This window comes from Mya arenaria, chromosome 14 (assembly GCF_026914265.1).
Source record: "Mya arenaria isolate MELC-2E11 chromosome 14, ASM2691426v1".
NCBI classification, from domain to species: domain Eukaryota; kingdom Metazoa; phylum Mollusca; class Bivalvia; order Myida; family Myidae; genus Mya; species Mya arenaria.
This window is the reverse complement of record NC_069135.1, coordinates 35,210,257-35,479,464: the sequence shown is the minus strand read 5'-3', so window position 1 is coordinate 35,479,464 and position 269,208 is coordinate 35,210,257. Positions and strand designations below refer to the sequence as shown.

Here is a 269,208-nt window from a genome sequence, read left to right as displayed (position 1 = left end):
TGATGGCAATCTATGGACATACAATGGGACTCTACCTAATTCTCCATAAATAAAGTTGTTTTGCGTTGAAAGTTTAACGCCTAATAGTGTTTTTAAAAAATGGAGGTGGATTTTTTCAAGTCCATCTGCTTTCGAAAAACCTCATACTTCTGAACCATAATTAAGTATTGGAGTTATTAATTTATCGAATATTGATAAGACATGGCTTACTTTCAAATTTGTAAATGTTGATAAATATTTTTTAAGTTTAAATATGGCTTTGAGCGCTTGACCTCCAAGGGCTTCAAACGTTTTATTAAATGAGCCCCCAGTGGAAAAAGTTATTCCAAGGTATGTAAACTGATTTACTATTTCTATTTCTTTATTATCATAAAATAATTTTAAATTATTTCTTAATCTGCCCCCTTTCCGAAACACCATAATCTTTGTTTTTTCAATATTAACAACTAATTTCCATTTCTGACAATAATTTTGTAACATATTCAAGCCATTTTGTAGGTCTTCCTCTGAATTGGAAAATATAACGATTTCATCGGCATACAATAATAGCAGTAGTTTGAGTGTGTTAATATTAAGACCTTGGAACCCTTTTAGTAAGAATTCTTCTTCTAAGTCATTAATATACATAGAAAATATAAATAGAGACAAGCAGTCCGCCTGACGTGTCCCTATTGAACATTTAAATGTCTCACTTAGCTCATTTTGAAATTTTATGCTTGATTTTACATTGCAATATAACGACTGTATAGTATTCATCATGTTGCCACGTATGCCGTATTTAATTAGTTTGTAAAATATATTACCCCTAGAGTCCACATCCCTAAGACCAGAAGTAACCTGGTCACGTGCCTGCGTCATCTCCTTGTGCATTGTATCCACGTTGAGCTCCATTCGCACCATTTTCTCGAGCAGTTGCTCCACGAGAGAGAGCCACGACTGCGGCTCCATCGGAAGTGAGGCGGTCAGACAGACGCACACCAATACGAGGAATAAGTTTGTAAACTGGAAAAGCCATGTGTTCACTTGTAAAGATTCAGAGCTACTAGTACCAGCTTTTCTCAGCTTCTGTATCTGCGCAGATGGGCTGAGGCCCGATACTGCGCAAACTTGCAATACATGGCGATTCAATCTAAATTTGAAAAATGATGTACTCCACGTTTGTTTTCCAAAGACGAGTAAACAAAACAAAACACATTTATTATTTATATAATATTGAGTATATATACCTGTGCATGACTCATGTTTAGCATTATAGCTTCCATTATTGGGTATCTTCTTTATCGTTCTCTTAATGAAATATAAGAGCAATGCTCAATGAACTATGTTTTTATTTCCGACCAGTTAAGTCCAATCCTTTTTTGGACGTTATCATTTACTAAAGGTACATAAGAGTTATAGACATTCAGTGGGATACTTTGGGATTTGTGTGCAATACAATAACTGTTTAATTGACACTGCTAATGATGACGTTATCACCAACAAATGCCCTTAATGGTTAATAATGATTGATCAAGTTCCTGTAATTTTGCTTTTGATAATGACAGTTGTGTTAATTGTACACTCTATCTAATTGTACATTCCCTACGTCGGGGCCTCTTGTTCGAGTTTGCATGCTGATTTTGCCATGTTCGTTGAGTTGGAGGAAACTTTGCCAACAGAAGAAGCCAACTCTTTATTACGAATGAAACGAATTTAAATGGTTCTTGACGAATTTCAAATTGAATAATAAACTTGTTGGTGAGATAATCTGCTTTCCGTTTGGAATTCTAGATATTTTTGGATATCATTATAGCTTTGTCGGAATCGCCATGATTAAAAGCTATTCAACTATTTTTCTAAATCGGTTTGCAGCTGCCGTGAGCAGATAAAATGTTAATGATGCATGGAAGGCGACACATAAATGAGAATCTTAACAGTTCTGTTTTAAATTCAGTATGTTTTCTAAGAAATTCGTGAAATAAAACACGATATTACACATAAATTAACAAATACCATCTATATCTATGTATTTTTTTATATCATCTTTATTTTTTTTATTTCATTTTTATACCATACTTAATTCTTAGGCCTACACGAAACTATTTTACCTGTTCGAGTTGGAAAATGCAACTATAAAAAAAAACGTCTGAACGCTGTCACGCCCTTGCGAGAATGGGGCCCCTACCCGGTGGAACCCTAAAGATTACATATGTAGGGTTTCGTCGTGGACCCTTACTTAGAGATAAAAAAGCAACATCGGTATGCGACACTTCAGTAAATCCACCTTTCTGGTATGTTGAAGTATATAAGAAATATCTTATCATGATTTTTTTTTTAAATAAAAGCACTTATATGTACAAAAACGCGTTTTATATGTTCGTTCAAATCGATAGCGTTAGCACTTTGTTCAGGTCTCGCAAATGGCGCAGATTTTAAAACACAGAACGTACATTTAGTTAAAAAATTCCTTGTATCACTATTTAACATTAAGTAGTTGCGAGGCCTCATAAAGGACTTCATTGCAGCGCCTTATAACCAACATCGCGTACGACAACGGTGGTTAGTCTCCAAGCTCACAATGGAGTCGAACATCAGACCCGCTAGCAAGCGACAAAAATTGTGTTGACATAAATTCTTATTGAAAATTAATTGTTTTTACTATTATAAAGGTGAACGTAGGGTATTAGCTAATGTGTTACAGGGCGCTTTCACTGCTCTTTTTAGTAGCACCCCTACACAAACATGGAGGTGAGTGTATGCACCATTAAGCTGTTTTACAAATAAATGCTTTAATAGCTCAATACATCTGGCAGATAATTTAAGCACATTTCATACATTTTTGTATCAAATTTATATTTGTAAGTTAGTCGCAGCCCGATGCAATTTGCCCTTTTGACCCTCAGCACCCTGTTCCTTTTCTAAAGCGCCATGTCCATTTTAAAACCTGACTAAATCCCTCTTTTCGTAACATAAATCTGAAGTCTGCACAAAGTAGGTTAACGCGGAATAACCGTAAATACAATAGCGAATGGTAAAGACACGGTTCTGTTCTACGAAAACGTATTTATTTGGCTTAAACATATACAAATTTAAACACTTAAAAAGGTCAAAGGATTTAGCGTTCCAGACGGCAACGTATCTATGGAACTTCAACCGATCTCTTTTCTTTATCGGAGCTGCAACCTATCACTGTATTTTCGTTAATAATAAAATAAAATATTGCCTACCAGTCAGATTTTGTAAACATTGCAGAAGTGTTCTCAAAACGGTAAGCGTTTTAAGGCAATCATGGATATGCTAATAAACACAAGGTACGTGGGCATTTGGTAGGCTATGTTTAAAATTCAAGAAACTATATGTATAATAATGATTTTCTTCTCGAATCGAGCCCTTTGGCGACGCCATTTCGAACTGGAACCAACCATTTGGTCACGTGCTAAAAACAAATATAGTATTGATGTAACATAGTGTTTGGTAATCGATTATAACCATAAATTGTATTTCACAAAAGTTTGTTTCTTAATAAGTGGTGATTTGATTTTAACTTCATATATGTAATAGGCAAATTATTAAACAACATTTCTAACATTTCATGCATATATCTAATAAGTATTTTCAATTTACTAGGGAAATTATTATACACAGTTCTTAACATTGCATACATGTTCTTCATGCTATCGTCTTTAACAAAAGATCGGTTAAATATTGAGGCTGCTGACATTTCATTCAAACTATTGCAATACTTGAGGCTGCCAAACTAAAAGTTTCCGCTAGTGCCATACCCTAATGAAAATAGTGACTCAACCGAACTAGTTGTTTCCGCTAGTGCCATACTCGAATTTAAATAGTGACGTAATCAGACTTATTGTTTCCAGTAGTGCCATATTCGAATTAAAATAGTGACGGTACAAAACTAATAGTTTCCGCTAGTGCCATACTCGAATTAAAATAGTGACGCAATCAGACTAATTGTTTCCAGTAGTGCCATACTCGAATTAAAATAGTGACGTAATCAGACTTATTGTTTCCAGTAGTGCCATATTCGAATTAAAATAGTGACGGTACAAAACTAATAGTTTCCGCTAGTGCCATACTCGAATTAAAATAGTGGCGCAATCAGACTAATTGTTTCCAGTAGTGCCATTCTCGAATTAAAATAGTGACGGTACAAAACTAATAGTTTCCGCTAGTGCCATACTCGAATTATAATAGTGACGTAATCAGACTTATTGTTTCCAGTAGTGCCATACCCGAATTAAAATAGTGACGGTACAAAACTAATAGTTTCCGCTAGTGCCATACTCGAATTATAATAGTGACGTAATCAGACTTATTGTTTCCAGTAGTGCCATACTCGAATTAAAATAGTGACGCAATCAGACTAATTGTTTCCAGTAGTGCCATACTCGAATTTAAATAGTGACGTAATCAGACTTATTGTTTCCAGTAGTGCCATATTTGAATTAAAATAGTGACGGTACAAAACTAATAGTTTCCAGTAGTGCCATACTCGAATTAAAATAGTGACGTAATCAGACTTATTGTTTCCAGAAGTGCCATATTCGAGTTAAAATAGTGACGGTACAAAACTAATAGTTTCCAGTAGTGCCATACTCGAATTAAAATAGTGACGCAATTAGATTAATTGTTTCCAGTAGTGCCATACTCGAAATAAAATAGTGAGGCTGCCAAACTAATAGTTTCCGTTTTTGCCAACCAACCTTTAATGTATTTAATTTACGCACCGGATATATATGAGAAAATGGGTATACTTCACACATAATTCATTGTTTTCCTTACATTTTTATTCAGATTCTTTATTCGTATTGAATAGCATGACGACATAATACGCCTCGTACTGACAATACGTATGTGATATTATGAACTATTATGCATTTTTCACATATTAGCATAGCAATTTCAAATAATCCAGATGGATAATAAACCAATACTTTAAAAAGTGCTACTTTAATATGACGAGTTCTTCGTGGCACAAACACTTCAACCTTACATCTCTCCGTGTTCTTGACAAACGTGGATACTTTCAGAACGCAAATGCGTGGAAAACATGTACTCATAATTCCTTTACAATTAAACCTCCCTTCGTGAGTCATCGTCACCTGTTAACGGACAACCATTGAGCCTGTAGAGCAAGATCCCAGAGGTAGATCTTCTTTAATTGGAACCACCGTAGAACTGATCGTCAGTTGTTCCTGACCAACGCTCTCACAACCGTTTCCCATTTTTGCAGCAGGAGAATCATCGCGCTCGCCCTCTCGCACAGATAATCTTGAAAGGTATACGAGTACATCTGTCCCTGTATCATCATCATCATCATCATCATCATCATCATCATCATCATCATCATCATCTATGTGAAAAAAGACTCGCATCCGGATCCTCTGCAATACCACATGATGAGGCATACGGGCGAAAGACCGTTCAAGTGTCAACTATGTCATAGCAAATTAACAACTTCCCAGGTATTGAAAATTCAAAGGTACATATATGCTGGTGAAAACTTTACACCTGTGACATAATCAGGCTTTCTTCAGAAATTCATATGACGAAACAAACTGGTGAAAGTGCAAGCAATCCGAGAAACAATACGCCACATACCGGTATTTAAAGTGATCTCTGAATAACCGCATGCTAATTCTCACCTAGATGCCTTATGTATGTGCCTATGTTGCAACTGTGCTGCAGTGTTCCCCAGGAATCGGATGTAACACAACATATTAAGGACGCCCATCAAGATACAAACCCATATTAATTCACATACTGTACACGTTTAATATAATCTGTATTTGGTAATCCACACGATAACTCATACCGGTGAAAATCCATTTAAGTATTGTAATGTTGTGGGGCCGCCTTTAACGTTGCACACTCATTGAGAATTTATCGGAGAAGACACGGGGGTGAAAAGCCGTTCACATGTGATGATTGTCGATCGGCATACACAAAAACGTATTTTCTAAATAGACACAAAACGGAACACACAGACAACCTTCCCCAACAGTTTGTGTGAAATCTGCGAATTCCACAAAAGCAACCTTAGGTTACACATGATGCATGTTGCACCCAAGTATAGTGAATTCGAAGATTATTGAACATGATTCGATTCCAGCCTCTTTACGTTGTAAGAAAGTGAATTACCATGAGTGGTTAAGAATAATGGGGATAATTAAATACGGACTCCATAGAAAATATGCATATATGTCAGAAATTGTAAATGACATTGCCAAACCGGTAAACTACAACTGTTCAGTCAGTCTCGATATTTAAAAAAAATGAACTACCCGTCTTTAATGAGTTAAACCCTATAATGAAACTAAAGGAAAATAGTACTAGTACGTTACTTAAAATAAGTTTCTAGTACATTAAATATATATGAATACATTGAATACTTGTCCATCGACCAGTAACTGTACGGTCATTTTTGAAATATGTATAGTAGATTGATATCCATATATAATTCACTACTCGTTGTTCGTGACTTTCTTTGTTAATTTTCCTAATAAATCAGTAGTTTTATTTAGTAATTCAACATATGTTTGACGTTGTTGAGTATTGCCTATCGTTGTTTAACTACGGCTACGGTATCGTGTGTCAGTTTGTCATTGTTGATACACGATGAATAAGTTCGAGATTAAGTGCTTGAAATTAGAAACACAATCATGACATTTAGTTATGGAGCTGTATAAAATCCCCAATTGGTTGCATGCATTACAAATTACTAACAAGTATGACCTTGACATTTGAGCCAAGAGTAAATTAAAAGAAACGACTTTGTACATTTTTAAAAAAAAGAATTAAAGAGCACCATAACTCTGTGTAGTTTGCACTTACTCGTTTTAAAGCGTCGATTGTAAAGAGATTCTTTTTCGACGCCGATATTAACTTTGCGTTGTTGTAATATATCATGTGCTTTTGTTGTTCGTGTGTTAGAAATATTTTAACTGAATATGCACAGACCACTAACACGGTAAGTTGTGACCTCGGCCTTAGAACCGAGCACGAATGCTTTGTTCAACATATCTTGTAGTTGTGTTTTATAATTCTATGAAATCCGAATATAAACACATCTGTACAAACAGTGTTATAGCAAACACAAAATGATGCAAAGAAACTTTATTAGACTTCATTGACCAACAAAACTGCTATTTTTTTTTATTTATCTTCGAGACGAGAGCACGAAATCACATAATGACAATTATATGACCGACACATTAGTACGATAGCGCTCTATAGTTGTGTGTAACATTGTTACTAGAAATCATTATTTCAGTGCACATGATGCCTTTGGCCACAAATACTACACCACCACAAACACCATAGTCTCAATAATACCACGATTTTCTGGGCAAAACACTGACGAAAAAATAAAACAAAATCGTACATGTATTTCGTACCTTTATATTTTACATATGAAATAATCATGGTCATTTAACAATGTGCCAATATAAACAAACCTCACTTATACAATCACTTAACCATTTCTGAACAGTAGTTTTTTGCGTCATATGATTAAAACTTCATCAAAATCACTGTGAATACCAGGAATAGTCGGAATACTCTTAAGAAAAATTAACAAAAAACACTTACTAAAACATTTAAAGTAAAATGAATGAATAAACTAACTCCTTTTATGTATGATTGTACAAATGTGAAAGCTGACCAGCTTTTCCCTCTATCAATGAACATGTATGCTAGAACATGCACATGATTTTCTGTGTTCTCAATATATGACATGAAAATGGGAGATAACGTGTTCACAGTGTTGCTCTATATACATAATAATCTATTTTGTTTATCAAAAACATGGTAATATGTATTATAACATTTAATGAATATGTCATATAACTGACATGCCTCGCATTAAAGACCTAGACTTCTATCCAACTACTCATTTTGTAATCAAGAAGGTACCCCTAGCCATATAACTAATGACAATTGAAATTTCTACTACTTAAAAGGAAAAAGACAAATGAAAACCGATAGTCACCAATTATCTCTCAACAATGACTTCATTTATACATTTAGATGTCTAAGGCCGTATAAACTTATTAATTTACAAACTACAAAAAAAAAATCAAAAAAAATCCAAGATGCCAGTATTCGATCAAAAGCCATATCCAAATAATAAAAATATCACTGTCTTTTTTAGAATATTTCTCACACAAAGGACAGCTTAAGTAACATATATTTTTCAAGCATCTGAGGGCTGGGAGTTGAGCTTTATAATGGTCAATTAGACCATTATGTTGATACAGGAGACTCTTCTAAGTGTTTTATATGGGTTTACTGAGTATTTGTTCAAACTAAGATGTGTTAACTTTAAAATATGCATCACTTTAAATATGCATGTACATGTATGTACAGAAATCCCCTATATGCATGGGCAGTGTCATAGATTTGAAAAAACACACAACATATCTGTATTTATAAATGATTTTGGTCGAACTTTTTGAAATAACTCATAATTTATTTAAAGCATATGTGTCTCAACTTGACCGAAGTTTCACGTTGAAAAATAACAAAGTTATTAGAACAGTCCGGGAACTTTCCGAACATACCTCGTATTTATTCTATGGGTTGGGCTGGGTTGTATGTTAAATCGAACAGCCCTAAGAGACCCTGATTTAAAAGCATAAAATTACAAATACATGATTGCACATTCCATATTTACAGAGTACAGATTTCAATCGGAGGGAACATTATTTGCTTTAAATATATCATTTTGGTACTAGAATTTTACTAGTAATAGTAGTAGTGGTAAGTCTATTATTGCTTGCAACTTAACCGGATGGTTTATATAATCTCGACTTTATGTGCTGCTGGATGTTTCAAACCAACTGTGTTTATGAATACCTGAAAACTCTGAGAAGTTGTACAATTCACTCGTTATTCTGCAAATATTTATTAAAATTCCATACATAAACGAGCGAACATTGGCTTAATGTACAATTCGATATGTTTCTTGGTTTATTTAAACATGCATCCGTGGCCGTCTAGAATTCCCTTTTATTTGATCTTCTACGCTTATTTTAAAAAGTATGCCGCCGACACGTAACACAGTTGGTTGTCACTTTAACTTCCAGATCATAAAGATTCTATGCATTATATCGTTTTCATTACACGTAAATTTGATTAAGATGAATAAATACAAACTTTGAGTGTCTTTATTTAAGACAGTTATCAGAACACACACATGTTAACGATTTATAACACTTAGTCACTTGTAAATGTAAGTAGGTATGTTGTACCAAATGATCAGAGCCTTGCTACAACACTTCAACATATGACACTGCTCGTTTTTCTATATTAGATTCACCCTCCCTGCATGTAAAATCCTCGCTTCTCTACGGGTATCCATTCACCTTGTGGAGCAAGGCTCCAGAGAAGGAACTTCTACGATTGGAACCACTTAAGAACAGGTCGTCTGTACTTCCTGATCGACACTCTATCCACAGTCTCTCGTTCTGCAACAGAAGAACCACGGCGCTGGCCGTCTCGCACACGCTAGCTTGACCGTCATACGTGACTCACACCCTTTACAACAACGACGTCGTTCTCTTTCATGAAAGCGTAGTGCCAGCCTCTACCGGTATAAATACAGAAGTGTGCGGAGAAGAAGTAGACCCCAGAGACGGGCGCCGTGAAGATTCCTGCCCCACTGTCGTACGCCTCCCCGATATTGAATAGAGGATTGCTGAACACGAGAACCTGGCCCGTAGCCAGCGACTTGTCCACAATCGTGTGAGCATTGAACGCAACAACAGTGTCTGAAACAGAAATATAATGTTACTGTAAGATTGCTGTACTCGGGGACCTGGCTTTTAGCCAGTGCCTTGTGCTTTGAACGCGAAGATCTCTTATAGAAAATTAAATTTACATTTCAGGACTTTGTATTCGTACAGTTGTTCTGAAATTAAAATAATTTAAAACGAAATAAATTTAGTTTGGAAAAGTGAAATACCTGATTTGTTTATGTTGTCAGTAAAATACGTCTGCAGAGCCCCGACCGTCTGCTTCATAGCATCCATGTCACTTAGACCGGAAGTGACCTGGTTATGCGCTTGCTGCATCTCCTTGTGCATGGCCTCCACATTAAGCTCCATGCGCACCATTTTCTCGAGCAGTTGTTCCACTAGGGAGAGCCACGACTGCGGCTCCACCGGAAGTGAGGCCGCCAGCCAGACGCCCGCAAACACAAAGATCAGCTTTGCAAGTCTGTAAGCCATGTTTTCTCCTTTCAAGATACGGAGCGACTGCCGGTTACAAAGTTCCGAGTTCTCTTCCTGAGCACATAAACTGAGGCCCATACATAACAGGAAGTGCCGCATTTAAGAACTGAGTTGTACATGAGCTAAACATTTTAGCTCTTGAACAGGTCTTTTTCCAGCTTTAGACAAGTAAATGATAGTGTTACTGACATGATATGCGCAGAGACCATCGCTTTAATAAATTGTTCATTTAAGTTTGCTAAAAAAATATAAAAGCTTGATATTCAAAAACGACTAGATGCAGATATCTAAATTCAACATACCGGGCCTCTTCTCTTCGTGTGCGGGTATTTTGCTTATTTTGCCAGGAATCTTTGCACATTAATTTGCCAATCTAGCTAAGGTAAATATTTTGTTAAAGTGTTGATTCCAAAGGACGAAAACAGTTTGTGAAATTGTGCTCATCAATTTTATAACACAAGCTCATGTGTTTCCCACAACGTGCTTGGGTTAATTTCCCATCAAGAGTGAAGGAACTTTGTTTACAGTGTCACTGACAATAAAATACACTCAGAAAGTACAGCACGGTCAGCGTTTGATTTAACATTTATAAACAAAATGAACACAAACAAAGAAACGAAACATTGGAAACCGAATTATTTATTGCTATTTTGGCTATTGGGCTTTCAAAAATGAATGTCGTGCCAGCGACATTGGACATTGGACATACACAAGTGAAATTACAACAATAATAATAAACAAACTGCGGAAACTCTTGGTAGGTGGTATTTTAAGGGAAAAGGCAGACGTTCGTAGATAACCCACAAGCAGAAATCAATTTTCTGTTGATTTTTTTTTCAGATTCGGGGCTGGCGTTCCTAGTTAACCCACAAGCTATAATCAATCTGCTGTATTCTTAAGGTTTTACCAACAAGGGTTAATCAAAGCGCTGATAGCGCTGCATGAACAGGGTTTTATACGGGTTTTTTTCCATTATGATTTCACGATTATGTGTGTATTAATAAGGTGCTGATATGTGGCAGAGTGAATCTAAGAGTCCCCGTGTAAAACAACCTCATTGGCCGCCCCAGGTTTATTGAAGCATGATGGTAAATGAAAAAATAATATTTTAATGACAATAAAAATTATGTCGCTGTGTAAGAAGGCAAACAAGGATGGAGAATGTAACCAATCCAAGCAGAACTCCATCATATGGTGTTATATATATACTCATCAAACTTTACTCATTAGAAAGAGTTTGCACATATTTGTTATTCACAAAATAACTTCGAAAATACAACAGATTAAAGAGAAATAGTTTCTTAATTAAAATGATGAAAAATTAAATAATTTATTTCAAACAATTGTAGATGAAAAACCTAAAAAAGTTATTAAATCCTCGATATTTTCTCATATTTACACCAACCCAGCAAAAATAGAAATCGATTCATTTCAATAAAATTCCATTTTCAAAAATAAATGCACAAACATCCGTCTATACGTACACTATAAAAAGTGTAAATATATATATATAAAACAAAATTAGCATAAAATCTTTAATTTCAAAACGTCAGCGCTTTAGTACTTGCCTGTCATGCGTGCGTTTGTTATTCCCACGTGGGCTACCGCGTGATGTTTTTAGCAGGGAAACTGTGCGATCATTGAGATCAATGAAACAATTGTTGCTTTCTAGGTCATTCCAGGTTTTAAGATGAGAATACATTTGCAATTCCTAAACGAAGGTGGGTCTATATGTCCAAGTTACCATATGTAGCAGTTTGATAGTTCAAACAACAAACACAGTGTTCTTCAATATCTCTATATTCAACATTATCGAATGTAGATACAATATCGGAGCGTCCTGAAAATATAAATATAAACAATCATAAGATAATGAATAATAACATGTGTATAAGTTAACAACAACAACAACAACAACAACAACACAGTACATCATAAAACAAAACGTTGACATGGAACTTACTGATTTATGGAATCAAACACTCCTACTGCCTCGTACTCCCATGGTGACTTCTGTTATCCATGCATGTTATCATCTGTAACCAAACCCGCATATATTAGTATATGGAAAGAGGCTAAAAGAATATCACGGTACTGCCATTCTCGTTTTAAATACAAAATCTGCTGATGTCATGAAAATACATGACAAAACTAAATAAATGCAGCTGAATGAAATAATGATCATTCCAATCCATTGCTAACCTAAGACAAACACAAAAGACTACAAATGCAAATCAATACTAACCATCAGAACATCAGATTCCAAGTAAAACAATCAAGTTTTCTAAAACAAAGTAAAACAAACATCTCTGTTGACTTCAACTGTGCACGACAATCAATCAAGCTTGAGATTTCCCGCTTCTTCTTTACAAACGCAAGGGAGACAAATCTGATAAACTTACTGCATTATCTCATTACAGGATTATCTCTCTTCGACTGTAAATTCACTTGGCTTCATCATTGTGTCACGTGATTGAATGATGCGCTTTGAGTGGATAGTAATTCTTTGTTTACGTTTCAATGTTCATTCATTTTTTGGCACAGGGATACTACTTTAATGTAATCTTTATCTAAGTTCAACAGATTAAATGATTTAAATAGATATTGCGTATATTGCAAATATATCATTTTGGTACTAGAATTTTTTCATGATATGACAAAGTAATATTTTAAATTTAAGTACATGTGTATACTCTGTGATTGTTCAAAGCAGCAATGTCAATAATTACGAATGTCACAAGTTTTTCACGGCAACCTCAACAGGATACTTCACGAGTAGCGTGGAATATTCTACATTTTGTTTTTTCACATTTTCACAATAACTATATATCTCTTCAGAAAAATAAGTAATTCCTTGATTTAATTTATGGAGATATAGCTCAGAGAATTTTGGTTGTGGTGCCTCACGAAAGCATGATCACTATTTAAAATCAACAACAAGTAGTCATTGGCAAATCAGCAGACACACCCTCCTTGGGCTCTGCTTATTCTGGTCGTTTGTAAGTCGAATCTGGTCGGGGTTTCCACCTCCGTTTCCTGGGACAGTGCGTTCTTCGCAACGGTTTGGGAAGGCCTGTTCTACATTGATGGCTTCCTTAGCGTTAGTCTTGAAATAGGGAATGTCTCCCTTCGATTGGCACAATCCTTGGATCCTTGAAATAAATCAGATTGAAGAGTGAGCAATTTTCACTAACTGTTTGAAAGAGAAAATAAGACAACCACTTGCGGGGTTGGCATTAACAAATGGACAATATTGACTAAGTAGCAAGATAATAAAATGGAAAAATCCAGAAAAATGAAAAATCCAGAATGTCACTCAAAAGTTATCTGTTTTCTACCTACAGGCTACATGTGTATATTGTATTCTACTATAAGACAAAAAATATATAAAAGAAGTGAATCCATTTTTTTCTATTACTTGATTATTTTGTTCAATAAGTAATTCTGATAGTTCTGATCTCATCTATTGCTTATAATATGATACTAAATAGAATATCAAAAATACTGGACCATATATACAGCCCTGTTTTCCAAATCAGTCTTAGTCCAATTCATCTTTGTACACGTCACCACAAATCCTCTACTATTCCAATTCATCTTAGAACACATAACAACGACGCCTTTACTAGTCCAGTCCATCTTAATACAAATCACATAAACGCCTCTACTATTTTAGTTCATCTTAAAAAAAATATAACAACGCCACTACTGGTCCAGTTCATCTAAGTACGCATCACATCTCAGCATATATTATTCCAGTAACTCTTAGTACGCATCACATCTCCGCCTATATTATTCCAGTAACTCTTAGTACGCATCACATCTCCACCAAAATTATTCCAGTTAATCTTAGTACGCATCACACATCCACCAAAATAATTCCAGTTAATCTTAGTACGCATCTCACCCCCGCCTCCACTATTCCAGTTACGCTGAGTACGCATCACACCTCCGCCTCCACTATTCCAGTTACTCTTACTACGCATCATACCCCCGCCTCCACTATTCCAGTTACTCTTACTACGCATCACCCCCCCCCCGCCTCCACTATTCCAGTTACTCTTAGTACGCATCACATCTCCGCCTCCACTATTCCAGTTTCTCTCAGTAGGCATTACACCTCCGCCTCCACTATTCCAGTTCATCTTAGTAGTAAGTACGCATCACAACTCCGCCTCCACTATTCCAGATACTCTTAGTACGCATCACACCTCCGCCTCCACTATTCCAGTTACTGTAAGTACACATCACACCTCCGCCTACACTATCCCCGTTACTCTTAGTACACATCACACCTCCGCCTCCGCTATTCCAGTTACTCTTAGTACGCATCACACCTCCACCTCCACTTTTCCAGTTACTCTTAGTACGCATCACACCTCCGCCTCCACTATTCCAGTTACTCTTAGTACTCATCACACCTCCGCCTCTACTTTTCCAGTTACTCTTAGTACTCATCACATCACCGCCTTCACTATTTCAGTTACTCTTAGTACGCATCACACCTCCGCCTGCACTATTCCAGTTACTCTAAGTACGCATCGCATCTCCGCCGTTAATATATTCGAGTTCAACTTCAAACGCATCACAGCATCGCCTCTTCTAGTACGGTTCATCTTAGTACACATCACATCTCCGCCTATATTATTCCAGTAACTCTTAGTACGCATCACACATCCGCCTAAATTATTCCAGTTACTCTTAGTACGCATCACATCTCCGCCTCCACTATTCCAGTTACTCTTAGTACGCATCACACCTCCGCCTCCACTATTCCAGTTACTCTAAGTACGCATCACACCTCCGCCTCCACTATTCCAGTTCATCTTAGTAGTAAGTACGCATCACAACTCCGCCTCCACTATTCCAGTTACTCTGAGTACGCATCACACCCCAGCCTCGACTATTCCAGTTACTCTTAGTATGCATCACAACCCCGCCTCCACTATTCCAGTTACTCTTAGTACGCATCACACCTCCGCCTCAACTATTCCAGTTACTCTTAGTACTCATCGAAACTCCGCCTCCACTATTCCAGTTACTCTTAGTTCGCATCACTACTCCGCCTCCACTATTCCAGTTGCTCTTAGTAAGCATCACATCTCCGCCTCCACTTTTCAAGTTACTCTTAGTATGCATCACACTTCCGCCTCCACTATTCCAGTTACTCTGAGTACGCATCACACCCCCGCCTCCACTATTCCAGTTGCTCTTAGTACGCATCACAACCCCGCCTCCACTATTCCAGTTCATCTTAGTACGCATCAGACCTCCGCCTCAACTATTCCAGTTACTCTTAGTACTCATCGAAACCCCGCCTCCACTATTCCAGTTACTCTTAGTACGCATCACAACTCCGCCTCCACTATTCCAGTTACTCTTAGTACGCATCACATCTCCACCTCAACTTTTCAAGTTACTCTGAGTACGCATCACACCTCCACCTCCACTATTCAAGTTACTCTTAGTACGCATTACACCTCCACCTCCACTATTCCAGTTACTCTAAGTAAGCATCAAACCTACGCCTCAACTATTCCAGTTACTCTTAGTACGCATCACACCTCAGCCTCCACTATTCCAGTAACTCTTAGTACGCATCACACCTCCACCTCCACTATTTCAGTTACTCTGAGTACGCATCACACCTCCGCCTCCACTATTCCAGTTACTCTTCGTACACATCACAACTCAGCCTCCACTATTCCAGTTACTCTTAGTACGCATCACACCTCCGCCTCCACTATTCCAGTTACTCTTAGTACGCATCACACCTCCACCTCCACTATTCCAGTTACTCTTAGTACGCATCGCACCTCCGCCTCAACTATTTCAGTTACTCTAAGTACGCATCACACCTCCGCCTCTACTTTTCCAGTTACTCTTAGTACTCATCACATCACCACCTCCACTATTTCAGTTACTCTTAGTACGCATCACACCTCCGCCTCCACTATTCCAGTTACTCTTAGTACGCATCGCATCTCCGCCTCTTATATTCCAGTTCATCTTCGTACTCATCATATCTCCGCCGTTAATTTATTCCAGTTTATCTTCAAACGCATCACATCATCGCCTCTTCTAGTCCGGTTCATCTTAGTACACATCACACCTCCGCCTCTTCTAGTCCAGTTCATCTTAGTACGCTTCACACCTCCACCTCTACTAGTCCTGTTTATCTGACTACGCATCACACCTCCGTCTTTACTGATCTAGTTCATCTTAGTACGCATCACGCCACCGCCTCTACTAGTCTAGATCATCTAAGTCACATTACACATCCGCCACTTCTTGTCCAGTTTATCTTAGTTCGCATCACAGCATCGCCTCTACTAATCCAATTCATCATAGTACGCATCAGAGCAAATCTGTACTAATCCAGTTTATCTTAGTACACATCACAAAATCGCCCCTACTATTCCAATTCTTTTACGAACTCATCACAATAAAACCCGTTGTATCTTCGTGTTTACGTTTGTGGATAATTTTCAGTCGACGTACGGTGATTACCACTACCCTGTGTGGTCGGACGCGATCGGCTGGATCCTCGCCTGTCTCGACATTGTTCCCATCCTCATCACCACCGTCCTTAAGATCTGGTCTCACCATAATAGGTACATGTTCACAGGCTGCCAGTGACTCCGGTACAAACTTGGCAAAATGTAACATTTGATGATAATGTAATTTGAGATAGTTGTGGGTAATTTGCTTGATCGATCCGTGAACTAGATGATATGCGTGCGCTTGCTGTGTGTTCGAGTATGTGTGATTTAATGTATTCAATGAAAGGAATACAGCTTTCAATGTATTAATATAGTATGTATAACCTTGTAGGAGGGGGGACTCTAAAAAAACCTGTTCTGATTTCTTTCAAATTCCGTACACTTTTGTAGCTTTGCTCTTTATAAAATTTGAATTCACTATATATAAGCTTTGGTTGCATACCAATCAATCTTAATGTACAGTAGTAAGATATCCATGATAATTCGGTTTCTTTTGGAAGTATGAAGTTTTGGAGAAAGTATGACCCTTTAAATGGCCTGTGACAACTCAGATTTTTTGCGATTGTTACAACGACGTGCGACATCTGAGCATCAAATATTACCTTATAAAAACGTCGGATTCACATGATCCATTTGTTGTATTTGATATAAATATTTTTTAGAGCAACCATAAATAAACATGGTATTCATGGGTACAGCAATACAGTTTATACGGTTGCATCTTACAGTTTGTATTGGAGAATTTTGAATATTAACTTTATAGGCGATGTATCATTTTTAATTTCAAATATAATTACTATAGAAACTGATGAACGCGATTACGCCCTCACAGGAGTGGGGCCACTACCTGGTGAGACACCGACTGCTTATCGAGGAGAAAGGCTATGTGGAGGGATTCGTCGTGGACCCTTACTCCGAGAGAGACAAAAATATCGGCAACAAACGGCACTTCAGCAAATCCAACTTATCGGTAAGATTCTGGTATATTAGAATTGTACATGGCATCTATTGTTATGGATTAGTATTTAATTTAACATATAACTGAAAAACACTGACATTTTATTTGAGCATTCGTCGACAGGTAAAAATAATCGTTCATGCTTAACGTCTCTTTCGTCCTTTATACAATTCAGATCCCGTCAAATATATCGAAAGTTCCGAGCAAGGCGTCCAGCATGGTCTCCTTCCAGCGTTCCATGAACAGCGTCGCCTACAGCAACGGAGGCCTTTCTGTAGACTCAGTACCTTCCAGGCTCACATTGGAATCCAACGTGTGACAAATCAGGGTGACTGGCTAATGACAATCTGATAATGTTGTGCATGGTTACAACTTTGTGACATCTCAGTTAAACTATTTAAAGGGCTAGCTCAGCCTTAATAAGCTTCGAGAACACTGTGGCAACTACATGTAAAACTATTCTTTAACGCTAGCGTACAACATCTGACTAAGCTAGCTATCTCAGGATGATCATGTTCATTGTATTACATAACAAGCTAACGCCTGGTCCGGTATGGTCGAACGGAGCTTAGAATGTTATCATATTGGCACTCTCTGTAAATAAGTAATTTTTGCGGTTCGACACATACGCGCCTATTTTAATGATATACATGCATGTTCTTCAATATTTAGAAATGGATTAGAAATCTCAACATCTGTGTTCCAAACTTAGCTTCTTTACATATACATACTTCTACGATTGAGATATGTTCGCCGAGAGATCACATAAAGAGATGTTATTTTCAGAGATCACTAGTGATTTTAAGACCACAACAATTCAACTAGTCCATGTGGAGTTGAACATCATACTCGAAAGTACCAGATTTCAAAATCAGTCTCTGAAACATGCCTGGAATAATGTTTGATTTACAAAAAAAAACAATCATGTAAGATTATGTAATGTTTTGCGTATATAAACAGTCAAAAACACGCATAAAACACGGATATGAAGGGGAAAACTCATATAAACTCTGTGAAGTTTGGATTTGACCTCATTGGAACTACGTTTTTTCTTGCACCGAAATTGAGCAATGTTACTGTTCCCGTAATGTTTACAAGTGGTCAAATTAATCGACGTTAATTGGAACATGGCGTGAGAAACCTTACGTTATTTTATGTTACGTTTATCAAAGCAATGCGCGAACCAATATCTATAAAGAGCAGTAAAGTTAACAAAAATGCATTGAAAATAAAAGCAGTGAAAAAAAAGATATTTCATTTGCACTGTTCAACCCCTGATCCAATTAAAAATGCCAATAAGCGACACATATATCATCTTTGTTCATTTTTTAAACTGCCTGTTATTAACCAGATACCCGAAATGTTGCAAATAAATTATAAAGAAATAATGACGCCATGTTCTAAAGATAAATTCACATCAAGAGGTCATTTTTATCAACATGTTTGTGTGTTATATTCGTGCTGTGTTTCAAAACATTTCACAATACATTGACAAGAACGATGCACAATTAATCAAACGATTTTTATTAATAACTTAGCCTCCAAAAAGCAATTCATTAAGAGAGCTTTATAAAAACGACACCTCTGTTGCTGCTGTTGCTGCCGCCGCTCCACCACAATCATCCCAATTACCACCACCACCACCACCACCACCACCACCACTAACAACAACAACAACAACAACAACAACAACAACAACAACACCTCCAAAACCACCATCACCACTACTACTACTACTACTACTACTACTTAGTTCTTTATTTTGAGCTCCAGTAAGTCTATTACTACTTGCAACTTAACCGGATGGTTTATATGATCTGGACTGTTTGTTCTGCTTGATGTTTCAAACCAACTGTATATTGTATTAACACCGGTAAAGTCTGAGAAGTTGTGCAATTTACTCATATCGTAAATATTTATTAGAAATCCATACAAAAACGAGCGTACAATGGCTAAATGTGCAATTCGATATGTTTCGTTAGTGATTAGTTTTGTTTTATGTGATCTTTAGTGTTCGTTTTAAACAGAATGCCACCGACACATAAAGCATTACGTTGTCACTATAATTTTGAGATCATAAAGAAACTATGCATTATAATAGTTTACATTACACTTGAACGTGAACGTGATTAAAATAAATAAATACAAACTTTGAGTGTCGTTATTTAAGACAAGATATCAAAACACGCATATGTTAACTGTATATTTCACTTAGTTACTGGTAAACGTTAGTAGGTATGTAACCCTAAATGATCAGAGCCCTGCACCAACACTACAACATATGATACTGTTCGTTTTCCTATATGAGATTTACCCTCCCTGCATGTAAAATCCTCACTTCCCTCACTTCCCTATGGGTATCCATTCACCCTGTGGAGCAAGGCCCCAGAGAAGGAACTTCTACGATTAGAATTGCTGTAGAACAGATCGTCCGTACTTCCTGATTGACACTCTATCCACAGTCTCTCGTTCTGCAGTAGGAGAACCACGGCGCTCGCCGTCTCACAAACATGATCATTACCGTCATAATTGGAACCCTTTACAACAACGACGTCGTTCTCTTTCATGAAAGCGTAGCGCCAACTCCTACTGGCATAAAGACAGAAGTGTGCGGAGAAGAAGTAGACCCCGGAGACGGGCGCCGTGAAGATTCCTGCCCCACTGTCGTACGCCTCCCCGATGTTGAACAGAGGATTGCTGAACACGAGAACTTGGCCCGTAGCGAGTGACTTGTCCACAATCGTGTGAGCGTTGAACGCCACAACAGTGTCTGGAATAGGAACTATATTGTAAGATTTCTGTACGCGAGGATATAGGGCCACGATTACGTGCTGTCTGATTTCAGACACAGACGCAGAGAAGCATTTTAATTAAATTATAAAGACCCGTCTTTTTTCAATTCGATTTATATAACATAATTTGTTTAATTGTTCAATTTTTAATAATAGTTACATTTAGCAAATTTAATCAACAGTACTCTAAACTGAGACGACTTGCGACTGTTCGTAAGCATGGCCCATTCAGGGATTGACAATATTATTAAATCGATGACAATATCCCATTTCAGGGCTTTAAAAAAATGTTCTGAAAATGAAAAAAAAACATATTGCAAGAAAAATAGACTGAAGACATCAAACAGAACTGAAGTTTGTAATTAATACCTGATTTGTTCATGTTGTCAGTAAAGTACGTCTGCAGCGTTCCGACTGTCTGCTTCATAGCGCCCACGTCATTCAGACCGGAAGTAACCTGGTCACGTGCCTGCTGCATCTCCTTGTACATGGCCTCCACGTTGAGCTCCATTCGAACCATTTTCTCGAGTAGTTGCTCTACTAGGGAAAGCCACGACTGGGGCTCCACCGGAAGTGAGGCGGTCAGACAGACGCCCACTACTACGAGGAATAAGTTTGTAAACTGGAAAGCCATGTGTTCTCTTGTAAAGATTCAGAGCTACTAGTTCCAGCTTCTCTCAGTTTCTGTATCTGCGCAAATGGGCTGAGGCCCGTAATGATAAAATTTCACGGTAAAAAGTAAAGAAATTTAAAGTGCTGTCCAAATATTTGCAATACACGGTGAAATTTTAATTGAAATTTGAAAAATGATTCAATACAGGTTAGTTTGTAAACAAAACTACTTAATATTTTCAAAAAATATGGCGAATACATGGTGACTCAATGAACTATGCATTTACTTCCGGTCAGTTAAAGTCGAATCCTTTTGGGATTTCATGACACTGTTAATGATGGCGCTTTCTCCAACAGACACGCCCATTGTTTGATGATTGTAGATTAAGTTCCTCTATTTTGCTTTACATTATTACATCTGTTAAAATTGTTCACTCCATCGAAATTTACAGTCTCTACGTCGGGGCCTCTTGGCCGTAATTTTGCCTGCTGATTTTGCCGTGTTTGTTAAGTTGGAGGAATCTCTGACAGCTGAAAAAGCCAACTCTTTATTATGAATAAAAAATAGCCTGAAAGGTTCTTGATGAATTTTAAATTAAATAATAAGAATGTCGACGAAATTATCTGCTTACCGTGCGGGATTCCGGATATTTTGGAAAGTTTTATAGTTTTTTGTGCTTACCATAATTTAAGTGTATGCAACTAAATTAAAAACAGGTTTGGAGCTGTCGTTAGCAATCATCCATGGAAAAGGGTAATATATATTTATCTGTTCACAAATCATTTTTTATCACAAGTCAAATTAGACATAATAATGTCTTAAAATTAGAAAAAAATGTTTTTGTATCAACCTATCTTGCATGCCCATTTAAGTTTACAAATCAAAGTCCTTGCATCATTGTTTAACACTGATTGATGTATTTTTGCCAGAAAACATTGCAGATCTCCTCCAGAATATCGAAAGTACCGAGCAAGGCATCCAGCATAGTCTCCTTCCGGCGCTCAGTAAACCGCGTTGCCTACAGCTACAGTAGTTCCGTGGATCGAGTACGTACCATTTATGCTCACATTGGAATTGGATCTTGTTGACATTAATTTTAATTGTATAATGTTTTATAACGGCTAGCGTAGGCTTTAGTTTATGTGTTAAATGAGGATGCTATACCTTCTCTTTTTGATAACAACCCTCCAACCACATGGAGACCAGCACGTGCACTACTAGTGCGTTCTTTGACATGAATGCTTTAGAAAATCAGATATTTCCTTTGGTTTGATTAAAAGCTTACATATATGAGTATAAATATATACAAACTTTATTTATCGGGTAGTTTGAACTTAAACTTTACTTAATAACACATTTCTATCATTTGTGTTATCAAATTTATGTTTTGAGTTCTTCACAGCCCGATACAATGCGCCCTTTATACCATGTCCTTTTTCTGAAGCACTCTGCCTTTTTGAAAACGTGTCTTAAAAAAATACAAATGTAAATTAATCTGACGTTGGACCATGCAGGCAGACTCGGGACATCTGGAAAGCTTTCTTTAGAATATAGGTGAATACCATGCATATAATATTCTAAATGTTAACGAAAGTGTGCATCACCTAAATAAAACAGAACTCTCATCATTTAACGTTCATAACAATTGCACAATATTGATGGCATTTTGACAATGAATAAAACTGTTCATTAATGAAAACGGAAGCGTAACATTTCAGGATCATTTTAGCTAGTTCCGATCTAACCAAAACTTGTACAATTTTTAGCATTCGCTACAAACGTTTTGAAACGCAAGCAAATTCCAGGCGACAATATTCTGAATCGGAGAATTCATAGAAGACACGGGGATGAAAAGCCGTACACATGTGATGGTTGTCGATCCGCATACACACTAACGTATAATCTAAATGAATACAAAATAAAACACACTGGACACCTTCCAATTTGTGTGTGAAATCTGCGACGTCGCCTTTTCTTACAAAAGTAACCTGAGATTATATTTGCGTATTGCCATGAGTGGTTAAGAAATAAGAAATATTATGATAATTAAATACGTTTAATGATAACTGGCATTGACAAACCGGTTCACTACAACTGTTCAGTCAGTAGATGATTGACCCGTCTTTAATGGTTTAAACCATCCAATAAAACGAAAGGAAAATTAGCTTTTAGTACAATAAATTGATATAAATATGTTGAATTCTTGTCCATCGACCAATAACTGTACGGTCACTATTGATTACTATCCATACATAATTTACTACTCGTTGTTCGTGACTTTCTTTGTTTGTTTTCCTTATATTTCAGTACTTTTATTTAAAAATTCTGCATATGATTGACGTTGTCCATCATGATCAACCGTTGTTTTACTTCGGCTACGGTAAGTGTGAGTTTGACTTTGTTGATACACGATGGAATAAGTTCGAGATTAAGTGCTGGTAAGTTGTTTGAAACACAATTAGTAACACAATCATGACGTTGAGTTATGGAGAAATGTATAATATCCCCAATTGGTTGCATGTACTATACATTATTACCATGCATGACCTTGACATTTGAACCAAGTGTAAAGTTAAAAAAAATACTATTGTGCATTTTAAACTCAAAAGAAATGAAGCGCACCATTAATCTGTATGGTTTGCATCTATTCATTTTACAGCGTCGATTGCAAAGCAATCCTAATATACGTCTATATTAACTTTGTGTTGCCATAATAGGTTATGCTATGTATACTTGGTGCGTTAGAAACGCTTAAATTGAATATGGTCATGCCTTTTTTATTGAAAGTACCGTACTAGTAACAAGGATGAACTGCACCGACCACTAACACAACAAGTTGTGAACTCGGCCTTACGTGCTCAGAGCACAAATGCTGACAAACAAATAGTTTCCGCTTGTGCCATACTCGAATTATAATAGTGTCGCTACCTTAGTAATATTTTCCGCTATGTGCAGCTACACATATTTAGTCCGACCGTATACGTTTCCAGTATTGTCAAGCGCGGATGATCATATGTCAACAAGCCTAATGCTTGTGTTATGTATACACCGGAGATATCATATCTCCGGTTTGTACATAAAACAAGTATATATTTATCATATCATCATATTATGTGAGAACATGTGTATACTTAACACATTATTCATTGTTCTTTTCAAACTTTAATTCAGAAATCCAAACATTGTCATTATTACATACATTATCACTCTGTGGTATTGACAAGCTTGTGTACTTTCAGAAGGCTAGTGCGTGAAAAAGATGACATATAATTACTATAAAATTAATATTTCTTGCATGAGTCATCCTCACGTGTTAACGGGTACCCATTGAGCATGTAGAGCAAGAGCCCAGAGAAGGCTCTTCATCGATTGGAACCAATGTAGAAATATGATCGTCAGTGTCCTGATCAACGCTTTAACCAGTTTCCCATTTGCAGCAGAAACCGTCTTGCATACATAATCTTGACATCATCATCATCATCATCATCATCATCATCATCATCATCATCATCATCATCAAATCCCTGATATTGATCATTGTCTACAGGTTCAACTCTGTAAAAGCACACTCGGGCGTTAAAGGATTCATATGTGAATGAAATTTTCTTTGATCACGAGTGATTTTTTTGGTTTGAGCTTGAGCTCATGACGTTTGCAATAGAGCATAAAAAATTAATTGAGTCCATGTGGAGTTCAACATTATACTCGAAAGTACCAGATTTCAATAATTTAAAAATCAGTCTCTGAAATACACCTGGAACAATGTTTGATTTACAAAAATAAGTTCATGTTAGAGTATGTAATAACTTAAGAAGTTGTTTTTGCGCATGTTTGACTTCTTAAATACTAATTTTAGAAATTCGTAGAAAACAAAGAATCACGGGGCACACAGCGCTGCATCGTTCTACAATATTCTGTCAAGTTAAAATTCTGGCCAAGCATTGGAGCATTAATATAAAATCAAATATAAATATATCTCACACGTGTAGAAGCAGACAATAACATTTTCATATTTTTCATATCTTATTTCTCAAAAAAGTAATTTAGGAATTTACGTCACTTTCTTGCTTGTTTGTTTACATCGGTTTTGAACCGTGGTGACTCAGGTGAGAAGCCCGTTGAAGCCACATGAAAGACAGCTCATCACCAAAACTACCACTACAGCAACCACATCTACTACTACTACTACTACTACCACTACCACTACCACTACTACTACTACTACTACTACTACTACTACTACTACTACTACTACTACTACTTCCTTTATCCAGTGGTTTATTTTTTACGCTGGTAGTCGATTACTGCTTGCAACTTAACGGATGGTTCGAATTGCCTGGACTATTTGTTCTGCTTGATGTGTCAAACCAACTGTATTGTGTAAGAGCACCGGAGACTGAGAAATTGTACAATTCACTCATTATTTTCTATTTTTTTTTTATTAGAAATCCATACATAGCGCATATTAATAGATAAATGTGCAATTCGATATTTTTTCTGAGTTTATTAAAACATGCATCCGTGTCCATTCATGATTTTCTTTTATACATGACTGTTTTTATTTATGATATCTTAAACGATGATTTCAAATAGTATGCCGCCGACACATAACTTATTGGGAGGTCACTATACCTTTAAATTATAAAGATAATATGCATTATAACTTTTACATTACACGTGAATGTGATTAAGATGAATAAATACGAACTTTGAGTGTCGTTATTTAAGAAAGGTAACAACACACACACATGTTTACTGTACATTACACTAAGCCACTGGTAAACAAAATAAGGTAGGTACCAACAAATGATCAGAACTGTGCTACAATACTTCAACATATGATATTGTTCGTTTTCCTGTATGAGATTCACCCTCCCTGCATGTGCATTCAATATTCCCTACGGGTATCCATTCACCCTGTGGAGCAAGGCCCCAGAGAAGGAACTCCTATGATTAGCATCACTGTAGAACTGATCGTCCGTGCTTCCTGATCGACACTCTATCCACAGTCTCTCGTTCTGCAGGAGGAGAACCACGGCACTTGCCATCTCGCACACGTGTGTGCCAGATTCATACTTGTGACCCTTTACAACAACAACGTCGTTCTCTTTCATGAAAGCGTAGTACCAATGCTTAGCATTATGAAGACAGAAGTGTGCGGAGAAGATGTAAACCCCGGAGACGGGCGTCGTGAAGATTCCAGCCCCACTGTCGTACGCCTCCCCGATGTTGAACAGAGGATTGCTGAACACGAGAACCTGGCCCGTAGCAGGTGACTTGTCCACAATTGTGTGAGCGTTGAACGCCACAGCAGTGTCTGAAACAAAAATATAAGTAGGATTGCTGTACATGAGGACCTGGCCGTTAGCCAGAGACTGACATTGCTCTCAAATTTAATTACATTTAAAAACCTTAATCCTTAGTAGTTGCGATTCATGAAATGTTCGCTTAAACGAGAAATCGAATTAATAATTATTAGAAAAATGACAAAGCGTTCATGAATCATGAGTGACGTAAAAATGCAGTGAAGATTGCAATGACGCTAACAACATGTTGCATGTGTACATGTAAAGTGAATAGTTGTTAAATAAATGACAAATAATTTGTTATAATACTTAGTTTTTAAACAACATAATGATGTGAAACAACATGACAGCACATGCATGCATTCTTAAAATAGCCCAGTTTATATAAAACATGTTTAAATATCACTGGAAATACACTTAGTGCTATATTATCATCATAAGCTGATCGCAGTATGATTTGAATATTATAAAATGACCTAGTTCGGTTATTTTGGCCGACCAAAGTTATTTAATTTCGATTTCAAAAATAACTCTCAAGCGGAAGTTAATCAGTATAAATACCGTGGGGGTATATTTTAGTAGAACCGGTTTATTTGCTAGCTGCAAAAAAGCATTTAGCTTCTCATGCCACTCGAGATATGTGTAGTCTGACCCGAAATTGTAAAGGTCTATCACTACCAATTGATTTAAGCATAGAACTTTTTGAAAAAAAAAAACAGCAACAACAATACAACAATACAACCTATTTACTATGTGGTTCAGAAATCTGGGGTGTCTGATATATTTGAAAGGATTGAACTTACATATTTAAAATAACTGCTGAAATTTAAACGCTCGACGCGAAGCAGGAATAAACACTTATCGACTGATATAGAAGAAAAAAATATAATGTTTGAGGGGATATTTTATATATCTACCATGGCCGAGAGTGTAAAGTAGGTTCATCCCAACCTGAGCGTTTGGTGATTAGTGGAAACGACGTTTACCGACACTGCGCGAGTTTCCGCGGAACACCCTGTGCGAGGGTTGGGATAAACTGTTCTTACACGAGAGGGAAGATGCTTTTTCTCCCACCTCAGTTAAACAAAACAAAGTTAAAACGTTTTTTTTGTTTTTTTTCGCTGGAACTCTTTTGTGCGTAGTGAAAATAATTTGCGAATAGATATGTGATAATTCGTAGTTGTCATGGATATGTGCGTATTGATTCAGATTATGTAAATAGTCAAAACGTTCTTGACGTATTTCTCAGGCGAGTGCAGCATTATTTGTTAAATGCAGCATTTTTTTATTGTGCCATTTGAAACGAGAAATGATTAATTTGGATTTTAAATATTTCCACAAGACAAGGTAAAAAATCCATGATGCTATAGACGATGTCTTCAAGGGAGGTTAATGTGTGAAGACAATAAAAAGGAGTTCCATACGGGTACTTGTTTTATCTTTGCCCTTGGCCAAGCTAAGAATTTCTAGCGCGGCCAAAAAATTTAATATATTCATCTTCGGTGAGAGAATTCTTTTTCCAAACGATAAAATTCATAACAGTAATATATAACTATAATACATTAAATGATATCATTTTAAGAAAATAAAAATCTTGGATATACTTTTTTTAAATCGATCCTTATCAAATATGGTCTGAATAACTTCAGCCAAGAGGTGATAAATCCCGAGTGTTTAAAAACAATGTTAAGCAAAAGCTAAATGGTATATTTTTAAATAATTGGGTGTCGAATATAGAAAATGCAAGTAACAGTATTTTTCATTAAATATTTAAAGAATAATTTGGCCTTGAACAAAATCTCAGTAAAATGCCAAACAAAATAATCCTTATTTATTAGATTCAGAACAAGAAATCACATGATGCGTATTGGCGTAGAATAACACTAAATGAAAGAGTAGGTAATTGTTGCAATAATAAAGCAGGTGACAAATTTAACTTTTTCTTTAAAATTTACCTTTTAAATACCGAACGTAATCAGTTTCTCAAAACCTTATTCCTAAAGACACCCCAATAAATATATATAAGAAAGCAATATGATATTGTGACCAAAACATAAATTCGAGTTAGCGATTATATCGGATAAACGGCGTTCTGATTAACGGTGATTAAATGCTGTTTATAACAAAGAAATCTAATAAATTTTTAGTTTACAAACCGGAAATACCTGATTTGCTCGTGTTATCAGTAATATACGTCTGCATAGCGCCGACCGTCTGCTTCATAGCATCCAAGTCACTCAGACCGGAAGTGACCTGATCACGTGCCTGCTGCATCTCCTTGTGCATGGCCTCCACGTTGAGCTCCATGCGCACCATTTTCTCGAGCAGTTGCTCCACTAGGGAGAGCCATGACTGCGGCTCCACCGGAAGTGAGGCGGCTATCCAGACGCTGGCAATCACAAGGATCAGCTTAGCTAGTTTGTAAGCCATGTTTTCTCCAATCAGGATACAGAGCGACTGCCGGTTACAACGTCTCTACCTGCCGATCTCTACTTGAGCATATAAGCTGAGGCCCATACATATTAAAATTGACTGGAGTACATGAGCCAAACTTTTGTGATTCTGCTTTTGAATCTTTGGCCGAATTAACTGATAATGATACTAATGTGATCTGAAAAGAGACTATCACTTTAATGTCTTTAAAATGGCTCCGAAAATATATAATTTTTGATATTGAAAAACGACTTGATGCATGAATTCAAATTCAACGTACCTGGCCTCTGCTCTTCGTGTGCGGTTATTTTGCCAGGAATCATGGCATTTTACAGAAGCAACATAAGATAATTTATCTTAATTGTTGATTCCAAACGACGAAAAAAGTTAGTGAATTTTTGTAATCCATTCGAACACACATTATGGCTAAGATATATTCTGTTGTTTTTTTGTACAAGGCTGAAGTGGGTCTCGTGAATCACTATTATTTTGTCAGTCATCGCACATCACCAGAGAGCCACAAGAAACGTGTCTTCGATCAAATCTAACAAGCTCTGCCTCCCACTGGTTGCTTGGGTTTCATCACTGTTGTTATCAAAATAAAACAAGGATCTTTGTATTGCGTATATCTGATAGAGTGTCACAGATCGTGAAAAACAATTCAAAATTATAGTGTGAACAGACTCTGTATTAACATTTTTCAACAACATGAACACATAAAAAAGAGAAAGTTAACAGCAAACGAAACCCATTTGTTTAGATACAAATAAGTTGAGACCATTTTGTTAGGATACAGGTAATTTACTAACACCCGGCAAAATTGCTGAAAAACAGAAAACTTCAACAAATGCTTTAAAACGTGTCTTTACAGACACGAGAAGTGATTGAAGTACTCTAGCGAATATTTTGAGAAAATTTTACATGTGTATTGTCTCCAATATTACGACATTGATATTCTACAATTCTTTATATATTAAATTGCCCCGCTCACGTTTACGTTCGTTGCTATGGTGATTATAACTAGCGTCTTATTTTTAATTTTGTAATTTTGTTTCTGAAAATGAACAAAATGTATGCAAAGCTATGTATGTTTAAAGAATTGTGTACCAATATTAAAAATTGAGAATGTTATGTCACTTGTCCCGAAACTTTCCGAACACCTCACATATCGCATTGTTGTTTTCTATCATTGTTGGTATATGTTCGAAAAAAATAAATTCTCAAAGTATAGTTCTCATTATGTATTTAAGTATGTTAAAATAAAGTCCTTTTATGAACGAGCTCATGTTTTTCTAGAAACGCTCGCGAAACTTTGTATGTTTAGTTTTGGAAAAAAACAGTATAATTCAGTCAGAGTCGATCCTTTGGACCCTTTCTTGATACAACGCATGAACAAAATACATCTGGGTTTCATGTAATAATGTTCAGCTTTTACACAAATGTATCATACGTGGGGCTCTAACAACTGACAGCCGGTATACTAGCTAGACACGTTGCCAATTAATATATATTGTCGTGTGTTGTAAACTATACCTTCATTTTGAAACCAATGGGATCAAAAGAAGCATTTTTAACTGAGTTTTTTTGTGATTGTCACGACAAGCGATATCTGAGTAACGCCGGATGCACATGGTCCACCTGTAACATTTGATATATTTACTTCTTTTGAGCCAACATCAACAAACATGGTATTCAATGGTATAACAGAAGATATTCATACAATGGTATGTTTCATTTCGTATTGGTGATTTTTGTACATTAACAGTATATGAGATGTTTTATTTTTTAATTGCAAAACTAATTACTATAATAACTGACGAATCAATTACGCCCTCGCAGGAGTGGGCCCTCTACCTAGTAAAACACCGAGGACAAAGGCTACCTGGAGGGATTCGTCGTGGAACCTTACTCCGAGGGAGTAAAAATTATCAGGAAATAGCTGCACTTCAGCACATCCAAATTATCGGTTAGATATTGTACATTAAAACTATACAGGTTAGCACTTGTAATAAATTAGCATTTAATTAAACATATTACTGAAAAAAATACATTTATTTTATTTAAGCGTTTGTCGATAGGTAAAAGAATAGTTAATGTCGCTTACGATTGCTTTAGAAAATGTATTAAAAGAACGGGGTCACACTTTATCATCTCGAATGTTGCAAAATGCTCAGACTCCGAAATACATCAGTACATCAAATCTTCGAACTCATTTCAAATTATTTCTTTATGTCTTTTTTTTTTGTAAAATTAAGATCTCGTCGAATATATCGAAAGTTCCGAGCAAGGCGTCCAGTATGGTCTCCTTCCAGCGTTCCATGAACAGCGTCGCCTACAGCAACGGCGGTCTTTCCGTGGAATTCAACGTGTGACCAACCAGGGTGGCTGGCTAATGGCAATCTGATAATATTGTGCATGTTTAAAACTTGGTGACATAGGAGTTAAACTAGTTAAAGGCTATTACAGTCTACCTAAGTTTCGAGAATCTTACAATGTGACAACTTGATGAACAGTTCTTCTTAAAGCTAAAGCTCGCGTACAGCATCTGACTCAACTAGCTAACTCACATTCATTGTATTCTAAAACAAGTTAACGATTGACGGTACGGTCGAACGGAGCTTAAAATCCTATCATATTATCACTCTGTAAATAAATATGTTTTTGTGGTTCGAAACATGAGCTGCTATGATATACAAGCATGTTTTTTAATATTTAGGAATGGATTAGAAATCTCAACATCTGTGTTCCAAACATGGCTACTTTACGTATAGAGATATTTGTAAGATTGAGATATGTTTCACCGAGCGACCACAAGAAGAAATGTTGTTTGTTTGTGATTGAGAGTGATTATCTGTATCTTACACCGAATTGATTAAAAGAAAACTCCTTTTAACTCCGTGAAACTCGGTTTTGACCTCATTGGAACTACGTTTTTTCTTGCACCTAAATTGAGCAACGTTTCTGTTCCTGTTATGTTTTCAAGACGTCAATTCAATTGGTGTTTATTGGAACATTGCATGAGAAACCTTACGTCATGTCGTCATTTTACGTAACGTTTAGTTAAACAATGCGGGAGCCAATATATATAAAGAGCATTAAAAATAGCAGCAGTAAAAACAATATGATGTTTCATTTGTATTATTCAATCTCTTATCAAATTAAGAATGTTAATGCAAATAAGCGAGACACATAACGTATTCGTTCATTGTAAGAACTGAGGTCCCATAAACAAGAAAACCGAAGTGTTGTAAATACACTATAACAAACCAACAGTATTTTTTATGAACACCGGAAGACTCGGAGAAGTTGTACAATTCACTCATTATTCTGTAAATATTTTATTCGAAATCAGTACAAAAGCGAGCGTACAATGGCTAAATGTGCAATTCGATATATTTCTTAGTTATTTAAAGTTAAACATGTATCCGTTGCAAATTTATGATTTCTTTTATACTTTTTATATGAGCTGTTATAGTGTATGTTATCTTTAATGGTGATTTCAAACAGTAAACCGCCGACATGTAACACATTGGGTTATCACTTTATCTTTGAGATGGTAAATAAACTATGCATTATAGCTTTTTAACACGTGAATGTGATTAAGATTAATAAATACAAACTTTGAGTGTGTTCACTTAAGACAGATATCAAAACACCTATAAGTTAACTGTACATTACACTTGGGCACTTGTAAACGTAAGTAGGTAGGTACTACCAAATGATCAGAGCCTTACTACAACACTTCAACATATGATACTGTTCGTTATCCTTTATCATATTCACAATCTCTGTATGTGCAATCCCTACTCCCTACGGGTAATCATTCACCCTGTGGAGCAAGGCCCCAGAGAAGGAACTTTTACGATAAGAATTACTGAAGAACAGGTCGTCTGTACTTCCTGATCGACACTCTATCCACAGTCTCTCGTTCTGCAACAGAAGAACCACGGCGCTGGCCGTCTCGCACACGCTAGTTTGACCGTCATACGTGACACCCTTTACAACAACGACGTCGTTCTCTTTCAAGAAAGCGAAGTGCCAGCCTCTACCGCTATAAAGACAGAAGTGTGCGGAGAAGTAGACCCCGGAGACGGGCGCCGTGAAGATTCCTGCCCCACTGTCGTACGTTTCCCCGATATTGAATAGAGGATTGCTGAACACGAGAACCTGGCCCGTAGCCAGTGACTTGTCCACAATCGTGTGAGCATTGAACGCAACAACAGTGTCTTAAACAGAAATATAATGCAAGATTGCTACACTCGGGGACCTGGCTTTTAGCCAGTGCCTTGTGCTTTGAACGCAAGGATCTCTTATAGAAAAGTTAATTTACATTTCAGGACTTTGTATTCGTACAGTTGTTTTGAAATTAAAATAATTTAAAACGAAATAAATTTAGTTTGGAAACGTGAAATACCTGATTTGTTTATGTTGTCAGTAAAATACGTCTGCAGAGCCCCGACCGTCTGCTTCATAGCATCCATGTCACTTAGACCGAAAGTGACCTGGTTACGCGGCTGCTGCATCTCCTTGTGCATGGCCTCCACATTAAGCTCCATGCGCACCATTTTCTCGAGCAGTTGTTCCACTAGGGAGAGCCACGACTGCGGCTCCACCGGAAGTGAGGCGGCCAGCCAGACGCCCGCAAACACAAGGATCAGCTTTGCAAATCTGTAAGCCATGTTTTCTCCTTTCAAGATACAGAGCGACTGCCGGTTATAAAGTTCCGAGTTGTCTTCCTGAGCACATAAGCTGAGGCCCATACATAGCAGGAAGTGCCGCATTTAAGAACTGAGTTGTACATGAGCCAAACATTTTAGCTCTTGAACAGGTCTTTTTTCAGCTTTAGACAAGTAAATGATAGTGTTACTGACATGATATACGCAGAGACCATCACTTTAATAAATTGTTCATTTAAGTTTGCTCAAAAAATATAAAAGCTTGATATTCAAAAACGACTCGATGCAGATATCTAAATTCAACTTACCGGGCCTCTTCTCTTCGTGTGCGGGTATTTTGCTTATTTTGCCAGGAATCTTTGCACATTAATTTGCCAATCTAGCTAAGGTAAATATTTTGTTAAAGTGTTGATTCCAAAGGACGAAAACAGTTTGTGAAAGTGTGCTCATCAATTTTATAACACAAGCTCATGTGTTTATAACTAGATCTATCTCCTGGTTTTCTGAGTCTTAAAAAAAATCTCTCACATTTTGCCAGTCATCTCACATTATTAGCAAAAGAAACGTCTCATTCGATCAGACCTTAATGGCTCTGCATCCCACAACGTGCTTGGGTTAATTTCCCATCAAAATGAGTTAAGGAACTTTGTTTACAGTGTCACTGACAATAAAATACACTCAGAAAGTACAGCACGGTCAGCGTTTGATTTAACATTTATAAACAAAATGAACACAAACAAAGAAACTAAACATTGGAAACCGAATTATTCATTGCTATTTTGGCTATTGGTCTTTCAAAAATGAATGTCGTGCCAGCGACATTGGACATTGGACATACAAAAGTGAAATTACAACAATTATAATAAACAAACTGCGGAAACTCTTGGCAGGTGATATTTTAAGGGAAAAGGCAGATGTTCGTAGATAACCCACAAGCAGAAACCAATTTTCTGTTGATTTTTTTTCAGATTCGGGGCTTGCGTTCCTAGTTAACCCACAAACTATAATCAATCTGCTGTATTCTTAAGGTTTTACCAACAAGGGTTAAAAACCTACCTACTGTAGGTTCAGGCGAGGCTAGCGATCCAAGTTTCCCGCAAGCAGTAACCGATTTGCCATAATTTTAGTGCGGGGCTAGAAGTTTTAGTTTAACCACCACTGCGATTTTTTTCATTTAAATCCCTCCGATAGTTTTGATGATTTCGTGCTGACAAACTTTGAGGTGACAAAATCCAATATGGCCACCAATAAGACATTTTGAATGCAATCGGAAAACTTTTTATGCAGCATAAATTTACTCAATATGTTAAGTCACTGAGCCAATAAAGAAAAAATTCCATGCTATCATGTCTTTTACATTACTTGAAAACAAGAATCTCTACGTACACTTCATGTATAGATTTTAAGCACCGTAACGCTGTGAAGAATATCAGGTGCACATCATTCCGTTGTAAGTGCACAACATTGCTTGGTACATGTACTTAAAAACGAATGTCGTGCCAGACACGTTGGTCATTCAAAAATGAAAGTCGTGCGCTGGACAACAATTTATTCTCTGGGGTTTACTTCGACCTGTTCACAAAATGACCGACTCTTTTTTAATATCATGTCCAATGTCGTGCCAGCACGACTTTCACTTTTGAATGTCCAATGCCCCATGTCGTGCTGGCACGACATTCATTTTTGAAAGCCCAATGTCCAATGTCTTGCCCGGATGACATTCATTTTTGAATGTCCAGTGTCCAATGTCTTGCCAGCACAACTTTCATTTTTGAATGTCCATTGTCAAATGTCGTATGTTTAGCTAACTCCACACAGCTACATGCATATGTATAACAAACTTGAATTACGAGTGATACACCTTTTGCTACTTACTACATAATGCATTTATGGAAAATATTAATTACTGATAACAATATTGTAACCGTTGGAGGGATTGGTTTCGTAACGCCCATTGGAGGTATGTATTGGTGGTTAATTTTGAGATCTTTTTCAAAATGTTCACATAAAGTGTTCCTGATGTGTTTTCTAGCAGCAGTTGAAGTACTAAACTTCTTGTTGCACATCTTACAAATAAACACCTGCAAGAATGGCCGATGCATCCGGTTCCAGTGTTTCGTATATTGGGGTAGCGAAGGAAATTCTTTCTTCTCGCTACAGCCAGGAACTGGACACGCATAATTTCCGTTCGCCGGAAAAACCTGCCGCTTACCGCTCATCGCCATTTCTTACTGAAGTTATATATATTGACATATATAATAATAAAAATACACAAAATACACAAAAGTGGTATTATAATATGTTTAATAATATTTGTTTTAAACAAATTGTAACCATCACATATTTTAAAACAAAAAATTACATTAAACCAAAAATGCATATATATACTATTTAATGATGCATTTGTTTAAGTTTAATAGTGTACTATTATACATGCTTTACATGTTTTACACACAAACACATATATATGTATAAATATGTATGCAAAATATTCTTTTTATCCCATTATTTACACATAGAACACATCCTTTTTATTTTAACAGAACTTTCCTCTTTTTTTCCAGATTACAAGTCTATAACCTTCCGAGGAATCACAGTCCTCGCCCTTCTAGAACTGGGAACAATTGGAACTGCATACCCCTGGTCATGTGACATAGGATTCGAACCTGGGTTATCGCTATCATTCCATGATTCATGTGGCAAAGTATTCAAATCTGGGTTGTCATGATCATTTTGTGATTCATCAGACAACACATCCAGCCAACTAACTCTTGGTTTACCAATATACTGCTTCAAGTGATCAACATGGCAGACTTTAATGGCACCGTCCTGACTCAATTGAATTTTGTAAGTGAGATATGTCAACTTTTCTACTACCAAAAACGGTCCTGTCCAGCCCAATCCCAGTTTCTGATTTGCAATGGGAGGATACCATCTCCACACCCAATCACCTGTTTCAAATTCTCGAGGTTTTAAACCCCTATCATAGTATTTCTTCTGGCGCTTTGCCGAAATGCCTAGATTTTCATAAGCAATTTGATAACCGTTACCAATTGCCAATTTTACCCATTCCACATATTCAGATATACATTCTGTTTCAGGGGCACCAGGTGGCGGACCAACCATTACATCAATGGGCAGATCTATATCTCGGCCTAACATGACTTTGTTCGGAGTGCAACCAGTACTGCTATGCTGTGTAGCACGATAGGCAGCCATAACATAGGGAAGATGATCATCCCAGTCATCCTGATTTTCATTAACAAACATCTTCAACATTGAAATCACCGTACGGTTACACCGTTCAATCATGCCATCAGACTTCGGATTGTAAGCACACGTTCGAGTCTTTTCACTGCCCACGAGTTCACACAAGGAGGAAAATAGCCTAGATTCAAAGTTCCTGCCCTGATCAGTGTGTATCTGAGAAGGAAAACCAAATAACAAGAACACCTGAGTAACCAAGATGTCTGCTACTGTGAATGCAGTCTGATTTGGCATTGCAAAAGCCATTTTCCATTTACTAAAATAGTCTCCACAAACCAGAATATACTCGTTCCCATTTTTGCTTTGTTTTAAGGGACCTACTATGTCAAGTGCGAAAATCTGCATTACTCGAGTGGGTTTTATTTGTGAAAGTTCATGTTTCCCTAACCCTGGGCCAGGCTTGCCACGAGCACAGAAATCACATTGTTTAATCCACAGAGCAACATCATCATTCATTCCCGGCCAGAAAAAGCGGCGCTTAATGGCTTCAAGAGTTCTGTCCCTTCCTAAGTGCCCAGCATATCTTTGTGAATGTAATTCAGTGAAAATAATGTTTCTAATCTCCTGTGGAGCAACAAGAACAAGTACAGAATTCCCGGAAGATTCAACATGCCTGTAATACAACACAGAATTCTCGATAACCAACATCTCCCAGCAATGCCACAGCTTGACAACATTCGGCTCGGGAAAAGTCAACTCCGACCTTTCAGGTTTACCCTGATGAACAGATTTTAAATGCAAAATTTCGGAAATGACTTTGTCTGAACTTTGTAGCTTATGTATTTGATCAGTTGACCAATTTGTTATCCAGTTAGGCATGCATTTATCTGTTAAATCTACATTTACGTCTGTATCCCCTTTCCCCATATCTGATATTATATTTGTGAAATTCACCCCACTGTTTTCTAATCTATTCTTGTCAAATGTTTGGTTTCCTTTGCTACAATCGCTACACTTGCCAAATGTGCATGGCCTTTTTACTATCCTAGTTAGACTATCCGCATTTTGGTGTTTTGAACCTTCCCTGTATACGATTTCATATTCGTATGCCCCAAGAATATTGATCCATCTTGCTAGGAGACCTTCAGGTTCCTTAAAACTCCCCAAATATGACAAGCTCTTGTGATCTGTCCTAACAATGAACTTCCTTCCCAACAAACAGTGTTTATATATCTGCACAAAATGAATCACTGCTAATAACTCTCTTTTTGTGGTACAGTAATTTTGCTGGGCAGCATTTAGTGTTTTACTACCATAAGCCAAAACTCTCTCTTCCCCATTTTGCATTTGTGATAATACCCCAGAAATTGTATCTAAACTTGCATCTGTATCTAGTATAAAATCACCTCCTTTCTCATCAGGGTACCCAAGTATTGGTGCATTAATCAGACATTGCTTTAATTGCTCAAATGCCACTTGTTCAGCCTCACCCCATTTAAATTTGCAATTTTTCTTGGTTAACCTAGTCAATGGAAGAGAAATTTCCGAAAAATCAGGAATCATCTTCCGATAGTACCCGCAAATTCCTATAAATGACCTCACTTCCTGCTTATTTTGTGGACATGGCCAATCTTTAACAGCACTTATTTTCTGTGGATCACATGTAATTCCCTTTTTAGACACCAAATGGCCTAGAAAAACAAGCTCTGTTCTAAAAAGTTTACATTTACTAGGTTTTAATTTAAGATTTGCCATCTTAAATCTCTCCAAAACAAGTCTCAAATTCTCTAATGCCTCATCAAAAGTTTTCCCCAAAATACAAACATCATCCAAGTACACCAAACATTTTTCATAGTGCAATCCTGCTAAAATATGTTCAACCATTCTTTCAAAACTCGCAGGAGCATTTTTGAGGCCCATTGGACAAACTTTGAACATAAATTGCCCTCTTCCTGGAATTCTAAAGGCTGTTTTTGGAGCATCAAACTTGTTTAACTTTAATTGCCAGTATCCACTTGCTAGATCTAAGCTATGGTAATAGTAACTATTTGACAGCTGATCCAATGTCTGATCTATTCTCGGTAAGGGATATGCATCAAAAACAGTTACAGAGTTAAGACCTCTCAAATCTACACAAAATCTAATAGTGTTATCCTTTTTCTTGACTAGACATATACCCGAAGCCCATGGACTATGACAAGGCTCAATAACACCATTATCCAACATCTTGTCCAATTCTCTATCAACTGTATCTTGCAAATGTATAGGCACTCTTCTAGTTTTACATTGTACAGGCTTTGCATCCCCAGTGTTGATGAAATGTTCAACTATCTCAGTTTGACCTAATTTACCATCTGGACCTAAGAAAGCATCCTCATATTGTTTAAGTAAATGCTTAACTTTTCGTAATTGATCTGAGCTTAAATCTGGTGACATGCCCTCAAGAACTGGTTGCAAATGTTCTGGCAATGAAGTGTTTTCTAAATCATTGCAAGAATTATCAGACACAATTTCTCTCTGGACAGCCTCAACTGCACAAACTCTACCCAAAATAGTGTCACTCTTCAAACTAACTGCATTATCAGTCATGTTTATGACTGAAAGAATCACATGACTTTCTTCGTTTCTAATCAAAGACCTTGCAATGAACAAACCATCTTTAACATGACTATGTGTGGGTTCAAGTATGCCAACCTTTGCTTCACAGTTGCCATTAACATATGCAGGAATGTACATTTCTGATTTTGCAGGGATTTTAACTGATTCTGCAGCATGAATTCTTGCACAAATTGAAGATTGATCTTTATGCAACTTAACCTTGCCTAATTTGGTTTTAAGCATTTTCTTAGCAATCTTAACACTAGCATTCTGAGCCTCAAGAAAATCCATACCTAAAATCCCATATGATTCAGCCAAATTTGCTATTATAAACTCATGCTCAAAAGAAATATGCTCAATCTGAAATGTCATTCTACATTTTCCTATAAGTTCTATCTGATCCCCATTTGCTGCAACTAATGTCCTATCAGGAGGCTCTAATGGAGGTTTGTCTGTCAAAGCATCATATCTACATTTGTTCAAAAGGGAAACGTTACTTCCTGTATCAACTAGCACACTTCCTTTCACACAATGATCAAATGAAGCTCTCACATAGCAACATGACTTTACTGAATCCATTCCCAAGTGAACCTTTCTGTCCCCTTCCTTAACATGAATAGATTCCTCTATGACCTTGACCCCTTCCTTAACAGGATCCACTTCTTCCACTTGCTCCCTAGTAGTCTCCTCTATCCTGGAAATTTCAGAACCTCCCATATCACCCCCTTTACCACTAGGCACATAAGCAATATCAGGTTTTGATGCAACATAAGTTTTAGGTTCAGGTGTCATCAATGTTATGCTAGCTTTTGAAACAAATCTGTCTACCACTACCCCGATATTCTCTAATATCTCGTTTTCTGTTGGCCTTTTGTCAACAAGGACCATGTTTTCGGCCTCTAACTTGGTCCTTGTTAGTTTTCCTGATTATGTCTTGATTTGGGACATCTTGATTCGACATGAGAGTATTCCCCACAATTTGAGCAAATAATTTGTTTCTGATTCTTATAACTATCTTGTCTGTAACTGTTATAACCACGGCCTCGACCTCTTTGAATTTGTCCATCACCCCTATTCTGTTGCCTACCATCAAAATAATCTCCCCTATTCTGTTGCCTACTATCAAAATAATCACCCCTATTCTGTTGCCTACTATCAAAATAATCACCCCTATTCTGTTGCCTACCATCAAAATAATCACCCCTATTCTGCTGTCTACTATCAAAATAATCACTTCTCTTCTGTTGCCTACCATCAAAATAATCACCCCTATTTTGTTGCCTACTGTCTGCCAAAACTTTTAATTTCTCTTCCAACAATGGTCCTAACTTTTGATCTATAATATTGGTCATGGCCTCTTGCATATCTACTAGTGTACAGTATGGACCTAGAGATGAAGAACGAAGTGATGAAACTTGTTCTGACTGAACCTCAGTGGGTTTCCTTATTTTGTCCAGTGAACCACACAACGCACAATACTCAGTAGCTAAGCTTATTGCTTCATCTAAGGATTTTGGATGGCCAAATTGTACTTGTTTTTGTAATTCAAAATGTTCCAATCCATTAATGTATTGATCCACTAAACACGTTTCCAAAGATCTATGGTCCATGTAAGGAAAAGCCCTTTGCCCCAATCTTCTAACTTCGAACCCAAAATCTGAAACGGATTCATTCCTATTTCGTTTCCTATTCCTGAATTCACACCTATAGGCCAAACCTCTTTCATTAGGACAGAATCTTTGCTCCAGTCTAGCTTTGATATACTCATAATCATTTAATCTATCGTCTCTGATGGTACTTAAAAGTTTCTGGGCTTCCCCCCTCAAGTTTATGGCCAGCATGCAAGCTTTTTGATGAATTTCCCATTTATTCCACTTTGCAACCCTTTCAAAATGTACAATATAATCAGGCCATTCTGTACCCTTCCCATCAAATTTATCAGGCTCAATTTCTTTAGACGGTCTGCTAGTACCCATCATATTATGAGAAGGATAATAGATGTTCCTGTCAATTTGTCTAGTGTTATTCTCTAAAGTCCTTGGAGGCAACTCATACTGTTTCTCAAAATACCTATTAGGCAAATCTCTACCTGACAAACTATCATCATAACGTCGACCATTATCAAAAGAAACATTTTCGCTCTTGTTTGGCAAATTTAAAAAGTCTGTATCAAATCTCACCTCTTTCTTATTTGTACTGCCCACTTCAATACTATCCTCAAAGTTTTCAGCCCTATCAGGAGTATGATTTGATGCCATAATCACTCAACTAGATCACTATGCTTGATTGAATACCTGTACTAGTAAAACCAGTTACCATAAACAATGTGTACTATTTCTCAATATAATATATGTTGTGTAACAATACACCACCTTTCTTAATCCTCTCAATCAAATATCTGAAGCCTAGTGAACAATAATATTTTCAAGGCATAAGGTTCAAGTAAATAAGCATATTCGACAATTCCGAATATAATAATCCTCTAGAAATGATACTCGTATACTTTAAACAAGTAATAGCACTACTACATTAATTTTTAGTTAACATTTGTATCATTTTTTTTTTTAACTTGAACCTTTGAGTTAATTAATTTAATTATCCTTTTCCTAAGAGAATATATTTACCTCACACACACTTCCTTCCTCCTATGATCTGGTCCACGTCATGTACCTCGTCTTGTCACCCGACTGGTCACGGCACCAATGTAACCGGGCTCTTCGGGCTTGAGGTGTGGACGGAAGTGTGTTTGAATCTCTAGGAAAAGGAAAACTAGACTAGATAAAACTCTTTTAAAGTTTTTATTTTATTCGCTACAACCCCCCTTTAATATCAATTACAACCTGTAATAACTAAACCAATGCGAGATTTAAAACCTCTTTGGTCTTTTGGAGCGAGATGGTGATACAAGGATTCGGAACCCTTCACTAGCTCAACTCCCAGATTGCAATTTAATAGGGTATTAAGTATACATACAAATAAACATTGTCAAAACAATATAATTATAATGAATATAAAATGATTCATAAGTTTTAACAATAAATATATATTTTGTATGTAATATCTTATAATTTTATAAGAACATGAAAGGGACATAATAATATCATCGAACACGAAACTAATACTAAAGAACATGTAAAGCTACAGATATGTAAAGCTAGGAGCCACATGAAATGATGACAGAAATATGAAATGTAAGTTACTTTAATATATATTAAAAGCATGATTTAAGCGGACTATTACAGCACATTAATTTGCCAATCTAGCTAAGGTAAATATTTTGTTAAAGTGTTGATTCCAAAGGACGAAAACAGTTTGTGGAAGTGTGCTCATCAATTTTATAACACAAGCTCATGTGTTTATAACTAGATCTATCTCCTGGTTTTCTGAGTCTTAAAAAAAATCTCTCACATTTTGCCAGTCATCTCACATTATTAGCAAAAGAAACGTCTCATTCGATCAGACCTTAATGGCTCTGCATCCCACAACGTGCTTGGGTTAATTTCCCATCAAAATGAGTTAAGGAACTTTGTTTACAGTGTCACTGACAATAAAATACACTCAGAAAGTACAGCACGGTCAGCGTTTGATTTAACATTTATAAACAAAATGAACACAAACAAAGAAACTAAACATTGGAAACCGAATTATTCATTGCTATTTTGGCTATTGGTCTTTCAAAAATGAATGTCGTGCCAGCGACATTGGACATTGGACATACAAAAGTGAAATTACAACAATTATAATAAACAAACTGCGGAAACTCTTGGCAGGTGATATTTTAAGGGAAAAGGCAGATGTTCGTAGATAACCCACAAGCAGAAACCAATTTTCTGTTGATTTTTTTTCAGATTCGGGGCTGGCGTTCCTAGTTAACCCACAAACTATAATCAATCTGCTGTATTCTTAAGGTTTTACCAACAAGGGTTAAAAACCTACCTACTGTAGGTTCAGGCGAGGCTAGCGATCCAAGTTTCCCGCAAGCAGTAACCGATTTGCCATAATTTTAGTGCGGGGCTAGAAGTTTTAGTTTAACCACCACTGCGATTTTTTTCATTTAAATCCCTCCGATAGTTTTGATGATTTCGTGCTGACAAACTTTGAGGTGACAAAATCCAATATGGCCACCAATAAGACATTTTGAATGCAATCGGAAAACTTTTTATGCAGCATAAATTTACTCAATATGTTAAGTCACTGAGCCAATAAAGAAAAAATTCCATGCTATCATGTCTTTTACATTACTTGAAAACAAGAATCTCTACGTACACTTCATGTATAGATTTTAAGCACCGTAACGCTGTGAAGAATATCAGGTGCACATCATTCCGTTGTAAGTGCACAACATTGCTTGGTACATGTACTTAAAAACGAATGTCGTGCCAGACACGTTGGTCATTCAAAAATGAAAGTCGTGCGCTGGACAACAATTTATTCTCTGGGGTTTACTTCGACCTGTTCACAAAATGACCGACTCTTTTTTAATATCATGTCCAATGTCGTGCCAGCACGACTTTCACTTTTGAATGTCCAATGCCCCATGTCGTGCTGGCACGACATTCATTTTTGAAAGCCCAATGTCCAATGTCTTGCCCGCATGACATTCATTTTTGAATGTCCAGTGTCCAATGTCTTGCCAGCACAACTTTCATTTTTGAATGTCCATTGTCAAATGTCGTATGTTTAGCTAACTCCACACAGCTACATGCATATGTATAACAAACTTGAATTACGAGTGATACACCTTTTGCTACTTACTACATAATGCATTTATGGAAAATATTAATTACTGATAACAATATTGTAACCGTGTATTTACTAGCTGGAAAAGAAAAAAAAGCAATTGATTTGTGAGTGCTAAAACATTTACTGTGATTTACTATAGTCTCATAAGGTAGAAATACCATGGTTTCTGCACCTCTCTTTCAAATTAAACTCGTTATCCTTTATAAGAACCATTATTTACATCTTTTCATCCTTTTAATTTTAGAACAATTGTGTGTTTTTTTGGTTAATCTTATTTGGGAGTAAGAGTGCATCTCATTAAAATCATATCGTGACGTTTACTTCATTTCATTACGTAATGAAGCGTGTATTGAGGATCTGATTTTAATGAGATTGGGAGTAAGAGTGCATCTTAAATGGAATATGGTCATGTATTTTTTTATTGAAACTACAATCCTAGTTATAAAGTTGGACTGCACATATCAGTTACACAGTAAGTGGTGACATCGGCTTTGGAGCTCAGAGTACGAATGCTTTGCTCAACCTATCTTCCAGTGGTGTTTTATAATTCTATGAAATCCGAATGTAAACCCATCTGTAACAATAGCACACACACAATATTGCAAAGAAACTCGATTGGACTTCATTGACCAACAAAACTGCTATTTTTTTCCTTTATCTTTGAGACGAGAGTACGAAATCACATAATGACAATTATATGCCTGACACGTTGGTCCAATAGTGCTCTATAGTTATGTGTGTAACATTGTTACTAGTAATAATTATTTCAGTGCACATGATGCATACGGCCACAAATACTACGCCACCACAAACACCACAGCAGAGTTTCTGAGCAGTATACAGATAGAAAATTAAAACAAACACATTCATGTATATGTATTTCGTATCTTTATACTTTACATATGAAATAATCATGGTCATTTAACAATGTGCCAATATAAACAAACCTCACTTATACAATCACTCAACCATTTCTGAACAGTAGTTTTTTGCGTCATATGATTAAAACTTCATCAAAATCACTGTGAATACCAGGAATAGTCGGAATACTCTTAAGAAAAATTAACAAAAAACACTTACTAAAACATTTAAAGTAAAATGAATGAATAAACTAACTCCTTTTATGTATGATTGTACAAATGTGAAAGCTGACCAGCTTTTCCCACTATCAATGAACATGTATGCTAGAACATGCACATGATTTTCTGTGTTCTCAATATATGACATGAAAATGGGAGATAACGTGTTCACAGTGTTGCTCTATATACATAATAATCTATTTTGTTTATCAAAAACATGGTAATATGTATTATAACATTTAATGAATATGTCATATAACTGACAAGCCTGGCATTAAAGACCCAGACTTCTATCCAACTACTCATTTTGTAATCAGGAAGGTACCCCTAGCCATATAACTTATGACAATTTAAATTTCTACTACTTAAAAGGAAAAGGAGGAATGAAAACCGATAGTCACCAATTATCTCTCAACAATGACTTCATTTATACATTTAGATGTCTAAGGCCGTATAAACTTATTAATGTACAAACTACAAAAAAAAATCGAAAATAAATCCAAGATGCCAGTATTCGATCAAAAGCCATATCCAAATAATAAAAGTATCACTGTCTTTTTTAGAATATTTCTCACACAAAGGATAGCTTAAGTAACATATATTTATCAAGCATTTGAGGGCTGGGAGTTGAGCTGTATATAGTCAATTAGACCATTATGTTGATACAGGAGGCTCTTCTAAGTGTTTTATGGGTTTACTGAGTATTTGTTCAAACTAAGATGTGTTAACATTAAAATATGCATCACTTTAAATATGCATGTACATGTATGTACAGAAATCCCCTATATGCATGGGCAGTGTCATAGATTTGAAAAACACACACAACATATCTGTATTTATAAATGATTTTGGTCAAACTTTTTGAAATTACTCCTAAATTTATTTAAAGCAATAGAAATCGTACGAATAACTGAGGGCTATTCCATTTTAACATAAAACCAATCCCTGGAATTGGACTGTTGCATTTAGATTCTTTTTAAAATTGTTGTAGCATACCTCCCCTTTATATTTATTCTATGGGTTGGGCTGGGTTGTATGTTTAAATCGAATAGCCCTATGAGACCCTGATTTAAAAGCATAAAATTACAAATACATGATTGCACATTCCATATTTACAGAGTACAGATTTCAATCGGAGGGAACATTATTTGCTTCAATTATATCATTTTGGTACTAGAATTTTTTCATGATATGACAAAGTAATATTTCAATAATTTTAAATTTAAATACATGTGTATACTCTGTGAATGTTCAAAGCAGCAATGTCAATAATTATGAATGTCACAAGTTTTTCACGGCAACCTCAACAGAATACTTCACGAGTAGCGTGGATTATTCTACATTTCATTTTTTCACATTTTCACAATAACTCTATATCTCTTCAGAAAAATAAATAATTCCTTTATTAAATTTATGGACAGATATCGCTCACAGAATTTTGGTTGTGGTGCCTCACGAAAGCATGATCACTATTTAAAATCAACAACAACAACAAGTAGTCATTGGCAAATCAGCAGCCACACCCTCCTTGGCTCTGCTTATTCTGGTCGTTATTAAGTCGGATCTGGTCGGGGAACTCGTACTGTTTCACCTCCGTTTCCTGGGACAGTGCGTTCTTGGCAACGGTTTGGAAGGCCTGTTCTACATTAATGGCTTCCTTGGTAGTCGTCTCGAAATAGGGAATGTCTTCCTTCAAATGGCACAATCCGTGAGCACGCTTTGCAGATATCTGAAATAAATCAGGTTGTGGAGTGAACAATTTTAACTAACTGTCTGAATAAGAAAAGAATACAATGGTATCATTCATTATATATTTGAGATTTTGTATATTAAATGTTTATGATATGTTTCATTTCTTAATTGCAAAACCAATCACTATAGAAACTGTTTAATGCAATTACGTCCTCGCAGGAGTGGGGCCCCTACCTTGTAAAACACTGGCAGGTTATCGAGAAGAAAGGCTATTTGGAGGTTTTCGTCGTGGATCCTTACTTCACAAAAACATTTGCAACAAACGGCACTTCAGCAAATCCAACCTATCGGAAAGTTCTGTTATATTAGAATTATGTATGGCATCTCTTGTTATAAATAAGCCTGTAATGAAATATATTACTGAACAAAATTACACTGACATTTTATTTGAGCGTTCGTCAATAAGAAAAAGAATCATTTATGTCGCTGATTTTTGCGTTAGAAACTTTTTTCATAGAAAAGTGTCACCCTACATCTAGAATGTTGCAAAGTGCTCGGATTCCAAAATACATGAGTACACCAAACCATCGAACTCAATTCAAATTATTGCTTTACGTCTTTGTTGTCCTTTGTACAATTTAGATCTCGTCGAATATATCGAAAGTACCGAGCAAGGCGTACTGCATGGTATCCTTACAGCGTTCCACGACAGGCTGACAGCTGAGTAAAACTATTTAAAAGGCTAGCTCTGACAGCCTATCTTCGAGAATCTTACAATTTGGCCACTACATGTAAAACTATTCTTTAACGCTAGCGTATAACACCGGACGAAGCTAGCTATCTTAGGATGACCAGGTTCATTGTATTATGTAACACGCTAACACTTGATCCGGTATGGTCGAACGGGGCTTAGAATCTTGGTAAATAAATCTTGTTCTTTGAAACATAAGCTCATATTTCAATGATATACACGCATGTTCTTCGGCAGTTAGGAATGGATTATACATCTCAACATCGGTGTTCCAAACATGATTACTTTACATGCAGAGATATTTGTAAGAGTGAGATATGTTTCACCGAGTGATCACATAAAGCAATGTAATAATCTGTGATATCGAGTGATTATTTCATTATGCGCAGAAATAAAACACTGTTTTGTGCATGTAATATTGACAAGAAGTCAGTTTAATCGGCGTTAATTTGAACATTGCGTGAGAAACCTTACGTCTTATCGTCATTTTACGTTACATTTAGTAAAGCAATACCGGAACCAATATATATCAATATATATAAAGAGTAGTAAAAATAAAAACACTGCAGTGAAAAATAACAGTAGTATAAATAATATGATATTTCATTTGTGCTGTTCAACCTCTGATCAAATTAAGAATATTAATGCAAATGAGCGACACATATCTCGTCTTCGTTCATTGTAAATGATTGGCGTTTCTGCTATTATCCAGACACCCGAAGTGTTTTATGCTACGCTTGTCGAATTATAAATGAATAATGACGCCAAGCTGTTAAACATGTTGATCGACTTGTTTGGGTGTTGTCAAACTACAAGAAATAGTCAGTTTCTTTACAATTTCGTTTTAGGCGCCAATTATTTAGGTTTATATATTTAACATCATTTATCTTACCTTAAACTTAACTGTGTACAATGTATCACCGGATGAACACCGGAAAACTCTGAGTTTCACAATTCACACATTATTCTGTAAATATTTATTAGAAATCCATACACATTCGAGCGTACAATGGCAAAATGTGCAATTCGATATATTTCTTAGTTTATTTAAACATGCATCCGTGGCCAATCGTGACTTTCTTTTTATATGAGTTGTTTTATTTTATGTGATCTTTAATGTTGATTTCAATCAGTATGCCGCCGGCATTTAATGCATTGGGTTGTCACTATATATCTTTGAGATCATAAAGATACTATCCATGTTGACTTTTTACACTACACGTTAATGTAATTAAGATGATTAAGTACACACCAACTTTACGTGTCGTTATTTAAGACAGATATCAAAACATAGATATGTTAACGGTTTATAATACTTTGTCACTGTAAAAGGTAAGTCGGTAGGTATTACCAAATGACCAGAACCCTGCTTAAACACTTCAAAATGTGATACTGTTCGTTTTCCTTCACGACATTCACCCTAACTGTATGTGCAATCCAGACTTCCCTACGGGTAACCATTCACCCTATGGAGCAAGGCCCCAGAGAAGGAACTTCTATGATTAGCATTACTGTAGAACTGATCGTCCGTGTTTCCTGATCGACACTCTATCCACAGTCTTTCGTTCTGCAGAAGGAGAACAACGGCGCTCTCCGTCTCGCAAACGGGTGTTTCACCGACATTCTTGTGACCCTTTACAACAACAACGTCGTTCTCTTTCATGAAAGCGTAGTACCAGTGTCTAGTGTTATAAAGACAGAAATGTGCTGAGAAGAAGTAGATTCCGGAGACGGGTGCCGTGAAGATCCCTGCCCCACTGTCGTACGCCTCGCCGATGTTGAACAGCGGATTGCTGAACACGAGGACCTGGTCCGTAGCAAGTGACTTGTCCACAATCGTGTGAGCATTAAACGCCACAACAGTGTCTGGAATAGGAACTATAATGTAAGATTGCTGTTAATGAGGACCTGACCGTTAGCCAGTGTCTTGTGGTTTAAAAGCGACAACAGGATCTCAAATATGACATATAATTTACATTTCAGGTCTTTGTATTAACAAAGTTGTTCTGAAATTAAAATACAGTTAAAAACCGTTAATCCGTAGTCGTCGGGAGCCATATTAAAAGTTCGGTTAAACGATAAATCGGATTAACAATTATATGAAAATGTTAATGTTCGTAAATTATTGGTTGCGTAAAATAATTAGTCGTGAACACGCTTACATGTTGCATTTCGTTTTAGTGTTCGTTCAGAATACATGTAAAGTGAATAGTTGTTTAATAAATGACAATTTATTTGTTATTATACTTATTTTTAAACAACATTATGATGTAAAACAGATTGACGTGCATGCATTCTTAAAATATCCCGGTTTATATAAAACATGTTTAAATAGCACTGAAATTACACTTAGTGCTACATTATCTTCGCAAGCCGATCGCAGTATGATTTGAAAATTAGATGACCGAGTTCGTTTTTTTTGGCCAACCAAAGTTATTTAATTTCGATTTAAAAAATAACTCTCAAGTGGAAGAAAATCAACATAAATACCGTGTTTTTTTAGTAGAACCGGTTTATTTGCTAGCTGCAAAAAGCATTTAGCTTCTCATGCCACTTGAGCAATGTATAGTCTGATCCGAAATTGCAAACGTCTATCACTACCAATTACCTTCGCATATAACTTTTTGAGAAAAAAATCAAGAATAAAACATTTTTTACAATATGGTGCAAAAATATGGGGTATCCGATATATTGGAACGGGTTGAACTTACATATTTATAATAAATGCTCAAATTCAAACGCTCGGCGTTAAACTATATTATAATAAAATAAACACTTATCGGTTGATATAGAAGAAAAAAGTATAACTTTTTGGGAGATATTACAAGTATCTTCCATGACCGAGAGTGTAAAATAGGTTCATCCCAACCTGGGCGCTGGGTGTTTAGCGGAAACGAGGTTAACCAAGACTGCGCGAGTTTCCGCGAAACACCCTGCGCGAAGGTTGGGATAAAATTTTCTTACACGAGCGGCTGTGGTAGATGCTTTTTCTCCAACCTGAGTTAAACAAAATAAAGTTAAAACGAATTTTTTTGCTGGAACTCTTTTGTGCGTAGTGAAAATATTTTGCGTACAGATATAGATAGGTGATAATTCGTATTTTTCATGGATATGTGCGTAGTGATTCAGATTATATAAATAGTCAAATCGTTATTTACATAGTTCTGAGGCGAGTGCAGCTTTATTTCTTAAATGCAGCGTAAGAACTTTTGTTTGGTGCCATTTGAAACGAGAAATGATTAATTATGATTGTAAAGATTTCCACAAGACAGAGTTTCCATGATGCTATAGACGACGGTCATCAACAAGGGAGGTAATTGTGTGAAGACATTTAAAAGGAGTACCATACGGGTACAATATGAAATTGTGACCAAAACATAAATTTGATTTAGCGATGAATTCGGATAAACGGCGTTCTGATTAACGGTGATCAAATGCAGTTTATAACAAAGAAATCTAATTAATATTTAGTTTAGAAACGGGAAATACCTGATTTGCTCGTGTTATCAGTAATATAAGTCTGCATAGCGCCGACCGTCTGCTTCATAGCGTCCATGTCACCCAGACCAGTAGTGACATGATCACGTGCCTGCTGCATCTCCTTGTGCATGGCCTCCACATTGAGCTCCATGCGCACCATTTTCTCGAGCAGTTGCTCCACTAGGGAGAGCCACGACTGCGGCTCAACCGGAAGTGAGGCGGCTATCCAGACGCTGGCAATCACAAGGATCAGCTTTGCTAGTTTGTAAGCCATGTTTTCTCCATTCAGGATACAGAGCGACTGCCGGTTACAACGTCCCTACCTGCCGATCTCTACCTGAGCATATAAGCTGAGGCCCGTACATTTTAAAATATACAGGAAATGCCGCATGGTTGTACGGAGTAGAACATAAGCCAAACATTTGTGATTCTGCTATTGAATCTTTGGCCCAATGTGACTGATAATGATACTTATGTGATCTGAAAAGAGACTATCATTTGAATGTCTTAAAATGGCTCCGAAAATATATAATTTTTGATATTAAAAAACGACTTGATGCAGAAATTTAAATTCAACGTACCTGGCCTCTGCTCTTTGTGTGCGGTTATTTTGCTGATTTTGCCAGGAATCATGGCATTTAACAGAAGCAACCTTAGATAATTTATCTTTATTAATGATTCCAAACGACGAAAACAGTTTGTGCATTTTTGTAATCCATGTTATCACACATTATGCCTAGATATATTCTAGGTGTTTTGTACAAGGCTGAAATGGGTCTTGTGAATCTCTTCGCATATCACAATAGAACCACAAGAAACGCGTCTTCCATCAAATATAACAAGCTCTGCCTCCCACTGGTTGCTTGGGTTTCATCACTGTTATCATCAAAATAATTTAAGGATCTTTGTATTGCGTATATTTGATAGAGTGTCACAGACAGTGAAAAACAATTCAAAATTATACTGTGAGCAGAGTCTGTATTAACATTTATCAGCAAACGAAACCTATTTGTTTAGATACAAATATGTTGAGACCATTTTGTTAGGATACAGGTAATTTACTAACACCCGGCAAAATTGCGGGAAAACAGAAAAACTTCAACAACTGCCTTAAAACGTGCCTTCACAGACACGAGACGTGATTGAAGTACTCTTGGGAATATTTTGAGACAATTTTACATTGTATTGTGTTCAATATTACGACATAGATATTCTGCAATTATTTATGCATTAAATTGCCCCGCTCACGTTAACGTTCGTTGCTATGGTGATAATTACTAGCGTCTTATTTTTAATTTTGTTATGTTGTTTCTAAAAATGAACAAAATGTATGTAAAGCTATGTATGTTTAAAGAATTGTGTATCAATATTAAAAGTTGAGAATGTTATGTCACTGGTCCCAAAACTTTCGAACACCCCTCGTATCGCATTGTTGTTGTCATTTTATAATCGTTGGCATATGTTCGAAGAAAAAAATTCTCAAAGTATAGTTAAAATAACGTCCTTATGAAAACGAGCTCATGTTTTTCTAGAAACGCCCGCGAAACCTTCTTATTTATGTATAAATTTTGGAAAAGGCAGTATAATTCAGTCAGAGTCGATCCTTTGGACCCTTTCTTTATACAACGCATAAATAAAATACATCTGGGTTGCATATAATAATGTTTAGCTTTTACTAAACTGTATCATATGTGGGGCTCGAACAACTGACAGCCGGAATACTTGCTTGACACGTTTCCAATAGAGATATCTGTTCTTGTGTCCTAAGCTTTACCTTCCTTTTAAAACCAATGTGATCAAAAGAAGCATTATTTACTGAGATTTTTGTGATTGTTAGGACGAGCGATATCTGAGTATCGATCAAGGCGTCCAGTATGGTCTCCTTCCAGCGTCCCATGAACAGCGTCGCCTACAGCAACGGCGGCCTTTCCGTGGAATTCAACGTGTGACCAACCAGAGTGGCTGGCTAATGGCAATCTGATAATATTGTGCATGTTTAAAACATGGTGACATAGGAGTTAAACTAGTTAAAGGATATCACAGCCTACCTAAGTTTCGAGAATCTTACAATGTGACAACTAGATGAACAGTTCTTCTTAAAGCTAAAGCTCGCGTACAGCATCTGACTCAACTAGCTAACTCATATTCATTGTATTCTATAACAAGTTAACGCTTGACAGTACGGTCGAACGGAGCTTAGAATCCTATCATATTATCACTCTGTAAATAAATATGTTTTGTGGTTCGAAACATGAACTGCTATGATATACAAGCATGTTCTTCAATATTTAGGAATGGATTAGAAATCTCAACATCTGTGTTCCAAAAATGGATACTTTGCATATAGAGATACTTGTAAGATTGAGGTATGTTTCACCGAGCGACCACAAGAAGAAATGTTGTTTGTTTGTGATTGAGAGTGATTATCTGTATCTTACACCGAATTGCTCAAGAGAAAACTCCTTTTAACTCCGTGAAGTCTGTTTTGACCTCATTGGAACTACGTTTTTTTCTTGCACCTAAATTGAGCAATGTTTCTGTTCATGTTATGTTTTCAAGACGTCAATTCAATTGGTGTTTATTGGAACATTGCATGAGAAACCTTACGTCATGTCGTCATTTTACGTAACGTTTAGTTAAGCAATGCGGGAGCCAATATATATAAAGAGCAGTAAAAATAACAGCAGTAAAACAATATGATGTTTCATTTGTATTATTCAATCTCTTATCAAATCAAGAATGTTGATGCAAATAAGCGAGACACATAACGTATTCGTTCATTGTAAGAACTGAGGTCCCAGTAATAAACAAGAAAACCGAAGTGTTGTAAATACACTATAACAAACCAACAGTATTTTGTATGAACACCGAAAGACTCGGAGAAGTTGTACAATTCACTCATTATTCTGTAAATATTTTATTCGAAATCAGTACAAAAGCGAGCGTACAATGGCTAAATGTGCAATTCGATATATTTCTTAGTTATTTAAAGTTAAACATGTATCCGTTCCAATTCATGATTTCTTTTTATATGAGCTGTTGTAGTGTATGTTATCTTTAATGGTGATTTCAAACAGTATACCGCCGACATGTAACACATTGGGTTATCACTTTATCTTTGAGATGGTAAATAAACTATGCATTATAGCTTTTTAACACGTGAATGTGATTAAGATTAATAAATACAAACTTTGAGTGTCGTTATTTAAGACAGATATCAAAACACCTATAAGTTAACTGTACATTACACTTAGTCACTGGTAAACGTAAGTAGGTAGGTACTACCAAATGATCAGAGCCTTGCTACAACACTTCAACATACGATACTGTTCGTTTTCCTATATCATATTCACCATCTCTGCATGTGCAATCCCTACTCCCTACGGGTAATCATTCACCCTGTGGAGCAAGGCCCCAGAGAAGGAACTTTTACGATAAGAATTACTGAAGAACAGGTCGTCTGTACTTCCTGATCGACACTCTATCCACAGTCTCTCGTTTTGCAGCAGGAGAACAACGGCGCTCGCCGTTTCACACACGTACTCTTGGCCGTCATACTTGACACCCTTTACAACAACGACGTCGTTTTCTTTCATGAAAGCGTAGTACCAATGCCTAGCTAAATAAAGACAGAAGTGTGCGGAGAAAAAGTAGACCCCGGAGACGGGCGCCGTGAAGATTCCTGCCCCACTATCGTATGCCCGATGTTGAACAGAGGATTGCTGAACACGAGAACCTGACCCGTAGCAAGTGATTTGTCCACAATCGTGTGAGCGTTGAACGCCACAACATTGTCTGAAACAGAAATGTAATGCTAGATTGCTGTATGTGGACCTGGGTCAAAGATTACAGTCTCAAGTCTGATTTCAGACACAGACGCAGAGAAGCACTTTTATTTAATTACAAAGACTCATTTTTATTTCATTCGTTTGGTTCTGAAAGCATAATGGGAATAGTCGTACAATTTCAATAGTTATAATATTTAGCAAATTTTACCAACAATATTCAAATAAAAGGAAAGGAAAATAACAATGAAATGAAGATTTGCAGTTTTGTCATTTGATTTTGAACTGAGACTTGCCACTGTACATAGCCCCATTTCGGATAGGAAATATGATTCAATCGATGACAATTTCCCATATCAGGGAGTTTTATTGACAAAGATGTTCTGGAATAAAACAACAACATATCACCTGAAAATTTTAAACTTAACACAACAAAAATAGTTGAAGTTTGTAAGGGATACCTGATTTGTTGTCAGAAAAATACGTCTGCAGAGCCCCGACCGTCTGCTTCATAGCGTCTACGTCCTTAAGACCAGAAGTAACCTGGTCAAGCGCCTGTGTAATCTCCTTATGCATGGCCTCCACGTTGAGCTCCATTCGCACCATTTTTTCAAGCAGTTGCTCCACTAGGGACAGCCACGACTGCGGCTCAACCGGAAGTGTGGCGGTCAGACAGACGCCCACCAATACGAGGAATAAGTTTGTAAACTGGTAAGCCATGTGTTCTCTTGTAAAACTTTAGAGCTTCTATAACCAGCTTTTCTCAGATTCCGTATCTGCGCAAATGGACTGAGGCCCGTAATAATTCACGGTAAAGAAATTTAAAGTGCTGCACAAATATTTGCAATACGAGGTAAAAATTTTATTCAAATTTAAAAAAGATGATACATTCCAGATTTGTTTTCCGAAGACGGGTAAACAAAACTACTTAATAATTTCAAATAATATGGCGAATACATGGTGACTCAATGAACTATGCATTTACTTCCGGTCAGTTAAAGTCGAATCCTTTTGGGATTTCATGACACTGTTAATGATGACGCTATCTACAACAAAAACAACCATTGTTTCATGATTGTAGATTAAGTTCCTCTATTTTATGCTTTACATTATTACATCTGTTTAAATTGTTCACTCAGTCGAAATTTACAGTCTCTACGTCGGGGCCTCTTGTTCGATTTTGCTTGCTGGTTTTGCCGTGTTCGTTAAGTTGGAGGAATCTTTGCCAACTGAAGAAGGCAATTCTTTATTACGAATCAAAGGAATCTGAAAAGTTCTTGATGAATTTCAAATTGAATAACAAGCTTGTTGGTGAGATAAACTGCTTTCCATGTTGTATTCCGGATGTTTTTTTATAACACTATAGTTTTGTCGCAATTGCCATGACTAAAAAGTGATTCATCTTGATTGTAAATAGGTTTGCAGCTGCCGTGAGAAGGATAAATGCTAATTGTGCATGGAAGGCATAACATGAATCATAATCCTTACAGTACTGTTTTAAATCCATCATGTTTTCTATGAAACTCGTGAGAGAAAAAAAAACACAGAAATTAAGAATTATCCTCTATCTGTTTGTATTTTTTTTTATATTTTTATCATATATTTATAATTTATAAGCCCTGATGAGCTACAAGCGAAACCGGTCGGCGTATTACCGAAAAGAATACCAATGTGATGTTACTTTTTTATTATACATAATATATATATATTATTTTTTAACCATTAACTTCATTTTAGACCTACTATTTTAACACTTTTCTAACATGTTTTTTTTTATCAACTTGATAGATATATAAAAACCGTAAAAATGGTAGCGTTCTTTAAAAGTTAGTGAATACCGTGTAAATAGTATTCTTAACGCTAACGAGTGTTTACCTTACGCTTTTAAATTTACGTGCAGTACTTCGGTACATTGCACATTGATAGTAACAGTATGGCAATAAATAAAACTGTTCTTTTATGAAAACAGAAGCGTAACATTTCAGGACGATTTTAGCTCCCTTCGGTATAAGCATGTTGTTACCTAATGTTACAATTATTTCGCTAAAAACGTTTTGAAACGCTAGCAATATGCTCAGACGTCATGCGCGAGCTGTTGGATTGCCTATTTATGGACACTATCTTTAACCGTATACTGTCGACCTTCACTGACACGTTATATATTCAGTGTGTGTATACCACGTGCTAAATAACGTCATAAATGCTACGTCGGAAGGCAACATTTTGCTTAAAATATAGACTTAAATCAAAGATAACTTTTCGTCCTCTACAATATTTTAATTTAAACAAAGGGCAGTTTATGCCGCTTAAAGAGCCCCGCCTTCGTTTATTTAGCGAAGTTTGATAAGGTGATAATAAGGTCAAACACTTTGACAAACCTGTTTCCAAAATAATGTTTTGATTGTGCTCCGTCAGACGACCGTATTGTAAAATGGTTTGTCGAAGTGTTCTAAGAAACTAAACTCTCAATCAAAAATTATGGTAAAAGACCGAAGGCGAGGCTCCGTAAGCTGCGTAGACTGTGCTGTATTTCATTTCAAATGGTGAATAAATAGTGAAGTTACATTTGTTTAAAGTCTTTATCCGAAGCAAATATTTCATTCCGACGTAGCATTTATGACGCAATTGATCACGTGATATACACATACTGACATTGCTTCGTATATTAAATTTAGTTGTGCGCGTTTCAGCTACAGCCATGTATAAAAAGTATGCATTAAGCCTTCTATGTTTCCACTATTGACAAATCTAACTAGTTTAATATTAATCTTGATGTTCACATTTTATCTAGCCTTAAACGTTGTCACTATTTCAAACTTGAGTTCGTCTTTGACAAAGACCAACGGCACACTACAAAATATATGTACATCAAAGTACAGGTATAGCATTAATGTTGCGCAGTGTTTGGTTATCAATTACAACCATAAATTATATTTTACTGAATTTCATAAAGAGTTGTTTCTGAATAAGTGATAATTTAATCTACACTTCACAATTTTACTACTCCAAGCGGATATGGAGTTTGCACGCGTATAATCCAGTCAAGTTTTGCGGTGCATCTTGCTTTGAATTTAAAGGAATTATCTTCTTTATCTGTAAATGATATATGTCCTACTGGATGAATCGTTTATACTTCAAAACTATGTCCGGTCTTATAAAATGAAGGAGTTATTATTCGTTTTGATCTTATAAACATGTTCTCTTAATTAGGCTTTCAATGGCCTCCTTGTCTGTCCTACATACTTTATTTCAGAAGTATCCACAATTAAAGTTAGGACATATATAATATTAGATGATTTTCAAGAGACGTTTTCCTTGAGTAAACAATTAAACGTTTTATTGTTTATGGAAGCGGTAATATGTGGGCTATTTTGAAGCAAAGAACAGCAGACACATTTCCCAGAATTGCACGAAGGACTTTTAGTTAACAAGCCACGCCGTAACTTTCGCATTGTTGATAGTTGTATTGGAGAGACTACCACTCTTTAATTCTTTAATGAGAAAGGTTTATTATTTGAAACTGTATTAGAACTTACTCGACAAGTATTAGCTATAGATGCAAATTCAATCTACGAATTTTTACTATAGGTGTCCTTTTAAACAAATCAGAGAAATAATGTTGAACGTTAACGGAGCCTGCATACTAGGTATAGGTTTTTAGTTGCTATTCATTAATTTTGGTAAGAATAGCCACCTACTTTATAGAAACGTTGTAGAACATTGTTATAAAACTATGTTAAGGATCACCGATAATCGACGTAACTATACATGCATAGACACATTAGGGTAGGGTCCTGGAAAGATAAATGCAGTCTAAAAACTAATTAGTGATTACAAATACAGTCATATAAAGTGAATACATGAAATTAAAACTAAGTGACTAGAAAAATGTAATAAAACCTTAGTATATACAAGGTTTTCAAAAAACGACACGACTATTTAAACTTAAAGCTACCGTTTTCAGTCTCTGTAAAACTGGAAATTATGAGAACATTATGAAATAATGAGAAAGTGCGGGGCGACTTTTTACAGCTTCCAATGAAAACAGTGAGGCTGCCGATTATTTCATCAAAATTAATAGTTTATGATCAGATATATGTCCTGGTTATTTGAGTCTAACAAAATCCCTCTTATTTTGTCAGTCATCGTACATTGCCAGCAAAAGAGAAGTCTCATTCAATCAGGCCTTAACGGCTCTTCGTCCCACAACGTGCTGTGCTTTGTTTTGTCCACACCAAAATGAGTCAAGGATCTTGTTTATAGTGTTACAGACAAAATTTGTTAAAGATACATTCTAAAGTATAGCACGGAAAGAGTTTGTGTTAACATTTTTAAACAAAATGAACACAAAAAAGAAGTAAACATCATTGGAAACCGAATAATTCATGCCATTTTGGTAGGTACAGGTTATCTAACGAAACCCAGCAAAACTGCAGAAACTCTAAGCAGTTGTTTTTTTTTTCAGGGAAGGGGCTGATGTTTGTGGATTACCCACAAGCCGGTAACTTTCAATTCAACGTAAATTTACCCATAATAATGAGCCACTGTGCCAAAGAAGAAACAATCCCATGTGATCATGTCCTTTCGATTACACGAGGACAAAAATCACTACGTGCACTCTATGTATAATTTAAAGCACCGTCACGCTGTGAAGAATACCGTTGTTAGATAACAACATTGCTTGGTATGTATCGTTTCCGTCCGCTTTATCAAATCTATCAATTTATTATGAAAATTTCTTGAGGAAAAACTCATCCCTATGTGCATTACTTATAAACGATCAAATGGCAATAATTCTGTAAAAAAATATCCGATCGGATTATGACAATGTTAATGGGCAACTAGGCTTAGTACTTATCATTTCTTTACGTTTCATAAGATTCCTCCAGCAGTTTTGGAGATTTCGCGCGGACAAACTTATCTCTTCGTACGTAGGCAAAACTGCATAATGCCATAAACTGTTTCAAATATTACATAAGGGGAACGATATTAATACACAACTAGGGTTGGTTCTTATCGTTCATGTGAAGTTTCATCAACATCATTTCAGCAGTTTCAGTGAATTCGCGAAGATGAACTTTGAAACATCCAGTCAAACAGAGAGAGAGAGATATATGACCAGCACAACATCCAAGTGTCTCGTTCCTCTGTGGGGAACGATATTTTTAAGTTTGTACTAACTTATTAAGGTCGAATCCGTTCACTTCGTAGAAAGCAGTATTGCGTACTTGTGTCTATGTGCAGAGGCCAAGAAAAAAACGAAGGTGTGGCTCAAACAACTTCTTCAAGGAAAGGCATACTCACCTAGACTACTGGATCACTCTCACTCATTGTATTGTTTAAAAGAGAAAAACCTGATACTTTTCTTTCGATATGTATTAATAGGGAAACCTATTGCCAACAAACTGCTTAGATTCAAAACGAACAAAACCATACACGCTCTTCTTCTTGAATACAGTAAATCAGTATAATTCTGAAAACAGCTGTTAGCGTCCCCTGCCAATTTCGCTCTGGTGGTGACTGCGTTGACCAGATGTTTGGACCAGGGGCCAGTTTCTCTAAAAAGTAAGAACAAAAAGCTCAGTACTTATTTTACATTTATCTTGATTATCTTAAAAAAAGAGTTTTTAAGTCCTCAAACTATTCAAAATAAGAATAGAATACAAATTATACCAAAATTAATACTGTGAGCTTGGCTTGTTATTGTTATCGGGATCAAGATTGTTCGAAAAAGTAGGGCCTAGAGCCGTCCCTTCGCACCCTGAAGAAGCTCGTCTTCTTCATAATCTGCGCGCTCTTCTTCCTCTTGGGACTTCCTCTCACATCCTCTTGGACTTCTCACCCACAATAATGCGCGTTTAGGGATCCTTTTTTAACATTTGAATATTCATTTTGTTCCCTAAACGCCACAAGTCAACTGAGCAGTACCAATGTAAAATATATTCTTCAACTATTACTCCACAATACTTAACACTTCACTGTTTAATTAAAACACAAAAGTTACACTTTAATTATTTTAGTCAATACCTTTTATTTATTACACTTAAGTGTTTTATGAAACACAAATAATTAGTGTAATTTAGATCGACTTCTGTCAATAAAGCATCGCCATTTTGAAACCATCTAGCAGGTGCCCGTTATCTTTCCGCTCAATATACTAAGCGCTGGGATCTGTCAATCTTGGCTAGGAAAACAACAAGTGGGTTATGGACGCGTAGAGTCGCCAAATCAAAAATATATTTTTATATGGACTAATAATTGGCTAAGACATAGGTGAAAATATAACTATTGCGAAATGTTCAGACTCCGAAATATATCAAATTCACGAACTCGTTTTAATGAATTACTGTAAAACATCTAATAATGTATGTTCTCCTGTATAGAATTATATCGTCGAATTTATCGAAAATGCCATTTAAGGTGTCTAACATTCAAGTATTCAATGAATAGCGTACAGCAGCAATGGCCTTTCAGTGAAATCAGTAACGGTCAGGGATAGTGTTCATAAAGCCTCTAAATCATTTATTTACTTAAGTGAAAGTTTTATTAATACGGTCCCAGGCTAACAGTTTTATCAACCAGACAGGTTAGCAAGCGACAATCTGGTAGTGTTGTACATGTTTAAAACTTCATCAACATTGGCATGGTGCTGAGGTTTGTACGTAGGATAGTTAATTCGGGTGGTTCGTAGAATATTGACTTTATTTGATGCTCGATCACCAATAAAATGACATCATACATGTATATGGTTTCAAATCAATTTTATTTTATATGAATACCGAAAATCTCGGAGAAGTCGTACAATTTAATTCGTATTCAGTGCATTTTATTTAATGCATATACAAGCATGACTAAATTTTCAGTTCGATATATTCATTGCGTTGATTTAAACAATTGTGGTCATTCATGATTCTCCTTTTATATAACATTTGCTTTATATTATCTTAATTGTTCATTTTAAACATAATGACGAATTACACGACATTGTATTGAAACTGTGAGAGTATTACTTTTTACATGTTTATTTTGTACGTATACATCCTCGATCGATTCCATTATAATACTGTTTAGTTTAATACACTTTAAACATTCCCGTACCTTTTCACCCAGTAAAGGACTTCTACGATATGAATCACTTAAGAACAGGTCTGCCCTTTTTCCTGGTAGACAATACATCCACAGTTTCTCGTTCTGCAGCAAAAAAACCCACGGCGCAATCAGCCGCCATGCACACAGAGTATTGTCCGTCAAACAGAGAACACTTTTCCACAACGACGTCATCCACGATGCTGAACAAAGGATTGCTAAAATATAAGTTCGAGAGAGAGAGAGAGAGAGAGAGAGAGAGAGAGAGAGAGAGAGAGAGAGAGAGAGAGAGGGGGGGGGGAGAGAGAGAGAGAGAGTACTTTCCAGACTCTCACTTAAGACGAACATCTAAAATGATAGGGCATCAACATTCTGATGATGTTGTCATTGTCTTATTCTCATCTAAAAGCTTACTTTGCATTAGTCTGACATCTGTCCAGGCAAGCTCCGGGTAATCGGATAATGTTGCCATTGTATTAAACTCTTCTAAATGATAACGTAATAGTAGTTGTCATCTGTTCATGCAGACAGACGTCGGGCAATCGAATAGTGTTGGCATAATATTAAACTCTTCTTAAGATTATACTTGCGAACGTATTATACGTCTGAATTTGACCATGCAAGTTAACTTGAATTGTTAAATTGTTTACTTATTATGATTAGTTTTTTAACCAGATCCTGTAGACCTGTTCAACAAACGTTCGACCACTGCTATTTTTTGTGGACAACATAACAATCACATATTTCATATTTCATTGCAAGTGTTTACAAACTCAAATTAAAATAGGGCTGGTGTTCGCCTTGTTTTCCAACATTATACGTTGCCACGTTTGACAAACTCGAATAAAAGACGTGCCTGTCTTGTTTGTGTGCAATTTATATTTTTTTTTAAATGCTTACATACATCAATTATTCCAACTTCATGGTATTTTATACAAATATATTGAATTCAAGTGGAAGTGTTATCTTTTTATTGAGACAGGTTGGAAGTAAGAAGTTAAGTTATGAATAAGTAACTTATAATAGAATGTTCTGTTTGTAACTGTATAGTTTTAACGACATTAACGACTTTCCATTGTCCTTCCATCGGACCAAATATTCATACAACTCATTCGCATAGAAATATATTTGAGTTTTATATAATTGAATTTAACTTGTGCAAAACAATGTATCGGCTGTGGAGCTCGAACCACAAGGAGCCTTAATATTAGCTAGACAGGTTGCATACTGTCGGCTTGTAAACTTGATAATGTACACTCCTCAATAATGCAATGCCTTTTAAATCATCGGGATCAAAAGAAGCATTTTTAACTTTTCGATTGTTACAAAGGCAAGCAATGTCTAAGTATCAAGTCACCTTAAAACTATAATGTGATTAATTAGGTGATTTCATATTAGCCTAGTTATTTGTCCGAGGTTAGCTTCATTTGCCTGAGCCCGATATCACCTTATTAATAAGTATTATATTAATTAACTATTACCATTTTGGTTAAAAACAGTCTTATAACTTACCTTTAGTTCATATTGAAGCCGTATTTATCCCTTATTCATTCATGGTGTCTGCTTTTCTAGACTTGACTTTGCTAATTTTGACATGTATCCTTAAAGTGACATTGCACATATTTATGAATAAAGCACTGTACATTGTAAGGAAGCATGTCTTTTCGTCTTACTTTCGTAAATCGTTTGTTAAAACGTCAAACGTTTCACCTTCGTCGTCCATGTTGTTGGTGTATAAAATCATAATAGTAAAATCCACCAACGGGTTAAATACAACTGTAATATCAAACCGTACAAAGTGGTTCAATCATTCAATAGGTTCAAGTATTCCAAATAGAGTTATACGAAGCACAAAATTTTCATAACAGTCGGAAAACGGAAAACAAAATGGCTACCTTTAAAAAAATCCAGCATATTTCTCATATTAGGCGACTTTCGACAGCCAATGAAAATGGCTTATTTCTCAAATCCTATACTAGGCGAGTTTTGTAGCCAATCAAAACGGAGGAAACCCATATTAGGCGAGTTTTGTTGATATTGGCCGAGTTTGGTCGATATTGAGCGAGTTCTGGCATATATTGTCTTCAATTGTCTGGTATTGGTACAGCAATTGTCTCTGTATCACGTCAAATATGTAATAGTTGATTAATAACACGTCGTATACACATGGTCCACCTGTTATATTTAATATAATTACCGGTTTGGAGTCACCCTCCACAAACATGTTAGATATGGGTAATGCAGAACAGTTCATACACTTCTAGCTTACATTTGGTTTGGATATTTTTTTATTAACAGTATATGATATGTTTTATTTCTTAATTGCAAAACTAATCTCTATAGAAACTGACGAACGCGATTATAGGAGCCGGGCCTCTACTTGGTGAAACACCGACAGCTTATCGAGAAGAAAAGGCTACGTGGAGGGATTCGGCATGGACCCTTACTCCGAGAGTGACAAAAAACATAGGCATCAAACGGCACTACAGCAAATCCAGCCTTTCGATAAGACACTGGTATATTAAAATTTTACATAGCACCTCTTCTTATAAATACCTCAAATAAAACGTTTTACTGAAAAAATACATTGACATTTTATATTGGCATTCGTCGACAGGTAAAAAAATCGTTCATGCTGAAAGTCTTTTTCTTCCTTTATACAATTCAGACTTCGTCGAATATGTCGAAAGTTCCGGGCAAGGCGCCCAGCATGGTATCCTTTCAACGTTCCATGAACAGCGTCGCTTACAGCAACGGCGGTCTTTCCGTGGAATCCAACGTGTGCCCAACCAGTGCTAGTGGCGATCTGATATAAATATGGTGCATGATTACAACTAAGTGACATCTAGGTTAAACTATTTAAAAGGCTAGTTCAGCCTACCTTCGAGAAGCTAACGCTATCGTACAACATCTGACTAAGCGAGCTAACTCGGGATGATCATGTTCATGTATTATATCATTCGGAACTCCTCGGCCATTTTTTCAAAAACAACCTCGGATGTATGCCGGTACATCTGTTGAAGTAGTCCGTATTGTTTTGAATAAAGGCATTAATTAAATGTAGTGTTTAAGAGTTGTATTCATTGCCCTCAGTTTAAATTGATTGCCAGTGAAGTGTATTATTGCAAACATAATTACGATTCACAGAGTTAAGTCATCAAGTTTAACTACTAAATAAGATTACTACACGATCTATTTGCAGCGGACTTAAACGTACCACTTTTTAAGTATGTAAACCGTCCATATACATCCGAGGTTGTTTTTGAAAAAATGGCCGAGGAGCTCCGAATGGTATTATATAACATGCTAACGCTTTATCCGGTATGGTTAAACGGAGCTTAGAAATTAATCATATTGCCACTCTCTGTAAATAAGTAATTTCCTTTCGATTCGAAACATTTGCTCTGATTTCAATAATATATATATGGATGTTCTTCAATATTTAGGAATGGATTAGAAATCTCAACATCTGTGTTTCAAACATGGATACTATACATATAGAAATACCTGTACGATTGAGATATGTTTCACACAAGTAAATGTTGTTTTTGTTTTATTTTACACCGAAGTTGAGCAATGTTTCTGTTCCTGTAATGTTTACAAAAAGTCAATTCAATCGGCGTAAATTGGAACATTGCGTGAAAAACCATATGTCGTGTCATCAGTTTGGTGACGATATTTCAAAACAGTTCAACTCACCATACTTAACGCATCGTTATGTTTAGTAAAGCAATGCGGGAACCAATATCTATAAAAAGCAGTAAAGATAACAAAACAGCAGTGAAAATAATATGATACTTCATTTGCACAATTTAATTTCTTATTAAATCGAGATTGTTAATGCAAATGAGCGACACATATATCGTCTTATAATAAGAACTGACGTTCCTGTTATAAACGAGACACCCAAAAGGTTTCTGCTAGGCTTCTCATATTATAAATGAAGAATGACACCACGTTCTAAAGAAGAATTCACAACAAGGGGACAAGCTGTTAAACATTTTGATCGACTTGTTTGTGTGTTATCAAACTACCAATTACCAAATAAATTTCAATTTCTTTAAAATTTCGTTTTAGGCGCCAATGACTTCTTGATCAGGTTCACATATTTAACATTATTTTTCTTATCTTCAACTTCACTGTGTACAATACATCAACGGAGGAGCACCGGAACACTCAGAAAAGTTGTACAATTCACTCATTTTCTGTAAATATTTATTAGAAATCCACACATAAACGTGCGTACATTGGCTAAATATGCAACTCGATATTTTTCTTTAAGCATGCATCTGTGGTCATTATGATTCTCTTTTTGTTATAAGACTTGATTTTTGCTTTATTTGATTTTTTATTGTTGATAAACAGTATGCCACCGACACATAACACATTGGGTTTTCACTATATCTTTGATATCATAAAGATAATATGCATAATGACACTTTAACATAACACGTTAAAGCTGCACTCTCACAGATAAACCGTTTTGACAACTTTTGTATATGTTTTTGTCTTGGAATGAGCCTAATTTTGCGTAAATATCTGCAATCCAGTGATATAAGACTGCTGACAAAATATCAGATCGCAGACTTTCATATTTCTGTTCGAAAATTAATGTTTTATCGCTAAAAGCGTTACTAACGGTTTAAGAAAAACATCAATTTTTGAACTTCCCAAGATAAAAAATAGTTGTTAAAACAGTAAATCTGTGAGAGTGCCGCTTTGATGTTATTCAGATGAATAAATACAAACTTTGAGTGTGTTCACTTAAGACAAATATTAAAACACCTATAAGTTAACTGTACATTTCATTTGGGCACTTGTAAACGTAAGTAGGTAGGTACTACCAAATGATCAGAGCCTTGCTACAACACTTCAACATATGATACTGTTCGTTATCCTTTACGAAATTCACCCTCCCAGCATGTACAATACCCTACTTCCTATGGGTATCCATTCACTTTGTGGAGCAAGGCCCCAGAGAAGGAACTTCTACGATTGGAATCACTCAAGAACAGGTCGTCTGTACTTCCTGATCGACATTCTATCCACAGTCTTTCGCTCTGCAACAGAAGAACCACGGCGCTGGCCGTCTCGCACACGCCAGCTTGACCGTCATACGTGACACCCTTTACAACAACGACGTCGTTCTCTTTCATGAAAGCGAAGTGCCAGCCTCTACCGCTATAAAGACAGAAGTGTGCGGAGAAGAAGTAGACCCCAGAGACGGGCGCCGTGAAGATTCCTGCCCCACTGTCGTACGTTTCCCCGATATTGAATAGAGGATTGCTGAACACGAGAACCTGGCCCGTAGCCAGTGACTTGTCCACAATCGTGTGAGCATTGAACGCAACAACAGTGTCTGAAACAGAAATATAATGCAAGATTGCTACACTCGGGGACCTGGCTTTTACCCAGTGCCTTGTGCTTTGAACGCGAGGATCTCTTATAGAAAAGTTAATTTACATTTCAGGACTTTGTATTCGTACAGTTGTTTTGAAATTAAAATAATTTAAAACGAAATAAATTTAGTTTGGAAACGTGAAATACCTGATTTGTTTATGTTGTCAGTAAAATACGTCTGCAGAGCCCCGACCGTCTGCTTCATAGCATCCATGTCACTTAGACCGGAAGTGACCTGGTTACGCGCCTGCTGCATCTCCTTGTGCATTGCCTCCACATTAAGCTCCATGCGTACCATTTTCTCGAGCAGTTGCTCCACTAGGGAGAGCCACGACTGCGGTTCCACCGGAAGTGAGGCCGCCAGCCAGACGCCCGCAAACACAAGGATCAGCTTTGCAAATCTGTAAGCCATGTTTTCTCCTTTCAAGATACAGAGCGACTGCCGGTTATAAAGTTCCGAGTTCTCTTCCTGAGCACATAAGCTGAGGCCCATACATAGCAGGAAGTGCCGCATTTAAGAACTGAGTTGTACATGAGCCAAACATTTTAGCTCTTGAACAGATCTTTTTTTCAGCTTTAGACAAGTAAATGATAGCAGTACTGACATGATATACGCAGAGACCATCACTTTAATAAATTGTTCATTTAAGTTTGCTCAAAAAATATAAAAGCTTGATATTCAAAAACGACTCGATGCAGATATCTAAATTCAACGTACCGGGCCTCTTCTCTTCGTGTGCGGGTATTTTGCTTATTTTGCCAGGAATCTTTGCACATTAATTTGCCAATCTAGCTAAGGTAAATATTTTGTTAAAGTGTTGATTCCAAAGAACAAAAACAGTTTGTGAAATTGTGCTCATCAATTTTATAACACAAGCTCATGTGTTTATAACTAGATCTATCTCCTGGTTTTCTGAGTTTTAAAAAATCTCTCACATTTTGCCAGTCATCTCACATTAACAGCAAAAGAAACGTCTCATTCGATCAGACCTTAACGGCTCTGCATCCCACAACGTGCTTGGGTTAATGTCCCATCAAAATGAGTTAAGGAACTTTGTTTATAGTGTCACAGACAATAAAATACAATTCAAAAGTACAGCACGGTCAGCGTTTGTTTTTACATTTATAAACAAAATGAACACAAACAAAGAAACTAAACATTGGAAACCGAATTATTCATTGCTATTTTGGCTATTGGGCTTTCAAAAATGAATGTCGTGCCAGCGACATTGGACATACAAAAGTGAAATTACAACAATAATAATAAACAAACTGCGGAAACTCTTGGCAGGTGGTATTTTAAGGGAAAAGGCAAACGATCGTAGATAGCCCACAAGCAGAAACCAAATTTCTGTTGATTTTTTTTCAGATTCGGGGCTGGCGTTCCTAGTTTAACCCACAAGCTATATTCAATCTGCTGTATTCTTAAGGTTTTACCAACAAGGGTTAAAAACCTACCTACTGTAGGTTCAGGCGAGGCTAGCGATCCAAGTTTCCCGCAAGCAGTAACCGATTTGCCATAATTTTAGTGCGGGGCTAGAAGTTTTAGTTTAACCACCACTGCGATTTTTTTCATTTAAATCCCTCCGATAGTTTTGATGATTTCGTGCTGACAAACTTTGAGGTGACAAAATCCAATATGGCCACCAATAAGACATTTTGAATGCAATCGGAAAACTTTTTATGCAGCATAAATTTACTCAATATGTTAAGTCACTGAGCCAATAAAGAAAAAAGTCCATGCTATCATGTCTTTTACATTACTTGAAAACAAGAATCTCTACGTACACTTCATGTATAGATTTTAAGCACCGTAACGCTGTGAAGAATATCAGGTGCACATCATTCCGTTGTAAGTGCACAACATTGCTTGGTACATGTACTTAAAAACGAATGTCGTGCCAGACACGTTGGTCATTCAAAAATGAAAGTCGTGCGCTGGACAACAATTTATTCTCTGAGGTTTACTTCGACCTGTTCACAAAATGACCGACTCCTTTTTAATAGCATGTCCAATGTCGTGCCAGCACGACTTTCACTTTTGAATGTCCAATGCCCCATGTCGTGCTGGCACGACATTCATTTTTGAAAGCCCAATATCCAATGTCTTGCCCGCATGACATTCATTTTTGAATGTCCAGTGTCCAATGTCTTGCCAGCTTAACTTTCATTTTTGAATGTCCATTGTCAAATGTCGTATGTTTAGCTAACTCCACACAGCTACATACACATATATAACAAACTTAAATTTCGAGTGATACACCTTTTTCTACTTACTACATAATGCATTTATGGAAAATATTAATTACTGATAACAGTATTGTAACCGTGTATTTACTAGCTGGAAAAGAAAAAAAAAAGCAATTGATTTGTGAGTGCTAAAAGATTTACTGTGATTTACTATAGTCTCATAAAGTAGAAATACCATGGTTTCTGCACCGTTCTTTCAAATTAAACTCGTTATCCTTTATAAGAACCATTATTTACATCTTTTCATCCTTTTAATTTTAGAACAATTGTGTTTTTTTTGGTTAATCTTATTTGGGTGTAAGAGTGCATCTTAAATGGAATATGGTCATGTAATTTTTTATTGAAACTACAATCCTAGTTATAAAGTTGGACTGCACATATCAGTTACACAGTAAGTGGTAACCTCGGCTTTGGAGCTCAGAGTACGAATGCTTTGCTCAACATATCTTCCAGTGGTGTTTTATAATTCTATGAAATCCGAATATAAACCCATCTGTAACAATAGCACACACACAATATTGCAAAGAAACTCGATTGGACTTCATTGACCAACAAAACTGTTATTTCTTTCCATTATCTTTGAGACGAGAGTACGAAATCACATTATGACACTTATATGACTGACACATTAGTACATAGTGTTCTATAGTTCTGTGTGTAACATTGTGACTAGAAATCATAATTTCAGTGCACATGATGGCCACAAATTCTACGCCACCACAAACACCACAGCCACAATAATACCACGATTTTCTAGGCAATACACTGACGAAAAATTAAAACAAAATCGTGCCTGTATTTCGTACCTTTATATTTTACATATGAAATAATCATGGTCATTTAACAATGTGCCAATATAAACAAACCTCACTTATACAATCACTCAACCATTTCTGAACAGTAGTTTTTTTGCGTCATATGATTAAAACTTCATCAAAATCACTGTGAATACCAGGAATAGTCGGAATACTCTTAAGAAAAATTAACAAAAAACACTTACTAAAACATTTAAAGTAAAATGAATGAATAAACTAACTCCATTTATGTATGATTGTACAAATGTGAAAGCTGACCAGCTTTTCCCACTATCAATGAACATGTATGCTAGAACATGCACATGATTTTCTGTGTTCTCAATATATGACATGAAAATGGGAGATAACGGTGTTCACAGTGTTGCTCTATATACATAATAATCTATTTTGTTTATCAAAAACATGGTAATATGTATTATAACATTTAATGATTATGCCATATAACTGACAAGCCTCGCATTAAAGACCCAGACTTCTATCCAACTACTCATTTTGTAATCAAGAAGTGACCCCTAGCCATATAACTTATGACAATTTAAATTTCTACTACTTAAAAGGAAAAAGAGAAATGAAAACCGATAGTCACCAATTATCTCTCAACAATGACTTCATTTATACATTTAGATGTCGAAGGCCGTATAAAGTTATTAATTTACAAACTACAAAAAAAAATCGAAAATAAATCCAAGATGCCAGTATTCGATCAAAAGCCATATCCAAATAATAAAAATATCACTGTCTTTTTTAGAATATTTCTCACACAAAGGATAGCTTAAGTAACATATATTTTTCAAGCATTTGAGGGCTGGGAGTTGAGCTGTATAATGGTCAATTAGACCATTATGTTGATACAGGAGCCTCTTCTAAGTGTTTTATATGGGTTTACTGAGTATTTGTTCAAACTAAGATGTGTTAACATTAAAATATGCATCACTTTAAATATGCATGTACATGTATGTACAGAAATCCCCTATATGCATGGGCAGTGTCATAGATTTGAAAAACACACACAACATATCTGTATTTATAAATGATTTTGGTCAAACTTTTTGAAATTACGCCTAAATTTATTTAAAGCAATAGAAATCGTACGAATAACTGAGGGCTATTCCATTTTAACATAAAACCAATCCCTGGAATTGGACTGTTGCATTTAGATTCTTTTTAAAATTGTTGTAGCAAACCTCCCCTTTATATTTATTCTTTGGGATGGGCTGGGTTGTATGTTTACATCGAATAGCCCTAAGAGACCCTGATTTAAAAGCATAAAATTACAAATACATGATTGCACATTCCATATTTACAGACTACAGATTTCAATCGGAGCGAACATTATTTACTTTAAATATATCATTTTAGAACTAGAAATTTTTAATGATATGACAAAGTAATATTTTAATAAATTTAAATTGAAGTACATGTATATACTCTGTGAATGTTCAAAACAGCAATGTCAATAATTATGAATGTCACAAGTTTTTCACGGCAACCTCAACAGAATACTTCACGAGTAGCGTGGAATATTCTACATTTCATTTTTTCACATTTTCACAATAACTCTATATCTCTTCAGAAATATTATAAGTAATTCCTTTATTTAATTTATGGACAGATGTCGCTCACAGAACTTTGGTTGTGGTGCCTCACGAAAGCATGATCACTATTTAAAATCAACAACAACAACAAGTAGTCATTGGCAAATCAGCAGCCACACCCTCCTTGGCTCTGCTTATTCTGGTCGTTATTAAGTCGGATCTGGTCGGGGAATTCGTAGTGTTCCACCTCCGTTTCCTGGGACAGTGCATTCTTGGCAACGGTTTGGAAGGCCTGTTCTACATTGATGGCTTCCTTGGCACTCGTCTCGAAATAGGGAATGTCTCCCTTCGAATGGCACCATCCTTGAGCTCGCTTTGCAGATACCTTAAATAAATCAGATTGTAGAGTGAACAATTTTAACTTGAGCTCGCTTTGCAGATACCTTAAATAAATCAGATTGTAGAGTGAACAATTTTAACTAAGTGTTTAAATAAGAAAAGAATATATCACTTGCTTGAGCTGGCATTAGCATATATGGACAATATTGGTGCAGTAGCAAGATGGAGCTCCAGTTAAATAACCATTCCAGAAAGTCAGTTTTTTACCTGCAGTCTACATGCGTACAGTCAAACCTGGTTGAATGGTCACCTGTTTTGAATGGCCACCTGCCTTATCGAACAACTCCAAATACCCCCCAAAACATTTTTACTATATAAAGTATGTGCATTAAGCGTTCAAGTTGCCCCCTCCCCTGTCTTAAGCAGCCACTTTGACCTTTCCCAAAGGTGGCCACTTAATACAGGTTGGATTGTATATTGTTGTCTAAAATAAGACAATTATTTTATAACATAATAAAACACAGAGGAAATATCCATTTTTTGTCTATTACGTCTTGGTTATTTGTTCAATCAGTATAAAAATATTTTTGACAGTATTGATTTCATCTATTGCTCATAATATAATACTTAATAGGACATCAACAAACACTGGTTTATACATACAGCCCTGTTTTCCAAATCAATCTTGTTTCCAATGACAACAAAAGGGAAGTTTTCTGGGTCTCTCGGACTGGCCTGTATCAAGAACTCATCCCGCCAACTGTCAAGGGACTTGAATGTGTTGGGCATAGTGACGTCAAACACAAGTACACAGCAATCAGCCCCACGGTAGAATGCCACACCCAGACTCTGGAAACGTTCCTGACCCGCCGTGTCCCAGATCTGAAATATGGGAAAATGGAGAGCTTAAATACAGGTACATGTACTTGTTAATGTAGCTGAGGTGAAAATCTACAGATTAATTTCAATTATAGCTGTTGTGCTGGAAATCAGACAAAATGATACTTTTGACCTTTGGCGATTAAAAACTGATTGTAATACGAGGAGAATATTATTTTGCATGAAAAAATAAACAACATTTATATCAAAGAACGATTACTAATATCATTGCATATTTCACTAACATGGGTTTCAACACAAGAATAAGATTATGTTCCAATTATTTCAGCCTGCCCCTGAGAAGTTGGGTGCAGTAGTGTGGACTATGTCCGCAGTATCCTTGACATCTCCAACTTGGAGCTTGTGGGAGAGGCAGTAGTTTCAGGTGAGCCCTTCACTTCTTAAGGTGTATATGTGTGATTTGGCTGGAATCATGAAGCAAATAGCTGTTGTGATTTAATACTGTGTCTTCAGCTGTTACGCGTTTTATTGATGAGCTTGTTCCTTTCAAACTTTTGTTTAATTTAACCATAATGATAAGTAACTGTGACCAATCATATAAGAATGCTTCATTTTGATGTGAATGATCATCCATCATAATCATTTCCATATTTTTTTTCAGAAACTCAACCAAGAGCAGCAAGGTTGAACTTGTTGCCAAATTACGTCAGAGAGTGTACAGTATTACTTCAATGGAACAGAAGAAGGTTTTCTTCGATACAAACCAAGATCAAGTATGTCTACCATTGTGAATGCTATATGTGGCTTCTTATGTGATAGATTTCTCCATATAAGTGATGCTTGATGAATCCAATTTGAAATATTCATTGGTGAATCAGTGAGTAAAGTCAGTAAACATTACATGTATTGATGTAATGGCATTAATTTATAACAGAAATATTTATATTCATATTTAATGAAAGTATTAGATACTGTGATGTATTGATGTAATGGCATTAATTTATAACAGAAATATTTATATTCATATTTAATTGAAGTATTAGATACTGTGATGTATTGATGTAATGGCATAATTTATAACAGAAAGTTTATATTCATATTTAATTGAAGTATTAGATACTGTGATAAATTTGACGGGATATATTATTCTCTTTTTTACATGCACTTCATGTGAGATTAACTTTACTTTCTACAGTGCAAGGCAACTTTATGGGGCAGCCCTAATGATGGGAAAACCCAATGAGCTGGCAGGCTACAGTGTTCCATCCCCAGTGAATGGGCAGGAGTCTTAGAGCTAGCCCAGAGATGCAGCACCCACCTCAACAAAAGGTAATGGTTCATTGACTGTTAAATGACTACGTATTTGAGGAAGAATTCACTGTCCTGCATTTTCAGTTACATCTCAAATAATTGGATTTAGTTGTAGTTTGCGTTTTTTTATGCTTCCAGTGTTGTAATCATTAGAAAGACAACATTGATGGTATTTTATATGTGTATAATAATAATTTTTAAAAATACAGGAACTAGTTATTTTTTATAAAAATTTGGTCAGTTTTGTTGGACATTGATGAACATTTTTACCGTGGGTTCAGAAAACTGATATTGCCTCCTTTAGCACTTTGGACTTTTGGTCGCTTCAGACGATTTATTTTATAGAAAGGTATATTTCCCAACGTCCATTTGCCAAATAAGCATTTGAAAGAGTTGAAAACATATAAATCCGATTAATCTGAAGAAAACATGACGTAACATTTCGTGTCAAATATGTTATGTCTCGAATCGCTGGTTTTTGACACAACAACAGACATGTATAATTCACTTTAGTGACCTGTTTTAATTTTACCAGGTCAGGTGTTCATTTCATGAAAACAATAGTTCCCATAAATACGTACAAAACGTGTATGATCGACCGAAATATTTCCCTAAAGTCGTGTCTCAAATGTTACGTCACAAATTATTCAGATTTTGTTCATGTACACAGCCCTTTGTGTATTTCGACAAACTTTAACTGTGTGGCATATAGCTAATACCGTGACAGAAAAGTAGCACAATCGCGCGCATTGATACTATGTAGTATATCCAAGATGGCGGAACAAGCAAAGCATGGGTAAGTGTTGTCAAGGAAGTTACGTCCTAACAGATTCGAGGTGGGCTTATTTCATTCAGTTTCATGACATTAATTGATGCAGCTTGTATATTTCGCCTGTACGGGTGCACAAACTAATAATTTGTCTCAATTGTCTTGAGGTTTAAAACATTCAATTTCACGCGCGTTCAGTTCAAATTTGTTGTAAAGATCGATCCAAAGCTGGTATTTTGGTGTCTTATGTACGTCTACGGTGTCTTATGTTAGTCTACGAAGTCATTGTGTTTACATCGGTACACGCTGTATTTTAAGCAGTCATAATTCACAATTTTGCATATAAACTGAGAAAATTTTAACCAGATAATTGGGAATTCTTAAAAAATGCCTGTTGTCACACAGCTCTTATTACACGAATACGTAACGGCGACACCATTCATTACGATTTTGACATTTGGGTAAAAGAATCCCAAGTTACGTCCAAATAATTTTGAAAAGCATTTTAAGTCTCTAGTGCTAGTAAGAAAGAATGTATAAACATGTTATGTACCTTTGTTACGCAATAATCAAGAGACATATACGAGAAATAAGCCTCAAATAGCTCATAATACTGCCACAAAAGTATATAACTTCACTCTTTGATGTGCCCCTTTGTGTCCAGTTACATCCGGATGTAAAGTCCTAAAACCTTTTGTATGCTTCAAAACTCGGCATGGTTTGCTTGGTTTTTCTGCATAAAAAACAACTATTTATGTGACAAAGCATTACAAATTATAATAAAGCAAATGTTTACAACAAGAAAGGGTTCCATTTATAGTGGAATGTCATCGTTACATCACCAATTTTTTAAATAAATTGAAGGCTCATTACTTTTTTTGTGTGAAGTGCTTTATTTAAATCTTCTAAGGTATTTTAGAAGTGACAAAAACAAATGCAGTAGCATGTAAAAGAACTTACTAAACTATTGATAAAAAAAAAAAATATGTGGACACCAAGCAATTTGTGATGTAACAAAACAAGCTGGACAGTGAATTCTTTCTCATTTATGGATGACATTGGTGATTTGGAAAAAAATGAGTACTGATATGAAGCATACTAAGAATCACTGTATAAAAAGTTCCTTGTATGATAAAAGATCATTCGTATTTGGCTCAAAATCCTGAGCTATTTTTTCAGCTTATTTCACAGTCATTTATCCATTTTTCCCAACTTGAATGCAAAAAAGAAGATGAACGCTTAAAGGTGCTTTTTTTTTCTTCATGTAATGTCACTAAGAACCTTTACGCATACATTCCTCAAATGATGCTTAAAAACATGCTTAAATTATAAAGACTTATAGTACAACCCATATTCAGAAACTTGCTGCATCAATAATCATAGGAGTGATTCTACTGCTCTGCTGAAAATCATGGGATCACATCCTTGGTCTCCTGTTGTATATAAAATTATAACCCTATTACCTACCTTTTTCAGCACATCACTCGTGGTGTGGGTGGGAAGGAGGTGGAGCTGCCTCCAGTGTCCACGGACATCATGAGGATTGCCAGTGAGCGCCACCAGAAGGGCATGATGTCGCCCTGGGTCTACCAACTACTCACACAGGTAGGTGCCATGTTGGACTCATAATATTTATTAACCATTATGTTTAGGTGGTAACAAGAGTAGGGTTTTAGCCAGGGTTAAAAAAAAAAGGCAGTGTGCTAGAGTTAAGACCAGGGGTCTTAAGGTGAAATGAGCACATTGTTTTGGGCTGTGGAGAACTTGAATGCTATAAATTTGGCCAAAAACATCATTTGAAATTGTGTTTTAGTGAAGAAGGTTTGGCTTTCAAGTCGGCTGAAAATTTATATTATAATGCATAAGAAATCCTGGTGCATGCATGATTTATATATATGAAGCCATTAAGGGCTTGCTGATTACTTGTGTGTTAAATGAATGATCGATAAAGCGTTGTAAACAAAGTTAATGCAAATAGAGTTGTCCGTTAACAGTTGAAATGAAATCAAAATATGAACTCCCATATTTCACGGCCAAAAAAGCTTGTAATTTTGTTTTTGACCCATGTTTTACATATTCTTTCACTTAAAAAGACAAAAAAAATTACCATGGGACCATCAGGCATCCAAAGTTCACTTATTGTACATCAGATACGCTAATAAATAAATGCTTGTAATTTTTTAAGCAACAAGAGTGCCTTAGATTATGATGGTCAGTCAAAGTTGTGTTTAAGATATTAGATGATCTATTATTAAATGAAACGGATGATATGTTAATATTTACTAAACTGATGTTTGCTCCCCGCAGGCAGAGATCAAGATGGTGGTGAGTTTGGAAGATGAAGGAAACCGGGAACTGCCCACTAGCATGGACCTGTTCCGGCCCATCAGACAAACTGTGTACAGTGTCCTCCTTAACCTCAACAAACTCAAGATTATCCACGATAACCAACTCCAGGAGACAGGTAGGACCTCTTATGGTTTATTTCACTGCTATACATCTTAAGAGCATTAAGATGTCGTTTGACATAGCTTGTTTAACAGTGTTATTAATAAGAACTGGCTGCCAGCCAAAATAGACAGTTCAAATGCCAATTGAGCTGATTCTAATATTGAAAAATAAGTTAATTTTATGCTTGAAGCTTGTTGGCTTCTGTACTATTTGAGATGTACTGTTTTTCTATGATTAAGTAGACAATCCCTATATGCATTGAAACTTTCATTGAACAGTGGATGGAAGTGGAGCAGCTCCTAGCAGTCACCAACCTCAGGTGACCATGAAGAATTTTGAGGTCCCAGTCAAGGAGTGGGTGGTGCGACGTGTTGGCAGCCAGAAGCCCAGCTTCGACCTCGTAATGGCCCGCCCAGTAGATTGGAAGACCCCCAGTATTGAGAGAATGTGGCTGGGTCAGCAGCCGGATGATAAGACCAGAAGACTCCGGGCATTCCTCACATGCATGCACAGTGACACTCCGCTAATGCTTAACACAAACTACGTACCTCAACATCTCCTAGTCCTTTGTTGTGTGCTCAGGTAGGCATTAAACCTTTGTCGTGTGCTCAGGTAGGCATTAAACCTTTGTTGTGTGCTCAGGTAGGCTCACTCAGTGAAATGTATTGCCATCATACACTGACACTATCAGTTATCCTCTTTTTATTTCTAATACACCTCTTTTATTATTTACCCTCCTGTACATAGAAGGGGACATATTATAGCTTAGCTTTTTGGGGCAGTGTCCAATTAGTTGTTTGATCAATAATTGTGGAAACCTTTGTGTGATCATCACCATATTTAGTCAGAATGCGCATCTTGGGCAAGAATCCTTTGTCCAATCATCACCAAATTTGGTGAGAATGTGTATGGGCAGAATATCTCTGTAAGGTTTGATAACCAGCTATGTTGCCTTATTCACTCAAGAGTTATGATCCTGGCAAAAACTGTATTTACAGTGTCCTGCTCTAATATAGCTCGACATACAACCACTTTTCACCAAACTTACTTATATGTTATGACAGCGTTTGGATATCAGCAATTAATATTGTGAGTTGTGTCATTATCTCCTTCCATTGTATTTTGTAACACCACTTGTGGTGTTGCAAAATTATTACCTGCTGACAAGTAACATTGTCTACCTATTGTTTGCAGATACATGTTAGAGTATGGTCGTATCCTTCAGCGCCAGGAACTTGATGCCTTCCTAGCTATGAGTGTCTCTCCCCTCCTTGAGGATGTACAAACCATGCAGGACCTCAAGGTAAGGGAAAACATAGTTGACATTGTATGTAACACTAGACTAAGGATGCTCTGCAACTTCATACTTTGATGTTCCTGGTGTATAAATGCCATTTACAATAATGTTTAATAAACTGAAGAAATTTGTGGTAAAATGCTGTGTTGTAGTAGTATTTTTAACACTGCTGTGTTGCATGACTTTAAAAAAGTTGCTAACACCTGTGATTTAAGACACATTTGAATTTGACTTGAAGCCAATTGTTTAGGTTTTAGGTGTTTGTTTACCTTCAGGCTAGACCTTGTAGTACTTATAATAAGCACATCTTGTATACCATTTAGCTGCCGTCTGTAAACCCCCGAGGTGTAGCCCTTGCAGCCCTGTTCATGTCTGGGGTTGAGGTGGCCCAGTTTGCCAATGATGTGTGTGGAGCCCCCGTTCCCTGGAACATGATCTGTCCTTGGCAATTCTTCGACGGAAAACTCTTCCATTTCAAACTGCTCAAAGCCAAAAACAACACGCCCCTTGTGGACATGTGTGATGGACAGGTAATACATGAAAAATCGATATACTTATACCAATGAGAACTTAAATAAGTTTTGTTTTGATTTGTTTTGAAATTTATTTCATTACTTGGGAGACTGATCACAAATGTTTGGCACTTATTCTGCAGTTCTTTCATTTGAGTTTAGTGAGTCACAAATATCAATTATTGTAAAAATCATAAATATTTGTGGGACTTTAATTTTTGGGTTGGCTTATCCACGAATTCAAGATCCCAACAAAAATTTGAGCTTCAACCTGAAATCAAACTGTCAATGTATAAGGATGCACGCATATTAACATGAATATACATGGTGCCATATACAACTTGTAAGCATCTTATCATTGTTAATATCCAGGTGGAGCAGGTGTTGCGAGTGGAGCGTCTTCGCCAGGCGATTTTGGAGAACCTCAAGTTTGAGTTTGCTAAGCCGTTCCTTCCCGGTGGCGCGCTCTACGCAGGCTACCCCATGCCGTGTGGCCAGGCCCCGGGGGGACCCTTCCCTGGCTACAGGCCCGCAGGCATGAGGGGCATGCCCCCATCACAGGTAAGGGGAGTGAAGCACCCCAAGATGAAACAATATGCAGTCAATTTAGTCTTGGATGAACAAGCCTGTATTCATATACTTCTGCTTGGCATTAAATTTTTGAACAAGCCTTGCTGTATAAAAGTCTGAATTTGAGCAAGCCCCTAAAGCATTTTACCAGTGCAGGGCTTGGGGGCTTGTGCAAATTTTGACCACTGAATATGTATACTATTGCTGCTTTAATCACGCTTGTCTTTTTTTACAATACAATTTATTAAGAATTCAATTCCAATAAAATTTGGTTGGGTTGAGTGAAAGTTCAATAACTCTAGCTTAATGTTAATTTCTTCAGATGACAAGATAGTTTCTCTGTTTTCAGGGAGGCAGGGGAATGAACATGAACTACATGGGACCACCAGAGATGGGAGGACCCCCAAACCCCCAGGGAAGGGGTAGAGGTATCCTTGGTATGTATCAATAGTGAACTAACAAAAATGTAAGCTCCTTAATATTAGGGAGCTTAAATTAGATTGGTAAAAATCCTGAATATTGTAAAAAAAACAACAACAACACATTTTAGGATACTAAAGTGCTGCATATTTTTAAACACCTCTGTCTAAAAAACAGGTCTTTTTTCTATAAATAGCATACTTTCCTTCGAGTGTTTTCCTGAGCAATTTATCTATAAATAAGACTTCAATTGTATTGTTGTAACCATATGCTTTTGTATTTCATAAAATAATCATGAATTTATTGTCAGAAGTTGGAATGAGTTGTTTTTGTCGACATTTTATAGCAGGTTATGAGCACAGAAATCCAGGTATTTTAATAGTTATAAAGTAAGTTGTTAAGTTCTTGTTTAGAACAAGTTATCCCAGTTTACCCTATGTTGGCAATGTTTGAGTTTTGTATTTCACTTCCATTTTTCCATGCTGCTGTTTGTCATCCAGTAACTTCAGTTTGAACACACAGATGGGGCAAGTTATTGCTGTTAGTGGTTATGCAACATCAAGGGTTTTATTTGGGGTGATTCTGGATTATTAGTTTATAAATATACATAAATTACTGCTATAATCTGACCCAATATTAGAGTACACTCACAGAAGGGTTACAACTTAGCCTCTGCAGCCATGTTTCCAGGCCGGTCCCCTGTTGATGGGCGTGGTGGACAGCTAGAGATTGCTGGTGTGGTTGTTGGAAGCTGGGGACCAAACCTGTCTGGTTCTTCTCGGGGACGGGGCGGTAACGGCCCCCTCCAGCCCCGTGTGATGTCTGTGGGAGGAGGGCAACGGGGGTAAGCCCCAGATAACATGAATATAATGGTGGCACCAAGTTACAAGTATGCTTTTGGTTTAAGCTGTGTAGGTGAATTTGTTTAAAATCATTTAAATCCTTTTGGCTGAATTTTTTAAGTTTCCTAATTAATATGGAAATTGCTTGGCAGCCTGATTAAAGAAAAAGAAAAGAAAGGTAGATAATCGTCAATCATCTTGTGAAAACTTCAGAGTTGTCCATATGGAATTTTAATGAAATAAAGATCCACTGAATACTTATTCCATAATATTGAACAATAAATTTGTGTCATTTTACCATATACAATCAGTATCACATTTCATTCAACTAGATTCCAATTAGTGATAGCCTGTTGAACCTTTGTCTGCTTTTGATCTAATAAATCTCCATTTAAGAGCCTCTAGATGGAAAAGTTCCACTCAAATGTGGGAAAACATATATACTTAATTGGTCGAAAATGGAGCTGAAAAATTGGACTATAACCCAAAGTCAATAGAAAGACGGCCCTTTGTGAGGTGGAAAATGTGGCTGAAAAATGGGCTACAATCCAAAGTCAATAGAAAGACAGCCCTGTACGCACAAGTGTAATATTTAAAATGCAATATGTTATAAGAAATGGAAATGATACAATTTTGCCTTCTGTATGTAGGCGGAGTCGAGGCATGATGTTCCGTGGGGGAATGCCTCGGGGAGCAATGAGAGGAGGACGGGGAGGTATGCCCATGCCCATGTATGGTAGGATGCCTGTAAGTTCATATTTGTTACGATAAGTATATTTTGGTTATCTATAAGTTAACTTGGTAGATGTACTAGTAGCTTCTTTAAAATTAATGGCATTTTAATTGTTAAGTCAATTTATAAGGATAAAAATAAATTGTGGTGTATTGCTTTTAAGTTTGATCTTTGTCAAAAGCACAACTGTTATAAAAACTTGAAACAATTGATGGCATTAACTTGTGGTAACGGAACAATGTCATGCATTAGTGTCTTATCATCATTGGCTTCTACATTAACTTCAGGATAGGGCATATTTTGCCCGTATGGGTCGTGGTATGATGGGCCGAGGAGTGGTGAGGGGGATCCGGAGGCCCGCTGTCCGGGCAAGGCCCAAATTTGGGAGAATGAAGAGGCCTAATAGGGGGCGTGGCATGACCGTGGACACTGGGGATTCGTATGTACATTCATTTTCTTGATGGATTTGTTAAAGAAAGAACTTGTCTAAAGGCCTTGGCTACTTAAAATGGCTTATGTATGTTTTAGCTTCAAAGCAGAGATTTAGCTTAACTTAAAGATGAAGTACCTTTACTAAAAAGCGGTAAAACAAAATGTAATGTGTTTAACCTTAGGTTTACCTTGGTCTGTGAAATTATTCCTCTCCTCAAATGATGTGTAACCCTAAGAGGGGATTTCTTTATCACTAGTATCCATTGTTACTAGAGGCCTCTAATATTTACGAACTTCTTGGAAAGGTAGGTGTGGTCATAATGTAAATATGTTACATACTGAAAGGCATCTGTCCATACAGGCCCAAATACTTATAATGGCTGTCTTTGGGGGTGTTTTTTCATGAACCTTGACTGCTCTTTTTTGAAAGGACAGGTTTTGTGCAATATTGTTGTATATACTCAAGGGGTGACGGCCTGGACAAAGAAGATGATGGTTCGGATGAAGGTGAGGACGAGAACTTTGAGGATGCAGAGGACGAGACAGAAGATGACAATGGTGCAATAGGTAGATTACATGACAAAGTTTACACTTTTAGTTACTTATTTAAGCTATACTTTTGTGAAAGCTGGAATCCTATAGGTAAGGGAAGTCGGCAAGTCAGATCCGTAACTTCGGGAAAAGGATTGGCTCTAAGGGCCGGGCCGGTCGGGCTGGAGTAGGAAGCGGGACGGGCACGGGTTGGGCGAGGCCTCACGGTCGAGCCCGAACCGTCCGCCCAAGCCTTCCCGTGGACTGCCTCAGCTTGCGGGCGTCATCCTCGTGGCGGCGCTCCGCTTCGTCCAGTACTTAATGTGTCCATTTTGTGAGATAATGAGTGACTTGGGTGGCACTCAAACCTACAGTGTCCATGGTGGGAGGAAGACGCACTCAACTAGCAAACCAATTATGTCCTACTTGCAGTGTTTCATTGATTATATTTTATGACATATAAACATCTTTAAACAAATCAAACTACATGACATCAGGTAATATCACACAATAAATCCTACTTAAAACCAACTGTTTTTGCAGGTAAACAGTTGATGCAGAATGGCTTACAGAGCCCAGACAGTGGTATCCATGGAGACAAGTCGGGAGGGGAGCTAACCCTGAACGCCTAGAACAAGCATACTCAATATCACACCGGGCCCTTTTGGCCGTAGACCTTCAGGGAACAACTTGTGTCAACATCATGCTACATGTAGATTCTGACTGTGTACAGATTAGTTTATTTCTATTGTTGTAAGTTTTCAGTTTTAGTTAGTGGATAAGAACAATACAAAATATATGATTTATTCACACTTGTTCCTATTTGTACTTTTAATATATTGTTGGTTTATTAAAATGGATTAATTTAAGTAGTTAAGATATGTGGAAATTTAGATGTTAAGCATAGGATAACGAACTTGTTTCATTGAAATATTATTGAGGCATTAGGTTTTGTTGTTTGTTGACAGAGTTGTTCCCCCTACCATGTGTTCACAATGGGGGTGGCAAGCAGCTGTATGTGATGCCAGTATTGCCATGGAAACCCAATGGTCTCGCTTGAGCGACACTTGTTGGAAAGTTACATGTATGGTCAGTACATGCAAGCTGCTCGTTTAATTATTTGTACTGAAACGAGGTCTGTGAATTGGGACTAGAGACAAATGTCACTAAGGGCTACAATGGTGCGTAGTTAAGAGACTGTTCTGTTTCCATGGAAACATTTTCACAACCCTTTGCTATGGAGATGTTGGTAAGTGCTATGAATGTGTTCTTTTGTTTTACAACAAATGCTGGTCCTCATAGCAAAGGTTTGTCACAAATTGATTTTGGTGATATTTTATACAAATCTATTATTTTTATACATTGATATTTGTTCATTTTTCTATGGTATTGTTAAGAGAATTGTGACTTTACACACGTTAGATGTTTTAAGTTGGGAATGAGGTAGTGGGATGCTGTCCATGGGTTAAATAGTGAGCATTGCTGTTTGTGATACAACTTGTTTCATTTGTAAGTTTGGCCAATGCAGATGGTCGACTGTTAACATTTAACCTTTGGAGATTGAAAAGGGCTTGGGAAAGAAATGGAAGTTGTTAAGATGGAATATAATGAACTAGTTTTGTGGGTATTATTTTGAACAAATCTTGTTTGCCCACGGGCGGGCCAGAACATACAGCAGGCTTTGTTGACCTGTAAAAAATTATTGATCTATGTGTCACATGGATTCATTATCCATGTTAAATGATTTGGGTATAAAATGTGAAAAATTGAGAAGCTAGAAACCTGTGTTTGCTGCACAGTTGAATCGCTGTAAAACGGCAATGGTTGGCCTCAAGACATGCGATAGCCATGAAGTATGGCAGAATAATGTTTCTTCATTGCTTAGACATGTTTGTGCTAAGATATTGAGAAGTTACTACAGACAGTATAAATAGAGTGTTTTTAAAGCATTTTTTGCTTTATTTGCAAAGTAATGTTTTCATTTAGTTGGAGGAAGTTATCCTGCAAATATTTAAAATATAGTTCATTCTGACGTTCTTATACATATAGTTTGAAATGAGGGATTTCGATAAAATTTATCAGAACAGTTGTACGACTTTTCCGGTATACATGTATAATTATAATAACATGTACATCTGACACCAGTGTCAGTTGTATTCGGTAAACTGTTAATTCTTGGGAAATTTATGTGCAACCACACTTGTATTGTTCATGCAAGTTGACTAGACATTTACGATCTTATCATAATGACTGACATGTAAACAGTTAAATGTTTTCAATTAAAAGGTTGATCGCTTTCTTCGGTATCACCATGTCAAGAGAAATGTCAGTTAACTAAAGAACCATTGTTTGTAAAATATGTTATATTTTAAATAAAAATTGTACAAAAAGTTGTATCAGTTAAGTTAAAACATAGCATTGCTAGAAAAAATGAAGAAAAAGTAAATGGATTTTCTTGTAGAATAAAAAATGAATATATATATATATATAAATCTCTCTCAAGTTAAGATGAATTTTGGACGTTTGCAATGCTATGTTTGTCATTGTATTTCTTGTGTTATTTTATTTTACAAAAAAAAAAGATATAAAAAAATTCATAAAAAATTGCAGTTCTTTGAATATATTTTGTATATAACTTGAATTTAACTACTAGCACATACTTAAAATGTATTCTGAAAAGTGTGCTTTGAATTCATTTTTTACATTAATGGGAAAAATTATGAAAATAAATAAGTTGTTGGATTCAAACAAAAAAAAAACGTATCTTTTTCAAATATCACTGATAGCTTTGCTAAAAATAGTTGATTTTTTAAAGTGTGATTTTATATGAAATAATATATTTATATAGCAAAGCAAATAATGTAAAAAAGTAATTTAATTCACATTTATTATGTTCTCGCATGTTTTTTCCTTTAAGACTGGTTAATATTGTTTTATGGCGAGTTTGATTAACAAGGTTGTGACATGTCGTAGAAGTACAGCGAAATATTTAATGTACGTGTATTAAAACATGAATTATACACTGAAAATATTTGGCTCATCTTGGACAGCATTTAATGTTCAAAGTTGTTGATGAAACTAGCTGAAGTTGACGTTTTTAGAACTCCAGTTGCCAAGCAGTAACCAGTCTGTCATTTAGGTCATTTTCAAAAACAAATGTTATATTGTATAGTCTGGCTTTTAACAATGTTATATATATAAATATATATAAGGTAATCAAATAGTTTTGTTTTTTTATAACATTTTGTGTTAAACCTTTAAATATGAAGTATAAAAATGCAACAATTTAACGTTTGAAAATAAGCAAAATATAACTTAAATATTAAGATATTTCTTTCAAAACTATTTTTTTTTATTTTGATGTTATTATCGGTTAAAAACATTACGTTGCTCTATACCAGTTCCTGTTTCTTTGTATGCTAAGTTGCTTGTTAGTGGTATAGTTCTATTTGTGGTTGCACACTGTTTTGCTTCTTAGTATTTATATCAGACCTGTCATTATTTTACATTGTAATGGAGTGGTTTAATCATTATTATAATTAGGAGATTGTAACGGTCTGCTGCAGTAGATTTTTTCAGGTTTAAAAAGCAGGACTGCATGAAAATAATCCTTTAGGTAAATAAAAATGCAGGTAAAAAGGGGGGTTAAGTAAACATTGGTTCAAAAATACATTTATCTTTACGGCTTCCTACGTTGTTAGATGTTTATAAAAAGTTAAAAGCAAGATGGCCATGCTCACAAGTTCCGTACATGTTTTACTATGGTAAATAATTTCATGAAAACTGAAGCAAAATTATTTTAGAATTAAAAGTAAGAAATACAAAATGAATAACTGATATTGCCTGTTCAACTTGTTAATGTTACGACCATTCTCAGAGATGGAATGCAGATCGTTTAAAGACGCCAAAATTTGTTACGAAACACATGTAGCACTGTTGACAAAAGTGAACCAGATACTTATTATTATTGAAAAGCTAGTGAATAGAACATAGGACCGTGACTTTAAAATGGTTTCTCTCTTTTTTTCGATAACGCTGCAGCAGATTGACCTTGTATCAGAAGTAAATTATATATAAGTTTGTAATCTTCTCCTTTTTAACTTTCCCTTTGCTTTGTTTAGTTAGTAAATACAACAAAGTACTTTGTACTTCTTCAGCAGTTTCATACTGAGGAAGATAGCGGTATGACTAGGGTATAGAAAAACATGTTTGTAAACATTATCTATCACTTTTAAAATGTTGAAGCTATCATATTGTAATATGAAAATGATAAATGTCATTAGAACTGAGCTTTAATGTTAATTTAGGATAAAAAAAAAGCCTCTTTGACTTGTACTAGTTGTTAGGAATTAAAAATTATCAATGTGAAATTAAGAATTGAATGGATGGTAAGAACTGGAATGTCAAGCCCAGAAGAGATTGTTTTGTATGGAACAGCTGTTATTTTTGATTAAATGTTGTTTTTTTGTCACTTTGTGTTGTTCTTGATGAAATCGGATCCATATACATGCTGACAGGGAGTAATTGGTAAGCTTTCATTGTGGATGGCTTTTTCTTGAAAAATGCATTAAACTGCAAAATTAAATCCATTCACTTCAAACCTTGAAATTGGACAATAGGCAAGGCTATTGTGGCTTAAAGGGGCTAGACACCAGATAATACAATTGCAAGAAAAAAATAAAATTATGAAAAACTTTTGACATCGTGTACAACGCATTGAATCTTACTTAATGATGTATCACATTGCACAACACAAGCATTCTTTGCAGTTTTTGCACATTTTTCCAATTGAAATTTACTAGGGTTGTCGACCATGTAAACCCAAGTAAGTTTAAAAATAGCGTTTGTATATTTATCTGTACTCATCAACAGATATGACAAACTGTGAAACCTTTATGCACTATTTCAAATGGGGAAACACAGATGAGACAGCAATATGGTAGTTATTTAAATCATGTAAAGTGATGTATTATTGGCCTCCTACCAACTTGCATTGGGTTGTTTTGAAGAAATACTGTATTTGCTAACTTTTGGACCATCTGGTGTCTAGTCCCTTTATTATTCTTATTATTGACATTCACAGGTTGAGACAAGATCAAAGCTTGTTGTTGGGTATAATCGTTTTTCAGCTTACTTAAACACAAATTGTTTAGGTTGAGCTCTCAGGATAATCCTTGGATTAGCTTAAAAATAACATTCGCAAGTAAAGGTTACAAAGATCTCCACTTTGATCTACTGACTCCAAAGATTCTAGCAAAGCGGTACAGGCCAATCAAAAAGTAAGGTTTTGTCGTAGTCTTTGTTTTGTCAAGTTGTGGTTGTTGGCATATAAAGGAAACTAGTGTTGGATAATCAGACAAATTTCTAAATGGATAATTATGCCCCCCTTCGAAGAAAAGGGGTATATTGCTTTGCACAGGCATGTCGGTCGGTCCGTCGGTAGACCAAAGCATGTCCAAGTGATAACTCAACAATTCCTGGACGTATGGTCATCAAACATGACATGAAGGTTGGGCCTGATCAGTAGATGACCCCTATTTATTTAAGGGCTCACAGTGACCTTTAATGGTAAAATAAATTTTAAAGCACGTCCTAGTGATAACTCAACAATGCCTAGAGCTATGGTCATCAAACTTGATATGGAAGTTGGGCCTGACCAGTAGATGACCCCTATTGTTTTTGGGGGTCATTGGGCCAAAGGTCAAGGTCACAGTGACCTTGAATGTTAAAAGGTTGGCAGAGTGATAACTGGACAATGCCTGCACCCATGGCCCTCATACTTGACTTTCAGGTTGGGCCTGACCAGTAGATGACCCCTATTGTTTTGGGGGGTCATCGGGCCAAAGTTCAAGGTCACAGTGATCTTGAATGGTAAAAGGTTGTTCGTGTGATAACTCAACAATGCCTGCACCCATGGCCCTCAAACTTGACTTGGAAGTTGGGCCTGACAAGTAGATGACCCGTTTTGTTTTTGGGGGTCATTGGGCCAAAGGTCAAGGTCACAATGACCTTAAATGATAAAAGGTTGTCACATTGAGAACTGGACAATGCCTGCACCCATGTCCCTCAAACTTGACTTGGAGGTTGGGCCTGACAACTTGACAATGCCTGCACCCATGTCCCTCAAACTTAACTTGGAGGTTGGGCCTGACCAGTAGATGACCCCTATTGTTTTTGGGCGTCATTGGGCCAAAGGTCAAGGTCACAATGACCTTGAATGGTAAAAGGTTGTCCCAGTGATAACTCGACAATGCCTGCACCCATGGCCCTCAAACTTGACTTGGAGGTTGGGCCTGACCAGTAGATGGCCCCTATTGATTTTAGGGATCATTGGGCCAAAGATCAAGGTCACAGTGACCTTGAATGATAAAATGTCCGAGTGATAACTCAACAATGCCTGCACCCATGGCCCTCAAACTGTACTTGGAGATTGGGCCTGGCCAGTAGATGACCCCTATTGATTTAAGGGTCACAGTGACCTTGAAAGCAAACTCGACAATTCCTGGACCTATGGTCATCAAACTTTACATAAAGGTTGGGCCTGACCAGTAGATGACCTCTCTTGACTTTAGGGGTCATCGAGGCAAGGACAAGGTCACAGTAACCTTTACTGCAAAAAAGTTAAATCTTCTCCCAGTGATATCTCAAGAATGCCTGAACCTATGATCATCAAACTTGACACGGAAGTTTGGCCTGACCAGTAGATGACCCTTAATGATTTTAGGAGTCATCGGGTCAAAGGTCAAGGTCACAGTGACCTTGTACAAAAAAAACTATCCTCACACTTTGAATGGTCATAATCTTAAAACTACCTTAACGGCATCCAATGTCAGTGACAAATCAGCTGTCATTTCGGTCCATGCATACTTCATTCAATTGTGCAAATAATCCAGACAACATGGCGCTCGGGGGGGGGGGGGGGGGGGGGGGGGGGGGCATAATGTTTGACAAACATCTCTTGTTTAATCAAAGTTTGTACAAATATGGCACCAACTTTGATTATAAGATTTTATGCCTGGACCCATCCTGGTACTAAAAGTAATATTATACTCCTGTGTTCTATGTTATTTAAGGTAAAATAATGATCAATCATGAAAATTGATTATGGATGACCAAGGCGCCATCACTATTAGAAACTATCCAAGATATTCAGATGAAACTTGGCAAAAATACATTGTGCATGTGTAGCAAGTTCCATAACTGACCAAATTAGTTTTGAGCTATGCCTTTGGTCAGCTAAAGAAAAGGACGAGAGTTTGCATCTGCATTCAACAATTGATGTTTTAACATTGAGCTCATAATTTTGGCCCAATCTTAACAAAACTTGTATAAAATGTATTGTCTCGGACAATTCAACAACATAAAACGAACAAGCCTAGCAGCAAAATATACGATAGAACAGTGGTTGTGAATTGCTACTTGAATGTTAAGCTAGGTGACATGCAAAAAATTTCCATATAACTATGTAGATGTCTTTACTGTTCATCTAGCACGAGACTACTGGTATTTGTATGAGAATGATTACAAATTGTACATATGTTCCTGACTCGGCCATTTTGGACTGAAATTTAAAACTAGAACCCCGCGAGTCGGATGTGTCGCCTGACGAATTATTTACTGTCGACATTATAGCTGTTAGATTGGCATTTAATTCATTTATAGACAATGATGTTGCCATTTAACTTTCAAGTGTAGGTGGCATTTGAACCCTCAATCAGATATACCTATGGAATAAGTTTCAGGTTGAAACCTCCTATAGTTTACGAGATATGCCACGGACAAAACCTAAGCAAGAAAATTAACAAAGGGCAATAACTCTAAAAATATGGCAGCAAGAGTAACGGTTCTTGTGCACTGCACTTGCCCTCAATGAGATCTATCTAGCATTGAAGTTTCAAGTTGATACCTCTTATATTCTTCAAGATATGCCCCGGACAAAACTTTAAGCATGAAAATTAACAAAGGGCAATAACTTTAAAACTAAGAAACCAAGAGTTACTGTTATTGTACACTGCACTTGCCCTCAATGAGATCTATCTAGCTATGAAGTTTCAAGTTGATACCTCTTATATTCTTCAAGATATGCCCCGGACAAAACTTTAAGCATGAAAATTAACAAAGGGCAATAACTTTAAAACTAAGAAAGCAAGAGTTACTGTTATTGTGCCCTCAATGAGATCTATCTAGCTATGAAGTTTCAAGTTGATACCTCTTATATTCTTTAAGATATGCCCCGGACAAAACTTTAAGCATGAAAATTAACAAAGGGCAATAATTTTAAAACTAAGAAAGCAAGAGTTACTGTTATTGTGCACTGCACTTGCCCTCCATGAGATCTATCTACATATGAAGTTTCAAGTTGATAACTCTTATATTGTACATGATATGCCCCGGACAAAACTTTAAGCATGAAAAATAACAAAGGGCAATAACTCTAAAAAATATGGAAGCAAGAGCAACAGTTCTTGTGCACTGCACTAGCCCTCAATTAGATCTATGTACATATGAAGTTTCAACTTGATACCACTAATAGTTTAGGAGATATACCCCGGACAAGCGAAAATGGGACGCCGACGCTGCCACCGCCGCCGATGCTGCCGACAAAAGTAACCCCTATATGTCATCTTTTCAGGCGACATAAAAATGAGATATTTTATGCCATTTTCTGTTACCGAAATCGGTTCGGCAGTCACAACCATAAAGTCAAAATTAGTCCAGACTGGCAAATCATTGGTTTTAAGAAGCCATGGTTGTAATGATATAGCACTCCCTGAAGAAGTTCGAAAGTACATATACAAGAAGAGTTTTACCATTAAATACAATGATCAAAAGTCTATTAATAAGGTCGTTGTCAACATTCTTGGGAACACTATGTATGCAGACTAACTTGAGAATGGTTTGACCTAGAACCATGACACTTTAGTGGTTGGGTGCCCTTGACCAGTTCTTTTCTCCTTTTAATTAACAGTCTTAAGGAAACTTTGTTGCACAATAACATTAGAATGGTTTGATCTAAAACCATGAAACTTTAGTGGTTGGTTGCCCTTGACTAGTTGTTGTCCCCTATTGATTTTTAGTCAAATGTCATGGACAACAGTCTTATGAAAACTTTGTTGCACAATGACTACAATGGGTTAAACTAGGAACACATAACTGGAGTGGTAGATTGACCAGATGACCCTTACTGTTTCAAGGTCATAGGGACAAAATTGCATTTGGGGCATAATGCGTAACAAACGCCTTGTTTTCAAAAGAGGGGCATGAAAATAATAATTGATAGGTCTTTTCATACTTTTAAGTTGTCAAAAACGATGATGTAAAACATTTTTAAAAGTTAAATGTTTAGTGTTATTGCAGTAGGATTGAAACATGAGGAATATCAAATTGAACACAGTTTTAATGGATTCTATATATAGATCAGTTGTTAAAATACAGATTTTGTTCGAAGTACAGTCGGTGCAAATTTAGCATTGATTTTGCTGAATTATGACAACGGTAAAAAAATCAGATTCTAGAATGAGAAATCACAATTATTTGCTTCGACTGCCAGTTCATGAAGGTATTATCAAATCCATGCTAAGCACGATCATAGGTAGACTGTTGGACAAAACACACTGCCCTTCATCCCAAGATACATCTCAGGAGATATCAAGCTAATCCCAAAAAGCCTTTCTTTTAATTTAAGTCTGCTGTAAGACATATGTGTCACTGTAGGTTTGTTTAAGGATAAGACTTGTGTATGTACTCCCAGTGACCCCTCCAAACTGTATCGTCTTGAACTTGATCTCGTCATGTAGAGTAAAATCTGAAAATACGCAAACACAAGAACTATTAAAAGGCAATTTAATACCAGAAGCTTTGACGTTTGTTGTTTCTAAAATTTTAGAAAACATCTATGGGTAAAGCTAAGAAATGGCATCATTTTAATTAATAGAATGATAAAAAAAAAAAAGATACAAGAAAATAAAAAATATATTCCACCAGCAGTAGGATTCGTACCCGGGTACTTCATGTCAAGGATCCATATCACCACTTTTGACGTATAAAACTATCCTTGACATGGAGTACCCGGGTACGAATCCTAAAACCTTGGGTTTTAAGTAACATAGAAACAAAAATGGTGTCGTAACAAAAGTATTAGCAATTTAATGTTAATTGTTATTATTTCCATTTGTTCAAACAAACTTATGATAACTCATTGATTAGCTAAAAAAATAATTTAAACTTTCTTTTTTATAGACAGTACCTATCAGGTACTAATGTAATCATACATGCCATATTTCTGGAGACTTTTCCAGGGTATTTTCCAGGGTTTGTTCTGAATACTGGGGGATTTTTATATTTTTGTTTTGAATTTCAGGGGATTTTGAACAATTAACATACAACAATTAAAAAAAAAAAAATCCAGGGGATATTCGTCCCCAACTTGGAGACCGGAGTAAAGATAAAAATTCTGGGGGATATTTCCCTCGCACGGGTGATATGGAATGTATGGCTAATGAGAAGTTTTCAAGGTGCCGTATAAAACCAGCTATTTATATCTGTATTTGTACATAAACAATTAGTCTGGCCAGAACACAGAGTGCTGCTTTAATAACTGTTTTTAAAGGCCATACATGAATACAGTGAATATTCAAAAGTCACATTCACAATAATGATGTAAGCCTACATCGAGCACAGATGTCAGTCAGTAATAAGCATGAAAAATTTATGAAAGTGGTTGATTTTTTTCATATACAAGTTGTGGCTGTCATTATATAATGATACTATTGCATACATTGACATCATAAAATAATAATTTGTTAACTCTCACGCTCTTTGAAGAACTCCAGCAACTGATCCTTTGTCCAGTTACACGATGTTATGGAGAATATGCCATCACTGGTCATCAATTCTTTCACTGTAGCGAGGTAGTGCATGCGGGCTGAGACAGAGTCCCCGGGCATGAGGCTGATGGCGTCGTACGTGCCTTTATCTAGAACCACCTTGTATTTCCTTGTGAGACACGTGCAAGGGTTTGGTCGCTCTTCACTGATCAGGTCTCCTGTCTAGAGATGTAGTTCAATAGTTTTGAATGCCATCAAGGTGTTTGAGAAATACACTTACAAAATAAGTATCAGAAGGTGACATCGAATGATATGCATAGTTTGCTGATAATGCACCAAACAATTGTAACCACGCCCCCCCCCCCCAAGGTCTGGGGAATAGCCGGGACTTTGAATTATTTCAGTTCAGCCAACCCCGGGTAAATTCCCCGCCCTGCGGAGATGAACTGATCCCCGCCAAATGCCCCCGCACCCCAGGGACCCTAGGTAAGGCCCATTCCCGCTATATTTAGCGCAAATACAAAACCACCGCATTTACCCGGCACTGCAAAGGTAAAAACATGGCCCATTTCCCCAGCTATCCCCGGTATACCCCGTACCTGGGGGGGCCCTGGTTACAACTGACGGGTACATCTAAATAATTATGTGTGTGATCTTAAAACCATCAAAACAAAAGATATTTGTCATTATTCCACCATAAGTCCTACATTGTCATAGACAGTTGGAAGATTAAATAAAGGTGCATTAATTATTTATGGTTGCTCAAAGTTTTCAAAAAGCTGATCGCCCTACTGACAGACCTGTAACAGGTTTCATAGTACACATACTGTATTGTCACTTGAAACATGTGTACTAAGTTTATTTTGATATCTTAAATTGCTATTGAGTTTGGCAAAGTTTTTGCATGACATTTTTTTTAAATAATCAAAGGAGATAATCAACAGTCATTTGCGCAACAGTTAAGGTCAATGGTTTATACTGGTAAAGTTTTATGTGAAAATCTTGAACCTCTATTGAGTAAGGGCAATATTTCAGTTATTGCACAACTTTTTTTAATGCTCAAAGGGCATAACCCGACAGCTATCGCAGCAAAAGCTATGGGCAAAGGTACACAAACATACTGTTTCTCGTAAGGCCATACCAAGTTAGCGTCAAATTTCAATTTCAAGATCTATCTATACAGCAGGAAATAATAGTATGACATAAAATAAATCTTATTATTTAAGTATGCCATTGAAAGCAGATTTCATAAGTGATTAACATAATTAATGATTGAACATGTGAATGTGTTCAACTGTTATTTAGTTATCGTAATGTATAAAAAATTATTTAAAAATATAGATGATCAAATGTCATAACCCAATGAATATTATAGCCAGGGGTATGGACATTGCCTTACATGTATAGTTTTTTCACTTGTAACATGTGTACTAAGTAATAGTTAGATGACATAAAGTAATTCCTTAATGATTAAGAAAGGGCTGAGTGAGTGTAGCAGTCAATATTCTTTGAATATTCTTCTGTGCCCTTGACAAGTAGATGAGGTCTTTTATTTGTAAGGTCAGATAAGTCAAGGTCATGGCCACCAAATTTGAAATCCTGCAAAATTTTCAATTCAGAGTCAGCATGTTAAAGCTTCATCCGCAAAACAACGGATGTTTGACTCTTGGCCATGAAATTAGACCACAGTTGTTTTTAGGGTCAGAGGTCAAAGTCATGGAAAAACTTTATCCACTCAAGAATTTGAGAGTAATGGACACATACTGCTTAGTGTTTTACTTTGAAAAAGAATGACACAGGGGGCCTAATGTTTGTTCAAATATCTAGTATTTAACCAAAAGCAGATGAACTGAGCCCTCCTACCTCAAATTCAATATTGCCAAAGCCCTCCGAAGATGCAACTGACTTGGACAGCATGACTGCCAGCTCAGAATAATCTACCCCTGTCAACCTTGTGAAACCTCGCTTGCACTGAAATGCAAGCATAACATGTATGACTATAAGTAAATGTTATACCTTACATAAACATGTCCCTTCTTTGTGTATATAAAGTTAATCGGTCCGTATATCATTGTAATTCAATAAATGGTTGTCCATATCATATTTTTGGCCATTCTGGACCCCTCCAAAATATAATATGGACCACTGACATCATAAAACAGGTGAATGCTGCTTGCGATTTTCACAAAGGCGAAACATTTTTGCAAGGAAACATTTAAGATTTGTTCAATGAAACACATCAAAAGCACTTTGAAACTATTGAATGGTAATATAAAGTGTTTGGTATAATATAAGAAATATAACACAACATTTCGGGCCATATGGCATTATAAGGACCAGCCGGTCAGCCCCTGAATCCGCGGTCCATATGCACTCTTAGGGGACTGACTGGCCGGTCCTTATAGTGTCATTTGCTCCCCTGTGGTGAGTGATATTTCTTAACTATTACTGATACAGAAAGCATTACATTTCAAAACAACTCCTATTTATAATTCGTCAAAACACCTGATTAAATTGTAAATTCAGCCCTTCAGAGATTATGTTCAGATTAATATTTTATTAGATCCGCATATAATCAATGGCTCTAATGTTCACGCTTTACATATTGAACTAAAGAAATAATGGCACATTGATCAAAGTTGTTAAATCTAGCTACTCACAAGTGATGGTAACAAAAACAAGTTAGTCATCAAATCACAGACAAACTTTTCAATCATCTGGACTAACAGCTAACATAGCATTTAGAATGGGTCTGGGACAGTTATTATTATAATAGTATTATTATAATAATGCTATCAATACATGACTGTGTGTCAGTTAATAATGTTTTTTCCTCATCAAACTAAATATTAAAGTCTTATGCAATCCTGTAGTCTATATTTAATAAAAAAATCTGTATAAAAAAGATAACAAAAGACATGGTATACCAGTTCTATACACATCATGCCATTCCCAGACCCAAGGTCAATGATGGGGTCATCTGTGTGGACATCAGCACAGTTCTCTAGCCAATCAGCAACCTTCTCCATCGTTTCTTCACCAAACCTGCTCACGTACATGAACATATGCAAAGAGGTTATTTATTAGTGTTTTCTATAAATATTTACATGCTCCTAGTCCTTGATGTAGACGTTCATACAATATAACAAGAAAGGAATTATGACATCATTGTAAACTTCAATATTGCTCTCTGATTGGATTAGTGTGATATCATTTAACCAATGATATACAACGTTACAAAAATCAGCTTCTGTTATACAAAAATATGTTTTCGGTTCACTTCTTTAAGAAGAAATACTCAAATGCAGAAGATACTGCTTATTTATAATCTCAATGAATATTTTTTGTATACGTAAGTATAAGTATTGATCACATTTTTTCTTGCGTTTATGCTGTATGAACACAGTAGGGCAAGCGAGCAATTGACCTTAAAGTGCTAGCATGCTTCATGGAATATGCTCGCGTGCCGTACTGCATGTATAGCTGTATACTGTACTATTCATATTTTTAAACAGTCATAATCATTCTGGTGCTCAACAGAACTTTCTTAACAACCACTGACACCATATTGTGTCAAGGAATGTAACCAGGTATTTGAAATGTATATAGCAGCACTGTCTATCTATGGAGCTAGCTTTTATAACAACACAGTAGAGTGTCAGCATGCAGAGCGAGAGGTCATGGGTTCAAACCCCGACAGGTGCACATAGCAATATGTGCAGTCTGTTACATTTTGCGCCCAATGTGGGGTTACGTATACCTGGTTACAGAAAGTTTCTGTATTGCTAGAGACTCACATGTCTCTAAAAACAGAAACATACAACTCATTTGTGTCTATGATAGTACATGTAGTAATTCCAAATGTGATGTTCTCACCATATCTCACCCACATCTCCAATGTCATTGAAATTTTCCACTTCTTTTCCATATGTCGTATCCCAACTGAAATATATAACATGATTTAGTTAAAAAGCACAAAACATACAATGTAATAAAAACACTTTATGTACAAATGTATACCACCAGTACAATAAAGCTGTAGCAAGTTGACCATGAGATACATGTAAGTTTCATTCAAATTTAGTATGATGAAGATATAAACAGTACATCACTTTTGTATCAATGTAACTGCAAGCCATCATATGCCCCCCCATGTACATGGGGGGTGGTCTGTATATCCAAATGTATTGTCTTTCAATTTATTGCCAGTTAATGGACTTGTACATGTATCTATTAGTTCAACATATTTTCTTTAAAAATATTAGGGTGTGAGATATTATGGCCCTCCTAACACTGCCTTAAACCGCCAAATTGGATGCAAACATTGATCATTTCACATTACCACAGTGTACATGATAAAAGTCTTGGAGTGATTTCGCAGTTAGTCCGGCACTATTTAAATGCCTTCAAACTTACCTAACCTGAAACCCAACTATAGCTCGGCCTAAACCACAGTGGAAAGAAGGGGTCTGAAGCAAACTATTTTTATGTTTTCCTAGCCTATATGGAATATATACACTGTGTTTATAGTATGTTTTTCTATGCCTCAAGGGACAGAACTATTTTTCGTTTTGTTTCCCTTACCTATATATATAATATTTACAATGGATAGGCTAAGAAAACATAAAACTTTGCACCAGTCAATTGTAACCATGGCCCCCCAGGTCTGGAGAATAGCGGGGACTTTGACTTTTGTTCAAGACAGTCACAGGTAAAATCCTCGCCCTGCGGAAACAAACTGCTAGTAAAAACCCGGCATAATGCCCCCACAACCTGGGGACATCTTAGGTAAGGCCCATTCCAGCTATTTTTGCACAAAATCAAAACCACCCCATCCACTTGACACTGCCGGGCCACCTCGAAGGCAGAAACTCAGCCCATTTCCCACGCTATCCCCGGTATACCACCGGACCGGGGAAGGGGGGGGGCATGGTTACAATTGACTGGTGCAGTAGTTTGCTACTGTGCCCTGACCTAAATAATCATGTACATTTCCACCAAAAATGTTTAATTACAAAGGGTAAAATATCAGCTATGTACACATATAGGTTCGGATCAATCGTAAAGACTAGCCATAGTTAATATGAACCAATGTCCCTGAAACAGGACATTGGGTATAGTTCTAAGTGCGTGTATGTCATGAAGTACATCAACATGCATGGCAACTAAAATGACAGCATGTGTTGTTGTTTTAATGGTGTGGTCAAAATGATACCAACAATTCTTTTGTTCCCAGTTCCGAAGAATCGAAATCGGGCAGACTCTTGTCATCGGCTGCAGCCATAATTATCAGATAAGATGTTGATATTTACACGTGATTGTCAACAAACACATGTATGACAGGGAGGTAATTTTGACATATTGGTTTTCAGCTTCCCTCGATAGCGACACTGTGAAACGAGAACCATTCTCGATGACGTCACGATCACATGATTCTTCGCCATCTTATTTTTGGGGAGGACCAGAAAGTGAAAACTTTGATCTCAATTAATTATTTGTGAGTATACATACCATTTAAGGTTTGAAACCTTTTCATCAATGAAAACTTATATTTTACTATGTATACGGTTTGTTCAAAACGCTGAAATGAATGGTTGTCTGTGTTTTGTTATGTTTTGAAAGTGTTTTTGTCTGTTTTAAAAAACGTAGAAAATCAAGAAATGGTGACAAATCAGCTGATCTAATCATGACATGTTATTAGATCAAGTCAACTGTTTTTCTTCAAAAGGCATGTCTTGATTGGAAAAAAACAGGATGAAACAAACACTCTTCGTTAGTTTGACTTTGATCTGACATTTTTCTTCTGCCTTTTTTACCAATGTTGTTGTTTTTCTTTACGTTGTAATTTGGACTGTTTTTTAATTTATATTGTCAACATTTTGTGACAGTTACTTTTTCAGGTAATTCATGTCTTTCACTGATTCTGATTAAAATAATGACCTAACATCATTACAGACACATAAAAAAAATCATGGGCATAGGGCAAAATAGGTGTAACTCTTTATATTTTTATATTTTTATATTGAATTATGACCATTTTGTCACCCTTTTTTAATGTCCCATGTACACGTTTACAAAAATTTGTAAGTGTAGGAGCCTTACTTACAGTTTCTTAAATTAGAGTACTTTATCGTCAACGTTATTGTTTGTTTTTAAAATCAATGACAATATGAAGCTTGCGCCAAGGCGGTTATCAATAAGGCAAATCTACCATAAGTGAGAAGCAGTTCCGATTAATGTCTTTTTATCAATCGGAATTAACTACTATTCAGACTCTCATTCTCAGTAAAATGAGATATTTGTGGTATGTTTTGGTGAAAATTATACAGTTTGACAGCCAAGGATACTAGACCACACGAAGGCCATTTTTCTGCTGATTTCAATGCTGAAATCAGTTGTTGAAATTAGCACAAGCCCGAAAGCCCTGGGCTGGTAAAATGTCTTCCGGGCTTGCTAAATTCTGAATTTTATATAGCAGGGCTTGTTTAAAAATATGATTCCATGCAATAGTATAAAAATTCGGGCTTGTTCATCCAAAAGTCTAATTTCAATGACTGTGATATATAAATACTGCAAAAACGCTCGCAATAGGCATGTTTGTTTTTGTTGCCTCACACCATTAAAAATCAAGGTTAAAATTTATATATATTTAGAAACACAATCAGTCCAAGGCTGTCAACCTAGAATAAAAAATGTATATAAACAACTTCTCCTATAATTTACTGGAAGTAACAAACACAAAAAATTGTGAAAATGGAAAATATTGATCAAGGTTTCTCTATGATTAAGAAGATGCGCACAAATTGTTTAGTTGTTGAATGCAAATAAAGTTGTTCAGGTTTTTTTAACAAAGCAAGAATATTTGTGTTAAGCCATTTCAATATTGAATTGAAAGGCCGGGCCAGGAACCATACCCAAATATTTTGCATTGTAGATTTAGCCTTTAAAATCAACAATTGTCTTTGTGTTCTTCTTAAGTTAAGTTTGAAACCGTAACAACAGATCTATCTAGGCACGCAGCACAGTTTCATGTAATGATCAGCGAATTTTGATGTTTGTTATATGACAATTGTTTTGTAACGTCTCCTGTTATCTACCACATGTATGTATGAACTGCTAATTAGCAGGCAAGGCATAATAACCTCTAAGCACCAAAACTTATTTTGATTATGATAAATCATCGCGTAATATAATGCCTTAACAGTGGACATTTTTTCTTTGTTGTTTCATTGGATTAAAAACCTGTAGACTGATAGTGCAAATGAGCAGAAAAAAACAGGACTATCATTGATATCGCGCCTACTAGTTGCATCAACATTTTTCTAGTGAGTAGTCCAACAATGGTAGGTCAAGACATGAAAGCGTTAAGTAAATTGCAGTTCTTTTTATTAGCAATTTTAGGATTAGCCGGCTACTGAAAATTGAAAAAAATATGTTGTTGGTAGGTTTAGAAGATTATCATGCGAAAAATCTACTTGGAAAAATTCACCCCTTTATTGAAAAATTTATACTGCCTGTGCCTTGCAAATTGGGGAAAAAAGTGCATATTGGGAAAAATACAAAATCAGAACAAAATTTCAAATATAATGGCAAATATACATGTTTTCACCTTCTTAATATGCATACATTATGCTGTGACAGAGTTAGTCTTGTCTAGATATTGGTTATTTTTCAAGAAATTCATTGCTTTTTTATTCATGAACATAATCTGCACTTATCAAATTGGGAAAAAAATATAAATTTTTGAGAAAATGGACATTTTTTTTGCCTTTAGAAGTCAGTAAATTGCACCAAAAAAATCGCTACACCTTGTATAGTATACATATATTTCAGCAATGCAGGGGTAAAATCTCTCCACCAGGTTTGACAACCAACCGTTTTGACCCAGAACTAAATTATACTCAAATTTACATAATGTATTTACAGTGCCTGTTCTTTAATTTTAACATAATATGCACTATTTATCACCTAAACTTGTTGCCTTTAAAGTAGGGCAAGCATATTCTGCAACATTTGCTGCTCTAGTTCTACTTTCAAAAAAACTTGTCCCCTTGGATTCTTCTATTTATTATGAATTCAATTGACAGATAAGCTGAATGTAAATAACAACATTTGTGTTTGAAAATGTTTATATTTTTTTTTATAATAGAATAAAGCCTAAATAATAAATAGAAAATGTTTAACTCATAATCAACTGATTGATCAGCTTCATATGCAATGCATTTTACACTTAATGGTTCATAAGACTGTTTATGGTCACTTGATGTCTCTCAAAACAGTTTCATCACACTTGAAGCCTCGTAGAATACAACCTTACGGCTTGCATTAAATTCTACACTTTATTATAAAAAAATCCAAAGATCAAGGGTCTTTCAAGCTCCACCTTTCCACCATATGCGTTATGGTATTTAAAAATGTATTTTAGATGTCAATTATAGTTTCTGCCCTTTCAAAAGATACTTTTAATACTTATAGTATTGACAATAACTACAATTTGTACTGGTACATTCATTCATTCAGAAAATGTTAATTCAGAAAATGTTTATTTGTGTGTTCAATTAACCCCTTCAAATTAAGATAAAAAAGGATATTGTTTTGTTTAAATAATACTAATGTTTCATGATCAACGTTCGAAGGATTTTCTTTCTGCGTCAGTTTTAAGAATTTCTTACTGTGAAGTTTGGTACAGTTTACTACATAATGCAATTTGACATAATTAAACAGGGGCAAATATTCAACAATCACATGCTAGATGCATCGATGCAGCTTTGTCAAAGCCGTGAAGCACCCTTTCATTACTGTAGTTAAAAATCGTAGTTGTAATGTCACATGTTTTTATTATGAAATTGATGTAATGGAAGAACAGTTTCAATGTTATCATAAATAAAATGCTGAATTGACAAAACTGGCAGTTGAAATTTCTATCAAGAACTATGAAAATACATTTTAAAGGACAACCCATTAATGATTATTATCCCAAAATAATAGAAATTTAAAGAAGGTATCCCTAATATTGCCCCTTCTGTTCTGTATGGTAATATATTGGTTTATCGATAATACTGCACATCCATTGTTGGTAGTCGTGACTAATTGAATACAATTTCTACTAGCCTTAATTAGCGTTATTTCTCTTCCAGCAGCTGACAGTTAGAATCTGTTGACATAATCATGGCATCCAGGAAGAAGGTCTTGCTGAAGGTTATCATACTGGGAGACAGCGGGTATGTTGATGTTCTATATGCCTTATATCAGGTGTTCATGGTAGCGAAACAAAGCAGATGGTCGTCTTAATCCGATGGGTGTGATCGTGTCACTTTTATTGGGGTGTCATCAACAGACAATAAATTAGTCAGTTGAATACCTTATGTTGAATATTCCTAATTATGACTCTATTCTTTATGCAATTCTTATAGACTCGCCTATAAGACGGGCCCCCAACTTTAAGTTAAAAATCGGGACAAAATTTCCCTGTCTTATAGTCTGGAAAATACGGTATATGTAAGAAATGATGAATAAAATCTTTTCAAGTTGTCAGTGCATTTTGTAAACCTTGCAATCAGTTATAACAAGTTCATGGAAACATTAAATATTAAAAATGTTATGGCCCCCCCCCTGCTGCACCCCGTATATCTAATGGGCCACCTTTTAACCCAATAACATATTTAATATCATGTCAACAACTTGTTTACTTTGATCAATTTATGGGAAATGTTTCATTTATTCATCGGAATGAGAAAATAAAATAATTTCTGTGACCCAATATGTCAAAATATGAGGATCACCATGTGACCAGTCCTTGACCTATGGCATTCGGGCTTTCATATTGGTGGTGTGAAATATTAGTTTAATGTGTTATGGTAAAAGATGTTTGTATAACAAATCAAAAATGTATTACTATAATCCCTTCTATATTTAAGATATTATTTATTAAAAAATAACAGACATATTACATGGAGTCACGAATGAGTATATGTGTCAAATCCCAGCACCATGTATCCTGGTATACATAATGTAATAATGTTATGTAACGATTCATACAGGCACATGATCTTTGTATTTATAGAATTTTGGGATTTGATAGCTAACTTATAATGTTATAAATGTGATGTAGAAAGGTGCATGCTAAATACGCACATACCATTTACTAGAAGGTTTATTATGAAAATTAATTGTTGCAACAAGCTGCAAATTAATTATATACTAAGGTAAAATAGCAGTGGGGACCAATGGCTGACCGAGCATAGCAAAAATGAACTCCATATGTTTCTAGTTAATAAAGCATGAAATGATATACATTAAAAACAACATGTATAATACGTACCATGTGATGGTGATGTATTGTAGTTATGGTTAACTGGTCCTTTGAAAGTTTCAAAAATATATGTACATGTTATAAGTTATTAACATAATGAATTTATGAATGGATGTGATGTAAGAGTCATATGATTTTTTTATAACAAGTTGGATTTTGAAAACATACTTATCAAGTCATGAGAAAGACGACCAGTTGTCAGACACTATGCAAATTATGCATCAATTGTTTAACTTGTCTATGGTGTCTTTTAATATTGAAGCAGTTTTCAAATTTTCAAGCCCACTGCCAGTATGTAGGGTTTTAGCCAGGTAGGGTGCTGCAAAAAAGGGACCAAGTGCTAAGGGAGAAAAGGGCACAATGTGTCAGGCTATGAATATTTGGATATAATGAATTTGACAGTAAAAGTAGGGAATTATGTCTAATTGAAGTAAATATTAGGTTTCAACTGCCAAATGTGTCAAATTTATGAGTTTATAATTATATTCTATGTTTTAATCAAATAAAAGAAATATTTAAGCATTAAATTCTACTAAGGCAGGAGGGTGCACATACTGGTCTCCAGGAGGGCAGAAGAGTGCTACAAAAAAAGAACAGGGTGATGCACCCTCCCATAACCCTTTAGCTAAAACCCTACAGTATGTATTGTTTATCAGATTTACATGTACATTTCATTGTTATTGCAGTGTTGGGAAAACATCTCTAATGAACCAGTATGTGAACAAAAAGTTTAGTAACCAGTACAAAGCCACGATAGGAGCCGACTTCCTCACAAAAGAAGTGATGGTGGATGACAGATTAGTCACTATGCAGGTAATGACATGAACATTTAAAACACAGTTTATTGGAGGATACACGGCCCAATTATCGGATAAGGGGATTAAGGGGATAAGGGGATTCTGTATTATAAATGGCTAATTGCAATGCTTTGACTGCTATAACAGTGGCCAAATACTGATTGACAGATTTGAAATAATATTTATGCTAAAAATTGTTGGCGAACACAATGCCTCTTTGATGTTACAAATGGGCAGATTTTATGTGACCACTTCACCCAAGTCGCCCCCCTTGCAAGAGCCCTGAGTTATATGAGTAGTTGTAAGTCAAGTGGTAGAAACTTCAGTAGGCAGACTAATGTAAAGTGCTTACCAGACTAATTCAAAACAAGATAATTACACAGCTGAGTTTGGTTAATTTTTACTTAATACGCATTTTCTGTTATTTACCAAAATGTGAGTTATTTTCAAAGCCTAATCAATGTTGCGTTGACGTTCAAAAACTGTAACCTTGGCCATAACTCTGAGACTTTTTAATATATTCAGATGAAACCTATTACACACCTTGCCAGAGAAAATACACTTACACAACAAGGCCCATTACTCTGGCTTTAATAATGATTGAGTTCTGCCCCTTTTCAGGGATGTGATTTGTCCGCGGATTCACGGAATACCGCGGCTCTAATAGCCCCAGGGACCCCCCCCCCCCAAAAAAAAAAAATAAAAATATATATATATAAAAAAAATTTCAGCTCATTTAAAAAGTTACCAGAGTGCTTTTGGTTGTTAGAGTTGATATTCCAGTTAGCTTCAAATTTAAAGTCAGTTTTTCTTCTACGGCAGGTGGTTTTGATACCAAAAGTGCCCCCATGGCCGAAATGGTTTCAGCCCTTCGGTTGCCAGGTCAATCACATCCCTGCTTTTGACTCCTTCGCGCGTTGTGTAAAATAAAAATAAAAAACCTAATGGTACATCAGTTAAGGTTTCATATTATGATAATGAATGAGTAATGTCATGAAAAGGAAGTTAAATTGCACAATGTAAAAAAAAATAAAACAAGGCTTCATATTGATAAGATATTGATGAAATATTCATCAGCTGGTTTTGATATAATTATACTTGTGATTTAATTTGTGATAACAGATAATAGGATTTTTTTTTAAAGATCACAATCAATAATTTTCCTTATTATTTGCTTGATTTGCCCAAGAAATGTCAGTACAAATGTATTTACAACATTATCAAGTTCACGCATTCCCTTGGAAATTTGAGAGAAACATACATGTGAATAAATGCATTATATTTCTAATATTATATTATTATTCCAATGTTGGGAATCCATTTTTGTCTGGAAATGAACATGAATGGTTTAACAAAATGTGATCAATACCCCGAAGGTCAAGGTCACACCTAGAGGTTAATCATTATGGAATGCTGGATATATGCGCATACCCTGACAAAGGGTATTGGTGGTTGTGTCCAGGCTGTAGATTTGTCAGGCATGGGGCTTTTGAAATAAAGTGACCGAGATGTAAGGCACATCTAGGCAAGGTGTTGTGTGCACGACCCACCATCCTGGTCAAACTTAGGGGGTCACACTTAGGGGTCAATGAGTATGAAATTCTACATATATGCACATAGAGTATAGGTTGTTGCGTCTAGGCTGTAATTTGTTATGTAAATATGACTTTTCACATACAATGCTTTTATCCCTACCTTGAAGATCAAGGTCACCTTACTAAGAGGTTTTTCATGTCATGAGCATAAAATAATAAAAAAAAAAGAAAAAAAAAAGGTTTGTACATTTACATGCATGATAATATTCAGTTATTAATCAATTTTTTTATCAGTTTTCAATCGCCAAAGGTCGAAAGTATCATTTTGTCTGATTTCCAGCACAACAGCTATAATTGAAATTAATCTGTAGATTTTCACCTCAGCTACATTAACAAGTACATGTACCTGTATCTAAGCTCTCCATTTTCCCATATTTCAGATCTGGGACACGGCGGGTCAGGAACGTTTCCAGAGTCTGGGTGTGGCATTCTACCGTGGGGCTGATTGCTGTGTACTTGTGTTTGACGTCACTATGCCCAACACATTCAAGTCCCTTGACAGTTGGCGGGATGAGTTCTTGATACAGGCCAGTCCGAGAGACCCAGAAAACTTCCCTTTTGTTGTCATTGGAAACAAGATTGATTTGGAAAACAGGGCTGTATGTATAAACCAGTGTTTGTTGATGTCCTATTAAGTATTATATTATGAGCAATAGATGAAATCAATACTGTCAAAAATATTTTTATACTGATTGAACAAATAACCAAGACGTAATAGACAAAAAATTGGATATTTCCTCTGTATTTTATTATGTTATAAAATAATTGTCTTATTTTAGACAACAATATACAATCCAACCTGTATTAAGTGGCCACCTTTGGGAAAGGTCAAAGTGGCTGCTTAAGACAGGGGAGGGGGCAACTTGAACGCTTAATGCACATACTTTATATAGTAAAAATGTTTTGGGGGTATTTGGAGTTGTTCGATAAGGCAGGTGGCCATTTAAAACAGGTGACCATTCAACCAGGTTTGACTGTACGCATGTAGACTGTAGGTAAAAAACTGAGAACTTAAGAGTGACTTTCTGGAATGGTTATTTAACTGGAGCTCCATCTTGCTACTGCACCAATATTGTCCATATATGCTAATGCCAGCTCAAGCAAAATTCTTTTCTTATTTAAACACTTAGTTAAAATTGTTCACTCTACAATCTGATTTAAATAAGGTATCTGCAAAGCGAGCTCAAGTTAAAATTGTTCACTCTACAATCTGATTTATTTAAGGTATCTGCAAAGCGAGCTCAAGGATGGTGCCATTCGAAGGGAGACATTCCCTATTTCGAGACGAGTGCCAAGGAAGCCATCAATGTAGAACAGGCCTTCCAAACTGTTGCCAAGAATGCACTGTCCCAGGAAACGGAGGTGGAACACTACGAATTCCCCGACCAGATCCGACTTAATAACGACCAGAATAAGCAGAGCCAAGGAGGGTGTGGCTGCTGATTTGCCAATGACTACTTGTTGTTGTTGTTGATTTTAAATAGTGATCATGCTTTCGTGAGGCACCACAACCAAAGTTCTGTGAGCGACATCTGTCCATAAATTAAATAAAGGAATTACTTATAATATTTCTGAAGAGATATAGAGTTATTGTGAAAATGTGAAAAAATGAAATGTAGAATATTCCACGCTACTCGTGAAGTATTCTGTTGAGGTTGCCGTGAAAAACTTGTGACATTCATAATTATTGACATTGCTGCTTTGAACATTCACAGAGTATATACATGTATTTAAATTTAAAATTATTGAAATATTACTTTGTCATATCATGAAAAAATTCTAGTACCAAAATGATATAATTGAAGCAAATAATGTTCCCTCCGATTGAAATCTGTACTCTGTAAATATGGAATGTGCAATCATGTATTTGTAATTTTATGCTTTTAAATCAGGGTCTCTTAGGGCTATTCGATTTAAACATACAACCCAGCCCATCCCAAAGAATAAATATAAAGGGGAGGTTTGCTACAACAATTTTAAAAAGAATCTAAATGCAACAGTCCAATTCCAAGGATTGGTTTTATGTTAAAATGGAATAGCCCTCAGTTATTCGTACGATTTCTATTGCTTTAAATAAATTAAGGAGTAATTTCAAAAAGTTTGACCAAAATCATTTATAAATACAGATATGTTGTGTGTGTTTTTCAAATCTATGACACTGCCCATGCATATAGGGGATTTCTGTACATACATGTACATGCATATTTAAAGTGATGCATATTTTAATGTTAACACATCTTAGTTTGAACAAATACTCAGTAAACCCATAAAACACTTAGAAGAGCCTCCTGTATCAACATAATGGTCTAATTGACCATTATACAGCTCAACTCCCAGCCCTCAAATGCTTGAAAAATATATGTTACTTAAGCTATCCTTTGTGTGAGAAATATTCTAAAAAAGACAGTGATATTTTTTATTATTTGGATATGGCTTTTGATCGAATACTAGCATCTTGGATTTTTTTTCGATTTTTTTTTGTAGTTTGTAAATTAATAAGTTTATACGGCCTTAGACATCTAAATGTGTAAATGAAGTCATTGTTGAGAGATAATTGGTGACTATCGGTGTTCATTTCTCTTTTTCTTTTAAGTAGTAGAAATTTAAATTGTCATTAGTTATATGGCTAGGGGTCACTTCTTGATTACAAAATGAGTAGTTGGATAGAAGTCTAGGTCTTTAATGCGAGGCTTGTCAGTTATATGGCATAATCATTAAATGTTATAATACATATTACCATGTTTTTGATAAACAAAATAGATTATTATGTATATAGAGCAACACTGTGAACACGTTATCTCCCATTTTCATGTCATATATTGAGAACACAGAAAATCATGTGCATGTTCTAGCATACATGTTCATTGATAGTGGGAAAAGCTGGTCAGCTTTCACATTTGTACAATCATACATAAAAGGAGTTAGTTTATTCAATCATTTTACTTTAAATGTTTTAGTAAGTGTTTTTTGTTAATTTTTCTTAAGAGTATTCCGACTCTTCCTGGTGTTCACAGTGATTTTGATGAAGTTTTAATCATATGACGCAAAAAACTACCGTTCAGAAATGGTTGAGTGATTGTATAAATGAGGTTTGTTTATATTGGCACATTGTTAAATGACCATGATTATTTCATATGTAAAATATAAAGGTACGAAATACATGTACGATTTTGTTTTAATTTCTCGTCAGTGTTTTGCCCAGAAAATCGAGGTATTATTGAGACTGTGGTGTTTGTGGTGGCGTAGAATTTGTGGCCATCATGTGTACTGAAATAATGATTTATAGTCACAATGTTACACACAGAACTATAGTTCACTATTGGACCAACGTGTCAGGCATATAATTGTCATTATGTGATTTCGTACTCTCGTCTCAAAGATAAAGGAAAAAAAATAGCAGTTTTGTTGGTCAATGAAGTCCAATCGAGTTTCTTTGCAATATTGTGTGTGTGCTATTGTTACAGATGGGTTTATATTCGGATTTCATAGAATTATAAAACACCACTGGAAGATATGTTGAGCAAAGCATTCATACTCTGAGCTCCAAAGCCGAGGTCACCACTTACCGTGTAACTGATATGTGCAGTCCAAATTTATAACTAGGATTGTAGTTTCAATAAAAAATTACATGACCATATTCCATTTAAGATGCACTCTTACTCCCAATCTCATTAAAATCAGATCCTCAATACACGCTTCATTACGTAATGAAATGAAGTAAACGTCACGATATGATTTTAATGAGATGCACTCTTACTCCCAAATAAGATTAACCAAAAAAACACACAATTGTTCTAAAATTTAAAGGATGAAAAGATGTAAATAATGGTTCTTATAAAGGATAACGAGTTTAATTTGAAAGAGAGGTGCAGAAACCATGGTATTTCTACCTTATGAGACTATAGTATATCACAGTAAATGTTTTAGCACTCACAAATCAATTGCTTTTTTTTCTTTTCCAGCTAGTAAATACACGGTTACAATATTGTTATCAGTAATTAATATTTTCCATAAATGCATTATGTAGTAAGTAGCAAAAGGTGTATCGCTCGAATATTAAGTTTGTTATACATATGCATGTAGCTGTGTGGAGTTAGCTAAACATACGACATTTGACAATGGACATTCAAAAATGAAAGTTGTGCTGGCAAGACATTGGACACTGGACATTCAAAAATGAATGTCATCCGGGCAAGACATTGGACATTGGGCTTTCAAAAATGAATGTCATGCCAGCACGACATGGGGCATTGGACATTCAAAAGTGAAAGTCGTGCTGGCACAACATTGGACATGATATTAAAAAAGAGTCGGTCATTTTGTGAACAGGTCGAAGTAAACCTCAGAGAATAAATTGTTGTCCAGCGCACGACTTTCATTTTTGAATGACCAACGTGTCTTACACGACATTCGTTTTTAAGTACATGTACCAAGCAATGTTGTGCACTTACAACGGAATGATGTGCACCTGATATTCTTCACAGCGTTACGGTGCTTAAAATCTATACATAAAGTGTACGTAGAGATTCTTGTTTTCAAGTAATGTAAAAGACATGATAGCATGGACTTTTTTCTTTATTGGCTCAGTGACTTAACATATTGAGTAAATTTATGCTGCATAAAAAGTTTTCCGATTGCATTCAAAATATTGGTGGCCATATTGGATTTTGTCACCTCAAAGTTTGTCAGCACGAAATCATCAAAACTATCGGAGGGATTTAAATGAAAAAAATCGCAGTGGTGGTTAAACTAAAACTTCTAGCCCCGCACTAAAATTATGGCAAATCGGTTACTGCTTGCGGGAAACTTGGATCGCTAGCCTCGCCTGAACCTACAGTAGGTAGGTTTTTAACCCTTGTTGGTAAAACCTTAAGAATACAGCAGATTGATTATAGCTTGTGGGTTAACTAGGAACGCCAGCCCCGAATCCGAAAAAAAATCAACTGAAAATTGGTTTCTGCTTTTGGGTTATCTACGAACGTCTGCCTTTTCCCTTAAAATACCACATGCCAAGAGTTTCCGCAGTTTGTTTATTATAATTGTTGTAATTTCACTTTTGTATGTCCAATGTCCAATGTCGCTGGCACGACATTCATTTTTGAAAGCCCAATAGCCAAAATAGCAATGAATAATTCGGTTTCCAATGTTTAGTTTCTTTGTTTGTGTTCATTTTGTTTATAAATGTAAAAACAAACGCTGACCGTGCTGTACTTTTGAATTGTATTTTATTGTCTGTGACACTATAAACAAAGTTCCTTAACTCATTTTGATGGGACATTAACCCAAGCACGTTGTGGGATGCAGAGCCGTTAAGGTCTGATCGAATGAGACGTTTCTTTTGCTGTTAATGTGAGATGACTGGCAAAATGTGAGAGATTTTTTAAAACTCAGAAAACCAGGAGATAGATCTAGTCATAAACACATGAGCATGTGTTATAAAATTGATGAGCACAATTTCACATACTGTTTTTATCCTTTGGAATCAACACTTTAACAAAATATTTACCTTAGCTAGATTGGCAAATTAATGTGCAAAGATTCCTGGCAAAATAAGCAAAATACCCGCACACGAAGAGAAGAGGCCCGGTACGTTGCATTTTGATATCTGCATCGAGTCGTTTTTGAATATCAAGCTTTTATATTTTTGGAGCAAACTTAAATGAACAATTTATTAAAGTGATGGTCTCTGCGTATATCACGTCAGTATTGCTATCATTTACTTGTCTAAAGCTGAAAAAAGACCTGTTCAAGAGCTAAAATGTTTGGCTCATGTACAACTCAGTTCTTAAATGCGGCACTTCCTGCTATGTATGGGCCTCAGCTTATGTGCTCAGGAAGACAACTCGGAACTTTATAACCGGCAGTCGCTCTGTATCTTGAAAGGAGAAAACATGGCTTACAGACTTGCAAAGCTGATCGTTGTGTTTGCGGGCGTCTGGCTGGCGGCCTCACTTCCGGTGGAGCCGCAGTCGTGGCTCTCCCTAGTGGAGCAACTGCTCGAGAAAATGGTGCGCATGGAGCTTAATGTGGAGGCCATGCACAAGGAGATGCAGCAGGCGCGTAACCAGGTCACTTCCGGTCTAAGTGACATGAATGCTATGAAGCAGACGGTCGGGGCTCTGCAGACGTATTTTACTGAAAACATAAACAAATCAGGTATTTCACGTTTCCAAACTAAATTTATTTCGTTTTAAATTATTTTAATTTCAAAACAACTGTACGAATACAAAGTCCTGAAATGTAAATTAACTTTTCTATAAGAGATCCTCGCGTTCAAAGCACAAGGCACTGGCTAAAAGCCAGGTCCCCGAGTGCAGTAATCTTGCATTATATTTCTGTTTCAGACACTGTTGTTGCGTTCAATGCTCACACGATTGTGGACAAGTCACTGGCTACGGGCCAGGTTCTCGTGTTCAGCAATCCTCTATTCAATATCGGGGAGGCGTACGACAGTGGGGCAGGAATCTTCACGGCGCCCTTCTCTGGGGTCTACTTCTTCTCCGCACACTTCTGTCTTTATTTAGCTAGGCATTGGTACTACGCGTTCATGAAAGAGAACGACGTCGTTGTGGTAAAGGGTGTCAAGTATGAATCCCAAGAGTACGTGTGTGAGACGGTGAGCGCCGTTGTTCTCCTGCTGCAGAACGAGAGACTGTGGATAGAGTGTCGATCAGGAAGTACAGACGACCTGTTCTTCAGTAATTCTTATCGTAAAAGTTCCTTCTCTGGGGCCTTGCTCCACAAAGTGAATGGATACCCATAGGAAGTAGGGTATTGTACATGCTGGGAGGGTGGATTACGTAAAGGATAACGAACAGTATCATATGTTGAAGTGTTGTAGTAAGGCTCTGATCATCTGGTAGTACCTACCTACTTACGTTTACAAGTGCCCAAGTGTAATGTACAGTTAACTTATAGGTGTTTTGATATTTGTCTTAAGTGAACACATTCAAAGTTTGTATTTATTCATCTGAATAACATCAAAGCGGCACTCTCACAGATTTACTGTTTTAACAACTATTTTTTATCTTGGGACGCACCAGATTTTCATATTTAAGTTCAAAAATTGATGTTTTATGCATTTTTCTTAAACCGTTAGTAACGCTTTTAGCGATAAAACATTAATTTTCGAACAGAAATATGAAAGTCTGCGATCTGATTTTTTGTCAGCAGTCATATATCACTGGATTGCAGATATTTACGTAAAATTAGGCTCATTCCAAGACAAAAACATATACAAAAGTTGTCAAAACGGTTTATCTGTGATAGTGCAGCTTTAACGTGTAATGTTAAAATGTCATTATGCATATTATCTTTATGATATCAAAGATATAGTGAAAACCCAATGTGTTATGTGTCGGCGGCATACTGTTTTAAATCAACAATAAAGATCAAATAAAGCAAAAATCAAGTCATATAACAAAAAGAGAATCATCAATGACCACAGATGCATGCTTAAAGAAAAATGTCGAATTGCATATTTAGCCAATGCACGCACGTTTATGTGTGGATTTCTAATAAATATTTACAGAAAAATGAGTGAATTGTACAACTTTTCTGAGTGTTCCGGTGCTCCTCCGTTGATGTATTGTACACAGTGAAGTTGAAGATAAGAAAAATAATGTTAAATATGTGAACCTGATCAAGAAATCATTGGCGCCTAAAACGAAATTGAAATTTATTTGGTAGTTTGTAGTTTGATAACACACAAACAAGTCGATCAAAATGTTTAACAGCTTGTCCCCTTGTTGTGAATTCTTCTTTAGAACGTGGTGTCATTCTTCATTTATAATTTGAGAAGCCTAGCAGAAACCTTTTGGGTGTCTCGTTTATAACAGGAACGTTAGTTCTTATTATTCACGAAGACGATATATGTGTCGCTCATTTGCATTAACAATCTCAATTTAATAAGAAATTGAATTGTGCGAATGAAGTATCATATTATTTTCACTGCTGTTTTGTTATCTTTACTGCTTTTTAAGTTTTTATAGATATTGGTTCCCGTATTGCTTTACTAAACATAACGATGCGTTAAGTATGGTGGGTTGAACTGTTTTGAAATATCGTCACCAAAATGATGACACGACATATGGTTTTTCACGCAATGTTCCAATTTACGCCGATTGAATTGACTTTTTGTAAACATTACAGGAACAGAAACATTGTTCAACTTCGGTGTAAGATAAAACAAAAACAACATTTACTTGTGTGAAACATATCTCAATCGTACAGGTATTTTTATATGTATAGTATCCATGTTTGAAACACAGATGTTGAGATTTCTAATCCATTCCTAAATATTGAAGAACATCCATATATATTATTGAAATCAGGGCAAATGTTTCGAATCGAAAGAATTACAGAGAGTGCCAATATGGTAAATTTCTAAGCTCCGTTTAACCATACCGGATAAAGCGTTAGCATGTTATATAATACATGAACATGATCATCCCGAGTTAGCTCGCTTAGTCAGATGTTGTACGATAGCGTTAGCTTCTCGAAGGTAGGCTGAACTAGCCTTTTAAATAGTTTAACCTAGATGTCACTTAGTTGTAATCATGCACCACATTTATATCAGATCGCCACTAGCACTGGTTGGGCACACGTTGGATTCCACGGAAAGAACGACGTTGCTGTAAGCGACGCTGTTTATGGAACGTTGAAAGGATACCATGCTGGGCGCCTTGCCCGGAACTTTCGACATATTCGACGAAGTCTGAATTGTATAAAGGAAGAAAAATACTAGCATGAACGATTTTTTTTACCTGTCGACGAATGCCAATATAAAATGTTAATGTATTTTTTCAGTAAAACGTTTTATTTGAGCTATTTATAAGAAGAGGTGCTATGTAAAATTTTAATATACCAGTGTCTTATCGAAAGGCTGGATTTGCTGTAGTGCCGTTTGATGCCTATGTTTTTTGTCACTCTCGGAGTAAGGGTCCATGACGAATCCCTCCACGTAGCCTTTTCTTCTCGATAAGCTGTCGGTGTTTCACCAAGTAGGGGCCCGGCTCCTATAATCGCGTTCGTCAGTTTCTATAGAGATTAGTTTTGCAATTAAGAAATAAAACATATCATATACTGTTAATAATAAAATATCCAAACCAAATGTAAGCTAGAAGTGTATGAACTGTTCTGCATTACCCATATCTAACATGTTTGTGGAGGGTGACTCCAAACCGGTAATTATATCAAATATAACAGGTGGACCATGTCTATACGACGTGTTATTAATCAACTGTTACGTATTTGACGTGATACAGAGACAATTGCTGTACCAATACCAGACAATTGAAGACAATATATGCCAGAACTCGCTCAATATCGACCAAACTCGGCCAATATCAACAAAACTCGCCTAATATGGGTTTCCTCCGTTTTTATTGGCTACAAAACTCGCCTAATATAGGATTTGAGAAATAAGCCATTTTCATTGGCTGTCGAAAGTCGCCTAATATGAGAAATATGCTGGAAATATTTTGAAGGTAGCCATTTTGTTTTCCGTTTTCCGACTGTTATGAAAATTTTGTGCTTCGTATAACTCTATTTGGAATACTTGAACCTATTGAATGATTGAACCACTTTGTACGGTTTGATATTACAGTTGTATTTAACCCGTTGGTGGATTTTACTATTATGATTTTATACACCAACAACATGGACGACGAAGGTGAAACATTTGACGTTTTAACAAACGATTTACGAAAGTAAGACGAAAAGACATGCTTCCTTACAATGTACAGTGCTTTATTCATAAATATGTGCAATGTCACTTTAAGGATACATGCCAAAATTAGCAAAGTCAAGTCTAGAAAAGCAGACTGACACCATCAATGGAAAATGGATAATTACGGCTTCAATGTGAACTAAAGGTAAGTTATAAGAATGTTTTTAACCAAAATGGTAATAGTTAATTAATAAAATACTTATTAATTAGGTGATATCGGGCTCAGGCAAATGAAGCTAACCTCGGACAAATAACTAGGCTAATATGAAATCACATAATTAATAACATTATAGTTTTAAGGTGACCTGATACTTAGACATCGCTTGCCTTTGTAACAATCGAAAAGTTAAAAATGCTTCTTTTGATCCCGATGATTTTAAAGGCATTGCATTATTGAGGAGTGTACATTATCAAGTTTACAAGCCGACAGTATGCAACCTGTCTAGCTAATATTAAGCTCCTTGTGGTTCGAGCTCCACAGCCGATACATTGTTTTGCACAAGTTAAATTCAATTATATAAAACTCAAATATATTTTATGCGTATGAGTTGTATGAATATTTGGTCCGATGGAAGGACACTGGAAAGTCGTTAATGTCGTTAAAACTATACAGTTACAAACAGAACATTCTATTATAAGTTACTTATTCATAACTTAACTTCTTACTTCCAACATATCTCATTAAAAAGATAACACTTCCACTTGAATTCAATATATTTGTATAAAATACCATGAAGGTGGAATAATTGATGTATGTAAGCATTTTAAAAAATATAAATTGCACACAAACAAGACATGCACGTATTTTATTCGAGTTTGTCAAACGTGGCAACGTATAATGTTTGAAAACAATGCAAACACCAGCACTATTTTAATTTGAGTTTGTAAACACTTGCAATGAAATATGAAATATGTGATTGTTATGTTGTCCACAAAAAAATAGCAGTGGTCGAACGTTTGTTGAACAGGTCTACAGGATCTGGTTATAAAACTAATCATAATAAGTAAATAATTTAACAATTCAAGTTAACTTGCATGGTCAAATTCAGACGTATAATACGTTCGCAATATAATCTTAAGAAGAGTTTAATATTATGTTAACACTATTCGATTGCCCGACGTTTGTCTGCATGAACAGATGACAACTACTATAACGTTATCATTTAGAAGAGTTTAATACAATGGCAACATTATCCGATTAGCCGGAGCTTGCCTGGAACGATGTCAGACTAATGCAAAGTAAGCTTTTAGATGAGAATAAGACAATGACAACATCATCAGAATGTTGATGCCCTACCATTTTAGATGTTCGTCTTAAGTGAGAGTCTGGAAAGTACACACACTCTCTCTCTCTCTCTCTCTCTCTCTCTCTCTCTCTCTCTCTCTCTCTCTCTCTCTCTCTCTCTCTCTCTCTCTCTCTCTCTCTCGTCAGTGGTGCAGGACTCTTCACGGCGCCCGACTCCGGGGTCTAATTCTTTTCAACACACTTCTGCAATAATCAGTCTAAAGCCTGGCTCTATGCTTTTTTGAAAGAGGATGACGTCGTTGTGAAAAAGTGTTCTCTGTTTGACGGACAATACTCTGTGTGCATGGCGGCTGATTGTGCCGTGGTTTTTTTGCTGCAGAACGAGAAACTGTGGATATATTGTCTATCAGGAAACAGGACAGACCTGTTCTTAAGTGATTCTTATCGTAGAAAATAAATATGTAAAAAGTAATACTCTCACAGTTTCAATACAATGTCGTGTAATTCGTCATTATGTTTAAAATGAACAATTAAGATAATATAAAGCAAATGTTATATAAAAGGAGAATCATGAATGGCCACAATTGTTTAAATCAACGCAATGAATATATCGAACTGAAAATTTAGTCATGCTTGTATATGCATTAAATAAAATGCACTGAATACGAAGTAAATTGTACGACTTCTCCGAGATTTTCGGTATTCATATAAAATAAAATTGATTTGAAAACATATACATGTATGATGTCATTTTATTGGTGATCGAGCATCAAATAAAGTCATTATTCTACGAACCACCCGAATCAACTGTCCTACGTACAAACCTCAGCACCAAGCCAATTTTGATGAAGTTTTAAACATGTACAACACTACCAGATTGTCAACCTGTCTGGTTGATAATAGCCTGGGACCGTATTAATAAAACTTTCACTTAAGTAAATAAATGATTTAGAGGCTTTATGAACACTATCACTGAACGTTACTGATTCCACTGAAAGGCCATTGCTGTTGTACGCTATTCATCGAATACTTGAATGTTAGACATTAAATGGCATTTTCGATAAATTCGACGATACAAGTTGTATCTGAATTCTATACAGGAGAACATACATTATTGGACGTTTTACAGTAATTCATTAAAACGAGTTCGTGAATTTGATATATTTCGGAGTCTGAACATTTCGCAATAGTTATATTTTCACCTATGTCTTAGCCAGTTATTAGTCCATATAAAAATATATTTTTGATTTGGCGACTCTACGAGTCCATAACCCACTTGTTGTTTTCTTAGCCAAGATTGACAGATCCCAGCGCTAAGTATATTGAGCGAAAAGATAACGGGCACCTGCTAAATGGTTTCAAAATGGCAATGCTTTATTGACAGAAGTCGATCTAAATTACACTAATTATTTGTGTTTCATAAAACACTTAAGTGTAATAAATTAAAGGTATTGACTAAAATAATTAAAGTGTACTATTTGTGTTTTAATTTAACAGTGAAGTGTTAAGTATTGTGGAGTTATAGTTGAAGAATATATTTTACATTGGTACTGCTCAAGTGACTTGTGGCGTTTAGGGAACAAAATGAATATCCAAATGTTAAAAAAAGATCCCTAAACGCGCATTATTGTGGGTGAGAAGTCCAAGAGGATGTGAGACGAAGTCCCAAGAGGATAGAAGAGGGTGCAGATTATGAAGAAGACGAGCTTCTTCAGGGTGCGAAGGGACGGCTCTAGGTCCTACTTTTTCGAACAATCTTGATCCCGATAACAATAACAAGCTGAGCTCACAGTATTAATTTTGCTATAATTTGTATTCTATTCTTATTTTGAATAGTTTGAAGACTTATAAACTTTTTTTTTAAGATAATCAAGTTAAATGTAAAATAAGAGCTTTTTGTTCTTACTTTTTAGAGAAACTGGCCCCTGGTCCAAACATCAACATCGGCATTCTTCACAGCGTGACGGTGCTTTAAATTTATACATAGAGTGCACGTAGTGATTTTTGTCCTCGTGTAATCGAAAGGACATGATCACATGGGATTGTTTCTTCTTTGGCACAGTGGCTCATTATTATGGGTAAATTTACGTTGAATTGAAAGTTACCGGCTTGTGGGTAATCCACAAACATCAGCCCCTTCCCTGAAAAAAAAACAACTGCTTAGAGTTTCTGCAGTTTTGCTGGGTTTCGTTAGATAACCTGTACCTACCAAAATGGCATGAATAATTCGGTTTCCAATGATGTTTACTTCTTTTTTGTGTTCATTTTGTTTAAAAATGTTAACACAAACTCCTTCCGTGCTATACTTTAGAATGTATCTTTCACAAATTTTGTCTGTGACACTATAAACAAGTTCCTTGACTCATTTTGGTGTGGACAAAACAAAGCACAGCACGTTGTTGGACGAAGAGCCGTTAAGGCCTGATTGAATGAGACTTCTCTTTTGCTGGCAATGTACGATGACTGACAAAATAAGAGGGATTTTGTTAGACTCAAATAACCAGGACATATATCTGATCATAAACTATTAATTTTGATGAAATAATCGGCAGCCTCACTGTTTTCATTGGAAGCTGTAAAAAGTCGCCCCGCACTTTCTCATTATTTCATAATGTTCTCATAATTTCCAGTTTTACAGAGACTGAAAACGGTAGCTTTAAGTTTAAATAGTCGTATCCTTTTTGAATACCTTGTATATACTAAGGTTTTATTACATTTTTCTAGTCACTTAGTTTTAATTTCATGTATTCACTTTATATGACTGTATTTGTAATCACTAATTAGTTTTTAGACTGCATTTATCTTTCCATGACCCTACCCTAATGTGTCTATGCATGTATAGTTACGTCGATTATCGGTGATCCTTAACATAGTTTTTTAACAATGTTCTACAACGTTTCTATAAAGTAGGTGGCTATTCTTACCAAAATTAATGAATAGCAACTAAAAACCTATACCTAGTATGCAGGCTCCGTTAACGTTCAACATTATTTCTCTGATTTGTTTAAAAGGACATTTATAGTAAAAATTCGTAGATTGAATTTGCATCTATAGCTAATACTTGTCGAGTAAGTTCTAATACAGTTTCAAATAATAAACCTTTCTCATTAAAGAATTAAAGAGTGGTAGTCTCTCCAATACAACTATCAACAGTGCGAAAGTTACGGCGTGGCTTGTTACCTAAAAGTCCTTCGTGCAATTCTGGGAAATGTGTCTGCTGTTCTTTGCTTCAAAATAGCCCACATATTACCGCTTCCATAGACAATAAAACGTTTAATTGTTTACTCAAGGAAAAAGTCTCTTGAAAATCATCTAATATTATATATGTCCTAACTTTAATTGTGGATACTTCTGAAATAAAGTATGTAGGACAGACAAGGAGGCCATTGAAAGCCTAATTAAGAGAACATGTTTATAAGATCAAAACGAATAATAACTCCTTCATTTTTTAAGACCGGACATAGTTTTGAAGTATAAACGATTCATCCAGTAGGACATATATCATTTACAGATAAAGAAGATAATTCCTTTAAATTCAAAGCAAGATGCACCGCAAAACTTGACTGGATTAAACGCGTGCAAACTCCATATCCGCTTGGAGTAGTAAAATTGTGAAGTGTAGATTAAATCATCACTTATTCAGAAACAACTCTTTATGAAATTCAGTAAAATATAATTTATGGTTGTAATTGATAACTAAACACTGCGCAACATTAATGCTATACCTGTACTTTGATGTACATATATTTTGTAGTGTGCCGTTGGTCTTTGTCAAAGACGAACTCAAGTTTGAAATAGTGGCAACGTTTAAGGCTAGATAAAATGTGAACATCAAGATTAATATTAAACTAGTTAGATTTGTCAATAGTGGAAACATAGAAGGCTTAATGCATACTTTTTATACATGGCTGTAGCTGAAACGCGCACAACTAAATTTAATATACGAAGCAATGTCAGTATGTGTATATCACGTGATCAATTGCGTCATAAATGCTACGTCGGAATGAAATATTTGCTTCGGATAAAGACTTTAAACAAAGGTAACTTCACTATTTATTCACCATTTGAAATGAAATACAGCACAGTCTACGCAGCTTACGGAGCCCCGCCTTCGGTCTTTTACCAGAATTTTTGATTGAGAGTTTAGTTTCTTAGAACACTTCGACAAACCATTTTACAATACGGTCGTCTGACGGAGCACAATCAAAACATTATTTTGGAAACAGGTTTGTCAAAGTGTTTGACCTTATTATCACCTTATCAAACTTCGCTAAATAAACGAAGGCGGGGCTCTTTAAGCGGCATAGACTGCCCTTTGTTTAAATTAAAATATTGTAGTGGACGAAAAGTTATCTTTGATTTAAGTCTATATTTCAAGCAAAATGTTGCCTTCCGACGTAGCATTTATGACGTTATTTAGCACGTGGTATACACACACTGAATATATAACGTGTCAGTGAAGGTCGACAGTATACGGTTAAAGATAGTGTCCATAAATAGGCAACCCAACAGCTCGCGCATGACGTCTGAGCATATTGCTAGCGTTTCAAAACGTTTTTAGCGAAATAATTGTAACATTAGGTAACAACATGCTTATACCGAAGGGAGCTAAAATCGTCCTGAAATGTTACGCTTCTGTTTTCATAAAAGAACAGTTTTATTTATTGCCATACTGTTACTATCAATGTGCAATGTACCGAAGTACTGCACGTAAATTTAAAAGCGTAAGGTAAACACTCGTTAGCGTTAAGAATACTATTTACACGGTATTCACTAACTTTTAAAGAACGCTACCATTTTTACGGTTTTTATATATCTATCAAGTTGATAAAAAAAAAAAACATGTTAGAAAAGTGTTAAAATAGTAGGTCTAAAATGAAGTTAATGGTTAAAAAATAATATATATATATTATGTATAATAAAAAAGTAACATCACATTGGTATTCTTTTCGGTAATACGCCGACCGGTTTCGCTTGTAGCTCATCAGGGCTTATAAATTATAAATATATGATAAAAATATAAAAAAAAATACAAACAGATAGAGGATAATTCTTAATTTCTGTGTTTTTTTCTCTCTCACGAGTTTCATAGAAAACATGATGGATTTAAAACAGTACTGTAAGGATTATGATTCATGTTATGCCTTCCATGCACAATTAGCATTTATCCTTCTCACGGCAGCTGCAAACCTATTTACAATCAAGATGAATCACTTTTTAGTCATGGCAATTGCGACAAAACTATAGTGTTATAAAAAAAAACATCCGGAATACAACATGGAAAGCAGTTTATCTCACCAACAAGCTTGTTATTCAATTTGAAATTCATCAAGAACTTTTCAGATTCCTTTGATTCGTAATAAAGAATTGCCTTCTTCAGTTGGCAAAGATTCCTCCAACTTAACGAACACGGCAAAACCAGCAAGCAAAATCGAACAAGAGGCCCCGACGTAGAGACTGTAAATTTCGACTGAGTGAACAATTTAAACAGATGTAATAATGTAAAGCATAAAATAGAGGAACTTAATCTACAATCATGAAACAATGGTTGTTTTTGTTGTAGATAGCGTCATCATTAACAGTGTCATGAAATCCCAAAAGGATTCGACTTTAACTGACCGGAAGTAAATGCATAGTTCATTGAGTCACCATGTATTCGCCATATTATTTGAAATTATTAAGTAGTTTTGTTTACCCGTCTTCGGAAAACAAATCTGGAATGTATCATCTTTTTTAAATTTGAATAAAAATTTTACCTCGTATTGCAAATATTTGTGCAGCACTTTAAATTTCTTTACCGTGAATTATTACGGGCCTCAGTCCATTTGCGCAGATACGGAATCTGAGAAAAGCTGGTTATAGAAGCTCTAAAGTTTTACAAGAGAACACATGGCTTACCAGTTTACAAACTTATTCCCCGTATTGGTGGGCGTCTGTCTGACCGCCACACTTCCGGTTGAGCCGCAGTCGTGGCTGTCCCTAGTGGAGCAACTGCTTGAAAAAATGGTGCGAATGGAGCTCAACGTGGAGGCCATGCATAAGGAGATTACACAGGCGCTTGACCAGGTTACTTCTGGTCTTAAGGACGTAGACGCTATGAAGCAGACGGTCGGGGCTCTGCAGACGTATTTTTCTGACAACAAATCAGGTATCCCTTACAAACTTCAACTATTTTTGTTGTGTTAAGTTTAAAATTTTCAGTTGATATGTTGTTGTTTTATTCCAGAACATCTTTGTCAATAAAACTCCCTGATATGGGAAATTGTCATCGATTGAATCATATTTCCTATCCGAAATGGGGCTATGTACAGTGGCAAGTCTCAGTTCAAAATCAAATGACAAAACTGCAAATCTTCATTTCATTGTAATTTTCCTTTCCTTTTATTTGAATATTGTTGGTAAAATTTGCTAAATATTATAACTATTGAAATTGTACGACTATTCCCATTATGCTTTCAGAACCAAACGAATGAAATAAAAATGAGTCTTTGTAATTAAATAAAAGTGCTTCTCTGCGTCTGTGTCTGAAATCAGACTTGAGACTGTAATCTTTGACCCAGGTCCACATACAGCAATCTAGCATTACATTTCTGTTTCAGACAATGTTGTGGCGTTCAACGCTCACACGATTGTGGACAAATCACTTGCTACGGGTCAGGTTCTCGTGTTCAGCAATCCTCTGTTCAACATCGGGAAGGCATACGATAGTGGGGCAGGAATCTTCACGGCGCCCGTCTCCGGGGTCTACTTTTTCTCCGCACACTTCTGTCTTTATTTAGCTAGGCATTGGTACTACGCTTTCATGAAAGAAAACGACGTCGTTGTTGTAAAGGGTGTCAAGTATGACGGCCAAGAGTACGTGTGTGAAACGGCGAGCGCCGTTGTTCTCCTGCTGCAAAACGAGAGACTGTGGATAGAGTGTCGATCAGGAAGTACAGACGACCTGTTCTTCAGTAATTCTTATCGTAAAAGTTCCTTCTCTGGGGCCTTGCTCCACAGGGTGAATGATTACCCGTAGGGAGTAGGGATTGCACATGCAGAGATGGTGAATATGATATAGGAAAACGAACAGTATCGTATGTTGAAGTGTTGTAGCAAGGCTCTGATCATTTGGTAGTACCTACCTACTTACGTTTACCAGTGACTAAGTGTAATGTACAGTTAACTTATAGGTGTTTTGATATCTGTCTTAAATAACGACACTCAAAGTTTGTATTTATTAATCTTAATCACATTCACGTGTTAAAAGCTATAATGCATAGTTTATTTACCATCTCAAAGATAAAGTGATAACCCAATGTGTTACATGTCGGCGGTATACTGTTTGAAATCACCATTAAAGATAACATACACTACAACAGCTCATATAAAAAGAAATCATGAATTGGAACGGATACATGTTTAACTTTAAATAACTAAGAAATATATCGAATTGCACATTTAGCCATTGTACGCTCGCTTTTGTACTGATTTCGAATAAAATATTTACAGAATAATGAGTGAATTGTACAACTTCTCCGAGTCTTTCGGTGTTCATACAAAATACTGTTGGTTTGTTATAGTGTATTTACAACACTTCGGTTTTCTTGTTTATTACTGGGACCTCAGTTCTTACAATGAACGAATACGTTATGTGTCTCGCTTATTTGCATCAACATTCTTGATTTGATAAGAGATTGAATAATACAAATGAAACATCATATTGTTTTACTGCTGTTATTTTTACTGCTCTTTATATATATTGGCTCCCGCATTGCTTAACTAAACGTTACGTAAAATGACGACATGACGTAAGGTTTCTCATGCAATGTTCCAATAAACACCAATTGAATTGACGTCTTGAAAACATAACATAAACAGAAACATTGCTCAATTTAGGTGCAAGAAAAAAACGTAGTTCCAATGAGGTCAAAACAGACTTCACGGAGTTAAAAGGAGTTTTCTCTTGAGCAATTCGGTGTAAGATACAGATAATCACTCTCAATCACAAACAAACAACATTTCTTCTTGTGGTCGCTCGGTGAAACATACCTCAATCTTACAAGTATCTCTATATGCAAAGTATCCATTTTTGGAACACAGATGTTGAGATTTCTAATCCATTCCTAAATATTGAAGAACATGCTTGTATATCATAGCAGTTCATGTTTCGAACCACAAAACATATTTATTTACAGAGTGATAATATGATAGGATTCTAAGCTCCGTTCGACCGTACTGTCAAGCGTTAACTTGTTATAGAATACAATGAATATGAGTTAGCTAGTTGAGTCAGATGCTGTACGCGAGCTTTAGCTTTAAGAAGAACTGTTCATCTAGTTGTCACATTGTAAGATTCTCGAAACTTAGGTAGGCTGTGATATCCTTTAACTAGTTTAACTCCTATGTCACCATGTTTTAAACATGCACAATATTATCAGATTGCCATTAGCCAGCCACTCTGGTTGGTCACACGTTTAATTCCACGGAAAGGCCGCCGTTGCTGTAGGCGACGCTGTTCATGGGACGCTGGAAGGAGACCATACTGGACGCCTTGATCGATACTCAGATATCGCTCGTCCTAACAATCACAAAAATCTCAGTAAATAATGCTTCTTTTGATCACATTGGTTTTAAAAGGAAGGTAAAGCTTAGGACACAAGAACAGATATCTCTATTGGAAACGTGTCAAGCAAGTATTCCGGCTGTCAGTTGTTCGAGCCCCACATATGATACAGTTTAGTAAAAGCTAAACATTATTATATGCAACCCAGATGTATTTTATTTATGCGTTGTATAAAGAAAGGGTCCAAAGGATCGACTCTGACTGAATTATACTGCCTTTTCCAAAATTTATACATAAATAAGAAGGTTTCGCGGGCGTTTCTAGAAAAACATGAGCTCGTTTTCATAAGGACGTTATTTTAACTATACTTTGAGAATTTTTTTCTTCGAACATATGCCAACGATGATAAAATGACAACAACAATGCGATACGAGGGGTGTTCGAAAGTTTTGGGACCAGTGACATAACATTCTCAACTTTTAATATTGATACACAATTCTTTAAACATACATAGCTTTACATACATTTTGTTCATTTTTAGAAACAACATAACAAAATTAAAAATAAGACGCTAGTAATTATCACCATAGCAACGAACGTTAACGTGAGCGGGGCAATTTAATGCATAAATAATTGCAGAATATCTATGTCGTAATATTGAACACAATACAATGTAAAATTGTCTCAAAATATTCCCAAGAGTACTTCAATCACGTCTCGTGTCTGTGAAGACACGTTTTAAGGCAGTTGTTGAAGTTTTTCTGTTTTCCCGCAATTTTGCCGGGTGTTAGTAAATTACCTGTATCCTAACAAAATGGTATCAACATATTTGTATCTAAACAAATAGGTTTCGTTTGCTGATAAATGTTAATACAGACTCTGCTCACAGTATAATTTTGAATTGTTTTTCACTGTCTGTGACACTCTATCAAATATACGCAATACAAAGATCCTTAAATTATTTTGATGATAACAGTGATGAAACCCAAGCAACCAGTGGGAGGCAGAGCTTGTTATATTTGATGGAAGACGCGTTTCTTGTGGTTCTATTGTGATATGCGAAGAGATTCACAAGACCCATTTCAGCCTTGTACAAAACACCTAGAATATATCTAGGCATAATGTGTGATAACATGGATTACAAAAATGCACAAACTGTTTTCGTCGTTTGGAATCATTAATAAAGATAAATTATCTAAGGTTGCTTCTGTTAAATGCCATGATTCCTGGCAAAATCAGCAAAATAACCGCACACGAAGAGCAGAGGCCAGGTACGTTGAATTAAAATTTCTGCATCAAGCCGTTTTTGAATATCAAAAATTATATATTTTCGGAGCCATTTTAAGACATTAAAATGATAGTTTCTTTTCAGATCACATAAGTATCATTATCAGTCACATTGGGCCAAAGATTCAATAGCAGAATCACAAATGTTTGGCTTATGTACTACTCCGTACAACCATGCGGCATTTCCTGTATATGTTAATATGTACGGGCCTCAGCTTATATGCTCAGGTAGAGATCGGCAGGTAGAGACGTTGTAACCGGCAGTCGCTCTGTATCATAAATGGTGAAAACATGGCTTACAAACTAGCAAAGCCGATCCTTGTGTTCGCGTGCGTCTGGATAGCCGCCTCACTTCCGGTGGAGCCGCAGTCGTGGCTCTCCCTAGTGGAGCAACTGCTCGAAAAAAATGGTGCGAATGGAGCTCAATGTGGAGGCCATGCACAAGGAGATGCAGCAGGCACGTGACCAGGTCACTTCAGGTCTGAGTGACATGGACGCTAAGAAGCAGACGGTCGGCGCTATGCAGACGTATATTACTGACAACATTTCGTGTAAACTAAAAATTAATTAAATTTCTTTGTAATCAGCTGCATTTAAACACCGTTAATCAGAACGCCGTTTATCCGAATTTATCGCTAAATCGAATTTATGTTTCGGTCACAATTTCATATTGTTTTCAAACATATATTTATTGGGGTGTCTTTAAAGTAAGGTTTTGAGAAACTCTTTTTAGTCACCTGCTTTATTATTGCAATAATTACCTTCTCTTTCATTTAGTGTTATTCTACGCCAATACGCACCATGTGATTTCTTGTTCTGAATCTAATAAATAAGGATTATTTTGTTTGGCATTTTACTGAGATTTTGTTCAAGGCCAAATTATTCTTTTAATATTCAATGAAAAATACTGTTACTTGCATTTTCTATATTTGACACCCATTTAAAAATATACCATTTAGCTATTGCTTAACATTGTTTTTTAAACACTTGGGATGTATCACCTCTTGGCTGAAGTTATTAAGACCATATTTGATAAGGATCGATTTAAAAAAGTATATCAAAGAATATTGTTTCTTAAGATGATATCATCTAATTTATTATAGTTATATATTACTGCTATGAATTTTATTGTTTGGAAAAAGAATTCTTCCACCGTAGATAAATACATTCAAAAATTTGCCGTGCTGGAAATTCTTAGCTTGACCAAGGGCAAAGATAAAACAAGTACCAGTATGGAACTCCTTCTAAATTGTCTTCACACAATTACCTCCCTTGTTGAAGACCATCGTCTTTAAGTATAATAACAAATTATTTGTCATTTATTTAACAACTTTTCACTTTATATGTATACTGAACGAACACTTAAACAAAATACAACATGCTGTTAGCGTGTAGCCCAAATTTTAATTCGAATTATCGTTTAACCGAATATTTTTTAACTGATCCCGACTAAGGATTAACGGTTTTTAAATGTATTTTCATTTCAGAGCAGAAATCAGTCACTGGCTAACGGCCAAGTCTTCATGTTCAGCAATCTTACATAATATTTCTGTTTCAGACACTGTTGTGGCATTCAACGCTCACACGAGTGTGGACAAGTCACTGGCTATGGGCCAGGTTCTCGTGTTCTGCAATCCTCTATTCAATATCGGGGAGGAGTACGACAATGGGGCAGTAATCTTCACGGCGCCCATCTCCGGAGTCTACTTCTTCTCCGCACACTTCTGTCTATATAGCGGTAGAGGCTGGCACTACGCTTTCATGGAAGAGAACGACGTCGTTGTTGTAAAGGCTGTCATGTATTACGGTCAAGCTGGCGTGTGTTAGACGGCCAGCGCCGTAGTTCTTCTGTTGCAGAACGAGAGACTGTGGATAGAGTGTCGATCAGGAAGTACAGACGACCTGTTCTTCAGTGGTTCTGCTCGTAGAAGTTCCTTCTCTGGGGCCTTGCTCCACAGGGTAAATGGATACCCGTAGGGAGTAGGGATTGAACATGCAGGGAGGGTAAATTTCATAAAGGCAATCGAACAGTGTCATATTGTGAAGTGTTGTGGCAAGGCTCTGATCATTTGGTGTTACCTACTTACTAACGTTTACCAGTGACTTAGTGTAATATACAGTTAACATATGTGGGTTTTGATATCTGTCTTAAATAACGACACTCAAAATTGTATTTTTTCATCTTAATCACATTTTCCTGTAATGTCAAAAGTTATAATGCATAGTATATTTACGATCTCAAATATATAGTGATAACACAATGTTTTATGTGTCGGTGACATACTGTTTGAAATTAACACTCAAGATCACATAAAAACAAAACTAATCACATAACGAACGGGAATGAAAAATGGCCACGGGCCACCATGCATCTTTAATTTAAGAAATATATCGTATTGCACATTGAGCCATTGTACGCTCGTTTTCGTATGGATTTCAATTGATTGTGATTATTGTGGTGGCAGTGGCGGCAGCAACAGCAGCAGCAGAGTTGTCTTTTTATAAAACTCTCATCAGGAATTGACTTTTGGAGGCTGAGTTATTAATAAAACTCGTTTAATTAATTGGGCATCGTTCTTGTCAGTGCAATGATGAAATGTTTTGAAACACAGCACAGAACATAACACAAACAAGTTGGTAAAAATGGCCTTTTGTGGTGAATTCATCTTTAGAAGATGGCGTCATTATTTATTTATAATTAATGTACAATTAATTAATGTACAACATTTCGGGTGTCTGGTTAATAACACTAACGTCAGTTCATACAATGAACGAAGACAATATATATGTCGCGTATTTGCATTTTTAGTTTTATCAGAGGTTGAACACTACAAAAAAAGTACTGCTGTTATTTTCAATGCAGTTAAGTTAACTTCACTGCTCTTTATAGATATTGGTTCGCGCATTGCTTTGATAAAAGTTAACATAAAATGACGTTAGGTTTCTCACTACATGTTCCAATAAACGCCGATTAAATTAAAGTCTTGTAAACATTACACGAACAGAAACATTGCTCAATTTTGTTGCAAGAAATAACGTAGTACCAATGAGGTCAAAACCGAACTTCACGGAGTTTATATGAGTTTTGCCTTTCATATCCGTGTTTTATGCATGTTTTTAACTGTTGATATACGCAAAATATTACATAGTCTTACTTGTTATTATTTTTGGAAATCAAACATTATTCTAGGTATGTTTCAGAGACTCATCTTCATTGGAATATCGTACTTTCGAGTATGATGCTGAACTCCGCATGGACTCAGATGATATTTTGTGGTCTAAACATCACTCGTGATCTCAAAAAATTACATTTCTTTATGTGATCACTCGGTGAAACATATCTTAATCGTACAAGTATTTCTATATGTAAAGTAACCATGTTTGGAACATAGATGTTGCGATTTCTAATCCATTCCTAAATATTGAAGAACATGCATGTATATCATTAAAATATGCGCTTTTGAGTCGAACCTCAAAAATGACTTATTTACAGAGAGTGTCAATATGAAAACATTCTAAGCTCCGCTCGACCTTACCGGATCAAGCGTTAGCTTTTTATACAATTCAATGAACATGATTATCCTCAGATAGCTAGCTTAGGCAGATGTTGTACGCTAGAGTTAGCTTTAAGAATATTTGTACATGTAGTGGCCACATTGTAAGATTCTTGAAGGTAAGCTGAGCTAGCCTTTTAAAGTTTTATTCAAATGTCAGCATGTCGTAAACATGCACAGCATTATCAGATTGTCATAAGCAAGCCACCTTGGTTGATCACACGTTGGATTCCAATGTTAGCCTGAAAGGTACTGAGTCTACAGAAAGGCCAACGTTGCTGCAGGCGACGCTGTTCATGGAAAGCTGGAAGGTGACCATGCTGGATGCCTTGCTCGGAACTTTCGATATATTTGACGAGATCTGAGTTGTTTAAAGGACAAAACAAATGTAAAGTAATGATTTAAAATGAGTTTGTGGATTTGATGTATTTCGGAATGTAAACAGTATGCAACATTTTTAATGTAGAGTGACTCCGTTCTATGAAAAAGAGTTTCTAACGCAAAAGTCAGCGGCATTAATGATTACTTTACCTGTCGACGAAAGCTCAAATAAAATGTCAGTATATTTGTTTCGTAATATGTTTAATTAAAGGCTTATTCATAACTAGGGATGCCATGTAGAATTTTAAAATACCAGTAGCTTAACAATAAGTTTGTTGACGATGTGTTTGTCTCTCTCGGAGTAAGGGTCCACGACCAATCCCTCCACGTAGCCTTTCTCCTATATAAACTGACGGTGTTACGAGGTAGGGGCCCATTCTTGCGACGGTTTAATCGCGTCCTTCAGGTTCTATGCGGATTAGTTTTGAAATTAGTAAAATGAAACATCGCATATACATTTAATGTATACAAATTTCCCAAACACAAAATTTATGATACCATTGATTGTATAAATTTATTAAATTATATTGCTTTACCCATGAATACCATGTTTATTGATGGTTGCTCCCAAACAGTAACTTTATCAAATAAAACAGATCGATCATCCAATTGTTTAATCATAAGCTATTAGCAATTGTGACAATTTGGTTCAACCAGTATCTATTTCAGAGAGTAACATATAATTTATAAGGATTAGAACTGCTCATAAACAAAATTAAATGTACAGTGAATTCAAATTTAATAAAGAGCAATATTAACAAAGTATACATTTTACATATTGAGAAGAAGCCAGAACAATCGTATTGTCTGAGTGTATCTTCTGAAAATCAAAGGGCTAAACAAGGCACGCATTGGCGGGTCTGGCTGGTTTCCGAAAGGAACCTAGTTCTAGCGTTCTAAATATTGCCACAAGACAAGGTTTCCATGATGCACTACAGACGACAGTCTTCAACAAGGGAGGTAAGTACAATGAGTGACCACTAAAAGAAGTTCCATTCGGGCATTTTATCTTCGCCCGTGGGCAAGATAAGAATTTCTAGCATGGTTAATTTAATGGATCTACTTATCTGAGGTGGGAGAAAAACAGAACTAATGAGGACGTTTTAGTAATATGAACGAAATATAACATTTATTACAGCACTTTTGGCCCAATGTGTCAGTCATATACTTGTCAATTTGTGATTTCGTGCTCTTGTCGCTCTAGGTAAAACTTGTTGGTTTTTTTGTTAGTCAATGCAGTCCAATTGAGGTTGTTTGGCAACATTTTGTGTGTGTGTTTTTATATCGATCTCACAGATTGGTTTATATTCGGATTTCATAAAATTATAAAACTCCACCGTGTTCATTGGTGCTCTGAGCTCTAAGGCCGAGGTCAGAACTTACCGTGTTAGTGGTCTGTGCAGTCCAACTTTATTACTTTTGATGTACATTAAATGTAAAATGGCATGACCATATTCTATCAAAATATTTATAACACACAGATGACAAAGCACATGGCATATACATATAGGGAACACAAAGTTTATATAGAAGTCGAATTGTGAAGTCTTGCGAAAGACGCTGTAAAATGATTAAATGCAAACTACTCAGAGCTATGTAGTCATCTCTCAGGGTCATCACACAATAAGAGTAGATAAATCCATATTGCTCTTTATACAGATTATGACCCCTGATTGACTAAGGAACTCAGGTTGAACTTTTAGGGCAGGTTAAAGTTTTAGGACAAGTTGGGATTTTAATTGATAACTTCTATACCCTCATTCAATTCAGTTAAAACTTCACACAGTTGTTCAGGGCCATCGCACAAGGTTACATAACTGAATATTATCCTTAATACAAGTTAAGGCCCCTGATTGACGTAAGACTTAGGTTAAAGTATGAGGGCAGGTGAAAGTTAAAGGGCACGTTGGGATTTTAATTAAAACGTTTTTACCCTTCATTAAGTTGACATAATACTTAAAATTTGCAAAATTACTGACGACCATCTAACAATTAGGTTACATAACTCCATTTAACCCTAAATGCAATTTTATAATTGCCCTTGACTGATTGTTTTTAATGTTTCTTTTTTTCTTGTGATAGGCAAATTTTATTTTCTTGACCAGGTTTTCATCAAGGGAAAACAAGTTATTAGAATGACTTTCGTCATTGTTTGGACGGGCTGGTAGGTCGTCAACGTCAAAGTCACCGTAAGTATCAAATAATTTTAGCTTGGTGTGGCATATAGTGACCAAACTTGGTATATAGGAATACTTTATGGGATTGTGTTTGAGCCCCTTAGGAACAAGGTCAAGTACACTGTTGTTATTATATGAAAAATAGTTCGTATTGAATAACCTAAGTTAGGGTTCACATTGTGCGACCAGTTTATATGAAGAGTTTATGGAGACCGTTCATGAGATTGTGTTTTTAGGCCGAGAATTATGGTCAAGGTCAAAGTAACTGCTGCTAAAAAATGGTTAGTACTGAATAACTTAAGTCAGAATTTACATATTGTGACCAAACTTGGTATATAGGAAGAGTTTATGGGGACCTTTCTTTGGATAGCGTTTGAAGCCCCTATGGTCAATGTCATTGTTACTAAGAATCGATAACAGTGTGGTACTTAAACAGCTTTAGTTAGGGTTGACGTATTGTGACCAAACTTGACATGTAGGAAGAGTTTATGGAGGACTTCCATTTGGTTGTGTTTGGGGCCCCGAGGGTCAAGGTCACTGTTTGCGAAAATAGAAGAAATCAATTGAAAGTGAGTCTCACGACAAAGCCTGAAGTTCTAGAAATCATTGAAAACCTGATTGGTCACATCGTGGCATTTCTTGTCTACTTTTTAATTTGATCTTTTTATTGCTTTTAACAGGCCCGTATAATATTATTTCATTCATTTCTAAGACAAGCGGCGTAGTCAAGCGCTGTCCTCGAAACCACCGTATCGTCTATGAATTATCAATGAATGCGCCATGGGAAAGAGGGCTTTAAAACATTTTAAGCTTAAACGAAATTTTACCAGTTTGAGATCTCTTGTTGACTTCTTAATAATGTTTAAATTTAAACTCAGTATTGAAAATATAAATGATTTTTATCTTGATGGGCGCCCTTAATATACTTTCGTTGTGAACACTGCAGCTTCAGATGCCAAAGGCATACGTCATGTGGGTGTGAATAAGCATGTGGTTAATCAGAGATCACTTCAAATTGTGATGTATTGTTTCTCGCATTGCCTACCAATGTCACGGGTGTGAGTTTTTTACCAGTATGTGATTGCCGTGTGAATTTGCCTGCCTGGTAGTAAGTTTGCCATCATATACTTTACACTTTAACAGCCTTTCGCCCGTTTGTCTTCTCATGTAATATTGCAAAGAGGATCTGGATACGGGTCTTTTTCACAAAGACCAACACTTTATAAGTTTATAGGGTTTAGCGGAAAGTATTTAACTGGCTTTCGAGTATTGCAATAGTTTTGATGAAATATCAGCAGCCTCACTATTTTACCGGTCTTTTGTCAAACATAATAACATGTTTAACATGTATGCAATGTAAAATACTGGGTATAATAATTTCCCAAGTCGATTGAATATATGTCTGCAATGTTAGGAACGTTGTTTAGTAATTTGCCTGGTAAAGTTGTGAAATTTAAATCAAATTTTCACATGTTTTCCAATTTAAGAAACAAACCTAGTCAAATATAGTTTATAGTTATTATTTATAACCAAACACTATACTACATTAATGCTATATTTGTTTTTTTCCTATACATATATTTTGATACGAGTTGGTTGCCTTTGTCAAATCAACTTACGAATACTAATATATGGTAATAGTGGCAACCTTCAAAGTCAAATGAAATATGAATAAAATGACATTAATCTTAATTGATTTTCCAATAGCGAAAATGTAGGCGGCTTGTTGGAATAAGAGCATCAATACTTGTTTAACAATATAAACATGTAGTTGAATCGCACACGGATGAATTTAATAATTATTACTTTCCGCACTAAAATCAAGTAATAAGATAACATAAAGCAAGTGTGGTCCAACGTTTGAGTCAACAGAATACGGTTTAAGGTAGTGTCCATAAATAGACAATCCAACAGCACGCGCATGACGCCTGAGCATATTGTCGTCTGGAACTTGTTAGCGTTTCAAAACGTTTGTAGCGAACGTTAAGAATCGTTAAATAAATTGCTAACATGCTTATATTGGAGCTAGCTAAAACGAAACCTAAGGTTAAAAACTGTTAGCGTTTAGAATACTATTTACACGGTCTTCACTAACTTTTAAACAACGCAACCATTTTCATGGTTTTTATGCAAATCTAAATTTGTTATAAAAAAGTGTTAGAAAATGTTTAAATAGTAGATTCAAAAATGAAGCAAATAGTCAAAAAATAAAATATAAAAAATATATATAATACAAAATATATAAAATACATAGATGTATATGATATATGTTAATTTTTGCGTAAGATCTTAATTTATAAAAACATATTGAAATTAAAACAGTACAGTACGAATTCTAATTCATGTATTGCCGTCCATGCATAATTAACATTTTAACTGCGCAAGGCAGCTACAAACCGATTTACAATTTAGTTGAATAACTTTTTATTCATGGCAATTGAGATAAAACTATAATGTTATCCAAAAACAACCGGAATTCCACATCGTTACCAGATTATCTCACTAACAAGCTAATTATTTAATTTGAAATTCATCAAGAACCTTTCAGGTTCTTTTGTTTCGTAATAAAGAGTTGGCTTCTTCAGTTGGCAAAGTTTCCTCCAACTAAACAAACACGTCAAAATCAGCAGACAAAATTTTGAACAAGAGGCCCCGACGTAGAGACTGTAAATTTCGACGGAGTGGATATTTTTGAACAGATGTAAAGCAAAAATACAGAAACTTAAATAACAATTATCAATCAATGGGCAAAGTATTTTTGTTTACTTGCCTTCGGAAAACGAACCTGGATAGCATCAATTTGCAAATTTGAACCAAAATTTAAACGTGCATTGCAATTTTTTGTGCAGCACTTCAGATTTCTTTACTATTTTATCATCAAATTTAATCATAACGGGCCTCAGTTCATTTGCGCAGATACAGAAGCTGAGAAAAGCCGGTACTAGTAGCTCTGAATCTTTACAAGAGAACACATGGCTTACCAGCTTACAAACTTATTCCTCGTAGTGGTGGGCGTCTGCCTGACCGCCTCACTTCCGGTGGAGCCACAGTCGTGGCTCTCCCTCGTGGAGCAATTGCTCGAGAAAATGGTGCGAATGGAGCTTAACGTGGATACAATGCACAAGGAGATGACGCAGGCACGTGACCAGGTTACTTCTGGCCTGAGGGATGTGGACGCTATGAAGCAGACAGTCGGGGCTCTGCAGACGTATTTTACTGACAATATTAACAAATCAGGTATTATTTACACACTTCAGCACTTTTCGTTGTCTTAAGTTTTGTTCTTTCAGGCAATATTCTTTTTTAGAACATCTTTGTAAATGAAATGGGATAGAGTCATCGATTGAATTATATATTCTGATGTCACCGTGAACAGCAATCTTGCATTACATTTCTGTTCCAGACACTGTTGTGGCGTTCAACGCTCACACGATTGTGGACAAGTCACCGGCTACTGGCCAGGTTCTCGTGTTCAGCAATCCTCTGTTCAACATCGGGGAGGCGTACGACAGTGGGGCAGGAATCTTCACGGCACCCGTCTCCGGAGTCTACTTCTTCTCCGCTCACTTCTGTGTTTATGTATCTAGGCATTGGCACTACGCTTTCATGAAAGAGAATGACGTCGTTGTGGTAAAGGGTCACAAGTATGACGGTCACGCTAACGTGTGCGAGACGGCGAGCGCCGTGGTTCTCCTACTGCAGAACGAGAGACTGTGGATAGAGTGTCGATCAGGAAGTACGGAAGATCTATTCTACAGTGATTCTTATCGTAGAAGTTCCTTCTCTGGGACCTTGCTCCACGGGGTAAATGGATACCCGTAGGAAAGTGAGGATGGTACATGCATGGAAGGTTAAAAGTGTATTAAACCAATTAGTATCATAATGGGAACGAGATTGGGTCATGAAGGGATTGTGAATATTGTTTAGTAAAACGAACAGTATCGTTGTGTTTAAGTGTTTTTAAAGGCACTGGCCATTTGATAGAACCTTACGTTACAACGTAAACCACAGGTTAGATGTAATGTGCAGTTTACACTTTGTCATAAAGCCTGTTTAAAATAAACAAAACGCTTGTATTCATCTGATTAATAATGTAGTGTAATGTAAGCGGGTGAAGATATATACTCCAAAGTGTCAATAAAATATCGTGTAAGTCGTCATTATGTTTGAAAATAACAATAAATATCACATACTAGTATAGCATTTTATTATGAAAAAGAGAATCATCCGTGGAATCAAATGTTGAAATTAACACACAGACATATCGAATGGAGCATAAAGCCATTACATGTTCATATTGTACGCTCGTATATGCATGGATTTCTAAATAAAATTGCACCGAATATCGAAGTGAATGTACAACTTATCCGATAGTTTTGCTATTCATATAAAATACAGATGAATTGAAACCATTTACATGTATGATGTCCATGCATTGGTAATCAAGCATCTCCGACGTCAAAGCTTTCGCACAAAGTATATGTTGATACAGTTGTAAACATGCACACCATTATCAGATTGTCGATTGCAGCCTGTCTGGTTGGTCATACTGTAGGCCTGAGCCATTTCCTACCTAAGTTAAGTTCATTTCTTGTATTTATTATCTATAGTTAAGTATTTCACTGAAATACTTCATTTCATTGATATTATTCCAAATACATACAAAACACTTATACCTTTCTTTAAATTTGTAAACGAAATTGTAAGGAAAAAGACTAAAGTTAAAAAATAACTTCAAGGCCTTCCACAATATAATAGTCGTTTAATGGACCAAAACTTTAACTGTTTAAAATATATATATATATGTTTCACAATTCAAAATTCCGTTGCAGCATGTATAGCTGTAATAAGGAGATGAGCAAATTGTACGAAAGAAGATTTTATCAGATTTCCAAACAAAAAGCATTTATTCTTTTCCGGAAATTTTAAATGGATATAAAAGGAATATATTTATATGGCAAATTTGTCAGCACTACCATATCAAACAAAACTTGAGGTTGTGTGTTGATTGCAACTATTTAAGAAATATATTTGCATTTTTTAGCCAGGAAATGAATTTACCGATTATTTTCATTTGTTATCGAATATCTTTCTTATTTGAAAGATATCATTAAGAACCCCAAGGACATTGTTGATTAGGTAGTCTGGGACATTTAGATTCAAAAATATAGTTATAATGTGGACAAACTTCTCGAAAAAATGTGAATGAATTTTTTTTTCATCCAAAATCTGATAAAATCATCTTTTGTAAAATTTGATCAACTCCTTCCTACCCTAAAACATGTCACAAAGAATGTTTGATTTACTCCCGAAATATTTATTTTCCTCATATCTAAATAAAACATTGTATTTTTGCTGTTTTCTTTTTGTACGGCATTCACCAACTTTTAAAGTTCCACTCTCACAGATTAAACGTTTGACAACTTTTTTTTTGTCCTAGAACGAGCCAATTTTTTGCAAGAATCCATGGAAACCAGCTAAATAAGATTGCTGACAAAAATAGATCGCAGTCTTTTGTATTTTAGTTCAAAAATTGATGTTTTATGCATTTTTCTTAAACCGTTAGTAACGGTTTAGGCCATAAACATTAATTTTCGAACGGACATATGAAAATCTACAATCTGATTTTTGTCAGCAATCTTATATAATTGGTTTGCAGATATTTACGCAAAGAAATGCTCTTTCAAAGCCAAAAAATAAAAATAAAATTGTAAAAATGGTAAATCTGAGAGTGTGGAGCTTTAAAGAACGTTATCCGGTTGTCCCGATATGGTCAGACGTCAGGTAAAATTAACATTTGTAGGTTTTAGACAGGTTTTGAAAAGAAAAGAGTGCTTCAGATAAGGGCAGGGTGTTAAGGTTAACAGGGCACATTGAATTGGGCTGTAAAGAGCTTAAAGCATTTAAATTTGATAAAACAAATGTTAGAAATGTGTTTAAATGAAGTAAGTTAAAGTTCAAACTGCCCGGTATATAAAGTATGTATGTATTTATACTCATATATTTAAGCTTTGAAATAAACCAATGGAAATATCTGAGTATCTAAGGCATTCGAGTCTAAGAAGGCACAATTAGTGCATATACTGGTCTCCATGTGGTTGGAGGGGTGCTATCAAAAAGGGAAGGTATATATAGCACCCTCATATAATACATAAGCTAAAGCCTATGCTAGCCGTTATAAAACATATACAATTAAAACTAATTTCAACAATATTCAATTCGAATGTGAGCTTCGAGGGTACTCGATCAACGGAAATACTGCAGCTATAGGCAACGCAGTTTATTTAGCGCCGGAAGGAGACCATGTTGGACGCCTTGCTCGACACTTTCGATACAGTGGAGATGTGCAATGTTTACAAGCGAAAAAAAACAGTATTAAAAAGTGATGCAAGGATTTTGATTTTTAAACTGAAATGGGCACTATAGGTTGAGCCAAAATTTGTTTTTTCTGATATTAAAACATTATTATGTTTAAATTGACTTGTGATCAAAATAAAAAGCCCTATGATTTGTGAACAGCTAAAAATATACTACCGTTAAACATGGATAATTGCTAACGACAGCTCTAAACCTGTTTTAAATTTAGTTGCATACACTTCAATTATGGTAAGCACGAAAACACTATAAAACTTTCCAAAAATATCCGGAATCCCGAACGGAAAGCAGAATATCTCATCGACTCTCATATTATTTAATTAAGAATTCATCAGAAACCTTTTAAGCTCTTTTTATTTGTAATAAAGAGTTGGCTCCTTCAGCTGGCAGCGTTTTTTCCAACTGAACGAACACGACAAAATCAGCAGGCAAAATTTCGACCGAGAGGCCCCGACGTAGATACTTTAAATTTCGACGGAGTGAACATTTTAAACAGATGTCATAATGTAATGCGAAAGAACTTATTCTACATTCATCAACCAATGGGCGTCTTTGCTGGTGATTTCATCATCAAAATTGTCATGAAAACAGTAAGGATATCTTACCCGGATCCCAAAGTATTCCACTTAATGTTTATAACTCTTATGTATCTTCAGCAATTTACTATTTCCCCAAAAGGATTTAACTTTAACTGGCCGGAAATAAATGCATATTTCATGAACATTGCTCTTCTACTCCATGTAGAGAACGGAATCAGCAATGTGAAACAAGGGTCATGGACATGTAATCTCCATATTTTAAGTATTTAGTGAACTCGTCCTCGGAAAACGAACCTAGATTGCATCCTTTTTTTCTAATTTAAAATAAAACTTCACGGTGTTTTGCAAATATTTGTGCAGCACTTTATATTTGTTCAATTTTTATCGTCATGTTTAATGTTTAATCATTACGGGCCTCTTGTTCATTTGCACGGATACAGAAGCTGATAAAACCTTGTACTAGTAGCTCTGAATCTTTACAAATGAACACATGGCTTATCCGTTTACAAACTTATTCCTGGTATTGGTGGGCGTCTGCCTGACCGCCTCACTTCCGATGGAGCCACAGTCGTGGTTCTCCCTCGTGGAGCAACTGCTCGAGAAAATGGTGCGAATGGAGCTCAACGTGGAGGCCATGAACAAAGAGATGACACAGGCACGTGACCAGGTTATTGATGTGTGTTTTTTTTAAACATTTTTATAAAACTCATGGATTATTTAAGAATATCTTTGTTATTTTACTTCTTGTCTACTTTTCATTTGGCCAATAGATTGTATTTTCTATTTCTTTAGGATATCATGTTCTTATGTTTAGCAAAATTACATTGTGTCATATTCGGACCATACTGTGACATTTGATGCTCGTACGATAGTAGACATGTCATTTACTTTGTACTCGTGTTCAGTAATCGTACATTATAATTCCTACTCCAGACTCTGTTTTCGGGTTCAATGCTCACACGGCTGTGGACAAGTTAAAATATATGGGTCAGCTAGCATCTCGTGTTTAGCAAATTTAAATCATACTTCCATTCCAGATACTGCTGTGGCGTTCAATGCTCACACGATTGTGGACAAGTCACTTGCTACGGGCCAGGTTCTCGTGTTCAGCAATCCTCTGTTCAACATCGGGGAGGCGTACAACAGTGGGGCAGGAATCTTCACGGCGCCTGTCTCCGGAGTCTACTTCTTCTCCGCACACTTCTGTCTTTATAACAGTAGATATTGGTACTACGCATTCATGAAAGAGAACGACGTCGTTGTGGTAAAGGGTGTCAAGTATCATGCTGGTGCATACGTGTGCGAGACGGCGAGCGCCGTAGTTCTCCTGCTGCAGAACGAGAGACTATGGATAGAGTGTCGTGCAGGAGGCACGGACGACATGTTATACAGTGATTCTAATCAAAGAAGTTCCTTCTCTGGGGCCTTGCTTCACAGGGTGAATGGATACCCGTAGGGTAGTTAAGATTGCACATGCAGGAAGGGTGAATTTTATATTTAACTAAACAGTTTCATAATGGAAACGAGGATCTGACATGTAGGGAATGAGACTATTGTATAATGAAAAGAGCAGTATCATATACAAAGTATTGTGTTTCAACGTTGTTTAAAGGCACTGGCCATTTGGTAGTACATGTACTTACATCAACCAGTTGCTCCGTGTAATGTGAAGTTAACACCTGTGTAATGTAAGCATGTGAAAATGTATACTCTCACGGATAAAGTGTCAATACAATCTCGTGTTATTCATCATATTGTTTGAAATGAATAATAACACAAACAAAATTGTATATGAAAAAAGAATCATATATGGACACTTTTGTTGAAATCAAAGCAAACATTTATCTGATTGAACATTTGGCCATTGCATGTTTATATTCGTATATGCATGGATTTTTAAATAAAAATGCACCGAATGCAAAGTGAATTGTACACTTTCTCAGATAGTTTCGGTATTCATATAGCATGCAGTTGTTTGAAACCTTATGATGTCCATGCATTGGTGATCGAGTATCCCATTTAGTCAATACTCTTCGAATCATCCGATGTCCAAACCTCCGCAAATAGTAAATTTTGATCAAGTTGTAAACATATACAACACAAACAGATTGTCGCTTGCTAGCCTGTCTATTTGGTCATACTGTAGGCCGGGACCGATATTCATAAAATATCTTGTCATTTCCTATCTTAAATTAAGTATCTCACTTATCATATGATTTAATCGAAAGACGACTGAGATATTTGCAAAGCTTTTATTAGAACTGTGTATGAACATGTCTGTTTACCATAATTACCAGAACACCTTTTTGCAATGACATCCCAGGATAATTTAACTTATATGGCTTCCTCCATTGAAGAACATGAACTCAGCCTGCCTGGGGTTATTTCAATGACGCTGCTGCGGAGCACTTGCCTGTAAATGCCAGATCTCACACCGCGGAATATACATCATATTCAAATTATCAACCTTATACATAGCGTACAATTATTTCAATGAAACGCGACGCATAAGGAAGATCTAGAACTTTACCTTTGACTCGTATTGAGTGCGTAGTCCATGAGGATAGAGAGACAGCCCCAAGAGAAAGAAGAGGGCGCAGATTGTGAAGATGACGAGCGTCTTTCGGGTGCGAAGGAACGGCTCTAGGCCAAACCTTTCGAGCAATCTTAATCCCTGTGACAGGATTAAGCTAAGCTTGAAGTATTTGTTTTTGTATGATTTGTAAAATATTATCATTTTAAGTTATAAGGCGTGTAAACAAAATTAATTAAAAATCACGATACACCTTTTTACATCGGTAAAATATATGTAAAAGTATTTTTTGGCTAAACGAAATAACAGACTTAAGCTTGTTATTCTTAAACCTTTTCGGTGACTTTGCTCCTGGTCCTAGTAACTCAATACAGTCACCACCAGAGCGAACTGTGCATGAGACGTAAAGACCTGTTTTCAGAACTGTACAGATTTACCGTGCTTAGTTGAAGAGCATTAATGGTTGTTTTCGTATTTTCGTTTTGAACATTAAACATTTTGGTGGAAATAGGTTTCCCATTTGATACATTTCAGAAAAAAATGTATCGTGTTTTTCTCTTTTTAACAATACAACGAGTGAGAGTGATCTAGTGGTTTTGAAGGTGAGTATGCCTTTCACTGAAATATGGTTGGTTTGAGCCGCCACACCCTCGTTATATTTTCATGGCTTCTGCACATAGATACAACTGAGCATTACTGCGTTCTACTAAGTGTTCGAATTCGACCTAAATAAAATTAGTACAAACATTTATAAGTAGCGTACATAGGAATAAGTTTGTCTGCGTGAATTCTTCAAAATACACATTATGGATTTAATAAAACTTTAATTGATAAGTACCAAGCAAAATTGTGCACCAACATGGGCATGTTAGCAGCTTATATTCTGCTTGTGATATTCTTCTCAGCATTATGGCGTTTTAAATTTATTCATAAAGTGCACGTTGATATTTTTGTCTTCATGTAATCTAAAGGACATGATCGCATGGATTCGTTTCCTTGGCACAGTGGCTCAACAAAATGTTTTCAAATTGCATTCAAGATGTCTTATTAGCGGCCATATTTGATTGTGTCGCCTCAAAGTTTGTCTGCACGAAATCCCCAAAAACTACCTGAGGGATTTAGATAAAAAATCAGCCTTTGAGGATAAACTAAAAGTTCAAGCCCCGTCCTAAAATACGGCAAGTCGGTTACTCCTTGCGGGAAACTAGGATCGCTAGCCTCGGCCTGACCCTACAGTAGGTTGGTAACCGCTTGTTGGTTAATCAGGAACGCTTGCCCCATCATGAGAAAACAAAAGGTTAAATTAATTATCGCTTGTTGGTAAACTAGGAACGCCAGCCCCTTCCTGAACCTACAGTAGCTTTGTAACCGTTTGTTGGTAAACTAGAAACGATAGCCCCGCCCTGAACCTACAGTCGGTAGGTAACTGCTTGTTGGTAAACTAGGATCACAAGCCTCGCCCTGAACCTACAGTAGTTTGGTAACCGCTTTTTGGTAAACTAGACATGATAGCCCCGCCCTGAACCTACAGTAGGTTGGTAACTGCTTGTTAGTAAAATAGGAACGATAACTCCGTCCTAAACCTTCAGTAGGTTGGTAACCACTTGTTAGTAAAATAGGAACAAAAGCTCTGCCCTGAACCTACAGTCGGTTGGAAACCGCTTTTTAGTAAACTAGGAACGATAGCCCCGCCCTGAACCTTCAGTAGGTTGGTAACCGCTTGTTGGTAAACTTAGGGACGATATCCCCGCCATGTGAATACAACAGGTTAATTAACACTTGTTGGTAAACTAGGAACGATAGATCCGCCCTGAACCTACAGTAGGTTGGTAACCGCTTGTTGGTAAAGTTGGAATGATAGCTCCATTCTGAGCCTAATTTATGTTGGTAACCGCTTGTTGATAAACAAGGAACGATAACCCCGTCATGAACCTACAGTAGGTCGGTAACCGCTTATTGGAAAACTAAGAACGATATCCCAGCCATGAGAATACAGCAGGTTGGTAACCGCTTGTTGGTAAACAAGGAACGATAACCCCGTCATGAACCTACAGTAGGTCGGTAACCGCATGTTGGTAAACTAGAAACGATATCCCCGTCATGAACTTACAGTAGGTCGGTAACCGCTTATTGGAAAACTAAGAACGATATCCCAGCCATGAGAATACAGCAGGTTGGTAACCGCTTGTTGGTAAACAAGGAACGATAACCCCGTCATGAACCTACAGTAGGTCGGTAACCGCATGTTGGTAAACTAGAAACGATATCCCCGTCATGAACTTACAGTAGGTCGGTAACCGCTTATTGGAAAACTAAGAACGATATCCCAGCCATGAGAATACAGCAGGTTGGTAACCGCTTGTTGGTAAACAAGGAACGATAACCCCGTCATGAACCTACAGTAGGTCGGTAACCGCATGTTGGTAAACTAGAAACGATATCCCCGTCATGAACCTACAGTAGGTCGGTAACCGCATGTTGGTAAACTAGAAACGATATCCCCGTCATGAACTTACAGTAGGTCGGTAACCGCATGTTGGTAAAATAGAAACGATATCCCCGTCATGAACTTACAATAGGTCGGTAACCGCTTGTTGTTAAACTAGACACGATAACCCCGTCATAAGAATACAGCAGGTTGGTAACCTTATGTTGGTCAACTAAATACGATAGCCCCGCCATGAGAATACAGTAGGCTGGTAACCGCTTGTTGGTAAACAAGGAACGATACCCCCGTCATGAGAATACAACAGGTTGATTATACCTTGTTGGGGAACTAGGAACGTCAGCCCCGCCCTGAACCTACAGTAGGTCGGTAACCGCTTGTTGGTAAACTAGGTACGATATCCCCGTCATGAGAATACAGCAGGTTGGTAACCGCTTGTTGGTAAACTAGGTACGATAACCCCGTCATGAGAATACAGCAGGTTGGTAACCGCTTGTTGGTAAACTAGGTACGATAACCCTGTCATGAACCTACAGTAGGTCGGTAACCGCATGTTGGTGAACTAGGAACGCTAGCCCCGTCATGAGAATACAACAGTTTGATTATCGCTTTTTTGTTAACTAGGAACGCCGGCACCGCCATGAACCTACAATATATTGGTTACCACTTTTTGGTAAACTAGGAACGGTAGCCCCTCCCGGAACCTACAGTAAGTTTATTATCGCCTATTAGGTAACTAGGGTCGCCAGCCCCGCCCTGAACCTACTGTAGGTTGGTAAAGGCATGTTGTTATACTAGGAACGATAGCCTCGCTCTGAACCTAAAGTAGTATGGTAACCGCTGGTTGGTAAACTAGGAACGATAGCCGCGCCCTGAACCTACAGTAGATTGGTAACCGCTTGTTGGAAATCTAGGTTCGCCAGCCCCGCCCTGAACCTACAGTAGGTTGGTAAACGCTTGTTGGTAAACTAGAAACGATATCCCGCCCTGTACCTACAGAAGGTTGGTAACTACTTGTTAGTAAAATAGGATCGATAGCCCCGCCGAAACCTACAGTAGGTTGGTAACCGGCAGTCGCTCTGGATCCTGACAAGAGAAAACATGGCTTACAGACTTGCAAAGCTAATCCTTGTGTTTGCGGGCGTCTTGCTTACATCCTCACTTCCGGTGGAGCCGCAATCGTGCAGCAACTGCTCGAGAAAATGTTGTGAATGGAGCTCAACGTGTAAACTATGCACAAGGAGATTACTCAGGCACGTGACCAGGTTACTTCTGGTTTGAGGGATGTGGATGCTCTGCAGACGTATTTTACTGACAATATGAACAAATCAGGTATTTCTTTCAAACTTCAGCTTTTTTAATTTTTTCAGGCTGTATTTTTCGATTTATTTCGGAACTCCTTTGTAAGCCATGAAATGAGACATTGTTATCGATTACATTATATTTCCTATCCCAGAAGAAGCCATAAATACGAACAGTCGTAAGTCTCAGATCAGACTCATATGGCAACACTGCAAATCTTCATTTCATTGCTATTTCCCTTTTCTGAGAATTGTTAATGAAATTTGCTAAATATGATAACTGTTGTCCCATTCTGTTTTTGAAAAAAATATGAATCAAATAAAGGTGAGTATGTGTACTTAAGTAAAAGTGCTGCTCTGCGTCTATGTCTGAAATCAGACTTGAGACTGTCTGTAAACATTGTCCCAGGTCCTCATATACAGCAATCTTGCATTATATTTCGGTTCCAGAAACTGTTGTGGCGTTCAACGCTCGCACGATTGTGGACAAGTCACTTGCTACGGGCCAGGTCCTTGTGTTCAGCAATCCTCTGTTCAACATCGGCGTGCGTATGACAGTGGGGCAGGAATCTTCACGGCGCCCGTCTCCGGGGTTTACTTCTTTTCCGGGCACTTCTGTCTTTATGACAGTAGACCATGGTACTACGCCTTCATGAAAGAGAACGACATCGTTGGGTGTCACGTATGACGGTAAAGACGCTGTGTGCGAGACAGCGAGCGCCGTGGTTCTCCTATCACAGAACGAGAGACTGTGGATAGAGTGTCGATCAGGAAGTATGGACGATCAGTTCTACAGTGATTCTTATCGTAGAAGTTCCTTTTCTGGGACCTTGCTCCACGGGGTAAATGGATACCCGTAGGGATAGTGAGGATGGTACATGCATGGAAGGTTAAAAGTGTATTAAACCAATTAGTTTAGTAAAACAAACAGTATCGTTGTGTTTAAGTGTTTTTTAAAGGTACTGGCCATTTGATAGAACCTACGTTAACCACAGGCTCGATGTAATGTGCAGTTTACACGTGTTTGTCATAAAGCTTCCTTCTCTGGGGCCTTGCTCCACAGAGTCAATGGTTACCCTTAGGGAAGTGAGGATTGCACATGCAGGGAGGGTGAATTTCGTTAAAGAAATCGAACAGTATCGTATGTTGAAGTGATGTAGCACGGCTCCGATCATTTGGTAATACCTATACCAACTCACATTTACCAGTGACTAAGTTATACAGTTAATATACAGTTAATATGTGTGTGTTTTGATATCTGTCTTAAATAACGACACTCAAAGTTTGTATTTATCCATCTGAATAACAGTAACGTGTAATGTTAAAATCTCATCTTATCTTTATGATATCAAAGCTATAGTGACAACCCATTGTATTATTTTTCGAATGCAAACTGTTTGCAATCAACGTTATAGATTGCATTAAAATATAACAACTCGTGTAAAAGTAAAATCATGAATTGGCACAGATGCATGTTTAAATAAACTTAGAAATATATCGAATTGCACATTTAGCCAAAGTACGCTCGTTTCTGTATGGATTTCTAATATAGCCCAGATTATATAAACCATCCGGTAAAATTGCAAGCAGTAATAGACTTACTAGCGCTCGAAATAAAGAAAATTGTTTTGAAACATAGCACGAACATAACACACAAACAAGTTGATATAAATGACCCCTTGTTGTAAATTAATCTTTAGAACATGGCGTCATTTTTTATTTATAATTTATTTACAACGTTTCGGGCGTCTGGTTAATAACAGGAACGTCAGTTCTGTCGAAGATGATAGTTGTGTCGCTTATTTGCATTTTGGATTTTTGAAGTTGAACAGTACAAACGAGTTTTTCACTGCTGTTATTTGCAATGCAGTTTTGTTAATTTTACTGCTCTTTATAGATGTTGGTTAGTGTATTGCTTTAATAAACGTAACATAAAATGACGTAAGATTTCTCACGTCATGTTCCAATAAACGTCGATTAATTTGACGTCTTGTAAACATTACAGGAACAGAAACATTTCTCAATTTCGGCAGAAGAAAAATGAGGTCAAAACTGAACTTCACGTAGTTTATAGGAGTTTTCCCTTTCATATCCGTGTTTTGATTGTGTTTTTAACTGTTGATATACGCAAAATATTACATACTCTTACATGAAATTATTTTTGTATTTATCAAATGTATTCCAGGTACGTTTCAGAGACTGATTTTCATTGAAATCTGGTACATTCGAGTATGATGTTAAACTCCACATGGACTTAAATTTTGATGATCTACAAATCACTCGTGATCTCTGAAAACATATTTCTTTATGTGATCACTCGGTGAAACACATCTCAATGGTACAAATATTTTTTATGTGAAGTAACCATGTTTGGAACACAGATGTTGAGATTTCTTATCCATTTCCAAATATTGAAGAACATGCATGTATATCACAAAAATAGGCGCTTATGCGTCGAAATGCAAAAAAATGACTTATTTATAGAGTGTCAATATTAAAACAGTCTAAGCTCCGTACGACCATACCGGATCAAGCGATAGCTTTTTATATAATACAATAAACATGCTCATCCTGAGATAACTAGCTTAGTCAGATGCTGTACGATGGGGTTAAATAATATTTGTACATGTAGTGGCAACATTGTGAGATTCTTGAAGGTATGCTGAGCTTGCCTTTTTAATAGTTTTACTCAGATGTCAGCATGTCGTAAACATGCACATCATTATCAGCTTATCATAAGCAAGCCACCCTGGTTGGTCACACGTTGGATTCCAATGTTAGCCTGGAAGGTACTGAGTCTACAGAAAGGCCGCCGTTGCTGTAAGCGACGCTGTTCATGGAACGCTGGAAGGAGACCATGCTGGACGCCTTGCTCGGAACTTTCGATATATTTGACGAGATCTGAGTTGTATAAAGGACAAAACATACGTAAAGCAATACTTTGTAATAAGTTCGTGGATTTGCTTTATTTCGGAATCTGAACAGTTTGCCACATTCTATTGGATGTAGTGTGACCACATTTTATAAATATTTTTTCTAACGCAAAATTTAGTGACATTAACGATTCTTTTATCTATCGACGAACGCTCAAACAAAATGTCAGAGTATTTTTTAGTAATATATCTTATTAAAGGCTTATTTATAACAAGAGATTCAATATAAAATGTTAATATACTAGTATCTTACCGATAAGTTGGATTTGCTGAAGTGCCGTTTGTTGCCGATATTTTTGTCTCTCTCGGTGTAAGGGTCCACGACGAATCCCTCCACGTAGCCTTTCTCCTCGATGAGCAGTCGGTGTTTCACCAGGTAGGGGCCCCACTCCTCCGATGGCGTAATCGAATTCTTCAGTTTCTATAGTGATAGTTTTGCAATTAAGAAATTAATAATTTCATTAACAGTTTATAAACAAAAATGTCCAATACAAAATGTAAGATACCATGTTTATTAAAGGTCGCTCCAAAATAGTAATTATATGAAATTTAACAGGTGGATCATGTGTATCCATGTGTTAAATATAGCAACTTTGACAAGTTGGTTTAGCTGGTTTACGAAAGGAACCAAGTTCCTACAGATATCTAACAACTGTATTTTAAGATTGATTTAGGTACAACTGAAACGTGCGACGTCAAACAAGGCCAGCAGATCCCGTAAGACAAAAGCATGCTCGACCCAGAAGGGATCCGCTGGTCTTTATATACAGTAAATTCTCAATCCACACAGAGCCCGGGCTTGCTAATTTGAATATTACCAACCAAGTAAACAAAGGTTCTATGAGCGTACTTCCGTCTATAACGGAATGTTATACTATGAACATACATCCGCCGCCTATACAGCGGACGGTAACATTACCATGAACGCACATCCGCCGCCTACAGCGGACCATAACATTACTATGAACGTACATCCGCCGCCTACAGCTGACCGTTACATTACTATGAACGCACATCCGCCGCCTACAGCGGACCGTTACATTACTATGAACGCACATCCGCCGCCTACAGCGCACCGTTACACTACTATGAACGCACATTCGCCGCCTACAGCGCACCGTTACATTACTATGAACGCACATCCGCCGCCTATACATCGCCTACAGCGGACCGTTACATTACTATGAACGCACATCCGCCGCCTACAGCGGACCGTTAGATTACTATGAACGCACATCCGCCGCCTACAGCGGACCGTTACATTACTATGAACGCACATCCGCCGCCTATACAGCGGACTGTTACATTACTATGAACACACATCCGCCGCCTACAGCAGACCGCTACATTATTTTGAACACACATCCGCCGCCTACAGCAGACCGCTACATTATTTTGAACACACATCCGCCGCCTACAGCAGACCGCTACATTATTTTGAACACACATCCGCCGCCTACAGCAGACCGTTACATTACTATGAACGCACATCCGCTGCCTACAGCGGACCGTAACATTACCATGAACGCACATCCGCCGCCTACAGCGGACCGTTACATTACTATGAACGCACATCCGCTGCCTACAGCGGACCGTTACATGACTATGAACGCACATCCGCCGCCTATACAGCGGACCGTTACATTACTATGAACGCACATCCGCCGCCTACAGCGGACCGTTACATTACTATGAACGCACATCCGCCGCCTACAGCAGACCGTCACACAACCAAAACTGAAAACAACATGGACGCACGCACATTGTATTAAGTAACCTTTAACCAAAACATGCACTCAAAAAAGCTTTGCATAGTATATGAGAACAAAGAAAATGTAGTACTTTCATTTTATACATCAATTCACATATTTGAACAAAATGCGCACCGACGAATACACAGCAAGCGCATGCATAATTATCTATTTCACGGAGCGGCCATACATATAATCCGCAACTATCTTACATTCAATTGAACATTTTGCTTAGTTTGTAACAGAGTTACTGGCAGCCTGTAGACACGTACCTGTAGTGGTGAGACCGGATCATCGTCCTTGGACAACTTAAAGACGGCGGTGATAAGGATTGGGACAATGACGAGGCAGGCGAGGATCCAACCGAGCGCGTCCGACCACGCCGGGTAGTGGTAATCACCGTACGTCGACGGAGCGTAGTCCACAAACGTAAACACGAAGATAAACTGTAAAAGAACTTTTTATATAAACGAGTTTTAACAAGAATAAAATGGTTTGGTGGCGATGTGTACGGGGATAAACTGGAATAATACGCTGATGTCATATGTAAGAAATTGAACACTCAACCCCACGTTAAACTTAAATTGTTCGAGAATTTCTTGCATATGCATTTAGCTGAACTTGAATTATGCGGGCGTTTTTTGTAATATATGCAAATATATGCGAAATTATCTGAAATTTTACGGGCGTTCTTGTGATAGATGCGTAGCAGGACTGGAATTATACGGGCGGTCGTGTGAAAAGGTAAAGCTGAACTGGAATTATACGGGTGTTTTTGTCATAGATGCGTAGCAGGACTGGAATTTTACGGGCGTTCTTGTAATAGATGCTTAGCAGGACTGGAATTATAAGGGAGTTTTTGTAATAGATGCGTAGCAGGACTGGAATTATACGGGGGTTCTTGTAATAGATGCGTAGCAGGACTGGAATTATACGGAGGTTCTTGTAATAGATGCGTAGCAGGACTGGAATTATACGGGCGGTCGTGTGAAAAGGTAAAGCTGAACTGGAATTATACGGGTGTTCTTGTTATAAATGTGCGTAACTGAACTGGAATTATACAGGCGTTTTGTGATATAAGCGTTTAGCTGAACTGGAATTATACAGGCGTTTTGTGATATAAGCGTTTAGCTGAACTGGAATTATACAGGCGTTTTTGTAAGATATGAGGGACTGAACTGGAATTTTACGGCAGTTTTGTGATCTATGCGTTTAGTTGAACTTTAATTTTAGAGGCGTTTTGTGATATGTGCGGAATTTTACAAGAGTTTTGTGATATAAGCGTTTAGCTGAACTGGAATTACACAGGCGTTTTTTGTGATATGTGCGGGACTGAACTGGAATTTTACGGGAGTTTTGTGATAGATGCGTCTAGCTGAATTTTACGGGCATTCTTGTGATAAATGTGTAGCAGAACCGGAATTTTACGGGCGAGCGTGTGATATGGTGAAGCTTACCGGAACTAAACCGGCGTTTTGTGATGTATTCGAAGCTAGCTCGAATTACGTAGGCGTTCTTATGATATATTCGATGCTAAACCGGGATTGTACGATCATACTTGTGATCTATGCATATTTAAAATGGAAAAAACACGGGCGTCTTTGTGGTGCAAGCTATATGTCAAGCTGAACTCGACGTTCACGGGCATATTTAAATTTATGCAAAGCTTAGTTGAAATTACATCGGCGTTTTTGTGCTATGCTAACCATAAGAAATTATGGTATGGGTGTTCGTTTAGTATATGCGTAGCTGAGCTTGAATCATTCGGGCATTATCGTGATATGTATACGAAGATGAAGCAGAATAAAACGGGCGTTCTCTCCCAAAATATATCTACAACCAGGTGCTTATTCAAAAATAACGTTTGACATTACCCAATTCAATAAATGCTAGAAAACTTACAAGGACGGAAAGAGGACTGACAGCATACCAACATATCTTCCAGAACAACTTTTGCTCAAATCCTAACATTACTTCAAGATCTTTGCAAAATCGCGGCACGCCTGAAAATAAGTTCACATTGTAAGGATACAAAACACAAGCTTTAAATATATTTCAGCATACATAAATTCATAATCGGCACTCCAGCGTATCATAATCTATATGATACCCTGGGCAAATTGGCTAGGGAAACTTCGTAAACCTTGAATATTCATAAGCATATTTCGACCGTTGAAATAGCCGATAACAAAAAGGAAAGAATCTCCTTTGTGAAAAATTACCGGCATATTTAACAATATCTTGCCTAAAACGACTTTTAAGCCGTGATATCATCGGATTATTTCGGACCGAGATTACATCCGTAACTTCTCGGCCATTCCCGCACCGCATGGGGTGTTTCTCAAGCGACCAATCAAGCGGAAGCTGATTTTCCCAGGGTATCATATAGGTTATGATACGCTGGTGTGCCGAGGATGAAAGAACAGCATTTTCTCCCACCTCAGATAAGTAGATCCATTAATGTAACCAAGCTAGAAATTCTTATCTTGCCCACGGGCGAAGATAAAATGCCCGTATGGAACTTCTTTTAATGGTCACCACATTGAAATTACCTCCCTTGTTGAAGACTGTCGTCTGTAGCGCATCATGGAAACCTTGTCTGGTGGCAATATTTAGAACGCGAGTTAATTATGTCTCGCTTCAAATGTCACCAGAAAACAGTTTTCACGGACCTTTCAAGAAATAATGCTTCACTCTTCTTAGAACTATTTCAAGACCGATCAGACCATTTACATACTCTGAATCACTGCGCGAATATCCATGACAACCACGAATTATTGCATATCCGTACGCAATTATTTTCACTAAGCACAAAAGAGTTCCGGCAAAACTATACATTTTTACTTAATTTTGTTTAACTGAGGTAGGAGAAAAAGCACCTACCATAGCCGCTCGTGTAAGATAGGTTCATCCCGACACGAGCGCAGGATGTTTTGCGGAAATTCGGTTTCCGCAAAACACCCTACGCTCGGGTCGGAATGAACCTATCTTACACTCTCGGCCATGGAAGATACTTATAGTCTTGCTTCATAAATCCGTCAAATTCATATTGCAGAAAACGACGATCTGATGATATACGTAATGCTTACCGTAACAATACGCAATGGCTATATTTTCAGCGAAGCCAATAATGAGCAGTGTCCATCCACCAACGTAATTGTCCATAAGTTGCAAAAGATACATGCCTCCCTGAAAAACGTAAGTGTCCATAAGTTATAAAAGACACATTCCTCCCTTTAATATTATTTTTATATTCACCTACATGTGTAGGCCCGGAGCACCTGATGTGACGTAATAAACGCACTTAGTTTCGCTTGAAATACTTATTTTACATTCGTTATATCGAAATTTATTTCGAGATAACAGTAGCTTTTTTTAAATGACAATTTAATATAAACTGTAATAATGGAAAAATAATTTCGTTATCGGATAATTGGAAAATATTTTCGCATCCAACCGCAGTTTTATTATTTTTTTAATATAAGTGTGTTTTATGAAGAAGATCGTACACTTTAATAATAATTTGAGAGTACATGTACTCACGGAACACGTAAGGGGCAGTCCAAGAAGGAAAAAGAGGGCGCAGATGGTGAGGATGACGAGCGTCTTCCGGGGACGAAGGGACGGCACCTGGTCCATGCATCCGGTCAACACAGTTTCAACCATCGCGAACTGGGAATGTGACATAAATGGTTATATGTTTTCAGAATTGTAAAAATGCTGCCTTCAAGCAGTTTGTTTTTCATGTTTGTTTTCGTATTTTATTTTCTAGACGGTTGCATTATAAATACCCTTAAGATGTACAAGAAGTTATATTAATCTAGTATCTTAAGTGAGTGTACCGTTCATTAAAGGGGCCGTGAACTCGAACCCCACTTTGTGTAATTTTTTCATGGCCTGTAATATTTAGAACTTTAACAATACTTTACGGCGACGACATACAACTTACTTGGCTGTCCAAGCCCAGCGTTATTAACATGAAGAAAAACAATATGGACCAAAATGGCGGCGCTGGCAGGTTGGTTACCGCTTCCGGGTAAACTACGAACGCTAGCCCCGCCCCTGAAAATACCACAGAAGGGTGTATCATTTGATGGTTTGCAATTCGTACAAGAAGAAAACATTGTAAATCTTCTTTAAGTTCACGTAATAGTAAACACAATGACACAAAAGTCTTACCAGTTAGAACTCATGTATTGTCAGGAACACTATCCGTTTTAAATCTATAAAGATGCACTATTACTCCCAAATAAGATGGACCACAATTAATACAATTGGTTTCATTTACCGAAAAGGATATATGGATATCGAAAACAATGGTTCTTATGAAGGATTCCGAGTTGAATTTAAAAGGAATGTACAGAAAGCACGGTATTTCTACCTTATAAGACGATACGCAGTTGATCACCGTAAATATTTTAGCACTTACCAGTTATTTAATATTTGTGCGTTTACAGCTATTAAATACACGGTTACAGTTATCGGTGATTAATAATTTCCATAAATGCATTATTAAGTAGTTAATGTTTTATCATTCAAAATTATTGTTTGTTATGCATGTGTATGTATTGACTTTAAATACGAGCGTCACTTTAAACAAAGCACAATCATTACTTTCCAAACATTGTTGGCAATTATAAGAATGTGTATCCCAAAAGTTAAAAGGGAGTTCCCGTACCGTCCTGCGCCACCTTGTCCACTGTGGTGCCCTGTTGACCCGCCATGAATCCCAGGTAAGAGAAAATTACGAAGCCCGCGAATATGCACGTGAAAAAGTCACCAAGAACCACGATGATCGTATCTCTACAAAGTAAAATCAAAACACTGAAAGTGCTGATGGACGGTGACATTGTTCGGTCTGCTGCAAGTATAGAACTAAGTCCTTTCTCTTATAAACACAGAAAATCATCGGAACCTAATCTTGAATATAGAAGCATAATTTGAACACTCTTAGGTGAGGACAATTAGACAATGCTTCAAACCAAATATCTAAGCTTGATATTTATTTTCCAAACATAATTATTCATCTTAATGCTGTAGCTTTGAAAAGTTGATGAAAAGGTCACCTGGCAATATCATCGTCAATGTTTGTTTGCAGAACTACTTCATAGTCAAAATTTCATTCCAGTTGCATAACAAATACGCCAAAAGGACACAATCAAGATAACTGAAGCATAACATTAACAGATGTTTTTTAAAACAGTATACATGGTCCAAAGTTCAATGTTGTACTCAAAATTAAAAGCGTAGGCCTTAGCTGAAGCAACTGTGCATAAATTTGGTATTAATGTGTACAATGCATTGAATCTTACTAACTGAAGTACCACATAGTTTACAATTTATGTTAGCTAAGCAGTGATTTTGTATTTTTCCATTAAAAATATTACTGGGTATGTCTACGAAGGTATATAGCTTAAAAATACCACCCGTTTGGAGTAAGCCTTTGTAGCACAGCGGATACAACACTGGACTGCTATTTTTTTACATTTTGGTCCTTTCTCTATAATTATGATTCAAAGCTTAACACATTCTATTAAATAATTGTCCTGAGTTGCGTTACAGGAAAAAAAAAGTGGTGCCAATCTGGTGTACAGTCCCTTTAAAGTAACCCGAGAACAACAATGATGAATTGTTTTCCAAACATAGCAACATTTTATTGCAGAGGCCACAAAAATAAAAAAAGTAAGTGAAAATGTCACAATCATGGTTAGCCAAACACAACATTCATAATTATTCTTAAAGCAGTACATTTTATGAAAGAGGGTCAAAAGGTCACAGTAAAGAAGATCTGAGGACAACATTGATAATTGTTTTGCAAAACTTACTGAACTTTCGTTGCAGTACCTTAGAATAGAAAAGATGGTCAAACGGTAATTATCAAGGTTATCCAAGTACAAAATTGATATTTGTTTTAAAGGTTATACACATGGTCTAAAAAAATTGCTGTTGCTTCAAAAATAGAATGTATGTCAAAAATCATATTCTATGTCATCAAAGCACAACATTGCTTTTTGTTTTGAAAACTGTACTAAAAAACTTTCATTGAAGTAGCTTAAAAATAGGAAAGTATGTCGAAAGGACAACGTTATCAAAGCATAATTTTGATTTTTGAGTTCGAATCAATGGTCTTAATTTCATGGCTGAAGCTTCAAATTTTAATGTGTGTCAATCTAGGTCATCAAAAGACAACATTAAATATTGTTTTCAAAACTGTCTAAAATGCTATAGCTCTAAAAAATAATTAGGTCAAAAAAAGGTCCCAGTCAGGGTCATCCGAGAACGACATATATAAATATATGTTTGTTTTCAAAACAGTACTGATGTCAAGTTTTCATTGATGAAGCTTTAAAAAACATATTCAACAACTTCAGGAAATGTGTAAATAACTTGGCCTTTGTCGATCTTACTAACATATTTCCTTGACGAGTTGTATAATACAGTCTATTATATGATGACGAGTTTTAGTATCTTTTTATCAAAATATTCTTTAAGTAAAGACAACAAAAACAACTTACCTGTTTTACTTCTCTAGTAAACAAGAGCTGTCACAGAGACGGAAAAAAGGAGAGAAAAAATGTGTGATGGCTGTATTTAACTGGATATAAAGTATACAAGTAAATAAAAAACACGAAAAAAAAATAAAATCTTTATGAATAAACATTATTCAGAATGGGTGGAGTGATTGATGATAATGAGCCCTTCTTAATCATTAAGCTAGTTACTTTAGGTCATTTAATTGACTAAGAAAACAACCTCATTGTCTAATTATTGTCGACGTAAAATCTTATGCAGGGATTGTGCATCAGGTGAGTGACAGTAGGCTGAGGTAAAACCCAACTTGAAGAATGAAATTGTTAATGATTAAGGATAGCACTTCATTTATACCTATCTGAAATTTCATTTGCTTAATTGTAGGTTTGTTCTTTTTTTGTTGTTAAAGCTGCACTCACACAGATTGAAAGTATTGACAACTTCTTTATTTTTTGTTTCCGAACGAGCCATTTTTTTGCGAAAATCCATGGAAACCAGTAATATAAGACTGCTGACAAAAAATCAGATCATAGATTCTTATACTTAAGTTCAAAAATTGATGTTTTATGCATTTTTTCTTTAACCGTTAGTATCAGTTTAAGCCATTAAGCATCAATTTTTGAACATAAATATGAAAATCTAAGATCTGATATTTTATCAGATATCTTATTATTGGTTTGCACATATATATTTACGCAATAATTTGCTCTTTCCAAAACAAAAAATAAAAGAAGCTGTTAAAATAGTCAATCTGTGGGAGTGCAGCTTGAAGGGCTCATTATTTCTTAGTCTAAACAAGTTGATGTTCAAATTAAGAGTCTTCTTATCCCTAAACATCTATTAAAACAAGTTTTTAAAAAAGAGGGTGTTTTGAAAATATCAAAATTGAATTAAGGAAAAGAATTTCATATTTATCATGTTTGAACTGACATTTCCAAATGCTTTACCCTTTGGAACAAGCCATGTGGTAACTAAGAAATATGTCAAGTCCATGATATACGCATTAGCAAAAAATTAATCAAGCACAATTTTGATCACAATTCACACACTGTGCAAGCATGTCAAAACATGGCCATGTTAAAATTGCAAAATTTCCTTCTGATTGAAAAAAAATCACAGACTGTCAGACTAAATTACTGACACTCCTTTTCTATAAAAGTTCATGCTGTCTTCAGAAATAAATTGAAATAACAAATAAGGGTAATGTAACATTCTGCCAAAGGGGGAAGTGCATTCATAGTATGTGGATGTCCTGGGTTAAATATGCAAATTAACATACCAGGTCTCTGTTTGGAGGGAGAATATATGTAGATAAAAGGGTTATGCATGATTTTCTCTGAAGGGATCTGTTGGCCTTGAACATGTCAGTAATATGGCTTGTTTTTATTGATCATTTTTAGACATACATGTTTGATGCTTGATAGGCATACCAATGAGAATGATTTGCCCAAAATTGCAACAGAACAATTTCAGGGGCGTAGCCAGCGTTACACACTTACGCACATGCGTAACATCAATTTGAAAAATGAAAAAAAAATGGTCAAACATGGCATCAAAGTCGAGGGTTATGTTTTGACATCAGAATAAAACCTTAAAGGGTAGATCAGCTATAGAAAGCATTGTTTCTCTGTGCTAGATAGCTAACACAGCCTTAAAAATCACTTAAAAAAAATTCCGTGGGGAGCAGCCCCCCCCCCTCCTAACCTCCTACGGTTACAGGGATTCCCCATCCCATAGCCTCTCACATTTAGTACAGCCTGGCTACACCCTTGAATTTAATTAATTGCCAAAAAATGTCAAAATCCTGTCTACATTCTAGTATTCGGATTTTTTTTTCATTGTGTAAGACCCTTTTGAGCTATTTAAACACTGTAAATATCCGTAAGGCTATATGCATGTATACAATATCGATATCCCCAGCATGCACAATTAAGTTATGCATTATCTTTTACCATTGTTAATTTTAACATACAAGAAGATACTGTATTTTACACTTACCTAAAAATGTGTAGACAATGATAGAGAATAATAAGTGGCAGTTTTCAAATCAAGGCATTTAAGGCTCACCAGGGGCTTAGCACCATCCAGATAATACAGACAGGCTAGCTCCATGTCCTAATGCCAGGATCATTTATAGTAACTTTATCTTGTTGAAAAGTTTAATACTTGACTAGTCCAAATAAACAGCAACTTCAGAGTCTTTGACAAGTTTTGTTTTGGCGAGTCTTCATGTCCACATCCAACTTTTTCTCCTAGCTAAGAATGACATTTCAAGCACTAAGTTTATTTAGTTCAAATAATTGTACATTGAATGATTTTTTACCATTTTTGATATGGCACGTCACATAGTGAACACATCTATAATTTTCGACTTGATGTATATTGAGCTTCAAGATGACGCGCATCAGCTAGATAGGTCCAAAATGGTAATGCTATGTTGACAGAAGCTGATCGGAATTTAAGTGTTTAATGAAACACTTGTGTAATTTATACACACTTGTGTGATTAAACAATGATATTGGCTCAAGATAAATTATGTGAAACTTTCGTGTTCCTATTTTGCAATGCAATGTTTAATATTGAAGTGTGGTTACAGTTGAAGAAAATATTTTACTATGGTAGGAATCAGATCAACATGGCATAAAGGGAACAAAATTATGCACTGGTCAGTCAATTGTAACCACGCCCCCCACCCCCCACCCCCAGATCTTGGGAATAGCGGGGACTTGGACTTTCAGTGCAGCCAACACCGGCTAGATTCCATGCCATGCGGAGACGAACAGTTGGTAAAATCCCCACCAAAGTCCCTGCACCCCGGGGACTCTAGGCAAGGCCAATTACCCGCTGTATTTAAAACAGACAAAACCACCGCATTCACCCGGCAATGTGTAGTTGGACTAGGCAATGTGGGGCCACCTGACAAGCATAAACACGACCCATTTCACCCGCTATTCCCCGTATATCCCCGGACCTGGGTTGGCCGTGGTTACAATTGACTGGTGCATTAATATCACAATTTTAAATCTGAATCTGAAGTACCTACTGTACTGTAATGTATGTTTTATGCAGAAAGATGACAACTGTGACGCAGATGCAAGTTGTTTCGAGTTATTTCGAGTTATTTATATTATCATTATTTTTCACATCAATATTTGCAACAATTATTGGCACGAAGCAAAACGACGTCATTGTTTTTTTGGATTTTCACTAAGTTTGTATTTTCGTGTTTTACTGCAACTTACTTTTAGTCGTGGGTGACCTTTCACCAGATGTATATCAGTCATTAATTGTATTGCGTTAAATTCAGCCAATTTGACCACAAGGTGATGATGTTATTCAATTAATTATTTTTAATTCTCCTTTTTAGCACTAACAATCCATTGTAAAACTCGAGTGTGATGCCTTAAATCCGATTTAACATCGGAAATTCCACGGACATGTATTGATTCATCCGCCATCTTGGATAAACCGGGTCATTTTGGGTCATGCCATTAACACATCATATTTTGATGATTCTACTTAAAGAGTCTACAGTATGATATATATTTTAAAATATTTCGATAGTTCAAAGTATTGAATTAATTATGTTTAGCAACAATGTACTTCAGTATTCAGTTCGAAACATTTACGGATTTATTTTTATCGATACAGTAAAATGGCCGAGGAGTTCCGAATGCATTTTTGTAGTAATGTAGTGGAACTATTTCCATGTAGTAGTCAATATTGGCGAAATGATTTATCAATATAAAAATTTGATTTCAGTTCCAATTGTCAATAAATTATACATGACCCACTTCTCTCACTATTCGCCCAGACATTTTAGAAAAAACCCCACTATGTAACAGCCACTTTAAATCAGCTGTGTATTCAAAACAATGATGAGAATTATTTACTGAGCGCACTGGCGTTCTTTGGCTTGTAGTTTGCTCGGCTGATGTGCCTACTTAGGACGGGCCCTGAGGGGCACCGTCCAAAAAGAAGAATGAAATTGAAATATCAGTGCAATACTGTTCTCGACAAAGTAATGCACACGATTTGATATACTAGGAGCCATCACTGACTAGAGAAACACTAGCGAAACAGGCGACAAAAGCCACTACAAATATATTATGATATCAAAAACATTTTGGTTATTTACACCAGAAAGACGCTTTTAAATTGTTTGACTCAATTGTACAACCTATTTTGTGTTATTGTGCCGATATATGGGGATACGGTTATTCTGAATGTACGGAGAAAGTCCATATTGACTTCTGTAAACGGATTTGTGGTTTAAACCAGTCTGTTGCTAACTTTTTTGCATTAAGTGAGTGTGGAACAAACCCTATGTCCATACAATATTCAACACGTTGCATTAAGTACTGGTTAAAACTGATACACATGCCAGAAAACCGTTATCCACGACAGAGTTATCTTATGCTTAAATCACTGAATGAATCAGGTCGTACAACATGGGCAACAAGTGTGAAGAAATTATTATTTGAGAACGGCTTTGGTTATGCGTGGATTTCACAAGAGATTGGAAACCAAGAACATTTCTTAAGGCTATTTATTGAAAGACTTAAAGATTGTGCTGTGCAACAACTGTATTCATATATAGAGGCTTCACCTAAGGCAGCCCATTATAAACATTTCAAAACTGCTCTTGATCCTGAACGATATTGTTCATGTGATCTATCGTATATATTGAAAAGACACTTGTCCAACTTTAGGTGCTCAAGTCACCCGCTGATGATTGAAAAGGGTCGACACCTGAATATTGAGCGAGAATTTAGATTTTGCCCATATTGTTTGTCCAAACATATATATGTCATTGAAGACGAATTCCACATGTTCATGATTTGTCCGTTGTATGCAAATTTGCGAAATGAATATTTCAAACCTAACTGGATTTTGTATATTCCCACGAAAGCAGTTTTCTACAACATTATGTCAGAAGTGTCAATAAATAGTATTGTACTGATTTCAAAATATATTCACAACGCTTTTATAACAAGAGAAACATTTCTTAAACGTAATGATAACTCGTTATAGTGTTATGCACCTGTGGTTTATTATTATATATGCATCTTATTCTTATACCGGAAGCTTATGAATGCAATATTGATGTACAAGCATGTTGATTCTTTGCATTTTTAAACATTTGTTGAAAGGAGTTTGCAAGAATATTATTGATATCTCATTGCTTTAAAATATGTCTTGTTCATCATTGTATTATATCTATGTTGTTAAACGTATATGTATGAATAACTGTATTATGGGCCGGACGCCGTAGAATACAATAAACTATATGTTATGTTATGTTATGTTATGTTATGTTATGTTATGTTATGTTATGTTATGTTATGTTATGTTATGTTATCACTTAATAATAAATGACAGGGCAAACGATTGGCATACTGTATTGCCCAAACACGGTACCACCGCCACTAAACGCCAACTCGACCACTTATCGTTGGTGCAAAGAAAATGAGCCGTCGAGCCGTGGTGTAGCTGTGTCTTGTGTTTACTTCTACAAACGTGAGTATGATTTATATTTGTTTTAGTATTTTTATTAAACGGACATGTTTCGAAGAGAAAATGTCAGAGAACGTGGTACCGTGTAAGAACTCTCTAACTACAGGTTGGCTACGAGTTCGTTTCAATGTTGTGATAACTCTTGCGCCAGGAGCTTTTCTCCAGAATCGGACGTGTGCATATTTTGAGATCTGCTAGCATTTCAAGTACACTTCGTTGCTAAAACACACCTTAAGAACATAATGGCGCATGCAACAATAGCTACATGTATAGTACTTACGCCGGAACACACCAAAACTAAGCACTTCATGCTACGGCACAGTTCGGGAGGTCGGTTTGACTTCGACTTAAGAACGAGTCACGATCCCAGAAAAATGCACATGTGGTTCGTTCTCGTATTCATAATTATTTACTTGATGTTTGGAAAAAATCGACAGGTCGGTACTGCATTAAACAAGTAGATTCTCCATTGGCGCCATTAGCGTTAGTTGACGTTACGCTTGTTAGCCATAACGTCATGTGTTTCCAGGTGGTTTTCCGTTGCCTCAACACCAACGTGCGCCTAGCAACGTGTCTCCGAGATTAGCATACAGGTCACTGTTGTTACCACTTGCTAGATATGTATTCGTTGTTAAAATATATCATGAAACGGTTATTAAGGTTTCTTACTTGAGTATGTTGTTATGGAAACGGTTGTAGCTTGAGAGGGTGACCAGTCCGCCACCCGCTATCGACATGGAGAAAAAGATCTGAACCGCTGCATCCTTCCACACCTGGGTGAACATTATATTTAGAAAGAAGTACGTATATTGCTTATAACACTAACAGTGTATGTACTAACTTACTTGTTTCACCAGTAAGGAAAACACGTTACACTCCCATTCCACCAGTAAGGAACACGCGTTATACTACTGTTTCACCAGTAAGGAACACGCGTTTCACTACTGTTTCACCAGTATGGAACACGCGTTACACTACTGTTTCACAAATAAGGAACACGCGTTACACTAATGTTCCACCAGTAAGGAACACACGTTACACTACCGTTCCACCAGTAAGGAACACACGTTACACTACTGTTTCACCAGTAAGGAACACGCGTTACACTACTGTTTCACCAGTAAGGAACATACGTTACACTACTGTTTCACCAGTAAGGAACACACGTTACACTACTGTTTCACCAGTAAGGAACACACGTTACACTCCCATTCCACCAGTAAGGAACACGCGTTACACTCCCATTCCACCAGTAAGGAACAAGCGTAACACTACCGTTTCACCAGTAAGGAACACACGTTACACTACTGTTTCACCAGTAAGGAACACACGTTACACTCCCATTCCACCAGTAAGGAACACGCGTTACACTCCCATTCCACCAGTAAGGAACAAGCGTTACACTCCCATTCCACCAGTAAGGAACACACGTTACACTCCCATTCCACCAGTAAGGAACACGCGTTACACTCCCATTCCACCAGTAAGGAACAAGCGTTACACTCCCATTCCACCAGTAAGGAACAAGCGTTACACTACCGTTCCACCAGTAAGGAACACACGTTACACTACCGTTCCACCAGTAAGGAACACGCGTTACACTCCCATTCCATCAATAAGGAACGCGCGTTACACTCCCATTCCACCAGTAAGGAACAAGCGTTACACTCCCATTCCACCAGTAAGGAACACGCGTTACACTACCTTTCCACCAGTAAGGAACACGCGTTACACTCCCATTCCACCAGTAAGGAACAAGCGTTACACTCCCATTCCACCAGTAAGGACCCATTCCACCAGTAAGGAACAAGCGTTACACTCCCATTCCACCAGTAAGGAACAAGCGTTACACTCCCATTCCACCAGTAAGGAACAAGCGTTACACTCCCATTCCACCAGTAAGGAACACGCGTCACACTACCGTTTCACCAGTAAGGAACACGCGTTACACTACCGTTCCACCAGTAAGGAACACGCGTTACACTCCCATACCAACAGTAAGGAACGCGCGTTACACTACCGTTCCACCAATAAGGAACACACGTTACACTACCGTTCCACCAGTAAGGAACACGCGTTACACTACCGTTCAGCCAGTAAGGAAAACACGTTACACTACCGTTCCACTAGTAAGGAACACACATGACACTAGCGTTTCACCAGTATGGAACACACGTGAAACTATCGTTCCATCAATAAGTAACACGCGTTACACTACCGTTCCACCGGTAGGGAGCACACGTGAAACTATCGTTCTACCAGTAAGGAACACACGTGAAATTATCATTCTCAAGTAAGGAACACACGTGAAACAACAATTCCACAACATACCCTTGCTTCGAGAAGCTTGGACCAGACTGGAAAGATGAAGAATTTGATTCCTTCTCCGGCGTTAGGCAGCGTCACTCCGCGGAAAAACAGGATAATCAATACCACGTAGGGAAATATCGCGGTGAAATACACGACCTGTGGAAACAGAATGCAATTTATTGATTTTTGTTTTATAACAAACCCTTATCAAATGACTTAACAATACGCTTAGATGACATTGTCGGGAAAAGAGAAGAGAAGTCCTCCCTCCCAAAGGCTTATCTTCAAACATTTTAACCTAGAAAATACCCAAATGTTCGACACAATAGGTTAGTGACTTAACGTCACGTATGTTGTTTGTGTAAAAAGTTACACTTAATCCCAATAAGTATTATTCGTATTTCAACTTGTAATTTAGACTTGAACAGTTTGTCAAAAGAATAACAGCTATCTTAAGAGGTGAAAAGTTCTTAGATATGATTTTGATGCATGCTAAACAAATTAAAGGCGAACATGTATATATTCTTTTTTTCTTATTGCGCTAAAACACAGATACAAATGGCTTATAGACAATTCTGCAATAAATATATGCTTGATAGTTTGCATAACAGATAAACTAGATAACATTCTAGGCAGAAGAAATTTCAAATGTTTAACAATGTCTCAGAAGTTTGATCAGCGAGCGTGTTAATATTTCAATTTGTTCAATGTGCGCTAAATTTGACACTACATATAAAGCTCACTTCACGCAACCTTGTCCACTATCATCACTATAAGCTACCTTGTCCTAAAAAATCACTACACGCTACCTTGGCCTAAACAATCACTACACGCTACCTTGTCCTAAACAATCAATACACCTACCTTGTCCTAAACTATCACTATACGCTACCATGTCCTAAACTATCACTATACGCTATCTTGTCCAAACTATCACTATACGCTATCTTGCCCAAACTATCACTATACGCTATCTTGCCCAAACTATCACTATACGCTATCTTGTCCTAAACAATCAATACACGCTACCATGTCCTAAACTATCACTATACGCTATCTTGCCCAAACTATCACTATACGCTATCTTGCCCAAACTATCACTATACGCTATCTTGTCCAAACAATCACTATACGCTATCTTGTCCTAAACAATCAATAAACGCTACCATGTCCTAAACTATCACTATACGCTACCATGTCCTAAACAATCACTACACGCTACCTTGTCCTTAACAATCACTATACGCTACCATGTCCGAAACTATCACTATACGCTACCATGTCCTAAACTATCACTATACGCTATCTTGCCCAAACTATCACTATACGCTATCTTGTCCAAACTATCACTATACGCTATCTTGTCCTAAACAATCAATACACGCTACCATGTCATAAACTATCACTATACGCTACCATGTCCTAAACTATCACTATACGCTATCTTGCCCAAACTATCACTATACGCTATCTTGCCCAAACTATCACTATACGCTATCTTGCCTAAAACTATCACTACACGTTACCTTGGCCTAAACTATCACTTCACGTTAATTCTCTCCAAAAGTATCACTACTCTCTACTTGTCTTAAACGTTTACTACACGCTACCTTGTCCAAAAATATTACCATACGCTACTTGTCCTAAACTATCACTAAACAATAGCTTGTCAAGTCAATAACAACACGTTACCTTGTTCAAAACTGCCACTACACGCTACCTTGCCAAATCTATCACTACATGCTACCTTGCCAAATCTTTCACTACACGCTACCTTGCCATATATATCACTACATGCTACTTGCTCAAAAAGCTCAACACTCATTATCTCAATGCTCATGGATTTGATATGAAGCCCAACCTAATAAGCATTGGATATAAGCTTCACATACACTCCGTCTCATATAAAGATTAACACACATTGCATTATATATGGGGCTTAGTACACTGCATATAAAGCTTTACATTATCTTGCAAATAATATATTGTAACTGGATTTAACCTCGCCAATTAAGGTTACTACAAGTTTCCTATAAAGCCGAGCACACGTATCCTTGCCCAAAAACCTCACTACATATAACATTGCCAATGAAGCTCATCAAACGTTAACTTGCCCATAAACCTCACTACACATAACATTGCCAATGAAGCTCTTCAAACGTTACCTTGCCCGTACACCTCACCTCAATACACATGCCAACTGAAAATTGAACAAACGTTACTTTGACAATAAACCTCACTACATATACCATTGTCAATAAAAGTTAACACACGTTACCTTGCCCATAAACCTCACTACATATACCATTGCAAATAAAGGTTAACACGTGTTACCTTGCTCATAAACCTCACTACATATACCATTGCCAATAAAGGTCAACACACGTTACCTTGCCCATAAACCTCAGTACACACACCATTGCCCATAAAGGTTAACACGTGTTACCTTGCCCATAAACCTCACTACATATACCATTGCAAATAAAGGTCAACACACGTTACCTTGTCCATAAACCTCACTACATACATCATTGCCCATAAAGGTTAACACGTGTTACCTTGCCCATAAACATCACTACATAAACCATTGGCAATAAAGGTTAACACGTGTTACTTTGTCCATAAACCTCACTACATATACCATTGCCCATAGAGGTTAAAACGTGTTACCTTGCCCATTAACATCACTACATAAATCATTGCCCATAAAGGTTAACACGTGTGACTTTGTCCATAAACCTCACTACATATACCATTGCCCATAGAGGTTAAAACGTGTTACCTTGCCCATAAACATCACTACATAAACCATTGCCCATAAAGGTCAACACGTGTTACTTTGTCCATAAACATCACTACATAAATCATTGCCCATAGAGGTTAACACGTGTTACCTTGCCCATAAACATCACTACATAAACCATTGGCAATTAAGGTTAACACGTGTTACTTTGTCCATAAACCTCACTACATATACCATTGCCCATAGAGGTTAAAACGTGTTACCTTGCCCATTAACATCACTACATAAATCATTGCCCATAAAGGTTAACACGTGTTACTTTGTCCATAAACCTCACTACATATACCATTGCCCATAGAGGTTAAAACGTGTTACCTTGCCCATGAACATCACTACATAAACCATTGCCCATAAAGGTCAACACGTGTTACTTTGTCCATAAACCTCACTACATATAACATTGCCCATAGAGGTTAAAACGTGTTACCTTGCCCATTAACATCACTACATAAATCATTGCCCATAGAGGTTAACAAGTGTTACCTTGCCCATAAACATCACCACATAAACCATTGCCAATAAAGGTTAACACGTGTTACCTTGCCCATAAACAACACTACATTAACCATGTCCCATAAAGGTTAACACGTGTTACTTTGCCCATAAACATCACTTCATAAACTATTTCTAATAAATGTCAACACAAGTTACCTTGCCCATAAACATCACTACATAAACCATTGCCAATAAAGATTAACACGTGTTACCTTACCCATAAACATCACTTAAACTGTTCCTAATAAATGTCAACAAACGTTACCTTGCCAATAAACCTCATTACATATTTCATTGCAAATAAAGCTCAACACACGTTACCTTGCCCATAAACCTCACTACATATACCATTGCCAATAAAGGTCAACACAAGTTACCTTGCCCATAAACCTCATTACATATACCATTGTCAATAAAGGTTAACCCACGTTACCTTGCCCATAAACCTCACTACATATACCATTGCCAATAAAGGTCAATACAAGTTACCTTGCCCATAAACCTCACTACATATACCATTCCAAATAAAGTTCAACACACGTTACCTTGCCCATAAACCTCACTACACATATCATTGCCAAAATAGCTCAACACACGTTACTTTTCCGATTACCTTTCCGGTGGTTTTGATGCCCTTGATGAGGCAGAAGAAGACAGTGATCCAGGCGAGGAGGAGGCACAACACGAGGTACCAGTGAGGCTCTCCGAAATCGTCTATACCATCACTCAACTGCAGCACGACATTACTGAGATAATAAAAGGAATCAGAGATAAGAATTACGCTGAAAACAATTATGAATGGTCGGTGTTCTTGTTTTTTCATTGTAAATATTTCGTTTAGTGGAAATATGCTTGGTAAATTTGAAATGATTGAGAGGTGCGGATTGTATGAAACGATCTTAGTCATTAATATTCTACACAATAGCCCGGTCATATTATGAAAGAAATTGTGCATGTTGCGTTTTGAAATTTACTTGCAAAAAATGTAAATATAATTTGAGAAAGCTCAGGACCCACTCCGAATTCATTCAATATGGCCGCCAAAATCCAAGACGGCCGCCGTTACCTGACTGACTTATATTATAATGTGTTTCAGCAGTCGGGGGACCAACGTATGACGTTAAGTAATTTAATTGTAAAATGTTTAAACGATTTTATTATTTAAACTCATGTTATAAAGGTTCGTTTATACAGTAAATCCGTTAAATATATTAAGATGAAACACATTAACATTTAGTGCACGAGGACATTTCTCGATACTGAAAAGAGTCGGATGGATATGGCCTAATTTTAATGTATGTTTTTTATTTGATCACAAATGAGAAGAATAAAAGACACAGTTTTGAGATAATAAACGTACTTCCAGTAGATCTCTGCGGGTGAGCGCCTGTATATGCCCTCGTGGTCCTTGAGAAGGTCATCGTCCCAGACGCCAACCATTTCACCCTCCGCGCTCCAACACGTGCCATTAGCCGCCTTAACCTGGGAGTCTTCCGTACAAGCCGCCCGAGGCACGTTACCCGAACACCCTGCACGTTATAAAGGCGTTTTGTTAAATGATGTATCCATGTGCATTTCTATACAGTATGATTTCGTTCCATGGCCGTCTCTCTCTCCGTAATCCATGCCTTCGTCAACCCGTCCGTGTTGCGTCCGTCTCTTCATCCGTTTGATTTTCATTAAACTTCTTAACTCAAATTTCTGATAAATTCTTTATTTGTGTTTTTTCAGGGAATAAACACCAGATTGTCTTCAAATCAGCAATAACAGTGTTTCCTCAAAACAAGCCTATAATTATCAATGCAAGCTAGTAAGAGGCCGATAATTCATCATTTTACATGAATATCATGTTGCTGTCAACTCGGAGTTTCCTTGTTAAGAAATAGCTTATAATGGTTATTGAAATCATAAACCTGTTTATTAGTGCAGATAAATATACCGATGATATTGTTAAACTTACTGGTATTGAAGCGGTAGACAACACTTGTGAAGTTATAATTAAAAAACACCGCAAAAACTGCGATAGATGCATGTTTCGAAATCGATGTGATACATCAGTGAGAAAGAATCAAAGCGATGAACGAAACAATATCAATTTTATGCAAGTTTTTTGATAATTTTCTTTTTATCTTGCTGTTGTATCATCTGGTGTCTAGTCTCTTGATTATATTTGCGCATGCATTAAAATGTAACTTTCAATCATTAAAGCTGCACTTTTACAGATTGACAATTTTGACTTTTTTTCTTTTTCTTTTTTATCTCAGTTTTAGCTGTCCATGGCATCAATGCCTTCAATTCAGTCATATAAGATTATTCACAATAGTACAGATCTGAATTATTTGGAAAACTGCCGAAAAACTTTTTTCCTATAGCGTTTCAGCCATGAAAATATCAATTTTCGAACATGAATATGAAAAAAGAATCTGCGATTTGTTTTGTCAGCAGTCTTGTATGACTAGTTTTCAGACATTATCGCAAAAATTGGCTCATTCCAAGACCAAAAATAAATAAAAGTTGTCAAAACGGTGAGAGTGCCGCTTTAACATGTACTGTTGATGGTCTTACATTCGGAACTCCTTGGCCTTTTTACATCGCAATCCACCTTAGATGTATGCCGGTACGTCAGTATAAGTAGTTCGTAAAAATGACCGTTTAGATTCATTACCAGTAAAGTATATTACCGCAAACTAATTTAAGTTTCCCATGAGTTTAGTCATTAAGTTAGACTGCTAAATTGAAATTACTAAGCGACCTACTTGCAGCGTAGTTAAAGTGTACCGATTTCTAACATTGTAAACCGTCCGTATACATCCGAGGTTGTTTTCGATGTAAAATGGCCGAGGAGTTCCGAATGGATGGTCTTACATTCGTTGTTCTTCGTGGTCCTGGGATCACAGTCGGTCCAGGGGAGGACGGAGCGGAAGGATGCGAACATGTAGTAGATGGCCCAGGCCAGCACCATGTTGTAGTACATGGACGTCATGGCTGACACCAACACCATCGCTATTCCTACACCTGTAATAGTGGAAGGATGGAAACATGTAGTAGATGGCCCAGACCAGCACCATGTAGTAGTACATGGACGTCATGGCTGACACCAGCACCATCGCTATACCTACGCCTGTAAAATGTGGGGTGTCGTTAAAGCTGCACTCTCACAGATTGACGTTTTTATTGATTTTTTATTTGGGAACGAGCCATATTTTTCGAAAATGCGTGGAAACTAGTGATATAAGACTGCTGACAAAAAATCAGATGGCGTTAGTAACGCTTTATGCCATAAATCATTATTTTTTGAAAGTAAATATGAAAAATTGCGATCTTGTCTTTTGTTACCAGTCTTATATCACTGGTTTTCAGATAGTTACGCAAAAAATGAGTCATTCCATGACAGAAATTAAAAAAAATTGTCAAAGCGGTAAATCTGTGAGATTGCTGCTTTAAACACAGCTTCCTTAGAGAATTGACGGTTCTCCAGTATATAATGTCTCAGCTTAATACGATGTGTATTTTTATGTTTTACAACTACAATGTGCTCTAAAGCAATTCATTAAAAAACATGACTACAACCTAAAGTATCGCGATACTTGCCTTTAAAGACGGGAGAAAAGCCCCAGCAGGTCATTGGTCCCCGACTGGCAAACTGACCAATAGAGGCTTCCATGTAAAACAGGGGCATGCCAACTATAACCATCATAATGGCGAACGGTATGAGAAACGCACCTCCACCATTTCTGAAATGTACCATCAAGTTAAAGCTGCACTCTCACAGATTTACCCAATCGGAACTCCTCGGCTATTATCAAGATATGGCCTCGGATATAATACGGGTCGTAAGAAAATAGTCCATCATGGCCGACAAGAAGATGTTCAAACAACCAAGAGATATGTTAGACCAAAGACAGAATGAGGAGCGTAAATGTTACCACTTATTTGTGTGTAAGTGTTATTTTTATATTATTGTATTTTATTAAAATATAAAAATGGTTTTAAAAGAGCCCTAATGAGAAACTAAATGGAAATGTCATTAATTCTTAGTGGGTGGGGTAAAGTCTCCTTCCATTTGACAGATTCTAACAGATATACATTTCATTTCATTAACTTGATTTTTTTTTATAATTAAAATTTACATTCTTTTAACCAAGGATGTATGGTTTATATGTCCGTGAGTGTTGGTATCGAACAGCTTAATGTAATGAAACAATTGATGCCTGTTCACTAATATAGCTCTCTAAATTAGATCTTCATTCAAGTGGTTTAGCAAAATGAGTTTGAACCAGCACACATTTCTTTCAAGCTGGGAGTAAGACTACTATTATTGGTCCCAGTTTGAACTTCATGGTTAAATTCTTTGATATCCACCGGTGGTGGTGATGCAGAAACATTGAAAAATGCTTATATTTTACTGTGCCAATGAAATGCAGACATTTAAATTTTAATCTTATTGTCATTTTCAGAGAGCAGTATGGTACCAGTGGTGCAGCCGCCTCTGAATTCCTGGCTTGTTCTAATGAAAAAAGGCGGATGAGGTAATGGTAGTGCTATATCACTGGTTTCCATACATTTGCACAATAATTGCCAATTGGCTCGTTAAAAGACAAAAATAAAAAGGTGGCAGAACAGTAAAACTGTGGGGATGCAGCTTTAAATTGGTGTTGCACTTAATATTTTGTGAATACTTTTCTGTTGTTGTACAGGCTTTTAAAATAATTGATCTGACAATATAATTCCTATTATTTCTGTTGTATTTTATGTTTTCTATTTCAGGCACTGGAATCCGAATGAAATCAAAAATGCCATTGTATGAGGATTGACCTGCAATGCATGGAAATCATCTAACACAACTGCAACGCCTACCTTGGGGAAATGAGTGCAAGATGGAAACAAAGCATTCAGTGAAACATCTTGTCATCTCAAATATTTGATGACTCAATACTGATGTGAAGTTGCAGATAAAAGTCATCTGTTGGCCTGTGATTATTAGATACACCCAGACACATATTTTAAAAGGGTTATATGGTAAAGGATTTATCTACGCTTAAAGTGGTTTTCCTATATTAAGGAGGGAAGATAACTACAAAAACAGAAACAGATGGCATTGGCAGACCAAATAAAGGAGAACTATTTTGTTCAGTTAAATTTTTAAGACTTTAGAAAAGCCTTTAATAGGGCACATCCTTGCAAATGCCATATTGAAAACTGGGCTCTTTAAAATGTGAAAAGGTGAAAGTGGTCTAGAGGATAAGCCTCAAATCCAAGGTTGTGGGTTCAAGCCCCTCCAAGATACTTTATTGATGTAATAAAAGTTATTCTGAATGACTGTCCTTTTTTGTTTGAAGAAAATTTGTTGAGGTTTTGGCATAGCATAGTGTCATCATCATCATCATCATCATTGTTGTGTACAAATAAAACATTCAAAACAATGTATTAAAAACCAAACTGTCAAGCCAAGTACTCAAAGAGGCACAAGGATATTGCTAAAGAGACCGGTAATACATTTAGACAAATAAAATGCAAAGAAAGATCTTTAATTCTGACACATGGTAATGCTTAAAATAGTCCTCTCTTTGTGTGTTTATGGTTAAAGTGGAGACATACAGTATTTTTTGTAATGAAGACTTAAATTTGTATGGCAACTTAAAGCCATATATGGGGATTAAACGCCAGAAATATTGTGAAGTCTCCCAAAAGACTCAATGCACTTAAAAGGGCTTGGCACAGAAATGAAAGTAAAAATGGGAGCAAAACCTAATTTATCATTAATTTTACATTGGATTGCATGAGTTGAGTTGAGTTGAGATGGCTCTGTTATTACTTGACTAATATTAAAAATAAAATAAAGAGACATGTTGATCCAAACTGTAATTATTCTTGTTTGCATTTTATGGAGTTGGACATAAAAGAGTCATTTGGTGAAGAGTGATCTAAAGGCTAATTATTCAAAATAGATTAAGTATTATTGAAAAAGTCTGGTATACATTGCTGAAAAGCTTAGTAACCCGGCTAAATATTTGTTATGGCTTTTATTTACAAAAAAATAAATCGGTTGAGTATCTTATCAGTTACTCTTTTGGTGTTGTTGTTTTTAATAAAAAATGACAATTTACTCAAAGATATTGAGACTAATAATTAAAGATTAAGACAAATATAATGTGTAAGGAAACTTCTAATGAGTGGGTTTTATCCACAGCCTAGGAGGTAAAGTGAAGCATGATCTGCCTTGAACAAATACAATTTTAAGACAAGTTCTGTCAACTTAGTGCACCAGTCAATTGTCCCCCCCCCCCAGGTTTAGGGGAATACTGGGGTTAACCCGGGGAAATGGGCCGTGTTTTACCTATCAGGTGGCCCTGCAGTGCTGGGTGAATGCGGTGGTTTTAACTTCGCTTAAAATATAAAGGGTAATGGACCTTACCTAGAGTCCCTGGGGTGTGGGGGCATTTGGCAGGGATTTTGCCATTGGATCGTCCGCGCAGGGTGGGGATTTTAGCCGGGGTTGGCTGTACTGAAAGTCAAAGTCCCCACTATTCCCCAGACCTGGGGGGGGGGCGTGGTTACAATTGTCTGGTGCATATCCACATGAACGGTGTACTGGTACTCTAACAATCGAGCTTACTGCGTGGATAGTCACCGCCCCACCCTAACCCCACAGAACTGTTTATACAAAAAAATCTGCAGCCCAAACCCAATAATGCTGAAGTAAAGGCATGCATAGCTTTCAGCTGGTAAAGGTGACTGGGTGCCAAGCTCACACCCATCCTACCACAACCCACAAAACTCTGCACAATGCAATCAATGATTTTACAGAATAGTAATGTTGTTTTAATGGCAAGGCATGGTGTGTAAAATAACACGGCAAAGTATGAATAAAACTTACATTTCATAGGGTACTCCTATAACTGTTGAGAAAATGTTGACATTTAGTCCATGCATGCATTTAATCCGATGTAAAGATTCATGCATGCCATGAACCGTATGATCATTTCAATGACTGTCAAGTACATTTTCTGTGTGCTCACGATTTTTCTAGAGGAAATAGAGTGCTTCAACTATAAGGAAACATCTAAATATCCATAAAACGAACATTCTTTGAGGTTACAATAAATATTTTCTCTTAAACAAGCACATTTAATTTAACACAATCCATCTCCTTGTTGTTACAATGGGCCTTCTTTACGCGGATTGAAACGGTGTTAATCGCCGGCAGCCGCATCGCACTTTCGTATATCCTTACTACTATTTACGAGGTCTATCTCGAAGCTTGCCGGAGATGGCCGAGTTGTTACGATTGAGATTTACCGTTTTAACAACTTTTTATTTATTTATTTTTGTCTTGGAATGGGCCAATTTATGCGCAAGTATATAACAACCTGTGATATAACACTGCTGACAAAATATCATATCGTAGATTTTCATATTTCCATTCCAAAATTAATGTTTTTAACAGTTACTAACGGTTTAAGAAAAAATGCATAAAAACATCATTTTTTTTAACTTTAATATAAAAATCTGCGATCTAATTTTTTGTCAGCAGTCTTATATAACTGGTTTCCATGGAATTTCGCAAAAATTGGCTCGTTCCAAGACAAAACATAAAAAAGTTGTCAAAACGCTTAATCTGTGAGAGTGCAGTTTTAAGATGTACTCTTACTCCTAAATAAGATTTACCATAATTAATAACAATTGTTTTGATATACCTAAAATGATAAATAAATGTTGAAAACAATGGTTCTTATGAAGGATACTGAGTTTAATTTGAAAGAAAGGTGCTGAAAACAGGGTATTTCTATCTCATGAGACAATTCAAGATCAATGTAAATCTTTTAGCACTCACCAATCATTTAATATGTTTGTGTTTTCAGCTAATAAATACACGGTTACAATCTTGTTATCAGTAATTAATGATTTTCATAAATGCAATATTTAGTAAGAAATTAAAGGTTTATCACTCAAAATTTATCTTTGTTATACATGTGTATGAAATGATTTTGAATAACAGTGTCACTTTAAGAAGTCGATTGACATTATCACGGCCATATGATTCCCGACCTCTTATTGTAAGTGGTCAGACTGTCCTTCATTCATTCTTAAGTGGTTAAGCTCTCATATAAAGGGTACCAGTAAGATTGCTTGAAGAGTTATGCGTTCGCCCCAAGCCAATTCGACGGATTTTCCGGAACCAGTACTTTTTACAACGTATTCATAATCGGATGCCGGCGATTTTTTTCGGTCATTGCGTTACAGCTTTACTCCAGATCTATTTAAACAGCATCGAGTTGTTAAAACTAGATAAACTTTAACTTTTACGGCTATAGTTATGAAGTTACCTGTAGCAGAGGTATGGGAACCTCCAGACGTTGCCGAGGCCGACGGCATACCCGAGGAGCGACAACAGGAAGTCGAACCTGCCGCTCCAGTTGCCGCGCTCCTCGTTCTCATCCACACCATATAGCTGCTTCCGGCTGTCCACTGTATCCACGGTATCCAGTGTGGCCTATATGGGAAGGGGGATAATGTGGAGTTGGTTAATAATTTTGGCATAAGAATTTTAAAAACTGTATTTGCAGTGTAATCTGGTAATTTAAGGAGGTTTATAGAATTGTCATTAGTTTGACTTCAGAAAAAATACAATGATAATTTGGTACCACAACCTTTTATAATTTTACACAGAAGACAAATGACAATTCCTTTGTTCTTGTTGTTGTTGTTGGTTGTAGTGGTGGTGGTGGTGGTGGTGGTGGTGGTGTCGTTTATGTAAACATAATCGTCCATATTGCTTTGATATTGCCTAAACTTTTTCTTTATCTTTTATTGTTTTAACACTTATTTCTCATGTTGCACTAAGCAATCTTACCCTGGATGTACCGACGTCAAATGCCTTGTTATCATGGGGACCGCCGGGTATTGGGTCAAAGCTGACCTGGCTGATGGTCACGGAGCCCGTAGAGTCGATGGATGATTGGTCTCCGGCCACGCCCTTACCCTCCCTTGACTGTCGGGGGAGAAGAAGCTCAGGTAATTGAAACTAAGTACCAGATCAGGGGAACATTTAGAGTTCATCTATTTTTGAAAAGTTTTATATGTTGCAATACGGACAAGAACGAACATCAAAATAAACATAACAACACTTAAACAACTAGTACTTGTATATATATCTGTCAAATCTTTGTAAATAAAATCAAAAGGCGTACAGTGCTGTTAAACAATAGTATATTAGTCCGACAATAAATGTCTGACAATGTTGTTGGTAATAATATTAAGGAGATGAAAAGAAATAAAGAAATGTGATGATAATGATGAAGATGGTGATGAAGAAGATGGTGGTGGTGGTGGTGGTGGTGGTGGTGATGATGACGAAGATGATGATGATGATGATGATGATGATGATGATGATGATGATGATGATGATGATGATGATGATGATGATGATGATGATGATGAAGATGATGAAGATGATGATGATGATGATGATTATGAAGATGATGAAGATGATGATGAGATGATGATGATGACAATGGCGAAGGCGATGAAGACGACGACGACGATGACGATGATGATGATGATGATGATGATGATTTCTTATTTAAAATATGTTTTACACTGAAATAGAGGTAGACGATAGAAAACATGTTCCCAACAGGGGGATGAATTAAGGCAAAGTACGTCAAACCCATGGCCCTCAGGTATTTAATTAGTGCTGAATTAAATCAAGCAAGATCAGGATGTAAACAGTTCAAAATGTTTACAATATAAATTTGCCTTAAGGCACGACCATATTCATTTTGAATCGACCATATCAAACATTTCAGTATAAATGTATACAACAAATGTAAATGCTCCAATAAGTCCAATTCAATACAAAAGTTTATAAATACTATAAATGAGATAATAAAGTAACAAGTAGTTCATACCCCTCCTTTTAATCCAGGCATTTTTAAATAGAAATCAAAGGTTTTTCCATATAAGGCTATATGTAATACTGTGGCGTGTTATTGTTTCGTTGTCTTTCGTGTTTTTCACATTGTGCATCTTGTATTCCAACTTAAATCACCTGTACACTTCCTTTCAACAAAACTTAACTTAAGTGGAGCATTTGAATATATCCAGTATGACACAACGCTGTAATTATGAATTCAAACCTTCCAAAACCTTATCGCGTTACATGGAAATTTTGTGGGCTTTTTTGTGATCTTATATTTCGCTTTGTGGGTATGTGATGTGAAGAATGACGATTCACCCCAATACCCAGACGATAAACATTAGTCCATACCCAATGTATACAGCCGTATTGTTATTTGTTAGTTAATCATATTGATTATCGATAGATTAGATTTAAAGCAAGATAATTGCACGCTATGCTGTACTCTTAATTATTAGATGCGTGTGTTTTGAAGGCGAAACAAAATATACAAATATGGATATAAATAATGTTTTCACAGAAAAACAATGGTATGAAACTACTGTTTGTATATGTTTAAGGCAAATTTGAGTTATCTCCCTGTTCCATTTAATCTTCAGGAAGGAATAAACTAAGTATGCGTTGTTCAACATAATTCGTAATTGTTAGTCACTGTTAAGTACCCCGTGAAATAAAATGCACCCAGTTCAAAAAAGAAAATCAGTGTACATGTACTTTTTTCCCCCATTTTATCGAATAGGTATCACGTGAAATTAAAGGCGAAATCATAGCGCAGTCTATAAGAAGAAAAGTGATAACTACATCCGGTTATTAAGAGATACGTGGTCCATTGTAAAGTTTGTTCAAACTTAATAGTCAAGTGATCTGATTAAATCAAAAGTTATTTGAAAGAAAATCGCTTTTCTGATCAAAAATCGTTATCGTGTATGCTCATCAAACAGCAGCTACGGGAATCTCTACTTACATGTACATGTCAATAAATAAATATATGCATTTGCATTTATTAATAGCAATATGCGAAAAATTGTTGGCTTTCTTGTTACATCTCCCTAGGTCAAGTAACTATGAAGTGCTTGCAGCTAACTTTTGCGATTTGAATACCCGCTTGCATCGAATGCTAACGTTAGCTAACCTCTCTATTTCAGATCTAAATTGTTTAATTAAGGAATGATTGCGGGGCTGATGTCATTATCAGGGTGTGAACGCGATTGGGCTGGGGCCGTATTCAATAAGCATCTTAGTGAATATTTTCTACTTAGTTAGAATTTCGTAATTTTTGACAACGATTATTTTAAATACCCGCTACTTTTCATCAGATTTATTCATATGCATATATTGTTTAGACCATTTTCTTGCTTATTTTCATATTTTTGGTGTTCAAACATTGTTCGTTTTCTTAAAATTCAAATTAGAAAAATGGCATTTTTTCACTTAGTTGAAAATTATTACTAAGATGCTTATTGAATACGACGCCAGATCTAAGTGTGTGGAGTCCGAATCACTTTTAAACGTAAAATTGAAACACTATTGGCAACAATACGTTTCAAAATATGATAACTTAACACTTTCTAAAACGTTGATTTATAATTTACTGGACCTGCTGACACAATTCAAACAATTCAAACATTAACAAGATCAACAGTTTTCATGTATATTGTTATGCGATGAATTGCGATCGGAACATATCCGAAGATGTTGCGTTCATCGATTGATAAACGCAATTGCCGAAAGGCAGTCATTTAAGGAATGGAAGTTGAGGTGTAAATATATAAATATAGACCCATGCTTAACGTCACTCCCTGTCCCTGATACCAAAGCACACATATCGCCTTTGGTCTTAAGGGTAGTAACCTTTTACCTTAATGCAAAACGTGTCGAAAAAACTGGTGAACTCATCTTGAACGCATTAAATATAATGAAGACTATGGAACGCTACGACGGTCGTATGTTTGACATCGCATTCTATTATGTCGAACTGACATGTGATTATGTCGAACTGACATGTGATAATGTCGAACTGGCATGTAATTATGTCTAACCGCCATGTGATTATGTCAAACTGACATGTAATTATGTCTAACCGACATCGCATTCACCCGGCACTGCGGGACCACCTGAAAGGTCAAAACACGGCGCATTTCCCCGGCTTTCCCCGGTATACCCCCGGACCTGGGGGGGGGCGTGGTTGCAATTGACTGGTGCATAATACGGTCAATATAACAACAAGTTCATTTGGCAATTTAACATATATTGTGGACAAAAAGGCATGTGCTTTGCACATTATAACACGCTCATTTGACAAGTATATTTGTATACGTGTTATAAGAGAAGAAAATTATATGTACACCTACATGTAAGTATAGCCTCCCTCGACTTAATGCACTCTTCTTGTCTTGCTGTTTAAAATATTTCTCATTCAAGAACGAACATCTAAAATAACTCAAAATAATAACATCCTTTCAATATTGATTAGGACCATCGCGATACTACACCTCGTCTCAAATATTGCCCAAGAAAAAAGCGACATTTGTTGTTACAATTTTTATAATTATTTTTCAATTTTGTAGTACTTTGCATAAAAATAATATTATAAACTTTAGAAATTCAATAAAAATAAATTTGAGAGATTTGACATTTACTTCGGTGTTTCTTTTTTTTAATACGTTTGTCTGGAAAAAATGCGGCACAAATTATTGTACAAAACATATCACGGCGGGGAATCCACGTGACCAAATGGTTGGTTTCAGTGCAAGATGGCGTCACCAAAACGCTAGACTCGAGCCGAAAATCAAGGTAATACATATAATTATAATAGTTTCTTTAATTTTTAACATAGCCTATCATATGCCCACCTACTTAGTTTGTATTAGCATATCCATGTTTTCCTTGAAACTTTAACCGTTCTCGAGAACACTTCGGCTATGTTTCCAAAATGTACGAAATCCGACTGGTAGGTTACAGTTCCATTTATCATTTTGGCTCGGATTTAGCGGAAAATGAGGTTATAATTTGGGAAAATCGCATAAAACACTTAAGTTTTGTTTAAACATAACAGGCACATGCATTTAGGAACGAATATTTTAATGATTTTAAAAGATATGAGGACGAAAAGAAAATGATAGGTTGCAGCTCCGATTTTTGAAGAGATAGGTTGCAGTTCCATAATTTGGTTGCTATCTGGACTGCAGATTCTTTGACTTAGTTTTAGTGTTCAAGCCAAACATATAGGTTCCCATAAAACTCAACTGATATTTTTCTATACCATTGTTCGTTTTACATAGTTATAACATAATCTAAAATTATAAAATCATTGAAAATCACATCGAGACTGCTGTTTTTATACTTTTGATTTTTCTGCTTACTTATTTATAAGGTTACCATCATTAATGATTTGTTTTCTGTGACAAATTGATGTATTACACGTTTAGAGTTGAATTGTTAAACCATTATCTGTGATAAAATCTGCACACCAGTATACTTTTATTGTATTACGTGTAAATCGATGTTTTGCAATTTTCGATATATCATATGGAATGCATTTTTATCTTTTAGACCAATGACACGAATAAGAGAGTCTTTCCCTTCATCAACCTAAACGAAATGAATGCAGGATATCTAAACAGCCAACCAAAAAAAATGGCAGCGATACAACAAAACAAAAGAAGTGTTCAGTGAGCATTCGTTTGATCACAAGGTGAGGTCAAGACTGGCCTCACGCAGAAAGAAAGCGACAGCACCCACAGACAGAAATGCAATACAAAGGGAAACTTTAGGTGTACGTTGGGAAAAGGCTAGATGAAATTTGTCGAAACAGCTTCCAACAAAGATCATCGGAAAAGACTCATGTGCCATTCTCATAACAAAAAAACACGACAAATATATCCATTTTCACTGTAAATATCATAGTAAAAAGTTCATGTTATGCTGATGCCGTTCTTACATTTGATATTTTAGCTTTAATATATATATGTGTGTGTGTTGTAATATTATATATTGAACCTAGTCAAAGTGTCATTCCCAAACAAGTACATCTGGAAACGTGTCTGCAAAACAGCTGTCTACAACCACGAAGTGAATGCATGGAAAGCGAGAATGGACATAAGCTCTGACTTTGATCTGTTTAAACAGATCTATCCGCATCTGTGCCTATCAAGTGTGTGGTCCGTCGCGAGAGCTCGTCCCGAGAGCCTCTCCCTCATGCAGCTGCTAGCATGTGTTTGCTGCCAGCGTCCCCCAGACCAGCCGATTGATTGCCGTTTATGCCATCGACAATGCAGCCATGAGCTCGAGCACTTGATGTTCGAGTGTTGCTCAAATAACAATAGCTATTCGCGACTTTTATTCCTGGTGGCGATTAAAAGTTTGAGTGGACCGATGTATGACTTACTTAGTACGATATCGAGACAGTCCTTCATTATATACACACTTGGCAAAATCGACGAGCATTTGATAAAGGTACTCGATGTACAATTATACCCGGACTTCCTTATCAACTGTGCTAAATTATACAATGATGTGTTAAACTAAGACGCATTTAGATGCGTGCACTTCACCAATGACAATGCCACTCGACAAAATGAGCTAATCCTTAAACAGCTATTTCTATTTCGCTTTCGAAGAAATATTGCTTAAATTAATAGGAAATAGTCTATTGATTTTAGCCGATGCATTATCATTGTTCTTTATCGTTTGTAAGATCAGACTTGTATGCAGCGGCTAAATTATAATTTATAAACGAGACCAACTTAATGCGTATAAAACAAACTTGTCGCAATTTATGTTACTGTGACTTTCTTTCATTACTATGTACTATCAAATTTGTATTGTGTTTGTAAATATTCATGCTTATGTATGTATTACCATATACCATGTACATCTCCAGAAAATGGGGAAAATAAAGCTATATATATTTATTACCCAATTACGTTTGAACTTTTAAATCGCTCCTTACATATTACATGTAATACATATTTGGTCACCAGTTCATGTAAGCAGAACTCATGAAAGGCAATGTTTGTCATTTTAGTTAAGTATAACGTTTAACTTTGTTGCTTGCGTTTGAACAATATCAACGAATTAAACTCGACTAGTTTTCAATGTCAACATGCATTTTATATGCAAAAATATTGTTTAATCGCAGGATGATGTGGTTTAAACCTAGCTTATTCCTCCATTGGACCAATTGAGACCACCTTAGTTTAAATGAACAAATACCAAACAAGTGATTGGTATTTTTTGTTTATTAAACCTTGTGTTAACCTAAAGGTAACTTCAACTAAAGAAATCTTTAACACTTGATCAGGATAAAGGTTATAAGTTTCTTCCATGGCCGAGAGTGTAAGATAGGTTCATTCCGTCCCGAGCGTAGGGTGTTTTGCGGAAACGAGGTTTACCCTTTCATACGCGAGCGGCTATGGTAGATGGTTTTTCTCCCACCTCAGTTAAAAATAATTTTTGAAAATGAGTTTTTTGCTGGAACTCTTTTGTGCATAGTGAAAATAATTGCGTATGGATATGAGATACTTCGTGGTTGTCATGGATATGCGCGCAGTGATTCCGATTTAATCAATAGTAAAATCGGTCTTTAAATAGTCCTAAGGAGAGTGAACCATTATTTCTTGAATGGTGCGTGAAAACTGTTTTATGGTGACATTCGAAGCGAGAAATAATTAACTAGCATTCTAAATATTGCCACAAGATAAGGTTTCCATGATGCTACAGACGACAGTCTTCAACAAGGGAGGTAATTACAATGTGGTGACCATTAAAAAGGAGTTCCATACGGGCATTTTATCTTTGCCCGTGGGCAAGATAAGAATATCTAGCATGGTTAAATTATTGGATGTACTTATCTGAGGTGGTAAAAAAGTTGTATCCATAATACTTCACATAATAATATATCGGCAGTAAATAAATAAAAATGTTAAATATCCTGATATTATATACACGACGTGTATATAATATCAGGATGTTTAACATTTATTTATATATTAAACGTGATATTATTCAATAATCCTATATATATATATATATCTTTAATTCATAAAAAAAACAGTTTGTCACATTTCAATTCCTCCATGCTTGTATACAATATCAGTGATACAATCACATTACATAATTTGCAGTCCAGACGACAACCTTTATATGGAACTGCAACCTATCTCTTCAAAAATCGGAGCTGCAACCTATCATTTTCTTTTCGTCCTCATATCTTTTAAAATCATTAAAATATTCGTTGCCAAATGCATATGCCTGTTATGTTTAAACAAAACTTAAGTGTTTTTGCGATTTTCCCAAATTACAACCTCATTTTCTGCTAAATCCGAGCCAAAATGATAAATGGAACTGTAACCTACCAGTCGGATTTCGTACATTTTGGAATCATTGCAGAAGTGTTCTCGAGAACGGTTAAAGTTTCAAGGAAAACATGGATATGCTATTACACACTAGGTAGGTGGACATATGATAGGCTATGTTAAAAAATAAAGAAACTTTTATAATTATATGTATTGCCTTGATTTTCGGCTCGAGTCTAGCGTTTTGGTGACGCCATCTTGCACTGAAACCTACCATTTGGTCACGTGGATTCCCCGCCGTGCATATGCAGCATTTGAGCAAACAAATATCGTGGGGGTTTCTTCTTGGGCATTTTCAAAGACGAGGGGTGGGAACGCGATGGGACTTATACGATTCCGTACAGCATAAATTCTTTCCAGGTGTTTTTAAATGTATATATAACCATTTTCTTATAATGTAGATAATTATATAATTTTTTCTTTTAATTATCGCCGCCTGATACTCAAATGATTATCAAATAGCTTTAGTCTCTTGGTATTTTTTCAACAGCAACATAGCGTCTCTTGACGTGATAAGACGGGTATTGACAATACCTCGGTTGGCCATTATTCATCGTGAGCTAGATAAAATAACATGCTAATTAGACATTAAACCATGTCAGTTGACAGTTAGACAAACTAACATGCTATTTAGAAATCAGAACATGTCCTTCGACATAAGAACATGTCAGTTCGACATACTAATTTTCATTTAGACAGATAATATGTTTGCTAGACAAAATAACAAATAACAGTTCATTTAGACATAATAACATGTTTGTTATATATAATGAAATGTCAGTTAAAAATAAACATAAGATGTCACAACATAAGAGAGTTGAGGCGTTCCAAAGAAGATCACGCTCGTGTTTCAATTTCATTTCTTGGCTATACTTAAAGTTTCTTGTGTTTTTTCTTCAGAAATGTTTTATATTTGCGAACTTTAAAATTAAACCTAATAATCTTGAGTCAACTAGCATCGTCTTGTTCTGTCCATCCATTTTCCATTAATATCATACCCTTACTTGGGAAGTAGAAATTTGCGCGTCAAGCTGCAGGAATGTTTGTAAAAGTTGTGAAAGAAACAGTATTTTTTATAAGTTGAAATATGGAGATACAGATTAGGTTAAAAAGTAAAAAAGTTTTGATAGCTCCCTGTGGCGAGACATGTTCAATCTGGCAGACAGCCTGACTGAACTGCTCCAGGGTAGGGCAGGCCACTATGTTGGGTGGGAGGTTGTTCCAATGGAAGACAGCTCTTGGGAGGAAAGAGAATGTGTAGTAGTCGGTGGTGGCAAAATTAATCTGTAAGAGGACCTGCGATAATGTCGAGATGATCTGGTCAGTGGAATAAGGTACCTAGAAATGGAGATGGCTATAAGGTTGTGTGCTATACTTATCTGTAAGAGGAGCTGTGGTAATGTCGAGATGATCTTGTCAGTGGAATAAGGTAGCCAGGAATGGGGATGGCTATAAGGTTGTGTGCTATACTTATCTGTAAGAGGAGCTGTGAAAATGTCGAGATGATCTTGTCAGTGGAATAAGGTACCTAGGGATGGGGATGGCTATAAGGTTGTGTGCTATACTTATCTGTAAGAGGAGCTGTGGTAATGTCGAGATGATCTGGTCAGTGGAATAAGGTACCTATGGATGGGGATGGCTATAAGGTTGTGTGCTATACTTATCTGTAAGAGGAGCTGTGGTAATGTCGAGATGATCTTGTCAGTGGAATAAGGTACCTAGGGATGGGGATGGCTATAAGGTTGTGTGCTATACTTATCTGTAAGAGGAGCTGTGAAAATGTCGAGATGATCTTGTCAGTGGAATAAGGTAGCCAGAGATGGGGAAGGCTATAAGGTTGTGTGCTATACTTATCTGTAAGAGGAGTTGTGTTCATGTCAAGCTCGTCTTGTCAGTGAGATAAGGTAGCCAGAGATGGGGATGGATACACTATTAGGTTATGTGTTATTTTGTACGAGGGAGCCTGTTATCTATTCTTCTATGACCATGCCTACGTCACTGTAAAGACTGCATCATGTCTGTGACAATTGATGTTTGCCCATAGCCATATTTGGCCTATCTGGCAGCCCTACGTTGGTCAACGATCAATTGACTGTAAATGTACTAAATGAGACAAAAAAAATATATACAATTATCTTCTTTTATTTGTTTAAATATTTATCACTGACTCAAACTCCGTTCCATAAGCAAGATAAATTTTTATACGAATAACAAAAACATTTGATGTTTTAGTAAGCCGACAGCGGTCACTATAGTGGTCACAAGCTAGCCGACTAGCAACCCTTTATTATAGGACAGAACAGAACAGAACAAAACATTTATTTCCAAGAAGGTCACAGACCCATCTGGCAAACATGTAAATATACAATGGCGGCAAAAGCAGCAATGACATACTAAACACAATTTATGCAAAAACGATTGTATGAATAAATCATAACAATAAATATATAATCATGCGGACATGGAGTTGCACCAATAGTTAATACTTATCTTTGTTTTCATAAGAGCACTTGATTAAGTTACTGTGTAATTGTTAACAAACAAATAAATGACAATTACAACAAACCTGTACAAATTACATGGAATTTAACGTAGTGTTTCTTAATTCAAATGCTTTAAAAATATACACACTTACATTTTTTTTCAAAATGCATCATTTTCGAAATTAAAACTGCACTCTCACAGATTGAACGTTTACACAACTTTTTTTTTATTTTTTGTCTCGGAAAGAGACAATGTTTGCGACAATCCATGGAAACCAGTTATATAAGACTGCTGACAAAAAAATAGATCGCAGATTTTTATATTTAAGTTCAAAACTTGATGTTTTATGCATTTTTCTTAAACCTTTTTTAACGGTGTAAGCCATAAAACATTATTTTTCGAACGGAAATATGAGAATCTGCGATCTGATTTTTGTCAGCAATATTTTATCATTGGTTTGCAGATATTTACGCAAAACTTTGCTCTTTCTAAGACAAAAAAAAAGTTGTAAAAGTGGTATATCTGTGAGAGAGCAGCTTTAAAAGTTCCAATAAAGTAGGCCTACTGGAACGTTTTATATAATACCTAGGTAAATATGTAAATATCTAACTAGTATACAATGTGCACTCTAAAACAAAATGATGCTCGTCTTCTAATAAATTACAAATGGTACATACACGTTCGTTTAATGGTTTTGATTGCGGTCTATTCCATCTACCTGTTTCAATGCTTAATCTGTGTAAGGATAACCGCAATTTCGAAATAGACTTACGGAACTTTTTAACACTCAATATTTTGAAGTATGGCTGAAGTCTTATACTTGAAGCCTAAAAAATGGTTTGGTTAGGGTTACATCCTTTTCAAAAACAGGTAGGGTAGGTCGGCTTTTTTAATGGGCATTATATAAGAAAGTTATTGTCATCATTGGAGAATGGTGTCATAATTATCTTCTGTATATCTCTTCTTTTTTAACAACTAACTATAAAAACAGTAGGATCGGCGCCTATTTCGTATGTATGGTCGGGTAACCTGAATCAAAAGCATTTTTAGGCCTAATGACAAAAATAATTCAACCAATATTATAATTACCAATTTCTTGATAAAACCATGCGTCAAATAAACCTAAACAAAAAAGGTCTTTAGTAAGTGAACACCAATTCGGTTTGTTTGCAGTTCGTTCCATGTCATTTTGAAGCATGAAATTAACATTCTTATGAACTTATTATCTGTTTATAGTTTTTTACGAAGTACTTCTACTGATGTGCCAGCCTACATCCGAGGTTGTTTTCGATACAAATGGCCGAGGAGTTCAGAATGCAATCAAGCGTGATCGCTGTCACCGATAGAATTGTTATGCAACAGTGTTCAGTATGTACACAATTTAATTTGAGAACGCTGTACTCCAAAAACGTTTTTTTTTCAAAACGGACGGACCCCATGTTCAAGACAGGAAACCCGACTGGTCTTCAGTCATTAAACTCCCGTCCATATAGCCGCCTGTACATGATCAATCTTAGCCGATAGATGCCGTAATGTAGCAATTGTAGCAGCGGAATAACGATGAACGTCAGACCTGCAACGACACCAACCGTAAGTCCAGGCTGGTTCCAGTCCAAAACGTTCTTGTAGAGTACGTTATTTACCTTATCAGCGCTCCAGTAAATAATACTGAAAATAAGATAGCACAAGCCATAAAATACTGGGTAGATCGCGTGTAAAAGCCGGACGGGGCGGGCGACCATAAAAGCGTCAATAAATACGAAAACGCTGTTGACGCCGTGTACGTTGACGTCAACGTAGTTTGTGTGACCAATGGCGGGGTAGAGGGCGCCGAAGTACACCACGGTCACCACTGGCGCAAAAACGTATACACAATCTCCAATCAGCCAAGTAATCTTCATGTACCACACTGTTGCGTCAACTTCGTTCAATGTAGAGACTGACGTTTCTACGCTTATGTTATTAATTTTTCCATTTTGAAACGAAGCACTGGAGGCAACAACGGCTCTCGACTGTTTCTCTGTATCGTTAAAGGCTGGATTTCTGTAGCCATTTTGTGTGACAGCGTTTACGTTTGCGTCCGTTTGTCTAGCGAAGCTGACCGTCTCTGATACTGACTGACGTCGTCCACGTCCGATGTACGTTCTGTATAACGTCACAAGCAACGAAGACACAAAGTAAATAGTGAGCAGAAGGTATGTCCATACGGTGAGATAAGCCATCAGCCTGTGGTTAGGGTCCTGAGCGGTGACGAAGAGCTGTGTGAAGGCGAACACGCAGTAGGCGGACACCAACACCCGGTACACCACGTAAACAGGCGCCGGGATATCCCACTGCAACATAGACACAACAGATTAACATCAAATAGTACGATGACGCGCAGTCCTGGCGCCGACAATAAATGTAAACTTGCGAAGATTAGCATATGTTTAATAGTTCCTATTTGTTATCCAGATATATGTATTTATTCAGGAATGCAACTATGTGTTATAAAGTACAATTTTAACATCTGTTTCAGTATCTCACATACCTTTTTGTGATATCTTTATACCTACGGCAGTTAGAATATCAATAGTAAGTGCGCTGGTAAACAAATTAAATTCGAAAATTTTGAAGAAATCAGTTATTCGAGTTCATTGGTGCTTTTGCCTTTTATAGTGAAAATATTTTTTGATAATAAAATAATTGGCTGGTAATAATAAGTATCAAATGTTTAAGACGAAAACGCCTCTTGATAAAAGTGATACTTTGTTCTTAAGCATGTTTTAAATAAAAAACAACATTAAACTAGTATATCAAATCGCTTCAATTTTGACAAATTAAGCCACAATTTTCCCCTCCATTTTCTTCAATGTTCAGTATCGCTTTATCTCTATATCAACGAAAATCATGAATTAGCTTATCTCCTTGATATGTGTTTTTTTTTTAAAGTTTTCAGACAAGTTTTAATTTCATTACACGTAATTGGGCCTTAAAATACAATATGTAAAGAAGAATCCAACACAATGTCTTAAGGTGTGTTTTAATGCACTTCACAAGATTCAAATGTCTGGTTATAGGTATCGGTCAATTTGTCTTAACTAAACAATTGGCATTTGCTGAGCGCAGCCTCCATGTCGATATTTGATAAAGCAAAAATAAATAATAACTTGATTAGTGTTGTCGCGAATCTCTCTGTACTAGTAAGCGATCATGAGCGTACCTCTAAAAAGGCCACAAAAGCATTACCAGTTAATGACTTTATGGATCTGAAACGTTTGTTTTATTCATAGGCTTTCTGGGTGTTTAAAAATCGAAACTTTTCTGCGTTCTCATTGGCAAACACTAAACTGAACTTAATTTTTCAAAGAAATAAACATAAAATCCAATGCATTTTTAGCATTATTTTTCAACAATAACAACAACCTTGAAAAACAACCTTGAATTTATCTGGGGCTCGCCGCTTGATTAGCTACAATTATGAGGGTTCAGGGATACTGTTTCATTATTTTGACATATCTGATGTTTCCCTGTCTCAAGTCTACCATTGCCATAAAATCGTCAAAAGCATTGTCATATCTGAGGAGAAAACTATAAAGCAAGGTTGTTATCTTTTTCCATGTCCATAAAGGCGTACTTAAAGGAAATAATAACTTTTAAAGTGACACTCGTATTTAAAATCAATACATACGCTTGTCCAACGAATAGTTTTGAGTGATAAACCTTTTACTTCCTCCTAAATAACGCTTTTGCGGAAAATATTAATAACTGATAACAAGCATGTAACCGTGTATTTAATAGCTGAAAACGCAAAAATGTTAAATAATTGGTGTGTGCTAAATGATATACAGTGATCAACTCTCATCTCATAAATTAGACACACCGTGTTTTCTGCACCTTTCTTTCGAATAAAACACAGTATCCTTCATAAGCATCACTGCTTTCGATATTAATCCATTATTTTGGGTAAATTTAAACAATCGTATTAACAGTGGTACTGTAATACCTTGTTAGGGAGTAGGAGTCGGCGCACCTTTAAAGATTTTCCACAATTAATGCAATTGTTTTAATATACCCAAACAGATCGAAAACAATGTTTTTTTATGAAGGATATAGTGTTTATTAAGAAAGAAAGGTACAGAAAACACGGCATTTCTACATTATGAGACGACAGTAGTTCACAATAAATATTTTAGCATTCACCAATCATTGAATCTTTTTGCGTTTTCAGCTATTGAATACACGGTTAGTATTTTGTTATTAGTAATTAATAGTTTCCATAAATGCATTATTTAGTAAGTAGTTAAAGGTTTATCACTCAAAAATTATGTTTGTTATACAATGTGTAAGTATTGATTTTGAATAAGAGTGTCACTTTAACTATTTTATTTTATTATGAGTTGTCTTTCTTGTGCTGAAACATTCAATGCGGTAGCTTAGCTGAGATTCACACAAATATTTAAGTAACATTACTCAGACAGTAACTCAACTATTTTTCCCGTCAGAAGACTCGTTGACGGCCAGTTAGGTGTGTTTTGTGAGTTCTTGATAATATATTTTCAAATAAGACAAATATTCAATTAGATAATGAAAACTAGCGATTTTAATTCATTTCCTGGTTACAAAAAAGCACATATTTTTCTTAAAATAGCTGCAATAACCACAACACTTCAAGACATTGTTGAGTAGGACTGATTATTTTGACAAAAATCATACACATTTTCTATAAAGGAATTTCCAGAAAAATACAAATGCATTTTGATAAGGTATCTAGGTGGCACATTCACGGTGGCAGAGGGGTGACATCCGCAACAATTTATTCATATCTTCGATATCATATCTTAGATCTGATAGACAGCAGTCAGCAGTAGAAATAAAGCCATATATATACACATAAGTTATGATCTATACACAGATGGGGGGGGGGACTTATGGAAGGCTTCAACACTCTTTCTGAAACCATGCGGACTATTTTATATTTTACATGTGACACTGTACCATATATATATGACAAGTTATCCCTTTAAGCTGCACTCTCGCAAATTGATTCTTTTTAAAACATTTGTTTCTTAAAATGAGCCATTTTTGCGTAAATGTCTTGAAACCAAAGACAATAGTCTGCTGACTAAAGAGCAGATCGCAGTTTTCATATATATACGATTGAAATTTGATGTTTTATGAAAATGTCCAAACAATTGAGATCTGCTTTATTGTGTGTTATCCTATATGACTGATTTACACTGATGCCAAAAGAATCAGCTGATTCTGAGACAAAAAAAAAAAAAAAAAAAGTCAAATCTGTCAATCTGTGAGAGTGCAGCTTTAATCAAAATGTCTCCGGTCATGTTCATAAGTGTTCTATTGGTGTGGGTTCTAAGTATTAACATTAAACATTTAATGGTCGGTGACCAATTCTAACTTGTTTATCATTTGTTTATCAAGTTACACACATATCAGGGGCGGTTTCAGGATTTGTACTTGAGGGGGCAAATCTTTAGGGCTTAACCTTTTGACTTGCATCCCCCACTTTCTGAACCTAAATCTATTTGTTCTTTATTTGTACAAAGTATCCATTTAAAACTGCCCTCTCACAAATTGATTCTTTTACAACATTTGTTTCTTAAAATGAGCCATTATTTGCGGTAATGTCTGGAAACCAAGGACAAAAGAGCAGATCGCAGTTTTCATGTAAGTACGTTTGAAATTTGATGTTTTATGAAAATTTCCAAACAATCCCATGTGACTGATTTGAACACACTGATGCCAAAATCAGCTGATTAAGAGACAACAGTGAAACAAGTTGTCAAATCGGTCAGTCTGTGATAGTGCAGCTTTAATTGAAATGCCTTCGGTCAAGTTCATTAGTATTCTATCAGTGTGTGTTTTAATTAATGACATAAAACATTTAAGGGCCGTAGCCTACTTCTTACTTGTTTATCATTTTGTTTATCAAGATACACACATATCAGGGGCGTTTTCAGGATTTTATTTAGAGGGGGCAACATGCCCCTCTACCTCCCAGAATCTATATTTATTTAGTTTAAAATGTTGGCAGGGTTTTATTTTGCAAAAAACAAACAAACAAACAAAAAATTTAAGTCCGAAATGGTGCATTTTGGGTGTATATATTACTTTTTCTGCTATATTGAATTAAAAAAACAACTTTTTAGGGTGTGCGCTCCGGGTGCCCCCCCCCCCTCCTCTTCCCGGATCCGCTAATGCATATTTGTAATTTGTATGAATTTACATTTGTTAATTGAGAATTCAAACAAATAAATAATAATAGGCAATAAATACAGGCAATTAATAGAAATCGATATATTTCATAACATGTTATAATATAACAGAGTTATGCAATTTATTATCGGTGCCTGGTTCACCGTGAGATCGTGTTGAAATGACAATGGTTTAACTATCCCATATTCACGATTCATCGTCTAGGTGTTCATTAAAGCAGGCTTCGGAGTACAATTATGGTACAAATGATATCAGTACAAGTGGCGTAGCTACATAAAATTATAGGCCTTGTAGGCCTGCGCCTACAGTATTTTTGAAAAATGACAACATTTAAATAACCCAAAGATGCAATAAAAACTATTAGCTGCTCAAACACTTTTAACAACTCAAAACTTTGTTTTATTTTAACTAAATGTTGGTGTTTAATGAAACTATGTACAGGGTGTGTTTCTCGATTTTATTGTAATCATTGCAAATATAATCAAGTGTGTGTAAAGCACATATATAAAAGTCCCCAAACTAACATAGAACCATCGGGGTTTTTAGGCCTAGCTACGCCCCTGAGTACTGACGCACAAATCATGTGTGGTGCATGTGGCGACACCGTGCTGATAGCTGGAGTACATTAGTGACATTCCACTACCTTCATATCATACATCATGTACTGTTTAAAGCTACGCCCTCAACTTTGGTCAGTCTGTTAGTAGGTCATATTCCGAAAACTAAACTTTAAATTATCTTGAAAACTTATACGACAGCTTTAAAAATAATGTAACACTTAGTCCATTGTACACCACGTTATTCTTATAGCCTAAAACACAGAAAATATACGCTCAGTTTTAAAGTATATGCTTTATCTTACAATATTATTTCATTTACATCGTCATCATAGTGTAACAACTTTGAGCTTCAGTATATTTAATATGTAATATGTATTGCTGTATATACTGTACATATGACCGTTTGTTTGTTTGATATTCTTTAATCACTTTCGGATGAAAATAAAGAGAATAATAACAATAATTGAACAATTCTTTGTTAGCGAAGAGTCAACAAATATGGGTTCGTTCAAAAATGTGTTCTCTTTATACGTAACTTAAGCTACAATGTTGCGATTTTGCGATAGAAATACACTTTGTGTTTACGCTATTTCATAACATCGAAGTGGTTAAGCGGTGAAGGGAGGAATTCAATACTCAACGTTATGGTCATACATCATTGACTTCATCCACTCTATTGGTCAGTTATTAATTACATGTAATCCGATTAGCTACATCGTTCTTAGATCCAATTAAAGCCAGGATTGAATACCAGCCAAGGCCTCGTTTTACAATTCAGAACCTGGGATCGAATCAAGCAGTGGGTCTTAACTCTTTGTTTTCCTTTTTGTATTTACTATTTAGCTCTTTTTTAATGTATTTTATTTCTTACTTTCAAGGTTGTAAATGTGTTTCGAAACTTTGATAATATTTTCTTTTTGATAACTTCCATATCATATCATAGCTTAACTGGCCTTTAGAATTGTATTTGTTATCTATAATTTTACATAATTTTTTTTGCTGAATCGCGGCGACATTCCATAAAAAACAGCAAAAAATAACTGTCTCATTGTCTTAAACTTGTCTCGCGGACTGACCCATGCGTGCATGTATTGTATAAGTGTTGCAAATACAGGTTTCATTAACTTCAGCAATGTCATCATCATCATCATCATCATCATCACCATCATCATCATTACCTCCACCACCACCAAAACCACCACCACCATCACCATCATCATCATCATCATCATCTGATCGGTCGACACCAGTCTAGAATAACTGGTATCGAGACATTTACGAAAAAAAATGGTTTATTCCAAGACAAATAAAAATAAAAAGGACGTCAACAGCAGTAAAACTGTGAGAGAGCAGCTTTAATATCAACATCCATCCGCTATTTCACATTCTATTACTTCGATGCTGACAAGTCGACATACTGTCATACCAAATTGAATTTGTTGATAACAGAAATATAGCTTAAACTTTAAAACAAAAGCAACATTTACGATTTGCCCACCTGAGACAGCACCAAAGAGTCGGCGCTAAAATGCGAAAATCCAAATTTCCTCAGTCTAAATTCATCTTTAATTTTCCTTTCCATTTTTAAATTGGTGATGCAAAATTGGAACGTGTAATCGTTACATCACCTCGGCCTTGTTTTTGCCTTTAGTCTGTTCTGTTTGTCCTTTTTAACCATGTTTAATTTCCAAATATACCCTGCTATCAGTGAACGACCATGCGTCACAGGAACAACCAGGGTGCGCTTCTAAGCTTTATATGCAAATTCACACCGTAATGAACTATGTCAATGTGAATATGGTTTTGTATGGAGGTTTCCGTCTTTTATGTATCGCTATGGGTTTTACACGGAAACCGCGACATGGCGGCCCCAAAGCGTCGACACGGAAAAACTGTGGTCATGGTGTTCACAGCACGTGTATTTGACCAATTTACTGATGATTGACACAGCATCTACCTGATTCCGAACTCCTCGGCCATTTTCCATCAAAAACAACCTCGGATGTATATGGACGGTTTACAATGTCAGAAATATATCCAGTTTAACTACGCTGCAAATATATCGCGTAGTAATTTCAATTTAGCAGTTAAACTTCAAGACTTTACTCTTGGGAATCTCAATTAGTTATGCAATTTTAAACTTCATTGGCAATCAATTAAAACTAAGTAATATAAAATACACGTTAAACATTTCTGTTAATCGATACTAGTATTTAAAATTACGAACTACTTCATCTGATGTACTGGCATACATCCGTGGTTTTTTCGATGGAAAATGGCCCAGGAGTTTCGATTGCATCTACCATATTCGAACAAAGTCTTATATTGTCATACAACCCTGGAAATCGTGCTCCGGAGAGCTTTAAGTACCCATGTGCATAATTGACAACATGGTTTGACTCTTGTGAGCAATATTTAAGTTCTAATTAAACGGTTCGACTCTTGTTAGCAATAAATACGTTCTGACAAAATGGTTCGACTCTTGTGTGCAATATTTATGTTCTGACAAAACGGTTCGACTCTTGTGAGCAATATTTACGTTCTGGTAAACTGGTTCGATTCTTGTGTGCAATATTTACGTTCTGACTAAACGGTTCTACTTTTGTGAGCAATATTTACGTTCTAGCAAACTGGTTTGACTCTTGTGTGCAATATTTACGTTCTGACAAAACGGTTCGACTCTTGTGAGCAATATATACGTTCTGGCAAACTGGTTTGACTCTTGTAAGCAGTATTTACGTTCTGGCAAACTGGTTTGACTCTTGTAAGCAGTATTTACGTTCTGGCAAACTGGTTCGACTCTTGGGAGCAATATTCACGTTCTGGCAAACTGGTTCGACTCTTGGGAGCAATATTCACGTTCTGGCAAACTGGTTCGACTCTTGGGAGCAATATTCACGTTCTGGCAAACTGGTTTGACTCTTGTGAGAAATATTCGCGTTCTGGCAAACTGGTTTGACTCTTGTGAGCAATATTTACGTTCTCGCAAACTGATTTGACTCTTGTGAGAAATATTTAGGATCTCGCAAACTGATTTGACTCTTGTGAGCATTATTCACGTTCTGGCAAACTGGTTTGACTCTTCTGAGCAATATTTACGTTATGACAGACTGGTTTGACTCTTGTTAGAAATATTAACGTTTTCTCTGCAAATTAAACTCGACCTAGGGTGAAAACATATGCATGTAGTCAAAGAACTGGGAGTCCTAACAAAAGAATAGTGTAATTGGTATGATTATTCTTGTAAAAAATAATAAAGTAACGCAGATATACAAAGGTACCTGTTTGCTATAAATTGGTGAATATAAAGGTACAAATGCCTTATTAATATAATATTTCACTTTCTTATAAGGTTCTACTTGCAGTTTCTTGTCACAAAGATTAAAGTTTAATGTAAATATCGAAAATATCGAAAATTAAGGGACTGTTTGTTTTACCTGTTTACTGCTTTGAAAACAAATCCTTATTGATATATAAATAGCGGTGTGTTTATTATGGCCTGAAAGCTTAAGAATTATTCAAAATTACCGCGTAAAAAGCGCCCGCAAAGTGGGGTAGATACTTTGTATCCGGAATGTACCCAACGATATGTGCGGTCAAACACTCGTTTCCGAAACAGCCCATATTAGAGTTGCAATATATTGCGCAGCAATATAAATGCTATTGTAGTCCTTATCAAGCCATAATGATGCAAATGGGGGTGGGGCGGGGCGGTGTAAGCTTTTTTATACTCACGCCCGAGCCTTGTCCAGTAGGCGAGTGCTACGATAAGATTGCATGTCATTTTAGGTTTTTGAAGCATAGTGCACAGACAGAAGTTATCGCTGGTTAGAGCTTACCTGGTTCTTTAACGTGCACATGTGTATGGATCCCCATTTACCATCCCTCCCGGAAGACAATTAGTATATTTTAGTACATCGGCGGCGAATCGAGCCTGCGATCCCTGGATTGACAGTTCAGTGAGTTACCACGGATGATGCCAATGGGCGCGGCTAGACCTTGAACATTAAAAGCATCATTATATTTATCCCGTACCTATACCGAGTTATTGCACATTATGGCCATTATCGTTAAAGTGTGAGCCAACCTTTTTTTTCTTTATTTCTACAGAAAATTAATATGTACATAATCATTTCAGGAATTGACATGGCTGCAACAGAGTGGTGTAATAAATAAATAAATGAATTTTGATATTCCACTGCCCTGGGCGTATATATTAATTTGATCCTGAAGTCCATCTTATCGATAAAGCTCGTGCTTTAAAGGTTTTAATAAAAATGGAAAGTAGAAAGTGTGTCTCTCAATAAGGCCTTAATCAAATAATCTAACATCTAGCAAATTGGGCATCGAATGTTGAAAATTCCTCTGTTGCTATCGAAAGGTACACAAGATTCGTAAGTCGGTAACCGTGTCACATTTGTTTTTGTTAAATTGACCTATTTTGAAAAACCTTCGACACATGGTTGCGCCTTTGGAGATAACCTCTGTCTGCGTTAGGTGGTTTATTGGCTTATCTGCAAGGCTAATGGTGAAAGAAAAAACCCTATATAGATACGAATTGGTTTTCAGAACACTCGGTGCAATTTATATACAAAAGAGAGCGCCGGACGGAACGCAAACGCTCGCCTGTTGTTTAATTATAAAAGGGACATAACTCATTAATTAGTGGAGTCAGAGTTATGAGCCTTGTTATACAAGTGCATATTGTCTCATTTGAGAATCTTGAACGGTTTGCTAAGACGGTTCATGAAAGACGTCGACGACGCCAAGGCTATGGCAATATATCGACTGTTTATCATCAGGCTAACCGGAAAAGACTCGTTTCCCTTCGTCTAAATCAATGCCAAAAAAGGAAAGAATGTCCACCGCGCTCATACCGATACCAAAACTTCATCATCATGTCCACATAAAGATCATCTTACTCGTTTCGTTTTCGACATGCTCCTCTTTTCCTTTTTTCAACCAAACGCTTGACGACGAAAGGCATGGTGAATACGCCCAGGATAGTCCTTTTATTTCGGTTTTTAAACGGTTTATTTAAAGTCAAGTTTTAATTGCACTGCCTTCTTTTTAGGACGGAAAGTCGCAGGAACAATAACAATGTGAATTCTTACATGTCAAGTATAAACAGCATTGCATGAAATCAAAGGTGTTGCTTCCGACTTCCCAGCATGTGCAAACCCAACTTTCTTCTCTCCCTTCCTTCTCTCATTGTTGTGTACCCAACTTTATTTTCTCCCTTCCTTCTCCCATTGTTGTGTACCCAACTTTCTTCTCTCCCTTCCTTCTCTCATTGCTGTATACCCAAAATTCTTCTCCCCCTTCCTTCTCCCATTGCTGTATATCCAACTTTCTCCTCTCCCTTCCTTCTTCCATTGGTGTGTGCCCAACTTTCTCAAATCCCTCCCTTCTCTTGTTGTTTGTGTGTGTCCCAAACTTTCAGCTCTCCCTTCTCCCATTATTGTGAAACAACCTTCCTTATATCCCTCCGTTCTCCCATTATTGTGTAACCAACTTTCGTATATCCCTTCATTGTCTGATTTATGTGTACCCAACTTTCTGTTTCCCCTCCCTTTCCCATTGTTGTGTACCGAGCTTTCTTCTCTTCTTCATTCTCCCATTAGTGTGTACCCAAATTTCTTCTCTCCCTCCCTACTTCCATTTTTGAGTACCCAACCTCTTTTTTTTATCTCCCTCCATTCTCCTATTGGTATGTACCCATCATTCTTTTCTCCTTCTCTTTTACCATTTGTGTGTTCCCGACCTTCTTTTTTCCCTCCGTTCTCCAATTGTTGTGTACCCATCTTTCTCCAATCCCTCCCTTCTCCAATTGTTGTGTACCCAACTTTCTCCAATCCATCCCTACTCCCACTGCTGTGTACCCAACTTTCTCAAATCCCTCCCTTACCCTTTTGTTGTATTCACAACTTTCTCCAATCCTTCCCTTCTCCGGATGTAATGTATCCAACTTTATCCAATCCCTCCCTTCTACGGATGTTATGTACCCAACTTTCTCCAATACCCCCTTATCCCGTTGTTGTGTCCCAAACTTTCTTCAAACACTCCCTTCTCTATTTGTTATGTACCCAACTTTATCCAATTCCTCCCTTCTCCGGATGTTATGTACCAAACTTTCTCCAATCCCCCCTTCTCCCGTTGCTGTGTCCCAAACTTTCCCCAAGCCCTCCCTTCTCCCATTGCCGTGTACCCAACTTTATCCAATTCCTCCCTTCTCCAAATGTTATGTACCCAACTTTCTCTAATCCCTCTCTTCTCCGTTGGTGAGTCCCAAACTTTCTCAAATCCCTCCCTTCTCACATTGTTGTGTACCCAATGTTCTGCCCTCCCTCCCTTCTCCCATTGTTATGTACCAAACTTTCTCAAATTCCTCCCTTCTCCATTGATGTGTACCTAACTTTCTCCAATCCCTTCCTTCTCCTGTTTTTGTGTACCCAACATTCTCCAATCCCTCCCTTCTCCCATTGCTGTGTACCCAACTTTCTCCAATCCCTTCCTTCTCCTGTTTTTGTGTACCCAACATTCTCCAATCCCTCCCTTCTCCCATTGCTGTGTACCAAACTTTCTCCAATCCCTCCCTTCTCCATTGATGTGTACCTAACTTTCTCCAATCCCTTCCTTCCCCTGTTTTTGTGTACCCAACATTCTCCAATCCCTCCCTTCTCCATTGCTGTGTACCAAACTTTCTCCAATCCCTCCCTTCTCCATTGATGTGTACCCAACTTTCTCCAATCCCTTCCTTCTCCTGTTTTTGTGTACCCAACATTCTCCAATCCCTCCCTTCTCCGGTTGTTGTGTACCCACCATTCTCCAATCCCTCCCTTCTCCCATTGCTGTGTACCCAACTTTCTCCAATCCCTTCCTTCTCCTGTTTTTGTGTACCCACCATTCTCCAATCCCTCCCTTCTCCCATTGCTGTGTACCCAACTTTCTCCAATCCCTTCCTTCTCCTGTTTTTGTGTACCCACCATTCTCCAATCCCTCCCTTCTCCCATTGCTGTGTACCAAACTTTCAACAATCCCTCCCTTCTCCCATTGTTGTGTACCCAACTTTTTTCTCTCCCTTCCTTCTCCGATTGTTGTTGACTCAACTTTCTTCTTACACTTACAGCTCCCGTTGCTGTATACCCAACATTCTTCTCTCCCTCCCTTCTACCGTTGTTGTGTCCCAAACTTTCTTTTCTCCCTCCCTTCTCCCATTGTTGTGTACCCAACTGTCTTCTCTCCCTCCCTTCTCCCATTCCTGTGCAACGAACATTCTTCCCCCCCCCCCCTTCTCCCATTGCTGTGTACCGAACATTCATCTCTCTCTTACTTCTACCATTGCTGTGTACCGAACATTCTTCTCTCCCTCACTTCTCCCATTGCTGTGTACCGAACATTCTTCTCGCCCTCCCTTCTCCCATTGCTGTGTACCGAACATTCTTCTCTCCCTCCCTTCTCCCATTGCTGTGTACCGAACATTCTTCTCTCCCTAACTTCTCCTGTTGTTGTGTACCGAACATTCTTCTTCCCTCACTCCCTTCTTCCATTGTTGTGTGCCCAGCTTTCTTCTCTCCCTCCCTTCTCCCATTGTTGTGTTCCCAGCTTTCTTCTCCCCCTTCCTTCTCTTATTGCGTTCGAGCGTCTTTCGGATGAGCATTTATATTGGTTGTCATAGTTGTTACGCAAATGTATGACGGGGACGTTCGGCTGAAAGTACTTAAGGAATTCGCTATCTTGTATGGTTTCAGTAATAATGACAGTTATGATAAACAGATGACTAAGGATGATAAAACCATTCATGTTTTTCGAATTTTATGTATGAAACCAATTCAACAGATAACACAAAATTGCGTTGATAGTGTACCAGTAAAATACCACCTACATTTTCAGTCAATGAAATAGCTCATCCGTATGCATTAAAAGCTCCGCCTACTCATAATCCGTGTAAGCGTTAATATATTTGGAAATGTACTTCTCCTGTGCACTTTCAAAATACGGACGTGGACGGAAACAAGGTTCGAAGTCTTCACTGTTGTTAAAGAACTACTTTCTACGAATCGGGTCGTGTTTTTCTACGTTTGAAAAGCATTGTAATTAAAAAGGCGTTAATAGTCAATACACCACACGTTAGACCCATCAGAACAACCAAGGGCGGTTCAAGGAATTGACATTAGAGGGGGCGTTACTTATGGGTGCAACCCTTTAACATGCGCTCCTCCTTTAGAACCGAATGTACATGGCATAAACTGTTTGCATGTTGATTTGGGGTAACACTCCCTTAAAGCTGCACTCTCACAGATTGACCATTTTTACAACTTTTTTTTTTGTCTTGGAAAGAACACACTTTTGCATAATTATCTGCAAACCAATGATATAAGATAGCTGACAAAAAAATCAGACCGTAGATTTTCATATTTCCGTTCGAAAATTAATGTTTTATGGCTTAAACCATTAGTAACGGTTTAAGCAAAAAGCATAAAACATCGATTTTTTAACTTCAGTATATAATTCTGCGATGTATTTTTTTCTCAGCTCTCTTATATCACTGGTGTCCATGCATTTTCGCAAAAATTGCCTCGTTCCAAGACAAAAAAATAAAAACGTTGTCAAAATGTTCAATCTGTGAGAGTGCAGCTTTAAGGAAAATTTAACAATTTGTTGAAGTCGGAAATGGTGCATTATGAGCTTATTACTTTTTTTCTCCCATATTGATATAAAGACTAAACTTGGACGGTTTAAGAGGGTAGCACGCGCCCGATACACCCCCTCTAAAGCCGCTAGTGTTGAGTGCAGCATGATCAATGTTGTCGCCGAATATGTAGGTTACATACAAAGCCAGTAAGTAAACATTAGGTAAAATATTATTGGCTCGCTCACTGCGCTCTCCCCGCCAATCAATGTACTGAATATATTCTTACTATTACATAATCAAAGCGCATTGGTAAAATTTTAGTGCGGCTCATACTTTGGTGTTCAAAATATATTGCGGTCCGTACAGATTGGTGTACATCATAACAGTGTGATGCCTACTTTGTTATTTTTAATGCATTCGGTACTTTGGTATTTTTTAATGCGTTCGGTTCGTTTTTATTCAACATTATAATGCGGTCCGTACTTTGTTATTTTTAATGCGATCGGTACTTCGGTATTCAACATTATAATGCGGTCCGTACTTTGGTATGTTTAATGCGATCGGTACTTCGGTATTCAACATTATAATGCGGTCCGTACTTTGGTATGTTTAATGCGATCGGTACTTCGGTATTCAACATTATAATGCGGTCCGTACTTTGGTATGTTTAATGCGATCGGTACTTCGGTATTCAACATTATAATGCGGCCCGTACTATGGTATGTTTAATGCGATCGGTACTTCGGTATTCAACATTATAATGCGGTCCGTACTTTGGTATGTTTAATGCGATCGGTACTTCGGTATTCAGCATTATAATGCGTCCCGTACTTTGGTATGTTTAATGCGATCGGTACTTCGGTATTCAACATTATAATGCGTCCCGTACTTTGGTATGTTTAATGCGATCAGTACTTCGGTATTCAACATTATAATGTTGTCCGTACTTTGGTATGTTTAATGCGATCGGTACTTCGGTATTTAATATTATAATGCGGTCCGTACTTTGGTATGTTTAATGCGATCAGTACTTCGGTATTCAACATTATAATGCGGTCCGTACTTTGGTATGTTTAATGCGATCAGTACTTCGGTATTCAACATTATAATGCGGTCCGTACTTTGGTATGTTTATTGCGATCGGTACTTCGGTATTTAATATTATAATGCGGTCCGTACTTTGGTATATTTAATGCGATCGGTACTTCGGTATTCAACATTATAATGCGGTCCGTACTTTGGTATGTTTAATGCGATCGGTACTTCGGTATTCAACATTATAATGCGGTCCGTACTTTGGTATGTTTAATGCGATCGGTACTTCGGTATTCAACATTATAATGCGGTCCGTACTTTGGTATGTTTAATGCGATCGGTACTTCGGTATTCAACATTATAATGCGGTCCGTACTTTGGTATGTTTAATGCGATCGGTACTTCGGTATTCAACATTATAATGCGGTCCGTACTTTGGTATGCTTAATGCGATCGGTACTTCGGTATTCAACATTATAATACGGTCCGTACTTTGGTATGCTTAATGCGATCGGTACTTTGGTATTTAACACTCTAGTGCGTTCGGTACGTTGTTGTTCAACATGACAGTGTGGTCCGTGCTGTGGTGTTCAACATTATATTTTGTTTCGTGCTTTGGTATTTTTGATGCAGTTAGTATGTTGGCATTCAACATCAAAGTTCTGTCCGTTCAGTTTGGTGTACAGCATGACAGTGCGACTCATTATTTGGTGATCAGCAGGATAGTGCGGTCCTTCTCCAAAGCTTGATTGACTCCAGCGTTCGTTACTACAAAACAAAACCTGAATTTACGACGTTTTATAACCCAACACCCATGTTTGATTTACGTCTCCTTGAGCTATAAACCCACTGCCATAACCGCGGTACCTTTGAAGGTCATTCTACATGCTCGTTGACCTTGTAAAAGAATATGTACACAATGATAACCTGTTCAAATACTAAAGCAAAAACTGCTAAGGTTTACAACGCAAAATTCTGGCATGGTATGATAAGATATATATGTATGGCCATGAATAAACATTTCGATTAGGCAAAAAAAAAAATACCTGTGTTTCCGGTGACCCGACCGACCATATTTTTTCCTCGCCGACACTAATCTTTTTTTAGACATAAAAGTAAAAAAAAAAGTCTATCGTAAAACAAAATTATATTTTTTTAAAATATATCGTCAATATTTTCGTTCTTTGTCTTTCTATGTACCCGGAGAATAAACTTTCATTCCTTATTATGTATTACCGAGACGCTATGTCAACAGGAATACAAAATGGCGGAGGGCGACGAACCCTGTCCGATATCTTCAAATTGGCAAACGCATGTTTACGGTCCAAACACGTGGTTAATCACAAGAGACATATTTTGCAGTCTTTAAAGCTCGCGGTGTTATTTATTCATGTCCAAAATAAAACTTTCTTTTTTACGATTATGCATTGCGTATATCATGCAGGCTTCTTACGATTAAGCTTTGCTCCATCTAATGCAGGCTACTTCCAAAGTTCCGATACACATTTCACTCATCGTTACATTAATTTATCCGCAATTATCAATGGTTATTTATTTCGCCTTATTAAAAATAAGTCCCATCAACTGAAATCCAGTTAAAAACCTTCGAAAGTTAACGACACATTTGTTGGAATGTGTCGGCTGCAGATCAAACGGTACTATTTGTGACGTCAGTGCACGAGCGATGATAATATCAAAGGCGCGTTGCTATGGTTTGTATTTAATTCGGTCAGTCGGATACCGTACGATCCCATTTGATTGCCAAGATTTCGCCTAGGCTGGTAAGAAAATACCATACGATCGAAAAAATAATAATCAATAATCGTCGTCTGGGAATCTTATAACAATGACCGAAATGTTTGAATTCACTATAAATATGAATGAAACCTTGATTGTACGAAAATAAGATAAGTAAATAAATCCATATCCGCGTTTACTTGTTGTTTTTTTTAACCTACCTCCACTTGAAGGCCTAGTTTAAGGAGCTCACAGTCGACAAGAAAATCGGTAATTTTCCTCATGCTAATTAACAAATTAGTTGATAATTGACTGTTTGGGTAGAACATTATCACAGATCTGTAGAAATTGAAGTGCTGGATTTGTTTTCTAAAAACCGATCGCGACTTATAAACGAGTATTGTATACAAAAAACACCAGATTTCATCGGAAAAATTGGCGGGAAAATACGGTAGTCGAAGGTGTTTTTCTGTGACTTTTTGTAAATTATGAAACGCTTAGATATAACATAATTGTTATGATTCAACAGAAAATTGCATGATATGGAAACTCTAAAAAAAAAAAAAAAAAAAAATCCCGACCGACCGACCCTATTTTTGTTCGCCATGTCACCGGAAACACAGGTGGGTTTTTTTTGGCCTTAAATTCATTTAAGGGTCTCATCGGCAATATTCTTAAAACAAATTAGAACGTTAAAACCACAGGGACAGGATACGTTGTAATGCCTGCTACGCCCCCACCCCCTATTAGCAAACACCCAATAAGCGAAAACATTCTCATGTTTATAAGGCCTAAACAAAATGGTTTGGTTAGGGTTACATCCTTTTCAAAAAAGGGGGGTAGGTAGGCTTTTTATTTATTTTTTATTGGGCTTTATATACGAATGCCATTTTTATCATTGCATATTCTGTATAAAGCATTCAAGAGTTTAAACTACATACTGAAAAGCAAGTTTTTCAAAAAAATTCAAACTGACTATAAAACCGGTAAGGTCGGCGCCTATTTCATAGGTAGGGTCGGGTTTAAAACTAAAATCACATTTTTACGAATATCCTGTTCTGGGATAATTTTTCTCGGAAAAGACAAAAGGGTGCGCAATTTCGACTAAACGTAATATGTAAACAATACATTTATTGTTTACATTTACAAGGAATTCACCATGCATGGGAAATCCAATACAAGGACCCTCTCAGGCAAAAGGAAGACACTACGTGACCTTACTGATAACGTGATATATAACCATTCACATGACAAGTGCTTTTGTTAAATTCTGTCTTATCTGAGCGAATTCGAAGGGAATTTCAGAAATAGTGCAAAACCTTATAAAGGACTTTATCTGCGTGATTTAGTTGTATTTCAATACCCCAAGGTGGATAAAAGGTTTGAAGGACGCATCAAATAGATAGCAGGTACGTTGATTACGTAATGGTCTTGTTTGTCTTCATTTTTTTTATCAAATTATCAAGCATTTACCGTAACCACGGCAATAAAAGGCCGGTCTAATATATTTTCGTAAACCAATGGAATATGACTAGACAGTCGACATCTTTTTTTATTTGTAAGTAAAATATTATTCAAAATCAATACATACAGATGTAAAACAAACATAATTGTTGAGTGATAAACTGCTTTTACTAAATACTAGTAGTTCATTTATGGAAAATATTATTTTTTAAGTGTTTTCTGCACCTTTCTTTCAAATTAAACACGGTATCCCTCATAAGAACCATTGTTTTCGACATTGCTTCATTCTTTTCGGTAAATTACAACAATTGTATCAATTTCGGTACGCCTTATTTTAGAGTAAAAGTGCATCTTTAAGTTGGTAGAAATATTTCCGGCAGGAGACTAGTATACACGCGTTCCTTAGTCATGATTAACTGAAATATAAATATATGACATTCAATATAAATATTCAGCAATTCTTGCAGTATGCGGTTGTCGCTTATGTTCGTGACGTTAGCGTGCCTGCTCTTGTTGTTGAGTGCACCGGAAGGAACAGACGGACGACGGTGGCGGATGAGAAGAACTTGCCGGGGAAAGCGCTGCCCTCCTGGTAGGCAGTGCGCGATGATGGGAGGTATTCCTAGGTGCAGGGGACGCAATGTTTATCTCAGACCGGGACAGGCATCAGGTCAGCAAGGCGAAATCTGACCGCTGGATGTAACGTGGTGAATTTAAACCGGCAGTGCCCGTGCTTTAAAGACAAACCAACATTAGTGTGGTATTAAAAATGAGGCTCACATAATATATCTTACCTTAAAACACTATGATTGTTTTGTTCATGATACTAGGTCGTTTAAGTGTGTATCTGGTTATTTTTGCTTTTATATGTTTTTAATTGAATTGAAAACACACACACGCGCACACACACGCACGCAAGAACACACACACACAACACACGCACGTAAACACACACACATACACACACAAACAACTGTGAACATGTTCTTGGAGGAAGTTTAATTGTAAAAAGAAAACATGATTAAACACGACTTGTTTTCCTGATCTCTTAGGTGTAACCAATGTCATTATGCCCTAAAATATACATTAAGTCTACAGACCAACGCCACAGGCACGTCAAAATCATGACGGTAAAGTTGGAAGGTAGTTGGTAGTTGGTAGTTGGGGATTCGAATATTCAACTACTTACCAGTTGCCAGTTGGGGATTCGAAAATTCAACTACCTGCTAGTTGCCAGTTGGGGATTCGACAAACACTGTTTCATTTCCAGTCGATTATTCGCGAATGTTCAATTGCAAACCAGTGTATGTCTTTATGTATGGTTTTAAAGGTCACATATGGGAAAATTATTCGCCAAATGTTTCTTTATGCATGAACACATATGTATCTTTACGATAAACACTGTTTTAATTTACTTTTATTCGTATATTCGCCAGTCGAATATTCATCCATGCATAAAGAAACATTTGGCGATTAATTTTCCCATATATGCATTCACTTAAAATATAAATAAACGATCGCAGAGTCTATTTCAATGTACATGCACTTTAAAATGGTGCCTATATTACATGATTGCAACCATTTTGTAATGTGCACGGTGTGCCCATAATGTTTTGTTGCAATTTTTTTACAATCTGCGGACTTCAATCAATATGAGAGATATACATAAGTGAACAAAATGCATTTTTACACTCTAAAACAATCGAAAAGCCAACCGGAAGAGGAAGCGAAAATGATTGTTCATGCTTTTGTAGGATGACAAACAATGTTGAAAAGTTTGATATTCAGGTTGAATGAAATATATTTAACTACCGCATGACCAAAAACTTGCAATTACTGCTTCTGAAATATTATTTAATCATAGTAAATCGTTTACACACACATTGATGTTGAAAACAGAAAGAAACACTATGCTCGATTACGATTCGTGGCATCCAGTTAAACAAGATCCCCATGGGTGGTTATGCTCTAGTGGCAAGACTTTTTGACAATACTTGTATACTGAAAACTCACAGTTAAAGGGAATCGATGACAAATATGTTTCACAAAGAGAAAGGGGAAATAACTACTACAACAAAACCCAACTCTCTGTACAAAGTAGTCCCCTATTGAAAATAGCTAAGCTAGGGCTTAGAAGCGTTTCGGGTAGAGGGAAATAACTACTACAAAATACATAACACTGTAAAAGTTGTCATCCTTAGAGAATGCGTTTTGCTAGGGCTTCAACATTTCAATTGCAATAATCCCGTCGTGCAAGGGGCGGACCAGTATTCAGAAAGGTTTCGAGCTCTTATGGATAAACGAAATACTGTAGCGCGTTCACAAGCAATTATTTACGGACGGACGGTCGCACGGACGACGGACACCGCGCCATAGCATAAGCTCTTCTGTTATTTGGCCAATAGTGCTTAAAGTCACATCATTATCGTATGTAAGGTTCGTTCCACGCATATGTTATGTGGTAACCTATGCAATTCGATTCCACCAATAAAATTATGTACGGTACGGTTAAACTGTATAGATTTCTAACATTGTAAGCCGTCCATATAAATCCGAGGTTGTTTTCGATAGAAAATGGCCGAAGTGTTCCGAATGGTACGTATACAATACCATGATGTCATTACTGTATACATGTATGATACCGACAATCAGACAAGACCAGCTTCAACAGTCGTCACCAGTTAGGAATTTTATCAGTTTTAAATAGTGTGCGTTATCGGTAAAACGAGGTGGATATCCAGGGACGGCTCCAAGAAATGACGTTAGAGGGGACGTAACTTAGGGGCGCAACCTTTTAACATTCGCCCCTCCCTCAGAACCTAAAGTATATGGCATATACTGTTTGCATGGGGGTTTTGAGTTACTCCCTCAAGAATAAGTTTACAATTTAAAGTCGGAAATGGTGCGTTATGAGTGTATTTTATCACCTTTTTCCCTCATATTGATATGAAAAGTGAACATGATCGTTTTTGGAGGGGGAACGCGCCGGCTGCCCCCTCTAAATATGCTTGTTATATCAGCAATTAGAAAATAAAGCTACGTTTTAAATAAGTGTTGCCTGAATCACTTCGTACACCCAAGACATGGAATAAACAAATTTGCTTATACATACTCCGCAACAAAGTATGTAACTAAATAATACGAGTTGATTATTAAGTCTGATATTTTCTATAGTATTATATCATACGATAATAATAATACGACAGTCACTTTACTTCTAAATTCGCAATGACTTATTGTAAATAATGCACCAGTCAATTGTTACCAATGCCCCTTAGGTCCGGAGGTATACCGGGGATAGCACAAAATGCGTGTGAATATTAAAGTGACACTCTTATTCAAAGTCAATACATACACATGTATTACAAGCATAAATTTTGCGTGATGAAACTTGAACTACTTACTAAATAATGCATTTATAGAAAATAGTAATTACTGATAAGATTGTCATTGTGTATTTAATGGCTGAAAGAGCAAAAATATTAAAGGATTGGTGAGTGCTAAAAGATTTACTGTGATCTGCTACAGTCTTATAAGGTAGAAATACTGTGTGTTTTTTGTGCACCTTTCTTTCAAATTAAACTCGGCATCCTTCATAAGAACCATTGTTTTCGACATTTATTCATCCTTTTTAGAATATTAAAACAATTGCATTTATCGTGGTTTATCTTATTTGTGAGTAATAGCGCATCTTTAATATTGTTTACGCTATGGCATTTGACCCCTAGCTAATCGTTTGAATCCTGAATGAAACAACAAAGAGCCAGCACCGGTGTCCCGTCTGACATCTGCTGATCGTTGTACGAGGGATGTCCGGAATGTTTTGAGATTTTGATTTGAAAAAATATAATTATATAATCTCATACTAAGGAAGAAAATGGTTTTCAAGACAACCCATGTAACGCTTTACGGAGCACTTTGAAAATAGCGTTTTCTGAAGTCTTCATAATTAAATTGTACTACTCGGTCTGAATAATAGACGCCAAAACGTCACATATATGAAGTTAGGACGGGATTGTACGTCTTTAGCAACACTGACCAGCAGGAAGTTGGCATTTTAAAGTCCTTTGATGGTATTGAACTAGTTATAAGCCCACTTTAACATTGCGACGCATTACCATCTAACTAACATTGCATTAATTAAACATCGACGTAATTGACTAACGTCATACTTTATTTTTAACAGTTCATTTTACTATTTAAATGTTCAAAAGTACGTCAAATAAAATGAAACCTTTAAAAATTCTTCACATCCATCAAAGAAAACTTTTAGGACCATCTTTACATCGGAATCACATAAGTGGTGCTTTCTCATTCATCAGAGGTTCGATGGTGATAATTCTAACGTGTGGTACGCATGGCATCATCACTCTGGTGAACGAGAATGAAGGTGGTGGTGGGAGTAGTTTATATATTATAAGAATAAGATGTTTATTTGGGTAACTGATACATTTTATTTCAATAAGAGTAAAACGTTTTTAAATACAAAGATAAAATATTGACAATTTGGAGTTTCATTAAATAAAACAACCATAATTTCATAATATTAAACAAAAGATTTTTTAATTAAGTACAATACTACATGATTATTGTACATAGTAACATATAAACAATTCAATATTGCTGGGGGCTATTCCAGTAGATCATATAGCCCACGGTGGGGAAGGCAAATATTTTTCTAGTATATAGGTGGGTTTCTTTTTTCGCGTATTTCAGAAGGGTAAATTTGTTTCTGTAGGGTGGGGGGGGGAGGTAGTATGATTTAAAAAGACCTTCACCCCACGGGTAATTTGTTTTAATGGAATCGCCCTGGGCAAGATGGTACAAATGTATTTTAATTTCAAAATATTCACAATTTAATATCAATCCCCTGTCATGCTTTTTAAAACATCTAATTTCCCAAACAAAAACCTGCTAATTATTGCACAAATGGTTCATCAACCAAAGCCTTTGGAACTCCAACCTTTGGAACTCCAACCTTTGGAACTCCAACCTAAACACACCTTTAAATGAATGAGGTCGAAGCATTACATTCGGATAACCTAAAATTAGCTCTCGAATTTCATTGAAAAAGCATTAGATATTTTTTTTTATTCAAATACCTACTTAAAACTTACATGCATGTGTTAAAACAAACAGTGAACAGAAGCAGTTTTGAAGAAAGCTGAAGATTCCTAATGCTAATACTGTTGTGTGGAGAATGTCAGCATAATTCATTAAAACCTGAATCAGTAATTGATACAGTTGAAGATTTTTCGTAATTAAAGAAAAGATAAATATGCTTTATCAGTATGACCTTGGACTGAATTACTGCTCTAAATCCACTTACATTAAAACTACTACAATACTTAATTTAATACTAAATGATATTCAACATTATAAGGGGTTCTTATAGCTGATGTTGTCAATCTCGAAGAAAAGCTTCAGGTTTATACAAATATGAGGGATTCGTGCCCAAAGCATGGTGAAGGGGCTTATACAACTTACAAAATAGGTTCCAAAGACTGTATATTCATTTCGAGGTACTTTCTACTGTTTTTGATGCAAATGTCCACAATCTTTACAACTATTCAATAGTCTGAAGTTAATAGCTCTCAATCATAAACTTCAGAACCCTTGATTTATCCTAAACTTCAGAACCCCTGGAGCCATATTCAAAAAAACAACTTAGATCAATCTTAAATATAAGAGAAAAATCTGCATGTTTTGATTGGACAGTAAAATCAATTGACCAATTGACCAAATGGAATCAATGAGGCGTGTCTAAGGCTAAAGATAAGAACTATATTGAATACCGCCCCAGATTAATCCTTAACTTTAGTGGCCTTGCATTCAGATCCGATATTTTGTTTTATAAAACTGACTATGATAAAATTCAAATTAAAACACTTTTACAAGTAAACCATACTGTAAGAAGATGTACACACAGAAGTTAAAATCAAACAGATGTCACCTGTATGCTCTAAAAACTATTCAGAAATAAATTAAAACCCAAACTAGGTGTGCAAGACTACACGTTGATATTTATATTATGTAAGATCTGTTTCTCCGTGTCCGTGTGGTGTGCAGTGAAAGTTCCGTAGTACGGCTGTTGGGATAATGACTGGAGAAACTCTGTCAAGAAAGGCTGAAACAGAAAGAAATATACATACATTCGTACATAAATATATCAACCTTCATACAGCAAGACACATTTCAAGACTTTTCTACTTAAACCAGCAGTTTTCAAATCCAAATTAAGTTAAAACGCCTCAAGTCCACATATACAAACAAAGACGAAAAGGAACACACTGAACATTCTGTATTCAATTACAAAGTTTAGATGTTTCAACTTAATAATTTGAACATAGTGTAGAAATGTACCCTCCTCACAGCATTCCCCAACCCTCACTTGACACATAACCACCCCACCACACCCACATACCAGCAGGTTGACACATAACCACCCCACCACACCCACATACCAGCAGGTTGACACATAACCACCCCACCACACCCACATACCAGCAGGTTGACACATAACCACCCCACCACATACCAGCAGGTTGACACATAACCACCCCACCACACCCACATACCAGCAGGTTGACACATAACCACCCCACCACTACCACATACCAGCAGGTTGACACATAACCACCCCACCACACCCACATACCAGCAGGTTGACACATAACCACCCCACCACACCCACATACCAGCAGGTTGACATTATTGACAGGATCAAGCAGAGCGTCTGGGTCGTCTTCCTCATCCTCTGCGTCGTCTATAAAGGTAGACAACTCTCCTGCAAACTCGTCCAGCAGACTGGACAGTGTCTGACCACTCAATTGAACATCCCCTGCCCCCTCCTCCTCCTCGTCTTCCCAACCCTCCTCCTGAAATAATCACATTGCAATACTGTGAAATAATTCTTCAACTTCTACTTGGACAACAAACATAATGGGAAATGGAAAAAAATAACTCAAAGAGATCAAATTAAATGCACTTGACTTTTTGTGAATGTCATATGATTTTATTGTTCATCGCAAATTTTTGATGATAAAATAACAACAATTTCAATTTAAATGTAATCAAAATTGGCTGAAATATATATGTTCTTTTCTAATTTAAAAATGTTATTATGTCAGCTTCATTGTGAAGATCAATATCTTCTGAGTTTTGTTCCAAGGTAGAATCAAGTACTGGTTCCCTTTTTGAGAGAAAGTCTTGCTCCTGCTGGGTCTCAAGCGATCAACCCCTTGAGTGAAAGGCTGACACCTATAATACTCTCAACCTCTACTGTGAGTGATGCCTGGGCCAGTATTCAATATTGATCTTATCTTTATCCTTAGACATGCCTCAGTTATTCCATTCAGCCTATTGGTCAGCTAAATATACCGGCCAATCAAAACACTCACTTTCTAATATTAAATTTAAGTTCAATCTAAGTTGCATAATGAATACGGCTCCTGATTTCATTTAATAACAGTGGTTTTAAGTTTATAATATCTGCTGAAGACAGCCTACCTCATCTTCCTGACTGTCATTTTGTGCAGCGGATTGGCTGCTCTCTATCTGGTTGTTCAGCTCATTAATTAGGAGTTTATAGATCTTCACAACCACTGGCACTGTCGTCCACTCTACCTTCGCTACAAATATACATGGGAAATATCAGGATTTGTCACATTGCTTAACTTGAATTATCTTTAAAAAATTAATTGGGGTCATCCTCTGGTCAAGGCTAATCTCAAGTATGAGGACAGCGGGTCCAAGCTAGTTATCAATCAGACAAGCCTTTTGTGTTCATTGTAACCATGGCTGTGACTATATGACTACTGACCAGGTCATCTGCTAATCAAGACCAACCTTCCTTTTTGTTCAGTCTACCAACTGACCAACAAACATGTACAAAGCAATATTCCCCCACTTTTTTCCGTAGCAGGGCACAGTCATTGGAAAATAAAGTTAAGTTTCATTATCACAACTAGATATAAATAGCTATGAGTAAAACACAGTAAACCATTTCCTTTTATACTTAGAAGTACTTAAATCAGTATACAGTTTTATAAAACTATTTATCATGATTCATAATTCAATTAGTGTATCAATTGAGAAAAAAATCTTTGATAGAAAATAAGCAAATATTCTTCAAGATATAAGTTAGAAATCAATCAAAATGATCAAGTCAAAAACTTGAAAAGAAAAGTAAACTATCAATTAGGCTATTCATACAAGTCATTCCCTGTTAGTACAGAAGTGTATTTGTGTGGGTTTATATATCTTGTGCCTAATCACTCCTATTGTGGTCCGGCGATTTCTGGTTATCTCTCAGACATTCTCCAGTTATCAAACATTAGTCCACTTTTTATAGAAATTATCGCACAATTATATTACTATTATACAAATATTCAACCAGATTATATTCAGGTATTTATTATTAAAAACTTCTTTTTTTCTTGAAAGCATTAATGCACAAATTCACCATTACATATAAATAGAATATACATTTCATACATGAATAAAAAAGAAATAATAAATAATAAATAGGACTGTCATATAAACATACTGGTGAAATTGTATTAATTAGCGTACACTAACATAATGTAAGATAAGGAAGTTCAGATAATTTTTAATTAAGTTTGAATTTTAACTTTTGATTTCAATAAACCCCAGTTTATTTGTTTCAAAGATTAAACTATTGGAAAAATAACTTCTGTTCATAAGTTCAACACATTGAACCTTTTAATTTTACTTCCTTAATTAATAGTAAACATGTAACTTGTCAGTAATTATATTAAATGGATTATTCTCAAATCTTTGAATCTGTATGTATATCAACAATATGGAATCCCAAAAAGCTATAAATAGACAAACACTTCCAAAGTGGCTAGCATATAAATAATGCAGCTGCAATTTTCATAAATATTTTTAGTTTTCTCTAAAAATATATCTTTTTCATGTAGAAAGATATTTGTAATTTATAATTCATCCACAATATTGCCAATCTTTTAAGTACAGAAATGGATACAGTATGAATTTTCATTCATCCATTTTGTTCATTAAACTTCTATGACTCCACTAATTGGAACAAATATCCTGTTTTCACAGATATACATGTATATGCCAATATTGAAATATACCCCTCTCAGCCAGGAAGTGTTTACAATGATGATAGTTTATAAGTTACAGAATACTCCGACTGAAGTGTGGTCCGGCGGGTGCTGGTTATCAATCTTCATTACCTCCAGCATTCAACATTAGTCCACATTTTACATTGATTAATTAACATAACTATTCAATTTTTTCACAATTAACTTTTCTGATGAAACATTTTATTAAAACAAGAGAGGATTAAAAACATCTTGCTCCGTGAGTGTCACTATCCACTGCCAAGGAACATTTGCAACACTGCATTCATGTGATTTAAGAAGAAATGCATTGACAATGATTGTATCCATCACCTATGACCTTTAAAATCTGACCATGAATAAGAAAGATATGGACTGGACAAAAACAGGACAGACAGAAGGCATGAGGACGCGCAAGATTCCCATATAGCCCTAACTTCACTAATGGTCATCAACTGGTCAACTACAACCTATGGTTAACTACTTCTGCAGTTTCATGGTCATAGGTCAAGCCATTCTCAAGTTAATTACGCAGACAAAAAATTTCTACCACATGTGAGACTGACCTACCTTACCATTAACCTACTGACCATCCAAACAAAAGAACGTCATCCATTAGTCAAGTAGAACTTACATGTGTAGTTTCATGGTCTAAAGTCAAGCTATTGTCAAGTTAGCATGCAGAAAAAAGTTCTTCTTATGCTGGTCAAGGGCATCCTACCAGTCATATGGTCTTAGCTAATTCCATTCACTTGTTATTGTGTAGACAAGTTTTTAACAAAATTGATGTGAATGACCTACCGAACCCCAAAATAATAGGGGTCAATTGCTGGTCAAGAGCAACCTGCCAGTGAAGTTTCAGGGTTATATGTCAAACCATTTTCAAGTTTTTGTTTTTTCAAGACTTGGTGTGCAAACCATCAACACATTTGCGAACCTATATGCCACTTTCATATTATATATTTCATTCATATCAATACATGGACTCAAAGTAAATTCAGCAATTCCTTAAAACAAGCATAGAATTGTCAATGCAAGCTAGAAGAGGCCGATAAGTAATGTGATACATCAGTAAGTAAGATTCAATGCATTGTACTTAACAATGTCAATTTGAAGTTTTTGACAATTTTCTCTTTTTTTGCAATTGTATCATCTGGTGTCTAGCTCCTTTAAAGCTGCACTCTCACAGATTGACCATTTTATCAACTTTTTTTATTTTTTGTCTATCTGCAAACCAATAATAAAAGATTGCTGACAAAAAAACCGATCTGAGATTTTCCATATTTCTGTTTGAAAATTAATGTTTTATGGCTTAAACCATTACTAACGGTTTAAGAAAAATGCATAAAACATCAATTTTTGAACTTATTTATAAAAATCTGCGATCTGATATTTTGTCAGCAGTCTTATATAACTGGCTTCCATGGATTTTCTTAAAAATTGGCTCATTCTAAGACAAAAAATAAAAAAGTTGTCAAAATGATCTATGAGAGGGCAGCTTCAAGACTTACAGTCTCATCTAAAATCTTGTTTCACCTTTTTACAAAATGTGATTGGTAATCCTCCCATGGATCAAACAAATCATGAAGCTTACACTGACCTTTTGACCTTGTCCTGATTCCATTCCCCGAGGCACTGATGATCTCGTCACCCTCGACAACGATGTCCTTGAGACGCGAGTCGTTTGTTGACACTATGTGCTGCAGCAGTTTAACCATGGCAACCACCCTGGAAACAACGAGGAAGTGAGAGTAGTGTAAAATTATGGAAATAAAAAGAAATGCTGCAACGTAACGAGCACTTCTGCACATATAAATATACAAAGAGAGGATAATGCTTGTTTCAATGAGATATGGATTATTTTTATCTGATTATTTTTAATCAAGTGGGCATAGAAAGGCAGTCTTTCATAATTTTTCACGATTGAGTCAAATGAAAAGATCGACTTGCAGTGTTCACAATCACGAAAAGTTTGCTGCCAGAATACCGCAGCTAATTGTATAAGACCTTGATAAGTTAGCCAACGGTTGTCTTTCAGCTAGTTTGCACATATAAATAATTTGATTGGTCGATAGTAATTATTCAACAAATATTGACTAACTAATTGGCTAACTTTGACCAAACCAAAGAGTTATCCAGTTTTATACAATTGACTGTCTATCTTTACCAATAGTTCAAAGACTCTTACATGACTTTCCTCTCATAAGCCCCATAGAAAGAGTGTTGCCTTGCACACCACTCCTTCAAGACAAACTCGAGAGCTGGTTTTCCCATCGGGTCGGGCACGCTCGTCAGAAATTCTAGGACAGCCTCCATCTGATCATGCATCAGCCGGGCGAATATCATCAACAGGGACTGGAACATGGGAAAGATTACAATGGAATTACAAACAGTTGTGCAAATATTTTGTAATCTATACTCCACTGGTTTCTGTATTTTAAGTCCTAAGGTTCTAAAGAAATAAAGGAAACACAAAACTCAATATAGCTTCATGCATTGGCTGCTTTTGAGTGGCCATCAATTGATTGTGTTTGGTCAAAACTGATCATTGATTCCAGCGACAAGTTGTCTTTCTCTTTCCTCTCGTTTTTGCATTCGGTTATATTCCGCCTTTTTTTTTTTATCCTTTTGAGTTCATTTACACATTCTGAATGGTTCAATTGTTATTGGTAACAATATGACCGAAAGGAACAACACTTAACTTAAGCATAGTTAAGGACTACAAGTACTGTACCTGAATAAAACTACAATTGAGGTATTGTCAAAAGCCAATTGTACTATGGAAGATAGGTCACTTTTATAAAACCGATTATCGATAGTCAAATTAGAGCCCATTCCCAACACTACCTGCATCACACTGAGTGTTTCAGTCTGCTGCATCTTGCTGAGGACAGCCCGCAATATCAGGTCCATCTGCTCCCCGAGCTGACCTCCAACCTTTGAGAGAACCACCGTCACCAGTCGACCAACAAATGATGCAGTAAACTGTGACGTCTTAGGGTCCAGGAGCTTGGATATCACTTGGATGATGTATGTCAGACCAGAGTTCCCTGTACAAGAAGAAGTGCAACATGACAAGTTTTATTTATAATACAACATATATTTTTCAGCCAATGAAATTGCAGATATGTCATCATTAAGTACTAGGTGTAATCATTAAAAATCTCATATTTTGTGCGTAATTAAAGGTCCCCCAACTTGCACTCATCCGATACACAATCCCTGCACCAGAGTTTGCGTTAATAATGTGTCAGCCATAAGTTGTGTGTAGATGTCATTGTTAGATGACCTGAATTAAACTTAAGCTTACTCCGCCCATTCTTAATCATTAAGATTTAAATTCATTTTATCTTACTAAAAATAATATAAACTATGGTACTAAAATCTTTTCAATTTATAACTAAAATCTACTTTTTGAAACAGCCCCAGGATTATTGTCAAAGATTCTTCATCATAATAGCCCATTATATCTTCTTTAGTATTCAAAATGTGACATGAGATAATATGCAATACAAATGGTCTATGAAAAGCAGGTAAAACATCTGTAAGCCTACCTTGTTCATCATGCCAGTGTACAATCTGGTCCATGGCAACAGAGGCGAAGGCTCGTATACATTCTCCACCACTCTAGAACAAACAGAATGGAAATAATTTGATAAATAAAATGATACATTATTTTGCCACACAGATTATCAAAATAGAATGCAATACCCTTCATAAAAAAGTCTTAGTTCAGTAAATGTACAGGGGTGTTGACAACGAAACACTATCCATTTCAGTCAATGAACACTGAAGAAATAAATCATCGTCGATTATAGTACATTATTAAACAAAAATGTGACATTACATAGCATGACTAATGCCACAACATTGTTTGGCATAATAACCTACAAATTGATCTATAATTTTGATATACAGCAAGAAATATGAGGTGCTTTAAAAGTTTGTCTTATATATTATGGTTTTTCTACCTGCATGGTGGCGTTATCATCCGTGTTAAGTGTACAGTACACGGCCGCAGGGAAGGCACCGAGCAGCTGATCAGATATTGGGGCCTTGCTGGCTCTCGCTATAGTTGTGAGGATATCCAGGGCTACCTGAAAGTTTGTTTTTTTTTTATTTACATGAATATTTGTTTCCCTTAAAATCTTAATAATTTCATCAGTAATCAATCAACTTGATCCCATAATATAAATACTCTAATCAAATGATCTTTAATTTTTTTTTTATTAATTTACAAAAAGTTAGAAACACTTCAAAGGAGCTACACATCACTTAGACAGCAGGTCAAATATATACAACAATGTTGTGTGTAATTTTTACCTAAAGTACTGATACCCTCCCCCCCCCCCCAGCCCCATCAGTACTCACAGAGGGTAATCCAAGGGCCACTTTCCCCTCCTCGGCCTGCAGTATGCTGACCAGAGTGGGCAACAGCCTCTGTTGTAGGGGCAACATACATGTGTCATTTACTGCGAGCTCCTTAAATAGATCCTGGACTATACTCGTTATAACTGGGTCTGGAATTAAAGACAATATATTTATATCAATATGTATAGACTATTGATTAAATATGGCCCGTCATTGATAACGATGTCATTGATGGTATTAGTTTCTTTCATGTGATTATACTGCAGATGGCAAAATCAACATGTTGGCACATGCGAAAACGTTAAAAACAGTTTTTGTAATTTTAACCAATATGCATGTTCATATTCAATTTCATAAAATCAAGCAATATTAAATAACTTTCAATTGACGTGTTGTTTCAGGTGACTCATCTTAAATCATCCTGTTATAACACTCCTCTCAGCAGAATAAAGTAGACAAATCGACATATGGAAACATTCATTTCAGATTTATTTCTATTCAACAGCTTTACAATAAAATTAGCATTGCATTACCTAATGATCAGTATGTCAAGTATATTAACTTACCACTTGAATATTTCAGGAACACAGCTATAGTTAATGGAGTTACTTTGGATTCACAGGAGGATGTGAACGATTTATCCACCTGAAATACAAGTTTCCATAATCATCAGTTTCATAGCACCTTCATAAGGCCTAAAAAATACATTTAGATCTGCTTACCCATTACTACCTACTAAATAGGCTTCAACCGTACCATATCTATTGTCAGTTTGTTAAAAAAATCCTTGAGTTAGGTTTTCTTTAATTTCTTGTTGAAAACCTTTAAAGCTTTTTACTGAATACTACTTTAACACCATTCTCTTATGGTGACTACTGTGCAATCATTAATGTTCGTGGGCATGAAATTTCGTGGTTTGTCGAAAGAAAACAATTTCGTGGGTACTTGAATTCGTGGATTTTCAAAAAAAAATCGAAGATGCGATCGTCCTAGATTGTCTGCATAATATCCACGCGCTGGCCCGTGATTTCCGTCTTCTACGTCACTCGTTTTATGACACTCGCTAATGTGGTACGACATGCCAATTAGTGCATATACCCATGTCGCTTATCGATTTAATTGGGAATAAAGGTAATAAAAGAAGATGTATCCTGATCATAAATACAGATAGGGGAAGCCATTAAATGCCAATTAAGAATTTTGCAAACTGTGAAAACACCGAAAAGGTGCGTATATTGTCACGTTCGGTGCTTAGTAACCTTCAATGTACTAGTAATCGATTAATTATTTCATTAAATAAAAAAATCGAGTACAGACACTCATCACGCACATCTTGTAAACTTGGAGATTTTCATTAACAGCACAAGTTTAAACATGTGCTTATAACTGTCATTTAACAGAATAATGATCTTAAGTTATACAGTGAGACATGTTTTAACACTGTATACTGCAACCTCTGTAAATAATATACAAGAGGCACATCAGTGCCTGTGCTCCACTGGCCAAAAGGTTCAAGCAAAGACCACCTAACGAACATTTTCGTCAAGTTTCATAGAAATACAATCATCAATTTTTGAGGAAAAGTTATTTAAATTTTTTTTTTACTTTAATAGCTCTGGCTGCCATGTTGTGCAGTGGACCGAAATGATTTGGGCAATTTGAGTAAAGGAGCACCAAACAAACATTTCTGTCAAGTTTTATCGAAAAAAGGTCATCGGTTTCGACGACAAGTCGTATAAAGTTTTTTTTATTTTTTAGCTCTGGCAGCCATGGTGTGCAGTGGACTGGAACCATTTAACAAATTTTGGTTAATGACCACCCAAGGAACATTTCTGTCAAGTTTCATCAAAATCTGATCATCGGTTTCTGAGGAGAAGTCGTTTAAAGGTTTTTCTATTTTTACCTCTGGGGGCCATCTTGTGCAGTGGACCGAAACCATTGAAGCAAATTTGATAAAGGACCATCCAAGGAACATTTCTGTTAAGTTTCATCAAAATCTGATCATCGGTTTCTGAGAAGATGTTCTTTAAAGGTTTTTCTATTTTTTTGCCCTGGCAGCCATGTTGTGCAGCAGACCGGAACCATTTGAGCAATTTTGGTTAAGGACCACCCAAGGAACAATTCTGTCAAGTTTCATCAAAATCTGCCTATCCGTTTCAGAGGAGATGTCGTTTAAAGATTTTGCTATTTTTAGCTGTGGCGGCCATATTGTGCAATGGACCAGAACCATTTGAGCAATTTTAATAAAGGACCACCCAAGGAACATTACTGTCAAGTTTCATCAAAATCTGCCAAACCGTTTCAGAGGAGATGTCGTTTAAAGATTTTGCTATTTTTAGCTCTGGCGGCCATATTGTGCAATGGACCGGAACCATTTGAGCAATTTTGGTAAAGGACCACCAAAGGAACATTCCTGTGAAGTTTTGTCAAAATCCGCTTATCAGTTTCAGAGGAGATATCTATAAAGTAAAAGTTTACGCACGCACGCACGCACGCACGCACTCACGACGGACAATCTGTGCCTTCGGCCAGTGGAGCTAACTAGAGTAAGTACGTAACAAGGCAATTGAAAAAGTGAATAAAGGGTCTATATTTCGTGGGATCTTGAATTCGTGGATCACCCAACCCACGAAAACCACGAACATTAATGCCCCACGAACATTAATGATTTCACAGTATTATGATCTTATATAAAGCCTATTGAAAAAAAGCTTACCTACCCTACCTGTTTTTTTGCAAAGGTTGTAACCCTAACCAATTTTTTTAGCCTTATCATGATTTAAGTGCTTTTCATATAAAACATTATGAAAAGCAGATGTTTATTTTTTATTATTTTTTAATAAAAGTTCTTCGCTTAAAAACAAAACATTAAACTGGTATTATTCAAAGCAGGCAATGGTACAAAATTTCCATTGGTGACCGAAATAAAAATAGGTAAAAAATAGTAGCTTTTATGACAAAGTATTGACAAAAAGTAGGGACTTCCTTGCAAGAAAAATTCGGAAAATAAAGTTTAAGATCATTTTACAATAATTATCTACCTGAACAAACACCTATTTCATGCTCTAATTAATCAGTATATAACAAACATTTCACTAACCGAGAGAACCATAGAGAGAGTTTCCAGACAGAGTGAGAGAACATCAGAGGAGAATTGTGTTGCCACGGCGATGAGCCCCTCGGTGATGTTGGGGAGGAAAGGGACGAGCATCTGGGAGCTGCCTGACTCCTTCAGGAACTCGCAGTAGCTGTACACCGCCCGGATTGCCGAGATACGGATCACTGGGTGCTGGCTGGGGTGGATACCACCTACAGTGGCCTGCAGGCACCTATGGGACAAAATTCAAAACTTTGTTTAAAGCAGCTAATTAAATACATACACAAACAAATTTAGGATCATCAGGCTGGCTGAAATTGTAACCTAGCCCCATCATCACAGAAAGTGCATGTCATCAACTATAATAGGAGCAATTTCATTTCTACAACTCTTTAAATGATCGCCTGATGAGATACGAAATAGACAGGAGAACAGTTAAAGCGATAGGACAGTGCCAAACATTAACAAGCTGATGTTTTGAATATCATTTCTTCATTGTAAAGCTTCAAGATGATTTGTTCCTTTAACTGTTATGAGTGATAATGACTACCTTTGAAGTAAGTCTTGGTTCATTCCCTCGGCATATCGACTAGCTGTCCACAAACATCGTCCAATCAGGAATGGAGAAACTGTAAAACAACCATATTAAAGAGTTACATATAAAAATTGATAGGTCATAATAAAATTACATTGTTCTTAACAAAAAAATAATTGAAGGTTGAGATGTACCTATATTGATAACAAATCACTTCAATATGCACAAAAAATATCAGGTTGGTAAATTTTTCAAGTTTTTTGAGTTGGAAGTCTGGGAGTGTTTTCATGACAAGATCTCTCCCCTAAACCCATCTGGACATCACATCTAGTATTCCTTATTTCGCCCTAGCTGCCCAATCTAAGACCAAGGTCTTTTCCAAGACTAGACCAAGCTCATACCACTAAACCCCATACATGTGACTGCACCACCTCTGTTCCATACCGATAAGATCATGGTCAGTGACGACTTTACATTTTAAAGGAAGGAGGAGGTGTCAATCTTTACATCATTTTTTCCACTACTAGACCCTGCTCAAACCTCCCTTCCCCGTAAATTTACCTGCCCCATCCCTCATCTCATAATCAAGACCCTGTTCAAACCTCCCAACACCATAAATTTACCTGCCCTACCCCATAATAAACCTTCCCACCCACCCCATAATAAACATCCCCACCCCAAAATAAATCTCCCCACCCCATAAATTTACCTGCCCCGTCCCCCGTCTCATCAACTAGAGACTGTTCAAACCTCCCCACCTCATAATATACCTGCCACATCCTAATATATACCTGCCCCACCTCTGTTTCTTAATGTTCTCATACCTGTAAGGTTCAGATCAGTAAGGACGACATTCTGTAAGAAGGCCGAGATGTCAAACTGGACCGTGCCAGACTTAACGGTCTCCATGACAAGGTTACACACCGTGCCCAGGGCCAGCATACATGACTCATGAACCTTCCACCTGAAAAGTTATGTCGTCACTAAATTTCATGTTATTGTTTTTTTCCATGAAATCTCATTTCTTTCAAAAATGTTTGCATATGTACTTGATATGATATTATACAATGGACTAATTTGTTCAAAACATCACTCAAATTTATTGATTTGTCAACTGAATTATTGTTTAATATCTAGCAATTTTCAGAATAATCTTCCCAATGTGTTAATAAATATGAAATCACTGTTTTCACATTGGCGGCTACAAAAAATCAACCATTTAAAGAAAAGTATAGGTTGCAATTGTATTCCTTACAAACCAGTAGTACCAATATAAAAGCAAATATCCTTATCTTAATTTGCTTCTTACTTACTGCTATTCTTTCAGATATTTTATCCATTTCACTGCAACTGTCTGCTCAAGAAAACCTGTGCCACCACATCATAAAGAATTGAGGTTTAAGTTAAAAGATGATATTTGCCGAAAATTTTATACAAGTTGTATTTACCAGTTTTCGTGGTGTTGTTTCTGTGTTTCTGCCTCTTGTAGATGTCTGGTGATGGCTGCACACAGACCCAGGGCGGACTCTAGCTCGAACTCCTGACCTATTAACTATAAATACAAGGGGCCGACTTATTTAATATTATAAAATGTACCTTTTTATAAGTTAACTGTTTCCTGAAGAAAATACAGAAACAATTTTTCCCAAAGTTGTTTTCATTAAAAAACGAGAAATTCATAAGCATACGAACAATGATAGTTGTTGGCAAGCCTTAGAGTCCTACCATGAGAAGATCCTGTGCCGAGATTCTGACAGAGTAGGAGAAAGTATCGTCATCTTCATCCTCCACAAACTGGTCAGGGTTGCTTGTCCACATCCGTGCCTGCAAGACCAAGTAGGAATTACCACATTATTCATCCATAATGTCATTTACACTGCTACCAGCAATATGTACATTGGTTTAAAACTGCCGCAAATACAAAATTTTCTTCTCCAAACTGCCAGTAACAGTTTAGCTATTTATCCATTCAATATATGTATTTCGAATAAAGTTGAAAGGTTCACTAGATATAAGTGCCTGCGTCTCACCCAAAAGGTCTTAATTTGATATCTCATCAGGTGTGAGTGTGACCTCAAGCAAACCTTGCTTACCACTAGCACATTACCTAGACTTGATTGTGATCTGTGTTGTAGAATATGGTAATTCAAACCAAGGGCAAGGCAGGCATTACTCCTGTGTATTATAAATTACGCACATCTTGCACTGAGTCTCTCGAAACATTAATCAGTATAAATTCATCGTTAGCTAGTTAAACTATCTGCATACCTGGTCTTCTGTGATCTGCATGTAGACTATGGCGTAGTACAGAATTTCATTGATAGACTTTTTCACAAGCCCCTTGAACTTGCCGATGTCCAGGAGGGCGTGGATAAACTCAAACACTGCATACACCAGGTTCTCAAATCCCAACGTACCACCTGTGATAACAGATACAGCATTATACACAACGCTAAAGCCTGATCCCACAAATACGCTATTAGTGAAATAAGACTGGTGACAAAATATCAGATCACAATTTTGAATCTTGATGTTCAAATCAAGAACATTTGTGGCTAAAAGAAAAATGAATTTTTCGGCATAAAACATGAATTTATCAAAAGTAAAAATGAAAAACTGTGATCCTTTGTCAGCAGTCTTATATCACTGGTTCTCAGATATGTACACAGAATTGAGCTTATTCCAAGATAAAAAAAAAAATGAAAAAAGTTGTCAAAACGGTCCATCTGAGAGGGTGAGTGAAGCTTTTACGGCTGCTTTACAATAATATTTATTAAACTATTGACTCCATATTTTTGTATCCTTTGAAATGGTATTGTGTATTGATCACTGTCATATAAATGACCAAAAATACATTACACATAATAAGTATTACAGTTAGCATATTCTGTCTTTATTTCAATTGAAATCCAATGAAAAATGACCTATTTTGCAATACTTCAAGGCCACAAAAAGCTCGATCATTACATTATTTAAGGCATATTTTTTTTGCATCTTTTTTTTTCTTTTTATGCACATCAAACGCTCTCAAATGATACAAAAATCATACAGAGTCTTCAGGGATTCGAAATTCACATATTTCTGTACCAGGTAGCTTAACACATTTCTTTTACAAATATATGTCGACCTCCACTACAGTGTCCTGAAACGTCAGCCGGCAATTTAAATTTTTGAATTTGAATTTTTTGAATTCTATACTATTGAACAGTTTTATTTTACATTAAATCAACATTCTTCACTGGATTCTTGTCAACAATAAATTCAATACAGAAATTTACACAGTTTAGGTGAAATGGGAAAAATCTCATAACCTTGTCGTCCATAATTCCACAAGCCAACTAGAACTCGGCGAGTCGGATGTGTCGCCTGACGAATTATTTACTGTCGACATTATAGCTGTTAGATTGGCATTTTATTCATTTATAGACAATGATGTTGCCAACTTTCAAGTGTAGGTGGCATTTGATAGTTTACGAGATATGCCACGGACAAAACCTAAGCAAGAAAATTAACAAAGGGCAATAACTCTAAAAATATGGCAGCAAGAGTAACGGTTCTTGTGCACTGCACTTGCCCTCAATGAGATCTATCTAGCTATGAAGTTTCAAGTTGATTCCTCTTATATTCTTCAAGATATGCCCCGGACAAAACTTTAAGCATGAAAATTAACAAAGAGCAATAACTTTAAAACTAATAAAGCAAGAGCTACTGTTATTGTGCACTGCACTTGCCCTCCATGAGATCTATCTACATATGAAGTTTCAAGTTGATAACTTTTATATTCTACAAGATATGCCCCGGACAAAACTTTAAGCATGAAAAATAACAAAGGGCAATAACTCTAAAAATATGGAAGCAAGAGTAACAGTTCTTGTGCACTGCACTAGCCCTCAATTAGATCTATCTACATATGAAATTTCAAGTTGATACCACTAATAGTTTAGGAGATATACCCCGGACAAGCGAAAATGGGACCCGGACGCCGCCGCCGACACCGACAAAAGTAACCCCTATATGTCGTCTTTTCAGGCGACACAAAAACTGATCCATATACTGTTCCTATCAATATACTGTTAAATTACTGTTTACTAGATTTGCTAATAAACTTAATCTTATATAGCAATGCTTGTTCAAGTTCCAACCAGAACCAGTAGTAATTTGGGTATTCATTCAAAAGCCTAATTTCAGAAACAATGACCTGTTTGAACGTTCAAATATGGGTAATGGCACCTGATGAAAAGAAAAGTGCGAAAACAAAGCACTTCCAGGAGGAAATCAACAAAAATAAACAGGGAAAGTGTCCAAGTATGAAATACCTTTTGGTTTATCAGTTTTTTCTTCGCCTGACAATGGAAAGATCAGTTTGCCTCAAATTTACCATTTCCTATATTTGATCAAAACCAGGTTATGCCAACTCTTAATGAATTTGTTTCAAAGGAATATACCTTTGTTTCACTATAGAAGGAAAAAAATTTCATCCTCTGCTGAAGACATGAAAAAGCCCTGCCATGAACAAACTAATAAACAATCCTTCATTGTTATCAATGGAAGGTTTAATGCTTACTTATTTAGTGATCAAATTGTATAAACAAGAAGGTAAAACCCTCCTGAAACTGTATTGAAAAAGGGAAATTAAATTTTCCTATGATTTGTTTGTTTCCGTGTATATTCGCCTCATAAAAATATACCATTCAGGCTAGTGCTTGAATATCTGAATTAAAAACAATGCTTGCACAGCAAGTTCCCATGCTACTGTACCTACCATCAGAGTCCACAGGGTCCTCGGCCTCCTCCACATTGTTCACAACCGTCTTCACATAGCTGCACACAGTTAAAGACAAATATCCCAGACAAGTTTCTCTTAAACACCTTATGAAAACAGTGCATACATAGTTTTAAAGTTAGATGCACAAAATTCATGATCATAATTCTATCACGCTTGGTGATGTCACAATGTCCTTGACACTGAGCTATCTACATGTATATACACATGTACAAGGATACAAGTCTGAGCTATGTGTGAAGATGCTCCACACTGGCTGTAGAATCTGACCAATCCACTGCGACATCATCTTGGGGAACGACTTCACCAGCGATGTCAAGGCCTTAAGTGGACATGTAAATGTAGCAGAGGGCTTCCGTTAAAGGAAGTATATTACTCCCTAGTAATGGGCTAAAACTTCCAAAATAATGCCTTGGAAGTACAAAAACTTCCATTGAGCCATTTCTTATGTGAATAAATGGAAACCATTGAAATGAGACAGTGGACTGCTGACAATAAATCAGATTACAGTTTTTCTTATTTCGCATTTATTTGCTGGTTTCCAGACATTAACGCAAAAATTGGCTCATTCCAAGACAAAAAGGTTGTCAAAACCGTCAATCTGTGAAAGTGCAGCTTTAAGGCTAATGAAAATCAGGAACCTAAGTCAAAGGCATTTTTTTAGTCATTTTAGGCAGTTCAGTTCTCAGGTGAGAATTTCTGCCCCATTCTTAATGGCAAAATTCTTTAAAATATATCAGAATTCCCAATTATGACATGTTATCCCTGAAACCTTTATTCCCAAATCAATGATATTGACAAAAAATACAAAATGCACATAAAATCATCTGACCATTGAAGTGTACAACAGCTTAACAGTCATGAGTTGTCAGTTCACCTCAATACACTATTAATTTTTACCTTCATGATCTCCATCTTCAGGCCACTATCGGATGCGGGGCCATCAGGAACCAATAGGGCCTGGACGAAGGCCTCAGTGAACTGGGGCAGGACTGGGAACAGAAGCTGCTTCGCTATACCCTGTAATATATATGTACAATATCGTCACCTTAATGTTAGAACACAATATCTGCTTCTATTTGTATATGTACCGGTACTTAGATTGAATTCTAGCTAGAAGGTGACAAGTCATATTGATCAATAGTGGCTCTTACAAGCACTTTGGTTCACTATAAGGTCTGAATGGGAACCAGGTGCAAATACAGTTAACCCCGTTGGCTCAAACTCACTTGGGCTTAAAAAAAAAAAAAATACATTTGGTTCGGGTTACCCGACCCTACCTACGGAATAGGCGCCGACCCTACCATTTTTATAGTCAGTTTAAAAAAAAAAATGTAAAACTAAAAAAAATTGCTTTTCACTTTGTAGTTGAAAACCTTAAATGCATATACAGAAGATAACTTTAACACCATTATCCAATGATGAAAATGACGTTCTTATATAAAGCCTAATAAAAAAATAAAATTAAAAAAAATCGAATTCCCCATTGAATACTCCAAGGCTAAATGAATTTTCGCCAGTCCGTGGGACTTCGAGCCAACAGGGTTTGATTGTAGTTTGATGATTCATAAATGAACCTAATTACAATGGACTGTATGTGACAGGTCAATATACATGTACATGTACATATGCTTTTATGGCCCACTGCAAATGAACCAAAAAATAGCGATGTTCTGATGATCAATTATAATCGAAAATTGATTGGTTGGGCCTGAAATTAGCAACAATCGATTGTATCAATACTCATAACATGTCCTGTTATAAAACATAACATGAGGCGTTATCTGCAAAAACCAGACCACAATGAAATGTAACTTCCCACCAAAATGATTCTAAATTCAGTAAATAAATGTAAACAGCAAGGCACAAGAATTTTATTTCAGTTATTAAGACAAACACTTTCAGCAAAGTAAAGAATGGTAAACTACCCTTTTCAGTTCCGCCATTGTAGCAATCATGCCTGCACAGATGTTGAAAATGCTCACAGCCCTTGACCTTGTTCGGATGCTGAAAACCTTCAATGGAAGAAAAAAGAAACTCAACATCAACCAGATTCCAGTCAGTCATCCAAACATGATCCCAACAACACCAACGTATGACAATACCCTTGGTTATTATTCATGAAATATTTTCAGTCATTTTCTAACTTAAACCATTTTCCTAAGTTAAGTGTAGCACTGATCAAATGATACAAAAATTAATAATGTCAAAATGCTTTATTTTCATAATACTCTTAAAGAAAATTCTAACTTTCTTGAAAAAAAGGAGTAAAATCTTTTTATCTCACAGTGAAAAGTTCAGGTAGGAAATGACTTAAAATGTTTTATGACCAGCCTGGACTTTTTCTTCTTATAACAGACAAGCTAAAAATAGAAATTTCTTATTGCACTACATGGATTATTTAAGGTAATTTTTGTTGATATAGTCATTACTGTTGACCTTCATTTACCTCATGTTGGAGGAAGATCTTGTACATTTCTGGTAGAATGACTGGAGCAACATGAACCATCTGGACATCCGTTATATCCTGGGTAAACTCTGAAAATGTAGTAAACCGTAAAATCTTATAGTCATTTGAAAGCATGTTAAGGCAATTCTGCAAAAAAATGATCTGAATGATAATTTCAGATATTAATTAAGTTAATTTCCAAAATCACTTCTTCTTTTTTTAAATGAAACAGAATACACAGTTCATGTCTTAAACATATTTTTACATTATTGTTTTCTGTTTCACTAAAATGTATTACCGTAATACAGACTCAATTGAAGATTTGAATATCAAAAGCCTCCCACACTTTTTTACAGTATAATATAACAATTATGAATAGAAAAACATCATTTCACTTCTATAAAGTCTACTATGGTACACGTTTAAGGGAATAAACCTAACTACATCATCAATAAAAAGATTTCATTTCTCTGGATAATGAACTCACCTGCCAGTACTCTCATGGCTCCATGTACAGCGTTTGTGTCTCCACTGGTGAGAGCCTGCATCAGAATCTGGAACAAATCCGGCCATGCCTCAGGCCAGTCTGTGTTGGCAATTGCAGATATTGCGTATGCTACACTGGATCGAACTTTGCTGATTGATTCGTTCAACCCCATTGGCAATATTTTTCTAATCTCTGCTTTTGCCTAAAAAAAATGATTAAAATTAACAAGATGACCATTGCATATGATAAATGTCACTGGATGAGAAAAATGTGAAGCCAGACTGGGGCTCGAACCAGGGATAACAGCTGGCAAGGGGAGTGTTCTACCGACTGAGCAACCAGGCCGCTTACACACCTTTTTAACACCTGTAAAGGTGAAATTACATAATCATTGAAAATATTTGGTATGGCCTAATCTCATGCAAGCCTTTGAACCAACAATGGTTTAACATACAGTATATGATAAAACAAGTGTATAAAAGTTACAAAGTCAATGGCAGATATAGTGGCATATAATTTTACGACAATAAAGAAATAGTAATGAAATTTAATAAGTGTTTTAAATAGTTCATTAAGTAGTACTCTAACAAAGACATAGGGACAATAACATTCAATAAAATAATCAGAAGTTAAAATCATAGTTGCCAAGATACTACTTTAACATGTTGATATAAAGGACCAAAAAGACTAAAGAATGTCGCAAACCAAGAGACGGCCCAAAACACTGATATACTTCATTATCCTTCCTGCATTACATAAAGTTACATAAATATCTAGAAAAATGTCCCAAGTTATTTAAGTGTTTGCATACCCTGTGTGAATTATATTTAAATTGAAAAAAAAGAATACCGCTGGTGATGTTTCCGGCATGCGGAATTTTTCTGTCTGTGAAGACCAATGTGCCCCAACATACTGCTTAAGTAGGACAGAGGCAAGCTGACGGATAGCCAAAGGTCCATTTCTGTCCACTGTCAACTGAGCTAAATGCACACCAAACTCTGAAAGATAAATATTTTATTAAGTTAAAGGGGCTGTCTCACGTATGATAAAATAGCGGGGGAAAAAAATTGGTCAAAAACTTGGCATCGATGTGTACAATGCATTGAAACTTACTAACTGAAGTACCACATAGTTTACAATTTATTTAAGTTTAGCAGTTAATTCGTATTTTTCCATTAAAAAAAATTACTGGGTATGTCTACCAGGTAGAATTCATTCCTTATGCTTGATTGGCTAGTCGCTGTTATCACGTGATGTTACCGAGGAAGGTGTATAGCTTAAATTTGTCACCTGAATAGAATAAGCCTTTGTAGCTCAGTGAGTAAGATGCTGGACTTCAATTTTGGCGACGCCGGTTCGAACCCGGTCTCTGACACAATTTTTTTCTTCACATTTTGGTACTTTTCTTACAATTATGATATCAAAGCGTAACACATTCTATTAGATAATTGTCCTGAGATTCGTTACAGAAAAAAACTTTTTTGGTGCCAATCTGTGACACAGTCCCTTTAACAAGCAGTGATGTGCAACAAATTATCCATTACCTGATGACTAAACATTCCAAGAAAAAAATAAGCGATAGTTACTCAGGGTTCTCAATAAGTTTTGGTTGAACCGTCTCAAATGGTAAAGAAAACGACCAGCTTCTACTTATTCTACTGAAAATTCATTTAGTTTTCCAAATTTGAACCGGCCCTATTGCCATTTGAACCGTCCTTTTTGGCCGGCAGCCGGTTCTTATTGAATTCTTACTGGTTACTTGTTGTTTATTTTGGCTTCGCAAAACTATTATATTATTTAGCATGTAAACGAGTCCTAATTCAGTAACCTTAATTGTTTGTTAAGTAAAGCAAAAGTTACTAACAAGCACAATTTCATGAACTGCTAAAAATACACTAAATAAACAAGGTAATGGTTAGAAGGCAAGAAATAAAATTCTAATGATTAAGAATGAGCTGAGTGTCAGAGTGTAGCAAAACGTGCGTTTCTATATCGTTTAGATATAACTGCCAACAACCTCAATTGCTGACACATTGTAAATTCAAAATATGACGCAGGTATTTTATTTGTGGGGCCGGTGTGGGGCTCAAACCCACGACCGCCGGAACACTAGCATGTAGCTCTTACCTATTGAGTTAACCGGACGGCTGGTTATAGCCCACACACAACACTATTTTAACACTTTCCCTCATGTTAAATCAGCCATATTAGGCCTGCCACTGCATGGCCTATCAGTACATTGACAGTGTTCTCAATAAGAACCGGCTGCCGGCCAAAATGGACGGTTCAAATGGCAATAGGGCCAGTTCAAATTTGGAAAACTAAATGAATTTTCAGTAGGATAAGTAGAAGCTGGTCGTCACTTTACTATTTGAGACGGTTCAACCAAAACTTATTGAGATCCCTGCATTGATAACCAGTAGCCAATAGATAATAAGCCCATTTATAAGTACCTCTACTGCATAGGAGATTATTGGAGAATATTGAAAAACTGCCCCTATGCATTTCAAACTTATTTTTCTAGTATTTCTTTTGGTTTAATCAATGATAGTTCAATATAAAGATTGTAGGTAAATGAATTTCCAATCCAGTGGTATAACTTTTATTTTGTTGTCTAAATTATTTGGTTGAATATTTATAGAGAAACACAACTCCTGTGAAAGATTGAAGATGTTTCAATTGATTTCATATTATACTATATTTCAATTGACACCTATGTATACCAACTTTAATATTTTGTAGTATTTCTTTGGATTAAATTAATGTTAGAAATTCAAATAATGAATATAGTATTTGTAGTGTATTAAATTTCGAATCTAGTGATCATAGTTTAATCTAAAAAGGTTTTGACAATAAACAAATATTCAAATCACAGAAATCATGCATTATTAAAAAATAAACACAATTTTATTGGGCAAACAACAAATGTTATTACAGATTCATTGTTCTCATAAATAAAATTTGCATGTCCGTTGTTTAAAAATGAATTGAATAAAATAATTGTAAATATCAAAATAAAAGGCTGGGTCTGCTATTGGCACAGTTTTAAAAACTTTGGGAACGTACTAGATATTGCCCTCAACAAGCCGAACAACTCGGATTTTTAATAGTCAGAATCGCTATTTAAATTAAATTTAGTGATTCCGTAATAATATTATTATTAAAATCTGTCAACACATGGCAATAAATCAAGGTCTGAAATGCATGGACAATTACGACAACGTTCTTGTGTATTTATCGAGATCGAGAGAACACATGTTTTAACAGCTGTCAAACTGGGTCATATCACATATAATATTATTATTATCCGTGTATTCACAACAAAATACTAACTTTGATTAACAGACGTAAGGGGACATTTTTATTACTGGATTAACATTCCATTTTTGGAAACAGAAGTGACAAATGACATGTGTTTATTCAAGCCAGACTCTTGTTTACTACATCGTAAATCAGCCATTTTGACACATTTCTAAACCATGACAGGTGACGTCATTAGCGCGTGATCAATAGGATATATTTATATTATATTAATTATTGGTAGTTTTAAATAGCTAGTGACGTGTTTGGGGATTTTCTATTAAAAAAATGAGACAAGCACCCGTCAAACATGCGCTGTGAACTTTGAAGGCATGTTTGACCTCTGTCTCTTTTAGTCGCGATTTTCCGAAAATCTTGAATAGTTACATCATCTTTTTTCATTATTTATATAATTATCGATGTTTACATTACACAAAAATGCATTTGTTGCGAAAAAATAAGCAACAGATATGTTAATAAATGACCGTAAATCAGCATGGCACATTTTGGGGCAATCATGCGGGAATCGATAGAGGGGCATTATGGAACAATCATGCGGTAATCGATAAAGGGGCAATTTGGGACAATCCTGCGGGAATCGATAGAGGGGCATTTTGGAACAATCATGCGGGAATAGATCAAGGGGCAATTTGGCACAATCATGCGGGAAAGGGTTAATTACTGTCAAATCATTTATATTCGTTGGCATGAAATATCGAGGTTTGCCGAAAAAATACAATTTCGTGGGTACTTGAATTGGTGGTTTTTCATTTTTGAAAAAAAAAATAATTCGAATATGCGATCGTCCTAGATCGTCTGCATATTCTCCACCCGCTGGCCCATGATTTCCGTCCTCTACGTCACACGGTTTATGACACTCGCTTCAGTGGTACGAGATGCCAATTAGTGCATATACCCATGTCAATTATCGATTTAATTGGGAATTAAGGTCATAAAAGAAGATGTACCCTGATCATAAATACAGATAGGGGAAGCCATTGAATACCAATTAAGAATTTTGCAAACTGTGAAAACACCGAAAAGGTGCGTATATTTCAGTAAACAAGATCATTTCAATATGTATTCACATGTTTTTGTTTAATAAATATATTGAACGCGTTGTTTTGTTCTTTTCCACGTTGGGTGCTCAGTAACCGATTAGTTATTTCATTAAATAAAAAAATCGAGTACAGACACTCATCACGCACATCTTGTAAACCTCTATGGAGATTTTCATTGACAGCACACTTTAAACACGTGTTTCTGTCATTTGGTTCATAGAAACACATTTAATTGATTTGGTTTATTATTTGTTAAAGGCAGATATAATATATTAACAAAACCATGATAGTAAAATATACAGTGAGACATGTATTAACGCTGTATACTGCGACTTCTGTAGCGAATAAACTAGTATGTAGATAACATGGCAGTTGAAAAAGTGAATAAAGGGTCTACATTTCGTGGAATCTTAAATTCGTGTATCACCCTACCCACGAAAACCACAAACATTAATGCCCCACGAACATTAATGATTTCACAGTATACACTTAATCAACATTGGACCGGTGAATTCATCAGAGACTTTCTGAATGTTTTATTCTGACTGCATTGTCGAGCCATGACCATAAACAATAAACTTCAATTGTAACAACGAGTTTACTAAAAACAAACTGCCATGATTGACATATTGTCCGAAAATGAAATTGTCCGAATTACACATATTTTTTAAAGACAAGTCAATGAGTTCAGTCAATTTACCTTCTGTAACTTCGAGTGCTTTAACTTGATCTTCTCCGTTAACTCTAACATTATGATCTGGGGACAAAATAGCGGTGAGGCTTTCGACAAGAGCCTCTTTAAGGGACTGATGGTGGTCTGTCAGCGTGACAGTGGCCATTTTTGATGAAATCGCGGGAAATGTTTACGTTTAGTTTCGAATTATAAGTAACTTTATTTATTACAAAATGACTATAAATTGAATAAAAATTAATGATAGATACATTTATAGATTTTATTTTTTTGGAAATAATGTAAATTTATGATATCATTATTTCTTTCAAACAGATGGCTGCACTAGCTTTACATGACACAACACTTCCGGACAACAACTTCCGGGTTTCGCCGGCTAAGATTTTCTACAGGAAGATTTACTAGACAAATCCTCTTCCATCGCGTGTCAGAAATAAGTATTTTCAGATATGAAGCTATTTGCATACCCACTGGCGTGCCTGCTTCTTTTTGGAGCCGGTGCATTTGGAAGACAGGATGCAATCAATGTAGATTTGGTTATTTCTGACGTTGAAAGGAAAATTGATATTTCTACCCATCTTGTCAAAATCACTAATGAAATCACCTTTGAAAACACTGGCAAGTCATCGACAGGATATTTCCTTGTGCCAATAGACTCATCTTTGCAGAATTACCTTTCTTTCTTTGGGGCTTCTGTAAGTATTCGTTGTTGTTTTTTTCTAAATTGTTGACAGTTCAGTTATATAGTGTCAGCCGTATAGGGCACTTCCAACAGCCTTGTTGAGCTAGCTTTTATGGCAATGCGTTTGTGGTGTCGGCTGCTGGTCGAACTGTATGGGGTTCAAACCAATGTTCAGGCATACACTCTTCCACAATAATCATGTCAGAAGTGGGATTCAATGTCACGCTTGGACAATCCTATTTACAATTTACAGCTATTTATGGCCCTCAGTTTTACTGCCTAATTGCAATAAATTTAAAAAATAAGAAATGCCACATTAATGTGCAAGATGCGATTAATCGGCAAGCAACAAATAGCTGTGTTTCTTCAAAAACTTGCACACACGGGCAATGGTTGAAATAAAACTAGCCCGCAAGGTTTTACATAGTAGAGCTTATATAGTAGAGCTTGTATAAATTTGATGCCAAGCAATAGTATAAGAATTCGAGTTCATCTTAATGTCTTAATTTTGAAGACTGCACAGGTTAATTTCTCGAATGCTGAAGCAACCTTGAAAACAGATTTATTCAATAACTTAACTTTTGCATTTATTGCAGCTAAAAGGAAGTGGGGATGAAAAGGGAGCTGCTCTTACTGTATCACAAACTACTGTTTCCGGGCAAAGGTAAGGAGGTTTTTTAGTCTTATCAGTAATTAAGCATTGACATTCTCACTTAAAATGAATTGGGGCTTTGTCAAAAAGAATTGAGTTCTGCTTTCAAAACATGGACTTTTAAGAAAATAATTACCAAAGAAATGGCAATCAATAGAAAACTAATTTTGTATCACACAAACATTTTTATCACAAAACATGTTGTTTTTTAAAGTGAGAAACAGTTGTGGAGAGTGGCCCTTCCTTCTGCTCTGGAGACTGGCAAGACGATTATTGTTGTAGTAGAATCAGTCTTCTCCCACGCCCTGACGCCATTCCCCCGCCAGATCACACAGTCAGAAAAACAGTATGTTGTCTTCAATGGGAACCTGTTTGTGTTCTCCCCATACAAAGTAAAAACCCAGAAGACAACTGTGAACACAGCCAGCAGCACAATAGAGTCATACACAAAGACCAAACCAGTGTCCCAGTCAGAAAACACTATCACATACGGACCTTTTGAGAACAAAGAGGCTTTCTCAGAGGTGAGAACTTTGCTTTTAAATTTTATAAACTTAATGAAGAAATAATAGAAAACTCCATCATTATTGAATTCATATACAGTATATGAAAATTTCTTCATACTTAACCTGCAGGCTGAGCTTAGAGTGCACTCTGAAAACAATACTCCATTCCTGACCATCACAAGTATGGAGCGTGTGATCGAGGTGTCACACTGGGGAAACATCGCAATTGAGGAGCACATTGAGGTCCGACACAGTGGTGCTGAACTGAAGGGATCTTTCTCAAGATACGACTACCAGAGAGCAGCTGACCAGGGGGCATCTGTTAAGGCATTCAAGGTACTATTCAGACATTTTTTGTTTTTTAAATAAAGGTTTGATTGTGTCACTTCAGCTGTTCTATTTAAATATTCATAAAGATCTTTCAAACTCAACTTGTTGCAGAAGAAAAACAAACAGTTTTCTTTCTGAATACCAAACAGTTTTCTGAGTTATCTGGCCATGTAGAATTCCTTTATTTTGCCTTCCTGTAAGTGGAAGGTAAAGGTCGGTCGATCGATCTCAGGCATAACTATTTTTTCTAAATCTATGCTTAGATACGGTACACTCTTTAGGAAGAAATTAAAAACAAAATGGTGGTGGAAAATTATATACATTTTAGATGTAATAAAAATAATATTGATAATTTTGCTATTATGCTTCTGTGAATTAGGTAATCTTCTAGATAGTGCCCAAGTATAGGTAGTGATAGCTAGAAATAAGATTTAAAAATATTTCCATGTTTAGACTGTCCTGCCAGCTGCTGCCAGTGATGTATACTATCGTGACGAGATCGGCAACATCTCGACGAGTGCCCTGCGAGAGATGGATGATCTGGTTGAGGTGGAACTCCGACCCCGTTTCCCTCTGTTTGGAGGATGGAAGACCAAGTACACCATTGGATACAATGTACCCAGCTACCAGTACCTCTTCAACTCTGGTTAGTTATTATTTTGGTAGCCTTGTAGTAATTTGATGGTTTAACATTTATGTCTGGAGTCTTAATGTTTGCATATTTTTTATATGCTGTAAATGATAAAAGTATTTCAAATGAACAATAGGATGAAGTACTGTATCAAGAGGTACCTTTGACTCTTGAGAACATTTGCTTGAAGAAGATCCTTTCATAAGAAAATATATCATTGTTTTTTTCTTATGCTTTTTCAGGTGACAGCTATGGTTTGAAGATGCGATTTGTTGACCATGTGTTTGATGACTTAGTTATCGACCAGCTGACAATCAAAATCATCCTGCCAGAAGGATCTTCGTAAGTGCTTTTAATACAGAGTATTCGATGAAATAGAATTTATGGCTATTAATTTTCAAATGCAACACAATAAAATTCTTCTCTGTAATTGTTACATAAGGTTTCATGCAGAAAAGGTCCTATATATATTTCCATTTGTTTTACCTAAATTTATGCAGAAGTTATTGTTTCGGTCTGCCTTTGTCTATATTACCTTTATACTCTTGCGCACAGTGGTCATACATTGGCTTAGGGAGATCAATATTTGATACATAGAGAGATGATTTTGCTACCTTCTGTACCCTGTGCGTAGGAATGTTTACATGCATCTGACTAGCAGTATGATTAGGACAGTGTCATGAGACAAAATTCAAAAATTAAGGTGGAATAAAAGCAAAATAATACTGGTACTTTTAACACAGAGTACAGCCCCTTTCTCCATTCACATATTAATATCATATTAATATGTGAATGGAGAAAGGGGCTGTACTCTGTGTTAAAAGTACCAGTATTATTTTGCTTTTATTCCACCTTAATTTTGATATTCTGTGAATACTAGGCTTTTAACTAATTGGGAATTTAATCTTTACATTTGGGGAAAAGATATTATCTTTTCCCCAAATGTAAAGATTAAATTCCCAATTAGTTAAAAATAATATTTCATTGGACACTTAGACCTTTTTAGGTTAAATCATATTTTATTATAGAAAGAAACATACAAAGTATGTAAGGTTATACTTATAAAATCAAAATAGAGGCTGTTACTGGAAGATGAGAAACAACTTATAAAAGCCCTTTTCCACTTTCCCTTATTCTCATTTCAGTGACGGAATGAAATCTGAATTAGAAATATTTTAAATATTCTGTTGAAATGTACAATTTCACTGCAAGATGTTGATTCTTACAGTGGTATTGAGCTGAAGACCCCGTTCAAGGTGGAGAAGGGGGAGAATGGTCTGCACTACACATACCTGGACACCGTGGGACGACCTGTCATCGTGGCGTACAAGAACAACCTCGTCGACCAGCACATCCAGGACTTTGAGGTAAGGTTTGCTGCGGTTATTCCCCATCAGATTGGCATCCATGACCTGCAGACAGTGCTAATTATAATTTCAACATAACCTCGATGGCTTTTAATGATACGATTGAATTTGTGATCATTAATTCTTGCCTTTCTGTATTTGTGTAACCGCATATAGCGGCTCGCTATAGAGCTAGCTTTTATAGCGACGCGGTAGAGTGTCCGCCTGCGGAGGGAGAGGTCGTGGGTTCGAACCCCGATAGGTGCACATGGCAATTTGTGCAGTCTGTTACATTTGGCGCCCAACGAGGGACCTGTGTTATACGATATGCCTCAAGGTCATTGCAAATTGACCTTTGTCTCCTAAATTCGAGGACAAATTTCAAAATGGAGGGGGAATGTGTAACCTGGTATACGATGTATGTAGCGGCACTTATACTGTCTTGATATAGAGCTAGCTTTTATAGGAACGTGGTAGAGTGTCCGCTTGCAGAGGGAGAGGTCGTGGCAATTTGTGCAGTCTGTTACACTTGTTTTGAGAAGCTTTCAGGATTTTCGGTGAATACTAGGCTTGTTTCAAGTTCATAGCCTTGTTTGCAAGGTCACCATCAGTGTCATGCAAAAACTTGATGTTAACTAGAAAACTTTTTCTGAAATTAAAATTAACTTAAAATTTGGTTTAGGTTACACAGTACTTGTCAGTAGTTGAAAACATGATGTGTTCTTTTCTTCCAGCTGTACTACAACTTCCAGAAACTGCGCCTTCTGCAGGAGCCCCTCCTGGTTGTCGGAGCCTTCTACCTGATGTTCGTGCTCGTGATTATCTACGTTAGGATGGACTTCTCCATCACGAAGGTAGTACGATAAAAGTGTTTGCAATACCAATTATCATTGCTTATTATCAGAATATGATATCTATTACTCATTCATTAGTTGAGCACAGAGTATGAATGTTGATCTGTAACTTATCTTTCTTTTAATTAAGATACTCAACCAAATCATTATGCCTATGCTTTTGTAGAAGTTCGGATTTTTACAAGTTGTTTATTTTACATTGAAGATTTATCAAATGGAAAACTTTGAAAATATAACAACTTGTTTTTTTTAGTCATAGAACATATTTCTGACAGTTATAAAAAAAACACCTATTATTCTCATAAGGACGAGGCAAAGGAGAGCAAAATGCGTGTTGCCAGCCTTCTGGAGGAGGTTCAGAGTGCCCAGGACCGCCGCAGTGCCCTCTACCAGAGCTACGATGATGCCATTGACAAGTTCAAGGCCAGCAAGGACCTGTCTAGCTTTATCGCAGGTCGGAAGAAAATAGACGCGGACTATAAACAGCTGACACAGCAGATACAAGGGCTACAGTCTTCCCTAAAGCAGGAGGGCTCTGATCTCACGGAAAGGGTACGATGACTCAACCAGTATTTTGAATAGTGAATATATAAAACTAGACTTGTTTTATAATATTTAGCCAATTTATTCAAAACCTAGCGTAAATGCAGTGGTCAAGCACTAGTATGAGGATTTGGGCTTGTTCCAAAGGTCTTTATTTTGATGACTGTAAATGTTTTCAAATGTCAGAAGTCCTTTCTTTGTCATAAATATAAATATTCTGTGTTGTATTTAATTTTAGTTGAGTATTCAATGTGTTTTTTGTCGAGCAATGATTTTAGATACATTGAAAGTAATAGCGGGGACTTACCTATGATGTCCCCGGGGTGCGGGGGTATTTGGTGGGGATTTTATCAGAGGGATTTGCTGGATCCAAAATCAAAGGCCCCTCTATTTCCCAGACGGGGTGGGGGTGGGGGTGGGGGGGTTTACAAATTACTGGTGCATAATAAATAACGAAAACATTTTACACAATATTTGTAAGATGTGCTTCATAATAATCTGTTTTCCATGCAGGTTGGTGAGCTGAACCGTCAGGACCAGGCATACCGTGATCAGATCAACGCCCTAGGAGTCCTTGCCGAGAAACTTGTGGCTGGCAAGTTCGGCAAGCAGCAGTATATTGAAAATGAAAAGGTCATCCAAGATAAACGAAATGAGATTTACAAAAAAATGGATGAACTTTCATCAAGTCTAAACTAGGGAGTCCAGTTTTCCCATGGATTGCTTTGATTTAAAATAGACTAGGTTTGAGAGTGTTCATTTTGATTGAATGGATAGAATACACCAATTGCTGTTGCGTGTTAAAAAAATAAAAGCACATACATTCCTGATGGAACGTTTTGATCAGCAAATTATATACAATTTAGGTTTGAAGCGCCCTTGAACGTATTTTTTATGAAAAAGGCGCTCAACAAATCTGGTAAAATAATAATAATAATTTATAGTTCTTCAGCTCATTATATCTGTTCAGCTTAAATGATATATATGTTGCTTAGTATTAAGGAGGTTTATTTTAGATTAAAGCTTTGCATGGGAATAAGCTAGTTTATGACTAGAAATAAGCTTTAGGATTAAAAAATTAAGAATTCTATTACTTAAGTGATTTAATCATCATTTATTTTTATTATGCACCCAGATGAACATACTGGGCTCGTGTGAATGTAATTGGTTTATGTTTAATGGTATGTTTATTCATTTATGTGTTAGTGCAAAGATGGTAAGAGTTATTAATATATATCAGACAGTAGTTCCATTCTCTGTACAAAAAGTGGTTGCAATCTGTGTTTGTAATATGTTCAAATGTAATAGATTTTAAATAAAGATATAAAAATCATTTTCTCTCTTGTGAAATATAACCAAGGCAACTTTTTTTCCGCCCAAGCTGTACAATTACTGTTGATGGTTGTTTAAAGTATTGAGACTTCAGTTATACTTTTTTCATGCTCTGTGCATCAGGCTGCGTTAGTATAATTTAGAGTTATTGTTTATCAGTGTTACACAACTGAATACATTCACGAATTGCGACTTACATTTTTAGCGTTTTCGTCAATATGTTTAAATTGCGCTCCGACATCTGTTACAATGCCTTCAATGAAAATTGTCAGTGTTAGAATCCCAATGGACAAGTTAACGGTTTTAAGCCTGGCATTAGGTGTACACACCTACACCTGTAAAGGATATTTATGAAACATCCGACATCTTACCAAGAGGTTGTGGGTTCGATCCCCATTAGGGTGAGGGTGGTCTAGTGTTGTAGGTGTCCACCTCTCACCCAAGAGCTTGTGGGTTCGATCTCCACTAGGGTGAGCCTGGTCTGGCGTTGTAGGTGTCCACCTCTCACCCAAGAGGTTGTGGGTTCGATCCCCACTAGGGTGAGGGTGGTCTGGCGTTGTAGGTGTCCACCTCTCACCCAAGAGGTTGTGGGTTCGATCCCTACTAGGGTGAGACTGGTCTAGTGTTGTAGGTGTCCACCTCTCACCCAAGAGGTTGTGGGTTCGATCCCCACTAGGGTGAGACTGGTCTAGTGTTGTAGGTGTCCACCTCTCACCCAAGAGGTTGTGGGTTCGATCCCCACTAGGGTGAGACTGGTCTAGTGTAATGGGTGTCCACCTCTCACCCAAGATGTAGGTTTGATCCCTACTATGTTAACCTTCTTATGGCCTCTCAAAAAGGACACAGGACTGGTTTCAGTCCAGGAAACGGACTCGGAGAGATAGTCTATAAGCAAATCAGCTTTTGTCACAATGGAGCTAAAATAAATTTGTATATACAAACGTAATGTTGAGGTCAAATTTGACTAAATAAAACTAATAGGTTAAGGGTTGAACTTTGCATTTCATCTGCTCATCATGCAGATGACGTACTGGAAAAACAGGTGAAGGTCACACAACTAAGTCTTTGATTACAGCCTTTTATTTTGTTACCGCTCCATATCTCCTTCACCCTTTAAGATATGTTAATGGAACCTTGACCACGTGATCTCATCGGTGTTATCTATGGAAGTCCAGCTGGAACCTCATTGGTTTGGGTCAAGTTCACAATTGGCCACTTTTCATTTCAATGTTGAACTCCTGTTTGAACCTTATTGTTAAGGGTCGAGGTAATATTTTTGGGGTCAGCGTTTGAGTCTTTCTTTTCGTTTACCCTCGATATTTCCTAACACGATGTTTATGAAACTTCGCTCGAACGTTTTACCCATGAAATAATTAATCTTCCCATGAAGGTGACGTGCACAGCTTTTTTATTGACTCCTATTTGTTATGTTGTGTCAAACTGCCTTGTTCATCCTATTTACTGCCATTGTGTCAAGTCCACACCATGGAAAATAGTGCGGACAGAGTAACGAGTGTTCTACCCATGCAGGCAGCGGGAAAAAACGACTATTTCCTGTTCTTAACATTTTATTTCATAATTAATTATAATTACATAAATCACTTATGCATAACAATGTCAACATTGTTTGATATTTTGCTCATATTTTAAGGCAACAAAGGCTTGTCATAAGCTTGCATATTAAACAATGATACATGCTCCCTTATTCTGCTTAATAAGCAATTTTATTACAGCTACATTGTAAAAGCAATAAAAAGGCAGGGCTAAATTGAGAATGATAGTATCTTTTAAATGTTCAAAAGTATTTTGAGCGATACACAATCGTTTTTGGTAATAAAATCATCGAAATATTACCATTAAAAGGACATGTTTAATGTATGATTCTGGCTTCTCATGCGTACAGAAAAAGAACACCTCGCAAACAAAGCTGAGACATACTAACACAGAAGATTCTAGAATAAATAGTTTAAAGTACTGAGCTACACCATCGTACGCTGCATTTTTGATATGCAGTTACAAAGTCATTGCACTTTACTGAAAGTTTTGGTGTATACATGTAAATGTAGCCTAATGAACAGATGGGCACCAAATTCGAATTGCGCCAAATTCGAACATCACGCAAATCAATATGATTATGATAGAGGAACTAAACACATCTTGTATTGGGTCAAGAAGGCATTAACGTATATATTTGCCGTAAAACTGTTAAGATTATGGGAAGTAAAATGGTAAGTCTGTTGTAGTAAGATGACGTAGCAGAGTTCGGCTGTTGCCTTGACGACGATGACGTCACGTGATCCGGCGGTTGCTTGGTAACCCTGGGAACAGGTCGCCTGGTTGGATGCTGCGTTGGCTAGAAAATAATGTAATATGATCTCATAAACAATTCATTCTCTAAATCATCAATTATTTAAAGACTGTAATAGTTAGATGCCATGAAGTAAAATCTTTATGAGTAAGAATGGGCGGTGTGAGCGTAGCGAACGACCCCTTCATAATCATTGCAATATGAACTTCTTTAGGTCATCTAACTTACTTAGAATACAAAGCAAAATTTCAGCCTCGGGGTGTGTATGGATGAGTGGCAGTAGGTGGTCTTTTAAACACCCGCGAAATTGGATACTTACTGATTAAGCCTAATACTTAAAATAATGATTATCTATCTGCAATTTCATTGGCAGAAAATGTAGTTGTATTTTATAAACTGGTTAAATACACAGTCTGAGTTCCCGTTGACAATGTTTATATCAAATTCCTGGAAAAATTCATAGACAAGCATTATATTAGTATTTCCGCTGACATTTGGAAACTAGCTCTACCCTAAACGGTATATACCAACCTCATAGATAGGGTAGTTGCAATTTCCGCTGCCGCGGACGACGGGCTTAACGAGAAGGTGGACGATCTCTGCCGCCTGCTCCCCGCACCCCTGACGGATGTTATTCTCGATACACCGCGTCACGGCAATCATCCGGCTGTAAAGAGGTCAAGGTCAGCGTGAGTGCGAGTCATTGCTGCATTTTATCCATACAATCACAATATCGAAAGTATATCTACATTCATTATAGGAAAAAATCTCAAGTGTTTAAACAATGCTTGTATATAAATCCAAATGTTATCAGTTCATGACTGTATACAATAATCGGGCTGTAAGGTCAAGGCCATATGACTTTCAAATAAAACATTCCCACACTGCTTCATCATGATATTGTTCGGTCGCATACGTGCGCCATAATGTAGAATGTCTTATAAAATTGGTAGGGTATGTTAAGTGGTTTCTCTATGTTTTCCAAATTAATGCAGTTACCAGCTTTCCAGCAAAAAATAACGTTAGTTTAAGGTTGTCTGAAGGTTGTATCTTGAGAATGTTATTGTAAAACGTTGACACAACGTTGTGACAACGTTAGTGCCTCAATTTATTTGCTACTATTTTCCACTAATTATCATTCAAATTATGAGTCATGGAATAAATATTTCAAAGCAAGAATCTTATCATGATTTGCAAGTTTTAAAATGAAATTGTATTGGTCCTTTTGTAAAACGCAATATCGAATTAAGAAAAATCAATCAATGTGTGTACATAGTCCTGATTTCTAATCTTAATCAAATATAATTTAACATTTATTATTATTATTTTATAATGATTTAGTGTTCTGAATCATGAACTTTTTTTATTGGTCGAGTGTGTAGAACATGTGAGTCTTGCGCGAGTTTGAGTACAATAAACTTAAATCATCCACCCAACCAGCAATATAACAGTAAAAGAACTTGCAAAACGTGAATACATTATCCGCTATGTGATGCTTATATTGTTACTATTGCATTTAATATATAAACAATAATAAGATTAGTTTTGTTTACCCAACAATCACCTGCTCGTAACAACGTTGTATGAAAGTTGTGTTTGGGTTGCCAAAATAACGTTGTCTCAACGTTAAGAAAACCTCCACATAACGTTCAAACAACGTTAAAAGTTAAAGTTGCTAAAACGTTGACACAACATAGTCACAACGTTATGTGTTTGCTGGGTTAGCCTGAGACGGATGGCGCCTAAAAGAGTGCTTTATGATCAATGCTAAGTAACTTATGAGCGTTTTGCCCAGACAACCTTTTCGCGCATTTAAGAGTGAATGTATTTTAACAAACCTTGCTACAAACCATTCTTTTGTAAGCCCAACTTCAATGTATGACAACTGTCAGATACAATTATTGTCATTAACTAATATTTAAAATACCAAACATAGAAAACAGAAATAAAACCTTGTTTTTTTTCCACACGAGTTATTTCAATTTTCAACAATTAGTTTGAGATATTTTATTCTTTGTGGGAAAAGCACAACCTAGCTTGTTGTATTTAACAGATTTTGTTATTAGTCCTTTAATGGTTCGTAACCAACTATCGAAATATTTAAAAACCACTTAAACATGACAAATTGTACAAGCAGATGCATTTCGTTTCAACTATATAGTCTAATTTCAAACATCAATCACTGAATCTTTCGTAACCAACACAGTTAAGGAATTAATTAAAGCTATGACTTTAAACGGTTAGTAGTTATTATATTTTTTTCGAGGAAGGCAAACATTATTGCAATGAGTTATAAAAATATACCAATTTTCCCTTTGTTCAAAAGCTCAAATTATGTTCGAAGTTATAAAAATGGAATATCAAACACTACGAAGAACTGCAGAATTGCAGTTTAAGTGTTCACCTGTCAGTGCACATATGCTAATTAAACAGTTGCTGAGCCTCGCCTCTCGACAACTTGACACAATTTAAGACAAGTATAGTTTCTGATATAATGTATAGATCAAGATATTGAATAAGAGGACACATTTTGTGAGAGCTTTATCATATATTCCAGGACGTATTTAATGTTCAAAGAACCGTGCGCAACGGCTTTTGGCCACAATTGTTAAAATTTGTTTATTTGTGAATGACCCCCCCCCCCCCCACACACACACATACAAACAAACACAACACACAAAGACTGTTAATACGGGTTGTTATCATCGTGACGCAAACTTTAAGTTAAAATCTCTCATTAAAAGCACACCGAATGTTGTACGTTAGGAAGACTTCGATGTATATCCCCCTCAACTGCACACACGCACACGCACACGCACACGCGCACACGCACACGCGCACGCACACGCACACGCGCACGCGCACACGCACACGCACACGCACACGCACACGCGCACACGCACACACACACGCACACGCACACGCGCACGCGCACACGCACACGCACACGCGCACACGCACACGCGCACACGCACACGCACACGCACACGCACACGCGCACACGCACACGCACACGCACACGCACACGCGCACACGCACACGCACACGCACACGCGCACGCGCACACGCACACGCACACGCGCACACGCACACACACACGCACACACCTGCATAGTTCCTCCTGAGACACGGGGTTGAGATACTGGACGGAACTGTTGATCTCCTTGTCAAAACACCAGTCGGACTTGGAACCCCGGTCCGTGAAACAGTTCATGTGTTGAGCGTACACTGAAATCACGAAAACTAAGGGCTGTTACCATCTATTACAGTCAACGATGATGGTGTTATTCAACGGATGTCAGAGTGTTTTAAGAAACTAAACTCTTTATTAAACTCTGGTAAAAGACCAAATGCTCTTTAAACGGCGTGGACTGCGCCAGGTTTCATTTAATATGGCGAAGAACTATCTTTTTTTAAAGTCATATATATTTAAAGTTCATTGCCTTCCGACGGAGCATTTATGACGCAATTTATCACGTGGTATACACTTACTGATATATCTACATCCTACCATGCGTGCACGTTTTTGATGTGTTTGTTCTTTAAAAGAATGCATCAAACATGCGTGCACGTTTTTGATGTGTTTGTTCTTTAAAAGAATGCATCAAACATGCGTGCACGTTTTTGATGTGCTTGTTCTTTAAAAGAATGCATCAAACATGCGTGCACGTTTTTGATGTGTTTGTTCTTTAAAAGAATGCATCAAACATGCGTGCACGTTTTTGATGTGTTTGTTCTTTAAAAGAATGCATCAAACATGCGTGCACGTTTTTGATGTGTTTGTTCTTTAAAAGAATGCATCAAAAATGATAATAAATATGTATAGCATGTTAGTCAAGTTGCAAATCCTTGAATAAAAAACAAATTAAAATGTAATTAGATGTATAATACATATTGCATACTTAAAACATTTAAAACCGCACCCATGGCAGACCTTTTTTATGCGTGCACTACTGGCATTAATGATGTTGCTTCTGATAATTGTTTCGTTTTAATTCATGAAATATGATCGCAAATGGATAGAGACGCAATTAAAATGCAAACAAATAAGATGTTCACCTGCAGTTTATGGTTGTAAGATACGCTCATTTACAGACCAACTGCTTCAACCATAACGTGTTGACAATGACGGTGCATCAAGATATATTAAATGTAATCACAGTTCATGCTTAATTGCAAGAAAAAATATAAAGAATGAAGTCACCATAAACTGTTTTGATATACGACAAAGTGACATTAATTCAAACCTCATTTTTATCTCTATTTGCTCAGAAAGAGAATTGCATACAGTCAATATAAAATGTGTGTCTAGAAGGAAAGCAAAGGAAATGACGGAATGGGCGCCTCCGTCCGCCTGGTCACTTGTCAGAGGCTGTTTGTCGGAGGTGGTCAAAGTAATCCCATGGATCATACAACCATGAATCATTCAGAACTCCTCGGCCATTTTTATCGAAAACAGCATCGGGTGTATGTCGGAACATTAATAGAAGTAGTTCGTAATTTTTTGTATTAAATCATTAATTAATTGTAGTGTTTTGGCTTGTATTTGAAGATCTAAGTTTAAATTGATTGCCAGTGAAGTGTATTATTGCAAATATAATTAAGATTTCCAAGAGTTAGGTCATTAAGTTTGACTGCCAAATTGAAATAACTACGCGATCTACTTGCGGCGTAGTTAAAGTGTACCGACTTCTGACGTTGTTAACCGTCCATATACATCCGAGGTTGTTTTCGAAAAAAAAAATTGCCGAGGAGCTCCGAATGTACACATTTCATACATGATTAAGCGCACCATGCCAATGTTTTTGTCCCGTGGCGTGCACAGAATAATATGACGTCATGACACAGTGCTTACGTTCATAGAGTCTGTGTGTGCGGCACAGGTCTGTAAGTTCCTGGGCGTCCGCATAGGCGAGTAGGGCCGCCTGAATTCTGGGGCGCGAGTCCGGACACTCCCGCAGGTACTCGTGCACGCAGTTGTACGACGCGATGTATGTGCTAAAAGGGAGGATGGTAAATATTCAATGAAAAATTAAAACATTCTTTCCGGTATATTCTGTATGCGTATTATGAATTTGCTTTCAATGTTACACTACTATAAAAATATGGATTAATTTATATAATAATATGATATTAATTAATAGAAACGTCTGAATTGTATAGCATAAGTTCTCAGATGTATTGTTGCTATTGCTGTTGTTGTTGTTGATGTTGTTGTTGTTGTTGTTGTTGTTGTTTATGTTGATGTTGATGTTGTTAGAAAGTAAGACGTGTTAACATCCGTACCTGCAGTAAGCTCTGAGTATTTCTATATCGATTCCGGAGAAGAGACGCCTGTCGCTGCGATCCACGGACGCTTTTTGGAGGTTGTAGTCCCGAAAGCAGCCCTGCGCGCGCAGCTCTACCCGATCCCCGGTCGGACACTCGCACACACACGAAGGCAGCGCGCATACTAAAACAGAGAGAGAGGTACAACTGTTTGATTTAAATACAAAGCGCCATACATGTCAGATGTATTTCATGTACCACATCTATAAATAGTGTCTGTTAGTTGGTGCCTGGCGATCTCGGATCAAATCTGAGAGATCTTGGCATTCGGAACTCCTCGGCCATTTTCAATCCAAAACAACCTCGGATGTATATGGACGGTTTACAGTGTCAGCAAACTTTACCGTTTAATTTCGCTGCAGGTAGATCGCGTAGTTATTTCAATTAAGCAGTTAAACTTTATGACTTAACTCTTGGGAATTATTTATTCAGTTAAACACTTCATTCGCAATCAATTCAAACTTAGTACAGTTGAACCTCGCTATGTCGACGTCGGATAAGTCGACTTTCCGGTTATGTCGACTTTTTTTCCGGTCCCGAATTTATTCCTTCTTATTTTATATAAAAAATATGTAATTAATACTATTATCATTTTTTTTTATCGAACTCCTTCTACTGATGCACCGGCAAAAAATATACATCCGAGGTTGTTTTCGGTGGAAAATGACCGAGGAGTTCCGAAAGAGATCTTGGGTGAAATGCAGACATAAAAGACGCTCTTCATTCCATTACGCTGTCGTGTATACGCTTACATTGTTACATAAATATAAATGTTCGGGTGGCAATTAAACTCCTTAGATTATTTGTTCTTTATTCAATAAACAAGGAAGTAGGTTACGACGTGTTTTATTTCAAATGTAACATCGTCGTCGTGTTTATCAATGAGTGGCAATTAATATGCCATTCATGTCATAACACAAGATAAAGAGAGGTGTATATGACAAGAAAACTCAAAGAGAACTTTCAATTGCTCGTCTCTTGAATTAAAACATATTGCGTCAAGCAATTCACAATAACTAACCACACCTAGTTCAGAAGACGCGCGAAAATATTCTTGATCTATGTGGTTAGAAAAGGGCTGGTATACAATATTGGCCTTAATTGGATCTAAGAACGATGTAGCTAATCGGATTACTTATGATTAATTACTGACCAAAAGAGTGAATGAAATCAACGATGTATGACCATTCAGATTAACGTAGGTTGAATATTGAATATCACCCCCGGAGCAAGACTTTGTTGGACGGTATATACCTAATTCATTCCTACAAGCACTACCTAGCTACTTCATCGTGGGTATTTGGATATACTATAATTTGTTTTATAAATAAACTTTGATATTTAATGATCACTGTAATCCTACAATCTCACAGATTGACCGTTTTGACAAAAAAAAATTGTCCCAGAATGAGATGATTTTTGTATCAATGCCTTCAATTTAATTATATAAGGTAACTCACAATAGAACAGATCTCAATTGTTTGAGAACATGTCGAAAAAGATCACTTTTCGCATAAAGCGTTAGTAACGCTTTTAATATTAAAATATCAAATTTTGAACGTAATTATAAGGAAACTGCGATGTAATCCGAAGTTTTATATCATTGGTTTCCAGAAATCAACTCTACACTTGGTTCATTCAAAGACAAAGCATAAAAAAGGCTGTCAAAACGTGCAATCTATGAGAGTGCAGCTTTAAACAGATTCATAGAAGATCTAGAATCACCGCAGGAAAAACCAGTGTGGTGTCTGGAATATATGCTTACCGCTTTGTATGAATTAACTAATAATTATGTAATTAATGACATTTTCGTTAATGCCTGCACAAAGCTACCATCTGTAAATGACACTGTCACTTGATTTTATTGCACACACGGATAAAGTAGGGCTATAACCCACATTTATATCTGGCAAACATGGTCTTAATTTCAGCACCCCCTCTGGGCGTTCTCATCTTGCATTTTTATAAATGAACAGGGTCGTTTTATTGTTACCTACATCATCGTTATATAGTTATTTGCTTACATTTTGGTATGCATATTAACTCAGAGTGAAATCTCTATCATACTTAACATAACAGTCGAGTATTAAAACGGATGGTACCGGTACCGGGTTTTACACTTTTATTGTACTGGGTTTTGTTAGAAGCGCCGGGAATTAGACGTTTACGAGATCATGGCGGGAGATATAGCCGTGAACTGATTGCTTCACCAGCCCCTGCACGGGTAATCAAATGGCAAATTGGAGTTGCAGGACAATTTGTAGCTTGATATTGATGGTAACTGTTGCAATTATTTGGAATATAGCAATGGTATCTTTATAATATATTTTGATTATTAAGAGATGGGTGGACACATATATTTCTGATGTCAGATGTTAAAGAGAGTTCGAGAACTTCACAAGGGGTTGGTGTATTTAATCTTAGACCATACAAGATCGTGTCTGTGTTTAACGTCCGCGAACGGATAGGTTTCTGGCTTCCCGGTCGAAAGAAACAACACATTTTATAGGATCGGGGAGTATTGGTCCCAGATAGGATCAACAATCGTGATGGATATCTTTAATCCCCCTTTTCTATAATTGATGATTAGTGAATACAGAACACAAATGCAAACAACATGATTGATCTCTATAGTATTTTTGGCCTTTGATGTCAGTCAATGATGAATTCTGTGTGATTCCCATGATCAAAACACTTAAATAAAGTTTGATTTGAACTCATTTTGCAGTGAAAATATATAATTTATATTAAAGTTAAGCATTCCCGCTTGGCTCGAATTTTCGGAGGATCGATGTATTCTTACCGGTCCTTGGCATTGAAGTTCGAGCCAAGAGGGTTCGACTGTGCTGTGTATTCGCTTTTTTGCTTTAGAAAGACAACAATCTAAAATCATATCTAATATACACTTTACCATATCTGTTAGTGAGATCGTGCACTTTTGTCAGATTGGAAAGACAGTTGCCTCTAGCCTATGAGGAACCTGTTCATTAATGAAACCTGGAAGCCGTTTTCCGCACCGTCAACGTCCGATAATCTGGGAATAATTTATCCACGAACAGCTGGAAATTCCCCGTAAATCACGACAATAAACACAAAACCTGTCTAAAATCATCAACGACTTCTTCTCTCTCTTTGACGACTCATAAGTTGTGTATTTTGTATCCAAAAGCAAACCATATATACTTCAATTATTTGCCAGTTGAATTTTAAAGATGCACTCTTACTCCCAAATAAAAATACCACAATTAATACAAATGTTTTAATATACCAAAAAGGATGAATAAATGACGAAAACAATGGTTCTTATGAGGCTTCCGAGTTTAATTTGAAAGAAAGGTACAGAATTTTTTTTATATATCTACCTTATGAGACTAAAGTAGATCACTGACAGTAAATCTTTTAGCACTCACCAGTCATTTAATATTTTTGCGTTTTCAGCTATTTAATACACGGTTACAATCTTATTATCAGTATTTACAATTTTTCATAAATGTATTATTTAGTGATTTGTTAAAGGGTTTTCACTCAAAATATATGTTTGTTATACATGTGTATGAATTGTATTAATTTAGAATAAGAGTGTCACTTTAAGTCAAGCCAATGAGATAATAAGTTTAATAACCATGCCGTCTGCAGTATGTTGGTGTTTTCACAAGAACAAGGTCACTCGAATAATGTTGTATGGGAAATTCACTTCGGAATCCATTTCCACAGCGGAACAAACAAATAATCAGCTTTTTTCTTGATGAAAAAAAGCGAAATCATCATGAACCAGACCAGTCTCATATATTTGACATATATAGCAGTTATTAATGCCATAACGCTATAATAACAAGATCGCATTTGTCAGTGGACATAAACTCATCACATTACAGCGGTCCCTAAGCCGGTGATTTACGGCGTTGGCTGGCCCGGGGTGAACCCTCTCCGCCATCACTCACCGCCGACAGAGGACCGCTGGCTGACCCTTACATGGGGCATGATGGACATGGCGGCATGAATAGGCGGAAAATGGCCATACACAGATTGGAGACGCAGATATATGAAGGTCTATGACAACCTTTATTGTTGATGACCATTTTTCTTTGCATTCATTGAATGGCTTTGATGAAAACATGGGTTTTTGCCATAAAGCTATCAGGAGATCTCATGTAGATGTGAACCATTTATTTTTTTATGAATTATGTACAGTACGAGAACCAGATTTTGTACGCCTAATCAGAAATAATGACATTAAAATTAATAAGAATTCTACGAACTGATTGTAAACAGCACTCGAGTTTGTTAAACAACCCACTTATGTCTCTCCGATGGTGGTGGTTCAAACGACTCTTTCTGCGCCCGACAATTACGTGGTCATAAAAGATAATATGCAATAAAATATGCAGTCAATCAACCAAATTCAATCATATAACACGTATTGCCAGAATCTAGACACACATGGTTACATAGAAACACTTTTTAACGTATAAACCATACTTTATGTACGAAACATTCACTGGTGGTTAGACATAAAACTGGTGGCTGAGGTTGTATTTAAATGTACTTACGTACGTGTACAAAGTATCATACGGTTTCCATCAGCGTTTATCATTTTTATCTTTAATTCTGTCAAATTGCTCGTGCCAACAAAACAAGTAAAGGATCTTCATGCGGGTTTCAGATACATTTCATCACTTTTATCAACTAGAGATTTTGAAGTTTAAAATTCGATTAAACAGCTTGTTGATATTTATATGTGTTTTCTTTTTTCAATAAAGGGGGCTTAACTCGCGAACTACTATATACATAGCTGTGACCCTTGCTACAGATGTGCATATTGTGTGAGTCAATACTTTGAAATCCATTGACTTGCATACAAGCGCTTACGCTGACATAATTTCATAAGTGAACGTCAACAGTACGTCATTTTCGTACGAAGTGATCCGTACAGTGTGAGTTATGTTTATTTGCTATGTAAAAATTTATTGTTTTATGTGTGATTAAAAAGTAATATATGTACAGTTCTGTAGAATAAAGTTTTTTGCTGTTGTTAGATGCATTTTTTTTTCTAATCCAAAAACTGACAACAATACAAAGGCAGTCCGGGAACTTTTTGACTGCACCTCGTACTTGAGTTATGAAGGTTAAGATTTTTGCACAATTTCGACTCCGAGGCTAACTATAACTAAAGCTATGACTGTAACTTCGACTTTTTGACTAGCAAAAGATTGACGAAATTAAGCAGATGTTCATTAGAAATAATTCTTGTAGATTCCACATTTACATTTTTATTGAGAAAAATCTCAACAAACATGAGAAAAATCTCCACAAACATGAACGCCTGCAGGGAGGCACGGGCGAGACCGACTTGTCATTTTCTGGTTTTAATCAAGGCTTATATCAAGAGAGAAAAACATGTTCCAGGGCAACCTATCGCAATAAAGAGGTTATCTTTGGGGTTATATTGTAGTTGACGGTAAAGATGCACTCTCACACAATGACAGTTTTGACTTTTCTTTTAATTTTGGTCTTAGAGTAAGCTGTTTTTGGCATCAATGCCTTCGATTGAGACATATAAGAACACTTAAAATAGAACAAATCTCAAGTTGTATGGAAAACTGACGAAAAACTCAGTTTTCTTAAAGCGTTATTAATGCTTTTAGCAATAAAACATCAATTTTCGAGCGCATATATGAAAACTGCGGTCTGATCTTTTGTTGGCAATCTTTATCACTGGATTCTAGACATTAACGCAAAATTGGCTCATTCCAATACAAAACAAGGGCCATAATCATGAAGAGCCTGTCTGGTTATAGAACTTTGCCAAGAATATATACCAACAAACATTTATAGTAGCAAGTTTGGTGAAATTCGGATAAAAACTGTTCAAGTTTGAGAGTAGACAAAGCTAAAATGGCCAATTTTGATAAATTCGGGGGGCCATAACTCTGGAGTGCCTAAAGCGATTAGGCTGGTTATCGAACTTGACCTAGATATTTCACCAACAAACACTTTCATGAAGTTTGGTGGAAATTGGATGAGAAATGTTCAAGTTAGAGAGCGGACAAAGCTAAAATGGACAATTTTGACAAATTCAGGGGGCCATAACTCTGGAGTGCCTAAAGCGATTTGGCTGGTTATTGAACTTGACCGAGATATTTCACCAACAAACACTTTCATGACGTTTGGTGGAAATTGGATGAGAAATGATCAAGTTAGAGAGCGGACAAAGCTAAAATGGCCAATTTTGACAAATTCAGGGGGCCATAACTCTGGAGTGCCTAAAGCGATTTGGCTGGTTATCGAACTTGACCTAGATATTTCACCAACAAACACTTTCATGAAGTTTGGTGGAAATTGGATGAGAAATGTTCAAGTTAGAGAGCGGACAACATTGTGGAGCCGCCCGCCCGCCCGAACGCCCGCCGCCCACCCGCCATGGGTGTTGAAACAAAAGTTGTCAAAATGTTTAATCTGTGAGAGTGCAGCTTTAATTAACAATCAAGTTAATGTGAAGCCACTGCCACAGGTCTGGTCGTGACATTTTGTTCGGTGCAATATCAAAACTCTGAGATAATGCGAAATATTTTTCTTTTACTATGTTAGATGTAATCTCTGAATAACCAATTATTTCAAACATAATTTGACCTTGACGTGAGATCGACTTACTGCCAAGTGTGTCGCATACACTCAGTTACGACACTCGACTGAAATCGAATTAAAGACAATATTCGTTAAACTCTTTGGACATATATCGGCATACGTAAAATATTTGCCACAACTTCCTAAGGCAATGTGTCTACTTGTAGTTCCTTATCCCATTAATTGTACAAATGCTTTTGCTGAACCATACAAAGTAGAAAAACGCATTATATTGACCTTGGCCTTGGTAAAAACGCCATTACTGTGCTAGTCAAGCCAAAGATAGGAGTTTTGATACACAAATCTGTATTCTAGATATTTTAAACGAAAGCAGTAAGGCGGTACCAAATGCTGACACAATGGTATACTGGTTTAATTAAAGATGCACTCTTACTCCCTGCTTAGATTTACCACAATTAATACGATTGTTTTAGTATACCAAAAGGATGAATAAATGTCGTAAATAATGGTTCTTATGAAGGATACCGAGTTAAATTTGAAAGAAAGGTGCAGAAAACACGGTATTTCTACCTTAAGAGACTATATAGTAGATCACAGTAAATCTTTTAGCACTCAACAATCATTTAATATTTTTGCGTTTTCAATATTTATGCGAAAAGCTACAGAAACAAGCACAGTAGCAAAAAGTGTAGACATAAACCCGGTTTAATGGCACTTGGTAAACGCCAAAGACATAGAACAACTTTAAAAAACACGGTTATAATATTGTTATCAGTAATTAATATGTTCCATAAATGTAATATTTAGTATAAGAAGTTAAAGATGTATTACTCAAAACCATGTTTGTGATACATTCGTATGCGTTGATTTTAAATAAGAGTGTCACTTTAAATGGCCACCACAGTACGCCCCTCGGACAGAGGCAGAATACCGACTACATTACTTCTTAAACTGACAGCTGCAGTGTCACTGCACAAAATTGCAGAATACCGACTACATTACTTCTTTAACTGACGGCTGCAGTGTCACTGTAGAAAATTGCAGAATAGCGACTTCAATACTTCTTTAACTGACGGCTGCAGTGTCACTGCAGAAAATTGCAGAATACCGACTACATTACTTCGTTAACTGACGGCTGCAGTGTCACTACAAAAAAGGTAGAATACCGACTCAATACTTCTTTAACTGACGGCTGCAGTGTCACTGCACAAAATTGTAGAATACCGACTACATTACTTCTTTAACTGACGGCTGCAGTGTCACTGCACAAAATTGCAGAATACCGACTACATTACTTCTTTAACTGACGGCTGCAGTGTCACTGCACAAAATTGCAGAATACCGACTACATTACATCTTTAACTGACGGCTGCAGTTTCACTACAAAAAAGGTAGAATACCGACTACATTACTTCTTTAACTGACGGCTGCAGTTTCACTACAAAAAAGGTAGAATACCGACTACATTACTTCTTTATCTGACGGCTGCAGTTTCACTACAAAAAAGGTAGAATACCGACTACATTACTTCTTTAACTGACGGCTGCAGTTTCACTACAAAAATGGTAGAATACCGACTACATTACTTCTTTAACTGACGGCTGCAGTTTCACTACAAAAAAAGAAAGAAAACCGACTACATTACTTCTTTAACTGACGGCTGCAGTGTCACTGCAAAAAAGGTAGAATACCGACTACATTACTTCTTTATCTGACGGTTGCAGTGTCACTGCAAAAAATGTAGAATACCGACTACATTACTTCTTTATCTGACGGCTGCAGTGTCACTGCAGAAAATTGCAGAATAGCGACCACATTACTTCTTTAACTAACGGCTCCAGTGTCACTGCAGAAAATTGCAGAATACCAAATACATTACTTCTTTCGACCCAGTCATAATGCTTATAATATATGTATAATAATATCTCTATAACACAAAACAGTGTTAGCTTTATATCCCAAATTTCTAAGAAGTTTGGAATCAAAGTCCCACAAGTTCTGCATTTCTTGCAAGCTTAATTATAAAGCCTGCCGTGCGTTGAACAACACTAGGTTTTTTGTTTATCCTATTTTCAAAAGAAGATTTATAAGTTGGAGATAATCAACTTGATCAACGGAGTTAACATGATAAAAGAAAGGCAAACCTTGCTAATTAATGGCAGATATAGTCGGAGATTTTTTATCAACTTGGTTGGTAAGCTTTGTTGCCCTGATGCAACATTTTACTAATTGCCCAAAAGTCAAACAACGCGCTGTAGTTCGTCAGTCAGATTGAAGATCAGCAAGCAGAATCCTTGGGAACTACAGAAATCGTCACCTTTGTGCAAGCATTCAATAACTGCACATAGAAATCAGGGGCGGGTCCAGAAATTGACGTTAGAGGGGGCGTTACTTAGAACCGAAAATATATTGCATAAACTAATTGCATTAACAATGTGTAGTCGGAAATGGTGCTTTGTGTCCTTCTGTCTCCCATATTTAAATTAGAAGTAAACTTGGACGATTTTAGAGGGGGCGCGCGACGGGTGTGCCCCCTCTTAACCCGCTAGTGGAAATATGAGCAGTTATTGAGTTTCAGCATTAAATTGACCGTAACTGGTCAGGGACATAGCTTGACTAAACTAAAATTGAGGCGCACTGTTAAGGTGTTGACGAGGGCCTATTTTGGCACATTGTGATGTGTCGTAATGTTTGACAAATTTAAGTTGAAAGTACTTTACTTGGACTATTCGTAGCACATAATGAGCCCATTAGGTTAATTATAACCCATATAATAACCCGACTTCATCAAGCGCACACAATTTAATTAATTAAGACACGTTACCTTACAAATACATGTATGCATTTAAATTAACAGTGCACCTAAATTCATTGAAAAAGAAAGAAAACCCAACCGCAGAATTCATTATGTCCTTGCCAAAAATGATCATTCAAAATTTTAAATTGCACTGGTGTGAATGGGAAACTTTGAACGACGTTAATTCATTTATTATCAGAAATCTTGGGGAAGGAAATGTATAACATATCGCATGAAAATGTAATGATTTCATTTAGATCATTAAGAACAGATATTAAAGAAATTTATCAGTTTAGTCTCTATTAACATCAAGAGGATAAAAATTGTTATATAAACATTAGGGACGCTAATGTATCATTGATAGAGATTTGCCCATCAAAAAATACGCGTTCGTAATAACCAATAATAATAATCGGAACAACTCGGCCATTATTCGACAAATCGAAGCTTGCCGGAGAAGGCCGAGTTGTATGATTGATAACCAAGTATAAATTCGTTTTATGAAAAAATATGATAGAACATGTGAAATAAATGTAGGCATTGAAAAAATGTACTGAATCTGTGCAGAATTTTTCTGCTTAAAGTAAAACGTGAAAGAAAAATCTTGTATTGGATATATTTGTCCCTCAAAACCAACACAGTTTCGCTTTGTGTGGGCTGAATGGTCATAACAAAACTGGCGTCGAAAATACGAAGACGAATAGCCGCCAAATTGACCATTGGAGTAGACATTTTGGAGTGGACACTCGTGTTGTTTCGATTCTTGGAGTGGACACTTATGTTGCGTCTGGCCGAAAACAGTCTGGATGCAAAATTATGATATATGGCTGTTGTTTGCTGATGATAATGTGCTTTTAATGTCAGAATCTGATAACTTTTCGGTGCTTTACACTAATAGGGGCCATATGCCGATCCTGAAAGGTTATCTGTACATATGATCATCCAGCCATTTATACCAGCCCTTTGTCCCAACACAATCATGTCAAACCCAAGGATGAAAAAGCCAAATGCCTGTCCAACAGATGACCGCAAGTCAAAACATATACCTATTTAAAGCTGCACAGATTGATCGTTTGTTTTTTTGTTTGTTTTTGTCTTCTTTGAATGAGCCATTTTTTACGTAACTGTCTGAAACCAAAGATATTACAGATCGCAGTTTATTATATTTACGTTCGAAAATTGACGTTTAATACACGGCTAAAGGCGTGTCTAACGCTTTAAGAAAAAATGAAATTTCGGCGGTTAACCAAGCAATTGAGATATGTTCTATTGTGAGTTATCTATTATGACTGAATTAAAAAACATTGATGCCCAAATCAGACGATTCTGCAATCAGAAAAATATAACTGTCAAAACTGACAATATGTGAGAGTGCAGCTTTAAATGCATTTATTTCAGTTTCTAATAGAAAATAAAATTAAGAGTGAAAAAAGCCATTTTTGCTCCCTTTTTTATCTTTATTTGCTTTAGTTCAGGACTGAAACAAAGTGCGTCTTTTCTTGTACTTTTAGCTAAATATCGCAGTGTAAAAATGAATTTAAAAATAAGTTATTTTGAAAGAATATTTCAATTTAGTTGTCCTCCTGTGTACCCTTTAAACTCAATTAAAAAACAGCAACGTATCATTCCATTCGAACACTATTTTGCCAGGAAATCTGACAGTCTGTAGGATTTTATAGAAATTTAATCGTTCGATCGATGATACTCCCATGTTTGAGATACAGTGTTTGCATAATGGTACAGGAACATGAAAATTCAATTTAGGTTTCCCTCATATTGTATTTTCAAATGTACATTTTAAAACAGCCTTATATTTCCCACCGGATGGAAAATCTATGTTTAACCGGGATTTCGAATGCATTTAATTATTAATAAAACCAGGTCGTTACGCTAAATACGTTCAATGTGTCGCCTGACTAGAATTTACTGGTTTTACTGAAAGCTTTAAAAAATACACGATTTTAAACAAATCCTGACTGAACAGTCTGAGCCTACGGCCAAATAGCAACAACTTCATACAGATAGCCGTCAACATAATTATTTTTTGTATTGTCTGACTCGTGGCAGACAGAGTAAATGATAAATAGTTTCCCCGAACGTCCAATATTGTGGAAACCTAGCACAATGCGCAACAAGTATTATAGATGAATAGAATCGACACAATTTGTTTTGGTGTTTGTTTTAACACAGAACTGTCCTGAAGTTTGGTCTCTAACATCCGTATTATAGTCAGATAGAATCGACACAATTTGTTTTGGTGTTTGTTTTAACACAGTTGCCTTGCAGTTTAGTCTCTCTAATATCTAGCAAGTTCTTTAAGGAGGGTGTGGGGCAATGATACACCAAATTGATATTGGTTCTTAGACACATTCGGAGCTCCTCGGCCATTTTTTCAAAAAACAACCTCGGATGTATGCCGGTACATCTGTTGAAGTAGTCCGTATTTTTTTGAATAAAAGCATTAATTAAATGTAGTGTTTAAGAGTTGTATTCATTGCTACTACGCGATCTATTTGCAGCGGACTTAAACGTACCACTTTTTAAGTATGTAAACCGTCCATATACATCCGAGGTTGTTTTTTAAAAAATGGCCGAGGAGTTCCGAATGTCTTAGACAGTGTCGTTTCTATGGTCTTTGCTAAATGACGACGCCTGTCTTATGCACGGAAGTCCTGACATCTGAATACCTTTAAAGATGCACTCTTACTCCCCAAAAAAAAGCACCACAACTAATTCAATTGTTTTAATTTACCAGTGGTTATTATGAAAGATACCGTGTTTAATTTGAAAGAAAGGTGAAAGAAAAACTGTATTTCTACCTTATGAGACTATAGTTGATCACTTTAAACCTTATAATACCCACCAGTCTTAATGAGTCGACTAAGGGTGCGTTTTATCTATTAATTACACGGTTACAATCTTGTTATCAGTATTATATTTTCCATAAATGCATAATTTAGTAAATAGTTAGAGGTTTATCACTCAACATTTATGTTTGTTATACAATTTTACGTATTGATTTTAAAGAGTTTCATTTTAATTGTTTTATGGCGTGCCAACATTGTACAGATGGTGTGAAATAAAACAGACCTTGAAGGGTTATATCTCACGTCATAAATAAACATTTATTAAACAATTACAACTACGCCGACAGCTCAAGCTGTCTGTCTTGACAGAACAGGCCTTGTCATCAGCGCTGACAAATGCGGTCATTTTTTTCAACACCATATGAATAATTACGAATATCCAGTGGCGGGAAAAGCAACATATTTATGTTAGGCTGCAACAGAGTACTAATTGAGCTTTTTATTTGAACGAATATTGCAACGATATATACAAAACTTGACCATCAAATTCGACAAAATATAGCAAGATTAATAGGAGGCTGTATACAGTGTTGCAAAATGGGTTTCCTACATTCCCCTTATATCCGTAAATATATTAACCATATCTCGGTTGTTTTTCAAACGTTTAGAAACCCACCTGGCAATGTAGCCTAAAACTCATCTAGTTTTTTTAATAAATAGTTTTGCTATAACTGACTAACAAGCTTATTAAGTTGATTTTCTGTATTTTGAAAATCAAATACTATATATGCTATAACATCTGACCCAGACAGCCGGGATCATAAGTTTAAATTTTCTTTATATCATATTATGCCATGATCACCTCCACTCACATGTATGATTATGTAGTTGGACATAAATAAATTGTAGGCTAGTCTTGTAACGGGCTAAATCTATAGCTTCATTCATAAATGATAGTGCCTAAAAATACATTTGGTTCGTTTAACCAGATCTTATCTATGAAAAAGGTGCCGACCCTGCAGTTTTTTTAGTCAGTTTGTAAAAAATAGAAAAATAAACTTTTTAGTGTGTGTGTTCTTATATGTATTTTAAAACCTTTGAAACTTTATACAGAACATTACTTTTATACCATTCTCCAGTGATGACAATAAAGTTCTAGAATAAAGACTAATAAAAATAGAACATAAAAAATGAAAAGCCTACCTACCCCACCTGTTTTTGAAAAAGATGCAACCCTAACCAAACTATAAAAAAATTGGCCTAGACTTGTTAATGGCCCAAACTATAGTTTCATTCATGTATAATAGATGTTTGTTTACAGATTTAGATGAATACTACGTGACATACTTTGCAACAATCCTTTTCTCATAAAAGACGTAAAATACAAGTATGTGTTAATTAAGCGCATCATTAAGTGAACCACTTTGAGAATAATTATGTTATTCTGCAGGGGAGGCACCCCACGTCAGAGTGAGACACGCGAACCCGTCAGTGCTTGGCTTGGCCCCCGTCCATATATCGTCTTACACAAGTGATTTCACAAATTAATATGTTCGATCGGTGTGCCAGATGAGTTCATTAGGTTAATCGATCCCACTGCGGTATTGTTTTACGACAAGTCAGAGAGATAAGGTCAAGTGATAATGTTCTAGGGGTCCCCCTGATCAACCGATAGTCATTCCTCGCCTGTACGTGGGCTGTCCCTATACCCGTTCCCCTGCCAGATAGTTGGAATTATTGTTTAATTCCTCTTAAATTAAGATGGCGTGGGCACTAAGTCCTGTCTTATAAAATGTATTGACAAATAACATTAGAAGTAAGAAACAAAACTGCTTATAATTCATCGCCTACTACGCATTTAATCAGCTTCCACTCTATTTCGTTTGTTAGCCTACGTGAAATTAATCTATACATTACTAGTCGACACTATGTGCTTCTATAGCATGTAACATACCATTAAATTACTAATGAATTATTTTATTAAAAAATAAGAATTAACATCATTAATTTATTGTGTATCACGGGACACAGTTTGTCAAATTATTGGTATAAACCATGCATATTAAACATGTACCGTGTTTTATTGCACTCAACTAAGTATATATATAAGATGCATTTTCTCTTGACAAACGTTCATTATATAGCTAATTAAATGCTCGGTTATTCTGACTCAAAATTCCAATGATTTTGTTTTGTTTGTTATGTGTATTGCATACTCGGTAATATTGCCATGTTATGTAATTTTGCTATACTTGTAATAAAGACGAACTATACATGCTCAAGTTAACAATAAATGTTATGTTCTATTCTGTTCTGCTCGGTTCTGTCTTAAAATTGATTACCCCAGAATTAAAAACTTTTAAAGTTTTCTACGAAATCATTTCAACAGAAAATATTTAGTATTGTTATGTATGCAAATTATTCTTAGAAGACAGATTGGTATGACATGTTAATGACCGTGTAGGTTTTTCAAGTTATAAATCAAGCTAAACTAAAACCCTTTTCAGCAGGTATTTGAATTTCAATGCTTCATGCGACGTCCTTTTTACAGTCTAGCACACATACAATTTCAACATTGTATCTACGTCACAGTTAAAGCTGCACTCTCACAGACTGACAATTTTGACATTTTTTTTGTCCTGGATTGACCCAATTTTGGCGTAAGTATCTGGAAACCGTTGATATAATACTGGTGACATAATATGAGTTCGATTTTTTTTTTAATATTTACGTTCGAAAATTGAAGTTTATTGGCTAAAAGCGTTAGTAATGCTTTAAAGATAATGAGTTTTTCGGTATAAAACATCCGTTTTCGAACCTAAATATGATAAACTGCGATCTGTTATTTTGTCGGCAGTCTTATATCACTTGTTTACTGCCATTTACTTAAATATTGGCTCATTTCACCACAAAAAATGAAGTTGTTTAAGTATTCCATCTGTGAGAGTGCAGCTTTAAGACCAAAACAACGATTTTACGAATAACCCAAATTTTCTAAACGTCATTACTCATTAGGGTAGACACAGTAATAAACAACGTCGTACTTGAATGAAATAAAAGCCAACAATGAGGGCGGTGCAGATTTTTCTTCATGACAAGGGGGAGGGGTGGGGGTGTCTTATGCGCGGTGCCTGGGAGATGGTTTCAGTCTGGCTTAATAAGCTATGAACTTAAGCTACTTTAAATTAATACCTCTCTTAAACTAAGGAATGTATGAACATTTATCTTACGGCAACACGAAACTGTTTGAAAATGTTTACATAGAATGAAGCTAAAAGTTGAAAAAAGCAATAAAACATGAATGGGCCCAAACGCATAAAGATTTGAAAATTGTTTAGTTTTTAAAGCTGAAAAGAGAAATCGTTATCTTAGTATCAAAATCAATTAAAGTAATGGATAAATCATGCAATATCAGCGAAAGTATGTTTGATTTAGCGTTTTTGGAGTGATTTATTCCCTCTTGATATTGACCCATAATGAGTTGGCGTCTCTAAGTGAACAACGAAATCAAATGTTTAAGCATTTGAACAATATTTAGCAACACAGTTCAAATTTTTCCAAGTGCTTCGTAATCTTGTTTCTTCGTTTATTTACCAAAGTATCAATAGAAAATGAATAATAGCCCCGTGTGCCCACACAACATGAACTTATTATACGCCATTTATAATCAAGGTTTCTCTTTATAGTGAAAGAAACCTTTTATTTTCTCAATTTTATTATCCATTTATCTTTTATTTTATTTACACAACATTTAAGTTTCGTTTAGCGCTTTATCAATTCCCATTCAAACTTAACTTAGATAAAGAAAAAGACATACGAAATACCAGGGGAACAGATGAAAAAGTTCTCTCTTTTTTCCATTTCTATAAATTGAAATTGACTGCATAAGATAACATCAGAATTGCATCCCAGTAATACAAATATTTCCATTAACTTCTCATTAGTACGATATGAGCGCCCTTTTAACTTGGTTAAATAGCGATTGAATAAAGTGATAATCGTCTACTTACCGACATATATTACGACACTGAGTCGACAAATTGTTAATATAGACCTCAACGAAACATTATTATCCACATTTAAAATATATCTGTACCGTCCTTCAGATGTCATGTTCCTATACTTTAAGACATGTATATCCACATTATTTCCAGGGCTCTTTTTAAAACAAACTTTGATATGAAGTTGCTGTCTTAATGTTTATAGCAGCATGGCTGTTTATTTAATCCAACTCATTGATAGAAATGATCCACTCAGTCTCCTAGAATATTTCGTCTGCCTTTCAAAAACTATCGTCTGCTACCGTGCACGCGCAAGTGTGCTAATGGTAGTGCTCGTTCCTTTTTTTCGCGTGAGCTGTAACCATCCGTCCAACCAATCACAGGTTCACGCTGTAAATGAAAACTAATTCCACTGCTTGATTGCGCGTAATGATCCACGGCAAGGTTTATTTCTCGTTTTCATAATGGTAGATCTTTTGAAGATAATATTAAAAGGCATAAGGCGGGCTGTCAAGTGGTTTAAATGTTAGTTTATGTATTGTCGGATTTTAAACACTTTAGACAAGCGTCCTACTTCAAACTCACATATCAAACGTCAGCGTGAGCCTTACGGTATGACGTTAATTAATTTCCATCGCATGTAAATCAGATATGGTAAACAACAAAATTCTTGGCGACGTGTTTTCCATTAATATTCCAAATGTAGAGAAGCAACTGACATTGAGAAATGAATACGATTTGATATTAATCACAAATAACGTCCAATCATATTTGAATCACACACAAATCTATATTGCTAGAAACAGGGGCGTATCTAGGCGTACTCCAGTACGCCCGGCCGTTTTAAATGAATTTCGTTTCCGGCCCCCAAAAGTTCTTAAAGACGCACTCTTACTCCCACATACAATTAATACTTATGTTTTAATATTCCAAAAAGGATGAATAAATGTTGAAAACAATGGTTCTTATGAAGGATATCGAGTTCAATTTGAAAGAAATGTGCATAAAATACAGTATTTCTACCGTATGAGACTATACCAGTAGAAGATCACATTAAATCCTTTTGCATTCACCAATCATTTAATATGTTTGCGTTTTTAGCTATTAAATACCCGGTTACAATCTTGTTATCAGTTATGATTTTTTTCCATAAATACATTATTTTGTTAGTAGATTAAGGTATAATACTCAAAATTTATGCTTATTATACATGTGTGCTTATTGATTTTCGATGAGAGTATCACTTTAAAGTTT

The 269,208-nt window shown here is 36.4% G+C and overlaps 19 protein-coding genes and 2 long non-coding RNA genes across 22 annotated transcripts; 10 read left to right on the top strand and 11 right to left on the bottom strand.

The window, feature by feature from the left end:
* The first annotated feature begins 17,540 nt into the window (after positions 1 to 17,540).
* On the top strand, positions 17,541 to 18,009 carry LOC128216046 (uncharacterized). The gene is made up of 2 exons (XM_052922639.1): positions 17,541 to 17,702; positions 17,866 to 18,009. Exons 1-2 carry the CDS (start codon positions 17,541 to 17,543, stop codon positions 18,007 to 18,009), a joined length of 306 nt encoding a protein of 101 aa, XP_052778599.1.
* Positions 18,010 to 19,649: 1,640 nt separating this feature from the next.
* LOC128216706 (caprin-2-like) lies at positions 19,650 to 21,109 on the bottom strand. The gene is made up of 2 exons (XM_052923351.1): positions 20,852 to 21,109; positions 19,650 to 20,460 (listed from the first exon to the last, which is right to left on the bottom strand). The coding sequence occupies exons 1-2, from the start codon at positions 21,000 to 21,002 to the stop codon at positions 20,042 to 20,044; spliced, it is 570 nt and encodes a 189-aa protein (XP_052779311.1). The 5' UTR covers positions 21,003 to 21,109; the 3' UTR covers positions 19,650 to 20,041.
* Positions 21,110 to 25,674: 4,565 nt separating this feature from the next.
* LOC128216812 (collagen alpha-2(VIII) chain-like) lies at positions 25,675 to 28,831 on the bottom strand. The gene is made up of 2 exons (XM_052923484.1): positions 28,567 to 28,831; positions 25,675 to 26,412 (listed from the first exon to the last, which is right to left on the bottom strand). Exons 1-2 carry the CDS (start codon positions 28,829 to 28,831, stop codon positions 25,994 to 25,996), a joined length of 684 nt encoding a protein of 227 aa, XP_052779444.1. The 3' UTR covers positions 25,675 to 25,993.
* A 3,813-nt stretch (positions 28,832 to 32,644) lies between these two features.
* Positions 32,645 to 33,615, bottom strand: LOC128216045 (uncharacterized). The gene is made up of 2 exons (XM_052922638.1): positions 33,249 to 33,615; positions 32,645 to 33,060 (listed from the first exon to the last, which is right to left on the bottom strand). Exons 1-2 carry the CDS (start codon positions 33,613 to 33,615, stop codon positions 32,645 to 32,647), a joined length of 783 nt encoding a protein of 260 aa, XP_052778598.1.
* A 1,824-nt stretch (positions 33,616 to 35,439) lies between these two features.
* On the top strand, positions 35,440 to 37,670 carry LOC128218034 (uncharacterized). Its single transcript, XR_008258305.1, has 3 exons — positions 35,440 to 35,470; positions 36,075 to 36,357; positions 36,612 to 37,670. It is a non-coding gene; the product is annotated as an uncharacterized LOC128218034 (long non-coding RNA).
* Positions 37,671 to 53,961: 16,291 nt separating this feature from the next.
* On the bottom strand, positions 53,962 to 55,565 carry LOC128216044 (uncharacterized). The gene is made up of 2 exons (XM_052922637.1): positions 55,307 to 55,565; positions 53,962 to 54,855 (listed from the first exon to the last, which is right to left on the bottom strand). The coding sequence occupies exons 1-2, from the start codon at positions 55,563 to 55,565 to the stop codon at positions 54,680 to 54,682; spliced, it is 435 nt and encodes a 144-aa protein (XP_052778597.1). The 3' UTR covers positions 53,962 to 54,679.
* Positions 55,566 to 66,871: 11,306 nt separating this feature from the next.
* On the bottom strand, positions 66,872 to 67,845 carry LOC128216043 (uncharacterized). Its single transcript, XM_052922636.1, has 2 exons — positions 67,479 to 67,845; positions 66,872 to 67,290 (listed from the first exon to the last, which is right to left on the bottom strand). Exons 1-2 carry the CDS (start codon positions 67,843 to 67,845, stop codon positions 66,872 to 66,874), a joined length of 786 nt encoding a protein of 261 aa, XP_052778596.1.
* A 2,530-nt stretch (positions 67,846 to 70,375) lies between these two features.
* Positions 70,376 to 73,378, bottom strand: LOC128216042 (ras-related protein Rab-7a-like). The gene is made up of 3 exons (XM_052922635.1): positions 73,370 to 73,378; positions 72,934 to 73,152; positions 70,376 to 72,316 (listed from the first exon to the last, which is right to left on the bottom strand). Exons 1-3 carry the CDS (start codon positions 73,376 to 73,378, stop codon positions 72,098 to 72,100), a joined length of 447 nt encoding a protein of 148 aa, XP_052778595.1. The 3' UTR covers positions 70,376 to 72,097.
* Positions 73,379 to 73,473: 95 nt separating this feature from the next.
* Positions 73,474 to 87,449, top strand: LOC128217002 (constitutive coactivator of PPAR-gamma-like protein 1). Its single transcript, XM_052923794.1, is given in 16 exon segments — positions 73,474 to 73,526; positions 73,766 to 73,883; positions 74,306 to 74,392; positions 74,394 to 74,439; positions 76,667 to 76,795; positions 77,498 to 77,654; positions 77,920 to 78,223; positions 78,836 to 78,944; positions 79,262 to 79,468; positions 79,823 to 80,011; positions 80,370 to 80,457; positions 81,131 to 81,284; positions 81,933 to 82,029; positions 82,303 to 82,454; positions 82,914 to 83,014; positions 83,522 to 87,449. Coding segments are annotated over 16 exon segments (2,079 nt in total). The 5' UTR covers position 73,474; the 3' UTR covers positions 83,611 to 87,449.
* A 4,910-nt stretch (positions 87,450 to 92,359) lies between these two features.
* Positions 92,360 to 99,175, bottom strand: LOC128218123 (EEF1A lysine methyltransferase 2-like). Its single transcript, XM_052925674.1, has 6 exons — positions 99,024 to 99,175; positions 97,681 to 97,746; positions 96,732 to 96,849; positions 95,668 to 95,775; positions 93,792 to 94,026; positions 92,360 to 92,783 (listed from the first exon to the last, which is right to left on the bottom strand). Exons 1-6 carry the CDS (start codon positions 99,086 to 99,088, stop codon positions 92,659 to 92,661), a joined length of 717 nt encoding a protein of 238 aa, XP_052781634.1. The 5' UTR covers positions 99,089 to 99,175; the 3' UTR covers positions 92,360 to 92,658.
* A 48-nt stretch (positions 99,176 to 99,223) lies between these two features.
* LOC128218143 (ras-related protein Rab-7a) lies at positions 99,224 to 109,669 on the top strand. Of its 2 annotated transcripts, none has more exons than XM_052925700.1 (5): positions 99,224 to 99,301; positions 102,942 to 103,025; positions 104,803 to 104,929; positions 106,889 to 107,107; positions 107,733 to 109,669. In XM_052925700.1, the coding sequence occupies exons 2-5, from the start codon at positions 102,973 to 102,975 to the stop codon at positions 107,949 to 107,951; spliced, it is 618 nt and encodes a 205-aa protein (XP_052781660.1). In that variant the 5' UTR covers positions 99,224 to 99,301; positions 102,942 to 102,972; the 3' UTR covers positions 107,952 to 109,669. The 2 variants fall into 2 exon arrangements, with proteins under 2 accessions (XP_052781660.1, XP_052781661.1); XM_052925701.1 differs by having other exon boundaries at positions 99,233 to 99,301; positions 102,945 to 103,025.
* Positions 109,670 to 112,297: 2,628 nt separating this feature from the next.
* LOC128216041 (uncharacterized) lies at positions 112,298 to 113,271 on the top strand. Its single transcript, XM_052922634.1, has 2 exons — positions 112,298 to 112,664; positions 112,853 to 113,271. The coding sequence occupies exons 1-2, from the start codon at positions 112,298 to 112,300 to the stop codon at positions 113,269 to 113,271; spliced, it is 786 nt and encodes a 261-aa protein (XP_052778594.1).
* A 10,055-nt stretch (positions 113,272 to 123,326) lies between these two features.
* Positions 123,327 to 124,980, top strand: LOC128218407 (collagen alpha-2(VIII) chain-like). The gene is made up of 2 exons (XM_052926073.1): positions 123,327 to 123,632; positions 124,084 to 124,980. Exons 1-2 carry the CDS (start codon positions 123,374 to 123,376, stop codon positions 124,500 to 124,502), a joined length of 678 nt encoding a protein of 225 aa, XP_052782033.1. The 5' UTR covers positions 123,327 to 123,373; the 3' UTR covers positions 124,503 to 124,980.
* An 11,410-nt stretch (positions 124,981 to 136,390) lies between these two features.
* LOC128218207 (caprin-2-like) lies at positions 136,391 to 137,504 on the top strand. The gene is made up of 2 exons (XM_052925806.1): positions 136,391 to 136,665; positions 136,832 to 137,504. The coding sequence occupies exons 1-2, from the start codon at positions 136,401 to 136,403 to the stop codon at positions 137,248 to 137,250; spliced, it is 684 nt and encodes a 227-aa protein (XP_052781766.1). The 5' UTR covers positions 136,391 to 136,400; the 3' UTR covers positions 137,251 to 137,504.
* A 3,328-nt stretch (positions 137,505 to 140,832) lies between these two features.
* On the top strand, positions 140,833 to 141,798 carry LOC128216040 (collagen alpha-2(VIII) chain-like). The gene is made up of 2 exons (XM_052922633.1): positions 140,833 to 141,001; positions 141,380 to 141,798. Exons 1-2 carry the CDS (start codon positions 140,833 to 140,835, stop codon positions 141,796 to 141,798), a joined length of 588 nt encoding a protein of 195 aa, XP_052778593.1.
* Positions 141,799 to 148,675: 6,877 nt separating this feature from the next.
* Positions 148,676 to 179,257, bottom strand: LOC128217785 (sodium- and chloride-dependent glycine transporter 1-like). Its single transcript, XM_052925168.1, has 17 exons — positions 178,874 to 179,257; positions 177,817 to 177,954; positions 177,290 to 177,456; positions 172,554 to 172,696; positions 171,828 to 171,977; positions 170,323 to 170,491; positions 169,576 to 169,708; positions 165,686 to 165,820; positions 164,024 to 164,127; positions 155,985 to 156,109; positions 155,256 to 155,368; positions 154,850 to 154,978; positions 154,396 to 154,495; positions 153,209 to 153,309; positions 151,579 to 151,752; positions 149,809 to 149,976; positions 148,676 to 149,523 (listed from the first exon to the last, which is right to left on the bottom strand). The coding sequence occupies exons 1-17, from the start codon at positions 178,892 to 178,894 to the stop codon at positions 149,380 to 149,382; spliced, it is 2,214 nt and encodes a 737-aa protein (XP_052781128.1). The 5' UTR covers positions 178,895 to 179,257; the 3' UTR covers positions 148,676 to 149,379.
* Positions 179,258 to 187,363: 8,106 nt separating this feature from the next.
* LOC128217864 (uncharacterized) lies at positions 187,364 to 196,197 on the bottom strand. Its single transcript, XM_052925290.1, has 2 exons — positions 195,996 to 196,197; positions 187,364 to 190,054 (listed from the first exon to the last, which is right to left on the bottom strand). The coding sequence occupies exons 1-2, from the start codon at positions 196,077 to 196,079 to the stop codon at positions 189,188 to 189,190; spliced, it is 951 nt and encodes a 316-aa protein (XP_052781250.1). The 5' UTR covers positions 196,080 to 196,197; the 3' UTR covers positions 187,364 to 189,187.
* Positions 196,198 to 207,096: 10,899 nt separating this feature from the next.
* Positions 207,097 to 208,399, top strand: LOC128217907 (uncharacterized). Its single transcript, XR_008258290.1, has 2 exons — positions 207,097 to 207,313; positions 207,836 to 208,399. It is a non-coding gene; the product is annotated as an uncharacterized LOC128217907 (long non-coding RNA).
* A 3,412-nt stretch (positions 208,400 to 211,811) lies between these two features.
* LOC128218121 (importin-9-like) lies at positions 211,812 to 237,410 on the bottom strand. Its single transcript, XM_052925673.1, has 24 exons — positions 237,262 to 237,410; positions 233,050 to 233,198; positions 232,201 to 232,402; positions 231,714 to 231,802; positions 231,193 to 231,279; positions 230,165 to 230,284; positions 229,486 to 229,586; positions 229,244 to 229,302; positions 226,750 to 226,901; positions 226,207 to 226,305; positions 225,930 to 226,033; positions 225,306 to 225,445; positions 224,497 to 224,575; positions 223,950 to 224,178; positions 221,416 to 221,494; positions 220,850 to 220,998; positions 220,450 to 220,575; positions 220,033 to 220,105; positions 219,326 to 219,528; positions 218,667 to 218,833; positions 218,079 to 218,206; positions 214,878 to 214,999; positions 214,067 to 214,246; positions 211,812 to 213,495 (listed from the first exon to the last, which is right to left on the bottom strand). The coding sequence occupies exons 1-24, from the start codon at positions 237,398 to 237,400 to the stop codon at positions 213,379 to 213,381; spliced, it is 3,093 nt and encodes a 1,030-aa protein (XP_052781633.1). The 5' UTR covers positions 237,401 to 237,410; the 3' UTR covers positions 211,812 to 213,378.
* Positions 237,411 to 237,598: 188 nt separating this feature from the next.
* Positions 237,599 to 244,129, top strand: LOC128218477 (dolichyl-diphosphooligosaccharide--protein glycosyltransferase subunit 1-like). The gene is made up of 10 exons (XM_052926151.1): positions 237,599 to 237,947; positions 238,531 to 238,598; positions 238,801 to 239,110; positions 239,222 to 239,428; positions 239,876 to 240,068; positions 240,296 to 240,395; positions 241,282 to 241,420; positions 242,134 to 242,253; positions 242,560 to 242,805; positions 243,310 to 244,129. Exons 1-10 carry the CDS (start codon positions 237,702 to 237,704, stop codon positions 243,493 to 243,495), a joined length of 1,815 nt encoding a protein of 604 aa, XP_052782111.1. The 5' UTR covers positions 237,599 to 237,701; the 3' UTR covers positions 243,496 to 244,129.
* A 1,555-nt stretch (positions 244,130 to 245,684) lies between these two features.
* LOC128217756 (uncharacterized) lies at positions 245,685 to 268,536 on the bottom strand. Its single transcript, XM_052925122.1, has 6 exons — positions 267,964 to 268,536; positions 251,723 to 251,888; positions 251,292 to 251,434; positions 249,544 to 249,664; positions 246,968 to 247,103; positions 245,685 to 246,481 (listed from the first exon to the last, which is right to left on the bottom strand). The coding sequence occupies exons 1-6, from the start codon at positions 268,064 to 268,066 to the stop codon at positions 246,296 to 246,298; spliced, it is 855 nt and encodes a 284-aa protein (XP_052781082.1). The 5' UTR covers positions 268,067 to 268,536; the 3' UTR covers positions 245,685 to 246,295.
* Between the last annotated feature and the right edge of the window lie 672 nt (positions 268,537 to 269,208).

Excerpts from the sequence above, each read along its gene's own strand:
- LOC128216046 (XM_052922639.1), top strand. The coding sequence starts at position 17,541 with ATGAACGCGATTACGCCCTCACAGGAGTGGGGCCACTACCTGGTGAGA. Across the intron at positions 17,703-17,865 it reads TCAGCAAATCCAACTTATCG|ATCCCGTCAAATATATCGAA; the intron begins GTAAGATTCTGG and ends TATACAATTCAG.
- LOC128216706 (XM_052923351.1), bottom strand. The coding sequence starts at position 21,002 with ATGGTTCGAATGGAGCTCAACGTGGAGGCCATGTACAAGGAGATGCAG. Across the intron at positions 20,461-20,851 it reads TGACAACATGAACAAATCAG|ACACTGTTGTGGCGTTCAAC; the intron begins GTATTAATTACA and ends TTCCTATTCCAG.
- LOC128216812 (XM_052923484.1), bottom strand. The coding sequence starts at position 28,831 with ATGGCTTACAAACTAGCTAAGCTGATCCTTGTGATTGCCAGCGTCTGG. Across the intron at positions 26,413-28,566 it reads TGATAACACGAGCAAATCAG|ACACTGCTGTGGCGTTCAAC; the intron begins GTATTTCCGGTT and ends TTTTTGTTTCAG.
- LOC128216045 (XM_052922638.1), bottom strand. The coding sequence starts at position 33,615 with ATGCGGCACTTCCTGCTATGTATGGGCCTCAGCTTATGTGCTCAGGAA. Across the intron at positions 33,061-33,248 it reads TGACAACATAAACAAATCAG|ACACTGTTGTTGCGTTCAAT; the intron begins GTATTTCACGTT and ends TTTCTGTTTAAG.
- LOC128216044 (XM_052922637.1), bottom strand. The coding sequence starts at position 55,565 with ATGGCTTACCAGTTTACAAACTTATTCCTCGTATTGGTGGGCGTCTGT. Across the intron at positions 54,856-55,306 it reads TTTTTCTGACAACAAATCAG|ACAATGTTGTGGCGTTCAAC; the intron begins GTATCCCTTACA and ends TTTCTGTTTCAG.
- LOC128216043 (XM_052922636.1), bottom strand. The coding sequence starts at position 67,845 with ATGCGGCACTTCCTGCTATGTATGGGCCTCAGCTTATGTGCTCAGGAA. Across the intron at positions 67,291-67,478 it reads TGACAACATAAACAAATCAG|ACACTGTTGTTGCGTTCAAT; the intron begins GTATTTCACGTT and ends TTTCTGTTTCAG.
- LOC128216042 (XM_052922635.1), bottom strand. Across the intron at positions 72,317-72,933 it reads TTGATTTGGAAAACAGGGCT|GTATCTGCAAAGCGAGCTCA; the intron begins GTATGTATAAAC and ends GATTTATTTAAG.
- LOC128218123 (XM_052925674.1), bottom strand. The coding sequence starts at position 99,088 with ATGGCTGCAGCCGATGACAAGAGTCTGCCCGATTTCGATTCTTCGGAA. Across the intron at positions 95,776-96,731 it reads GCATGATGTGTATAGAACTG|TGCAAGCGAGGTTTCACAAG; the intron begins GTATACCATGTC and ends CTTGCATTTCAG. Across the intron at positions 94,027-95,667 it reads TTGGCAATATTGAATTTGAG|ACAGGAGACCTGATCAGTGA; the intron begins GTAGGAGGGCTC and ends CTACATCTCTAG.
- LOC128218143 (XM_052925700.1), top strand. The coding sequence starts at position 102,973 with ATGGCATCCAGGAAGAAGGTCTTGCTGAAGGTTATCATACTGGGAGAC. Across the intron at positions 103,026-104,802 it reads ATCATACTGGGAGACAGCGG|TGTTGGGAAAACATCTCTAA; the intron begins GTATGTTGATGT and ends TTGTTATTGCAG. Across the intron at positions 104,930-106,888 it reads ACAGATTAGTCACTATGCAG|ATCTGGGACACGGCGGGTCA; the intron begins GTAATGACATGA and ends CCCATATTTCAG.
- LOC128216041 (XM_052922634.1), top strand. The coding sequence starts at position 112,298 with ATGCGGCACTTCCTGCTATGTATGGGCCTCAGCTTATGTGCTCAGGAA. Across the intron at positions 112,665-112,852 it reads TGAAAACATAAACAAATCAG|ACACTGTTGTTGCGTTCAAT; the intron begins GTATTTCACGTT and ends TTTCTGTTTCAG.
- LOC128218407 (XM_052926073.1), top strand. The coding sequence starts at position 123,374 with ATGGCTTACCAGTTTACAAACTTATTCCCCGTATTGGTGGGCGTCTGT. Across the intron at positions 123,633-124,083 it reads TTTTTCTGACAACAAATCAG|ACAATGTTGTGGCGTTCAAC; the intron begins GTATCCCTTACA and ends TTTCTGTTTCAG.
- LOC128218207 (XM_052925806.1), top strand. The coding sequence starts at position 136,401 with ATGGCTTACCAGCTTACAAACTTATTCCTCGTAGTGGTGGGCGTCTGC. Across the intron at positions 136,666-136,831 it reads TGACAATATTAACAAATCAG|ACACTGTTGTGGCGTTCAAC; the intron begins GTATTATTTACA and ends TTTCTGTTCCAG.
- LOC128216040 (XM_052922633.1), top strand. The coding sequence starts at position 140,833 with ATGGCTTATCCGTTTACAAACTTATTCCTGGTATTGGTGGGCGTCTGC. Across the intron at positions 141,002-141,379 it reads CAAAGAGATGACACAGGCAC|ATACTGCTGTGGCGTTCAAT; the intron begins GTGACCAGGTTA and ends CTTCCATTCCAG.
- LOC128217785 (XM_052925168.1), bottom strand. The coding sequence starts at position 178,894 with ATGCCTGGATTAAAAGGAGGG. Across the intron at positions 177,457-177,816 it reads TTGACGTCGGTACATCCAGG|GCCACACTGGATACCGTGGA; the intron begins GTAAGATTGCTT and ends CTTCCCATATAG. Across the intron at positions 156,110-164,023 it reads TTCCATAACAACATACTCAA|AGATACGATCATCGTGGTTC; the intron begins GTAAGAAACCTT and ends TTTACTTTGTAG.
- LOC128217864 (XM_052925290.1), bottom strand. The coding sequence starts at position 196,079 with ATGGAAAGGAAAATTAAAGATGAATTTAGACTGAGGAAATTTGGATTT. Across the intron at positions 190,055-195,995 it reads ACTCTTTGGTGCTGTCTCAG|TGGGATATCCCGGCGCCTGT; the intron begins GTGGGCAAATCG and ends TCTATGTTGCAG.
- LOC128218121 (XM_052925673.1), bottom strand. The coding sequence starts at position 237,400 with ATGGCCACTGTCACGCTGACAGACCACCATCAGTCCCTTAAAGAGGCT. Across the intron at positions 231,280-231,713 it reads AGATCTTCCTCCAACATGAG|GTTTTCAGCATCCGAACAAG; the intron begins GTAAATGAAGGT and ends CTTCCATTGAAG. Across the intron at positions 229,587-230,164 it reads TGAAGATGGAGATCATGAAG|GCCTTGACATCGCTGGTGAA; the intron begins GTAAAAATTAAT and ends TGTCCACTTAAG.
- LOC128218477 (XM_052926151.1), top strand. The coding sequence starts at position 237,702 with ATGAAGCTATTTGCATACCCACTGGCGTGCCTGCTTCTTTTTGGAGCC. Across the intron at positions 239,429-239,875 it reads CATCTGTTAAGGCATTCAAG|ACTGTCCTGCCAGCTGCTGC; the intron begins GTACTATTCAGA and ends TTCCATGTTTAG. Across the intron at positions 241,421-242,133 it reads AGCACATCCAGGACTTTGAG|CTGTACTACAACTTCCAGAA; the intron begins GTAAGGTTTGCT and ends CTTTTCTTCCAG.
- LOC128217756 (XM_052925122.1), bottom strand. The coding sequence starts at position 268,066 with ATGACATCTGAAGGACGGTACAGATATATTTTAAATGTGGATAATAAT. Across the intron at positions 251,889-267,963 it reads CAGTGTCGTAATATATGTCG|TATGCGCGCTGCCTTCGTGT; the intron begins GTAAGTAGACGA and ends TCTCTGTTTTAG. Across the intron at positions 246,482-246,967 it reads GCAACTACCCTATCTATGAG|CCAACGCAGCATCCAACCAG; the intron begins GTTGGTATATAC and ends ATTATTTTCTAG.